This window comes from Podarcis filfolensis, assembly GCF_964270895.1.
Source record: "Podarcis filfolensis genome assembly, chromosome: 4".
NCBI lineage: Eukaryota > Metazoa > Chordata > Lepidosauria > Squamata > Lacertidae > Podarcis > Podarcis filfolensis.
In genome coordinates this window covers 30606159-30810066 of record NC_139607.1, presented here as the reverse complement: position 1 = coordinate 30810066, position 203908 = coordinate 30606159, and the positions used below count along the sequence as shown (strand labels likewise).

The window sequence follows — 203908 nt, the reverse complement described above, 5'->3', positions numbered from 1 at the left end:
AACCCGAGGTACCACTGTATATGTTTTCTCAGAGGCAAGTCCCCCCTCCATGCTCAGTAGAACTTACCGTATTTTTCGCACTATAGGACACACTTTTTCCCCTCCAAAAATGAAGGGCAAATGTGTGTGCGTCCTATGGGGCGAATGCAGGCTTTCGCTGAAGCCTGGAGAGCGAGAGGGGTCAGTGCACACCGACCCCTCTCACTCTCCAGGCTTCAGGAAGCTTTGCGCAACCCTCGGGAGACCGGCGCGACTTCGTGCCGGGCTCCCTAGGGCTGCGCAGAGCTGCCTGCAGTCCCGGGCTTCGTGCAGCTCTGCGCAGCCCTTGGGAGCCCTGCGCGAAGTCACACCGGTCTCCCAAGGGTTGCACAGAGCTGCCTGCATTCCGAAGCCTGGGGCACGCTGAAGAGCGCGCCCGGGCTTCGCGCAGCTCTCCGCAAGCCTGGGGACACCGGCGCGACTTCCCGCCGGGCTCCCTAGGCTTGCGGATAGCAGGCTGTTCTCGGGGCTGGGGTCGGGGGAAGCCCGAGCTTCCCCCGCGCCAGCCCCGCGCCTGGGGGGGAAATAATTTTTTTTTCTTTATTTCCTCCTCCCCCCCCCAAAAAAAACTAGGTGCGTCCTATGGGGCAAAAAATATGGTACTCCCAAGTAAACGTGTACAGTATATACTGCAGCTTTAGTGGCTGAGCATCTTTCTCCCGCCCCCTTGCCCCCCATGAAGAAGTGCTATTTAGTCTTGTATTGAAAGTAGGTAAATTATGACTGCTGTAAATATTTTTTGTTGCCCATAAAAGCTGTAAAAAAAAATAATGCAGTAGAATGCAGTCAATCTTCAGGCTTCTGGATATTTTATTGAGTAAATATAATTCCCAATCCAAACATGCAGAAAGACCATTAGGACTGTGCCATTTTAGACTGGAAGTGAGGAATCAGCATAGAATCATACAGTTTTAGAGATTGCAGAGGACTCTGGAGATCATCTGGTCCAACTTGATACATATTGTAAAATTGCTTCACATATAAAACAAGAAACTGCTCATAGAAAGATAAAACACCCTCTTTCCTGACATGCTAGCTTTCCATGTGAGGAAAGGTTTTCTCATGTGACGGAGTATTCACCTATAGCCTGACATACTATAATACTATACTATACTATACTATACTATACTATACTATACTACACTACACTACACTACACTACACTACACTACACTACACTACACTACACTACTCTATTCTACTCTAATAAAGAGCTCTGCAAAAAGTTACGTCAAATTATTTGAGCCTTCCTCAACTCTTTAAGAGTGACTTTTCATGTAACATTTTGAAACTGGATATATACACACTGCCATAGGTACATATTGAAATACGGTAGCTAGTTTTTATCTGCAAATATGTCTGGAAGGATTGAGCCCTCATGTCATAGAACCATTTGGTTGGAGGAAGTCTTGTAGACCATCTTGCCCAACTCCCTGCAGGAAACTTTGAGCATCCGTATCAGATGGTTCTATGCTTGAAGAGGCCCAGGAAGGGCAAACTCGCCCCCCCCCGGGCCCCAGGTAATCGGTTCCATTGTTCAGCTGTTCTCCCTATCAAGAAATTCTTATGCTCAACCAGATTTTTTCTTCCTGTAATTTAAGCCCATTGGATCCTGACCTCTGACCGTTGGAGGGGGTGTTGGGGGCGCATTACAGTGACCGTTTAAATTCATCTACACTTTTCAACAAGTGGTGGCATTTTAAAAAAACACTTTGGTACCATTTCTACTGTATTCTATGTGATTATGTATAATCTTAAATTTGGGCCTTTGCATAATTATTTTGCATGTGCAAGTATTTTACATCACTGGAGAAGGCATTTTAAAAATTGGTTTCCTGTCATTTTCTGTCTCAGATGAACTTAATATTTCTTAAAAGTACTGTATTAAACACTGCCCAATAACAATGTTCTCCGGGTGGTTTATAATAAAAACAAAAAAATATCATCATCAACATAAGGATATAACATGACTGTGGAGAACAAAGATGAAATATTTGGTTTAAGAAGCTTAGGAGAGGTTGCATTCTGAAAGGAGCCTATGTGAGAAGTCATAGAAATGGGCAGTTAGAGAAGACTGCAATATATCTCTTCTCCCTGCTTCTTCACTCCTACACCTATGCAAGAACAATTTCCTGTCTTGTGCTCCATTTCTCTCAAGCCAATCAAAGGCTTTTAGTAAAAATGAGATATCTGCAGGACACTGCTAATGAGAGATCATTTTAACGTCACAGCACAGTGGAAGCTTTAGAAGGGCACAGAGGAAAAACTTGCTTGTTGGGTTTGTGTGTGTGTTTTAATGAGTCCTTGCAAATCAATATGGTTTACATTTGTTACCAGGGGAAATGTCTTATAGCAAAAGTGGATAACCTTTTGCATTCCCTTCTGGGAAACCTCCTAGGGGCCACATGGTAGTGGCAGACTGGGCTAGAACTGAGCAGAACAACTAATGTAAATTTTACCTTTGTGCTGTAGAGTAGTTTCTATACCTAACACCAATCCAGACAAGCAGGAGGTATCATCAGAGTTTGAGGACACATTCCAGCCAGGCAAAAAGACTCAAGAAGATGGCTGCAAAATACAGCCTGTAATAGCTGTGTCCTGGGGAGGGTCTGGAGGGCCAGTAGAGAAGGCTAGAGGGCCGCATTTTGCCCCCAGGCTTGAGGCTCCCCATCACTGTCCTGTAATGTGAATCTACCACAAGTTTACCTTTACAGTGATGCAGTGCGATATGGGTGCCGGTGTGAGCCGTATTTTATGGGACGTTCTGAGGAAAATACTTCTCCACACAATGCCTAGTTAATTTTTGTAATTCACTGTCACAAAATTGCAGTGATGGCAAGGATTAAGGCAAATCCATGAAGAAGAGTCCCCTCAATGGCTTGGTTATGATTAGCAAAATGTTCAGAGCCTCAGTATAGCTCCTGAATACCAGATTGGGGGCACAGCAGGGTTACTGCTTTCATGTCCTTTTTTTGATGTTCTGGAAGCCGCTGACTAGCCTTTGCATGAAGCAGGGTGCTGACTAGATGGACCTTTATGTCTAATTAAGGATTTTTTAGAGTCCTGATATTAATGAAGACAGGTGAATAATAGGCTTATACCATCTTCCACGGAAAAGGATGGAACCAGTGTTATTTTTCTGAAAAAAGAGGTGCTGGAGCTCACCATGAACTTCTCCCTTGTTCTCTTAGAATGGCAATGGCACCTATCTGAGAGCTGTCAGAGCTGAGCTAAAAAAAAAGCCGTGGATGGAACTTAACTTTGATTTGCTGTCATCAATGACCTCTTCAAAGTTACATTGCCTGAGTCAATGGGCTCAAAATGAAAAGGGGGGATTTTGATTGAACACGTTTGTCAGCCTGAGCTGTTTAACAGTGGAACAGTCTCCCTCAGACTGGTGAACTCTCCTTCATTGGAGGCGTTTAACCAGAGGTTGGTTAGCTGTCTGTCAGGGCTGCCAATGTAGTTTATTTCCTGCAGTGGGTTGAACTGTGTGACCTTTATGGTCCTGACCAACTCCCATGTCCCCATCTGCAACTAAAGCAGCATTATACCACTTCAAACAGTCATGGCTCCCTGCAAAGCATTGTGGGAACTGTAGTTTGTTAAGAGTGCTGAGAGTTGTTAGGAGAGCTCCATTTCCCTCACAGAGCTACAATTCCCAGAGTTCCCTGGGAACTAAAACCACTCCTGGCAACTCTCAGCATCCTTAACAAACTACAGATTCCAGGATACTTTGTGGGATGAATCCTGATACTGCCTTAAATGTACAGTACATTTTTTGGGGGGGGGGCTATGATTCTACTTAAAAGGCTCACTGCTTTATGAACATCATGTGAACAAGGGGGTGAAGACATCATCCCTCGGCCAAAAATCAAGATGAAATACAAATCAGTAAATACTTCAGGACAAATGGTGAGTTAACTGTAATTGACGACACTGATAATCTCTTTTTTATATTCATTTAAAAACTCCTTGGAGATCTAGGCAGGTTAAAACAATGAAGCCATTTTGAAATCCCTCACAGTATGTTTAGGTGGAAATACCACTGGACAAAGGAAAGCGTCTTGCAATATGATATTGTGGCGGTAAAAAGCAGCATGTGCTATGAGCATATGCTACTTTTAACTGCTGATTAATGCAGGGAATTCAGTGCAACAAGATGACCACATAAAAAAAGAATACTTTATATTCATGGAAGAGGATTCTGTCCATTTCTATTTTCCTTCATTTGTTCAGGCAGGGCAATTTTGTAAAGATGGAACCACAAATTACCTCAGCAAATGGCATGTTTCAAAACCTGAGTTCACAGGCTTCCCAAATGCAAAGCCAGAGGAGGAAGAGGACATTTTAAAGCCTGAGGTGGAATAGAAAATGGCATTCCTTTCTTCACCTCAAGGCTTAATACCTCAGGCTGTAAAATGTATTAGGCCAGCCCTGGGGCAAGTGTTTGGGGCCCACATAAGGGAAGGCTAAATGGTGGGGTTTTTTGATATAAATTTTATTAGTATTTTCCACACAACAACAACACGAAGGCTAAAGTTTTAATTCCAGTACCCAAAATGAATTGTGAGAGCTTTCTAGAATTTCAGTTTGTTACCATGTGTCTTCAATCTATGTGAACATAGCTACTTAATTAGAGTTGCTTTGTAGATACCATTTTTGTAAACTGCTTTGAGATTTTATCCAGTCAAGAGGTATATAAATTTTATGAAATAATGAATATCTTTAAAACAAAACAAAACACTACCACAACAATGCCTCTTGCAGTGTAAGTATGCCATCTTCTGGCTGGTTTGTTTTTAAAATATATGTAGTCCTTATACACCTGTGTTTCCCCTTAGAGATTTTTTTTATATCAAGTGATATATACATTTTATAAATCAGTCAGTTGAAGAATGCTGGTTGTATTATTATTACTGTTATTATTTAAATCTGTATACTGCCCTTCATCCGAAGTTCACAGCATAAAAATACAAAAACACAAAATACATTATAAAAACAAGAACAAAACAAACCAATACCCCCCCTTCTACAAACACATTTAACAGGACATGTGCCTATATTTTTTATAAAAGCATAATTTAAATGCTAATTGTGTCAGGTTTTTTATTTCAAAAAATCACAAGGATAAAAAGCAGTCATTGACAGAGCAGGCTCAAGACATTTTGCTGTCTGAAGCAAAGCTCAAATGGTTGCTCATCACCGACAGCACCGTTCAGATTCTAGTTTCTGCCTTCATCTAGCCTCCCCTCATGGTGCTGCCTAAAAATTGTAGTTACACCTTCTTGTGTGGCTGGGGAAGGATATGGATTTTAAAACATAAACTGGGTTCCTCTTTCTTTGTTTAAGTTTTTTATTATTATTATTTTAAAAAATTAAATCTCAGCAGCCAGGTGCCCAAGAAATTAATCTAACTTTTGGGGGTGTATCTGGAGCTCCCAAGTTGCTAACCATTTATTTATTTTAAAACATTTATATACCACCTTATAACTTTGTATTGAAGAGAAGTATACAAAATAGAAACATACAGCCCTCCCCAATAAATCATTTTAAAACAATAAAACAGCAATATATAAATCATGTTATCTATGTCCTTATTAATGAGCAAGTGCGAAGTTACTTGCTGGTCTCATTTAAATGCTGTTTACATTTTAACAACTTAAAACCAGTTTCCGTTTCATAATGGGAAAATGCCCAGGCAGCTTTTCCTTAAAATTGTGTGTATTTGTGAAAAGACACATTAAAATTTTCTCCTATCTTGCATGAGCATTGCTATGAACATTGCTCGTATGTGGCTCAGTGTCTCATTCAACACACAAGCACAGCAGAGTTTAGTTATACCCAGAAGATGTCACTGTTGTCCACAGAGCCCACTGTTATTACTGGATGTTTACATCTGTGCAATATGAGTTATCTTAAGCTGTGTGTCTGGTTTTCCAGTTGTTGCTTCTTCAGTGAAGAAGATGGTGGAGTGGGAACAATTTTGTCTCCTTCATGGTATACAGTTGTACTTGTTGGGGCTTTAGAGAACACTGATAATTGTCATGACATTAACCCTTGCAGTGTCAGCAAACTAGATATGTTAGTGGATTTGCAAGGTAGACAGCTTGCGTCTCACTATTTGAATGGCAAATCAATGGGGGGATATTGCTGCAACATTTCAGACAGTTGCAGCAGCAAGGTACTTTGAAATGATCAGGGCTTCAGCATCATAGGCATAATATAGTAGCTAAGCAACAGCTAAGAGCCAAAAGGATCCCAGTTCAAGTGTTACCCTTTCCTAGGCCCTGAAGCTGTTACTAGCTTTGGTGGAGCGAGGAGATGCAGTCATAGAAGCTGTACTACCAGCACCCAGCTAATAGCAGCTTCAGGATTTACCGGTACATCTGGGAAGGGCAATGGAGGACAGGCTTAAGCACTTGTTCCAGAACACCCAGCTCAGCCCCAGTGGACTCCTAATTAGCAAAACAAAAGCCATAGGCGATCCTAATCACAAATCTCACACATCACATCTAGCTTGGCTTGGAATATAGGTCAGAAAGCAGGATCTGAGTGGCACTGGAAATCAAAGGTCATGCTATATAACAGGATAATGTTTAGGGTCCATGTATCCTTCAAACCTAAGCCCTTTAACTGTCAAAGTTTTTTGGTCCCTGAGAACTTACTGGAGGATTACAGATCATAAATAATTATGAGTTGATCTCAAATGTTTCAGTTTCAAGGGTTAGTTGAGGGAAGTCATGATAGTGGAACTGGCTTGAATAGCATAGATGGTTTTCAGATATGACATTTTATAAGTGCTCTTAAGCCGCCTTTCTTATGCAATTTGTGCTGTTTTTAGAATGCTTGAAAATGTTTCATTATTTTATTTATCATTTCATTTAATGAAATTTATATGTCACATGATTGTAGAAAAACATCAAAGTGGCTTACAAATAAGATAAAACTATCTTATTATCACTTTAAAATGGCAGCTGTAATTTAAAAGATACAGAATGATGTTTAGTATAGATATGTTTGCCACCATGGGCCCCTTTCGGAGGAAGGGTGGGACACCAAAATTTAATAAATAATAAACCATAATAATAATAATTTGTGCACTGTGTGCTTTTGTTGATGTGGGGCAGGGTCCAAATGATATATATTCTTATCAAGTGCATTGGCTGCATTTAAATTATAGATCCTGGGAATTAAATGGCCCATCTTTGGGGAAAAGGCACTCTGAGATACATATGCTGTTCACCAGGGGAATTGCTCATTCAGGTCTTGACAATGTGGACTTACTATATTGTGCTCCTTACAGTGTATTGCAGAGCTTCCCTTTATATTTTCTTAGTCAGCATTTACACTGATGGATAAACTTAAAAACAAAAACTTCTGGCAATTCTATTTTGATTCTACGGTAAATGTGGTTAAGTGTCTTAAGTGTTGGACTTAAAAGTGTGGAAATGTGGATACAGATTCTCATTTGGACAGTAAAAAGGTTGACTTTGATAAGTAATTCTCTGTCAGCCAACTTACTTTGCAAGGTTCGTAAAGTTGTTGTGAAGACAACGGGAGGGGCAGCCATTTATGCCACTTTCTATTCCTTGGTGGAAGGACAGATTTATTTTTTTAAAAAGTATAAATAAATATGCTTCAACCATCTTCATAAGAGTTGGACATGACTAAACAACTAAACAACATGTATGATACATGCATAGGCTGACCAGGCACAAGAGACAGGGTGTCTAAGCTGCTCCAAGCCTGTCTTTCTCAGCTATGCCTGCGAGGGCTGCTTCCAAGTCCTCTGAGAAGAATTAGAAACAATCTATAAAATGCTGGTGGGAGCTTAAGAACCCCTGGAGTATAGCAGTTTAAGGAACATAGGCTTGCAGGAATGTGGTGAAATGTAACCTACATGAGAGGTGGCCCTTGTCTCGTTCCCTGCTTAGATGCAAGGTGTACAGCACCATAACCTACTTGCATAAAAGACATCTTCAGTGTGATGTTTCGAGATAAGGATGCTGATAGCTTACTGGTATATGAGGTGTAGGTTGTGTGCAAGCACTAACCTCAATAGCAAACATTAAGTGCGAATGATAAAAAGGATGCCCAAGCTTTAATAGCTCCAGGATCAAAATTATATAGCAACCCTCACACTGTACGCTTCATTACTAAAATGCCATTGAAATCTTCAGTATGTGACACGGTAGCCTAGCCTTCAAATAATTCTGCACTTCCTTTTTCAATGAACTTACTCATGCTCTTTGAACTTCAAGGTAGAAAAATCAAAGGCAGTGACAATGTCTCCCTGGAGTTCCTGACCTACTTTGTAGAAATCTGTTCTTGTCTTCAGCAGAAATGTGGAAACTATGTCAGAAGGATTTACTCAATATGTTGTTAAGAATTTATTTCTCCTTTGAACATCGTGCATTCCAAGAGAAGTAATTTAACAGACATTCACACACACACTGAACAAAAAGTGAAGAAGAAGGAGAAGAAACTTTGCTTGAAGAATGGTACCTGTATGAAATGAAGAAGCTGTCAAATGGGTTAGCTAATGCTCTGTGAACTCTGGAATGCAGGCAGCTGAACAGAACAGTTCACAAAATGAATCATGTCAGTTATGCTAACAGATAAATGTTGCAGTTTGCTTACTTAACCTCTAAAGCAGTGGTTCCCAAACTTCTTGCCTCACAGACCGCTCTAAAATTGATGAGGGTCTGGGCGGACCACAAGGATGCTTCTGCCTGTAATGTGCGATGCAAGGTGCTGTATATGAGTTTGTATTTTTAAAGATGTGCCATGGAGCACTTGAATTAAGCTCATGGACCACTGATGGTCCACGATCCACAGTGTGAGGGACAGGCAGGAGACCGAAGAGGAGGCAGTGGGGCAGGCAGGGTGCCAAGCAACGTCTGAGGCAGGGGAAGAGGAAGAGTCTTAGCAGTCAGCGATGTGAGAGGAGGAGGTGAGGAAAGAGTTGCAGGAAGGTGCAGAGGTGGATGAGTCAATCCCAGAGAGAGCTGGGCCATTAGAATTGCCCCAGTCCCTTCTCCCAGTGCCTCCAAGAACAATGAGTGGTTTAAAGTGATAGGAGCAGCTGGAAATGCAACACAGGAGAAGCTCCGGTTGCTTGTGTGCATTACATCAGAAGAGGGGGCTTAAATGTGCTGATGGAGGCATGGATGCTCTGCTGCTCAAACTGTCCAGTTTGGAGCACAAGTCTGAAGAAAGAGATGACTAGCTACGCAGCTAGTTAGCAGGCGCGATGCATGTAATTCCAGTAAACCTGGAAGCTTTTGCATGGTGCTCTTCTGCAAACCATGAAGCATGGCCATATTGACTTGTGCTCACCTGACATTCTTACCTGCCTGAAAGCTATGTGAGTGTTGGGCACAGAAGTTGTCAAAAGATTGATGCTGCACTACCATTGAGGACGTACTTTGTTTATTGATTATTGAATTTATACCCAGCCTTTTTTGCATGGAACTCAAGACTGTGTACATGCCAGCTACCTATAGCAACTTCTTATATTAAATGGCAACTGCCCACATCACTCTGATATTTTATGCAATGGGGAAACCCAGTGGTTACTTCCTATACTCAGCTTGTCAACCCCAGGGAAAGGGCATTGCTTGCATAGGAAGCAGTTGCTTCATAAGCTCCTCTCACATGTAACAATTCCCAGTGTAGCAGTCATGTTTGACCACCACCGCAGCAAAAACATGCATCTGATGAAGTGGAACTTTGCCCACAAAGCCTTAGGCCCTAGTATATTTGTTAGCCTTTAAGATGCCACAATACTTTTTTTGTCCGTCCGTCCCCTCCATGGTATTCCAATTACATATGGTACCAGAGCAGACTAGAAAACAGCTGTGCCAAAACACTACCCACGTCATTGCTGAGGTAATGAAATAACCTGATCTCATGATCATATGAAAGAAGCAGAGAAGGAATGTCTTGATTCTACCTTCCATTTTCTGAGTTCTTTCAACACGGATGCTTCAGTCTGAATTCTCAGGTGCATGCAGTCATGCATAGCTCTGTAAATGTTCTTTTATGGCCACTTTGTTCTAATGTTGCACTAAACTATAATTGACTATGTTCTGACTTCCTTCTTTTTTAGTATCCAAGGAACAGTAAACTAATTTACACCTCATATTATCTGCACTGACATATTTCACTAGACAGGCAGATGGTGTCTCAGTTTTCATATGCCTCATAAACTTTTAGAAAGTTCCTTTATAATCTTCTTGTACCGACTTTACTATGTTTATATATCATAGCAGGGGCCACGAGGGCCATCTTGTCCAAAACCTTACAGTGCAGGATTTTTCCACCTCAAAGGGGCTTGAACCCATGACCGTGGGGTTAAGAGTCTCATGCTGTCCTGACTGAGCTATACTGCTATGCTGGAACTCTGAGGGCAGTGCACAGAAGCAGGTTGTATTCAATGAAGTCATTGCATGAGTGCAACAGGACGTCTGCTCTGTCTCCTTCCCTGTGCACCTCACCTAATCTGCTCTGGGGATTCTCCCAACCCTCCCTTTGTTGTGATTAGGTTCCAGACTTATAACAAAGCATCCAGAGAAGTGGCTGAAAAATAAAAAACCTTTGAAATTAATCTCCTGTAATTATAAAACCAGTTTGATTTTACCTTTGTTTTTTTCCTTCAGCAAAAACTCAATTATTTTTTAGAGTTACATGAGCAGGCCCAGGCCACTCCCAGCTTTTGAGGCAAGTTGGTGCCCACTAGGGCTACTAGATCATGGGGTGAGGTGGCAGCCAATTTTTAGTGTGGGTTTCATGCGACGATAACCATAAATTACTCAGAATTAAGCTCCACAGGGATTGTTCCCTGATAAGCTGGTACAGGACTGTAGCTGAATTGGTTAGCTTTGAAGGTGCCACAGAAGACTGCTAGCAAGGGACATCATAAACCTCCAGACCTACGAGTCAGATTGTAAGACATGGATAACATTGTAAGAAAAACAACTAATTGGGGAAAGGAGAGGAAACATGAGCACTGAAAATGCAATCTCACTCTTTGCCATCACTGTAGAAACAGGATTGCTTTAGATCTTTCTTTCAGTGGGCTCTGAGGGTAAGCAATTTGCGCACTAAGGAATGAACACATTATCTAGGTGCGTGTTTATTTCAGTGGGAGTTCTCTCTCCTTGACATGTAGCATAATTTATTTCAAATGTCGTTGAGAAGCCAGTCACAGATGTTTCCTTGTTAGAAGAAACAAAAGTACAAAACAGATTCTTTCTGTGCTGGGAAGCATCTTGTACACTACAGATATCTGAGAACTATAATGAGCCTTAAATTCAACTTTCCCCCTTGGTTTTATGCCCAGAATTGAGTGGTTTGCATTTACTTTGGTCTGATGATTGATTTGGAAGAGAGGGAATTGTTACATGCCACCACCCCAATCTCCACAGCAGTGCGAAATTCCAGGGGTTACAGGTGCTTACCCCAGGATTTGTGTTTCCTTTTGGAAATAAGGCACAGCGGAGACTGTGGTGTCTTTTTGATTTATGATCTATTTACACATATATACAACCTGAGTCTACAGTGGAGAGGGTCCCTGCATTATGCTCCAAGAGAGTCTCTTGCTTCTCCCATAGACCCAATGGCCTTAGATCCAAAATATAAACCAGCCTTGTTCTCTGCCTCCTTTTTCCAGCCTGTCACAGTTTTGCTAGCACATCACTGCCAACTGTCCCCCTAAAAAACTAACACTGACCTTTTGTCTTGCTAACTGAAAACCAGGGTCTGGGGTAGGGTTTCACCCATCATTTGGCTGTTTGGCACTGAATCTCCCAGTGTCCCATCCGCCTACCTTTTGTTAGATCAACAGCTCAGCCATTATCAAGTGATTATCTCATGAGGAAGCTGGCCTGTGTTATTTCTTGCTAGATCCAAGGATTTGGGGGTTTCCTTAAATTCTAATGCTTTACTGAATCCAGAGATTTTGGGGACTCTTGAGTCCCTCCCAATCTCATAACAGCACGTTTAAGATGCTACCGGCAAAGTGCTCATCAAGGCCACGACTACATACAAATTCATCTTCGTATTTAACAAGTGGCTACAGGGATGGTAGCAAGTGGAGAGAGGATATCGCTTTCCTCTCCTTTCCTGTGGTCCTAAGGAAGGTCCTGACTCTGAATTTGCTATTTGCTTTGGGAGGAAATATGCCACTGGGACCAGTTTGATCCTCATTTGGATGGGCCTGGGCAATATATTGCTCTATTTTTCTTCTTCATAAACACACACAGAGAGAAAGGCTAGCTGTGCTGGGGAAACACAAGGGGGGGGGTGGCAGAAGAGGCATTGACCTTCCTCCACCTTGGTTCAAGGAAGATGGAGGCCAGACTGTGCTATGCTTGAAGGAGAAGACAAACGCTTTCTCCTGGCATGGCCCTTGTACATATGGCTTTCTTCAGAGGAGGCATGAAGGAAACAGGTTCAATAGGAGTTAGAAACTTTCCAATTATACATCTCTGACCTTTGTTTGACCTAGACCCTCAACTTGACTTGCTGCTTTCCACCCCCAAGGGGCAAAAGTGTATATTCCTGTCATTCCTTAACCTTTGTTTCACCCAGACCCCAGCCTGCCTACCTTCCTGAGGGACAAGAGTGTGTCTTGCTATGATTGCTTGACCTTTGTTTTACCTCTGCCTTATCTGTCAACTCAGGTACAGATTGTCTTGGATTTGAGAGGCACCTCTGCGTAATATAAATGTCATGCAGTTTTAGGTGTTCATGCACAAGCTCCACACCCAGTGCCTCCATGCATGCTCTCCCCATACAGCCACTCTCTGATCTTTCTTTGTTGTGCAGGGAAGATCTGTAGTCTACTTGTGATATAGCATGGAGGATTCTTGCTATACCCTTTTAAGAGTTAGCAGCAGCTACACTGATTCCTTTGTAGTTTTGGTGTTTTTCATTGAATTGGCATGAGTTTTTCCAACATGGACTAGTTAAGTATTGAGGAAGATGAGATTGGGAGTCCCTGTTATATAAGCAACTTTAAAAGCTGTACAGACACAGCCCAACAGCTATCTAAATTAAATAAATATTTCCAGTCTGTCCATTTCGCTGCCGAGCCTCTCTTCCCCTTCCTTGTGACCTGCCTATACATTGTATTTCAGATTATATATCACATGCAGAATTGTGCCTCCATTGCAAAGCAACTGAAAAAGAATTAAAACTAATGGGAGAAATAAAACACATAGGATTTAATTCATTTTTGCTTTTCTGTATATTTTCAATATAAACAACAGATGACCTCAAAGTTTTGTTAAAAAACAAAAACAAATCACATTCCTATCTTGTGTTATCACTGCAACAGTTGTCAGGATTGGGACAACCATACACCCCAAGACACATGCTACATTTTAGTTATGGACAGCTACTTGCAACCAGAAAGTGTTTTCAGAAGGCGTTTAATCAATTGTCAGTCTTTATGTAGAAATTCAGAAAGGAAGAATGACTTTTGCAGATGTCGTCAGCTGTTCTTTTGTACATATTCTGGCTCTTTAAATACTTGGTTTTTCTTATGTAGGTGAACTCTGATTTCTAAAGATCTCCTGCAACGTAACTTTGAGGGAGAAGAATTAAGTCTTCAGTCAGCTCCCATTGCTATGGATGTATAAATATATTCTGCAGCTGTGACATTTACAGCACTTTGAAAACATTGTTTGTTCCGTAGGTCGTTCTCAAACTCCTGCCCACCCCCTTCTCTAGCCAACAGTTTCAACAGCTCTGGTGCATGGATGATTTAAGACAAGGGGAAGATTGCTCTCCCTCACTGATCCATTATGTCTGCTTTCCCCTTACTCCCAGCATGTCTCTGACAGTGAAGCAAGGCTTCCATCTCCATCATATTTCTCACTTCAGGCTGATGGAAAGCAATCTTACCCAGACTGCAGTAACATAAAAGCTGAGAGTTGCGATGGACAACACTTTGGCAATTAAATAGGAATATACTTACAGCACCAACCGCTACAGTTGATTCCCCCCTCCAACAAAATGCCATTCTCCTAATGCTTTCTGTCACTAAATCTAAATGTAACCAATCCATGGATGAAATGAAATCTCAATTTTTCAGGGAAACTGACTAGTAGCGGTCAGCTCCCGAAAAGTAGGTCAGTAGGTCACTAACATAAACCTGAAGTGAAAGAACATTCCTGACCTGCTGTATTGGGCAGGGGGTGGGAAGGAAGATGGATATTCAGAGTGCTCTTAAAATATACTATGCGCTTTGAAATTCCGTGGCATTTTTATCTCAAAGTGTAAGTAATAAAAGATAAAAAAAACCAATTCCTGAGTAGAATATTTTAGGGGCTGAAATATCTTTACTTAACAGTCATGAGGGAAAACTTACTTCCCAATTGATTTCATGCTACTGTGGTTACCGTAGCAGCAGAAAGCATTTAATTAAAAAAGGGGGGAGGATTTCACTGCCAAAATGTTACAGAAGTTCCTGGGCCCTCTTGCCTTTCAAGAGCATAATTACCTCCACTTTTTTCTTATTTAATGGATGCAGTTCCTATTTTCACAGCATGGACTCACACATATATGGGTACCTATCATGCCTTTCTCCAGGAGAATTTGGAGGATTTCGTTTTTGTTTTGTTTTGTTGTTTTACATTGGCAATGTACCTATTTTTATGTTCTTGGTGTACATTTGGTTTTAGTATACATGTGGCCTGTTGTTTATACTGAAATTGACTGCCCTGATTAATCTAGCCGATTCAAGTCTACCCAAAGCGTTTAATGTCTTAAATCACAAGTGGTCAGCAGATGCCATGGTAGTATCTTCCATAATTCCAGATTTGCTATAAGTTACGGTTACTTGTTCAATGCTAAGGGAAAAATAGTTTTCATCTGCTCAGAAAACAGTTCCTTTACCATTGCTTCATGTGATATTGGCTGCAGTCCTATGCATACTTACTTTCAAGTGTTTGATTGAGCACGTCTGTTAAACGAAACAAATGTCAGAGGCTAGTAGCTAGTTCCGGTTTTCCTTTTCCCAACGTTTTATTTAATTTTTGTGACATACAAAAGCAGGGAGACACCAAAAAAAGAGATAAGTAGCAAGTAAGTTTTTGTTGGTTCAGATTAAACCTTGACAATATTCTTACTCAAGAACTGGATTTTGCAACTTTGCTTGCATCCTAAAACTCTTAAAAGGGTGGATCTTGTGACTCGGTGCAATAATTAGGCCCAAATCAGTGTCATTGTGCTTTGCCCATTTTTCAAGGTTCTACAATGTCTCCTATCTTGATGCAAAACCATGCAAAAGCCAGGGCAAATTCAAGTCCATAGCTAGCAATGTGTTGTGGGCATACCTAGAACATTTATTGTAGTGTTGCTATGAAGAGACGGTAGAGAAATTAAGCCTCTACTTCTGGTGCTTCTCTTTAAAATAATACAATTATAAATATTTCCTTAGTTATTATTAACATAGTTCATTTTTCTTAATAAACATATCTAATTATTTCTAGCTTGGCATGGAGTATTCTAGCAAATACAAGCCAACAAGCCAACACAATCTATTTATACATTACAGTGGATGACAGAAATTTCTTGGTGATTCTTAATGAACACTAGAGAAGGGACTTTCAGCATTCATTAGTCTATGTCAACAATACTTAATTGTTTATAATTACACTAATATAATAGCTCTGGACAGATCGTTCATTCACCGATTTAGGGTAAGCAAGCCAACTTCTAACTTTGTTTTTTGATTCTAGGTTTCCCAACGTGTAAATTATAGCTTAGACTAACTACAGTTCTAGGTTCACACATTAATTCTCCCCCCATCCACCACCATTAGCATTGTGTCCAAGCCCAGCCACACAGAACTCAATGCAGAGGCTCACTTGCTAACACTCAGAACGTGATCCCAAACCACCGAACACCTTTAGCTTTGCTGGGTCTGGAATGAGCAGGTGTTATTGCAAATACAACAGGGGAAGCACTGCTTCACACTCAGAACCCCCCCATGGGATTCAGAGGAGTACAGACTCTGGGTGTACGTTAATGCCTAATTAGGGGCCTCTACCATTTGCTAGGATGCGAGTGGCACTGTGGGTTAAACCACAGAGCCTAGGGCTTGCCGATCAGAAGGTTGGCGGTTCGAATCCCCGCGACGGGGTGAGCTCCCATTGCTCGGTGCCTGCTCCTGCCAACCTAGCAGTTCGAAAGCATGTCAAAGTGCAAGTAAATAAATACGGTAGGTACCACTCCGGCGGGAAGGCAAACAGTGTCTCCATGTGCTGCTCTGGTTTGCCAGAAGCAGCTTAGTCATGCTGGCCACATGACCCGGAAGCTGTACGTGGCTCACTCAGCCAATAAAGCGAGATGAGCACCGCAACCCCAGAGTCGGCCACAACTGGACCTAATGGTCAGGGGTCCCTTTACCTTTACCTTACCATTTACTAGTGTTAATACAAGCATATGCCTCTATTTAGTCATTCATTAGACCTGGCATGTACAAAGTCGTCTTAATCAACTTGCCATTTGAATTTACTGGGAATAAACCACCTCGTTCAGCTGCCTCAGGAAATCCATCAGACTGCTCAACCAGACCTGCATTGTTCTACTTGTCATGACTCAGTACCTGTTCCTACTGTCATTCAATGTCTCTTCCTTCTGGCTTTATCCTCCATGCAATCCTCTTTTGTATGGGGTGCCTCTGAGAAACCATTTTGTTCAGCCTATTGAGTTGTTTTCCAGGAGGCTGCTTGATGCTTCTCTCAAGTCTGCTAAACCTCAATAGATGCCCAAGGCAGTGGACCTCTCCAAACTTAGCTAGCTTGCCTTCCTTGCTTCTTCTTGCCTATTATTTTGCATCTTAGCCATGTTTGTTGTTTCCCGCTGAATAACCATGAGGCGTGAGTTGTGTCTGTTCTCTTAAGGAGAAGGGTTTTCTTCTATTTTTGAACCATATTAGGAGAGTTCTAAGGAATCCAGGTTGTTGCTTGTTGCAACGCACATGATTGCAGGACTCGAGGGTAACCTACAAAGGTGTACAGTGGTACCTCGGGTTAAGTACTTAATTCGTTCTGGAGGTCTGTTCTTAACCTGAAACTGTTCTAAACCTGAAGCACCACTTTAGCTAATGGGGCCTCCTGCTGCTGCTGCTGCGCCGCCAGAGCACGATTTCTGTTCTCATCCTGAAGCAAAGTTCTTAAGCTGAGGTACTATTTCTGGGTTAGCGGAGTCTGTAACCTGAAGCGTATGTAACCTGAGGTACCACTGTACGAATCTTCAGCCACCTCATCATGGCCTTTCTGTTGGATGCTTATAGGCACATCACTATCAGACATTAAGGGAGACTGCCCTCCAAAGGATTCAAGCCCGTGGGCAGGCTTCCTGCATTGCAGGGGGTTGGACTAGATGACCCTCGGGGTCCCTTCCAACTTTATGGTTCTATGAGTTACCTGTGTATAAGCTTGCCTTAGCTGGCTCTCTTGTTATTGCATAACATTTCATTTCTGGCTTGAAGTGGCAAAGCCATTTTAGTTGCTGACAACCATTTTGGCACTGCGAACAAACAAGCAAACAATAAATATTATATATAATGCTAATTCAAGTAGCTGTGTATAGGCACAGTACAAGAGCTGTGGTGTGCAATTATTTCCTGATTAAAAATGCCCCGCAAATTCTGAGGGGTTATGAGCACATGTAAACAGGGATACAGGCAGACCTGTTAATATCCCTCACTTCTATTTAGGGACACTTGGTTTAGTGTACATAGAGCCTGATGGAATGCACGGCATGGAATCGTTTTTGTGGATTAGAATTATAAAACAATATGTTTAACATATGAAAGGCTAGAAATCTGAAATGAAGGTTTTGCCATGTGGGGCATTGATTTTTAAGTCGGCAGTGACAGCTTTCATCCTACAGAAACATTTTTTTAAAAAAAACATTTTAATCCCATGAAAAGTTGAAAATAGCTTCGTACAATACTTGTGTGCGTCTCGCTAAGATGGAGCTTTTCATCCTTGACCTACTTCTGCTTCCTGCACAATATACCTAATGAGTAATAATGACTTCAGAAAGGGCAGCTCTAGAGAAAAAGCTGAAGTAATGCCTTAAGATGGTGCCTATGAAAACATCAAACAGCATATTTTAAGTGAGCCAAATAAAAGAATCTGGTTGGCTTTTTTTTTAAGGTTTAATATTACGAAAGCACTGGAGTGCTAACAATGAAACTTCCTTTTGCAATAGTTAATGGAGGCTGCTGTTACCATTATTGTTAGATGCTAGGGAAATTTCCAGTTTCTTATTAATTTTGGATTGGATTGATTGTGTTGCTGTCCCACCTTTTCCTCCAAGGAACTCAAGGTGATGTACATTTGACTCCCACAACAACCCTGCGAGGTGGGTTAGGCTAAGGGACACCCAGTGAGCTTCATGGCCGGGTGGAGATTTGAACCCTAGTCCAACACCCCAACCATGACTACATCCCACTGGCTCTCAAATGAAGAACTGTTTTATTTATTTGATACATTTATATCCTTCCTTTCTTTAACAGACTTCAGGGTAGCATAGGGGTCCAGGAAGTCTCCCATCTGGGCACTGACCAGCTTAGCTCCCTCTCTCTCATTTTAACCCTTCCCTTCTCACCCTTTATTGCAGTTCATCCACCCTATTACATTTTGCTCTTGAGCTCCTCTTCCCATGAAGATCTTCTATGCGGTGATTATGGATAAGAATAGGGATACTCCTCACCCAGTTCTCCTTTCTTACATTTTGACCTCTTCCTTCCATTCCAGAGACAAGAAGAGGAACAAATGTATTGGGGAGAGAGAATGGTGATTTTCCTGATTCCTTTGAAACAATAAGTTTTAATCCCCCCCCCAACGTTTCTAAGGAGAAATAATCACCTCAGAAGACATTTGAAATATACACAACATGCTTCCATTATTTCATGCGCAAGGGTTGTTGTTTTAAAGCATGTGAAGGTCCTCACTAGATGCTTGCAAGAAAACATGTTTCCTCATTACATTTAAATGTGTTGCTATTTAAGGGGGAGGGAGAATTAATGAGCAACACAGGAATAACTGACAAAATCCTGCACAGAAATGGAACTTTCCTGAGTCTTCAGAATACATGCCTGCACCTTTCATAGATGCCTAATCTCCTAATTACAGAAAGCCAACCTAGTATTTCATGTGCATACAATAGTTCTGACTCACATATCCAAGAATAAAAGTAACACCCATGCCTGTTGTTCAAAAGACATAATGATTATTAATAAACCATCCTTTCTATGGCAACTGTAACTGTACCTCATCATTTGAAAAAGAGGGCTCATTAAAAGTCATATACAGCTAGAGCAGGAGGAGTAGCTACTGTGGTGCCCTCCTCCAGATATTGCTGGACTCCAGCTCCCATAAGCCCTAGATAGCATAGTCAATGATCAGGGATGATGGGAGCTGTAGGACCCAGCTACATTGGCAAAGAAAAAGAAGTTTATATGCATTGTATATGCATTAAAACACTGTGACACTAGGTGGCGCTGTGGAGTTCTGTTTTTGCCAACCTGATTTCTCATGCAACTTTTACAATGCGTTTAACTGAAACGCTTCTTTGATGTGTCTAGATCCAGCTCCATAGACTACCCTGCACCCCAGGGTCCCAGCATGCAAATACATAAAATTAGAACCAAAACTGAACAAGAATATTAAAGCAAGCCAATGTCCATTCCATGTAGACGTTTCTTAGATTAGAACCCATTTGCTTTATTTATTTATTTATCTGACTGACTTGGTGGGAAGTTGTGATCTTAAACCCATAGCCTCTGAATTGTGACTAAACTGAGGCATTCTCAGTGCTTTCTGAAAATGCATTTATTTTCTGAGGCCTCTGCTGGCTGTTTTTACCAGTTGGCTTGTTTTTAACTGTTGATCTAGCAGCTGCAGTTTTATTCTGAATTATAAGGTTGTTGTGCTTATGTTGTTGTGCACCGTCTTGTCGCTGTGCTTGAAAGGCAGCACAGAACTATTTTTAATTAGCCTGCAAATTTTGCAGCAAAGCCCAGGCTAGAATTTTCTCAGCTCGGTTCCCTTTCTATAGAACTAGCTTTCCTTGCAGCTGGCTTGGAAACGCTTTAATCTGTGCAGAGTTAAAATTGTCAAAGATGACTACGTGCATCACACAGTACAACAAGGTAAGGCAGCGCTGCAAGGGAACTTGCCTCTAGGCTGTGTCTCCAGAAGGCACGGAGACAATAGGGTGGAAATAAATTCCCTGAACCGAGTACAGTATTAAAAGAGATGCATTTACACTGGGGACACCTTTCAAACTGAGAGCCACAGACAAATTTCCAAGCACATAGATGAGACTCTGCAAAGCTAGTTCTAAGTATTTAGACATCTGGAAAAAGAGCAGGAATCAATGCCTCTGCTAATGTCTGGGCTTGCCATTTAGTGCTACCTGTACCATGTATTAAGGCACTCTTCTTCCAAAGCAAAGGAAGCAATCTGCAGTGTGCACATTCACGTCAGAGGATATAAGCATTAAAAACAAGATTAATCTTCTTTTCAGGATCAAGCAGAGGAGAATGCTAGTGATATTTCTTCTTTATGACAAATATATCTTCCGTAATAGCCCAGGGAATACTTCTAAGCTGCTGGCAAAATAAATTGCTTCTCATCTAAAGTTTCCTTTCATTTAATATATCTCAGTGTGAAAATCCCTTTGATTCCAATTGGCATCACTTGGGGTGAGCTGTAGAGAGAATGGAGCCCTTTCAGAATTAATAAGAGCAGGACTTTTGACTTCTGTTAGCAAACAGGAGTAGATTATTTTGTTCAGGATCTTGTGTTGGTGAGCTGCTGCCAATCAGAGCAGTAAAGGTAAAGGGTAAAGGGACCCCTGACCATTAGGTCCAGTCGCAGACGACTCTGGGGTTGAGGCGCCCATCTCGCTTTATTGGCCAAGGGAGCCGGCGTACAGCTTCCGGGTCATGTGGCCAGCATGACTAAGCTGCCTCTGGCAAACCAGAGCAGCACACAGAAATGCTGTTTACCTTCCCGCCGGAGCAGTACCTATTTATCTACTTGCACTTTGTGCTTTCGAACTGCTAGGTTGGCAGGAGCAGGGACCGAGCAACGGGAGCTCACCATGTTGCGGAGATTCGAACTGCCAACCTTGGCAAGCCCTGGACTCTGTGATTTAACCCACAGTGCCACCTGCGTCCCAGAGCGGTAGACAACATGTATGTATTTGTTTAGAAAGCTTTATGGGCTGCTGAATCAGAAAACTTGCTAATAGAACTATCAATATGACACAGATAAAATCAGCAGAACTGTAAAAAAAAACCCCAAGTATACATAAAATGATTATCAATAAACCTCAGTAAAACTTTTTGAAACAATCGCGGATAACAAAATTACATGTCTGGGTTGGGTTCGTGAAATAAAAATGGTATCTAAAACATTATAGGCTCCGTCCTCGTTTTCCTGGGTTCCCAATCCTCATGGCAGGTAGAACATGCAAGGCATCCCATTCTTACCCAACAGGTAACCCTCAGAAGGAAGGGTTCCACTCAGAAGGAAGGGTTCCACATTTCCACTTGTCCCACCACTTTCTCCTGGGGAAACCTGCTCTTTATTGCTGAAACGATCCATTGGGTTTTCTGCAGATTTGACATTTGCTCCGATTCAGTAGTGCAGCATTGGAGTCCATGGCATCCTGTATCCCAGCTCTGTGCCTTGCTAAGAGGGTTCTGCCTGGAGTTCTGGCTCTACTCTTCTGCTTCCCAAAGATCCTTACCGGAAAAACCCAAGCCTTGTAGGGCAGGAAAACAGCCTGCCCCCTCCACTGTTTTCCTGTGGATTTCCTGCTGAAATCCTAAACCTCCCCCGCCACCGTCAATGGTAACCATGGGAACTCCCTGCTTGGTCCACTGGAAGAGAATCTCTTGCCCTGATGATGTTTTTTATTGATATGTTAATGACTTGCTTCCAGCAACTTTTGCCATTATTTACAACTTCTGGCCTGGCAGAATACTTCAATACTCCAGATATTATCTGAATTCTACAGTTTATTCATTTCTAACATTCATTAACTCTAGCAGTTGTAGGTCCCCCTGCACCCCCAAACTCAATTATCCCAGATCTGTAACATTATATTCATAATATTCATGGACATCTCCTAATTCAGCATATCCTATTTACTGTAATTCACGAAGAGGGAGACAATTAGCTCAGTTCCATGCACTACTGGACCACGAGAAGCTAATTTATATAATCTGTGCATACTGTGGGCATGCTTTGCGTAAAATTTGCAAGGAAGCAGACTGCAGAAAACAGTAGTCTGTGGGTTCTTACTGTTTTAATGCGGAATTTGCTTTTATATGAAAAGAAGTCGGCATGTGTTACAATAAATAAAATAGAGTCAAATACAAGTATTTGTGGGTTAAAATAAGCAATGCTGTGGGACTGTGGCATCTGCTCAGTTACATTCTGTGAATTTGCAATCCCCTTAAACTAGGAAGATCCCTTCTGAAGCCACAGTGCACATGAACAAATTATATGAATTAAGACTGTGCTCCTAAACACTTCCTGTAGGGGGTAAGCTGAACTGGACGCAAAGCTGCACTGAACTCATTAATGTACGTGCACAGGAATGTGCTCCCAAATGCTTTTGTTCTCAAGTTAATTTAAACCAAGGCTGATTGCTACATGTGCGGAGCAAATAACAGTATGATTTTAGTCCACCCCACTAAAAGAGCATAAGAAATACTTTGGGGCAGTCTGCTGAGTATGTATAGCATTGCATCTGACAAGTGGGTTAATTGAAATGAAGGCAAATGTGACCCTCCTCTACAATTGGTCCTTCGGGCATCAAGTTTAATGTTACTATTACTGTGTTCAGAAACGTTCTGTGGGAAAGCATAGTGACGAGCTAAACTTAGTTCTTCACCGCAGAAACACAGAATGATGTGGATTAAACATGACTCAAACTCGCCGCGAGAAATCTCCGCTCGGAAATTCTTGCAGCTCTTGCAAATATTTCTGAAGGATTATAACAACATAAACTTTCCGGCATAGAGAAACGTGAAAGTACCACAACACAACACTTCAATGTGCACAATCAAATCACATGCATTAGGGTCAACCTGCCACTAGTGTTGCCGTAGGGCAGAATCTTGCAGACCATATTTTATGTTGCAGAGCGAATTCTGCATACGCTTTACGGTGCAGATTCTAGAGCTGATTGTCAGCGGTTGCAAAGCGCAGCTACGTCTCCACCAGTCAGTCCCACGCTTGATGCGCAACATCAGGTGTGGGGCAGGTGAGCGTGGCTTGGTTTGGCCGACGTTGCCTTACGGACTTAATGGAGAGATCTGGTACAGAACTAAGGTAGGGATTGCTATGTTCTACCTTCACTGCCAGAGGCAGCATGCCTCTCAGTACCAGTTGCAAGTGGACAGGTGCACTTATGTCCTGTTCGAAGGCTTCCTAGAAGCGTTCAGTTGGCTACTGTGAGAAGACGGTGCTGAATTAGATGGACCATTGTACTCATGCAGCAGGGCTCTTATTTCTTAGGAAAACTTGAAGCATCTGATCTTTTCAAATTCTGCGCTGATCCACGCCTCCCAGACTGTGTGGTGTAGTGGTTAAGAGCGATAGACTCGTAATCGGGGGAACTGGGTTTGCGTCTCTGCTCCTCCACATGTAGCTGCTGGGTGACCTTAGCCTAGTCACACTTCTCTGAAGTCTCTCAGCCCCACTCACCTCACAGAGTGTTTGTTGTGGGGGAGGAAGGGAAAGGAGAATGTTAGCCATTTTGAGACACCTTCGGGTAGTGATAAAGCGGGATATCAAATCCAGACTCTTCTTATATAGAGCAACCGTGTCACAGAAAGAAAGTAAAAAAGGAAATCTGGCGATCAGACCTGATCAGAGTCCTGTAGTTTAGTTGTTGTTGCTACTACTCTCCTTTGCCTCTGCAATATCCTCTAGATTACATGCTCAGCAGGCATGAGTCACTGCCTGTAACACTCAAGCTAAAAACTAGCTGCAATAATGATTTAATCCAGTCATAAAAGGCAGTAAATGCTCTGTGCCCTAGCAAAGAACTACTGAATGCCTTAAAAGAAATGCCTCCCCCCCCCTTATTCTTTGCAGTTCTACATCACAGCAGTTGTACCAAGTGAGCTAAGCTGATACAGTCTGTTGGAATTAAATCAGCAGGTCAGAATATGTTCTCTTCATTTTCATGGATGGAAACACATTTGAGTTCTGCTATGGATGGAAAAGCTGTAGTCTGGTACTTCCTTCCTTCTGGAATTCATAATAGGAAAGCTCACATGAGAAGTACTGTGTAAAATGCACTTAAAAAGGTAAAGGGACCCCTGACTGTTAGGTCCAGTCGCGGACGACTCTGCAGTTGCAGCGCTCATCTCGCTTTACTGGCCGAGGGAGCCGGCGTACAGTTTCCGGGTCATGTGGCCAGTATGACTAAGCCGCTTCTGGCGAACCAAAGCAGCGCACAGAGATGCCGTTTACCTTCCCGTTGGAGCGGCACCTATTTATCTACTATGCACTTTGACGTGCTTTCAAACTGCTAGGTGGGCAGGAGCAGGGACTGAACAACGGGAGCTCACCCTGTCGCGGGGATTCGGACCACCAGCCTTCCAATTGGAAGGCCTAGGCTCAGTGGCTTAGACCACAGCGCCACCCGCATAATGTAATGTAATGTAATGTACTTACATTAGTTTTAAAAACATACACTCCACATTTATTTATTTATTTAAAAAAAAAAGATCTCAAGGAATCTTGCAAGAGTAAAATACTCAAAAAACCTCTTTGAGGTTTCGGTGATTAAACCAGCAGTATATAAATCCTGTTAAATAAAATAAAATGTATCTCACAATGTTTTGAGGCATTTTACAACAATAAAACAGCCAAATTAGCTACTTAGGTGTTATTGTTGTTTTTGATTAAGCAGTTTACAAAACCTGTTAAATAAATACAACCAAATAAAAAAAACATAAATCAGTAACAAAAAGCATAACTTACTAAGATATAAAACATAAAACAGCATCATGAAAAACAGCAGTTAATGTGTGCAGAAATAAATAACAGGTTTTTCTTTTTTAATCAGTCATTCAGAAAGCGATTATCTAACTATTACTATGATTCTTACCTCCTGGATGCTGTTCTGCTGAGCTATAGCTCTTACCCTAATAAATAACTGCATGCTTTGATTATACTAGCTGCCTATTCTTGTCATACTAGAATTGCTGTTGATGATTCCTGGATCAGCCAGCTTGTTGATACCAAGAGAGTGGGCACATTTTCAATTTTTATTTTAAGGTTGATGCATATGTAATACAAACGTATACGCTGCACCTGCGTATGATGCAAGTTGTGGTTGTTTCCATAGAAACCATACAACTAAGTCGTACTGGGGAGAAAGTATTATAGACCCTATAATATAGACGTTGGAGGAAGCCATCTATACCCAAAGCACTATTCTTATTAAAGGCCTTTCCGTACAATTTTTCTCCTGCCCAATAAATATTTTGGTCAAATTACTGGGGAAGCAACTCTCAATAAACAGCCAGTGTGTCTGACAACGCTATATGCAACATGTTCTCCCAAAAGATTATTGGCTTTAAGAAAAATAAATTTGAACTGGGCTTTCTTGGTCTATTCAAGTGTACATGTCATCAAAACACTAGGCCTGTTTTGAACAATGTGACCCTTTCTTGGATAAATAAAATCTGAGTCTAGTAGCTTGGTATTCATGTAATCATGGTGTCTTTGCCAGCAAGTGTTTTTTTTATTTTTTTAGATGGAGTATGTTATAACAACTGAATGGGTTCTGCATTATGATAAAGTAGGTCAAGCAGCAGTGGAGTTGGTTTTTTACCATGCTAAGGTTAACAAGTCGCATGTAACATTTGCCTCGGGAGGACAATAGCATGGCCTTGGTGTACATGATACCACAGCGGGATATCAATAGCTTCGGGTTCCAGTTAAATGGCATCCTGGTGTGCTCTTTCAGGCAAAAAATTTATATCTACAATTGTTTGACGATGATCTCCCTAGCGTACGCGATGGAACCTGACAGTTTAAAGAGTCCCACTCATATATTGATAGAAGCCTTTGCAACCTTGTCCCACCCATCTATCATTTTTTTTTAGCATAAAGCAAAGAGCAAGTAGAGGTAACAGCAGCAACTGAAACTAATAGCTCTGATGGCTTCTGATCCTCTGAACACAACCATATCTACCTTTACACTTCAGCTCTTTAAAAAAGCAATTACCCCAATATATCCCAAAAGTCAATGATAGAGAATTCTGAAAATTTCAGACCCCATTTTAAGAGCAATGGGCACTATACCACAAGTACAATAAAAACAATACTTAATCAAAGGCAAATGGTCATTAGCATGTTCCGTTGAGTAGTGTCACTTTTTGCTATTATTTCAGTAAACTTTGCTATACAAATTAAAAAGCAAGAAGTATATTTTTTTCAGTAAAAACACCTGATTTCCAGGTATTGGATTTTCTATATTGAAAAGGGAGGGCAGGGGTCAAGACTGTACCTTTTCAACTCTGTGATTCTAATTCCCCTTGCTCCCATCCGTTACAAAATTTACCATCCTGCTTCCAGGAATATTAAGTCTATTTGCAGTCCTAGCTATATGTTATCCAAGTCTTTGACTATTTATTCCTCATCCCAGAGCAACAGCTCAATTAGAAAGAACCATATGTAGCACTTTAAGACTGCAATTGCTATCACAGAATCACAGAATTGTTGAGTTGGAAGGGACCCCAGGTTTAATCTAGTCCTGCAATGCAGAAATCTCAAGTAAAAGCATCCATGACAGATTACCATCCAACCTCTGCTTAAAACCACCAAGGAATGAGAGTCTACCACCTCCCTCGGCAGTCCTTTCCACTATCAAACAGCTATTACTGTCAGAAGTACTTCCTGATCTTAAGTCAGAATCTCCTTTCTTGTAACTTGAAGTCATTGGTTTGAGCCCTATCCTCCAGAGAAGGAGAAAAGAAAACTTGCTCTATCCTCCATGTGGCAGCCTTTTAGATATTTGAAGATGGCTATCATATCTCCTCTCAGTCTCCTCTTTTCCCTCAACTGTCCCAGGCTTTGTTTCCAGACCCTTGATCATCTTGGTTGCCTTGCTCTGCACACATTCCAGCTTGTCAGCATCCAACTTAAATTGTGGGTCCCAGAACTAGACACGCTACTCCAGGTGTGGTCTGACTGGCAGAATTGAGTGGTACTATTGCTTCCCTTGACCTGAACACTAGACTTCTGTTGATGCAGCCTAAAATAGCATTAGCTTTCTTTTTTGCTGCTGCATCACACTGTTAAGCTAGTGGTCCACTAAGACCTCTAGATCCTTTTCACATATACTGCTAGTAAGCCAGGTGGCCCCCATTTTGTATTTGTGCATCTGGTTCTTCCTGCCTAAGTGCAGAACATTTGTCTCTATTCAAATTCATATTGTTTGTTTGGGCCCAGTTCTCCAATCTGTTAATTTCATTTTGAATCCCAATTGTGTCTTCTGTGGCATTAGTTACCCTTCCCAGTTTGATGTCATCTGCAAAAATTCCTTCATCCAAGTCATTTATGAAGATATTGAACCACAACAGGTCCAGGACAGGACTTTGTGGCACCTCATGCCTTCACTTATTTTCAAGATGATGAGGAACCATTGATGAACACTCTTTGGGTTCCATCAGGCAATCAGCTACAAATTCACCTAATGGTTACCTTATCCAGCCCATATTTTACCAGCTTCCTCACAATAATATATTGGGGGACTTTATCAAAAGCTTTACTGAAATCAAGATAAACTATGTCTGCAGCATTCCCCTGATCCACCAAACTTGTAACTATTAAAAAATAAGAAATGAGATTCGTCTCACATGACTTGTTTTTGAGAAACCCATGTAATCACAGCATCCTTTTTTAAGTGCTCAGGGACCGACTATTTAATTACCTGTTCTAGGACCTTTCCTGGTATTGATGTCAAGCTCACCAGTTGGTAGTTACCTGGGTCTTCTCTCCCCTCCCTTTTTTTAAGATGGGGACAATTTCCTGCCTCCTGTCTGCAGTGACCTGACCTGTTGTCTACAAATTCTCAAAGGTTATAGATAGAGGCTCTACAATTACATCCGCAAGCTCCTCTAGTATACTTGGGTGCAGCTCATCAGGCCCTGGAGATCTGAATTCATTTAAGGTAGCTAAGTGTTCCCTTGTTTCCAGTACATACTGTCATTTACTAATTATATACTACTCTGGGCAGGGAACTGAGTCATTGATCTGATTATGAATGAGGCAGCCGATCTGGTCTGTATCACTGAGACCTGGGTGGGTGGGTGAGCAGGGTGGAATTGGTCTTACCCAGCTGTGCCCACTTGTGTACTCGGTGCAGCATCAGGGCAGACTTGAGGGTTGAGGAGGGGGAGTTGCAGTGGTCTGTGGAGATTCTCTCTCACCCTCTCTCTCTCTCTCTCTCTCTCTCTCCCCAGGCTCTCTGTCCAGTTGTGGGGGTATCTCGAGTGTATGTTTGGCATTGGGCATTTGGGACAGATTAGATTTTCTGCTGGTTTACCACCTTGCTGTCCAGCAGTCTCCCTGCCTGAGCTAATAGAGCTGGTCTCAGAGGTGGTGTTGAGGACTTCCAGGCTGCCGGTTTTGGGGGAGTTCAACATCCATGCCAAGGCAACTGGCTTTGTAGTGGCTCAGGAATTCATGGCTGCCATGACGGCTGTGGGACTCTCCCAACATGTCACTGCTCCAAAGCATGTGTCAGGCCACACCAGGCACCCCCAATCTGCAGCCCTCCAGATTTTTTGACCTACAACTCCCATGATCCCTAGCTAACAGGACCAGTGGTCAGGGATGATGGGAACTGTAGTCCAAAACATCTGGAGGGCCAAAGGTTGGGGATGCCTGGGCCACACTCTGGACCTTGTTGTCTCAAGGTGAAATATACTAACAACGGAGAAAGTATTCTTTGAATCAGTTCAGACTGAATGCTCATTTAGTAGCCAATATCCCTGCAAAGAAATTAGGATAAATGCTCAATGTACAGGATATGCTCCAAAATATTAAAGTGCAATCCTGATTCCACTGAGGCTATTATTTATTATTATTATTTAAATTTGTTAGTCACTTTATCTTCCCCAAAGCCACCCAAAGCAGCTTATAAACAAACAAAAACGTAGATAAATTAAAACCAATGGGGGTAGGGTTTGCATTTGAAACATTCCACCTACTAATAGCTAATGTTAGCTGTGGGTATAAGCTTTTTTTACGCATCTCATCAGATTGAATGCATTTGATTTCTTCACTGCTGCAACTTGGCTGCAATACTGGCATCATGTCATGTCAGCTGCATCCTTTATTTCAAGTACTTAAGAACTGCTTTCCTTGTGTCCAGCAGCTGGCATTAGTCAGAGTGACAAGGGGTTAAACCGTTTCCCAAATAATTTTGGGTGTAATCAAATCATTCCTGGATTTTACAAACTTAATTCTTTCTGTACTGGCCTTTTAAAGACTATACAGATTAAGACTATTTCAGCCTTTCCAGCTGTTCCCCTGAGCCCGGAGTTATTTATATAAATATATCAAGTAAAGCACTAAATAGATCCAGGGCAACACTTTGTTTTAAAAGAGCACAGGATGTAGGCATCATGTGCACACATTTATCTTATTTCCAAAATCAAAACTGGTCTGAACAAAAGACTGGTAGAAGGCAGAGTTGGCCTAGAGTCAGAATCTGAACAGTTTCATACATCCTGTCTTCATTTTCATCATAGATTAAATCCAAGCAGATTCCAAAAACAACAGTGAATTTGTACATCATACTAATTATATAGAAACACTATTGCAAGCATTTGCTACTAATTTCTGAAACATCTCAGAGCAGGTTGCCATCTTGGGAGAGCAAACAAGACACATTGTGACTCCTAAGACTGATCCCTTGGCTCCATTGCAAATGGCTATTTAACTCTGGATCCGGATGCAGTTACTATTGTGCATCTATATTATATCACTAATCATGTGGCTGGCTATGTTACGGTGTCCATTCTTGCTTGGGTATCTCTGGATTGAAACCCGGAAGTAATGCAAATATATATTATAACAGCCTTAGGTAATAACATTTGTGGCAGTGGCACTGAAATTTCTGTTAATGATTGGCTGACATAAGAAAGGAGTAGCAGAAGAATTTAGGACTGCTCTGGGCTTAAGGGCCTCTGGCTGCCATTGACCAAATTCCACTTATCCAAGAGAGCACAAGACTTGAAAAGTAGGAGAAGCAAAGGCCCAGTAAAATAGGGGCTTGGGAAAGTTACAGGTCAAAGAAGGGGAGGAATTTTTGGAAACTGGACTTGAGGTTTGGGAGAGGGAACCGACCAGAGGAATGAGGGGAAGGGGGGAAATGGCCAGAAGTCAAATCCAAGAAGAAAAAGAAAATGGATTAAGGAAAGAGCCCAGAGAGAATTACAGAGATAAGAAATCATGATTGTATTCAAAGAACTAGCTAAATATTTAGCTGTAGGGCTAAAGTATGAAGAAATACAATCCTGGTGTGAGTGAGGAAAAGAACACTGGGTTGTTGTTTTTGTGTGTGGGTGTGTGGGGATAATTAATTGAAGAGGATCTGGAGAGGAATGAATGTTGTGGGAGATCTGAGGAGGGAAGTAATTGGGAGGAATCTGGGGCAACCAGAACCCAATGAAAACTCAATGCAAGACATAAATAAAAAAAAACCTAAATCATAAACTAAAAAAAGTGTGCCTACATGCTGAAGAAACCCCATCAGTTTTTGTTTAGTTTTTTAACAAAGTCAGAAAAATAAATTGTACGGAATAGAAACAAAGACATTGCGATGAGGAGGAATAGAAAGTAAGTGGTATGGTTTTCCAGATTGTTGTTGAACTTAATAGGGCCTTTTCAGGTTGTCATTGTTGTTCTAAGGGCAGCTGCAAATAGGTAATAAACAAATGAAACCCTGCATGCCTGTATGACAATCAACACAGGCAAATTAGCAAAGGCTTTTCTGAGATCCTCTTGGAACAACCTCCTGTGATGTGCCCCTCATAATGTTAGAATGCGTGACTTTGCTTTTCACGGTCCTATGACTGCTAAGTCCAATACACTTTCACACGCTCCTTGTTGGCGGGCGACAATGGATATGTTCTGCTTAATTCAATTTCACACATTACACAATGATGATGATGGTGGTGATGGTGGTGATGATAAGGCAAATCTGTGTTGCCACTGAGAATATACTCAACAATATATACTCAATAAGGAGCTGACACACTTGATAGAGGAGCTCATACACAGCTCAGCTCCTTGTGCATTCACTGAGTGCGTGAGAGAAGAGTATAGTCATGCGCGCTGGCCATATCTCTGATTCTGATGTGCCAATGGCCATGCCCCCGGTACCACCCTACATTAGAAAGAAAGGTTCGCTGTGCAGCCCTTCATACTTCTGGAAACCAAACCATAATTTATTGCAAAAAAACAAACCCCGATTGCCCTGCACACATAGCATCCTTTTCTTCTTAATGCTCAATGTGTAGCTGCTGAGGGTGGGGCTGGGCAGCCTGGCCTGTGACTTCAATCCCATAGTGCTCCCATGGCTATGAAAAGGCAAATGGTGAGAGCCCATTGTATATATATCCCTCAGGCCTCTCTGATTACACCTGTATTATACATGTTTCCAGTTCCATGTTGGCTGCGTGTTACCTGAAACGTTTTCAGTGTAGACCTGTGACATTTACCATATAACTAAAAACGTGGTATGTGGCCGTCAGACTAAGATCTGTGTGTCTTGTCCAGCTATGTAGCAGAAACTTAGTGTTTGTTTTTACTGTGTGTGTGTGTGTGCACGTGTGTGTGTGCATTGCAGTCAGATTGATTGTAAATAAAATAAAATATTTGTTACATAAAATATTTGTTTTTTTCAAATGTGAAGGGTGGATCCACCAAAATGTCACATGGCCCTTAGTGACAGAACATCTGTTTTGCAAGGTTTGGTTCAATCCCCAGCAGGGTAGGGTTGGGAATGTCCCCAGCCAGAAAATCTGGAGAGCTGCTGCCAGTCAGTGTAATAATAATTAATAATAATAATAATAATAATAATAATATAATTTCATAAAATTTATACACGACTTGGTGGAGGGACTTCAAAAAACCCTACAGAGTTATATGGATCAATGGTGTGACTCAGTGTAAGACAGGTCCCTATGCTTCCATTTTGGGATGTGGGTGGTGCTATGGTCTGAACCAGAGCCTCTTGGGCTTGCTGATTGGAACGTTGGCAGTTCAAATCCTCGCAATGGGGTGAGCTCCTGTCACTCTATCCCAGCTCCTGCCAACCTAGCAGTTTGAAAGCATGCCAGTGAACGTAGATAAATAGGTACCGTTGTGGCAGGAAGGTAAACAGCATTTCTGTGCGCTCTGGCACTCGTCATGGTCCTCCATGCGCCAGTAGCAGTTTAGCGGGCCACATGGCCCAGAAAACTGTCTGTGGACAAACGCCAGCTCCCTCAACCTGAAGCGAGATGAGCGCCGCAACCCCATAGTCGCCTTTGACTGGACTTAACCGTCCAGGGGTCCTTTACCTTTTGCCTGTACTTCCATTTCCTTAGATTCCAGTACTGTGCTATTCCTGACATCACAAGGAGGAACAAACTTGTTCTAATATTGTTTACAGCCAATCACATCAGCAGATGTTAATGGCAACACCTTTCCTGAAAGCTTCCTGCATTTTTGGGGTGGCGGCAAGGAAATGAAAGGCCTCTGCGCTCCATCCTGTGCCTCGTAACTCACCCGTGGCAATACATTAGACCTTCGGTAAAGTGCAGCTTGTCACATCTTGTTGTCTCATTGCTTGTTATAAATAAACATGTTCCTAATAACAGTGATCTGTCTCCTTCACAACCTGACTCACTGGAGTTGTTTGGGATTAGGAACAAGCATTTCAAAGGAAGGAATTTCGGTGGCAGCAGAAATGAAACGTGAAAAGGGCACCGTGAGGGTAGGGTTAGGGCAAGCTACATCAATCTCTGTTAGCTGCAATGCCCACATTTTTTAATGGACTTCTTTCACTGCATATTCAGTTGTATTTGACAGAAAAGGAGGTGACTAATCGTTCTGCCTCTCTCTCTGCATTGTAGAGTGTGCAATTACAAATTAATTTGACACTGACTCACACTTTGGGATCAAAAAACATTTACTGATGTTTTCAGAGAGGAGAGGGCTGGGAAGGTGCCAAAATGCCAAGAAATCACCACGATCGAAGAACTTTTGTGAAGACGGAGTGCGGCACCCACGCCAGCCTTACATTTCCCCAGTCTGCTGCTCAAATGAGCAGGGGAATTGCCGAAAACACCATGAAACCACTGAATTGCAATAGACCAAGAAGTTCAGTGCTATCACTTGTGGAATGAACGGACACCATGAATTTACCACACTATACTTACTCAATGGCTTATCATGTTAGGATGTCTGCAATACCAGCACAAGTGTTTGTTGTGAACAACAGCCGTTAATTACATAAACACCATGGCTGTAGTTTTCTGCATCTCAGCACCCTTTGACCTCTTTGTCAGTTTACTTGAAGGATTGCCTCACATCATATGTGCCGTCTGGACTACTTAAATCTGTAGAACCGGCATTTTTAGAAGTGCCACGTTTGAATTTTGCAAGAAATTTATCCTTTGGTGTGGCAACACTTACACTGCCCATTGATATCAGGCAGGCTCCTGTCTATGTGGCCACAAACTCTCCTCAGCAACATCCCTCACTGGCCCTTCTTCACACCCTCCTTGATCATATTTGCCTTGGAGAAAAGTCTCCTAAAGCTCTGATAATACCTCTTGCTTGTCTGGATGGAGGTTGGAGAGCGGTGTTTGTGCAGAAACTAGCCTACTATATAAGGGTCAGATTTACATTTGTTGTCCTGTTCACATTTGCCTCTGGCTCTGTCCATGACTGGTTGCCCAGGAGGAAATGTGACATTAAGTTCCCCACCCCCTTACACACACACACACACACACACACACACACACACACACACCTGCCAATTGAGGATAGCACTTCACACATCTGACAAAGTAGGCTGACAAAGTAGCCGAAGCCTAAAGTTATTTACTGAGCTTTCAGAATACCCAACAAGCACTAGAATAGTTGCTCTATCACTTGTCTTGTCATCAAAGATAATCTTCATAGCCTTAGTACCACATTCTGGCAATGTGCTCTAGAAATATCAACAGCTGAAAGAAACAGGAAAGGAGCTATGGGGAGGTGGAGGGAGAACACCGTTTACCCCATCATTATTCTGAAACAGCTGATGTCATCCAATGCCCCTTCAAAATATATTTGGGGGCTCCCCTTCTATTTATTATGGTTTTGGAAATAATCGCAAATAAAATAAGGAAAACACCAAAAATAAGAGGTATAAGAATTGGAGAAAAAGAATATAAATTAAAGGCTTACGCCGATGATTTGGTATTGTCTTTAGAGGACCCAATAGAAAGTGCCAGTAATGCCCTGGAGTTATTAGAGGAATTCGGTAAATTGTCTGGGTTTAAGTTAAATAAAATAAAAACTAAGATCTTAACAAAAAATTTGGCCGAAGATGTAAAAAACCAGCTAGAACTAAAAACAGGTATTAAAGTGGTGAAAAAGGTAAAATACCTGGGAATATGGATCTCCCCGAAAAATATAAATTTAGTGGAGGATAACTACACTAAGGTCTGGAGAGAAATTAAGAAAGACTTAGATACTTGGAATAGGTTAAAATTGTCCTGGACAGGAAGGATGGCCGCGATTAAGATGAGCATTCTTCCGAGACTACTGTTTTTATTCCAGAATATCCCGGTAATTAGAGGTACGGCATGTTTTAAGAATTGGCAAAGAACTTTAGCTAAATTTATATGGCAAGGGAAAAGGGCAAGAATTAAATTCAAACTCCTCACGGATCTAAGAGAAAGAGGGGGTTTTGCAGTTCCGAACTTAAAACTTTATTATGAGGCCGCGTGTCTTTGTTGGATAAAAGAATGGGCCATTTAAAAAAACACGGATTTGTTGGATCTAGAGGGATTTGACATTAGATTCGGCTGGCATGCTTATTTGTGGCATGATAAAGGAAAGATCCATAGAGGCTTCTCTAATCATATCATTAGAGGCTCGTTATTAGAAGTTTGGAACAGGAACAAAAAGCTGATTGAAAGAGACACCCCTTGGTGGCTTTCACCAATTGATATCTTAACAATAAAAAAGTTAAATCTGGAATGTGAAAGATGGACATACGAAGATCTCCTAGTTAAATCAGAAAGAGGGTGGAAAATTAGACCGTACGAAGAGCTAAAGGATAAATTAACTGGATGGATACAATTTCACCAAATTAATGCGTTATGGTACGATCATAAAAAAATAGGAATGAGTGAAAAAAAGTCCAGGTACCAGGTGGAAATCTTAGAAAGTAATACTAAACTTTTATCCAAAATGTATAACCAACTGTTAGACTGGGATACTAAAGATGAAGAGGTGAAAGGAGTCATGGTCAAATGGGCCAGAGACCTTGGATATAATCTGGAGTTTGACAGATGGGTAAAACTTTGGAAGAAAGGTATGAAGTTCACAGCATGTGCTGCTCTCCGAGAAAACATGGAGAAAATGATGTATCGTTGGTACATCACCCCGGCAAAACTGGGGAAGATGTATAAGACCGGAGACAGCACATGCTGGAAATGTAAAACTAAAGAGGGTAATTTCTTTCACATGTGGTGGACCTGTGACGAAGTGAAAAGATTTTGGGGACAAATTTACGATGAATTAAAAAGAATACTGAAATACACCTTCCCCAAAAAACCTGAAGCGTTCCTTTTAGGTATGATCGGAGAGGAGATCAAAAATGAAGATCAAACATTCTTTCAATATGCAATGGTGGCCGCCAGGATTTTGTTAGCGCAAAACTGGAAAACTTCCAATATCCCCACCATTAGAGAATGGCAAATGAAATTATATGAGTATATAGAATTAGCTAGAATGTCACAAAAAATTAGGCATCAAAAAATCGTTAAGTTTACGAACGACTGGAATAAATTTCTAAGTTACATTGAAATCAATCTAGGTATTACCAAAATCACAGTGGGCGGAATCTAAAACCTGCGATGTAAAGAGCTGATATAATACAATCTGCAGATAAGCGATGAGTTTATTTTGCCTAAACCGAGATGGAAGGAAGTCAATTGAGTGATGTTATGTTGGTTTGTCTGTTTTATGTTTATAGGCGTTGTTTGTTGTTGTTGTTTGTTTGTTTGTTTGCTTTTTTTTTCTTTTCAGTCTTTTTTCTTTTTTGTATTGTTTGATGTCGTTTCCAAAATATCAATAAAAAGATTAGTAAAAAAAAAAAAAACAAAATATATTTGGGGGTGTGCGTTATTGGGTTGCTTTTGTTTTTATTTTGATTATGCATTTTGTGGTTTTATATTGTGATTTTATCCTGTGAACTGCCCTGAGACCTGCAGGTATAGGTTGGTATACAACTAATAATAATAATAATAATAATAATATTTTAATGCCAAATACCTAATAGAGATGTGCCATGCGTCCAAAACTATTACACTGAAATCTGCCTGCAGATTTATCTTTATATGCTGTGACACAATACAGAAGGCTTCAGCACAGTACAACTCTGACAAGAGGATTATACAAATTCATGTAGGATAGGGTTATCAATGGCTATGTTCTACCCCCAGTGCCAGAAACAGTGTGACTCTGTGTGCCAGTTGCTGGAAGTCACAAGTGAAGAAAATACTATTGCCTTCAGGTCCTGCTTGCAAATATCCCCTAGGCATCACTGTGAGAACAGGATGCTAGATCAGGTGGACCTTTGTCCTGATTGGGCAGGGCTTTTCTTATGGTCTTATGACAATCCAAGTTCAATGTCATCTGTACTCTATGGGAGGAAGGCAAGCAATGGGAAGCAACTACTTGCAAACTTGGAACTCCTATTCAGGGAAGATTCATTCACGTAGCTTGTGCCCCAGAGATCTCCAAAGACTTATGCTTTGTTTGTTAAGTGTGTGGAATTGGCAACCACATTTTGTAAACTCTATGATTTTAAGGATTCCCACACAATGGGATTTTTTCTAAGGCTAACACTTATCAACAGTAAGTCCTTTTTGTTATGTTTTTGCTGTTTTGGCAGACTTCTGTTGTGTTGCTGTTCTGTATATTGTGATCTACTCTTCTGTTTTCCATAGCTGTAAGAATCCCTTAGTATGCTTTTTTGGGTGTACACTTCCCTTTCAAGTGTATACTTGTTACTGTATAATGCAGGAAACAGACAAGAGTTTGCTAATGGAACAGGGAGCTGTAGAGGCTGAGCTGACCCTGAAAATCAGTTCAATTGCCATTATTAGTCTCAGCCTGAACCAAAACACAAGGACCCACAGATGTTCTGAGGTTGATGCTGCCGTTGTGCATACATGCTCTTTCAATTGTTCCTAGTTTACTAAATAGTTGCTAGTTTTTGAGAAGATACAGGTGGGCCAACTGTCTGTTTTACTGATTGACCTGTTGTGCCTGCTTGTTCCCGCTAGTGATTCAGACTGAAACAATATACATCAGATCAGGATGTCAAGTACTGATATAGTCCAGCTCTGAACATTGCATCTGAAATTGTGTCCAAATGGTATTTGTGGATCTTCATGAACAGATGGAGACACAGGCAGAAGTAGAGCATTGACAGAATTTTTATATCAAATAAATAAAGAGATAAATGGAACACTTTTACAGAATACGTGCTAAAATTAAGCTGCTGGTCAGACAGATATATGTGTTAGCATAGTGGAAATAACTCATCTTATGTACAGTCTCTGAATAGCAGTAACAGATGGAGATTATAGTGCTGCTCCAAAAGGTTTTCTTTTTCTTTTTCCTTACAAGCATTTCTAAGGGCAAGCTAGATGTGGTGTTAAATGTATCTTTGCATCCAGTGTGCTGGCGTGCTGCTGTTGTTTTAAATGCAAATAGCATCAATTGATAATAATCAGGGCCACAGCAGATGGAGAGTTCAACCCTTTCCACACCTGTTGTGGTCCTTACGAAAACCACCCCTTTGAAATTGCTATTTGCATTGGTAGGAAATCCAAATGTTAACAGAGGAGGCTCTCTCCAAAGCAAATTAAGAATTGACCTCAGAAGAGCAATAGTCCTTAGGGCTGCAGCATGCGAGGAAATGGTTAAATTGCCTCTCCATGCCTGCTGTGTCCTTCATAAATACAGTGGTACCTTGGGTTAAGAACTTAATTCATTCTGGAGGTCTGTTCTTAATCTAAAACTGTTCTTAACCTGAAGCACCACTTTAGCTAATGGGGCCTCCTGCAGCACGATTTCTGTTCTCATCCTGAAGCAAAGTTCTTAACCCAAGGTAATATTTCTGGGTTAGTGGAGTCTGTAACCTGAAGCGTATGTAACCTGAGGTACCACTGTATCCTTCTTGCTGATGTTATCTGCACATACATGATAACTTCAATGCCAAGACACATTTAATGACACATCTAGACACGATAATCATGGAATTGTAGAGTTGCAAGTGACCCCAAGGTTAATCTAGTCCAATCCCCAGCAAAAAGAGCTGTTTTTACAATGCAAACCCACATCCCATCAGCAGAATGTGCAATGTCCAGTGCAATGTTCTGCCCACTTTTGTCTCTGGCATGTGGCCCTCTGGCTGAAAAAAGTTCACTACCCCTAATCTAAGCATGCTTTCATTGGAATAAAACTTCAGCTCAGCATGCCTTTTCTTCACAGTCTTCTTTGCATCTTAAAGAAAAAAAGCTCATTCTGAGACCTTATCTAATCAGCAGGTAGACCTGCTACTGTGTGGTGCAGTGTCTGATCAAAACTGTATAAGATTTAGGGGATTTCACAATGGGTAGAGATCCTCACTACACCACCTGTTTGAAGTTCCATCTTTTGTTACCTGTTGAAGACACAGCATCTCTTCCAGGAACAAAGAGATGGCGAGCCTACATTATGCTCAGCACCTGACAAATGTAGATTTCAATGGAGCTTCCTTTGAAATGGTAATAGCAGCTTCAGAAAGTGGGGTCAGGAGCACTGGCAGGGAGAGAAAAAAACCAAAACGGTTATTTTTCAATCCCACCCCACGGTTCTGAGGCTTTTGCACAGTTGCTTTTTACGTACTCAGAAACATGCATGTTCCTTGCATCGTAGACAGTTTGGGCCCTCTCCTCCAGTGAAGCTTTCTCTCAACAAGCAAGCCCTGGACATTTGCCAGATTTCAAAATCTAGTGAATATTTTGTACACTTCTGTCACGTTTGTGGTTAAACATTTGCACGAACACGGCAGTGTGAGCTGTACCTGCCTTCCTCCTCCTGTAGTGTATCATTCAAGAATCAGAACACACAACAGTTCTGTGCTGAAAACACACTGTACCCTGCAGTTCAAGTGCTTGAGATGTCCTTTTGTTTAAAAAGCAATTGAACAAGAACACTTGCTATACATAGATCTGGATGATTGTTTGGGCCATTCAAGCCTTGAATGTCAAGTGGCAATATCGGGGAAGATGGATCCCTTGTCCTATGAAAAACTAAAAACCAAAATGTATACTGTGAATCTCTTGATGCCTGTAAGAGCAGGGCTGTTTCATATTAATTTACTTAACAAATGCTTTGTTCTACACGCCATAATTAAGAGTTACAAATTCACAAAGGAGCCAAGGCTGAATTCAAGGGGAAAGCACTTCCACTGATCTTTTCAGATCTAGAAAACAGGGTAGTCGTCGTTCCCCCCACAGCTGAATCTTCTTTCTATGTAAGGTTTTTTGAGTGCAGCACAGAAGGTTATGTTAATTGATTTGCCCACTAAAGGACTCAATGTACATATTGTAACATTTAGATTTAAATTGAAATCAGGTGGTATACAAGTGGTGTCAAATAAATATAAATAAATAAATATTAGTGTTACTTATGGGGAGGCTCTAGAAAAGTGGTGGATCATCTGTGCACCTCCAGACGTTGCTGACTGCAACTCCCATTATCTGTGACCATTGGGCTGGGACTTATGGTAGTTGAAATCCAACGTATGAAGGGCTACAAGTTATGATGGGTGGCGCTGTAATCTAAACCCATTGAGCTTCTTGGGCTTGCTGATTGTAAGGTCAGCAGTTCTAATCCGCATGGCGGGGCAAGCTTCCAGTTGCTGTGTCCCAGTTTCTGCCCACCTAGCAGTTTGAAAGCATACCAGTGTGAGTAGATAAATAGGTGTGGCAGGAAGGTAAATGGCGTTCCTGTGTGCTCTGGTTTCCGTCACGGTGTTCCGTTGCACCAGAAGCGGTTTAGTCACGCTGGCGACATGACCCGGAAAGCTGTCTGCGGACAAAGGCCGGCTCCCTCAGCCTAAAAAGCGAGATGAGTGCCACACCCCACAGTCACGTTTGACTGAACTTAACCGCCCAGGAGTTCTTTACCTTTATCTAGATAAGAGCCTCCCAATGGTAAGTGTTCCATGGCAACCTAAATGCATTACAGATGTTACAGCCATGCCATCCCACAGCAAGCACAATTGGCTACTGGGATGGAATGATTATCTTGTTTTAAGCAGGTTGGATTGTGCTGATTCAGCGATATGTGAGTTGCTACACAGAGTATTCCTTTTATCTATTGGGAGGATAAATCAGTCAAAACACATATTCTGCCACCTCCTCCCTACCATCCAACTGTTGAACAGGGAAGACAAAGTTCCGCTCTTTCAGATTTTATATCTCTGAATTGGGGAGAAAGGAAAATCATCTACCCTAGTATATGATATCTAAAATAGCATAATGGCTTAAAAGACTGAACTTTCAGCAAGAAAGTCCCTAGCATGCATCAATGCCCCCTAGTGCCCTCCATCACTTTCTGAACTCCAAGAAGCTTTTGCATTGCTGTTTCCTTAAAAAGTGGATTTTTATTTTATTTTTTATTTTGGCAACAAAGCTCTTTAATCCACATGAATTGCGTAAACCTATATTTCCAGTATGCGACTGAATCCCTCCCACAAAACACAAGCAGTCTGGGGGCAGCCCAAGTTAAACAAAGGTGTGGCATTTCACAAGTGCAGCTTTATATTGTCAAGTATGTGAAGCCTTATTCTAGAAGGCAGGGACAACAATGCAGAGACTCTTTCATTATGAGTATTTGATCTCCCCAAATGAGACTAGATTTACCAGTTAGGTAGGTTAACTTGTTCTTGATTTGAATGGCAGGGTGCCCTAGGCTGTGTTCAGTATGCAACCGGCCAACTTTGGAAAAGAAAAAAGATTGGTTCTAATATAGGTTCTTCCCACTGATAATGGAGTGCTTGATCTCTGATTTCAGAAAAGCTAATAATAACATGGCACCTTTTGTGTATTTATATCATGTTGCTAAACATAAGGTAAAAGATGTGTTATAATGCCATTATTATAACAGAATCACCTTTTTAGCTTGTAATTGATTTTTTGATTAATTAACTGGGAAACAATGAGCAAGATGATCGTGTTAAAAACACATTATCTCAAGCTTAAAGGGAGAAAATGCTTGCTCCTGTAACATTAAAAAACCCCAAAAAAGACACCTCTTTATTTTTTTAACTGGTAACTCCACTGGCCTTCATAAAGTAGGCTGCCTCAACATAACTCATCTCCCTGGAGGCAAATCTGTGCCTTGTTTTTGACAGCCTCACTAGTGCTTTTTGCGTTTGCAAAACAGACTTAGCAAAGCTGAAAAGGCATTTGAGCTTTTGTTTGTCTCTAGCCCAGCAAATTACCTAGACATCTCAGGTTCTGTCAGATTGGTCTCATTTGTCTACAGTGCTATCCTGGTAGAGAAAACCCTGGTTGTGTAGCTGTTTGCTGTTGTGATGAACTGTGCCAGCTCAGATCCCAAGTCACTATATCATCTGTGCATCTGTGTTCATACACAGGCCCAGGTTTAGGAATACAGCTTAACTTCCAATTGAGTCCCGGCAGAGCTGGGGTGAGGGGCTTATGCCCCAAGCATATCTCCAGTTCAGTTGGGGTGAACGATTTATGCCAGTGTAGCTTTGGCTAAGTCAGGAAAGCCAAAAATCAGACAAATCCAAACTCTTTTATCAAATCCTAGTGGGTTTGATTTACTCTGTTATCTGTTGATCTGCCCATTTTTGCCTCTGGATCTGGCTAGTTTTGCCTGTGAATAGTACTCCATGCACTTTTGCGGCCATACTTGCCACAATAGGAATAAATTACATTTTATTTGTTGTGCAACACATGGAAAATTTCATCAGGCACCACACAAAAAGTTTTATTCCACTCCTGTTTAACCTCATGCTTTATACCCTCAGGCATTTATTTTAGTGTGCCAAAGGATAATTTAATCATTGTTTGTAATTTCCAATAAAGAAAAAAAAAGTTGAGCCACAGCCAAATGAAGAAAGGAGATTTGTGTTTGTGTTTTGTGGGTTTAATCTGATTCTGATTACAGTCAGCATTCTAAAAGCAAGGGTTAAAAAAACCAAACACTTCACAGTGGTGAACAGCAACTTATGAACTGGTGAAAGAAATAATTAAACATCATTAACTAAACAATGTGTACAAAACAACCCGCCCACTTAGGTTGTAAGCCTAAAATGATACAGCTTCTACTAAATTTATTTGTATCATATATTAGTTTCCAAAAGGAGTGTTGGACACAATAATGCAGGTGAGAAATATATCAACTGCCCTATTTGCCCCACAAAATAGGTCTGAGAGTGTGGCATCATATAACCTTATGCTTTGAGTAGCACCAAGTCGTTTTCTGCCTTGTCATGGCTCCTACTGGAATAAACAGCAACACCCCATCCATTAACTTCAGTTGAGGCATGTTTCGAAAAGGAGGCTCCATTTCTGAACAAATGGCTTCTTGAATTGTGTCAGTAATCCTATACACACTTACTTGGGAGAAAGTCCCATTGGAATAAGTCCCTGCTGGACATGGACCTGGTCTAGTTTGCCACTATGCCCTTCCCCGTGGAGCCATGTATATGGTGGCAATAGTATTATAGCTGCAGATATGTTAACAACAGCCTGCTGTTCAGAGTAATTGCAAAATGAACATCACATCATTAGTGCCACCTGTTTGCATGTCCAGATTTCCTTTCATGTCAGGAGTGCATGCAGGAGCCAGGCCCTGTGACCAGTAAGGCTTTGCAGGACTGGGGCCTTCCTAAGTTTGTTCTGGAGAGGCAAGGCGCGGCTGCACAGGTGAGGCTGCTTGGTAACTCACTGCACCTGGTGGCAAGAGCCGGGAAGGGATATAAGGTCAGCATTTTCCTTCAGCTCTTTGCCACAGAAATACGGTTCCTGCCTGGCTGCGTTTGGCTTCTTGCTTCCTGATCCTGGGACCTTGGCTTCTGGACTCTCGTTCCTGCTCCCAACCCGCCATCCTGCCCCTGGTCCTGACATCCTCAGCTGGGACTACGATCGCCTGTAGACCAGACCATGACATTTCATTGACTGCCTGTATGTTTGTCAAGCATCTAATAAAAATAAGAACAATCAGAACTGAACTGGGTTTCTGGCTACAGGTGATATGGGTAAACATCAGTCTGCCTACTAATTATAGTTCACACTAATCCATGGGCTTGGGCTTGCAGATAACACCTCCAGCTGGATAGATGCTACGCCTGGTGGAACTCTTATCTCATATACTAGGACTTGTCCTATTATAGTTCTAATGTGGTGAAATATAGGGCAGAATTATATTAATATTTTATTTAGCCTTCAGATTTTCATCTCTTAACTTAATTTGAAGACACAGGGTGGAATTGTGTCGAGCTATGTTGATTGTTCCATCAAGGCAAGCTTCTCAGATGAAACTCTCCTCGCCTCCGTCTATGCGCTGTTCTGGGGCTTCTCCCAGCCGCTGCTCTGAACCAATTTGTGGGGTGCAAGCGGAGAGAAAGGGGAAAGCCCATTGCACAAATGGAACTCCCTGTGCAGGGTTTCCACTGACAAGACTTGTGAGTTGAATCTCCCTCATAGGGTTGTATTCAAATAACTTTTACTCAGTCTACCCCTATAGAAACTAATGGCTCTATGACTAGCTTAGGTCCATTGAAGACAACCCATATAACTATCTATGTGAGGGAGGTTACATCATGTCTCATTCAAGCTCCCTTAATAGCTAAATATCTTACTGTCCAATATTGGAAGGCCTGATGCCAGCAGCTATCAAAACTTGGTCAACGGACCTTCAGGACCTGGAAGTCAAAGATCAAATCCTGCAATACTGAATGGGTGTGATGCCAGCACTGAATCCAATGGGTCATGCTGAGAATAGACTCATTGGACTTAAGTCCATTGATGGTCTGAGCATGACTAAGACTTGATGCAATCTACAATGAACAAATCTTTTCCCATAAGGAAAAAGAAGCACACATATTGCTTGTGTGCTTTGGGGGGATATTTGCCATCTAAAATCAGATAAATATAGTGCAGCTTGAGGTTTTTGTCACGTTAGAGAATTGATGCACAGGGACTTAGTAACATATAAGTCAATCAAAACTTAAACACCACAAATTTGAAATATGAGTTTGGGAATCCTTTGATTTTTTTTTTTAATGCATGAACATTCAAAATCTAAAACAGAAGCATCCACAGAGGCATACTTGACATCCAAGTATGTTTCATTTAACCTGCATTAGCCGGTTCAGGTGTGTCCAGGATTGTACTAGCCATTCATAGGCTTTCCTGGAAAAAAGCTTATACAGTCTTTCAGCAAGTGTTCACTTCAGATATCTAAACACATTTAAGCAATCTCCTGAAACAGATGTTATGGCATTAGGTGGCACTGGCTGGTTGCCGAACACCCAAACAGCAGAAGTGAGAAAGCACCGTACTGTGCAGCACACGGCCAGGATTAAGAATGCCTGATGCAATGGCCACTATACTTATTTGATCCTCAATATGCGCGTCGTGCAGTCTGTCTATTTAACTATATAGAGAGACGGAGATATATGCTACACACATGCACACACCCAAGTTCTAGTTTGTTATAGAAACGACAACCTACCTTCCCTCCGATCTCACTCTAAGGGCCAAATTCTTTTTTTCCTTTTAGGTCCTCCCATGTCTCCTCCTCTTCCTCCCAGACTCGGGTGGGGGTGGGGGCAGGTCACGTATAATGTTTGCTAAAATATGTAGGTCAGTGGAACATTTCCTGCACTTGTGCAAAAACAAGAGGAGGGACCGCTTTTTCTCTCCCCCCGCCACAAGCTTTCTCTCTCTCTCTCTCTTTCCCTACCCCCCCTCCAAAAATCTAAGCCCACCCACTTTTTCCGAAAGTGGGGGAGGAAGGCTGGGTGCGAGGACGGGAGGCGGCGACCCGAGAGTCCCATTCCACCTCCCTGACCCATTTCGCAGCTTGGCTCGGAGCTGCTGCTGCTGCTCACCGGCGACTCCCGCTCTCCTTTTGCTAAAGAGCCTGGTTTATTTCTCTCTCTCTCCAACAGCAGCGGCAGCAGCAGGGACCTCCCCTGCTCCCCGCCCTACTAAATCGGGAAGCGCACGCTTCCTACTCTCACTGGAGACGCCGGCGAGGGAGCGCGAGCAGGGCTCCCCCGATGGTCTGAGGGGCGCCGGAAGCCGCCGAGCGGCGCCCCAGCGACTCCCCCCCCCCGCCCACTCTCGGCTGGGAGCGGGCGCGGATGAGGCGCTGCTGGGGAGGATGCCCCGCTCTTGCCCCCGGGGCAGCAACTTCCCGCCCAGGGAGCCCTCGCTGGAGCCGGCGCGCTCGCAACTTCATGCCCCAAGAGAAGCCCGCGCTAGCAGCTACCCAGGCGCCCTCCGCTTGCGTCTCCCTCCTCTGGAGGCTCCCGGCCGCTTTCGCGCCTTTGCCGAGCCGCTTTTCCCGCCAGTCTCGAGGCTGGGCCGGCGCTGAGGGGGAAGCGGGAGCCCGGCATGCGGAGTCTCCCCTCACACCATGAGATACAGCCGGCGGAGGTGCCACAACAGCAGAGACACCGCCGCTAGCAGCAGCAGCAGCAGCAGCAGCAGCAGGAGCCCCGGTCGAGAACCGGAGCCGCAGCCGCCTTCTCCCGCCGCTTTGGCGTGCGCCACGGAGACTTGGTCCGGAGACCTCTGGCACGAGTGGAAGAGCAGCAGCGGCGACGGCCACGGAGAAAGTGGCCGCCGTAGCAAGCTCTGCAGCGGCGGCAACCCGCGCGCACAGGTCGCCACCGCGGACAGCAGCAGCAGCAGCTGCAGCAGCAGCAGCATCTGGCGCGTGCTGGCGGCGCGCGCCCACCTCTCCCAGTACAGGCACTTCAGGTAAGCCCAAGCAGGTGGCGCCTGACACAGTGACACAGATAAACAGCAAGAGCAGCGGGTCACTCCGGCCGCCTCTTCGCGCGGCGAGCGTTGGGGGGCGCCCTCGCTTTCTTTCCAGGGGGGCGCGCGCGCGCACAGGTGGCGGCAGCTCAAGTCAGGTGCAAGGGCATGGGAGGAGCTGGCCTGGCAACTTGGCCCCCCTCTGTCGCGCGCCGAAATCGAGGGTCGTGCATGAGACAGACACATACACAGAGAATAGCACCTTAAAGCTGATAAAGTTGCTTCGCCAAGTCAATGGTACAGGCAAATTGATGCTGGTAATTCTTGAGGGGTGCTGAGTCAGGCTAATTTTCACCAGTGGCTGTGAATTCGGTTGTGTTTTTTTCCTGGCAGCTGCAATTCAGATGTAATTCCCACGTTGGCCAGAACACACTTTGAATTAAATACAACTCTTTTTTAAAAAAATAAATAAAAAGAAATCATATGAATAGTATTCAAATGGGTACACTGTGCTAGATGATCCTCATGGTCCCTCCCGACTCTACAGATCTATGTTCCACAAACAACGCAGTGAGGCTGAGAGGTGATTTTAAAATGCAGTTGTGAAAATGGCCTGAGGCTGTGAGGGTTAATTTTGTGCATCATGGTCTTTTAAAAATAACACCTCAGTGTAAGTTTTTAAGAAAGATCATCATAATACATACATACAGTGGTACCTCGGGTTACATACGCTTCAGGTTACATACACTTCAGGTTACAGACTCCGCTTACCCAAAAATAGTACCTTGGGTTAAGAACTTTGTTTCAGGATGAGAACAGAAATCATGTGCTGGCAGTGCAGCGGCAGCAAGAGGCCCCATTAGCGAAAGCACGCCTCTAGTTAAGAACAGTTTCAGGTTAAGAACGGACCTCCAGAACGAATTAAGTACGTAACCAGAGGTACCACTGTATGTATATATCTTTTTGTGTTTCCCATATATTATCTCGGCAGTCCTAACAACAGTACTGGAAGGTAGGCCAATATTGGTGTATCATGTTGTCAGTGGAAGCCTGAGACATGAGCACTCAGTGAGTCTGTGGCAGAGATTACAGTTGAGGGAAAGACTTCTTGGTTCCTAATTCTTAGCTCTCATCGTACATTGACTCCTTGGAAGCTAAATAGTGTTTGGATCGCGGGTGGCGCTGTGGTCTAAACCACTGAACTTCTTGGGCTTGCTGATCAGAAGGTTGGCGGTTCAAATCGGGGTGAGCTCCCATTTCTCTGTCCCAGCTCCTGGCAACCTAGCAGTTCGAAAGCACACCAGTGCGAGTAGATAAATAGATACTGCTGCGTTGGGAAGGTAAACGGCATTTCTGTGCACTCTGGTTTCCGTCATGGTGTCCTGTTGCACCAGCAGCGGTTTAGTCATGCTGGCCACATGACCCGGAAAGCTGTCTGCGGACAAATGCCGGCTCCCTTGGCCTGAAAGCGACATGAGTGCCCAAACCTATAGTCGCCTTTGACTGGACTTAACTGTCCAGGGGTCCTTTACCTTTGCCTTAGTGCTTGGATCTATGACTGGCTCTGGAAATGGTGTGTTCTAAATAAAGGCTGTCTGTTTCATTTTGGCCTAGGCCTGTGTAATTGTTCTGAAAGAATATATGTTAACATTGTTTCAGGGGGTTAATATTAAGGAATAAGGATTAATCCTTTCCAAAAGCAAATGGATCTCTGTTACTAAGAGACAATCCTGCATCGCAGCAGTGGATTTGGCCAAATTATGTTATTGTCCCATTGTGTTTCTTTGTATGATGACCAGCTCAGGCATTTACAGATATGTGTGGTAAAACCATCTCCAACCATACCTTATAGAGGACACCCAAAACATCCAGCTGTTGGGGGTGGGGCTTGAAATGTGAGTAGTATTGACTTTGCATTACATTTACCAATGACAGTTTATTTGATATTCTAGAAATGCATTTCGGGTGTTGTAGATTCTGAGAATTCTTTATTTCCAAAACAACATTTCTGAAAGGACAGTGCACATGCAATCTCTTGTTACTTGCCAATACTATGACAGTATGCAACTTTGCATTTTGTTGCATTTGCCTCTGACAGGGAAGGCTCTTTTTTTTTTAAGTACACCTGTCAATAAAATGATTCAGTTAAAAAAACAAAAACAAAACCATCTTCATGTATTTTCAGCTTATGGTTGCTATAGCTTCTGGGCTACTTTGGGTATGCTTGAATAGCCAACAGGTGAAGCACTTATGTTCTCCTCACTTCAGAAGCTTTTATATAAATTGCTGTCATCAAGCAGAAACTGAGGGTTAGAGACAGAGGCTGTAGTCACAGAGAGGTTAAATACTGAGGCAGGGCAAGGCTGGGTGGCTGTGAGGCAAGGATTGTAAAAATGTCTTACAATATACTTTACAGTACTGTAAAGTATGTTATAAGATATTTGTATAAGATAATGCTTAATAAGTTTTCCTTTAAAATTCATGATTTCATGTTGATATTTATTATATTGTTACATTGTAGGTAAGTCCACAGATATTACTAGTTTTTATTACAGTGTTAGATTGTCTTGTCTATACGTATCTACATCCTTATCGGCTCAAGAAAAACAAACAAATGTTTCTAAAGGTTCCCATATGGAGGTGGGAAATAGCTGCAGACCATGAATAATTGAAAATAAATCCTGTCTATGTTTGGGATCACCGTGCCAAAGTTAAAGAAGCATTACAGTATTTCAGTGGTCTGGAGTTTTCTGTATGTTTTGTTGAAAAGGGGGAAAATATAACAGTTTTTTGCAGTTCTCATATGTGTAATGTGCCTTTGAAAGGTGCACATATTTGGGTTTTAAAATAAGTTCAGTTTGACAGAGCAATTGGAAAAGTCCTCTGTAACAGCTAGGTCTGAAAATATGCAGGATGCTTATTATTTACACTGTGAACAGCCTTCAAATCCTTTTTTTGTGAGCTTTAAAGAAAATCATCTCCTCCTTCATATAATGTGTGCGGAAGACAAAACGTAGCATGAACAGTTCTGTCTGCAATGCTTAAATTAATTCAGGCTCTGAAATTATTATTTTTAAACATTTTGTAATGAGGAGTTAGACTCTAGATGTGTATTTTGCTGCATGAAGAGGGAAATAATTTAAATGACTTTTAAAAAGATATGTCTTCTATGCTCTAGCTCATTGTAAATAGAACAGGTAGGAAAAAATTCTGCCTTTAGCACATATTCTGTGTAATATAATAGTTGTTTGTACTCTCACATTTATTAAGGGCAGAGTTTACAGAGAGATCTTTGGTTCTTTGAAGTTCTGTGCCACGCTAGATAGAATAATTATGCTTTAAAATGTATTTTATACACTCTTAGGCTCTATACACATGTAGGCTTCAAAATGTTCAGGGGTCATTTTTAAATAGTGTGCTTTTGTAAATAGCAGTTTGCAGTTGTCTATACCTTCACGCAGTAAGAGGCAACTACTATCTATGCAAAGGGTATTCTCTATTCCTCTCTCGACAATTAGGGTTCCCACAGGTGTTCCCCACAAAAAAACAAAGCAAAACATTTTTCACCGTCTTTAGAAAAAGAGAGTATGGAAGCCTATGTGCTGAGTGATATACTGATGTACTTATGTATTGGTATATAGAAGTGACAATGTTACTACTGTACTGCTTCCCATTTTTAGCTATTTCATTCATAAACAAGTTAAGTATGGCGAAGGAGATTGCCATAGTGCTGCAACATCCGTTGTTGTTTAGTCATTTAGTCATGTCCGACTCTTCGTGACCCCATGGACCAGACCCCGCCAGGCACTCCTGTCTTTCACTGCCTCCCGCAGTTTGGTCAAACTCATGCTGGTAGCTTCGAGAACACTGTCCAACCATCTCGTCCTCTGTCGTCCCCTTCTCCTTGTGCCCTCCATCTTTCCCAACATCAGGGTCTTTTCCAGGGAGTCTTCTCTTCTCATGAGGTGGCCAAAGTATTGGAGCCTCAGCTTCAGGCTCTGTCCTTCCAGTGAGCACTCAGGGCTGATTTCCTTCAGAATGGATAGGTTTGATGTTCTTGCAGTCCATGGGACTCTCAAGAGTCTCCTCCAGCACCATAATTCAAACAACATCCATAGGCCTGCCCCCATAGGAGGTGGTTGGGCTTGGGGTCACCTGGCTCAGCTGAAACCAGTTCACCCAAGACCAGGGTGTTCTGGGGGTCTGGTGGGATGGGACAGTGAGACACTTGCCACTACTCTAGATTGTGTTCAGCTCAGTCACATCATCACTATTTTAAAGGATTGTCTCCCCCCCTGCCAGGCTCAGGCCAGCTCAGTTGGCAGTAGCCCTGTTGCTGAACAGAGTTTAGGGATAGGGCTAGATTATACTGGCATAATTTAACCGCAGTGTAACTTGTGCTGGCTTCCTGTAGTTTGGAATGCTCTACCAATCTGTTCCTTTTCTTACATCTAGTTGCACCTTGGTCAGGGTTGGGAAACCTGCGGTCCTGCAGAAGGTGTTGGACTATAGATCCCATCCAGTGATCAAGGATGATGGGATATGTAGTCCAACATTCCTGGTCTTGGTGCAGTTTTATTTTGATACATAGTTTTGCATTGTTTGCTATCTCATTTTCCTCCCATAGTTTTTATTTATTTAAAGTAAATCGATCTGAATAGCGTTGTTGTATTTTTTATTGCTTTTCTGTATAAGCTACCTAGAGATTTTTTAATTATTATATAAAGAAGTATAATCTTTTATTAAAATAAATAATAAATATTGTTTGCTTTTGCTCTTTGCTTGCAGTATACAATTTGACCATTAGGGTCTAAATTCAGCAGAAGTTATGGGCAGAAACAAACTTTGTGAGAGTGCCTTAGAAGAACACGATTGCTTGTCTAATGTTACGATTTTGGAAGAGCTAAGAGTTTCAAGTTGAGAATAACGAGCTAACCTTGAGATTCCTTGCTGCATCACAGAATGACCTGGTTTGCACGCCTGTGTTTGGATTACATGACACACCAGATTCCAGCTTAATTCCTGGAATGAGTGGGGCAGGAATGGAATAAGAGCTTTCCAAGTAGCATGCACCAGTATGATGCATGTTCACTTTAAACCACAGATTGCTTTTTAAGTATGGCTTAATGTGGCATGTGAACTAAGCCGGTGAGATTTCCTGGCATTTCCCTATTTGCTACAAACATTATTTTACTTAAAACTACGTTGAAGTTAGTTGAAATTTCCTGCTAAAGAGCTGGGAATATTTGGAATTATTTAATTACTCAGCCAAGAGAGTTTTGTTTAGTGAGCAGAAACCTGAACAAAAAGGCTAGTTAACATTTTGTGAAGTAAGTGCAGCAGCTGCATCATATGTCAGTTCATTGTTGTCATGGTAATACATTCAGTGGCATAGGAAGGAGGGTGCGGTGGTTGTGGACCACCCCTGGTGTCATTACTGGGGTGGTGGTGGTGATAAAATGGCAAAAATATGTGTTGGGGTTTTTTAATAAAAAATTGGGCTCACAACACTTTTTTTTTTAAAAAAAAACCTCCTCCCCCCCCTTCCTACACCACTGGTAGCTAGGTGAGGCGGGGGGCACTATGCACCACACCGCAGGGCCTGCAGCGTGCCTGAGCGACGCGTCTCTCCTGAGGGGGAGGCGGTGGGCGGACTGCCTGCAAGCTCTGTGATGCTTTTTCGAGCAGCACAGGCTTGCGTCGGCCCACTGCCTCAGCTGCCCTACAGTTGAGGGGGGGCTGCAGAGAGGCTCCACACAGCGCGCCCTGCCTTGGCTCACCCCGCCCCCGTGGGCAGCTTGCCCCGCCCCTGGCGGCAGGATGCGTGCGCCTCCCAGGCACCCGAGCAACTAGCTACGCCGCTGAATACAGTGGTACCTCGGGTTACATACGCTTCAGGTTACAGACTCCGCTAACCCAGAAATAGTATCTTGGGTTAAGAACTTTGCTTCAGGATGAGAACAGAAATCGTGCTCTGGCAGCGCGGCAGCAGCAGGAGGCCCCATTAGCTAAAGTGCTGCTTCAGGTTAAGAACAGTTTCAGGTTAAGAACAGATCTCCAGAACGAATTAAGTACTTAACCCGAGGTACCACTGTGCATTGGTCAAAAATCTGAAGGGGGCAAGAATCTCCCTGTATCCCTGTTCTTTGTAAAAGGAAAAGTTTTACCTTGGATCTAAAACAGAAGAACAGATATGTCCTTAGTTGGTTTTGTGTCTGCATAGAAACACACTTGAGCTGTTCATTTTTAAGCTGCTTTAAGTATTATATAAATAAATATGCAAATGAAGGGCCAGTCTCTGTGTAATGCTGAGTCATGTTTCTTTCATGATGTATTACAAAAAGCATCTGCACAGGCTGCTTGGAAGGATCTGTATTTCGTTGTGAGTAGGTCGGGATTTTTTAATAGGGCTGAGCTGAAAAGTGAACTTTTTTTGGCTCAGAAGAAGGGGGGTGGGCTTTTTTGGGAGACTGCAAGATTTTACAAAAGGCCATCCCTCTGCTCACCTTTTTGTTTATGATCTTAGCAATGGAATTGACCTTGCTGCACACTGCTGCTTGACTAGTCTTCCATATCCATTTCCATTTAGAAATAAATATATTATAGATCACATTCTCATTTATGTATATAGAATTATATGATGAGTAATTTAAATTAAGAAAAAATAGATATATTTTCATAATTGGACCTTTTATATCCTTAGAGAGGTTAATAGTAGTTGCTCCTCGAATAGGAGTGCGTTTCTATAGACGAGCGTTAACAATATTCCTTCCTTGAAAGTGTTGAAGTTACAGGGGTCTAATGCTTTCCGTTTTCATAATTACTTCTTTAACGAATTCACGTCGGTCTTGTGAAAATTCATAGTGTAGAGTTCATGGATAAGCTGCAATGATATATCTCAGTAATGTTCATCTGAAAACTATTAAGATAATAATTCCCACTTGCAGAATAAAGAGCTCATAACCCAGCTCCTCTCAGCAGCCAGAAGCATCATTGCCAGACACTGGAGAGACCTGTCAGGAGTAAACATGGACCACTGGTATCCAATTGTGTGTGAAACAACCTTACTGGAAAAGCTAACCAATAGACTGAAGCTGGCATGGGAACAAATAGAAGAGGACACCTTCAATACGATATGGCTCCCCTTTTATCACATACACAGCCCAACAAAATAACAAGAATCCACCCACAGCATACAAATCAGTATGGCTAACTTGACACCCCCCCAATCTCACTGCAGCCAACTAAAGACAACCAACCATGCCCTAGACCCCCAACCTCTCTCACTACCAAGGAACTATAACAAGCAAATAGAAAGAGACCTACCCTGCTGACACAAAACCCCAAACATACACTAAAAGAACATAAGTTTTACCACTCTACCCCCTACCGCCCTCTTTTCTTCCCCAACCTTATAGATAGTATGTCTCACAACAAATGTAATTGCTCTGTAGAAAACACAATCTGAAAAAAGAGGCAATGCACGTACTTTGGAAACTAATAAAAACTTTATTTTTAAAAAACAGAACAAAACCATGTGCTAGTTTAAAACTAAAAGACATCCCAGTTACAATCTTTTACCTACTTACTTGGGAATATGCCCCATTGAGCTCAGTGGGACTTAGTTATGAGTAGACATGTACTGTAAAAGTTAAAGTACAATGACAAATGTGTGTCCCTATACAGGATATTATTTAGCTTGCCCTTATAATATTATTAGAGTGCAGACTATGAAAAGAAACACCCTAGTCTTACTGTTCACCCTAGAGAGCATTTATTTGAACCGCTCGGTGATAGCTGTGGATTTTGCTGCATTATAATAAATAAATAGGTAGAAAACCTGGGCAATTTTTCTTTGCTGGATAAATTTTATTACTTTTTCAAGGCAATCGTAACCTGAGGTGGTGGTTCCGTGGTTGATCTGTTAGCAAATCCTAATCCCTGTTTTCTGCCGGAGCGTTTTCCCCTTCCATGGTTTCCCTTGGCTGGAAATCAACGACACCATCTCTAGGGCTGGTATAATTCATGGTCATTGGAGGATCATGTCCAGGCAACGAGGTGGCTTAGAATCCTGCAGATCCACAGCCTTCCTCTGACATGCCTCCAACATGCTGAATCCCAGTGGGTGGGTGACCAGTCTGCACATGCTTTTAACACAAGATATGATTGTTCAGAATCCCCCGTCACGTGTTTTGCAAGCCATTTTTAAAATTCGTTTGTAGCTGTCTTTCTGTCAAGAAAAATGCTGTCAACAAAAGTTTACTCTCTGATGCTTTGAGATTTGAGCTGCAATCCAAAACCCCAGCCGGGAAGCAGTGGGACCACCGTGGCCTCATCCAGAGCCCTACTGCTCATGCTGGCTAGAGCAGAAGGCGGAAGGCAGGGAAATTGCTGTGCCAGCCTGGAGTTAGTGTGCTAATTGGGCCCGATCTTGTCGCATGAGAGCAGTGGGGCTGGCCTGGCATCCAGTGGATTCTGGGCTGGCTCAGCCCCTCCTGACCCCAGAATGCCCTGTTTCAAAGCTTACTGTGGGCTGCCACCAACAGGGACCCTCGCCAGCAGCATTTATATGTAGGTAGTATGGGGGGTGGGAATATTAGGTCAGAATACATAGTCTTTCTGAAGGCTGCCAGATATGGATACCATATTCATTCTCGCCACCTGTTATGAGACACATGGTTCTTTTCTGTAAACTCAATTCCTCAAGTAGATTAAGTATTTGGATATAAACATTTCCCATGTATTTTTCTCTACCTGGGATAATAACTTCAGAGCAAACCAGTCTGTAATTCTGACAGTAATTCTGAGGATAATAGGGAAGCATCCCAAAGGAGAAGAACACACCACAGGAATTCCCGATGTGATTTTTAAGGAACCTTAATTACTGTCTGTTGTTATCTTGACAGATGATCTCTTCCTAGTAATAAAAATACTTCTGAGTTGTAGGGAAAACCACTTCTTCCATTGAACCTGACGTTTTTCTACAGAAATAGTAATTTTGGCAATGCCTCTGCACTATTTCATACTTTATTCGGGGCTCTCTGCTTTGGGACATAGACTTGAGATATTTCAAAGTAAAAAAAGGGTGGTTAACATATGCATTGAAGTATCAGAGGTGAGCAGTGGCTCAATTTGTGTGCGTAAGTGTGCTTGGAAGGCTGTGTGCAGTGTGCTCAGACACATGGCGAGGCATGTGACTAGAATCTAGCCCCTCCATAAGAGGATCACAATGGTACTCACCATGAAGTCATTACAGTAAATGCCACACTTTTTAACAACAACAACAAAAGAAGTGCCGGTACTGCGTACCCTTGAGTGCCCCCTTACAAGACACTGGCTAAGGGCACTGTTAAAGCTGTATGTTGAAGTATTTCCTTTTGGTTTTGAATATATTATTTATTTGATTGTAAAAAGTAAAGGTAAAGGGACCCCTGACCATTAGGTCCAAGTCGTGGCTGACTCTGGGGTTGCAGCGCTCATCTCGCTTTATTGGCCGAGGGAGCCGGCATACAGCTTCCGGGTCATGTCGCCAGCATGACTAAGCTGCTTCTGGCGAACCAGAGCAGTGCACGGAAATGCCGTTTACCTTCCCGCCGGAGCTGTACCTATTTATCTGCTTGCACTTTTGATGTGCTTTCGAACTGTTAGGTTGGCAGGAGCAGGGACCGAGCTCACCCCGTCGCGGGGATTCGAACCGCCAAACTTCTGATCAGCAAGTCCTAGCTCTGTGGTTTAACCCACAGCACCACCCGCGTCCCTATTAATTTGATTGTACCTGGATATAAATCCACAGAATGATTTCATGTTGGCTGTACATGACCAGTCATTGCACTTTGGACAATTCCAGACATATGCAAACTCGGCCCTCCATATGTTTTGGGACTACAACTCTCGTTATCCTTAGCTAACGGGACCAGTGGTCAGGGATGATGGCAGTTGTAGTCCCAAAACATATAGAGGGCCGAGTTTGCCTATGCATGGATTATACTGTGGGTTGATAGGGTATTTCTGGCATCTGCGTGGTGTCTAGAGTACAGTTGTACCTTGGATCCCGAACGCCTTGCAAGTTGAACGTTTTGGCTCCTGAACACTGCAGACCTGGAAGTGAGTGTTCTGGTTTGCGAATGTTCTTTGGAACCCGAACGTCCGAAGCGGGTTCCGTGGGTTCCCATTGGCTGCAGGAGCTTCCTGTAGCCAATTGGAAGCCACACCTTGGATTCCGTTTGACTTCCGAGGTACGACTGTAGTGATAATGGGTTATGTTACTGTTCTTTTCCTGTTGTTGCACAGCCATTGCATCAAAGATTTCAGAGACACCTTTAGCAGTCAACAAAGTTACCATCCTGTGCCATAAAGGATGGAATGAAATAATAATAATAATAATAATAATAATAATAATAATAATAATAATAATTTATTATGTATATCCTGCCTGTCTGGCTGGGTTTCCCCAGCCACTCTGAGCGGCTTACAGCATATATAAAAATAATAGCAGATTCCATAAATACCAGGCCAAATATATTAGTGTCAACAATCCCCCATCCCTTCTAGTAATTTAATCTGTTTTTGGATTTTGTAAGATGGTTTATAATAATAAAAGAACCTTCCAAACATCCAAAATCTTATTAATCTACAAAACAATAGTTGGGGCTCAATTTTTGTTCATCGGGAGTTTGGCCCAATTATGAAGTTGAAAATTAATTAGATATTGCACAAGTGAACACAGAGCAAAACCCAGAGATTTGTATAGCTATATAAAGCCAATTTTGTGGTAGACACAATAACCTTTTCCTGCACAGTGATGACACCAACCCATCTCTGAGAAAAGAAATGCTTCCTTCTGCTGCTGTATGCAACCCAGTGGGATGGGTATGGTACAAATAAATAATAATAATAATTAGTAGTAAGTGAGATAAGTTTGAGAGAAGAGGGAAACATTGCAGGTCTGATGGAACGGCTCTTACAAATTCATTTTCTGCTGCTGTTTACAGACGAACAAGGAATAAATATACTATACTTATGAGTCTCATCATCCCATTTGATCCCGGCAGATAATGTGGTTCCACTAAAGCAGGTCACTGCACATTCTCACTCGCAGTTACTTTGGGACAATGCAAACTTACTGTTGCATGAAAAAGTGCATTGCTGAATATGGGCATCTAGAAGATGATATATGTCGTTGTGGCAACTTTTATTATGCCTACTTTAGTACACAGCTTTATTTGTTTGTTTTAAAGGCACTTACGTGGAACTGTAAGGCGTTGCCTTGATGGCCTTAGTTCACACATTTCAGCAGTTTGTGAGAGAATATCTAGGGCAGGACTACTGAAAACTTTTGTGTTATTTTTCTAGATGTAGACAAGGTTGAACCTACCACCCCAAATGAGCCAGTACTGCTGTTATTCATGTGCCCCCCCTTACCTGCCTTTTGCAGAAGAGTTTTGCGAAGAATTAGGGTGATATCCAGTTCAATCGCACTCGGAGCAGACCAACTGAAATTAATGGACTTCCGCCAGTTATGCCCATTGCTTTCAATTGGTCTACTCCTGAGTATGATTTTTGTCTTGTGTCTTTTACACTTTAAGCCTGTGGACATGAACTGTCTTGCTTTTAATCTGAGTATAGCATTTAGTAAATGTTAGTGCTGGATAAAATCCTAATGACTAATAATTTAGATTAGAATTGGGGATAGAGGAATCTGCAAATTTTGGTTTCTCTCTCGAACTTCTCATTTGTCTAATCTTGAGTTTGGTTCCTACATCAGTTTGCACTTGAAAAAAAGTCCTCATGGAAATTAGTCAGCAGTTTCATATTCTTTTTCCCGTAATGTACAAGTTTTTGTTTGAAATTCTACTTAAGATACACATTTTGGCATTCATTTCCCCCCAACCTGAACTTTTGTATATTATTTTCATTAATACATGCATTGGTTTTCTTGTGCTATATGCATTCTGGTTGGAAAACCATATCGCAACATTTGTAGAAGTGTGACTTTTGAGACAGCTACATTTTGGTTTTTGTATTCTTACAAGCATTGAAACAATTTTCTTCCCATTCCTACTTGAAATCAGTACAGTGATTAAAAATATTTACAAGTTTAAGAAGGGTGTGATGTGAGACATAGTTGCCAAATATTTGTTTCATCATAAACTGAGGGTGTGTGTGTGTGTGTGTGTGTGTGTGTGTGTGTGTGTGTTTAAATGTGCAACCTCAGGATTACTCTTTTGTCTTCAACCTTTGTGGGACTACATGATAACATGACTCACCTTCTTTGGCCTTCCACACAGCCACAAAACTTACACGCCTCAGTTTTTATTTCATTTCTCATTTGGTCACATAAACACCATCAGCACTATGTTGCAATTCCAAACAAGCCATTGGTATGCTTGGTTGCAGAGGGATGATATTTCTGTAGACAGAGCTCAGTAGACAAATTACTTAATGAATGATGGGAGAACTGGAACAGCTACTAAACCACCTGTACACACTCTTGCTAGGAGAAGAGAAATCTTTCTCATTCCAGTAGCAAAAAACATGGAATGATATGCACATTCCATGACATTACTGGCAGTAGTCTACAAAGACAGGTCATTTCCTTTCTGCAGTGTTTGTTTATAGACTCATAATGACTATCCCAGTTATCTATCAAATGAAATGCATGTCACAACATATCTTGCGTTACCTTGAGATAATCAGTATCTCCAGCTGTGTCAGGAGTTTGATGGCATGCTTACAATATGCAACTGTGAAGTGCTTTGCTACCCAAAGTTACAGGTATGCGTTTTCAGAAATTACATGTTTTTAATACTTACTTTAATGCTTGTGTGTTATTGTATTGCAGTTTGCATTTCATAGAATTCAAATTGTAATGCGATGAAATTCCCCAGGTGCATTTTGCTACTGGCACAGGTCCAACTGCGACCACGTTGAGATTTCTTGGCTCCAAGGTTGGCAACCACGGTTTAAAAACCTCTGCCATAGATAATGGTTAATACCATTTCCATTTCCACTGTGTGTGTTTCTCCTTCTTGCATACTGGGACAAGTGAATTGTTGTAAGAGCAAGCTGCAGTCAAGCAATGTAGTTGAATCGTAGCATTGTAGTGTTGGAAGGGACCCAAGGGTCATCTAGTCCAACCCCTTGGTGAATAGATATTCTGTTGTGGTGATCATAACTGACAGTTAAGGTGCCATTTGTCTTACCTATCTAACACTACCACAAACCACTTGAGTCAAGTGTGTGGACCAAGCATTTTGGAACCCTGTGGTAGATAATTATAATTAGGAACCTCCTGCCCATGGGCCTACAGGACCCAGACCCAGTCTGGCCCACAAGACATTTTTTTGCAAACCATGCCCACCTGTCCTCACATGTGACTTAAGGAATTTATGAGGGTGGAACATGAATATAACAGGAAATGGGATCAATAGGCAGATGTTATACTCAACTGGCTTGTTTGACATTAGAAATATACAGAGAAGAGACAATGAGATTGCTTATATCAGCCTGAAAGGAGAGAAGAAGGAGCGATACAGCAGAAAGTTTGAAGTAACTCATAGGCACCTTCATCAAGTGAGAGAGATGCAGGCTAGGGTTTTGCCTTCTGGAATATAGCTATTTTGTATGCAGTCAAGACTTCCATTGTCCTCACTCATAGTTTGTGTTATCAGTTAAGTTCATTACAACTGCATCATCAATAAACTCTTTCTTAGTTTTCCACAATTGCTTCCCACCCTCTGTGTTTTGTAGCCATTGGATGGGATAAACTAGTCAATATTGGGAGTTCTCCTGGTTCCTTCTAGAAGTGATGATCAGATTGGTAGATGTCTGGGTGGAGCTTGCTTTTTGTCTCAGATCAAGAAGGGTCAGAGGTCAGATGCCTAAAGAGAGGGCGAGTGTTGGTTTGGGGAGGAGGAGGGCCAGTCTAAATCTGGGGTAGTAGATCAGGGGTCAACTGAATCAGGGTTAGCCCTCCAGGTGTTGTTTGACCACAGATCTCATAATCCCTGACCATTGACTACGCTGGATAGGGCTGATGGAGTTGAACAAAATCTGGAAGACACTGTGTTGGCTACCCTTGATCCAAATAACCATGCCATACTTCTCCAGGTATTATTACTACTCTCACCTGTTTTCACCTGATGGGGATATGGCAGTTGTTTACTAGTGAAAGGTTCTTTTTGGTAGTGGCATCCAGTTATCAATTTCCCTTTGAAGAAAACGGCCTGCTGACTGCTCAGATGTTCTTTCGGTGCCAGGCAAGCATGTTTTTATTTCCCCAGGCATTTCAACTCTTCCTGAACCCTTACGAAACCTGCTTTTGCTCGTATGCTTCCCCAGTCTTTGATCTGGAGCTTAATTTTAAGCATGTATCACATTGTATTATATTATTCATTTTACTGTTTTCATCCTCTAAGCCTTCCTGAGAACAACTATAACAGTTATAGGGTGGCACATAAATAAATCTCTCTTCTCATTTCTTCTCCTTTTCATAATCCAAACTTCATATTAGCTTTTCTTTTTGCAGTATAGTCAGACCTTACGTTGCATCAGTTATCTCCAATAAACTATACGAATTGCAGAACTAGCTCCCACAGTCTGTATTATATCTACAAATCATCACTACTGTACTGATGATTCAGAAAGTGTACAGAAATCTACAGGGCAGTTGTGGGAGTTATTCATGTCATGTCAACTGCTTTCAGCTTCAAGCAGTTATTTTAAGACGGGTGCCCTTTGTATGTACAAAGTGCCACATTATAATTTTATTAACCTAGCAACAGAAGTTAATATCAATCCACAACCCACTGGCAATGTCTCTTGCATTGTTATACACCAGAGTTAATTGAAACAAAAGCACCTAACTGTGCCTTTTCATATTTTCATACAGTTTTTAAGAGAACTCTAAAAATCACTTCCCGTTTTTATTCTGCTGCTCGCTACCAAATTGCCAGCCACCATTTTGCAAGAGACTTTTCACTACAGATCTGCATGAAATGCATTACTGTTGGGTGTAAACTTTCAGCCAAACCCCTTTTGGGCGATTTACAGTGTGGCATTTGTTCTAGAAACCAAGAACCCATCAGCACCCAATTATGAAAATCGAACAGGGATAAGATAGGGCAAAGACAGATGTAATATTAAGGAGAAAGAGGGAGAGCTCACAGCAGATTCTTCAGCGTAACCACCTTCTGCTCCATTTCACAATTAAAATGGGAGGCATACCTATCAGTGAACCTAGCGCTGTTATAGCTATCAGCCTTGCCCTTCTCCCATGCTTCAAGTGGGTTACTGCTTTTTTGTATTTTTTTTAAGCACCGCAAGTACTTTTATTTATTCATTTGTAGATTTCTTTTTTTAGGGAAATGGGAAACCTTTTTTTTTTAAATGCAAAACTATTCTGGGGATTTATGATGAGTTATTTTGGTGAAATCATGGCTGCTAGCCAATTAGCTCCATCCATAGCCAGCTCTTGCTGCAAACTTGCAGAACCATTTACAATTTACTTTGTTTGAGGAAAGGTTTATTTTTTAATTGAGCACAGTGAGTTCATTTCCAAATTGGCTCTACTGCTCTCAAAGTGTTGTGACTGTTTGCGCATGAATAGGTGGCAAAAGGAAGGTTTTGTCAATGTACAGTGGTACCTCAGGTTACATACACTTCAGGTTACACACTCCGCTAACCCAGAAATAGTGCTTCAGGTTAAGAACTTTGCTTCAGGATAAGAACAGAAATCGGGCTCCGGCTGTGCGGCGGCAGCAGGAGGCCCCATTAGCTAAAGTGGTGCTTCAGGTTTAGAACAGTTGCGGGTTAAGAACAGACCTCCGGAACAAATTAAGTACTTAACCCGAGGTACCACTGTGTTGGAAATTGTTTGAATCTATTATACTTGGGCTCAGTGGTGTAAATTACCTGACTAATCCAGATGGTCTTGCCTAGGGCTGCAGAATAGTTTAGTTCAGGTATCCGAGTCCCCGTTTTTATTTAACTAAATAATGGTGGCTTCCAGCATGGGGATGTTCCTCTTTGGCTCTGCATCCAGTGTGTTTCCACTACTGGTTTGGGAAGCAGTGTACACACAACATTAGTCACAATCCATACCTATCCTGTTTCTATGCTGTAGTTTGATAGGAGATACTGTGTTTTGATGCAAACACCCCCCAAAAAACCCAGTTTCAGACTGAATAGAGAAAAAGAAAAATCTAGCTGTGTTTTAAGCAGGCAATGTGTAGACAGCCTTGGAAAATAGCTATGTATGCACCTAATGCTAAGCAGGGTTGTTCTCTTGAATTTGGTCATGGTTATTCCGTCATGCCCAGAAAATGCTGTAATCCTAACACGTGGTTGATCCCATGCCCACGATTCAGTTTATTTGGGCTTGCTTCTTTCATAAGGTAGGGCAGAATGAAAGGATATGCACTGTTTTGCCAACAAGGGGAGCGTCAGAAGACAACTGGGAACCTGCAGGACCCACATTCTGGACATGGAAAGTCCTCCCATTCCTCATTTTACCAAACTTTGCCCGTAAAATTTTCTCAGCAATTATGTAGGCTTAACACATGCTTGTTTTTATTTGTTTATTTGTTTTAAATCAGAACACCAGGTGCCACTTGAATTACAAGCTCATGGATGTATGGAGTGCATGCAACCTTTATAAAACCTTCTATGACGTATCTTTGTATGGTCCTTCAGTTAACTGCAGTCAGCTGAGAAAGAGAGAGATGACTGTGAGCAGACCATTACAATCGCATCATCAATTTATCACATGGAACAGTGTTGCCGAAGTGACCTACTTTTTCCTGTTTTGCGTTCAGAAGGCTAATCCTGTTTACCATTGCTGGGAGGAGGGAACGGGCACACACCAAAGAGTTCTTTTGAGTTGTGCAGATGGCAGTCTTCACCGATGAATGTTCGTTTAAATTTGTTCTCTCTTTTTTCCCCCTATACCGTATGTAAAGTTTAGCGCAGAGGGTTATCTCGGATGGCTGAAGCAACCCATTTGTACAGGGCTTGTTTGCAACAGAAGTATCCATTCGTAGATTTAGCACTATAACTTTATTTGAGAAAGAGTTCCCAAAACTATTGGGCAGGAAGGTGTAAGTAAGCAGACAAGCAGACTTCTTCTTCTTCTTCCTGATACGGGATAGGCAGCAGCTTGATTTGCTACTGAAAAATATTCAGGGGAGAGTACAGTGGTCATTTAATAGCTCAAAACAATAGCAGTTATGGTAGATGTATTTATCGTGTTTTAAATATTCTATTGGGAGCCACCCAGAGTGGCTGGGGAAACCCAGCCAGATGGGTGGGGTATTTATTATTATTATTATTATTATTACTATTATTATTATTATTATTATTATTATTACAGGCTGGTATGAAACACTATTTCTGGCTTATCCATACCTCCACTGCTTCCCCCATTCTGCTTTTTAGTGCTCAATAGGAGCAAACGGCAATTCTGGTTTCCCCCCAGATTGCCATTTATTCTGATTTAACGCTAAAGAGCAGCTTTTTCTGGGGAAATGAGCGGACCAAAGGGGAAACTTCTTAGAGCATTGCCTAGATGGTGCAGGTAAATCAGAAAACCGCTCAGTCATGTTCGTGGTTTCTGGACACGGGGCAAGCGGAAGTGTTGACAAGTCATTAGTTGTACTTGGGAGAGATTGGAACAGTTTTTCTTTAATTAGATAAGCTTGTTTCAAGCACACCGGAGTCTTTCACTTCCAGTTTTGGGAAGTCAAGGCTCCCCAGCATCTCACCTTAAGATAACCAGGAGCTTGTTCTTCCCTGGTGCCCAGGTGGCCTCACTGCTGCTGTGTTGCAAGCAGCTTTTGTGTTGGGACCCTTGAGAAGAAGCCAGCTGTTGGGAATGCTTCAAGATGCCGATGTGGAGTCCCTCTGCACCCTGTTCGCTTGCAGAGGATTGCAGTCCAAATGTTGGCCAAAACAAGCAGAGAGAATGATGAATCATAGAGCCACTGGCTTAAAATACATTTAGGTGTCGTGATGAATTAAGTGAAGCAACAATGATTCTGTTTGAAACCTAACCTTTCTAGAAATCTAGTGGAAACATGTGCTAAAGCTACCCTGAATTCTTTCAACAGGAAAAGCTGCTTAGACAATCTAATGGATGAGGATGAAAAAGACAGGGCAAAGAGGTGAGTACCCTCTCCCCTCTTCATCTCCTTTTCCTTCAATACTGGGAATTGTCAGCTTCATGAGAGCCTAATTTTAATGCATAACAAAGCTATTTTACTCTCTCTGTCTCTCTTTCTCGTTTGACCAAGCTAAGGAGAAAATAAAACCTGGCGCAACATGAAAAACAGCTGAATCTCAAAACACGCGATTCTTCTTGCCGTTCTTTAAAAGCAAAGGGCCATGAGAAGCCCTTCCCATGTCAAATGCTGCACTTGGTTCCCTTAAGAGAGACTAGAATCTGAAGTGAAACAGAGACACCCGCGGGCAATGTTCGTGCTTCACATGAAACACATCTTTCTAGTACTTTAAAAGCACCTACAAGAACCAACAAAGGAAAATGTTAAAAGGCAGGTTATCTGCGTCTTAATTACCTGAAAAACAGTACAGGGTAAATGGGATGCAGGTGCTTATTTTAAAACAGATTCAACTATCTTCCCTGAAGTAGACTACGTCAGGCACTGCAGAACTGAGAAAGCAATCCTGGCCGTGAGCAGCAGACAGGAACAGAGCTGTGGACCCACCACTGTATCTTAAATCCCCACTGCTTGGGCCTGGCAGGATGGAAGCTGGCTGGGTGGCCCTTATTTTCCACTTTTTTTGCTGCCCCGACTCCTCAGGATTCTCTCCAGCAGATCCTTTGCTGGCCCTGCTCTGTGCCTGCCACTGTGATGCCCCATTTCAGGGCCTTGTGGTGACTACTGTGGCAGGAACACCACCAGCAGTAGCCTTTGTTCTGTGGCACTCTTGGCAGGTGCAAAGGGGGGAGACCACTCCCGGTGGCAGAGCCTGGTGAAGGAAGGGGCACCTCCGCCTCTTCCTAACCCCCTTCAACAGTACAGATATAAGGGGTTAGGAGTGTTCTGCAGTACCAATCCAAATAACTTTCAGTGGCCATGACTAATCTGAATCAAAAATAAACACACGTAAAGGGACGTCACGCCACAGATAATAGTCTCTATTTAGATCTCTGTGTCTCCCTTACAATTCAGTGCTATTTTGTCCAGGGTCCTCTTTCTGTTCTTTTTGGCTACCAGAGCAAAAAGGGTGGCTTTGTGAGTCGCTGAAGCATTTACATTTCTAAGAAGCCAGATGTCAGGGACTGGGCAGAGGAGGAGTGGTGTAGACCGTCTCCACATCTTGACTCTTCCAGGGAGGAGGAAGAGGGAGACAGTTTAGATTTGCAACAGGGGTTTGAGGGAGGTCCCAGCTCAGAGGCAGATGACGCGAAAAGCTGGGAAATAATGGGAGAGGGGGAGGAGGAGGAGGAGGAGGAGGAAGCACCAGGGCGGCGACAGCTGACAGACAGTGCCTTTAGAAAGCATTCCAGACCCCCACTGTCTCAGAACCCGGTGAGCCTTGAAAGTAGGAGAGCAAAGAGCTCAAAAACAGAGGGCACTTATCAGCACCTATAGGAGAGATGATGCGATTGACGAATGAGGAAGTGGGAGAGACAGGGCGGGGGGTGTAGAGATTTACTTATCCAAGGGGCTGGGTTCTATAGCCTCTCTCTGTAACTACTGAATAAAAAGCGGACGGTAAGAAACATTTCCATGTCTTTGTACGTTCCTGGGCAACTGGCCAGGAGTTGCTGGCAGCAGTCTGACACCATAGGGCCTTATCTGCTGCAGTGAGACATCTTTCCTGTATGGGTGGTACGGTGAGAAATCACCTCCTGGGTCCAGTGTATATAGTAAATAGTGCAAGATGTCTTAGGATTGTTCTGTGAAAAAAGGAGCGGTAAAAAAATCAAACATCATCATACAGCATCGTCATACTTAACATTTATATAGCACTTTCGGGGGGGGGGTCAATACACTGCACATGCATTATATAAGTGCAGTCCTTTCAACCCTCCTGTTATGTAAGTCCGTATTATTGCCTCCTATATTGCAGATGTGACTGAATCCCACCTGCAAAATAGTGAAATATTGGATGTGCCCTTAGTCTTTCCTCCACTCTTTCCAATAGGTAGAGACAAAACTTTGTAGGAGGGCATCTAATATTTTATTGAGGATTGAGTTCTAAGCCCTAGGTGGGAGACAGGAGAAGGCTGGGGCTGCTCTACCATAAAGGTTTTCAGAAAGTTGCTTACAGCAACAATATAGAACAGCCAAGACAAACATAATAAACAAGTATTGTTTAAGAGGTGATTCATCTCTTATGGGGAGAAAACTTAGGTGAGCTCTTCTGTATTGAAGGAAGATGCATTAGAATGCTATACTAGGTAAAATAACTATGTTCTGGTCAGGGACAGACCAGAGGGGGAAAATTAAAAGCTAGGGACACAGAAAATGCTCTCTGTATCAGGGGGACATTACATATTTTATATTGTGCCTGAAACTGGCACAAGTATCCGGTATTACATGCTGGTACAACAACAGTACTGATAAATCCACACAAAGGAGATTGCTATCATCTCATTTGGGGTGCCCGAGGAAGTGTAAAAGATTGTTGAAATGAAAGGCTGTAATAACTGTCAGATCTGACTGGCATCTGGAGTTTCACAGCAGCTGTTTGCTAGTAGTTTTCTCTCTCTTCCTGGATACTTTCTCATTTTTGTGAAAACAGGAGATTAATTGGCTTATACAGAGCCTTGGATTGCATCTGGTTTAGTTTTCACCATGATGCTTTTCTTTAATGAAAGAATTTCTAGTCTGGCCACTGTTTGATTTAGCATCATCTCTTTTTTAGTTTCTTTGTTCCCTGCAGCTTTCCTCTACTAATATAGGTCATGCTATTCTGCTGCTTAGATCAACTGTCTTTTTTTCTAATCTATGTGTTTTCAAGACACAGAAGCCCACTATTCCATATGAAAACAGGAGTGTGCTAGATAATGTGCCGAATATGGGGTGAATAAGTGCATTCCCTTAGAGTCGACAAGCAAGATTGTGCATAAATGATACAACTAGATACAGGAACTTGAATTCAGCTTTCTTTATTCATGCTTATTATTAACGCATGGACCTGAGCCTTTTCGTTTCTCTTGTAGTAATCAAATAAACAAGAAACACCCATTTGCCATTCTTTATTACTGGAAATACTTCTTGTGCAGGACAGCACACCCTATCTTGTTGAATCCTGACAAGATAGAAGTACTATTTTGGGGGGACAGTTGGCGGGCGGGTGAAGTACAGACCTCACCTAACACTCCCAAGTTTAAAAAGTGTTATGAGGTTTGGTTGTGTTAGCCCATGGGTAGGCAAACTAAGGCCCAGGGGCTGGATCTGGCTCAATCACCTTCTAAATCTGGCCTGCGGATGGTCCAGGTCTCAGCGTGTTTTTACATGAGTAGAATGTGTCCTTATATTTAAAATGCATCTCTGGGTTATTTGTGGGGCATAGGAATTCGTTCATTCCCCCCCCCCAAAAAAATATAGTCCGGCCCCTCACAAGGTCTGAGGGACAGTGGACTGGCCTCCTGCTGAAAACGTTTGCTGACCCCTATGTTAGCCACTGAATGTGGTAGTCGAACAACTTTGGCAATAATATTATTCAGTGTCAATCTAGTGTAGCGTCCAAATTTGTATAGCAATCCAAACTATAGGAAGCCAGTATAATTTATGCTGGGGTAAATTATACCAGTGTAATTTAATAATAATAATAATAATAATAATAATAATAATAATAATAATAATAATAATAAATTTATTATTTATTATTTATTCTTTCCGAGCTCTGTTCAGGAGTGGGGCTACCAACAGTGGAGCTCGCCTAAGGAACGTAGGCTCAGCCAGAGTTCCACTTATTCCAAACCTCCCTCATCCTTGTGGTTCTTGGGTTTGGGCTGCTCCCCAAGTTTATCTTATCCTTGTAGTACATTTCCTTTTGTGATCCCTGAAAAAAAGACAGCATAGCTTTAGAAAATCTTATTTGTTGTAAAAATGAATATAAAATTACATGAAGAAGAACTCTTTGTTTTATGTCAGCTTTCTTTGCTTTTCTTAGTGATGAACCATAATGAGAAATAATTTTGAATAACCACACGATGTGTGTATGTCTACTAACAGTTTTCTCCTGTTTGTAGGGCTTCACGTAACAAGTCCGAGAAGAAGAGGCGTGACCAGTTCAATATCCTTATCAAGGAGCTCAGCTCAATGCTTCCAGGAAACACCCGCAAAATGGACAAAACTACAGTACTTGAAAAAGTCATTGGCTTTCTTCAGAAACACAGTGGTAGGTAACAGAGCCATGCCCACTTATTCATCCAATTACTGTCCTGGGTAATGGTGAGGCTTCTTCAAACAGTCAAAATTTCATGGTCGGAAGTTTTCCAAGATAGATGACTGTCTGTTTCTGAAATTATATAGTTCCTCCAACAGGTCTTTCCACAGACTTACAACCATCTAGAACTATTAACAGAAGCCATGTTCTTTTTTTTTTTTTTTTTGCCTAAGAAAGTTCCAGTTTCCCCCCACCCACCGTTGGATAACGTATTGGTAGATATATAACAGAAATGTTTTCATTTGTTTAGAATTCTCGACACAAACAGAGATTTGTAACACTCAGCAGGAATGGAAGCCTTCCTTTCTCAGCAACGAAGAATTCACCCAGCTGATGTTAGAGGTGAAAAACTCAATTTTTGCAAAGTTGTGAATGCATGTGTTCTTCCAATGTAAACTGTGGCTACAGCCCTGCAAGCCAGATCATTTTCACTTGCATTTCTATAGGTCGATAGAGCTCAGCAAGAGAGGAGAGGGAATCAAAACCACAGCTTATTGCTTGTGATTACTTATGTGCCCATGCTCATTGCTTGATTGCCTTCCTGGCAAGCAAACACAAGCTGGCTGTTGCAAAATTATTGTTTTTTAATTGTTAAAATTTTGTTTTAATGTTGTGTGCATACAACTCTGAACCAACCTGGGATCTTCTGGTGAAGGATGGATAATGATAATAATAGGCAACCCCACTAACTGGAAAGCAAGTGTACCGTAGGGAAAAATTCAAAAGGAGCTCACCTGGTGAAGTGTTGCAGTGTCGCTGCTGCTTAAGAAGAAGGAGAGGTAGAGGTACAAAGGATGTAGTACAAAGGAAGCAGTAGACACTACTCTGACCTCCCTGTCTTTCCTACCCAGTAAGCAGCAGTGACCTCACTACCTCATGTGATGTAATTTAATGTTGAAAATAAAAATTCAAAGCTTGGAACGCTATACCACATGCTTACTGGCATTCAGTGCACTTTATATTTTCATACGAGGAAGAGGAGCTTTTTCAATGTAGCACGCACGGAACAATTTTGTGTTCCAAAATGCCTTACACATTAGACTAGTCTTATAATCGACATCCCGTTAATAAATTGAGGTGGTGGGTTCTGTTACAGATTCACATAGATCCCACATTTTCAACGGGTCCAGTCTAAGCTTGGCTATCTGGACACAACCCAGTAGCGTTTTAATATCAAAATGTCTGAAGGCCCATTGTTAGATACAGAGTAGATGTTCAGAGAATGTCTTTTCCAAGCCTGAGATGCCTCAGGGAAAATCCTGCAATACTGTTTATTTGCTTGCTTGTTTAATTTCTATACTCCCTTTATCCGAGAATCACAGGGCAGTTTACAATATAACAACACAAAAATAACAAATAAAAGCAGTATCTCCCCACCCGGTATAAAAGGCCATAGATGGATCAATTAGCCAAAGGCCTGGTTGAAGAGGAATGTTTTTGCCTGGTGCCTAAAGATATGTAACAAAGATATGAGCCTCCCTGGGCATTCCACAAGCGGGGAACTACCGCAGAAGAGGCCCGTTCTTGTGGTGCTGCCCTCCAGACCTCTTTCGGAGGAAGCACATGAAGAAGGGCCTCAGCTGACGATCATAGGGTCTAGGTCAGTTCATATGGGGAGAGGCGGTTCTTGAGATACTGCAGTCCTGAGCCAGTCTTTGTTGTGTGGTCTACATATGAAACACAAGTGAAATTATAAAACTGAATGTTCCATCCTGGGGTATGAGTGTATTGATAGCAGTGAACTGAATTGCCTTGAATTCTCTTACGATGATATTATTAGTTGCTAACGTTTTCTGGAATTGCTCTTCTGTGTTTAAGCAAATTTTCTCCATCACTATGTTTGTTTGGCAAAAAAAGGCTTCACCTGCTGAAGTTCTGCTTGGCTCACAGCTTGGCTCACAGCTGTAACCGGCTCGCTTTTGTACAAACGAGGCAGTTTCAGCAGAGTTTTTGCAGAAAAGTGGGCCATCCTTCTGTTGCACAAACTGTTTGCAAACAAAGAAGTAAAAATAGTGTCTTGTTTGGATACATTGATCAGATTCTTCCATAAAATCCTAATGAGAACCCATCTGCAAAATGTATAATGTATTAAAGATAAATAAACCATTTACTCAAACAAATCTCCACTGTAATGAGCTCAAGACAGCTATCTCTGGAGGATTCGTTCTTCTCAAGATTTAAGTATTTCAAGAGTAGAAAAATGTGTTCTAGCCAAATGTGGACCATGAGCTTAATTAATGTAGCTGTCAAAGGCATCTCACCTTCAGTTCTCGGAGAAGTGAGCATTTACAGCTGCAAAAAAAAAAAAACTTGGAAAAAAGTGATACAAAAGAAGAAAGGTGTTGACTGTCCTGCTGGGTGGTTGAGGAAGGAGCCCTAAGTTGTTACATAGATTTTTTTTGGTTATAGTCAATTAGGGAATGAGTAAATGATGTAATGAGACACTCTTTAGCTGTAATGAGGAGCTCTACAAATGCAGGCAGTAAGTGTCCAGAGGCTGCATCAAATTAATTTCTTGGGCCACTTTTGTGCATCCCACAGATTCTGACTGGAATTGTTTCTTTATATATTTTTTTAAAGTTAAGGGTTTAGTTGTGGTAGTGGCAGAAGCAGTTAAAAAATGCAAAAAAATATTGGGAACACAGAGGTAAGGAAAAAAAGAGGAGGGGAGAACGATAAAGCTACCAGTGATAAAATTTCAATTGGTTCTTAGTATGAATAGCACCCTTTCCCTTAACTTTTCTTCAACGTATTTCTTTTCTTTTCTTGAGAATCAAGTGTGTAGCTGTGTGACCAGACAGACCAGCTCCATTTGCAACAGCTTCAAGTGCTGAAGGGCAATTAAACCCAGGCTCTTAGGAGACAAAACAAATCCTGTCTGATCTCCGAGAGCTTCCGTGGAGCTACAAAGTTGAAATAAGGAAATATTCTGTGTAAAAGGATTCAGCTGAAAGGTGTGAACCCCCAGTTTTCACCTAACAATACTCCCACCCATTCTATTTCTTTCTTCTTCTTTCTACCAGGCATTAGATGGATTTGTAATAGCTGTTACAACAGATGGAAGCATTGTGTATGTGTCTGACAACATCACACCTCTTCTTGGACATTTACCCGTGAGTAGCTCTTGTGGTTCCATATTTGAGGATCTCTGAATGAGGGTTCCTCGCACGCAACAAAGGGGTCTGGCTGTGAGTACAGCTAATGTAAAATCCTGGAACTGCATGCCTAACATAACATTTGAGAATTAAGAATGCAGACTTATTATACATACCTACTCAGAAAGGAGCTCTCCTGAGTTCCATGGGATTGTCAGGCCAAAATGCACTGCATGGTTTTTGTAGATTTGCATTTATTTATTTTTTTAATTGTGAAGTGATGGCAAAGAATAGGAATACCATATTTTGGTCATTTCTGTAATGGACACTTTTGTTGCTTACAGTCTGACGTGATGGATCAGAACCTGTTGAATTTCCTCCCAGAGCAAGAACATTCAGACATTTATAAAATATTATCATCTCACATGCTACTGATGGATACTGTCTCATCAGAGTACTTAAAATGTGAGTATTACTTCTACTGCGTTCATGGGACAAAAATTAACAGGGCAGTAATAGTATCCAGGGACGCGGGTGGCGCTGTGGGTTAAACCACAGAGCCTAGGACTTGCTGATCAGAAGGTCGGTGGTTCGAATCCCTGCGACGGAGTGAGCTCCTGTCGCTCGGTTCCTGTTCCTGCCTACCTAGCAGTTCGAAAGCACGTCAAAGTACAAGTAGATAGATAGATACCGCTCCGGCGGGAAGGTAAACAGCGTTTCTGTGCGCTGCTCTGGTTTGTCAGAAGCGGCTTAGTCATGCTGGCCACATGACCCGGAAGCTCCCTCAGCCAATAAAGCGAGATGAGCGCTGCAACCCCAGAGCCGGCCACGACTGGACCTAATAGTCAGGGGTCCCTTTACCTTTAATAGTATCCATCTAACAGGTTTGGACAGTGCAAGGATTTATGCTAGTGCAACAGAACTTTCCCCACCTCCTCCCTCCCCAGTGTGTGCCCCTCACCCTGCTCAGATCTGCTGTGGATTGTTGCAGGAATCACTAGAACAGATTTAGGGGGTGCACAAGGAGAGGAGAGGAGGGGAAGTTCTGCTGCACCAGGATAAATCCTTGCCCTGACATATTAGTTGGATCCCACCCATCGGCTCTAAGATTTATTTATCTCTTAAGGGTCTGTACAGTACACTTGAAAGAATGCTTTGCTAGCAATGACATTACATATGTTTTTGGGAAAGGATAGTTCATGTATTATATTTTTCATTTTGAAGCTAAGGGAACTAGTCTATAGAGAATTATTCTTCTATGCAATTTAAAATCTATAATAATCGCGCTTATTGTAGTAAAAAAGTGGGACTGTTCGCAGCTATTTTAATAATACATTGTTGAATCTTAAGGGAAATTGTTATTTTAGTTGGATATACATATAAGGAGACTTTAATCAGATCCTGTTGTAGTCATTTTTTTTTAATTATTACACATGAGAACGTGGAATTTTTTACATATTGGTTTTAAAATCACAGTGCTTTGAACTATTAAAAGGGCAGGCATGGGAGAAGGATCAGGGATTACTAGTTAATAAGATAGATGCATTTTAATCAATTCTATCTATGGTTAACCTGTTTTAAAGACTAGCAAAATTATAATGGTATAAGCTTCCATAGTCTGCAACCTACATCATCAGATGCATGGTGCCACGAGATACTCTTCTTATTTTGCTGCAGTGTAAGAAACTGTTTTAATTAAAAAAGATATTTTTTTCCAGAATAAATAAATAAAGAATAATTTTGTTATGCAGGAAAAGGAAAAGACAATTAAAATTGCAATGTGAAGTTGATTTTTTGCATTGGATTGTTTGCAATCACATATACGTATATTAAGCTTGCGTGATTTATTTCATGGAATGGTACAGAAAAATGGGATTAAGAGTCAAACTCAATCCCTGGCTTTAAGTATGCATGAGAAATACCTATTTATAGTTCTGAGCAGCCTAGGTTTATGCAGAGATTCATCCAGCAGACTGTGGGCCTTTGTGACTATAGACAGCATTATTGAATTCATTGCGGTTCTTCCATTTGCCTCATTATGTGAATCTCATTGAGTTTAGTTTACAAATAATATTTATCTTGTCTTTTTTGACATGTGTTTTTTAAAAATTCCAGCTGACGAAGATTTGGAATTTTGCTGTCATCTTTTGAGGGGAAGTCTGAACCCAAAGGAATTTCCAACATACGAATATATAAAATTTGTAGGGAACTTTCTGTCTTACAGTCATGGTAAGTCTCAGCTATTCTGTAACTATAACCAGTGACTAAATAAATGTATATAGGGGGTTGAGCGTTCTCTGTGTGTGCGTGCATGCGTATTTCCAACATCAACAGAGCAATTTCAGACAGAATGACAACAACCAGTTGCTTAGACCACAATACCAAGCATTGAACTAGATGGGATTTACTTATGAGTAAATATTGTTATGACTAGACTCCAAAGCTGCAGTTCTAAGCAAACCCAGAGCACTTGATCCATTTTCTTGTGTAATGAATGTGACAGAGATCCACCTCTGTTGCAAGTACGTAACATTTCTGTGGAATATAGTCGTAACATTTTCATTCTAGTAAAACGAAGTAGTCCTTCCACATAGCACATTAATTGCTAGTGTGTTGTGTGTAGTAATATGGTTGCGCAGATGTCAGAGGCATTTCTTATTTCCTAAGGAAGTTAGATTGGCTTCAACCAGAGCCAGGGCCTTTTCAACTCTGGCTCCGGCCTGGTGGAACGCTCTGCCTCATGAGACCAGGGCCCTGCATGATCTGATTTCTTTCCGCAGAGCCTGTAAGACAGAGTTGTTCCACCTGGCCTTTGGCTTGGAGCCAATTTGATTCCCTCCCTCTCTTTCTTTTTTCTTTTCCTTCTCCTCCTCCGATGAGGCTACATTTTAATATTTTAATGTTTCAATATTTTAATGTTGTATTTTAATTTTGTTTTTAAGTTGTAATCATTCAACTTGTTTTTATTATTGCTTGTAAGCCACCCTGAGCCCGGCCTTGGCTAGGGAGGGCGGCGTATAAATAAAAAAAATATTATTATTATTTCCTGTGTTATAACTAGAGGTGAGCAAAACAATTCCCCCAACCTGTGCCTGGTGGTTGTTGTTTGATTTTAAAATTCTCTTGGTGCTGCATGTTCACATGTAGCCGCTGTGCAGGAGCACTTATCCAATGATTTCTTTTCTTGCACCAAACAGCAGCAAAGCTGATCATCCACTGCATACATAGCCAACACGGTGCCCTGCAGATGTTGAGGGACTCCAAGTCCTATCAGCCCCAGCCAGCATGGTCTGTGCTCAGGGATGATGACAGAGGAACTCAACATCTGGAGGACACTATATTGGTTACCGAAGAACCACAACAATGCTCAACAATGCTCTTTTTAATGGTCTGGAAATTATTCATTCCCCTTATCTTAAGCTGGAGCATGCAGCTAGCCACATTTTTAAAAGCCAGCAATAGCATATCTTTCTTCCCCACAGCCAGTCTTTCTTTTCCACACTTGAATGCGCACTCCATTGCACGAGATATTCCTCTAATGTCGCTGAAAATGAATGTTAGCACAAAGTCTAAGGTGAGGCTTAGCATTCTCTAGAAAGACCCATTGAGAGAATTTAAAATGTTGCTGCATTCAGCTAGGAATGGTTTCAGCTCCTCTGTCAATGGGCATCATAGAAACATAGAATTGCAGTGTTGGAAGTTCTATACTATGCAGGATTCGGTCCCTTGTCTTGGTCAGTTATAGTTTACATAGCAAGTAAAAAATTCCATCCTATCAAAGTATTCTTTACTGCAAGCTAGATTAACTTTGCAAAAATTCCTTATTAACCTGCGCTTTAGGATAGTTTATGGTGATTTCCCTCTCTTTAGTGTAATGTTTGCGTAGCCATAAGAAGCTGGTGCTATAAAGGTAGGGGATTGCAGCCTAGCAAGGCATGGTACTATTAGGATGAGCTGTCCCTGTTGCTCACTTTCATGCATTTTCTTCTTCTTCTTGCCTATTGTCTCTGTACAATTCTTTACAATCCAGCTGTAGCAACTGGTAGCACCTTGTGACCCAGAGGCACCCTTATTTCCATGCCAGTTCAGTATGTATTGGGTGAGCTTCACAATGGAGATGTGTGTTGGCACCAGCATCTCTCATTGGCAACACCTATGGAAAGCTCCTTATACACATACACACACAGAGAGGGAGGGAGAGGGAGAGGGAGAGGGAGAGGGAGAGGGAGAGGGAGAGGGAGACATCTCTCTGTCTGGGTCCAAATAATTCTGTCTTCTTTCTAGTGCTTAGCAGTTTGCATCCACCAATTACTGAGATAATATTTTTAAATTAAGGAAGGAAAGTTACAGGTATGCATATATGGTCTGGGACATCCCAGTTGCTTCAGAAAAATATAAAATATTGAGGTAGGTATGCAGACAGCATTAAAAAGAAAACACATGCCAAGCAATTTACAAATAACCAGAGGCAACTGTTTTGTAAACCATAACCAATTCACAGTGATCCTTGGCATACCGAGGAGCTGTGGTTTATTAAAATGGACTGTTATAGGGTTAGAGCGTAAGTGGCGTAAATATCATATTCCATATCCCTGCCCCACTTCCTCAACACTGTGTGTTCATACAGTAGAATATTCTTACTGAATGGAAAACAGCTTTGTATTTCTAGTATGCACTAAAAGGCTGCTTTGTGGCAATATAATAACGAAAGTAATAATTTGTTTAATTACTTCCAACTTCCAACTATTTCTTGGATTTCGCTTCAGTTGTTTGTCTGAATATATTCTAGGAGTAATGTTTAAAAAGTTGATATTAGCTCAAATGGTCATATCGTATTCACACTGTGCTTGTCAGAACTCACAATTCCACAGTCTGCAAGACTGTATAAACGCTGCATAACTGGTTGGTGCCAGACCATATAACTAGCAGCATTTTTTAAAAAAAATTGTGGTGAAGCATTCTTTTTTCTTAGTTTCATATGACTCTGAATTTACCAATATAAAAGGACCATCTTATCAGACGCACACCAATGCAGAAACCCCTTTTAGCCATTACATAAATGTTTAAAAGCATCTTTGTGATGCACAAGTGAAAATGGGCACAGTGGTGATGCAACAGCAAATACACAACTGCATTTTTTATGCAGATGCATTTCTGCATGAGAAGCAATATCTATTTGGCTGCGTGTCTCTGTGAATTGAGCCTTTTTTCTTCAGTCTTAGGAACATGGCAAAATGAATTAAGATGTGAAATAATAGACAGGTACTGTTATTTGATGAAATAGATGCTGAATTCAGCGTGGAAACAAATGGAATATAATTTCAACATGAAAACAAGTGTTTTAAAAACTATATCCTCTAGGGGTTTTTTTATATAACCTTTTGTTTCAGGCTAGCAGCCAGAATCTCATGCTGTGCTTTTTCCAGAAGTGTACAACTCAGAGCGTAGGTAGCAGATTGCATATTTCAATACTCATGGGCAGGGCAGAAAATGTATCTGCACACAACTAGCCTGTAATAAAGGAGGTAAATATCAGCCAGAATTGGATAGACCAGGAAAAACAGAATCATATTCCACAGCACTGAAAGTGACACATTTCGCTAATAGGGAAGTGGAAGCTTCTCCGAGAGTGGAATGAGACGTCATGGTCACACATTTCAAATCTGTGCTGTGCTGAAAACCTGTAAAGCTAGGAGAGCTTTTCCTGGGGGGGGGAAACTGAGTTTGAGGGGAATAGTGATCTCCATCTCTTCTTGCTACTTCTATCTATCCCAACCCCTCCCATCTATCTTGAGGGGGTTCAGCATCTCCTCCCACCTATTGCTTCTCACTTGACATCGTTCTCCAGCCCATCTGCTATACTGCTGTTCAGCAATGACCAATTTTTAAAGACACAATTTATTGGCAGGGAGGGGGTAGTCAACTAAGGTTCACTCAAGAGTAGACCCATTGAAATGAATGAATGAAGACTATACGTTCGGGCCATTAATTTCAGAAAGCCTACAGTGAGTAAAGCTTAGTGTTGACTACCCTCCAGCTTACTTTCTGGCTTGACTTTAAGTTGTGACTTCATTTTTTTTTTTTATTCAGCTAATTCCTAAAAAAATAATACATACATATACACATACATAACCTTAAAAGCACTGCCCAGACACATACCTCTCTGAGTGATATCGGCGCATTTCTATATGTATAAAATAGTGGGAGCTAAATACACTAAAAGGCACAACTCTTTGTCTCGCACTTTTCTTATCCAGTGCCTATATCTACTTGTAATGGCTTTGATGGTGCTGTTCCAAGAGGTTACAGAACACCACTAGGAAAACAAGTCTGCTTTGTCGCTACTGTTCGACTGGCAACACCTCAGTTTCTAAAGGCAAGTGTGTATGTCTTAGAGTCTGTTAAAAGTCTTTGTAGTTGTATCAGCCCTTTCAGTCCCTTATCTTCCCACTCATGAGTGTGTACAAGGCGTTAGGGATAGGCGGAGCCTCCTCTCTATGTATATGGTGGCTCCTCCCAAAGCCATGGCTTGCAGCGCAGGGGCATACATGGTACCTTGGCATAACGGAATGGCCATCGGTAAGGTGTTCAATATTTCTGAAGGTAAACCGGTACAAAAAGCAGCAGGGGAGCACCTTGAGGCTCCGTGAGGCAATGCATGCAACTTTTCAAGCCAACTGCCAGCAGGCATCTTGCAGATAATAATGCAGGCATCTTGCTGAAGCTAAATCAGGTATTGTTGGGCCGGAGCCCGGAAAGGGAGGATATAAATGTTCTAAGTAAATAAGTTGTTAGAAATACCTCTCTGAGATTGCCGCCGTCACCCCATCCCTCTGCTGCTGGTAAGTCAGCTGATAATCTGAGCCTGGTCAATTTGATACTTATCCAAAACATCTGCCCGTGTATGCGGAACTAGGGATGGAATGCAGTTGTTGTCTCATGTCTGCAAAAGCAATCGTGAGTAGAATGGGCCAATGCACATGTTACATTGCTTCAAGAGCAAACCTCCCTGTGGCGAGTGATCTCTGCCTCAGGAGTAATGTTTAGGAGTGCTTATCATAGGATTTGTCATCCTCGTGTTCAGTCTCCAAATACGTATGCCAAAAAGTGCTGGGTCTAGGGACTCTCAACAATGCCAGGCTCTATGTTAAGTAAGTTTTTTTAAAATTTTAGCTGGAGTGGACTCCACTCAACAGAATGAGGTCGTCTTCATCAGTAGCCATCTAGCTGTAAAATTTTCCAAAACAATTAATAGAATAATAGAAATGTAGAGTTGGAAGGGACCCTGAAGATCAACTAGTCCAACCCCCTGCAACACATGAATATACAGCTGTCCCATACAGGGATCAAACTTACAACCTTGGTGTTATCAGCACCATGTTCTTCCTAACTGAGCTATCCAGGCTGAACTATGTTAGGAATGAAAACATTTAATCTGTTTTGTCATTAGGTACAGAATAAGTAGCCCAGCACCAGTTAAAACTAATAAACTGGATGGATTTGCTATTTAGCTATTAGGCGGAGATATTTAATTTTTCTTTTCTATTCCTTTCACATGTTGTTCGCTAACATTTAGGGGAAAAAAGCAAATTAAATGGCGATAAAGGTACTACAGTCACTCAGAATTTTATTCTAATACAGGAAATGTGCATCGTTGAAGAACCTTTAGAGGAATTCACTTCAAGACACAGTTTGGAATGGAAATTTTTGTTTCTGGATCACAGGTTGGTTAAAAAAAAGAAGACGACTATACTTTATGTTTTCTTAGACAATTTACTACTGTTTATTTATCGTATTTATTTGAAGTTACTTAATTGTCCTTCATCAGAGGATTACGGGGCAGTGTTCAAAAGTGTGAGAATGATTCAGACACAATATATTTATGCAATAGGTGACCTATGACAACATCTGCCTGATTGCACTGTGTGGCTTCAGATTTCTCTTCTGCACCATCCAGCCTTCTGTGTGCCCCCAAAATGTGTTCCATATAGTTGTGTTGGATCTCTCCCAATAATATATTTAAACTAACAGACTTGACAAGCAACAAAATCCAGACCGGGCAAAAAACACCCACCACATAATACTGTACTAAAGGAAAAAAATCTTCTGTCTTCATGTTTCCATTTTTAATGTGCAGTAGCATGCATCTTGCTGTCCATACAACTGAGGTAAACGTGGTTAGTTTCACCTATTTTTTTGTGTACCCTTTCCCCCTGTTATTACTTACAATTATGAAGAGTTATCTTGCTTTAATGGATTTTAAGGTAGAAACAAGGGACGTGGGTGGTGCTGTGGTCTAAACCAGTGTTTCCCAACCTTTGGTCTCTAGCTGTTTTTGGACTACACTTCCCATCATCCCTAACCACTGGTCTTGCTCGCTAAGTATGATGGGAGTTGTAGTCCAAAAACAGCTGGAGACCCAAGGTTGGGAAACACTGGTCTAAACCACTGAGCCTCTTGGGCTTGCCGATCAAAAGGTCGGCGGTTCAAATCCCCGCGATGGGGTGAGCTCCTGTTGCTTGGTCCCTGCTCCTGCCAACCTAGCACGCCAAAAAGTGCAAGTAGATAAATAGGTACTGCTCCGACAGAAAGGAAAACGGTGTTTCCGTGCGCTGCTCTGGTTCGCCAGAAGCGGTTTAGTCATGCTGGCCACATGACCCAGAAAACCTGTCTGCGGACGAACGCCAGCTCCCTTGGCCTGTAAAGTGAGATGAGCGCCGCAACCCCAGAGTCTCCTTTGACTGGACTTAACCATCCAGGGGTCCTTTACCTTTTGCCTTTTTAAGGTAGAAACACTTTAAAAACTCATTGCAGCATTTTCCCAAAGCCACTGTAGCAGCGCTTGGAAGTTTTTATTGCTACATGGCATCTCAGTCTAAACCAGTGACTTACGAAACAACAACAACCTGGAGGATGTTTGTTCCTATCTCTGAGGAGACATATTTGGAGGCCTGTCAACATACTGTGCACAGTTGTGAATTAACCAGTCCTGTCGCTCTACAGAGTGAACTTGTGTAAACCTTCCTGCTTTATTTCTACCTTTCTGCTTTCCTTCATTTATTTTAAGCACTTTATTTTAAAAAAATGGTGAGTTGTGCACAAGAGGTTTTCCCTCCCTGCTGAGTTCCAGTAATACGAAGCAGTCCCAAATAGTCTGTTCCCCTGCTTATTGTTTTAGTGCCTAGGTGGAGTCACTTCCAGAGTTTTTGGGGTGGGCAGAGAGAATAAGGGTTGAGCACTGCTGATGATATTTTTAACGGTTTAATAAAATCATTTGCATTTTACCGTGATACAGAGCACCACCGATTATAGGATATTTGCCTTTTGAAGTGCTGGGAACTTCTGGATATGATTACTATCATATAGATGACCTTCAGCTCTTGGCACGGTGCCACGAACACTGTGAGTATGACATTACCTACAGTAAGGGGAATTCAGTTTGTTTCCGTGTGATAGCAAAGATAGAAATAAAAATCTGAAGACATTGGGTTGCATCCAACTCAATTAAACCATCGGTTTTAGCAATGCAGCTCCCCCTCCTCCACACACACAGAGAGAGAGCCTGCTGGTGATACTAGTAAACCTGTTGGTGAATTATATTTTGTTTGTTTGTTTGTTTCTCTCTCATTGTTACTGTACAAGAATGGAATTTCCACTGCAGAAGTACTAAAATGCCTTAATTCCTTTAAGTCTTTCTTAAGCGAATTATCAGTTATACAGGATTCCAAATTCTATTCTCTTTTTATTTCTTCAAATATCCTTCAATATTCTCAGTTAATATACCTATGAATAATTTAGGAATGAATCCATTTTATAGCATTTGTGGCAAAATTCTGTTCTCCGATCAGCATCTTGGAGGATTTAATCACATACCCTAAATGGTACATTTTTTGTTTAGCAACTAGTGTAATTCTAACCAATAGAAAACGTGCTCCCACATGCATTCTTGCTGCTGTGTCCTGTACCAAAGTGAAGTTTCCGAAGCCCCTCTTAAGAAAGCTGCATGTAGATCAGCTAAAATCATTTTTTTTGAAAGGATGTTTCTCAGATCCTGAAATCTTTGATGCAGTGTGCATTTTGTATGTGTCCACAAACAGTGATGCAGTTTGGCAAAGGGAAGTCTTGCTGCTACCGGTTTCTGACCAAAGGACAGCAGTGGATCTGGTTGCAAACACACTATTATATCACCTTTCACCAGTGGAACTCCAAACCAGAATTCATCGTATGCACCCACACGGTAGTAAGGTATGGAGAAATTGAGTGACGTTGCTGTTGTGCCGATCGGTAGAGTCTTCATTGCAGGACAAGAGCAAACAAAAGCTTGGTTAAGAGACGCACATAGGACAACCACTGCTCCTTATTTTCCTGTCACATTGAAAAGGAATGTCCAATATGTTATGAGCCAGGGGGAATTTCTTACTGAGCTTAGTGCAAGAATAAACTCATTCTTTTACCGTGCTAGCTTTAAATGCCACATACGAAGACATTTGTGAGGGGACTGCATATATAACACAACCTTGCTACAGCAAAGGCGGTGTGAAGCTGACCAGTGTGTTGATTGGCCAACTCTGTAGCATGCCACCCTCATCTTTTTCTTAGTCTGCAAAGATGAACATTGCCAGTGCCGCCTCGCGAGATAATGTCGCACAAATGTCTTGCTCCACGGAGAAATCTGCATATGGTTGCATTACAAGCAGCCACCACAACATTTCTTGCACGTGCTAATGTAGCCTTTGAGGAAATATATAATTCATCAAGGCCCTAGTTTGGTTCTGTGGTAGTTAATCTAACTTTTAAGGGCAGTCTTAGAGATTTTGAGCATCCTGGGTGCAATGGAATAAAACTACTCATGAGTCACAGGGAGTACAGTGGTACCTTGGTAGTTGAACGACTTGGCTCCCAAACAAATCGGCTCCCCAACACATGGGTGTTCGGTTTGCGAACGTTTTTTGGAAGCCGAACATCCGACACCGCTTCCGATTGAGTACAGGAAGCTCCTGCAGCCAATCAGAAGCCACGTCTTGGTTTTCGAACCATTTCGGGAGTTGAACGGACTTCCGGAACGTATTAAATTCAAGAACCAAGGTACCACTGTAGTTAGGCTAAGGCCATCTTGCTGAGGTGCTTGCTTCATTGATAGTCTCTTGTCTGGAAATAAGGCATATGCTTTATGATACAATCAATTGTTATCCAGCCAAATTGTCCCTTTCATGCAAGGGCTTCTGCTTGAAAATTGGATTTTCTCCCCCCTGTATACCCTCCAAATCTGTTTCAAGGATGGATGCGGGAAGTGGAGACAGAGGGGAAGTTCAGTTGTGCAAGCCGAAGACTTTGTATAGACAAGATGACTTTGTTGGAAAGAGCCCAATATTTTGTTACAAACATTAATTCTGTATTGGCATGCTAATTGGACTCTAGAGAAATACTCTGATTACAATCATATACCTGCTAATGTGGGAGGTAGAACAATTTCATGCATTGTACATAAGCCTTTCTGCAATTGCTAACCTGTACTTGGGATGTGGTAGGGGACAAGGCTAATCATGAGTACATGTACCAAAATTGTATACAAGTTTGCAAATACGTGTTTACACGTGAACTTTTCCCAAGTATGTATGAAGAGCATAATGTGTAAAGCCATGGAACCTAGCCTCAAGTAATTATATGATTACAGATGATGTTTTCTTTTTGTTTTGAAAACCGGGTGAAAATGGGCAGAAGCTAAACATAAAATGTAATCCGTTACATTATTATACACATTTGGATTATATGACCTGTGGATTTTAACTGCAAATAATTTCTGGAGTTAATCATGTAATAAACTGCCAGTTGCATTTAATAGTGCTGTCAGAATAGTGGAATGGAATGTAGATCTCCACAGAAAATAATAATGTTCAGTTATGCAGATGTTCGAGTGGAAAGGCGACAGAATATGATTTTGGAAAATGCACCTTCAGAGATAATCTCTTCAGTACTAAAGGTATGCTAAAATGGCTGTTTTCAGAGGTTTTTCTTTGTTTTCTATTTTATACAGCTCATATGTCGGTAATCACCAACCTTGCGTATCATTATTTAAGTGGTATAAGTCTCTATGTGAACTTAACTTAATGGAGTAAGACATGGCTGGGAATACATTCCTGTTCTATTTTCCAGAATACAATTGCAGAAATGAGGGAATGGTAGCTTGCAAAATAAGAGATATCCATTATGACCTTTGGGACAATCATGTGCCTCTGAAAGGGAATAACTTTTTAAATGTAAAGGGTAAGATACATAGGGTGACTTTAGCTACTGTGTTCAGATGGTATAATGTGTATTGATTTGATCACTAATATTGTCCCATATAGATGGACCTGGGGTTTTCTTTATGTCTTTCATTGCCTGTTCCTCACCATGGTCACTGCCTGCTAGGTTCATTGTCCCTTAGTTTATAAGGCGATGAGTAATCTCAGATAAGCCTACTTTCCACCTGATTTATGTTGAGGGTGTTCTTGATTGGTTGCGTGTGGTGTTCTTATGCAATTTTTTTTCAATCCCTGTGTCAATACAAAGGCTACTGCAGTTGTGCAGTTGTATACCTCTTTTGATTTTTGAAGGACCAATCACGGGAGGTGACAGACAAGCAAACCCCTCTGCCCACATAATCTCATGGTTGACTATAAAATTGAAAGAATATGTGAATTTGATACTAGAGCATATAGGAAGAAGCAGGCAATGAAAGGCAGATGCATTATAAGCCAAGAATTAAGAATCATTTCTTTTGAAGTTCTCAGGGGATTGGACTGGGCTCATTCCTGGGTACATAGCTTCCTGCCTGTTAAAACAGATTATACAGTAGCTGCATCTAAGGACTGAGTTCTTGTGATTTTCACTGCTTAATGAAGTTAATAACTGAGTCTTTTATGAGTATCTTACAGAAAACTACTTGAAGCTTCTGTTGCTCAGAAACGTGGATACAAAAGGCCAGGCTAGATGTGACGTTAAACGCTGTATTGCATACTGAAGACTGTAAAAAAATGGGTGCACTTTAACCATGTGACACATGGAGTTAAAACTGCAATTCTAGACACACATTATTGTTATTGTTATTATTGTTATTGTTGTTATTAATTCAATTTATGAATCACTTCATGTGAAACAATCTCAAATCAATTAACAATGAAGACATAAAATCCTAAAAGATACACTAAAAACAGTCTCAAATCCAGTACTTGGATAAGCAACTCCACACAAAAGGCTTGTGGGGAAAGGAAGGTCTTCAGTAGGCTCTGAAAAGACAATAGACAAGACACGTGAGTGATATGTAACAGCAGGGAGTTCCGAAGGCCAGGTGCTGCCACATTAAAGGCATGATTCAGACATTGTGCAGAACAGACCACCTGATGAAATTGCATCTATGCAATGCTGTCCTGCACAGGTTGAGGCAATCTTTTATGTATCCGCATTCCGAGCTGCATAGGGCATTGTACACCAGTAACAGCACCTTCAATTTAGCCTGCTAGCTAGTTGGCAGCCAGTGCTATTCTTTCAGAAGCAGAGAAACATGGTGGCAGTATTCTGTCCCAATGAACAGTTGAGCTCACTGGGAATTTCTTAATTACTTCTGAGTAAGTGTGTATATAGGGTTGTGCTGCGCATAGCTGATACCGAAATAAGACCTCTCCCTCAATAAACCCAAATGATTTATAACCAAACTCATTTGTAAGTTCGAAACTTTCAAAAACGTTTAGGATGTTTGCTTTGTTTTTTAAGGACAGTGGATCAGAACTGGATCCTCAACAGCACTTTAACGCTCTTGAATTAGGCACGTCAATCCTCGACGCCAGTCGGACTCTTTCTGTATCCTCTCAGGGCTCACACAAATCTTTGCCTACATCCTTGCCTGACACAGCATGTAAGTTGCTATTATTTATTAAATTTGTATACCGCCCTTCAGATGTGGTCTCTATGCAGATGCTACTTTGATACTGAGAATTTTATACTGTTATACTGCCAGTATAAGCCGGAATGGTACAGAAAGTGTAACGCAGGCCTGCACGCATGGATCATGACCAACAGAAAGGATAATTCTAACACAACAGGGCATAGTCTTATTTGGAACATTTATTACCTGCTAGTTAAAGGTAAAGGGACCCCTGACCATTAGGTCCAGTCGTGGCCAACTCTGGGGTTGCGGCGGTCATCTCGCTTTACTGGCCGAGGGAGCCGGCGTACAGCTTCCGGGTCATGTGGCCAGCATGGCTAAGCCGCTTCTGTCGAACCAGAGCAGTGCACAGAAAGCCGTTTACCTTCCTGCCGGAACGGTACCTATTTATCTACTTGCACTTTGACGTGCTTTCGAACTGCTAGGTTGGCAGAAGCAGGGACCGAGCAACGGGAGCTCACCCTGTCCCGGGGATTCAAACTGCCGAACGTCTGATCGGCAAGTCCTAGGCTCTGTGGTTTAACGCACAGCGCCACCCGCGTCCCACCTGCTGGTTATTGGAGTGCAATTTCAGAGCGAGTTACAACATCAACTCCCATCTGCTCCAGCCAGAGCTGTAGTCCAGAACTGGAGGGTGCAGGTTGACTAAAGCTGGTGCATTTGTTCTATAGTCAACTTCCTTTATTGCCATTCCAGCGATCCAGTCTTTTTGTATACATTAATAGAAACTTTTAACAACTCTGTTCTAAATGGTAATTTAGTAAATAAATGTTCTTTTATAGCCACAAGAACAAAGCTCATCCCAGAGTCTCCTTCCCTGCAAATAAGTCCCACTATGCAGGAGGACTTGCAGAGATCTAGCCAACCTGCTGCTGCTCAGGTAAGGTGGGGGGAAAAAAAGAGTTCCATAAACATTAAGAGAAGTTCCATGAAATAGATTGGGACACAGGTGTGTACCAAACTGACGGAGGACAGGAGCTTTAAATGGGTTTTAAGTTAGTTAGAGTAAAACGATTTTTTTGTTTTCACTTAATTGAATTGGGAGGCATAGCAATCTAAAACTTTTCCATTCATACTGGCATGACATGACCCTCTTGAGCATGCTCAGGAGTGTCTAGATGAATCAAGGGCTTTTCTATGTCTAAGAAGTCCTCTCTGCCACTGGTTCCCCTGAAGTTAGAGACAATAAAAAAATTGGCAAGACACTTGTATGGAGAGGAAGGTACACACACACACACATATTAATGCATTCACACACACACACACACACACACACACACACACACACACACATTGGGGGTATTATGATCAGAGATAGGTGCTCTAACTCTTCTGCCCAGGCTCTTTTTTCTAGCTATCAAGGAATATTTTCTGAAGCCTCCTCCTTTCACACTCTTGTATTATTTTGACCACAAGTGGTCTGCACTTGTGGTCAAAGAGATATTAGTGCTGTAACACCAGTAATCAGTATGTGCTTATCTTGCGAATGATGGGAATTGTTAAGAGAAGATATTAATTATAGTTAATCCTCTAGGTACCCCCATGTGTGGGTTAAAAGGAAAAGAAAAATGGCTAGTGCCTGTTTTTAAAAACATGGGGCTAGCACATAGAGAGCCCCAGTAGCAGAGTATTAAACCCAGTCATTATGCATATTAATGAAGCATAGGAATAGGTTATTAAACCTTCTTTAACTCCATTCAGCTGCATGAAGCAGCTGACCCCCATTTTGCCACTTTTTCAGTGAAACCCTACAGACTGCAAAGTAAGTTAAAAATTCTTTACTTACAACTTCTAGGTCTCGGACGTGCACCGTTCCTTATGCAAGAGCAGTAGTATAATGCAGGTACCAATATTCTTAGAAATACAGCAAAGCAGCCTCGTGGAACAAAAGTTACCGTACTTACTAGAAAAGTAACATTGCTCTTGGTTGTCTTGTTTCAGCTCTCATCCCAGTTTAACATGTTCCAAACTATCAAAGACCAGCTTGAGCAGAGGACTCGAATACTGCAAGCCAATATTCAGTGGCAGCAGGAAGAGCTGCAGAAAATCCAGGAACAGCTGTGCATCGTGCAGGATTCCAACATGCAGGTTAGTGGGAGAACGTATTTTTCAGACAAATTACTCTTGATTCAGCGAGTAGCAGAGTTCTTGAGCAGAACTATATTTCTATGCTCAAATCATCTTGATGCACCATAGGCCACCACACAGAGGAGGGTTTCCTGCATGCAGCAGTCCAGCTTACACACCTGCTTCTTCAAGGGGCATTTTGCTCACTTCCGATTTCGGAACCTGGCTCAGGAAAACAACACCTTCTGCCAGCTATTCATCCTGCAGTTCCCCACTTCCCTAGTTGACATAGGAATACATAGTATTGGAAGCCCTCTGTTCCCAATGACAGAATAAGAGGATTGGCGTTGAAAGACTTAAGAGAAAAGTGTAGGTGCGTGGTCTGAGGTTCAGTTTGTGGCATTTTCACTTAGGAAATAGCAAAGCTGTCAAAGACATGCCTGAGACCTGAGGGAACAGTTGCGAGTCGGAGCAGGAAATACTGGGATAGATGAACCTATGATCTGATTCCATAGAAGGCAGCTTCCCAGATTCATTTGGTCAGGAGCCCCTTTGGTTACACTCTTGTTTCTGATACATAGCAGAGAATGGACTGACCTAATGCTTCCAGTTAGTCTAACAACAATATTTCAGTATATTTAAGGCAGAGAGGACTAAATAAGTGTCAAATAAAATATGCCGATCCATACTGAAGGGGGACAGAAAATTCAGCAGAAACTTCAAGAGTGAAAGAAATGAAAGGATTGGATAGAGCAGGCATGTCCAACAGGTAGATCGTGAAGTTGGCCACCCCTGGGATAGACATGGTCATTATTCCTTAATAGTACCTTGTAGAGAGAGAAATATAGAATGAAACACAAGAGCTCAATTTTAACCCGTGCTACAGCACTGTAGCTGTAGCTACAGACGCGGGTGAATACCACAGAGCCTAGGGCTTGCCGATCGGAAGCTCGGTGGTTCGAATCCCCGCGACGGGGTGAGCTCCCATTGTTCAGTCCCAGCTCCTTCCAATCTAGCAGTTTGAAAGCACATCAAAGTGCAAGTAGATAAAAAGGTACTGCTCCAGCAGGAAGGTAAACGGCGTTTCCGTGTGCTGCTCTGGTTTCACCAGAAGTGGCTTAGTCATGCTGGCCAGATGACCCGGAAAAACTGTCTGCGAACAAACGTCGGCTCCCTCGGCCAATAAAGCGAGATGAGCACCGCAATCCCAGACCAGAGTCGTTCGCGACTGGACTTAACTGTCAGGGGTCCTTTACCTTTATCTTTTTACAGCACTGTTAGGGATATCTTCTTCTTCGACGATCGCTCATAGCTGGGTAAGATTGTCTTCCATAAACACGGTTTTAACAATGAGTCCGTTGGTCATGGGGCTACATGGAATGTATGCAATTTATTAATGCAATTTGAAGAGACTTGCTGGGACCACAAAAAGAGAATTAAGGAGCTATATTTGGCATGTAGCAGAAAAGCAGCCCGGCAATATTGTTGAAAGGAAATAATATGGGTAGAACCAAGCCTTACAGGGAAAATGTCACCTTCAGCAGTTTGTTAGAAACGGTATCTTTGAAATAAATGTCTCCTAGCTATAAATTTAGCGTGGCATCCTTGCTTCCGATACATTGTAAAAATAATTGCTGTTGATAAGAGCTTCCTGGTTCAATCAACGCAGATGGTTAAAATGTCTGGTTTCCATAGAACAGCTTTCTTCCGTTGTCTTCCTAATATGATGCTGTCTGTTTCTAGATGCAAGAGGTGTTGTGCTTTCATGTCTTTTGCTTCTTTCATGAGAATACTAATGAGACTGCCAATTAGAAGAGATTAGTAATACTCTTCTCATGTCTTGACACCCTGAAAAAGTAGTCGTGAGATTCTGCGGTGGCGTTATCTACTTAGAGTTGCTTACGACGTTGAAGGGGGTGGCGGGGGGGAGGAATCCTTTCTATTCAGTGGCATTTTAGTTGTTCTTTAGTGGTCCAGTCATGACAGGATGGTAAGAATCTTGGGCAAAGCCGCTGTGAATGAAATACTTTCTGTGTTGGCACTTTGGTGTTGTCCTTTTCTGAGGAGAAAGGTTTTGACACTAACACTCTTGAGGTGCCTGACTGTCAGTATTTTGCACAAGAGGTTCCAAGTGCATTTAGTCTTGCACAGTAGAAGTGGGTTAGTGCAACAAGTGCACTTAAAGAAAACAACGGACTGTTTGCTGTTAGGAGAGTGACAGGGAAATGCATTGAAAAGTGTGGAGTGAATGAATGAGAATAATGGGAAGGTTTATAAACACCCCACAAGCAAATCACGATGAAAGCTCATTATCATATGATTGGTTGGAGGCAATCTGTCACAGTACAGAAATTAAACAGCAGACTCCTATTACAGTGGAACCTTGGTTTTTGAACGTAATCTGTTCGGGAACACCGTTCAGCTTCTGAAACGTCCGAAAACTGAAAGTGGCAGCCTCAATACAACAGGGAAACTCAGAACGGAAGCTGCGTGGCACGTTCAGCTTCCGAAAATTGTTCGAAAACCAAAGCAGTTACTTCTGGGTTTTCGGCGTTCGAAAGCTGAAACGTTCGATTTCTGAGACACTCGAAAACCGAGGTTCCAATGTATTTGTTTGTACTATGTTCGTAGCTCATGGGATCATGTATATGTACTGAGGCAACAATCTCACACTTAGTTTTAGGATCTTTGCACACACATGTTCTCTCTCCCTTGTGCTCCGTTTCAATGGCTTCTCATCTTCTGTATTTCCGTTTGTTTTTCAACATTATTGTGTTGCTAGATAGCTAGAATTCCTTAAGTTGAAGCCTCATGCTTTATATTTTTCTTCTTCTATTATCTTGAAGTTTTTTCTGGACGGAGGCACAGTCCACCCTGTTTTCATAGCCGGCAAAAGGAAGTTGTCTTTTCAGGAAAAAAGTATAGGGATATGATTGTTGGAGGCTGTCTTCTTCTTCTTCGGTGATCACTTGTAGCCGAGTAAAATTGTCTTCCATAAACAACCAAGCTACTTATTGGACAGGAACACATTTGCTAAAATTCCGGTGGAAGCTTTTTCTATCTTGGGGTGAGATGGGGATAATGTCAGCAGAAAAGTGTGTGTGCTTAACCCCCTTTCCTGATAACGACTTTTCTCCCCTGTGGGGTTGCACACACATTTTCCCACCTGGTATCCCATGGAGAGGGAAGTAGAAGAAAACAATTTGAAGCAGAAAAACTGGGGACGGGGAAGAGTTTACCACCAGCAGCCATCACTTCTCTGCTCTTATTTGCTCCCTTCGAAAGCTCATTTCCCATAAACCAAGTGTTAGTTGCAATTTGGTAACATGTGTTCGCTTGTAACATCTAGTTTGACCTTCAAATATTTGCAAGAATTAGACATGTATGTCAGAGGTTTCTGAGTGAATAGGATGACGAATGTATTCTGTTCCTGAATAGTGGATTTGGTTTTCTAAACAGTGTCAGTCCTTCCACAGCTGGTTTAAGGTGCATTGCACACGTAATATTCGAGCAATTCTTATCCAATGCTTGATTTGGAAAGAGGTGACATGCGACATTCCCTGTAGAAACTTCTCTGACAGCCCCAGATGTGTGAAAGGTGGCTGTGCTTATGCAATTGTGTGGGAAATGGACTCTCTGTGTACTCACAAGCAACTTCACACAGTCTTCTAGCATTAAAAGCATTTTCAGCAACTGAGGCCTGGATCAAGTTGAGCTACCTAACGGTACACATTTATAAGCGTTAAGATATGACAACTTGAAATTGGAACTGTGAATGTATTTCTTCCATTGATTTGCCTAACAAGGAAATCGAAAAAGGAACCACCTTTCTCTTCCAGATGTTTTTACAGCAGCCAACAGCATCTCTGAATTTCAGTGGCATGCAGCAGCCAGAACCTCAGGGGAAGCCAGCGGTTGATTCTCAGCAGCAAGTTGTCCTGAGGCCTCCGAGGCCTTGTCTCCAAGAGCAGATTGCAGCTCCTCAAGCAACAGACCATCAGATGTTAGGAGAAGAAAATGTGTTATCAAACCAGGTAAGCAGACCTGCAATGGTCTTACAGCAATATTTTTGTGGAAAAAATGTTCTCTTCTTTAAACATTACTTTCAGTCTTAGGTTCATCTTCAATCCTACCTCTTTTGATTCTTCATTTAGTTCTTCCAGCAAATCTTGTACTGTAGTTCTTGTTTGTTTTTAGGTATTACGACAATATCGCCTGCCCTTTCACTCTTTCCAGTAAGCTTTGTGTGAATCTGTGTGTTTGTTCTAGCTATCCATAATCACCATTCTTGGGGGGGGGGGATCTTTAAAAAGGGTAAATTACCAGACCTACATTCAATGAATATGAATTTATTTCCCTACTTATTGGTCACGTTACATAATTACATCTTTATGAGAGGATGGAATGAACTAAATTTGGATCTGGTAATTTGGCAAAAAAATATTCGCAACTTAATTCTATGTGTTTTTACAATATACCCAAAGCTTTTGGTTATTGTTTCTGTGGGTGCTGTTATTTTTAACTGTTCTAGGATCAGAAATCAGCAAGAGCCTCACAAGGAATGCAGGATAGCTGTCAATCTTCCAGAAGCTTAACCTCACAGTTTAGCAATGCCTCTGTGCTCCCACAGTCTTTGAACAGAGCTCCACCTGATGCCATTCTACAGGATAACAGCCACCAGCAGAGCACTCCAGATTTCAGTAATGATCGACAACTGAGGTAAAATAATTGAATTAACCTACTTTTTTTAAAAAAAAAAAGGTTGAAGAATTAAATACTATTTTTTACAATGGCACTATTTAAATTTGCGTGTTTAGTTTATTACTATATAACAGGTAAATACTGTACTTTGAACATTAAGAAAATACTCCATTTTATCAAGTTACAGCACTAGATTATTAGTAAGCTTGAAAGAAAAAAAAGAGGAACATGGTGTTATTATTATTTATTCAATTTCATACTTACCCTATACCACAAAGTTCTAGGGTTGGGTTACAGAAATGAAAAATTGAATATTAAAAACAGTATCAGAATGGGGAGGAGCAAACAGACTCGTTGGTTACAGGTAGGTAGCCATGTTGGTCTGCCATAGTCGAAACAAAACAAAACAAAACAAAACAAAATAAAATATAAAATAAAATAAAATAAAATTCCTTCCAGTAGCACCTTAGAGACCAACTAAGTTAGTTATTGGTATGAGCTTTCGTCTGCATGCACACTTCTTCATCTACAGACTTGTGGGTTGTTGTTGTTTTCTCTAAATGATGTTAGCACTATGTATTTGCCTTAAAACGAGAAAGAAAAGATACTGTTTACTTCTTTGTTCTGTTTTGAAAAAAGTTTTAAAACTGGTGACTGGAAAGAAAATACAACGAACAATAAGTAGCTTGAAATTGAAAACATGTCCCTGTAGGAAACATAATGTGAATGGGGGGCGGGGGGAGGGAGAGAGGACCTTACATCTCCTCACAAAGTTAGCTGCCGTTTCAAACTACCTGGAGCAGAAGAAAGCGTGTAAAGCCTACTTTATGTTCTGGATTGGCAAACTGAATGGAAGCGCTAATAGCCAACAAAAATCTAATAGCCCAATGCTCACTAGATTTCATCAGAATGCAGGACTGTCATAGAAGATGGCTGTTACTTGAGGCAGGAACATCCACCGCATCACAGGTTGAGAGCATGAAAACATTACAGTCAAGCGCTGTGGCAGATAATCTGCCACAGAGAATTTCAGCGATCTTTGTTTGCCAACCACAGTATGTAGATCCACTCCAAAGAAGAATGAAACTCCTTGTACAGTCATACCTCGGGTTAAATGTGCTTCAGGTTGAGCGTTTTCAGGTTACACTCTGCGGCAACCCAGAAGTAACGGAGTGCATTACATCTGGGTTTTGCCGCTTGCGCATGCGCAGAGGGTCAAAATGCCGTCACGCACATGTGCGGAAGCGGCGAATCGCAACCCGCAGACGCAGGTTGTGTTTGTTTCAGGATGTGAATGGGGCTCCGAAACGGATCCCGTTCGCATCTAGAGGTACCACTGTATAAGAATGGCCACATTTGATCATAAATCCTGAGCTACCCTTTTTTTACTACGACTAATTACACTCTATCCCTGAGCCTACTGCAGATTTAACTGTATTGGCTTCTGAGCATGCAACTACCTCACACAGAAAAAAAAATCTTCCGACCCTTTCAGTATCTGCAGGTTAGTGTCATTCTTCACTGACATTATTTAATTTCCTGTTTCCTAGACTGTTACTCAGTCAGCCTATTCAGCCAATGATGCCTGGTTCCTGCCATGCGAGGCAGACAACAGATGTTGATGTGACCGGACACGAAGCTAAGTATGTAGCATGTTACTGGGGGCAGGGGTAGGAAGGAAAGGTTTGAAACTATACTGAGAAATGCCACTTAGATGGAGGTGGTAGAACGGCAACTCGTCCAGAGGTAGTCCTTGGGTTAAGCAGTCTATGTCAGAGATGGAATAAAGGTGGCTCCATATTTTGAAAATCCAGATGTTGTCCTGCCATATCTTATCTGCCCCACTGCCAAGCTCCTGCAATTGCACGGTTTTTCAGATCCCAGTTGCCCCAGTACATTGTTTCTCTCGTGCATCATGCAGTGCTATTTTTCTAGAAAAAGAGGGGCCAGAACTCACCATGAACAGCACCCTTGTTCTCTTAGAATGGCAATGGCACCTACCTGAGAGGTGCCGTAACTGAGTTCCAACGAGTTCTGGCTGAAAAAATGCCCTGCCATCATGTACTGGGGTTCTGTCATGCCAGCTGGAGAATGAAAGGGACCAGGTTTGGTGAAAGTGTTACAATCAAGGAAATCTGGAGCCTGCTACTTGGAACATAATCTTGCTGATATTGTATCAGAAATTTCTAATTTACCTCCTATGGCTGGTTCTTTGCTCTTAACCCATAAACTCACCATTTCTAAAGATGTCTCCACATATTCTCAACCATCTGGGCTACCCCAGTAAAAAGGTAAAGGGGCCCCTGACCATTAGGTCCAGTCTTGGACGACTCAGGGGTTGCGGCGCTCATCTCCCTTTATTGGCCGAGGGAGCCGGTGTACAGTTTCCAGGTCATGTGGCCAGCATGACTAAGCTGCTTCTGGCAAACCAGAGCAGCACATGTGTCAGGGGTTCAGGAGCAGAGGGAACGGATGGCGAGGAATCGGAAGGAGAGGTTAGCGATGATAGCCGTCCGAGATCTCTAAGTCTGTCCAGCGAATCGGAGGATTCACAGAAAGGGGCTCCCGTGGGCAGAGCTGGGGGGTTACCAAGAGGGGCACCCCAGGAAGAAGGGACAAGAGGGGATTCAGAGAGCAGCAGCTGGAAATCCGGACCAGCTACTCCACCAGAGAGCAGCAGGGGGGAGGAGTTCCAGGCACCAGCGACAGGCAGCTCTCCGGCAGCAGCCACGCCTGCGTCAGAGAGCGAGGAAACGGTAGAGAGGAGGGTCGGAGACAGCGCGCGCGCGCCAAGTTCAAATGTACCAGAGGGAGGCGCAATGAGCAGCCCGGAAAGGGAGCCAGGTCCTAAAGCCCGCCGAAGGGAGGGGGAGGAATCCGAAGGGTCCGCATCCGAGGCATCCAGGAAGGAAGGAACCCCGGGGGGTGGTAGGACCCAGAGGCGAAAGGAGAGACGCAAAAGGTGGAGCAAGGCTAGGGTCTTGAACTGGTGTACAGGAGGCGGAGATTCAGATGGGACTTCGCCGATCTAGGGAATAGACGTAGAGACGCACGCTAAGATGTGGAAATGGAAACTATACTTCAATAAAGACTTTATTCCGTTCTACCGGCTAGCGTTGGTCCTTTGTGAGCCGGGACCTAGAGGCAGTCTCTGACAGTAAGTCCCATCTGCCAGAAGTTTTCATCAGTTCTCTTTGACTCAAGCGGCGTGTGGGGAGCGAAGCAGGGAGGAAAGAGGACTGGTGCCTTTGGAGCTCACAAAAGTCAAGCGACATGTCTACTGAAGAGCAAATTGCTTCCCTGCGAGAAGCGGTAACGCAGCTCAGCGCAGAGATAATCGCCTCCAGGAAAAGAGAGGATGAAGCGGCTGCTGCATGCCGAGATCTCCAAGCCAGGTTGGAAGTGCTTACTAAGCAGGCACAAACGGGTTCCAGATCCGAGGGAATCGGGTTGGGAAGGACTGGAGGCAGCATTGTATCTCACTTTGATGGGAATTTGCAGCAGTACCCCAATTTCCGAGCAGACGTGCAGTTTGCGCTGAAACTGCTGGAGAAAGAGTTTAGAGATGAGCAAGAAAAAGTGGGGTTTATCTTGTCTCATTTGCATGGAGAGGCGAAAGCATGTCTGCGCAATCTGTGGAGAGATATGGACCCAGCGCTCCAGAGTTCAGCTGCATTCATTGAAGCGATGGATTCTTGCTTTCTATCGAAAATAGACATTGACATTGCCCGTAAGGACATATTTGAGCTGAGACAAGGGAGAGCCAGCGTGAGGCAGTATCACTCCCGCTTTTTTGCATTGGTCAATGCCTTGGGGTGGGACAAGGATTCCCCCCCCGTTAGAGATCTTTATTGGGAAGGATTGAACCCCCAAATCAAGGATGAGATAGCGCGGGGGGAGAGACCCAAAAGCACCCAGGAAGTGGTGGACAGATCGCTTGCAGTGGGGGTGAGGCTGGAGGACCGCCCTTGGGACAGAGGAGAAGGGCGTTGGGGACGCACACCAGCCAGAGTGCCCTCCCTCTTGCCCAGGGATGTCGCGCGTGCGCAATCAACGCCTCCGCAAGCAGGGGGGGAGGAGCCAATGGAGATCGGCGGTGCTAGAGCTCATTCAGCCACCAGAGCCTTAACACCGGGAGCAGTCAAAACAAAGCAGCCTAGAGGGAACAGGAAGTGTTACATCTGTGACAGTTCGAAGCACATGGCGAAAGAGTGTCCCCAGAGGCTCCACAAGCACACTGCAGCTTCAATGACAGTAATGGGAGCAACTCAGCAAAGTGAACCACGGCAGGGAAACGGAAGCACTGGGGGCCAGCCAGGCGAGTCAGTGAAGAAGTCCCCAGAGATTTTGAAGCCCACGGATCCCCTCCCGCCCAAACCAGTGGTGCAGCTCACCGCATCGCTCCAGCTGCCCAGTGGTCTCACTTTAGAAGTGCCGATTACGATTGACTCTGGCAGTAATGCGGACTTTATCGCACTGGAATTCCTTCAACAACACAACATAGCGCTACTGCCAGCCACACTGCCCCTGAACGTGGTCACAGTGGATGGCAGGGAACTGCTAGGGGGGCAGGTGGTGCAGCAGACACCACCTATGGTGATGCAAATTGGGAATCACCGAGAAGTCATCAGCTTCAACGTCACCCAATTGTCGGACACGCCCATAGTGTTGGGCATGAGTTGGCTGGATAGGCACAGCCCGGCATTAGCGTGGTACCAGCGGCAATTGACCTTCTGCTCTTCCTACTGCGCAGCGCACTGCATCCAGACCTGCCAGGAAGGAGAGGGGCGAGAGGATGCACCGCAGCTACACCTAGGCATGGTGCAAGCGGTGCCCAACAAGTACAAGGAGTTTTTGGAGGTCTTCTGCGAGAAGGAGGCGGACAAACTGCCCCCCCACAGACCCTATGACTGCAAGATTGATCTCCTGCCGGGGGCAACGCTGCCAACAGGGAAACTGTATTCCATGTCTGAGGACGAACTGCAGGAACTTAGGGAGTTCATAGACCACAATTTGAAGCGCGGGTTCATTCGGGAGTCGAAAGCTGTAGGGGGCAGTCCAGTATTCTTTGTGAAGAAGCGAGACACGCCCCAGAAGAGGCTTGTAGTTGACTTTCGAATTTTGAACTCGAAAACCAAGCCCTCGTCCTTCCCCATGCCCAAAATAGACGACCTGCTCGCGACGGTAAGGAAAGGACGCGTTTTCACCAAGTTGGATCTGCGAGGCGCGTACAACCTGATTCGTGTGCGGGAGGGCGACGAGTGGAAGACGGCCATGTTCACACCACTGGGCACCTACGAATACAGAGTTATGCCCTTCGGATTACAAAATGGCTCTCACTGTTTTCAAGCCTTTATGCATCACGTGTTGGCGGGACTCCTTTACAAGAAATGCGTATGCTTCCTGGACGACATCCTGATATTTTCTGAGTCGCGAGAAGCGCACGAGAGGGATGTCAGGGAAGTTCTGCGGAGACTAAAGGAGCACAGGCTGTACGCCAAGCTGGAGAAGTGCCAGTTCGACGTGACGGAGGTGGATTTCCTGGGCTATAAACTGTCGGACAAGGGGCTCGCCATGGACAGCGCCAAGGTTCGCTCAGTATTGGACTGGAAAAGCCCGCGCAATAGGAAGGAAGTCCAGCGGTTTGTCGGCTTTGCCAACTTTTATCGCAAGTTCATCAAGGGGTTCGCTATGCAAACGGCGGCCATCACTGACACGCTCAGCTCCAAGAAGAAGAAGTTTATCTGGACGGAGGAAGCGGAGCAGTCCTTTCAGAAACTCAAGCGTCTCTTCGCTTCCGAGGAGCAGCTGCTGCATGTGAATCCCAGCAGACCGATGAGGGTGGAGACGGACGCCTCAGACAGAGCCGTGGGAGCTGTACTGTTGCAACAAGACCAGCAGGGGGACTGGAGGCCGTGCGCCTTCTACTCAAGGAAGCTCAGCAAGTCGGAGCAGAATTACACCATCTGGGACAGGGAGTTGCTAGCCATCCATGCAGCGTTCAAAGCGTGGCGGCACTTCCTTATCGGAGCCAGACACACAGTGCAGGTCCGCACGGACCACAAGAATCTAGAGTACTGGCGCACGGCGAGGTTCCTGAATCAGAGGCACATTAGATGGGCAGAGTTCTTCGCGGACTTCGACTTCAAGATAGAGTACATCCCGGGTGACAACAACATCATGGCGGATGCCTTGTCCAGAAAGCCGCAATACCTCGAGGAGGAGGCACCGTCGGCAGCCAAGCACATTTTCGCACCGGAAGCGTGGGCTTGCGCCTCGGCGACCGTGGATCTGGACGCCGTACGTCGAGCGTTGCAGGAGGACCCCTTCGCGCTAGCCAAGATGGAGGAGGTGCACAAGGGCACGGTGAAGGACGACGAGTTCCAGATCAGAGACGGTTTGCTCATCCGCAAGGGAGCACTCTACGTGCCGGGGAATGACCTCCGCGCAAGGGTGCTGCAGCAGCTACACGACGCCCCCACTGCCGGGCACTTTGGCAGAGAAAAGACTGTAGAACTAGTGACCAGAGACTTTTGGTGGCCCAAGATGCGGGGGGAAGTAGCGGATTACGTCTCGAGATGCGACACCTGCCAAAGGGCCAAGTCAGTGCACAAACCGCCGGCGGGATTGCTGGAACCGTTGCAGACGCCGTCTGAGCCGTGGGAACGGGTGGCCCTGGACTTTGTCACGGATCTGCCCAGTTCGCGGGGAAAGACGGCAGTGCTTGTGGTGGTGGACATGTTTACCAAGATGGCACACTTCATTCCGTGTGCGAAGGTGGCCACGGCAGAACAGACCGCCAAACTGTTCATAGACCACGTGTTTAAGGTCCACGGTCTGCCACGATCTATTCTATCCGACCGGGGGCGGCAGTTCATCTCGAACTTCTGGCAAAAGTTGATGGGCATCCTGAACGTCAAGATCAATCTAGCGTCGGCGAGACACCCGCAGACCAACGGACAAGCGGAGAGGGTCAACGCCATCATGCAGCAGTACCTGAGATGCTACGCCAATCAGCAGCCTAACACGTGGGTGGACTACCTGCCCCTCGCAGAGTTCGCTTACAACAATACGAAGCACGTGTCGACGGGGGTGACGCCGTTCTTCGCCAACAACGGGAGGCATCCCAGAACCTTCCCAGGTTTAGAGAGAGTGGGGGAGGGGGAGCCGCAGGCAGCGGAAGAATTAGCGTCAGAGTTGCAGGAAGTCCACGAACAGCTTAGGAGGCAGTTGGAACTGGCAAAGCACGCATACAAACTGCAGGCTGACAGACACAGGAGAGTAGGGGAAGACATACAGGTGGGAGACTGGGTTTGGTTAGCAGCGCAAGCAGTGCCGACCAGATCGTTGGCCAAGAAGAAGCTAGGGCATAAGCAGCTAGGGCCTTACCAAGTCCAGGCACAGGTCAATCCAGTGGCCTTCCGGTTAGCGCTTCCGGAGGGTTCCAGAATGCATCCGGTCTTCCATAGATCGGTGCTCACGCCCTACAAAGCACCGCATAGATTTCACGAGCCAGGCACAGCACCAGATCCGCCCAGAGAAGGACCCAGGGAAAGGGGGTCGCCAAGAGGGGAGCGCATCAACGAAGCCACAGAGATTTTAGACTCGAGATGGGGGGAAGAGGGAGTAGAATACCTTCTTGCCAGAGAGGATACCCCGGCCAGCGCCAACAGTTGGGTGCCGGGCTATGCCTTGGACGAGCCTCTTCTCAAGGAAGAGTTCCATGCCATTTTCCCACACAGGCCCATGCCAGCCGAGTATTTCGATGACTGGCTCTTCACACCCACACTTTCAGGCAGCACGTTCCAGGGGTTCGACTCGGACGAGGAGACGGCACCACACATACGCTCTCCGGAAGGTTCACCCTCGGGTTCTGCCTCAGACCGCTCCTATTGGTGGGATAATCAACCAGAGGAGCAGTGGCGCAGGAAGTGGCTGGGGGGTCCCTGGCAGGCATCACCCTCAGAGGGGAACGGGGGAGAGATGGACATGGACGTGTTGGGGGAGGACGTGGGATTTGAACACGAAGGCAGGGAGATGGAAGCAGAGGAGATCGACGTCGACGAGCGCACGGAGGACGAGCCAGACCTGCCCGATGTAATGTACGACACGAGGGAAGAACTGTATCCGGCACTCACCCCTGCCACGACGGAGCACCCAGAACCCACACCGGAAGGAGGGGAGGGGGGAAGGGGGGGCTTCGAGGGGGGGATGGATGTCAGGGGTTCAGGAGCAGAGGGAACGGATGGCGAGGAATCGGAAGGAGAGGTTAGCGATGATAGCCGTCCGAGATCTCTAAGTCTGTCCAGCGAATCGGAGGATTCACAGAAAGGGGCTCCCGTGGGCAGAGCTGGGGGGTTACCAAGAGGGGCACCCCAGGAAGAAGGGACAAGAGGGGATTCAGAGAGCAGCAGCTGGAAATCCGGACCAGCTACTCCACCAGAGAGCAGCAGGGGGGAGGAGTTCCAGGCACCAGCGACAGGCAGCTCTCCGGCAGCAGCCACGCCTGCGTCAGAGAGCGAGGAAACGGTAGAGAGGAGGGTCGGAGACAGCGCGCGCGCGCCAAGTTCAAATGTACCAGAGGGAGGCGCAATGAGCAGCCCGGAAAGGGAGCCAGGTCCTAAAGCCCGCCGAAGGGAGGGGGAGGAATCCGAAGGGTCCGCATCCGAGGCATCCAGGAAGGAAGGAACCCCGGGGGGTGGTAGGACCCAGAGGCGAAAGGAGAGACGCAAAAGGTGGAGCAAGGCTAGGGTCTTGAACTGGTGTACAGGAGGCGGAGATTCAGATGGGACTTCGCCGATCTAGGGAATAGACGTAGAGACGCACGCTAAGATGTGGAAATGGAAACTATACTTCAATAAAGACTTTATTCCGTTCTACCGGCTAGCGTTGGTCCTTTGTGAGCCGGGACCTAGAGGCAGTCTCTGACAACATGGAAACGCCATTTACCTTCCCACTGGAGCGGTACCTATTTATCTACTTGCACTTTGATGTGCTTTCAAACTGCTAGGTTGGCAGGAGCAGGGACCAAGCAACGTGAGCTCACCCCGTTGCGGGAATTCGAACCGCCAACCTTCTGATCGGCGAGTCCTAGGCTCTGTGGTTTAACCCACAGTGCCACCCGCGTCCCATGGCTACCCCAGTAGCAGCAACTAAAACAAAAATGCTTAGTTGCATCAGCCTCTGATCAGCTTCTTCGTTCTCCCACGCTGCCCCACCCCTGGTTAGCCTTCTCCACTTCCAAGATGCCACTAGGTCTGCACAATATATATGCCCAGGAGTTATGTGTAGCAATGAATGTGCCTGGCTTTTTCAATGCATCTTCCAGCAATCGGCATATCTGCATAGTCCCCGAGTCAGCAGCAGCACCTGCTACTTCTCCCAACCGTTGTCCATAATACATTGCCGTATGACATCAGTGTTTTAGTTGCAAATTCTTGGCTGCAAAACTTAAGACTGTTTCTTTGAATAGATACTTTCAAAGCCTACAAGCTTTCCAAAGTTTGGAAGAGCAAACCTCTGGAAGCAGTACAGCTATAGTGCTGATGGGACAAGCAGTGTCGCCTCCTGGGTTCTCTACAGCACAGCCATCTCAGCCTTCAACTTTGCAACCTATGCATCAGCACCAAGGCTACCTTCAGGTGGGCTGCAACAGAACTGACAGTACCTAAATGGGTAAGCCGCCCTGAAAGTATTTTTTTCAGCTGAAGGGGCGGCATACAGGGTTTTTTGTTTTTTAAAAAAATATTTTTAATTAAATTGTGTAGTTATTCATAAAGTGATAAAGACCCTCACATTATTTTAAGAATGGCAGAAGAAATATGACATGGTTGTTTATAAACCTTTCTTTATTAGGGCTGCTAAAAAAATAATAATACAAGAACTTACAATGAAAATGCAGGAAGTACATAAACAACAAAAATATTTCTTCAGTTGTTATCTATATCAGATGTCCAACTGATTTATTAATGTTCTCAAACCACAGCTAGCACTTCTAGATGTACATTTTTGGGGGTGTAGTGCAGTTCTAATATCATATGATCGGAGTCCACGGTGTCAACCATTTTGTTTTCTTTATTTCTTTAAATACACTCTGTAAATTAGTCCATAGTTGTCTATATTGCAGTGTAATGTTAGGTCTCATGTTCCCAAATAAAGTAACCATAGGCAGGAATAGGAATACAGGAATCTAGCTGCCTTTGGTTGGACTATTGGTCCATCTAGCTCAGTATATTCTGTGACTCTCCAAGATTTCAGATGGCAGGGATCATCTGCACACAAAGCAGATGCTAGAACACTGAACTTTGACAAATGGAGTCTCATAACCAATAATCACTATACAAAACTCTTAGTGACTCCCAACTCAGGCCCAGAATACACTGGAGTGTCTTGGCATATTACCAAGGATGTCTTAAAATCCTACTTGAATATTCTATCTATTCTGTTTTCTTACCAACGTAAGTCCAAAGCTCATCTGACTCTACATAATTCTATGTGCCTTTTATAATTCTATATAATTATATATAAAAGTCTATATAATTCTATGTGCCTTTTAAATATGATGGAGGAACTCAGACTCCCAGTCAATAATAGCCTCTGCTATACAATTCCGAGTTGACTGTGCTCCTGATTTGGAATATCACTGAGGAAGTTAGGTTTCAGGAGATTGTGGCTTCTGTGTATTGGAAACATCTGCTCACATTTTATGCACGTCAATATGTGATCTGGAGCAGACACATTTGATTCTGCTGGAAACTTTGCATTGGGACACCAGGTTCTAAATCTAACTTCAGCACAATGTGAGTGTCTGGTGTATTTCCTTTTGTTTTATGGATCTTGCTAATTTCCTTGTTCCTTTTGTTTTTTCCTTTTGCAACACAAAAGCTCCCTGAATAATTATTGTATTGTCATTGACTGCTTTTGGCTTTATAGCAAGTAACTTCCCTTTTAAAAAACAAACAGCCATCATTCCTCCCACTAAAATGGTAAGCACGAAGTGTGGCAATAAGATAAAATGGAGTCCCATAGGGGGAAAAGGCAGGGTATAAACGAATAAATAAATAATTTATTCATTTATACTATAGGAATACAAAACATGCCCACAACAGAAGGTTGTTGACAGTAAGAGGCCATTAGCCAAAGGCAGTTTATATAACAAATTTGAATAATACAGTCCTAAAATTTTTTACTATGAATTAAGTTAAGCCCCATTGAACTTAGTGGGACATATTTCTGAATAAACATACCTAGGATTGTGCTGCAAGTATTTTCATATGTGCCCATGGCAAACATGATTGTGATGAAACCATTGAAAGAGAAAGTGGCATTAATGAGCATTGCCAATGGAGGACAGAAAAGGAAGCCCAATTATTGGACGAAATGAGTAGGGAAAATCCACTTGCATTTTGTGATTGACTAAATTTCTGACAACTAGAGCTTATCAAAAAGTTCTCGTTCACATAAATCAAGGGCCACCAACCTTTTCATACCAGTGGTTGTTGTTGTTTAGTCGTTTAGTCGTGTCCGACTCTTCGTGACCCCATGGACCAGAGCATGCCAGGCACTCCTGTCTTCCACTGCCTCCCTGGCACACAATAACTGCTATGGGAGTGCAGTATAACACAACATGGCAGCCATGAGGCATGGCATGGCGCAAAACTAGAGAGAGTACAGTCATTGCTGTTTCCCATCCTCCCTCCACAGACTACCTCTTATTTGCTACAGGAAGTCACCTATGTTCTCCTGGTCCTGATTGCGGAGATCACACAATACTGATGTTCCGCAAACATAAGAGTGCTGTTGCTCATGACAACAGGGAGCATTCTGCAGTACCAGGAAAAAATATATACAAAGGGGCCATCACATTCACTCTTTCTCACACAGACACACAGACACAGACACACACCCTACTTGACCATTGCCATTTCCCAAGAATTGTTTTTTTCTAACAATATAAAATCCAAAAAATATAAAAGGTCCGCCAACCTTGCAGTCCTTGGCATAAATGGTGCCAAGCTTCATTCATTGACTTAGCTAAGCACATTTTAAGTGTTCTGCAAACTATTGATCCTAGTCCACCAGCAATAGTTCCATAGCAAAGTTTTTCCATATAAGCAGAGGACACTTCTCAGTAGTGGCGCCCACCCTGTGGAATGCCCTCCCATCGGATGTTAAGGGGACAAGTAATTATGAAACATTTAGGAAACATCTGAAGGCAGCCCTATATAGGGAAGATTTTTAAGGCATAATGTTTTACTGTGTTTTTATATATCCTGGAAGCTGCCCAGAGTGGCAGATGGATGGGGTACAAATAAATTATTATTATTAATTAACAGAACTACTGTTTTTGATCTGCTAAACCATTATTTGACGGCATCCAATTTTGTTTCACATATAGGTAGAGACTGCTGGCCCTTTGCACAGTGAGCAGGCAGATTCTTTGCTCTTGCCTTCCTACCCTCGACAGGAAGAAAGCGTAGAGTACCATCATATGCGGTCCCAGCAACAGCAGCAAGAACCTGCTGCCGGGAGGACTGCCGGTTTGGCTGAATCCTCAAACATGCGACAACATCTGCAGTAGAATCTGCTGTAACAATCAGTACACATTTAGCTTTATTGAATGGTGGGTGGCTGGGCAGGAGGGAAGCCAGCATTTGCATATGTGTTCATTTCAGAGTTTTGTGATGTAAAGAGATTACCAAGCACAGACCTTGGTGGATAGTGCAATAGGAAAGGAACGGGAATTATTTTGCAGATGTTTGCACTATTTTGTGACTACATTATGTATATTAATACTAATACATACCATCATGTGCGAACTGGTATGTGTTGGTAGACGATTCTTCTGACTATTTTGACCAGAAAGTATTCTGGCTATTCCAAAAAAAAAAAAAGTGGATACGAGTTACTTGGCCTTCACTATTTTGATCTTTTGAATATGAAAAGCACTGGTTCAGAGAAAATCTATTGAGAGAATGAGAGATTATTTTTATTAATATTATTATTATTTTGCACAACTGCACAAAAGGCATAACCTAGCACTTTCGGTGAATAAAAGTTTGTTCTGGTGGCCAGATAAGCACTTCCAGTGAGAGAGAGAACATGTTGTCCTTTATTTAAATAAGAAGCACCCTGCAGTTTATAGACCTTGGACTCATAACCTGAAAGTATTAAACTTGTTACCTCTCCCTCTTGCTATTTCTAATCTTTCAAAGAAATCACACTGGACATTTTCCTATTTACTTAGTGAACTACAATTGTAAACAGTGAACTGAAGCACAATCATGCAGCTATTATTCCAATGTACTAGTCGTGCTCTTTAAACACTTTGAAGAGAATCTTTTCTACTAACTGAACAGCCCCCTCACAACTGTTCATAGAACAAACACCTGAAGAATATGCACTGTGTTACAGCCCATTAAGTGGGAAAATGCTGCAACTATATTACATATCTTTCATTACTACGTTTAGGTTTGACTTTTCCTCCAAAGCGTTGCACTTTTGTATGCTTTATGTTGATGTTTCTAAAAAAAAAGATTTTATGTAATTATTCAATAAGTAGCGTATAAAGAAGTTGTTGTAAACAAAACAAAACCCCAACCTTGACCTATTTCTATATAAAATAAAATTATATGGGATTATGTGAACATTATTTTGTTTATGAAAGACCAGCTCATTTCACAAGTGAAAAGCGTTTTTTCTCTCCATGCTTTTTAAAGAATTAATAGTTTGTAAAAATCAAACTGAAATATAGAACTATAGCTTCAGGCCTTTAGCTTGGACATACGGGTGCCTGCAGAGAGCTGTTAATACAGCACCCTTTGCACCAGGCTTATATGAAACAAATGACTAGCCTGATGTGGGCTTTTTGCTAACCCTTTTCATTTTTCATTGTTTTACAGTCTGTTGACATGTTGATAATTGATGGGTAGGGTCTGTTGCAGTGCTTATTAATGCAACAATTTATGAAGTATTGAGCATGTAGTATGGTGTTTGGTGGATAGAAGTATCTTGTTACTACGGGGAACATACTGCAGCATACATACCGCTATGGGATGTGGCTGGCGCTGTGGTCTAAACCACTGCCAGTCGGAAGGTCCCCTGTTCAAATCCACTTGATGGGTGTGAGCTCCTGTTGCTCTGTCTCAGCTTCTGTCAACCTAGCAGTACGAAAGCACACCAGTGCAAGTAGGTAAATAGGTATTGCTGTGGCGGGAAGGTAAACGGCATTTCCGTGCACTCTGGCTTCAGTCACGGTGTTCTGTTGTGCCAGAAGCGGTTTAGTCATGCTGGCCACATGACCCGGAAAGTTGTCTGTGGACAAACGCCAGCTCCCTAGGCCTGAAGTGAGATGAGTGCTGCACTCCATAGTTGCCTTTGACTGGACTTTTAACCATCCAGGGGTCCTTTACCTGTTTACTTTTACTTACATACCACTTTTGTCCATAGCCTCTTCCCATGCAGTGAGAATTTTGCTACACCTCTGGCTACTGCAAATGGTACATGAGGCTGTATGCAATGCATTCTGCAGTAAAACACTATTTTGTAAAAATTTTGTTACCATATATTTAGTTACTTTCACTAGTGTATGCTTTGTTGGGGCTGGTGGAGCAATCAGTTTTGTCGCTTAGTATAGGTAAGTATAGGTATTGTATAGGTATACTATAGAATAGGGACACAGGTGGCGCTGTGGGTTAAACCACAGAGCCTAGGCCTTGCCGATCAGAAGGTTGGTGGTTTGAATCCCTGCGATGGGGTGAGCTCCCGTTGCTTGGTCCCTGCTCCTGCCAACCTAGAAGTTTGAAAGCACGTCAAAGTGCAAGTAGATAAATAGGTACCGCTCTGGCGGGAAGGTAAACGGCGTTTCTGTGTGCTCCTCTGGTTTGCCAGAAGCGGCTTAGTCATGCTGGCCACATGACCTGGAAGCTGTACACCCTGGAAGCTCCCTCGGCCAATAAAGCGAGATGAGTGCTGCAACCCCAGAGTCGGCCACGACTGGACCTAATGGTCAGGGGTCCCTTTACCTTTACCTTTATAGGTAATTTTGAATTGCATTGCCTGATCACAGCCTTTCCAGCTAGGTTGTAACAAACTCACCGGCCCCAACGCAACACACAACAAAGGTTTTGTGCAACAGTTGATCCCAGTGTAGAGATTGTGCATGCCATTTCAAACCACCGAGGTTGATAGGATCTAGAGGAGCATCACAATTTGGATGCGCATTTCTGTTTCTATCAGTCCCTTGAGAAAAATATGACTGCAAGCACACACCTGGGAGGGAAGAATTGTACTCCTGCTTTAAACAATCCTCTAGGAATAACTAGCAAAGGGTGAAGAGTTGATGTCTACACCTTTAATCTAGAATTTGGCTCCCTCTCAAATAAGCTTTTTATAGGGCTGAAAAGCAGTTATCACACACTGGAACCTTGATAACAAAGTCTCAAAACATCTAAAAGTCAAACAAATGTATTGAGGTCAGAGCCAATTTCTGATGTAAGATTGTTGTTCTTGCTTCCAGAGATCCTGGCTTATTAAACATGCTTAATAAGAGTAAAGATCCCCAAGTTGTGTGCTATGTTAGAGAGGGGGCATAAGTGTACCTTCAAAAAGTAAGCCTCTTGGGTTCTACTACAGTCTACTGGGGTGACTAATTACCTGTGGTCTTCCAAATCTTGCTGGACTACAACTCCCACAATTCCTGGCTATTGACAATGTTGACTGGAGCAGATGCAAATTGTGAGTCCATCAACATTTGGAGGACTACCCTTTAGCCACCCCTGGTTTACTTAGAAGCATAGACGCAGACATAATTCGAAGGGAACAAATTCAGCCCAGGCAACAGCTGACAAGCATGTGGGGGAGTCCCAGATGCATAACTGTTCTGAAATCAGGGTCCCATTTTTCAGTCCTGACTTCAGTAAATAGGAGATTGGCAATATACTGGGCTGCCAATCCAGTTGCAAGGAAGCTGCTTGACCACTGTTACAGGAGTCGGAAAAGAAAGTGGACTGGGAGATGGGATACTGGTGTGGAGACAGGGGATAAGCAGGTGTTTCCATCCTCTGTCATGATACCAGAATCAGTGTGTCTATGATTTTAAGAAAGACGGGAGATTCAGGACAGACCAAACTTGGTTCTTCACACGGCACAACCACTAGGGCAGCTGCCTCTGAATATCAGTGATTGGGCTTTATAAAAAGAGGAGTGGGGGCCTGTTCCGCTCATATCTTGTCATGGGATTCCCATAGGTACCCGACTGCACCACCAAAATGCACACGCACCAAAATATTGGACCGCAGTGTGAGAATAACGGCAGCCGACTGCAATTGCATACAGTACAAAGTTGGCGTGATCCCTAGTTTGCAATTTGGGGGTGTTCATAATCACGGTAATCACGCAAAACAAAAAAAAGCGCCGTAGTTTTTAAAATCACATTTATCACAGGCAGTAGAGACCCTTTATGCCTTTATGATGTTGCATCACCGCCGCCACCAAACCATTAAGTCTCCATTAAGCAGCTGCCACCTCTAAGGAAAAGGTGCGCGGGCGGGGAGCGGGGAACCACTTTTTAAAGCGTCACTAGCTCCTCCTCCAACGTGCCCGCCATAGAGACGGCCCAACCTCCCGCCGCTATCCCCTCTGGGAGCGCCGCTTAGCAACTGGTGATTCCTGACCCGGAAGCGCTCCTCGTATTTCCATTCTCCGTCTCTATGGCTGTTCCGGGTTCCTTGGTTTCCTCCCATAAGCCCCGGCGCCTTCCTTTCTGGTCTGGTCCTGAGCAGGGTAAGTAGCTCCGCTGGGAGCGGCTCTCGTTATCCGAAGCCATCCGCTTCTGTGGGCCTCGCAATGGCGAGAGCCCGGGTTGGGTGGCTGGCTGGGGCGAGGAGGATTATCGGGGGACGGGTATTTCTGGGCCTGGCCTTGCCGTCTCGCCTGGCGGGATTGAGATTCCTTCCCTCCCCCCGCCGATGCCGCCGTGGCTCCAGCCTGGCCTAGGCCTGATATTACCTGAAAAGGCAGTGAGGACTAAAGCCATAGGACTTGGAGGGAAGGAAAGCGGTCCAGAAGGACTGTTCTTTGAGCACACGTGTCGTAAAGGACATGGGGACGTGTGTTTGCAGCCTCAAAAGCCAACTGAAACAAAATCCGGCAATTCCATTCATATTAGTGAAAATTGGCGGCAGGAGTTTTCGTCTTTAGTGTTAATTAACATTTTGTGTGAGGAAGCAATAGTTTGGTACCGTTTGCACGTTGTGCGTATGGCGCTGAATCATGTTTCAGTACTATATTCTTACAAAGGTGGGGTCTTCAACAGAATATTAGTTTGTATCTTCTGGCAGAGTTTGAGCCGGGCCTCCCTTCACGAAACAAGGTGTAAGGAGCTCAAACTGGGCTTTCTACTCCAAGACTACTGTGTGACAGAAGATAACTTAAAGTTGCTGCTGTGCTATAAACTGTGTGTGTGTGTGTGTGTGTGTGTGTGTGTGTGTGTGTGGAAACACCATTTTTATGCCCCCCCCCCCGAAAAGTGCTACAGCTGCAACAGTTATTCCACTCTGGTTCTGTTTGTGGTCTTCACATAAACCACCTGCTTGGCCACTATGAGAGCAGCATGTTGATCTATATGGGCCTTTGGCCTGATCCACCAGAGCTCATCTTGGCATTCTAGCTGACGCTCAGCGTTCTTGGATTACTGGTTGTGCTTTTCCCTCACTGGCTATATGTTTTTTGGGGGGTAGGAGGGTCCCCCCCCCCTTGTCCCTAAGTCACACCATTGCAACTCTAATCTTGTTGGCGCTTTCTTGCTATTAGTGGAACTAGAGCGTATAGAGGAGAGCAAAGGCAGGGAGTAGATGGCACAAAGGAAGAATCTTTCCATTCACAATGTTGGAGTTGCAAGCGTACTTTCAGATTGTGGCACAAGTTTGAAAGTACTGTATATCTGCCTTTTCTTTTTCTGTCTTTTTAAAAAAATGTCCACATTAGATGCTTAGATCCTGATTGCAGATTTTCCACAGGCATCTGGTCAGAACAGGATATTGTACTAGATGGGCTATTGGCATGATCTGACAGAGCTGTTCTCCTGTTAAAAAAAACATTTTTTGAGATTCAGCAGAGTCAGCTGCTTGTTATGTAGTAATTTTATAGCAACTGTGGACTCTCAACATGACAGGAGGCTGGTAGAAAGTAAGACACTGGCATTAATAAACTGGAAGCTTTAGGGGAATTTGTGCAGTGGTGGTGAAGAGTGTGAGCCAGGCTGAATTTTATGAACTCAAGTTGGTGGCCTAAAGTAAGCCACTATTTCTGAATCCTCCCACAGTTGAAGTATGATAATATTCACCTGGCTCACAAAGTTTATGTTAGCATTAATGGGGTAGTCGATATGTGAAGTGCTTTGACATGCTACAAGCATTGCATATAAATATTAGGTATTAGCAGAGCTAGTTTCACTTCTGTGGAGGTATTTGTTACCTGTGCAGGTACTGTGTTCTTGTACATGAATGGTCAGAGACAAGAGTCATGGATGAGAGTGACTCCTTTATATGATTAGGATCACAGGGCGGTTAACAATATAGAAACACAAAAATACGTAACAGTAACAATCGAAAACAATAATCCCCCAACAGTTTTAAAGGCCATGGATTGTTCAGTTACACAGAGGCCTGGAAGAATAATAATGTATTTGCCTGGCGTCTAAATATTAATAGCATGTCAGAGAACACAAGGAGAGACTGGGACCAGGCTTTTCAGTCTTTTTTGAATTTTAGTCAACAACTAAAATTGTGGCTTTACATTCTGGATGGCCTAAAAATCTAGGCCATCTATTCCAGAAGGATGAAATGCTGAACTCAGAGCCTCTGCATTTGGCACATGTCTGTTTCTGTCATTTTTGCTCTTATCATTGCTTTGTGGAGCTACTATTTAAGAAACAATGCTGATGATAGTATGTCATATTGTGCTGTGTAAAACAAGGTTTTTTGTGTTTTGACATGTGCAGATGGCTCCTGCAAAGAAAGGTGGTGAAAAGAAGAAAGGACGATCAGCCATCAATGAGGTGGTTACTCGGGAATATACTATAAACATTCACAAACGGATCCATGGCGTGTAAGTGGCAGTTCTTATTTTTTGTTCTTTCATTTTTTGAAAATGTGTTACACTGTCATTCAGTGCAGAAATTGGTCCAAGCGACTGTATCATCAAACATTACTTTGGAGTTAAAAGCTTTATCTTGTTAGAAGTACCATACTGATTGTTGCCTTGTAAAGAATCAGTTGTACTACAGAATATAGTTTACAGGAATTGTATTCACAGGTTTTAAAGAAAGCATTTGATTGTGAAAATAAATATGAATACTTATTTGCTGAAAAACAGCAAAACCTACACACACACACACACACACACACACACACACACACTGGTACCTCAGGTTACAAGCGCCTCAGGTTACAAACTCTGCTAACCTTGAAAAGTTACCTCGAGTTGAGAACTTTGCCCCAGGATGAGAACGGAAATCGTGTGCTAACTGCGCAGCAGCAGCAAGAGGCCCCATTAGCGAAAGCATGCCTCTAGTTAAGAACAGTTTCAGGTGAAGAACGGACCTCCGGAATGAATTAAGTTTGTAACTGGAGGTACCACTGTGTGTGTGTGTGTGTGCGCGTGCGTGCGTGTGTGGTTTGGGCTCCCTTCAGTGTTCCAAGATGTGTGATTGGGGATGGGCAGACAAGTAAAAAGCCTGATAGAAAACAGCTTGAACCAATAAGTAAATGCTTATAATGAATGTGATAAGGTGACGCCGGAGTCGCTCCAGCACATTATGTTCACTTGCCCCTTGTTCAATGTGCCACGGGCAAATTTGTTGGGATCAATCATACAGAAACTAGAGGGTACCCCACCAAAATTCCACCTTGCCCAAATCTTGCAGGACAAGGATACCCACACGACCCTAAAGGTGGCTAGGTTCCTAGTTGCTGTCCTTTCCCAAAAGCGACGCCAAGGAGCACTACAAGCAAATTAAGGCGTAGTATGCCTTTCCATTTTATAGTATTTTATTGTTATAGTGGTGTTTTAGCGATTGTTTTTTTTATTTCCCTACGGCACAAGCTGTTATTTAGGTGTTGTTTTTACCTGTATGGGCCTATGGCCGTAATAAAAATTTCTCATTGAGAATGAGGCGTTGCAAATGCTTGGCTAAATAACATAAATATGTTGACACTGCTATTGTAATTAAACTCACTGGTATCCTGGCTTTGGGTTTAGGATGCAAGGTCACTGTTAAATTCAAGAGACATTGGGTAACTTGTGTAATGTTGGCACTACGATTGAGGGGGGAAATAGTCTCTTGGGTGTACTGTTGATGTACAATGGAACAGGTTTAGCGTTCTTCCTGTTTATAATGGGAGGTATTTGGAGTTCATGCTCTAGTCACAAATCTGAACAGGAAAAAACAGTAGCTTAATTTCTGTACATCCATGAGTTGTGGTGAAGCTGATTGAATCTTTCTGTGCTTTCATCTCATCTCTGGCCAAGCTGGCTTTGTGTTTGAAGTATAGTTAATGGAGTGTGGAAAAGCAAAATTTTTGCATTCTAAAATTTATGATTCATCAGAAACTCAAATTTTGCCTTTGTAAGCCCAATTATCATAGCTGAACCTCCTCAAATTACTTCTAGGCCTTTTCAGAAAAAGTAATAAATAGCATAAAAAAGAAAAAAGCCTAGCTTTCTCCACCAGCCCATCTTGGTAACTAGTGGCTTTATGCAGGTTTTATACACTGTAGGTGCGGATGAGGAACTTTCTTCACAAGGGACCCCGTTCCCTTCTAGGAGCTGCATGCTGATAGTGATGAGACCAAAGTCAGAAGTGGGCAGAGCAAGAGATGCAACTTGCCTTTGAAGGGCAGGGAACATTCCAGCCACGCAAAACCCAGGCTGTTGCATCTCTTGCTCTGCCCACTTCTGACTTTGGTCTCACCACTATCAGCATGCAGCTAACCCTACTCCTCTCACAGGGTTAGGACTCATTCTAGTCAGGCGAAAGCACTTGAGGAGCAAGAAAGATAGGGGAGTATGGCTTGAGGAGAGTCCTGAGTCCATAGAGAGGCTTGGATGGTCACATTTGGCCCCTGTTCCTGAGGCTTCTCATCCCTAGGATATGCTATTCAGATGCTGAAGTCTAGGCACAAACAGGGCTTCCTGAGGTTTAGGAGCAGTGTTTGTTTGTTTGTTTTTTCATTTCGCCTACTGGATATTTTCTGTATTCTCAGGGGCTTCAAGAAGCGGGCTCCTCGTGCTCTCAAGGAGATCCGTAAATTTGCAATGAAGGAGATGGGGACTCCTGATGTACGCATTGACACCCGCTTGAACAAGGCTGTCTGGGCAAAAGGAGTAAGGTATCGTGACAAACTTTTTTTTTGTGCAGAGGGACACTCTAGTGTTACTGCACTAGTACACATGTGCTTAGGATATGGTGTTAAGACAGTACACTGTATATTGGTGCAGTATTTAAAAAACGTACCATTTGCCAGTCATCTTAGTGGTGGTTCAGATACATCTAGGCACTGCTGCTATTTCTATTTTTATTTAATATCCACTTTGGCATTGCGACGTGTGACAGAAGTTACTGGGGGGATTGGTAGCTGCACTTCTATGCTGAGTACAGAAGAGAGAATTATTACCCTTCTCTGTCATGCCAGCCCTCACTCAACTGCATGGGGTTTCTATCCATCTATTGGTACCAGGCCAAAGCTTAAATAAAAGGCTGGTATCATAGTACTATAATTAATTGGAATAATGTTGCTTTGTTACCTAGGATTATGATTCTCAAATCCCTTGAAGAAGCAGCTAGTATTTGAACTGTGGTTCTAAGTATGTTCTTTGGGCTGAGCATTCTGTATTTTCCTACCGAATTGCTTCACACTAGAGCAATCTTCATTCTTAAATGGATTATGGAACTAATGCTGCTTTTAGAATACACTGCTTCTGGGCTAACAGGATATGTGACAAGAGTAGGTCTGATGCAGGGGTAGCCACAGTGGTGCCTTCCAGATGCTGCTGCACTCCAGCTTGCATCTTCAGCCATCATGGCCAATAGTCAAGTTCTTTTTTTAGAACTAGCAGATTCATGCTGCTTATAAATCATCGTGTTAACTTATAAAAATAAAAAATGGCTAAAATGGCTTTTCTTGCCCCTTGGACATGAAGAACAGCCTTGAAGGGGAAATTATTAAATGTTAGGATTGCAGAACTGGAAATAGGTGGAGTGGAACTTCAGTAAATGTTGGTGTTGAAATACGCAAAAAACCACACCCATGCTTTTATTGTATTGCAATCATACTTTCACCCTTTTTATAGGAATGTTCCTTACCGTATCCGTGTGCGTTTATCCAGAAAACGCAATGAAGATGAGGATTCGCCTAATAAACTGTATACACTGGTCACATATGTGCCAGTTACCACTTTCAAAAGTAAGTCTCCCCCCCCCCCCATCTGATTATAGAATAACAAGGTGGGTTGCTGCCCTGGAGTGTATTTCTCACAATGTCAGCAATATTTTGTAAAGTCTGTGGCTGGTCGCCATTTGTTGTCCCTACCCTGATGAATTGTATCTATCTGCAGAACAGGGAGGGGAGGCAATTTGTAGCATTTCCTTTCTCAATCTCCAGAGAGTTAGGGACCTCTAGACTTTTGGGAACCTGCAGGAAAGGAAATTGTCTTCCTTCCCCATTCCACACTATAATCTAAAATTAATGCATGCTGAATATGGATTGTGTATTCAACTTTAACTAACACAACTTCCTCCTTCTTTACAGGCCTACAGACTGTTAATGTGGATGAAAACTAATCTTTCATTACAATAAAAATGTTATGACATTTACTTTACTCAAGTCTTTCTTAAAGTCTAGTTATGAGGCGATTCAGGTTGCTTTGGCTCCCAAACTGGCTGGCTAAATATTTCTTCACAAAGCTCCCTAGGATGTGAAATTAAATCTTTGGTCTTCTGTTGACTGCAACTCCTGTCAGCCTCAGCCAGCAGTGATATTCCTTTGATGGTCCAGGAGCAACAGATCACTTTTAAGACAGCAATATGGAAGAGTGAGTGACTGCAGATTCATTTTGAAGGTGAAGGTGCTATTTGAAAAGCAAAAGTTACAAAGGCATTTTTATTGAAATGTGCACACACAGACATGAAAAGCACAGTCCATGTACACTGAACATTCAGCAAGACATACAAATCTTGATGTCTTGATTTGTATATATTAATATATTAATGGTTTCAATTACCAGCATTGAAACAAGTATTCGGTATTAGTGCAAAAAAGGCAACTATACATAAAACCTGTAGTCGGTAGCCAGACGGCACTTTCAAACCAGGAGTTCAGCTTTTTGTCTTTGAAATATTAACACATCTGCAGCAGTATTCAAAGGGAAGATGGCCTTTTCTTCCTAAATTACATTCAAGAAAACAAATGTCAAAACCACATTAAATGTGTTTTGGTTTTAAAGCTCTTCAAGTCTTCAAAATAGTCTAAAAAACTTAATGTTGCAAGATGCGTTTTGGTGTAACATGAACTGCCTGGGAGATTTGCTATGGTACACTTAAAGGTTCGGTCTCACCTCGTGATGATTGGTTGGTGCCATTTGTTTTGAAGGTATATTGAGCTACCCTTGCATTCTCCAGTTTTAATTTCAGGTCTAAGGATTTTTCAAAGAAGTTGACGAGTGACTGTTCAGTTAATAGTGAAGCCAAGATGTGTTCAAATGAAACAATCCAATCCCCATCAGTTATTGGTAAAGATTCTGCATTCTTTGGGGTCTTCACAGTGTCAGTAAAAACCACATCTTGATCAGAGGTAGATGCCTCAGTCTGGAAGTCCTCAGTAAAGTCATCTGAGCCTGAACTGCTGCTTCTCTGACCCACTTCTCCAATCTGGAGTAACAAAGTAGTCACTGTGGCAATGGCTTGATACAACTCGTTCTCCTCTGGGTCTTCATGAAACATGCTGTACAAGGTCTTGCAGAATTGGATGAACTCTCGCTGAAAAACATGACATGCATTTTGTTGTTGTTGTTGCCTGCAGCCTTAAAAATGGAAAGACTAATAGATAATTCCTTTCCCTTGCAGGCAGGCAGGTATGAGTTAACATGCACATTTATAATCCTCAAAGCAATTACACAAACTTTTGCTTATATGGTTCACAAACAGGCAGTTTAACTGTTAATCAGTCGCCTAGCAGTTTGTTGGGAACCAAGGTGGACCAAGTACTAGAATGTCACTTCCTCAGAAATCCCTGTTTAATGTTTCTGGGAGTAACTGTTGAAACAGGCACACAGTGGTAACTCCCAGAGTAAACTCAATTGCTGATGCTATGCAGAGTGTTCGAAGATACATGGCAAACACAATGACTGGCACTTTTCAGGAATTCTCACAAGTCTACCTAAGACAGGTGGCAACCATTTTGTGTGGGGTTCCGTTCCTGGCGTGCCCTGCTCCCATTCTGCCCTATTCTAGGTCCAAAAGGACCTGCGTATCAATTGGACATACCTAAAATAGTAAGGCAACAGAAGTTATTTAATTTATCCACCGCCCCAAAAAGATACTTCATTAGCCCACGTCATATGTTAAAGTGAAGGAGGGCTATACATCTGGGGGGGCCCTGACATTGAGTACCTCCCCAAATTGAACATGGGACAGTGGAAGAAGGGAAGCCTAGATGCGTAAGGTTTCTGTGTAATCAAATTGGACTGCACTAGGACCAGAGTGTGCAAGCCTCCAAGGAAAGGCTTCTCTTCAGGCATCCATTCTCTCTTTATGTTGGGTCAGGTAGTGGCCTGCATTACTGCAAGTGGTTCCAGTTTTGATATGGTGACATCTACTGTATTTCTCGCTCTATAGAACAAGAAAAAAAATTCTCCCTCTCTCTGCCCAGAGCCCCTACAGCGAAGCTGCAGGAGGCACTGTGCAGAGAGGGGGAGGATTCCCCCCCTTGTTTTCCCCCTCTAAAACAAGATGCCGTTCAAGGTGCCTTCAGCTGCCTTCAGGCGGCTACCTTGGAAGCCTGGAGAGCGAGAGGGGTCGGTGCGCACCAACCCCTCTCACTCTCCAGGCTTCAGGTTCCTTTCGACCTGCTCTTTGGGTCAGGTCGGGGAGCAGCAGAAAGGCACGCAGCCTTCCCATTGCTCCGTGAGCCTCTCGGGGCTGCCGGGGAAGCCCAGGGCTATGGCTTCTTTTGCCCTGCGACCCTCTCCCGGCTGGTGAGGTGGTGCGCGGCTATGGCAATGCCCCCACCTCCTGCAAAAGCCCACAGAAGCCGCGCACCCTTTAAGGAGTGCACGGCTGCTGTGGGCTTTTCTATGAGGAGGGAGAAGGGACTGACTGGCCGCGTCAGTCCCTTGTCCCTCCTGGGGAAAAGCCTGCAAGCTTGTGTGCGGCTTTTGAGGGCTTTTCCTGCCTGCCTCCCCCCAGCATTTGTTCCATAGGACGCACACACATTTCCCCTTCATTTTTGGAGGGGAAAAAGTGCGTCCTATAGCGCGAAAAATACGGTAGTTTTAACTGTCTCCACACACCCCACCACTGCCAGATGTTTGTCAACAGGTTTCCCATCCCTGAACATACATTTTGTCCAAATAAGCCAACTTCCCTTGAGCGTTGAGCATTTTCATGAGTATAATGATAGGCGACCAAATGCAGAAGTAGCTTAGGCAGACCAATAGATGCTTACATTGTCAAAACTCTGAGAATGCATCTTAACATCTCATCATGTGTTACCTGGCACATTTTTGGTAGCTCTTTTTCAGCCTTGGCATCTTTTTCTTTGGCTAAGTCCTTCAGCATCTGCTTCAATTGTTTCTGATAATCTATGGTGTCACCTGGAGAGCAGGATATAAATGACATTACAATTCATTTCAACAAAGGAGGAAGGAAAATGTAAATAAAATGAATTTAGGGAGCTCTGGTGAATCGGACCAAAGTCTAGTCTAACATCCTGTTTCCTACAGTGGCCAGCCAGATGCCTCTTGTGAAGCTCAAATACAGGACGTGAGGGAAATAGGTTCTCCAGGAACAAGCTCAGTGGCTTACTGCCTCTGAACCTGCAGATATCATGTGTAGGATATAGCCATCCGTCACTGACAGTTTGCTTTTGTTTTAAGCCCTTTTATAAACCATCCAAGGTGGTGGTCATTAACACAGGCAATGAATTTCATATGCTAAGTTGGGGCAGGGTAGGGGGAAGCAGATACCCATTTGCAAACCAGATCACTTACCCTTTGATTTTCCAATTACTAGCGGCCTTGAAGTTGACAACAAAGGATTCTTCAGTGGTGATTGGCTGTCCCTGTCTTTTTCTGTGAGGGCTACAAAAAAGACCATTGTTTATTTTGGGCGTAACAGTTCCTTGTGGGTTCCTACATTTTCCCTTGTTTTCACTTGTGGCCCCTAGGGCTGAGGGAGAGGCTCAAAAGCCTCACTTCATACATTTTGGACCCACCATGAACAGCCTGTTACAGGAGGAATGTTACTGGTTCATATAAAGGGAGGGCAAGTGGTGCTGCAGGAAGAAACTGCAGGATATCAAAGCTGAGTCACTACGTATACAACTGCACTTTAAACACACTGGCTTTCCATAATTTAACAAAAATAGGATGATGCAAGCAGTACGAAAAGCGAGGGGGGTCCTGTAAGATTCTTACCAGGAGGAATGTGCAGCTTGTACAACAGTTTTATCTTTTCATTCATTTCTCCATTGTACATAGTATCTGTGTGAGGAAGAAAGTGTATCAGAGGCTTGACCTTCACACTTGAAGTATGAAGGAATAAAACTATGTGAGAAACCATCATAGTATCTGCAGACAGTTTGGTTTAGAACCTAATCTACACGCTTGACCCTTGTGTAAATATCAAAAGTCATATAACTGAACTGTGGGCTGGAAGGCACTTGATTAAGAATGCCTCTTGTCCCCAGTTTGCATCTCAAAAGCCTCCCAAGACTTTCAGATAGAAATAAGGCCTCATGCTGAAAAACAAAACACTTGCAGATTTTAAAGACCAATCTAAGCCACCTGTAAGGGAAGCTACTTCCTATTCTTTGCCCAGGCTAAGATTTTAATGGTTCCACAAGCACTAAGGGATTCAAAAAGGGGACTGTTAAATTAATGTAAGTCTTGTGGAAAAGCATATTTGAAGCTTCCACTGTTTCTTTGTACACAACAGCACAAAATCTCGGGACCCATTGCAAGGGTGTCACAAAAAGTTTTGTGACCTGGAATAATCCTAAAAAGAGACAAATTACCAGGAACATGCACACCACATGTTATTCTGTCATCCTGACTGCTGTACTTCTGCACACCGTCTTCTGATAAGTTCCCAATGGCAGTTGCATCTTTAGAGATGTATTTACCTAAGCAGCCGACAAAAGCTTTGAATTCAATGAGATGGTCCATGTTTTCATCCAAAAGCCGGAATGTCCTTTCTGCTAGAACTTCAGTATGTTCACCACATGTCCAGGGTGAAACAAGTTTATACAGGTTAGTGAACTGCCGAAAGTCAATTCTGTATTGCTCTGCATAAGGTCTGCTTGGATTGTGGCGCTGAATTACAACTGCACTATTCCATTCCCAGTAGCAGCTTATTAGATGTTCTTTCTAAGGAAATTTTTTAAAAAATAATGAAACATTAGAGGGGGAAAGACACAGATGCAATTATAAAATCTAGACGTAAAACAATGAACCTGCAGGCACTCCTGAATATGGCTCTTGCCTTTGCACAGTAACTACATTCCGGTATGTTTTCTACACGCATCCCTCTCAATCCAGCCAAGTAGGAGGCATTTTCACCACCATAGGACACATTTCATCCACACAAAAGCAGCCAAGAAGGGGGCAGAGCAGGCTATGGCCTGCTGAAAGTCGCTAAGGCTAGGCAGAGGAGGGCTGCAAATGGCACTCTGGGCCTGTGTTCTCCATCCAACTTACCCTATACCTTTTTTTAAAAAAAGACATTGACAGGGAAAAGGAGCAGTTTCAAAGGCTCCTTTAGAACAGGAGAAGGGAATCTGACCCACCAGCTGTTGTTGAACTATCATCCCTGACAATTGACCATGGGAGTTTGGGGTCCAACAACATCTGAAGACATGCAGGTTCTACACACACACACACACACACACACACACACACACACACACTTTTTACATCCTTGAAAAAGCTACCAAGGATGAAAAGGAAATAGCAAAACTAATAGTATGCAAGACAGAATTGTCTGGTTGATTTCTAAGATATCTATCCATAAGCTTAGATATAGACCTATAGATAGACCTGAGTATGGCTAATACAAGATATTACCATACAATATTCTTTTCTGGGATTACATGCATTTTTTTTCAGTGTTCTGCATACCTTAAACAAGCCATACAGTTCTTCCAAGTCTTCTGGAGCGATGGAGACATCCGGGATGACAACTCTAAGCTTAAGAGAAAACAGGAGTGAGCCTAGTGGCAACCTGGCATAGCTGCTGGCAATATCACTTCTCACAGCAACTAAAGGTAAAGGTAAAGGTACCCCTGCCCGTACAGGCCAGTCATGTCCGACTCTAGGGTTGTGCGCCCATCTCACTTAAGAGGCCGGGGGCCAGCGCTGTCCGGAGACACTTCCGGGTCACGTGGCCAGCGTGACGAAGCTGCTCTGTCGAGCCAGCACCAGCGCAGCACACGGAAACGCCGTTTACCTTCCCGCTATAAAGCGGTACCTATTTATCTACTTGCACTTAGGGGTGCTTTCGAACTGCTAGGTGGGCAGGAGCTGGGACTGAAAGACGGGAGCTCACCCCGCCGCGGGGATTCGAACTGCCGACCATGCGATCGGCAAGCCCTAAGCACTGAGGTTTTACCCACAGCGCCACCCGCGTCCCACAGCAACTTAGTATAGTTAAAATCTGGAATGATTAGGTATTCCACCTTTCTTGTGTGTTACCTTCTTGTCTTGTTTTAGAATCGTAATCTGACACCTGTTTTATCAAGTCATCTCCTGTCTATCTCTTGCCCACCCAACACTAAGTATCAACAACTTTCTCCTACACGGCAGAAAAACAGGGAATGAGAGATAATCTATTGCTGTCCTCCAGTGCCAAGATCCCTAGCCCTTTCAGTTTACAGCAAGGTGTCTGCCGCTTGCTGGACTAATTTGCCCACAACCAGAGCTACCATGTTCACCTGCCAAGATTTTGTCCCCTTGCCCTATTTGTGAGACAGAGAAGCACTTTCCCATTTGGACAAGAAACAGAAATAACAAATCACAAGTGGCTTAACTCCTCTCCTTCCGCAGCTTTAAAGCAGAGACATTTCATATGGATTGTGCCATTCACAATACTGAACAGCTCTGTGTCACATTTTGCTCCTTTTAAAAATCAAAATTAATCGTTAGGTAGAATTTCATATGTTTCAATCTATGAGCACTGTAGAAAACCCTGCTTATGGCATGTGCCTAGCACAATTTTAAAATAAATGAAACATTCTAACTTTTGAGCATTCTCACCACGTTTTGTTTAGTGGTTTCTTCGTGGCTTTGCAGAACACGGATCCTGTGTTTGTAGCGCATGTGCTCAATCTGCTCCACAGAATGGTCTCCAAATTTCTAAAATACAAGAATCAATTTTTGCTTCAGCCTGCATCTCAGTGTACATTTTAAAATATATAATATGTTTAAACCAGAACATGTACCATATTCACCATAGTTGTGCTATGTGTATTTTGACTCAAGTTAACATAAAACTGATATTTAAACACTCAGTGAGTTTCCAACCAGAACTTCCAACTACCATTTCACTGTTACCTCATAAGAATCCCGAATTAGGTCTGCTATTTCTGTTGTAGGACAGGGCTCTATATCATCACTGAAAAAGGCATGCTGGTTGCCAATCAGAGGCAAAGGGCTTTCCTCATTCTTAACATGATCTAAGAACCTGAAATAAATAAAGAAATAACATTTAAATCCACTTTTTGTTAATGCACTTTATTACACTCAGTGTAAAGCAGTCCTAGATTTCACTTCTCATTTTTTAAATAAGCACCTTATTGAACCAGATCAGGCTTGTTCTCTGCCTAGAAGCTGTTCCCAGGTGATCATATTCCTTTATGAAGCCAGGAACTGCAATTATTTTGCTTTAGGGAAGAAATTAAAAGTAGCAACGACTTATCAAGTTTCTGGAATATGTGGTTCTTTTCTTTGAAAACAGCTACTAAAAAGCATAGTAGGGAGGCAAGCGTTGTCATTAAATGTTCAGAACAAGTTTCTCTGTATCGTTTTATTACTGTTAAATAAACAAATTTTTTTTTTAATCAGCAGTGTTAGCGTTGCAGCACTGAAACATAGTAGTCAGAACAATACCTGCTCAGAATCATCAAGGCATGTCCATCATCTTTGCTGTTGCACAGTTCTACAGCATTGGCTTCAAGGATAGCCAAGCCAAACTGGAAAATGGCTTTGATCCCATCAAAGAAGAAACAGTCGACAACATTAACAGCACTTTCTAGGGGCATGATACTGAGAAAGAGAGTGAGGAACCACGACAGGGAAACGGAAGCCAGTGTGGAAAGGTCTTTCATATGTTCAGCCAGTTCTGGCAGCCGCTCCTTGATTAGCTCTTCGAATATAGACTGATCCACCTGAGCACCTGGAAATCACAGCAGATAACGTTAGCTAAGGTTGAAATAAATAATTCCTCTAGCTTTATAATTTAATACAATTATTTTATGGATTCAAGCCTCATTCCTCCTCTTAACAGATTACAATACTGAGTTATAGAATGGTTTCAAAGCTTTTTAAAAGGGGGGTGGGGAAAGCATCTGCAACACCCTTTGGGGAGCATCTATGAAATAATAATAGGGTAGAACTTAACACTTCAATATAAAAAGTGCAATAAAACGTAAGTACTATCTGAAATGACTGTCAAAAGAAAGTGGCAACAGGGGATTGATGCAATAAAAACAGAGCACAGTATTTCCCTCCTCTACACATACAATACGCAACCTAATCTCAACTATGAAAAATAAGCCATGGAGCCGTTTTTATACTGCCCAATATAAGGAATCCAATGCCCATATAAAAACTTCAAGAGAAGAAAGGGTTTAATATAGAACAGAGTTTATGTCACCAAATTCAGTTAATAGAAAATCTACAGGAGGGGTTGGGAACCTGTCCAGTTTTTGTTGTTGGACAAAAACTCCAATTATCCCTGAGCACTGGCTATGGGGACTGGAGTCCAACAACATCTAGAGAACCAACGTTTCCCAAGCCCTGATATACAGCGTGTTGACTGTTTTATTTCCCTGGGAATCAGTAAAGAGAGTAAGAAGCGAACAGGAGACTCTCACCTATCACCCTGTGATTAAAGTAATCTGGAAGCATCCTCTCGCACACAGCAACGAGCAACCAAAATGCTTCTTCCTCTTTGGCATACAGCAACAAAACAGAGGCTAAGATATTCATGGACTGTTAGAAAGTCAAAGAAGACAATTTTAGTTGCCGCGACACCTTTATAAAACATGTAATGAGAGCTTTAAAAAAAATAATTAGAACTGAGGTTAAATAACCCATGTAAAGGTTATGTACAGACATTTCCCCATCAAATTTGAAACCATACTGGACCCTGGTTAGCTTTGAAAAGGTGCTAGCAGTTTTATTGCTGCACCACTAGGAGGACAAAACTTATGGATATAGCTTTCAACCTACATAGCGAGGGACTTCTGTTAATTTAGTGTTTGGATAACAATGTAGGCGTAATGAAATAGACAACAAAAGCTTGCTCCAGAATTGAGTTCTCACTCTTTCACTGTAAGCTTCTGAAAGTGACAAAAATATGGTGTGGGTCTCCGCAACTGTAACCCAAGACAAAATATCTCCTCAAGGCGAGGGGTCTTAGAGTTCAGCAACAGCACACCTGCTTTCTAGCATCTCTATTTAACCGATCTCAGGACACAGAGCTGAGAAAAACCTTTGCTCAAAGCCACCTACAAACAGAAAGAGCTCACAGAAGCTGAGAGGCATTTCACAGGTAGTCTCCCTAATGGCTACGTTGCTAATGAAGAGAAGAAATAAATGAAGCACAGCACAGTGGAACCATCTTAACTTGCACAGAGAGTAAGCTGGCCAATTGCACTTCACATAGAAAGTGAGACTGGGGAAAGGGTGAGACAGAAGCTGTCGCCTTTTCTACTGACCACCCCCCTGCCTTAGTGCATCTCCCTTAACATGCTGAAGCCTGTGGTTTTCGAAGGAGTTCATCTGCAAATTGGTGGCGTAATGGATCTTTCTTTACCTGGCAGTACCCAATTTTGGGGTTTCTGTGTGCGTAAGCTGTCAAAACTCTCCTCAATGCAGCTATGCCCGTTTCACTCTGGAAGGCAGGGTGCTCAGGTAACGAGCGATGCAAGTCACGTTCTATTTCCTCTGTTGCTATGCAACACATGCCCATGGACACCTCCACTAAGTTTTCATAGTAACCAGGGTGGGTATACAAATCTGTTGCAGCATCTGAAGAAGAGGAAAAGCAAGAACTGAAAATTAGTTATGAATCCAAATATAATCTTAAAACTATGTTATTTGTCAAAGGAACAACTATGTGAAACTAGATACTGAATATCAAACATATTCCTAAATCAAAATTACTCAGGAACACACAACTACATTTTTGTAATATGAAACACTGTGCAGAAGAAGGAATGTGAGTTTGAAAATACTTCAATAACCTAACTTGCTATATATGGTAAAACTTGCTAATTTACATAAATATGGGGCCAGCAGTATAAGATTCTATGTCTTAAATCCCATTTCAAATAGAAGGGTTTAATCGTGCAAGTATTGCATATCTGAATCACAAACACTGTATCAGAGATTGTTATCTTATTCCAACAGTCCTGCTTTTAGCTTGTAGCAAAGGAAATGGCAGAGGAAGTCTTAAGCTTCTCATTTCAGTTTTTTGTGCCAAGTATAACATCTCAGCAATGTCTGCTGATATAAAGGCTATTATTTTGGTATAAAGACCTTTATTACTTACCATTTGTATGAAACAAATGGGTATAATTTAATTACCTATAGTCCTAAGTAGCTAGCAGCGAAACATTTCTCTCTCTATGGGCTGTACCCAAATCACCTGGTTCTTTTCCATTACTAGAAAATTAAATGGGGCCATAAATCTAGCCCATTTCCCTTTCTCACTTGCTTCTTTCCATGGTGAAATACAGTGGTACCTCGGGTTAAGTATTTAATTTGTTCCGGAGGTCCGTACTTAATCTGAAACTGTTCTTAACCTGAAGCACCACTTTAGCTAATGGGGCCTCCTGCTGCTGCCGCGCCGCCAGAGCACAATTTCTGTTCTCATCCTGAAGCAAAGTTCTTAACCTGAAGCACTATTTCTGGGTTAGCGGAGTCTGTAACCTGAAGCGTATGTAACCTGAGGTACCACTGTACCTGGTCAGGTTTCTTGGAAAAGTCACACCGCAGAATTCTTACCTGAGAAAAAGAGCCACAGTTTGCCTCGTAAAGATTCTGGAATTCCCATAGCAACCAGTTTCCTGATTTTTTCTGTTCGGAACATACAGACAGTTCTGCCATACTCATCAAAGTGATCATTCCACAGGCTCTCTTTGATTTGCTCCCTAGACTGAAAGCCAAGAGAGGAATGTTAAATCCATCATATTTATACAAGCCATGATGCAATGGAATAGCCTCTCGTTCAGAGAAAGCTATTTGTTTGTAGTGATGGACAATGCAACAAAAAATACACTACAGAATGCTATTACAGTCCTGTATATTGGTCAATATTTATGCCGCTCCAAAGCAGCAGGAAGACAGCTGCAAATATGAATATTATCTGGAAAGCCTGCATGCGAGCCATTATCCAGTTATGCAACAGGGAAAGCAGAAAATTAGGAAATGTCTAATTTCCTTTAATACTTATATCCTCCTTTTTCCTTCTAGCAAGAAGTCTAGAACAGCTGGCAAAAAGTGCTAAATCATCAATTTTAAATATCAAAATTACAATCAATGTAGGAGAATCCTAGAATTGTAGAGTTGGAAGGGATCACAAGGGTCATCTAGTCCGACCCCCTGCAATGTGGGAATCTTTTGCCCACAATGGGGCTTGAACTTATGTCCGTGAGATTAAGAGTCTCATGCTCTACTGACTGAGCTATCATTCTAAACAATAAAAAACAGTTCAGTACAATAGCACAGGGAAAGTGAATATGCAGATGCTCATGAAGTCCAACCACAACTGGAGGACCACAAGTTCTCCATCCCAGATTCACAATGACAAACTAACATATTATTATTATTATTATTATTATTATTATTATTATTATTATTATTATTATCATCATCATCATCATCAATAGCCAGGCAGGGGGCCTTCTCTGTAGTGGTGCCTGCCCTGTGGAACACCCTCCCATCAGATGCCAAGGAAATAAGCAACTATCTTTCTTTTAAAAGACATCTGAAGGCAGCCCTGTTTAGGGAAGTTTTTAATGTTTCATGCTATATTGTGTTTTTGATATTCAGTTGGGAGCCACCCAGAGTGGCTGGGGAAATCCAGCCAGATGGGTGGGGTATTATTATTATTATTATTATTATTATTATTATTATTATCATACCGCCCTTTATCACAAGATTTCAGGGCAGTTCACAGGATACAAATACAAGGTAAAGCTGCTTTACTAAAGCACAACAAAAAACAATAACCACCCCTCCCACAAACACATTTAAAAGGCTGCAGAATATTACAAATACAAAATACAAGTTAACATATAACACTTAAGAACAATTTATATAAAACACAGCAGTAACATATCAATATTTAACTAACTAAACATCTCATGTAATCCAATAATAATTGTACAATTGTAGATATTGTTTTATTGCTTTTTAAGCTCACTGAGTCATTTGCATTATATCTTATTTTTATCTTATTATAACCACTTTAGCAGCTTTCGACTGTGAAACAGTTTCTATGCAATCACAAACCATCTTATACAATTACGATGAAATGCACCAAAAGAAAAGTCAGAGCATCACACAGTCTCTTGGGACTATTTCCTACACTACATTTTTAAGACGCTATAATGAGAAGCTTTTGTAACAACTCATTATCATATTCTCAACATAACCTGCATCTGTTTTGAGGAGGTATTAAATCATTCCTATGGAACAACTTGCAAAACCGTTTCTACAACTTCGATTTCAAAATGAAGAAATGGTCCTTGCTCAGATACAGACGGTATCTGCTCGAACCTATAACATTTCCTATGTACTGTAGGAAGTATATACTATATATGCTACAAAGGAATGGGCTAAGGAGAATAGATTGCAGAAGGAAAGAAGTCATTAATGTAAGCAAAGGAAGGAAGGCCTCAGTCCTATAGTTCAGACAGATGTTTCTCTCTCTATCTTTGAAGAATTTCAGAATGCCACCTCCCAAATAATTATTAAAATGAAAGGTTCATCATCATTAACAACAACAATTAGATTTCTATATCGCCCTTCATCCGAGGATCACAATATGAACCCACAAAAATATAACATAGTAGCAAACAGAAGCAATAACCCACCTACCCCATTTAAAAGGCCATAGATTGTTTAATTAGCCAAAGGCTTGGGGGGGGGGGAGAGGAACGTTTTTGCCTGGTACCTAAATATATGTAATATTAATAGCATGTCAGATAATGCAAGGAGAGACTGTGAACAAGCTTTTCAAATGTCCCCAATAACTAAAATGGTTGTTTTACATACCATCCTAAAATCCAGACCATCTATTCCAGAAGGATGAAATGCTGAACTCAGGGCCTCTGCATTCAGCAGGTGTCTACTGCTGCTGTCATTTTCATTCCCGTTATTGCTTTGTGAAGCTACTATCCCCAAGTTCCCAAGTTCATAATCGGCATGTGTTGAATGAGAATTTTGCTGCACAAGTAAAGGGGGGACGACAAACAGAATCAGTTAGAAAGCTTTATTGTGTAGATCAATAACAACAACTAAACATCTACTAAACTTGTTTATCAACTGACTTTCTCTGCTTTGGAATAAGAAGCACCTGAAGCCAGCTGAAAGCACATTAATAAAAGATCCCATGAACTGCCTCTAATCCATACACAAAATCCATAGCAAGTAAAATGAATTTAATCCTCTAGTAAACGCAAGCCTGTCATGCTATATATATTTCAACTATGCTCACTACACTTTTTTGCTCTTCTACACTATTTGGCAAATTAGAAACTAATTATGAAGATGATGAAAATATAAACTAAGGAGTGTTACAGCTTTAAATTTACACAGCACTATAGTGAGTAAGTGCACACACAGAACTAAGCAGATGTCATGAGCTCAACCACCAACTCTTCTTCCCTATATCTTCAAAATATATCATCCTCTTTCCTCTAGCTAGAAGTGGGTTACAAATCGGGGTGATCCTCCAGCTTTTTCCCTACGAGACCTGCATTTCTTATCTCTGAAGCCACATCGGGAAAGGGAGCATGTTTAAACTTTTTTTTGTTACACCTTATCTTTTAAAAAATTAACCCATTTATAATACCAGTAAGCCTTTCTTCTAGTTTAAAAGGTACTAGGCAAAATATACTGAGCATACAGCTGGAACAGGTTAGACATTTAATACCGTCTCTTTGCTTTTCAAATTTCTACGGAGCGATGCGTTGCTAGCCTTCACTTTCTTTAATCTTAGAAGCAGATTCTCCACCAGGGTATCTCTGTCCTTCAGCTCAATGAACTGGAAGGCCGTCTTGCTTTTTATGCTAATAATGATGGGATTGGGAAGAAGGCTAGTGTCCTCCATCTTCTCAATACTAGCCACCTGTTAAAAAAAATGAACACAATATATATATTCACATCAGAGATCTGCCCCAATGTCAATAAAATTGAAAACCTAGTATAAGGTACAGAAAAAAACAGCAAATAAGTCTTTGTTAATGGGTCAGGGAATGTAGGGGTGGAAACAAGAAAAACCTGTCTAAGGTAACTATTTTTTTATTTTGAAAATTCTGTGCTGTACATTCTTCCCATGTCAACTCAACTTCCCATGTCTAACTCAATATGCTTTTTATTTTTGAAGTAAACCAGAGAGGATCTGGTTGCCTTTGACATCACCAGTGTGAGAGTCAGTGTGGCATAGTGGCTAGAGTTACCAGACCTAGGCCACAGGAGACCAGAGTTTGAATCCTCACTCAGTCATGAGGTTCACTGGGTCAACCTTGGGCCAGTCACAGTTGCTCAACCTCACAGGGTTGTTGTGAGGATAAAATGGAGAGTGGGGGGAAGTTGTATACACCACCTTGGGCTCTTTGGATAAAAGGTGGGATATAAATAGAATAAACAAATAATGTACAAACTTGAATGTCTATGCTTTTCTTCAGGTAGTTTGTGATAAACTTTATGATGGGGAACACCAAGGTCTGCATCCAAAGGACCATTATACTGGTTCCATTGCCCAAGAGATCTTTAGACATAACAGCAAACCCTTTTTTTAAAACCCAGAAAAGTATGACAAATAATTTGATTCTGCATGAAGGTCTGCCTCTCAAAGGACGAAAGAACCCACTTGCCTAAGTACTCAGGAGTGCCTGAAGTAGCTCTTTATGTGTGTCTGGATCTAAGCAAGATCGCTTACCAGACTCCAAAGGTGCAAACCAGAAGAACTCCCTACCTTCATCCCCGCAAGCAGATTTTAGAAATCCTACTTCAACACATAAGCATGCATGGAAAGGGTAGGGAAAATTCATTGTGAGCATAGCAGACTGGCTAAAGATTGTTAGCGTGTAACTGGTTTGAATTAAGAATTTCTACAGTGTTTTCACATTAGCTGGTGGCAAAGTTTGTTGTGAACACATTTTATAGAGCTGCACATCCATGATTAATATTGCTCAGTGGAGAGAAGCCAATTACTTTTTAATTGGCAACCCTGGACTGATTGTTCAGTACCACATAACTGTTCAACATTACCTGAGGCATATGTGCAATGAGTTGTTAAACAGCTTAGGATAAACAAATAGATAGAACTGTTCTCACATTTAAGTATCTTTTTAAGCAGAAAGGTGGTTCCTTATAAGAATTATGGATTTTAAAAGTGACAAAAGACTAACCTCTACAAGTGGAATTAGAACATTACAGCAGCCATCTTCTTTGCTAGCAAAACAGATATAGCTATCTGAGGCAAACATCCTTCCAACTGTGTGACAGCGGCTAAAGGGAGTCCACAGGGAACAATCTGCAACTTCGTGCAGCTTTTCCTTCTTTGGTAACCGGAAGAAAGCTCTGAAGTACTCATTCCGTGCTCTGAACTCAAGATCTCTTTTGAAAGAAGCAACAGAACAAAACATTTTCCAAAGGCAGAAACTTAAAGCAATTTGCTTTGCTTTCTTATTTAACAAAACTGCAGCAGGCCAATTCACATGTCATGGTAAGCCATAGGCTCAAAAACAGATTTCTTACCATGAGCAAGAAAGCATGCCGATAACCAGGGCTCGAATCTCACTCCCCCCACCCTTCTCCCCGTGATGTACCCAGAAGAAGCAAACCAGAGGCTTAATATTACATAGGAACCAGCACTCATTGTTTGTTCCTACCAAAGAATGAATCTTTGCTTCCTTTTGTGGTTGGTTTGGCGAGAGATAAACCACGAGCGCTGGTTGGCACTTAACACCACGCTAGTGTTCTGGGAGGAGGGGCGCGGCACAATTTGAGCAGCATGTATTAGCACACTTGCTCATTCACGGCAAGCTGTTGTTTGTTGAGTCTTATGTCCTGAGTAGAAGCAGTTTTTAAAAAAATCGTTTCCATTAAGCTTCAGCTTCAACAGGCTAATGGCATTTTGTCCGCCTTTGGAAGATTCTCACTGGCATATTTACTGCAGTGGCAAATGAGATCCATTTCTATTAGCCAGGATTTGAATAACCTCAGGTTGTATTCAACGATGCAAGTGGGGCGTTCCACTCACGAAACTAGAGTTCCCCTTCACCTCCTCTCCCCATGCACCTGCAAAATCTGCCTCAAGGATTCCCATGTGATTAAGCAGGCACATATGTGTATGCACACAAACCCCTTACCCTATATAAGCAACACAAGTATGGTATGGGTGCCTATGAATATACCAGGTTATCACTTAAGTTCTACAGTTCTCTTCAGAGCACATTATTTTTCCCCTCAAAACAGTTTGCTATAAGGAAGAAATAGTTTCCCTCTCTGTTTCAGTAAAAGAATGCAAAGTGTGGGCTAAAGAATCTAAGGAGTGCCTTCTGGCATCTGTGCTTCATTTGACAACAGAAATCCATCAACTCCCCCTGCTCAAGTAGTTTTAAGAATTTAGAATGCCTTTTTCATTTGTGACAGCAGCTTAATAAAACAGCTTGGTGGGCCATTTTGCTTAGTACAGAGAACAGTTTTGCAACCATTTCAAAGTCCAGAACAGATAGGATTGCCATATTTTAAACAGTGAAAATCCACAGATTGATTGATTGATTTGCCAAAGTTGTTTAGTTTTGGGGGCAAAAGCAAAAAAAATGCTGTTTTTGAGCTACCTTTATGGAAAAACGGCAAAAACGGCACTGCTGACATGGGCTGTCGTATGTCCAGATTTCCTCGGACATTTCTCCAATTTCTGCCTGGACACTGCTGCCAACTGTGGTATTCCAGATATGTCTGGGAAAATTTGGATGTATGGCAACCCTAGAACAAACTAGCTGGGCTTCTGAAGCAAGTCAGAAAGTTTTTATTTTGTTTAAAGACAAACAACAGAAAACTGTACTCAAAGGAAGAAAAGATTGTGTTTACAGTCAAAGTTTCCTCACAAGAAAAAAAAAATCACCTGACAAAGTCAACTAACAATCTGCTAGTATGACTAAGTGTTGCATTGGCTCAGCACAAAAATATTTTTCCATTCTGACCAAAACAGAGTTGAATCAGTGACAACATCTCCAGTTCATTTTGTAGAAGCCTCTTTGCCAGTATCTATATGAAGGGTGGGTGAACTACTCTCCCACGAAAATAGTTTCTAAAATGCTTGTTCTTGGAAAGACAACAGATATCACAGTATACTTTGTACAATCACTGTATATATTAAGCTTTAAATATGTGTATAAAATACACCTATATGGTACTTTTTAAATTTAGGGCTTTTTAGCAGAGTTGAGCTGTTAGATGCCACTCGTGCTCAGTGTAAATGAAGAGATTTTGTTACACTTCATAGGAGAGTTGAGATGACTTCCCATTTTTAAAATTCTATTTCGTGCATTCAAATACAGCATTAGCAGTATGCATTGAACAAGGGGGAAATACAGAGAATAGTTGACTAAAACATTTAATATCACTGACCGCTGAGTTTCTAAAGTGTAGCACAAACTAAAGTGCAGTACAACACAAACTAGAGCCTTGCACTGGGGTGGCATTTCCAAAGGGCTCTCAGTATTTCAGAAACACATGGGCCCTACATCTGTTGGGAGGGCCATCCCTCCATTTGCGCTGAGCTGCATAGGTGTGCATAGCACTTCTGAAGTGCAGCATGGCTGCAGCAATTATCTCTCTCCTTGCTCTTCAAGTCAAACTTGATGGTGATGGAACTTGCAGTGCGCCATGGAATGAAGTGTAAGGGGCTTTGGTGGGAAGGGGAAATCAGCAAAAATCAGAGACCTCTTATTGCATAAGTGGAAGTGCCTTCCACTCACACAAGGAGTGAACATCTCTGTATTTAAGGCATTGCTTTTAAAAAGACTTCATGTGGTTCAGTATGAGAGAGACCTGCTCTATTATAAGGAATGTGCTTATTTTTGTACTCTTTGAAAAAGCTGCAGCAGCTGGGAATGTGTTGGGCCGACAGAATGAAGTAATCCTTTATAGCAACTTTACTTAATTCCATAATTCTTCGTCCACTCTGTAAACCTTTGCTTGAAATTTCCTTCTAAGCAAGAAATCAATTTGAAAGCTTTAAGTGTGGTCCCACACAATAGCTATAAAGAAAGAAAATGTGTTGGACTGCAAAGAGCAAACAAAACAGAATAATAATCCTCAGTACTGAAATGTTTAAGAACCACAGGTATGTGACATAAATAGCGTAACATATAAAGAATTCTGAAGTTTAATATGGCATTTTGTTTAATACTATATAAACAAAGAAATTCATGCTGCAGATTTGCAAAACAATTCTAACTTATTCTGAACACAGAATTTTAAGGGGGAAAGGTAGACTTTGGAGAAAGTCCAGCTGTGCCCCCAAACTGCTGCTTTTAATACAGGACCCCTTAGAGTGTGGTTGCCTACTGCACTAATTATACACACTAAGAAAATCCAGGCAAGATTATAAGAAAGCAGCTGCTCAATCATGCAATTCAAACCAGAAAATGTTCATTATAAGTTGCAATATCACATAATGTAGCAAAATAAAATGCACAAGCAATATCACATATGTAGCAAATATAATACACAACGTTTTTGTGCTTTCCACATTCTGGGCAAACAGTCACACAGAGTCCATTAATAAGAGGACGTTTTAAAAGACTCATATTAAGAAGATCTTATGTCTGGGTAACGTTAAAAGCATTTCGGGGCATTTAAAATAAAGAGCTTTTGTGGTTATGTAATACTTCAATCTCTCTTTGCTTTTGGGAGCAAATGCTGGTTAATTCTTCTGTAATTCACTGCCTGAGCATTATCCTTTATTAACCTAGGGGTGGGGAACCTGTGGCCCTCCAGATTTTGATCGACCACAATTCCCATCATCCTTGTCCATTGGTCATGCTGATGGGCGTTTGGAGTTCAGCAATCTCTGGAGGGTCGCAGGTTCTCCATCTCTGCTTTAGCGAAAGTTGGCTGGAATTCTCATCTCTTCCCAAATGATGAACTCCAGGGAAACACACAACTGGAATAGATCCAGACATATCCCACTGCAAATGGAACCGCTGTTTCCATTCGTGGATGGGACCCTGATTCAGTGGAGGTTGCTGCAGATGGAAGTGGGAGGAGGCATTTACTAGCACCCTCCAAATCCATGTGCCATTTATCCACTTTGTTCTGAAGGGTCTTCAAACCATCCAAAGCAGATCTGGGGAGGCATCTGGGGTTGGGGGAAGGAAGAGCTGCTGAAAATTGTCTCCCCACTCTTCTGTCCCAGGGTGCATGGAATCAGCAGAGTTCTGCCAAATCAAGCCTGGATTCAACTCAATATATTTCTTTCTTTTTCTTTCTTTCTTTTTAAAGGAAAATGTACTGGCAAGGCAAGATATTATACTACATAATGGGGAAAATGTGTTTGCTTTGACGGGGCTACCTTCGAAGGTGACTCGGAAACTACAACTGGGAGTGGCTGCCGGGACCATATTACACCGGTCCTAGAGGATCTACACTGGCTCCCAGTACATTTACAAGCACAATTCAAAGTGTTGGTGACCTTTAAAGCCCTTAACGGCTTTGGACCTGCATACCTAAAGGAGCGTCTCCACTCCCATCATTCAGCCCAGACACTGACGTCCAGCTCCGAGGGTCTTCTGCTGGTTCCCTCACTGCGAGAAGTGAGGTTACAGGGAACCAGGCAGAGGGCCTTCTCGGTAGTGGCGTCCGCCCTGTGGAATGCCCTCCCATCAGATATCAAGGAAATAAACAACTATCTGACTTTTAGAAGACATCTAAAGACAGCCCTGTACAGAGAAGTTTTTTAGTGGTTGATGTTTTACTGTGTTTTAATGTGTTGGAAACTGCCCAGAGTAGCTGGGGCAACCCAGTGAGATGGGCAGCATATAAATAAATTATTACTATTATTATTACTGCTATTATTGTTTTAAAAAAATGCAGTGTGAAGTTGTACAACAAGGCATTACTCAGCGCAGATCTTGCACAAATTAAGACTCCCTTTTAATCCAATAATGCTGGCATGTGGCCTCCAGGAGATTGCCCACAACAAAATGTGACCATTGGGCTGAAAAAGCTTGTGTGTCTTCCTGCATTACAGAGAAATGCTAAAGATGTGACTGGTTCTGAATAATACCACAAGGGTCACAGGACTTACTTGATTGAAGTTATTTTTGTATTTTGTTCCCCGCCCTTTCCCAGATAGATTTGCTCTTTATTTAGACTTCATGACACAAAGGTAGTAGTGGGGGGGCGGGCGGGGGTGGAATACTACTTAAAATATGAGACCCCTTCAACAAAAAGCAACAAAAACGATGTCACTTATTTACCTCTTGGTGATCAGAGTAGGATCTTGCAAACCTGGATCCAGTTCAAAGACCTCATTATCCAGTAGCCTGCGGAGAGTTACATCTGCCAACTGTTCCATTATCCTGAATGCTTCATCAATATTAAGGAACATAGAGAAATCGCGTTCTTTACTTTGAGTGGTGATGCGGATAATGTCAGTCATCAAGATATTGGAGGTTCTTTCCAACTTCTGGACATCAACCCAGGGAATGATAAGTTTTACTGCCACCATGGAAACACAAAAAGATCTATTGAAGTAAACATCAGAATCCAGCAATTTATGTCTCCCACACATACAGTTTCTCCACATATCTTCTTCGAAGTAAATTCATGCTGGATTCAGTGATACTTTGTTCCAAGTAAGTATATATAAGATTGCCGCAATAATAACAACAAGAATTTTATTATTCATACTCTGGCCATCTGGCTGGGTTTCCCCAGCCACTCTGGGTGGCTTACAACATATCTAAAAACATAATAAAAACATCAATCCTTTAAAACGTCCCTAAACAGGGCTTCCCTAAAGGAAGTAAAAATTCATGTTGGGTATTTTCTCCTCACTTTCGTTTATTCTAAACAGTCAGTAAAACAGTATTAATCCAAGCAGGCCATATGCAGATTACTCCATGGGAGGACTGGCACACTTACGACGTGGCAGTCACCTCAGGCACCAGATCAAGGCCTGACTAGTATGCCGCTCTGCAGCCGTGCCACCTCCTCTGCCACAAGCTCCTCCAAACCACTGTGTGCCACTCCATCATGCCAGGGCTTCCCTGGGCTGCCTCCAAGCAGCAACAATGGAAAAGGAGGAGGCAGCGGGTGTGGGGAGCTGATGAAGCGACTGACAAGGCACGAGGGGCTTTTGCTTCAAGCGGCAAAATGTCCTGCGCTAGCCCGGCTCCATGGCGATTAAATCTGCAGCCCCTGTAGGCAGAATTTTAGGTAACTTTATACAATGTAGTTAAAAAGCTAAAACGGGCCATGGATGCGGACAGAAGGATGTTGCAATGCACAAAAATCTATTCTGTTTCTGGTGAACTCATGTTAAGAGTAGGCTTCGAATGTGAAAGGCTGCTTTGGTCAATGAGGAGAAATGATAAAAGAACAAAAACATCTGCAAGGACTAACTGTACTTCTGTCAAAAACCATGGATGCATTCATTTATCTTTCAGGAGATTTAATGAGGAGTAATGCAAATTGCATGATTCCTTATAGTCATAAGGCTTCAGTATGATACAAAGTTATATTCTTCAGCCTAATAAGGATAATGAATCCTTTGTGGCAAGTCTGTGAAAAGCTGCCGTAAGATAAAACAAGGGACGTCTATCATACAAATTTGGCTACAATCACCATCAGCTTTTTTTAATGTATGCAGTAATGTTTCTTACCTTAAAAACTTAGGAGATACAGTTAAATGAGTTTTACAAACAGTTTAGAACTAGAAAAGAATGAACAAGCCCCAGGTCACTTCATATAAACCCAGAAATTCTATGTCTCAGGCTTAGAAGATGATCCCATTCCCTTACCACCAGTCCTACTCCTTGTCCTAAAATCAACATACTGATTTTAGACACCAAATTTAGAGTGAGTTTCCCCCCTTATCTATACATACTTGAGAAGGAGAAATTACAGCTGATCATATATAATATTGACTTCTGGGGTAATTCTTTTAATTTATTTTGATAGTAACAGACACTGCTTTTTTCTGGGGGGGGGACACAAGGGTACACAAACCCCAAAACATTTAAGTTTGGCCTCACTGAGGGGCAGTATTTCAATATGAGTAGGAAAAGGAGAGCACCCTTAAACATTTTTTTAGAAAAAAGCACTGGTAAGAGATACAAAATGTATTCACATATATTTTTAGTTTACCCCCCCCCCCGAAGTCTTTAAATGTAGGACATTTTAAACTACAAAACAACAACTGGAAATTAAGAATATAATGTTTCTAACCATGAACTGTAACCAAGGTTTCTTCTTGGTTTACACAGCTCGTGGTTTGTCTGGATTCAAACAAACCACAAACCCATATTCAGACAACACACTAAGCCGTAGCTCATAGCAGTGCAGCAGCAGAAGAGCAAAACAGTCACAATTTCCTTCCCAGGAACCCACAGCTTGTGTCTTCATGAGAAGCCATAGTTTGGTCTAGTGATACATGCGACCTGAGCCTTAATTTACAAGGATGAGCAGAAAGTTCCCTGGTGGTTTGCTGTGTGTGTATACATGTGTGCATGTAGACAGAAACACGTGCACAAGTGTGTGTACATACACACACATCCCAGTACAAAGAAATGCTCCTCTTTGATTCACAAGCATTCTTTTTTGCTTTAATCACGTTATAATGACTTTACAAATATATTTGTAAACAGGATCAGAAAAATGCATGGAGGCTACTAGCCATGACAGATATTTTCTATCTTCACTGCCAGAGGCAGTATGCTTTTGAATACCAGTTGCTAGGAATTGCAAGTGGGTTTTGTGGGTTCCCATAAGCATCTGGTTAGCCAGTGTGAGAACACAATGCTGGACTGGATGGGCCTTTGGTCTGATCCAGCACAGCTACTGTTATATTCTTGTCCTGAACTCCCAAAGTTAGAGCAGGTTACAAATCCAAATAAATGGTCTCTTATGAAAATGTGCCTACTTAAAATAAAGCTGGTCATCTTTGATTTAGCCAAAGGATGAAATAACTACACTTTTAACTTCTTCCTTAGGAAACCAATTCAGCAGTTTGAAAAGCAAGCGTACAAATCAGTGAGATGCGTTATTGCAGGCTCATACTTACATTCCTTGCCGAGAAAGAAGGAATAGAAACAGAGGTGATTGATGCTGAGATAAAGCCATCCCTGCCGAGGAACTTTGCCCTTCCAGCAGCAGCATGAGTAAAAGGTTATCAGTTTCTCTGCCTCGGGGAAGTTAAATCTGGTCTCAAATTTCACTAGTGCTTCTCTGAACTTCTCAGGCTCCTCTTCCTGCTCAGCTAGCTTACTGCTGGTTTCTTCTGCTATTAATGCCTAAGTCAATGGCAAATTAATGCATTAGGGGAGAAACTGAAGTGACCACATGCAACTTAATAGTTACAAGCAGCCAAATGATTTACAAGATTTGCTGTTCAACTTAATAGCTTACATTACATATTTAATAGCAACTAATAAATTAAAACTTGATATTTGTATAGTGCTTTAAAGCAGGGGTGGTTAATTTTTGGCCACCCCACTGTTGGTGGACTTCAACTCCCATCATCCCTGAGTACTGGCTGGGCATGATGGGAGAAGGAGTACAACAACATGCGAGAACAACAAGTTCCCCATCCTTTAGAACAGGGTTTCCCAAATTTGGGTCTCTAGCTGTTTTGGGACTACAACTCTCATCACTCCCAGCTACTAGGACCAATGTTCAGGGATGATGGGAATTGTAGTTCAAAAACAGCTGGAGACCCAAGTTTGGGAAATCCTGTTTGGGAAACATTCAAGGTGCAATTTCAACCATCCTGAAATTAAGTTGGTATTATTATCATAATAATCAAGAATGCAAAGCCACAATTCCTTAAGCGTAGTGTCTGATCATATACCAAATGTCTAATATGTTTCTGCTCCAAGAAATACCCTAGGGCAGGGGTAGGCAACCTAAGCCCCATGGGCCACAAGCGGCCCATGGGGGTCATTTAACCGGACCACGAGCTGCCCTTGAACCACACCGCCCGCCCGACGAGTCCCTGCCCGCTGCACTAAACCGGTGCAGCGCGGCACGGGGACTTGTTTCCACAGTGTCGGAAATAACGTCTGTGCATGCTCAGATGCTGAAAATCGCAGATGCAGACGCCATAAATTGTGTCTACGCAGACGTCGGAAATCGGAGGGATCTCTGATGAAGTGAACCGGCCCAGGCAAGGTAAACCTTGCCGACCCCTGCCCTAGGAGAATAGATGTCTCTGCTCCTCAATACTGTTTTGCCCCTTATAAAACAAGTGGAAAGAATGAAGGCCTACCTTTATTTTACCTCTGACAAAGCTAACAATATCTTCTTTATTATCAAATACAGACAAGGTGTGGAGTAGGTTTTGTTCCAGCCACTCCCAGTGATGATTTATTTCCTCGGTTGTGGCACCTGACATAAGAAAGGAAGAGAGGGGAGAACTGAGCAAGATACCAAATGTGGTGAGGAAAGTTTTCAAATTAAAAAGGAAAAATAACACAAAAGTATATTAAAAGTGAGTGTTGTACAAACAAATTCAGACCAATCCAAGAATCTGCAGTAACATACAAACTTCAGTAACAAACTGGCCATGACTTTTTCTGTTTTAGTATCTCTAGTTTAATGCCTGCTTCAATAGCCCTTTGTAGATGTATACCACTATTTAATGCAACTGGGGCAGCAGAACCTGTTATTTCACTTTTGAAGGTAGTCTCTGTTATGGTGAATTACTGTGGTATTTCTTGGGTTATTGTGACCTTTCATTACTGTGGTATTTTTTAAGCAGCAACATTAAAGCACTGAAATATTTACCTGACTACCCAATCCATCAGGTAGACATAATTAAGGGATGGCTTCCTCATAAGGACATTTTGAAGATGAAGCAACTTCAGTTATCTGACACCTGCCAAATCAGACCAAAAGCCTATCCTACTCCAGCATCCTGTACCCCACTGTGTCCAGCCAGATGCCTCTAGGAATCTCACAAGCAAGACATGAGGGCAACAGCCCTTTCCTGGTGCTGCTCCCCAGCAACCGTCAGAGCAAAACACTTGAGGTATTGCTGGGGCACTATCTGCTGAGTTGACTCCAGACTCTTATTTACTGAAGTCTGGTCTATGGCTATGGCACACTAAAAGGCAGAACAGACATATAATATAATGCTGCAAAAAGGAACGGGCACTGAATAACATTTTGAGTGCTTGCCACATGATAACTGGAACGCCATGCGAAGCCTCCCCACAAGTAAACGCAGAACAAAACTAACACATTAGGAACTAATGTTATAGCCTGGGTCACTTTGTGTTGTGCTCATTTTCTACTTGCAAGGATATTTTCACGTAGGGGAGCATTCTGCAATGATACAGTCCACTCTGCCACCACATTCTGCTATATGGGTAGGAAAGCCTTCCTACCCATACGGCAAGTAGAAAATGAGCACAACACGAAGTGACCCAGACAGAGACAGAGGGCAATAGAAAATGAATGCAAGAGCCAGATTATTACAAAGCAAACAACCATCCACCTACTTGCAGAGAATAAGTAAGGCTACAATCCTGTAGACATGGCAATAGATCCCACTAAATACAGTGGGATACAAACACCTAAAGTACCTAAAGTACTGTGTTGTGAATTAGCTGGATTACAGGAAGAGGAGGAAGTAACAGTCACCCTTTCCAGACCATTACCCCAAGTGACAGAGGAAAAAGAGAACATCTGAGGATGGTAGGGGGACAGGTGAACATAATCAGACCCAAGTTCTGCAACCATTAAAGATACTGCACATTGCCGCACACAGCAGAGATGATAAATATAGTTAAATATTTTTCCACTTTCCTCTGGTAGGTTTCCCACAGAGAATGCCAATTGCAAGGGAAACTTTCCAAGAGTTAACTTCCTCAACAGGAAGACCTCGTGATGGCTCTTGATAAACACTATTAATCAAGATAACTCCTGCTCAAACACATGCACACACAAAAAAACATTAGTATTAAAAATGGCATTTGATAGCTTGCTTTTTTTTGTTTTTACAAAAGCTTGCATAGCATTGTTAGAAGCTGTGGAGCTGTATCTGACCAATGTTGAACTCAGTAACAAAACAAACAGAACTGCTGCCTCTTACAACACCTTTATATGAAAAAGAAGAGATGGAAGCAGAAAGCTTTCCCACGGAAATATTTATACATGTATTGATTATGCTTTTATTCCTTAGTATGGGGAAGAATAAGGGGTAGGTAGGAAGGCCCTTATACAAAATCGGGAACAGGCAAAAAGGGTTTGTTTCTTGATCATCCTTAAACTCAATATGCAACAGGGCAAATGTTTAATGCTAATGGAAGGGTTGATATTTTAGCAACTAATATGTTTTGTATTATGGGACGCGGGTGGCACTGTGGGTTAAACCACAGAGCCTAGGACTTGCCGATCAGAAGGTCGGCAGTTCGAATCCCCGTGATGGGGTGAGCTCCCGTTGCTCGGTCCCTGCTCCTGCCAATCTAGCAGTTCGAAAGCACGTCAAAGTGCAAGTAGATAAATAGATACCGCTCCGGCGGGAAGGTAAACGGCATTTCCATGCGCTGCTCTGGTTCGCCAGAAGCAGCTTAGCAGCTCCCTCGGCCAATAAAGTGAGATGAGCGCCGCAACCCAGAGTGGGTCACAACTGGACCTAAAGGTCAGGGGTCCCTTTACCTTTTGTTTTGTATTATTAGCAGCTTTAAATTCTGTTGATCTTTTGCTTTATCACTGCAATCTGCTTTAAGTGACTTTCGAGCAAACAACAGTGACATATGGGCTAAGGTGTGTAAATTGACTGATAGATTATAGTTATATGCTTAATTTTACATCCAATTGGTTTGGAATTGTTTCATTTATTGGTTTCATGTTTCTGTATGTTGTAGCTTGCCCCAAGATTGCTTTATGATGAAAGGATGGACATTAATTTTATAAATAAACAACATCTGCATGCTACCACTGCCAGTCAAGTCTCTTTTCGCTTTCATTATGAGCTAAATTTCAACCACTTCTCTTTGTCCAGATTTTCACTCTGTTCCTCTTTCAATTCCATATGTAGTTATTAAATCAAACAGCTGAATTAATCATTTTGGATTTCCCCCCACTCACCCTCCTATCTCACTGTACAAGATAAGGAGAAAAAAAGATTAATTTCTACCTGCAACATAGCATTCAAGATTCCAAGCTGGAAATTGCAATTATTTTGGCATTACAATCATTGTGGCATTCCACAGAGTAGGTTTGCAGAATCAGAGGTTGAGAATCATTAAACAGTTCCAGGATGTACAAAATTCAAACTTTTCTATTTCGGCTGTATCTAAAGTTGTGTGGCAAATCTCATTACACTAACAATAGCAGCGTTGTTAAAAACAAGAACTATGAGAGGGCAAAAAAGGAAGATACATAACTGTATCTAGCATCATTACATTGGTCCAAGGAGGAGGAAAGGATGAAGGAGCAGTACAAGTAAGCGGGGGGGGGGGGGGACTGACATCTACATAATTATAATTATTTACAGGGCTGACCTCATCTTGCCTCTTACAGTACATTCTGAAGTAAAGCAAAGATACCAGAATGCAAGATACACATGTATTATGTCAGTTATAAAAACGTCACGTGTAACTAACTCATCATGTAACCCTTAAAAATACTTGAAATAAGAGGCATGGATTATTTCTGGCTTACCACTTCTATTTTAAAGGAAAAGTGCTTTCTGCACATGTGTACCCTTCATCACCAACATAGAGGCATATCTAAACCAAGCACAAAAAAATCTAGTCACTTGCAGTGAACGCAAGAGACAATCTCGGTGCTTTTGCCCTTTACTTTCTGCAAGAAGGTCAAAGAAGCAGTATGCAAAAATTGATCCTCCTGGCTGAGAGAGAGAGAGTCCACCTGTTGTTTTCCTGACTGCTATTGTCAAGCCTAGAAACGCTGTTTCGATGCTGCTGGTGGCAGCATGCAATGGCAAGCAAATTTAAATAATTTATGATCCAACTCCCCACTATCTCACGAACCTCTATGTAGCCGTAAAATTGCTTCGGCTGCACACTTATGATCGATACAACATTGATCCTATAACTATAAATTAGTATCCCGCTAGCTATATAAATTAACTTATCATAATCTTCTGCAGTGAAAAGGCCTTGATTTTCAAGCTCTAGTGAGGAGAAAGAAAGGACAGGAGACTGATTCAAAGAGGGTGCTGTAATGCAGCATAGGAAGCTACACACTTTAGGGAGAGGGGACACAAGTATACAAACTGTGGCTGTTTACACGGCACTGTAAACCAGCCAGGGTTGCTGGTTTAATGTGCAGGAGCAGTGTTCTGGTGCATGCTGCCTAATTGCTCCCACTTTACTCCTACTCTGTTGCAGGCTGTGAGAACTGGAAAGTGGTAACTTAGCCTGGATTTCAATTGCATCTGTGCCTGGGATTCTAGTTCTAAACCATGATAAGCCAGAAGTCCTTGTCTACAGTGATGTGAACAACAGACAAGGGAACCAAATATTATTAACGTTGCTTTCAAATAAGAAACTGAATCATGCTAGTAGCAAATGTGGCAAGGCAAGGAATCCTTTTAAACCCAAAGAAAGCAGTAAAATTCCCTACAGCCTTAAAATGCATTCTGCTAATCAAAGGGCTTGAGTAGCTTTAAGAGAAGAAAAAATCAGAGTATACTAAACTCACTTTCTCCGTTTTAACATACAGTCATACCTCAGGTTGAAGTAGCTTCAGGTTGAGCGTTTCCAGGTTATGCCCCCCAGCGACCCGGAAGTAACGGAACACGTTACTTCCGGGTTTCGCCGCTCGCGCATGCATTTAAAATGACGTCACGCGCATGCGCGGAAGCAGCAAATTGTGACCTGCACACGCACAGACACGGGTTGTGTTCGCTTCAGGATGCGAACGGGGCTCCGGAACTGATCCCGTTCGCATCCAGAGGTACTACTGTAATGACAAATAACAAGAATGGGTTGTATCCCATGCTGTTGATTCACTTGCACAACAGATTTTCATTTGTACAATGAACTTTCCCCTGCAGCCCCCTACACACCCTCAAAATCTGCTCCAGAGTGTTGGGGGACCCTACAGAGTAGCTTCTGTGGGTGCACAGGGACAGAGTAGGGAGAGGAAGTCCTGTGGTGCAAATGGAACTAACTCCATGTGCGCAGTGTAAGATGCAACCCAATGCCTTCTGAGCATATGTTACTTGTGTCAAACTTAAAACTGCTACTCTGAAAACCAAGAACATTTGCACCACTTCCAAAAGAATCCTAAGAATAGGCTCTGTGTGAAAGGTGATGTGGGTTCTACCAAAATCCAATATGTAGCCCAGGCTTGGCAAACTTTGCCCTCCAGATGTTTTGGGACTACAATTCCCATCATCCCTGACCACTGGTCCTGTTAGCTAAGGATCATGGGAGTTGTAGTCCCAAAACACCTGGAGGGCTGAGTTTGCCTATGCCTGATGTAGCCCTTTCTGCTTGGATCTGATTAGCCTTCAAGAAGTACCAATGACTTATGGACATAAAGGGATTTCCAGAATACTTTCAAGGCCAAAGATAATCTATTTTACAATAATAACACTCATTCAGGAAATAGATAAAGAGACAAAGAACGATACACTAAAGCAGCCAATTTACTATAGAAGCCCCATGTAATGCATCTGTTGCTAGGCTGTACCATTTCAGGTTGTAGGGAGGGTCTGAATGTTTAAATACTATCAACATAAACTATTCCCTGCCCATGTATAGAAACTTACCATATCAGGGAGAAGATTATAAAGCTTCCCCCCACCCCTTTAACTGTTTCAGCAGTTCCCAGGATACAGAAATGTGCGTGCTCCAGTATGAAAAGCTACACCGCTTCCCACAACTGAAAGCTTTGGGCATTTCTAATGTTGTGTCAACAAGCATTTATATTACCCGTACATGGAAGTTACAAATTATATGTTGGTTGTTAAATAAGCACTTATGCACACTGCTGTGTTATTAATTTGAGTTACCTTCAGCTTCTTGACATGCAAACCACAGCATGCTCAGACTTTATTTTTTGTCTGGTATGCAACTCACCAATGGCTATGGCCCAGTAAACTTCTGATCCATTCAATAACTCACCACATGCTATGGCAGAGTAAATAGGTGATCCTGGAACTTGAAGCAAAATTCGAAATGGAGCGACACGGGCATTAGAATCGAGCACAGCATCCAAAGCACCTACCAGACGACCTAAATAAATATACAAAGGAGAGGAAAACATGTTTTAGAAACAGAATATTCATTATCAATCTAACCTTTTAAAATGAAAATTACATACTGCTCCTTCAAAATTGACTGACCTAAGAGAAATATGGGCAGAAAGATTAATAAAAGAAAGCAAAACAAAAAAACCCAGGTGTACTAAGTTTACAAGGTAACGTCCGATTTAAAAATTTGATCAAAGTTTGATAAATTCTGAAATTCACAGTACTCTTTAGTCAGAACACTTAAACCTTGATATTTTTTTTAAATAAAAAAAATAGTTCTCATTGAAGATAACAATTGGCTCTTGAGATGCATTTGTTCCAAGACATCACTACTGGCCTATTAAACTACTGTCAAGTCCGAAACTCCAATTCTCTCTATATGTCCAGGACTGAGTCTCATTGCCATATGCGCACACTAGGTATTTTTGTTGGGATTCAGACGTGCTAGTCAAGACATTTGATGCTTACAAGCCATTGTATTGATCCCCATTGGCTCACACAGCAAACCAAAGTACCTCATCATGAGCAGAACAGAGGAATGTTTCAAATTCCCATGTGACATGTTGCCTCTGCCCAAGTCCACCCACTGATACTATGCCTTATACTTCTGGTTTGATAGTAAACCAACAGAAGGGTCTTTAATTTCAGTGGGAATTACTTTCAAGCAAATGTCTGGAAGACTACAACCAGAGATGTGACAAAAATGACAAATCATATCAAAACAAAAAAATTTTTTCCCTTCCAGTAGCACCTTAAAGACCAACTAAGTTAGTTCTTGGTATGAGCTTTCGTGTGCATGCACACTTCTTCAGATCTTTAAGTTGGTCTTTAAGGTGCTACTGGAAGGGAAAATTTTTTTTTGTTTTGACTATGGCAGACCAACACGGCTACCTATTTGTAACTGAAATATATCAAAACACCCATACTAGCATGGGATGGGGAACTAAAACCTACCTCACTGCAGAATACACATATACTTAAACTCAGCTAAAAGGATGAACTGTGGTTTTATTTTATTTTATTATTACAATAATTAGAAACCAGTTAATTGTCAAAAGTAGTATTCTTTGCACCCCTCAAAGCATTATAGCATCCTGTTGTTGGAAATCAAATGCCAGGCAGGCAGCCACTGTCAATAAACATACAGCACAGGCATAAGTTGTATCAGTACCTCATCCTATATGATCTTAAAACTCAGACACAAGGATGCAGGCTTGACAAGTATCAAAACTGAATTCATCATGGAAAGTCACACATCTACCTACACTTCTCTTTTTTTATTGCATTTAATTCCTCTTCCTCCTACTGAATGACTAGACTCAGCAGCCAGTTCCTTGTTTTATTTTACTTCAAACTAACCTTTCCATCTTTGGTTAAAACACATGAAACCTTCTGTGTAAAAGGAATTCTCCAGTCAACAGAATCTGTGTTTCTGCATACTTGTTTTATTTTTTCCATTTCCCATTGTACAAATTTTACAAATTGAGAATGATTTTGATATGGTGGCACTTCCCTAAAACATTCCACCACATTAAATTTAAGGTGTAAAGAATCGTGTGGACAGGACAGTAATAATATATTTTGCTGGAAGCTGCCCAGAGATGGGCAGGGTATAATAATAATAATAATAATAATAATAATAATAATGTCAGAAAAAATAATTTCTGAATTGGCCCTTTACCCAAAAAATTGTGCTTGTTTTTGTAGGACATGCAGCACAATCATATACATGTATACTCAGAGGTATGTCAGAGTCCAGTGAGGCATACTCCCAAATATGTATGCGTACGATTGCAGTCTCATGGTTGCAACTAATGAAGCATTCAAAGAAGGACAACTTCCTCCCTACTGTAGCCCTCAGAAGGGGTCTGTAAAGTGAGACAGAAAGAAGGGCTGGATAATTTCCTTTGCCTGATCATCACTGCAGAAGTACTACAATGGATAATGCACTTCATACATTTACAGCCCAATCCTACACAATACACATTTACTTAGAAACCCTATGGGAGTGTTTCTCAAACACTGGGCTTGGGATCAGGAGTGGGCCACTTTCAGGTGGGCACCAGTGCCACAAACCATCCACTGCCTGCTCATTTCTTCACCCCATTTGCTGGCTGTGCCATAGTCTTCTGGTTGGATTGACTGCCCACATGCTGAATAAAAGTGGCCGAAAGACAAGAGAAGCTCGGTTGGAGGGAAAAGAGCCAAATCAGGTGCTGAAGGAAATTAGATAGAGGCTAACAACAACAATGTGGGAATAGAATGGAAGGATAGAAGAAAGAAAGCTGTTATGGTGGAGTAAAGGTAAAGGGACCCCTGACCATTAGGTCCAGCTGTAGGGTTGCCCGAGGGAACCAGTGTACAACTTCCAGGTCATGTGGCCAGCATGACTAAACCGCTTCTGGCAAACCAGAGCAGCGCACGGAAACGCCGTTTACCTTCCCACCAGAGTGGTACCTATTTAGCTACTTGCACTTTGACGTGCTTTCGAACTGCTAGGTTGGCAGGAGCAGGGACTGAGCAACGGGAGCTCACCCCGTCGTGGGGATTCGAACTGCTGACCTTCTGATCGGCAAGTCCTAGGCTCTGTGGTTTAACCCACAGCACCACCCACGTCCCTATGGTGGAGTAAGAGACTGTAAAAAGAATGATTTTGTTTTGAGGTACATATATGAAACAAATTAAGTATGAAAGGTTAAGGGGAGAAGAAGTGACAGGAGATGAGTAAAAATAATTTAAGTGGCATGTGGGCAGAGGGAAAATATAAAATTAAACGCCTTTTTCACTTAAAGTCTCTGGATTTTCAAATTCTGCCTAAAATGGAGAGGCTGAATCATGATACCTACACAACCAATGTCTGTGCTTTGCCTGAAGAAAACTGAACTATGAAATTCTATCTCCTTGCCCCAAGGAAATCGCAATTGTTAAGGAGAGATTAGATATCAGTGATGCCAGCAATTACCAGCTGATCAGGAAAAACTCAGCTTCCATCCACCACCATTTTGTTATTGGCACCACCCCAGCCTTCTACATCATGAATTTGTCTAATCCTTTTTTTAAAGCCATCTAAGCTGGTGGCCATCACTACTTCTTGTGTAAGAGAATTATATACTTAAACTGTGTGCTGTGTTAAAGTCTTGTTCCTGGTCAGTCACCACCAGTTCAGACCCCATGAGGATATATGTGAAATTTAGATATATATTTTTGCCCCCCAGCTGCAATATTTTATACTTGTTTACACTGAGTTGCATTTGCCATTTTAATGCCCACTCACAATCCCTTTTTAAAAATCATCCATAACATTTTGATCACATCAGCAAACTTGGCTACCTCACTGCTCACCCCTTTACAGTCTAAACCATTTAGGAACAAGTTAAAAAGCAATGGTCCCAATACCTATCCTTGGGGACTTCGCCTTCAACATTCCTCCATTTGGAGAACTGGCCATTTATTCTGGCTCTCTGCTTCCTTTTTTCTTAAAAGCAAAGGAACCCCTGACCATTAGGTCCAATCGTGGACGACTCTGGGGTTGCGGCACTCATCTCGCTTTATTGGCTGAGGGAGCCAGCGTTTCCGGGTCATGTGACCAGCATGACTAAGCTGCTTCTGGCAAACCAGAGCAGTGCACGGAAACACCGTTTACCTTTCCGCCGGAGTGGTACCTATTTATCTACTTGCACTTTGACGTGCTTTCAAACTGCTAGGTTGGCAGGAGCTGGGACCGAGCAACGGGAGCTCATCCCTTCTGATCGGCAAGCCCTAAGCTCTCTGGTTTAACCCAGAGCCACCCACGTTTTCTTTTTTCTTAACCAGTTACTAATCCACAAGAGGACCTGTCCCCTTTTCCCACGCCTGCTAAAGTTTACTCAGGAGACCTCAAGTACAATGAGACATATTCACAACTAACTGCACATAGGATTTGTCTTGTTTCATTAAACTGAACTTTAAAGTTTAGTTTTAACTGGCTTGGAGTCTAAAAGGCAACAGAAAATCTAGAAACCTCTGTCTCACACCATTTTACACAAGACACCTGGTCGATGTATTGTGATGTTTAAAGTATTGCCAAACCACCAAGGATTTGCACACCTTAGTAACAATGTTGGGAAATATCTATTTGGTTACTCCATCTGCACAATTCCAGTAATGTCTTTCCAGTTACTCAGCAGCAGCAGCAGCTCTGGGACTTCACATGCACCTGTTGAAAATACTTGATCTACTTCATTGTCCTCATTTACATCTGGCATATTAATGGAAATTGAAAATACAAGAAATCTTCTAAAGCAAGACTGACACAAGTTTTTCTCCTTAGATATCCTGTATTTCCAAACCTTTAAAAAAACTAATATTTGAAGCAGCAACATCTGTACACATTTTGCACTATCAAAGTCCTGCAAACCATACTGTGTGTGCCCATTAAATATCTATACATAAATCTGCAGGCAAGAGAAGGCTATTTGCAGACCTTGCAACCGCACAGACAGTCCCTGCTTTACAAGGAGCTGCATGTAATCTGATATGCTACATAACTGCCTGATTAGGTCTGCTTACATTTTTTTAGCTTCTGTGCTAGAAAGCTGTGGCTGCAAGCAGAGGGTGCGGCGCATACATGCACCCAAAGGGACTACAGAAAAGACTTTACAACCTGGAAAAAGGAGACAATGCGTGTACTTTTGTAAACCAAGAAAATCTTTAATTTTTGTTTTAAGAGACTAAAGAACAGTTGAAGAAATCTTTGAAGTTTGAGCTGATGCAATAAAGAGACTGAGCTACCAATAAGGAAGTCCCAAGTTCCATTTGTGCTTCTGTTTCCTTAGGTGGCCTTGGGCAGCTTACTGTCTCACACCCTCCGCCCCCTATTTGCCATATGGGGGATAATAATACTTATTAGACTTCCAGGGTTATTGCAAGGCAAGGATTGCAGATAGATAATGTAGTTTTCAAATATTCAAATTGCCAAGCTTTATTATTTCTACTTCAGCCACACACTCTGCTGAACAGGCAAAGGTCTTATGTGTGTCTGTTTTAGTAACATGATTCTTCAGCTATGTGAAGCAGCAGGGACTTCAAAGACATTGAAACACCATGTGCATTTATTCCCATAAACACGATCTTCTAAGAATTAAGCCATTAAAGTTCTGGTGGAAAATATGGCTTTAACGTATCTCTTCCGAGCAAAAAAAGTGACGAGAACACGACATTTTATTTGAAAAAATTCTAGAAGGGTAATGATATTAGTCTATTTCAAATAACAAAAAACTGCCCAGCCTGCTACATTAACTATTTTACATTCAATTTAATCTCAGTTACATAAACACGCACTCCAATGGAAGAAGGGATACAGGTTGTGATAATCATATTAGTTGGATAAGATGTCATTAATTTTTTATTCAGCTTTCAAAATACTAGATTCTGCAGTTTGAAAAGTATCTTTACTCATATTTCTTATCCTATGTAGTTAGAAAGTATCATAAGACCATTATATTCATAAATATGACAATCACACATTTTTGTATAATTGCATACATGAACATCAGTATAAAATATACTTGAGATTTTAAAGTTCTCAAACCAAAACGAAGCTTCCATCCTCCAGTAATTAAATTGTCCTCTTCAAACAGCTACCCCACCTCATATTAGCTAACCACATTTAATCCACAAAACCTTACTTTTGTCAAATTCTCCATAGGCAGTATCAAGTATGCTTTACTATTTTAATGCCAGAATTATTTTAAAGGAAAAGCAGCTCAAATTGTGTGGTTTCTCTATATACAGGAGATCATTAACAAACCTTCTTTCTTCCACTGCAGACAACAACTACCTACCTTTGAACCACGGTCAAGGTAGCTGCAGCACTCACATATTCTTAAATTTTGACGTGGTGCTCACTTTAGCCAGGGTTTCAACATACTCATGATAAAGCAGTCATGGGGACATTTTATCTTGAGTAGCAGAGAGGTAATTCAACATTGCCATTCAACTCACTTTAGCAAGGTACTTGTTGTTTTGAGAAAGAACAATTAGTGCTTGGATTATAGGGGGCAAAGTAGGGGAATTGTTAATAAATCTCAGAAACCTCCCTCTGACTTGAGGTGGTTAAAACCTAAAACATCCACCCAATAGCCTTTTGAAAATAGCAGCTAAAGACAGCAAATTAAACACCCACCTGTTAGCCAAAGGGGATCAAGAATCCAATGCAGGTAAATGAGTGAGCTGGTGAAAGAAAAACAGATCACTTCATTTCATCTGCCAATTCAGTTGGCTTCTTTGGCAATGGCAGAGGAAGAAAAGCCCCTTCCCTTTGTAACCAACACAGAAATGCAGTGAGCTGGTGGAGGATAATGGATCTCTCATCCCTGTCCTCTTGGGAAAAGGCAATGAAAAAAAATCAGCCCACCAACCAGCTGCAGCTAAGAGGGCTTTTCCTCCTCTGCAGCCAGTATGGAAATGGGCTGAGAGCCTCCTGGCATGCTAACAAATTTATTTTGGAGGATAGTAACTTTTGTGGCAGGGGACGCGGGTGGCGCTGTGGGTTAAACCACTGTGTCGCTTGGGCTTGCCAATCGAAAGGTTGGGGGTTCGAATCCCCCCGACGGGGTGAGCTCCCGTTGTTCGGTCCCAGCTCCTGCCAACCCAGCAGTTCGAAAGCACACAGTGCAAGTACATAAATAGGTACCGCTCTGGTGGGAAGGTAAATGGCATTTCCGTGAACTGCTCTGGTTTCGCCAGAAGTGGCTTAGTCATGCTGACCACATGACCTGGAAAAACTGTCTGCAGAAGCGGACAAACGCCGGCTCCCTTGGCCTGTAAAGCGAGATGAGTGCCGCAACCCCAGAGTCATTCATGACTGGACTTAATTGTCAGGGGTCCCTTTACTCCACCATAACAGCTTTCTTTCTTCTATCCTTCCCTTCTATTCCCACATTGTTGTTGTTAGCCTCTATCTAATCTCCTTCAGCATCTGAATTGGTCCTTTCCCCTGATTATATTATTGCTCACCATAAGCAAATTGCATGTTCAATCCAATAGCAAGCAGTCTCACCCCAAGCAGTGGTGAAAACCAGTGGTGGTACAGTAGTTAACAGTGTCAGATTAGGACTTGGGAGACCAGCGTTCAATTCCCCACTCAGCCATGAAGCTCACTGGGTGAACTTGGGCCAGTCATTGCCTCTCAGCCTAACCTACCTCACAGGACTGTTGTGAAGATTAAATGAGGAGTGAGGGAACAGTGAAAACACCTTGAGCTCCATGGAGAAAAGGGGAGGATATAAATGCAAAAAATAATTAAAATAAGTAACCTCAAAGGCAGTCCAACTCTGATCTCCGTTTCAACTAGAAGACATCTGAATAGTTTACACAAAAGATATCACAAAATCATAGAACTGTAGAGTTGGAAGGGACCTCAAGGGTCATCTAGTCACCCCCTGCAATGCAGGAATTTTGGCTAAAGCATCCATGACAGATGGCCATCCAACCTCTACTTAAAACCCTCCACAACTCTCCCGAGGGAGACCATTCCACTATCAAACAGCTCTTACTGTCAGAAAACGCTTCCTGATGTTTAGTCAGAATCTCCTTTTCTTGTAACTTGAAGTCATTGGTCCGAATCCTACCCTCCAGACCAAGAGAAAACAAGCTTGTTCCCTCTCCCATGTGACGGCCCTTGAGATATTAGAAGATGGCTAGCATATCTCCTATCAGTCTCCTCTTTTCCAGGCTAAACCAATATCCTGCTATTGGTTTCGTAATAACTGTATTTGTGCCTTACTCCCCCTACCTTGACATAGCCATGCATTTTGAAAGCAAGTTCATTTTTTAAATGATATTAAAGATAAGCAACTATATGAAAGTCATAACTGAGAGAGAAAAATGAGAGCAAGTAACTAAAGAGGTTTCAGGGTTACAAAATCTTGTAGTCTTCGGGCCCCCGTCTTTCCAATGCCACACAGTGAGTTCAGAAAACCTGTTTAACCAGCTGCCTTAGTCTTTACCTTACAAAAGACAATACCCTGAAGAGCCTGGACCAAGGGGTGTGTGTTGGGGGGTGGAGAGCAACTATGACAAAAGTTTTAATAGGATCTAGGACTTACAGATGTTTTTAAAGTCCTCACAACACTTTTTCTAAGGACCAATAATAGCACTGTTTTCAATTTAAGTTTATGCTGTCATACTTGGATCTCCTAAGGTAAAAAGCTGAAGACAGAAGTTATAGCCCCAATATTTCCAGGCTAAATGTGAAAAAGGTCTCATATGTAGAGAATCACAGCTAATAATAATAATAATAATAATAATAATAATAATAATAATTTATTCATATCCCACCCATCTGGCTGGGTTTCCCCAGCCACTCTGGGCGGCTCCCAACAGAGGACTAAAAACAGAAAAAAAATCAAACATTAAAAACTTCCCTAAACAGGGCTGCCTTTAGATGTCTTCTAAAAGTCAGATGTTTATTTCCTTGACATCTGATGGGAGGGTGGGTGGGCTCCACTACCGAGAAGGCCTTTCTGTGGATAAAAGGAGGGAGGGAGTGAAAAGAACCCAAATGCCAGGATTTTTTTTAAAGCATACCTCACTTTTTAGACGTGTCAGCTTTTTACAAGTGTATAGGATATGAAGCATTAGGGTAAGACTTCCACATTTAAAAAACATCTTAGGTCCAAATTAGGTGAGCCACAAATTGCTTGTTCAATGTATTCCATGGAAGAAGCTATGCAAGGCAACTTGAGAGCCCAGCACAACTGTAGGGAAGGTCCCCATTCCAAGGCAGAGGAAGACTGGCTTTGTCACTATGGTGTAACTAAGCATCTCTGAGCACCTACGTGACAACAACAGGGCACTCCCAAGGGAGATGCACCTCTTTCATAAAAAAGAAATAATAGTCACTACCTCCCTGATCTCCCTGGCTTTGAAACCAAAGTCATAGCTACAGAATTTCTTTAGAGTAGCAAAGTATCACTCCAAATCTGCTGGTCTCTCCCAGCAACTCATCCTGGTTATTATTCCTATTCCCAAATTGGATAAGCCTGCAATGGAAACTATCCTGAGTTTTCAAAACACTTAGTAACTTCCAAAGTTCTAATTTAAGTATATTGTTAGCGTCAAGATAAAGTGCGAGAGAAATGATAAGGCGGAAATAAAATTAAAAACAGGCCTATATCGCTTCTGAAGTGAATGGCAGACCAAGGTGATAGACTACATGGGACTGGCTGAGATGACTGGCAGAATCCGTGACCAAGGGAAAGAGACGGTGGAAGAAGATTGGAAGAAATTTAAAGTTTATCTTAAGAACTGTTGTAAAATTAATGAGTGTTAAAATGTCTTGGGTAACGCAAAATAGAATTGCAGTGACAAACAATTGAAAAAAGATTTAAAGAAAGTGCTATAAGTAATTGAAATTAGGGGTTGCTGGAAAGATTTAAAACAGGGATGCAGAAAGGGGAGGTATGGGGAAGTCGCTGAAAGAAGGATTAAGGAAAAAAAGGTTAAGAAATTATACGTGTTTATATGTTTGTTTGTCTATGTATTGTGTTGTATTGTCTTTTAATATGTGTTGAAAAACCAATAAAAAATTTATTAAAAAAAATAAAATATCGCTTCTGAAGTTACCGTATTTTGCGCCCCATAGGACGCAGCGGCCCATAGGATGCACCTAGTTTTTTGGGGGGGAAATAAATAAAAAAATATTTATTTCCCCCCCAGGTCCTGGAAGAACCAGGTCGGGGAACAGCGGGAAGGCGCGTTCCGCCTCCCCGCTGCTCCCCAAGCTTGTGGGGCTGGCGATGGGGAGAAGTGCGCTGAGCCCGGGACTGCAGGCAGCTCTGCGCAACCCTCGGAGCCGGTCTCCCGAGGGTTGCGCAGAGCTTCCTGAAGCCTGGAGAGCGAGAGGGGTCGGTGCGCGCTCTCCAGGCTTCAGCGAAAGCCTGCATTCGCCCCATAGGACGCACACACATTTCCCCTTCATTTTTGGAGGGGAAAAAGTGCGTCCTATAGGGCGAAAAATACGGTAGTTTCAGTAATTCACCATGTACAATAGATATAGTATAGACATTTCGCCAATACTTCCTTCAGTGAAAGACCTGTGGTAGAGAAGTGACTGGGTTGAGAAAGGGAAAAAAGGATCCCATAAAGAAGGTGGTGGTTCATGGGAAGCATTGCTGAGAAAATATTTATAGTAGAGTATGCAAAACTTGTGGCTTTTTCTACTAGTCTCACTTCATGTAAACTAAAACCAATAAAAATTACATGAGAAATTTTGGTATCCTTCCGAATAGTTATCTGTGTTTCTTACTGCTGCCTTGGCTGATGACAAAGTATTATAATTTGCACCCCAGTTATACTTCGTAAGTTATCAACTTCAGGTGGAGGTCTGAAGGAAAACAGGCGATCCTATTACCGTAAGTATTAACTCTTAAGATGTTACAATTAAAGATACAAATCAAAGAGTGATTAAGGAAATTTTTCTCATCTCTGAATTCCAGTAACAGACAGGTTTAGAATTAACATTTTGAAAAGCCATGAATACTCCAACGTTATTTGTAAGCATAGTTTTCTGTGATGAAAGGAAAATATTATAAAGCTTTTGAAAAGGGTCATTAATAAGAAAATTAGGACCATATTGAAATATTTTAATCAATTTCTACCAATAGTATCACATTGTCCTCCCTTGTATAATAACTTCATAAAACAGTAATAAGATGTACGGTAACTAAGTTTTTGATATTTTGAAACACAAAGAAAACAGAACAATAGTCTGTAATAATGCTACTTTATTTTTGATAGCTACATATCACTGTAGCACCAACTTGGAAAAGACATAATTACATAATATAATTTGGGAAAGGGTAAGGAGAGAAAAAAATAAAGCACAAGCACTAAGAAAAGGAAACCACCATGGAAGGCAACTCTCAAGGAAGAACAAAATGACTCTATCAAAATCAAGATAATAAAAAAGCCCAACACTTTTCAATATAATGTTACCTGGGAGCAACAAGATCTGACATTCCAAAATAAGGATAAAATCCTTTCTAAAAGCAATACCTCCCAAATAACCTTCTCTGAAGGAAAGATATAAGATACCTCTACTCCCAAGGAAGATTTTATTGAAATGTATTGGATTTTTAAAATAATGTTGATTCTGGTAGAATAACATTTCCTATCTAGCTGCAGCTTATTTGAGGCTTGTCTCTTTTTTGTGATAACTAGGTGCACAAACCTTAAAGTCAAGAACTGGGATTTAAGTCAGTTTATACACACTAACTTCACATGGACTAACTAACATGTTGATCAGCATCAGAGAATCAAGGCTGGTTCTAGACTGGTGGCTCCTAGCTCTACTCACTATCAAATTATTGCTCTTCCACTATAAGCTGCAAGTGGAACTGCAGTTTACTTTCCAAGCTGGCATCACACCTAACCCCTGTGACGGGTACCTCATCACCCTAATTTTTAAATCAGTATTTTAATTAGACCTAAAATACTTTTATGCCTATTTCATTTTATGAAAGAAAGGTATATAATGGTGATGAACTTCTCATCTTTCCTCCCATGTGTTCCCCTGAAAGCAGTATCTCTGTCTGGAATTCTCCAATTTTGCTTATTCTCATCTCACAACACCTTTTAATGTGTTTGGTATCAAAATACCTTTCCTTTGCTGGCAGCAAGATTGCTTCCAACAGCACAATCCTACACATATCTACTTGGAAATGTGCACTATTGGGTTCAATGGAGTTTATATCATATTATAAAATTGCAGCCTAATTGTTCTGGATGCAGAGAAATGTCCCTAAGGATCTTATTTCTGCGGGGGGCAGGGCGGAATGACTTCTTATGCTTCTTATCTAGACTTGAGATTTAATTAGACAGAACAATTGTTTGAGAGTGGACTAGACCATTTGTCAAATTCTTCTCTTTAAAACGAAATTAAAAAATTCCTTCCAGTAGCACCTTGGAGACCAACTAAGTTTGTTATTGGTATGAGCTTTCGTGTGCATGCACACTTCAGATACTTCTTCAGACAGAGAGAGAGAGAGAGACAGACAGACAGACAGACAGAGAGATGCAAAGGACAAAGTTCTTTGACCTTTAATAGCTTTGTAGAAGGTATTTTGGTAGGTGTGGCTTTTTACAACTGCATAACAGGCTCAACCAGCAAAAAACCCTCCTTTTGTGCTATTAAAAACATAGAAGCCCCATCTTCTTTTACATATAGTCACCCTAAAAAGAGGTGAAAAACCAGGCATATGGTAAAAAAGTGAAGTGGAATTAAATGTGGGTCTTGGATCTGAGAAGTTGAAGACTATAAGGCTAAATTACTATTTATAATCAACAGTTTGGGTGTGGAGAATCTTGACATTTTGTAATGATCAGTATTAGATTTTATCTGTCGAACTGTTTCCATTGCTAAGGACATGCCTATGATAATAAAAAAGGAAATAAACTCCCTAAAGGATCAGTTGAAATAAAAGGCACATGCTATAAATAGAGATTTTTACACAAGAAAAGTTTATAAACCTAAATAAAACTAGAAACATTAGCCATTAAGGAAGTTTAGGAAGACTATCAAAGGATTCGGGCTGAATTACTAAATCACCATGTTATTCTGAACTTAAACTTATGGAGAGATCAGGTGACAAGATTTCCCCCCCCCCCCGAGACTGCAAAACTAATGAGTACATAAACAAAATTTAAAACGGGGGGGGGAGGCTTTCATTATTTATTTATGGCTGGGATTCATGTTAACCTTTTATTGATTTCTAGTACTGATGATTAAAAATAATGTTTTTGTTCTATTTATTTATATCCTTACAGTCAAATTTAGATTTAAGCAGCACAAGTGGAACGTACTTCTGAGTAAATACACTAAATTGTGCTGCTAATCACTCAAACTTCTGTATAAAAAAAGAATGCCATTAAATTAATATTATGTACTCTTTTCCACAGTGAACGCCAAAGATGGAAAATATTTTTGTTCTAGAACACTACCATTGTTTTGTTCATTTGACTCTTATTTTGAGAGTGTTTTCTTTCTGGGACAGAAAACAAACGGAGAATAAAAGGGCAATTTGATAAGACAAAGCTAAAACCCTCTTGGACTGCCTAAGACAAACCATATAGTAGCTTCTATAAAAACCCCAAAAAGTATGATCTACCAAAGCAACTTTATTTTTCAACTTCACACCCTTAGGCTCAGTGGCACAGTCATAACGTTTGTCAGTTATTAAGATACTTCAGTCATTGGTCGGGGCCTAACTCTAGCAGCTGAGAGACTATTTTTAGATCTGAAAATTAATCTCTCTTAACACAGCAATTAAAAGGGGCAAATGGAAAAGAGAGAACAAACAGCCAATTCTATGTATATTCTGTGGGAGAGCAAAAGAACGTGGTGAAATACGGAGACCAGTAAAAACCTCCCAGACAGGTTAAGCAAAGGCATAGCTTTGAAAGTGAGATACTGGGAGCACTGGTAGTTAAAAGTTCAATAGTAAAGTTCAACAAGTCAAAAAGGTCCACATCAAGTCTGACTCATGCATGCCTTATGAGGCTTCTAATGTCAAACACCATTTCATCAAAAATGTGTCTCAAAATTCTACAAATGTGTTATGCTTTACCCATTTCAATGAATGCAGACTGTTGTTTCTTGTTTCTACATTACGTTTCCCTTGTTTCTACTTTTCATTTCATCACTAACACAGCAAGTAAACCCAATATAATGGTATCAAAACCACAGGGTGCCGTATACTTTTTATTATGAAACACATATACATCATGTTGAGTGCCTCTGGAAAACCAGGTTTGATGCTTAAATTCTAACAACTCAAAATTAAGGGCTCGAGTCAATCAAAGATAAAAACTGTTAAGCACAACACATTTCAGACCAAACCTAAGCAACGGATTGGAGACTCTCATCATCCCTGAACATTAGCCAAGCCAGCTGATGAAAGCTGGGCCCAAAAACACCTGAAAGGGCCAAAGCTTCCCCAACCCCAATTTAAGTACACCCAACCATCCTAATATGCACACTATTCTTGTTGGTTTTTTATGGTATATAAAAGCAAGGGAAAGGAGTCGGAGATCTGGAGCTCCTAGGCTGCCTCCTTATAACACCAGTGGGAGAAAATAGTGGTGGTAGGGATGGTATTTTGGCCTTTTCTTTAGGGGAGGGGGAAGAGTAATGAGAGGATTTGTTGGAAAAGGAAATACAGCATTTAGCTCTGGGAAGGAAATAGATTTAGAGTGGAATCTGGCCAACCAGATGTCTCTGGAAGCTCACAAGTAAGAGCAGGCAAAGGAACTTCCCTTTTGATCGTCTCTAGTATTCAGATGTATACTGCCTTTGGAGAGAGATTCCATTTAGCTATCACAGGTAATAAGCATTATTTTCCAAGAATCTCTCATTCATTTTGTAAAGCCTTCTTAGTTTGTGGACATTGCCATACCCTGAGGCAGTGAATTCCATCAGTTCAATTATGTGGAGTGCAGCTTAATTTCATGTATCTGATGAAGCAGATTGTGGTCCAGGAGCAATTCAGAGCATGGCACTGCAGTAAATGTTGGGTAGGGAGTGGGTACAGAACATTATGTTTAGGGGTTTGGTAATCAGACCCCAACTATGGGCGGTATTTAACTAAGTTTCATTCAGAATATATATATTGAAATCCATGGACTTAATTGAGTCAGGTTCATTAATTTCAATGGATCCACTCCGAGTAAAAATTAGTTTAATTCCCCCCATCTTCTGTAGTCAGTTTATGCTTAAGAGGCTTGTCTCTCAGGCTTGACTGCTTGCCTTCTGCAAGTGTGTTGTTTTGTTAGTCTGAACAGCAAATGTGAGGTCAAAGGTACAGCCAATGGCATTTAGGGCCCAGACAGTATCTTCTATTCTATTTTGTGGCCTTAGGTAAGACACTTGCTTTCATCTTGTTCAACATTCTAGCCTGACTCAGACCACTGGCGCATCTATTTTGGCATTATCTACCTCCCAGACTGTGATTCGTGGACCACCAGTGGTCTGCAGCATATCCATATTGATTTCTACATTTTTATTGTTTCTTTTTAAATATTGTGTTTTATCGCATTACAATTTGAGTTCTATGGAAAGTCAATGTCAATGCAATAAATTACAATATGTAAGATATAAAAGCAGCAATAAAAATACTATTTAAAATCATCTAGTGCAGCACATTACAACTGCTGCAACAGACAGAAAAATCATCAAGTGGTCCACTGAGACCATCAGCAATTTTCAAGAGGTCTCTGGGAGGAAAATAATAGAATCCTAGAATAGTAGAGTTGGAAAAGTGTGGAAACCACTAGTCTATGCCAGTAGTCTTCAGTATTTTCAGACCTGGCACTCACCTTTAACCCAAACATGCATTTGGAGCCCATTTCTCAATTTTTTTACCATGTATCTGTATGCTGGAAGTGCTGTATTGCAGCCCATCTGAGATCAGACTGCAACCCAGTAGTGCACCCTAACCCACCAAGTGGACACCAATAGTCTGACTGGCAGTGGCTCTCTGGGGTTCAGATAGGGCTCATTCCCCAATTCTACCCTGGAGATGCTGGGGACTGAAGCTGCAACTTTCTGCATGCAAAGCAGATACTCTACCACTGAGCTATAGGCCCAGACGTTGTAGGACAGATTGGACTTCTAGCATCCCCACATTTTGAAAGCACTAACTTACCCTGCGGCATGTTCAGTGTGATTTGATTGCATTACAGGCTGGACCTGCACTGGGCCATAAAAGTTATTATTAACAACTGTTGCTTAAAAAAAATAACAAAACGATCTGCACTGCTTATTATTACAAGTACAGTGGTACCTCGGTTTAAGAACAACCCTGTTTACGAACTATTCGGTTTACAAACTCCGCAAAACTGGAGGTAGTGTCCCGGTTTGTGAACTTTACCTCGGTCTAAGAATTGAATCCGAACGGTGGAAGGGCACTGGCGGTGGGAGGTCTCGTTAAAGAAAGTGCGCCTTGGTTTAAGAACGGTTTCGGTTTAAGAATGGACTTCTGGAACAGATTAAGTTCGTAAACTGAGGTACTACTGTACTCAAATGTGAAGAAAGACCCAGAAGCATAATTGCTTGGTCTCCTGAAAAAGTTGTACTGGCACTTCAAGGTTAGAAATACTTATCTAGCCTGATTGCTACACAGGCATTCTGTACTGGAATTGTGCCTGTAGTTACCCAATAGTGGAAAATCTAAGGGACTTTCAGAAGGAAAGCCAGTAGGCCATTATCTTCCAAAGCACCAATATATTAACAGAAATGTCAGCATAATTAAACATGCCAGCAGAGTTTATAATATTAGCCTACATAATTGTACAGCAGAAATGTACTGCTGAATGAATTCACCAGAAGTTTTATGAGTGTCTTACAGTGCAATCCAATGTTTGTCTGCTCAGAAGTAAGTTCCGTTGGGATAAAGGGAACTTACTATTCACTTGAAAATGGACAGGACTGCAGCCCTACTGTTTATCAACACCTGTGGCCCCCCAAATTCTGTTGGACTTGCAACTCTCATCAAGCCCTAGGCAACTCTGCCTAGGTCAGGGATGACAGGAGATGTAGACCCACAATGTCTAGTTGAGTCTAGAGGGTCACGGCTTCCCCATCCCTGATTTACACACTCAAGGTGCTTATTCTAAGCAATAATTAAGACTTTTGGGGCACTCATTTCACTCTCCAACTTACGATTCCCCTCCCTTTCCCAAATAATCTGTCCCATATGGAAAAATGTCCTTCATATTTTGTTTTTACTACAGTATTCGTCTTTTCTATTATGCCACCATTAAATTAGCTCAAATAAAACAATGCTTATTAGCTTATTTATGGGCATCATTGTGTTCTAGATAACAAATGAAGCACTGCTTTAAAACCTTATACACAATATATACAGCCCTGCCCATGCTGTTCCATATGGAGAGTCCTAAATGCAGAGCTCTTTTCAAAATGTCACGTATTTTTGTTTCAAGCCACAGTCTGTCTTAAATATAGCCTTCCATTGACTTTTTATTCTACATATCTGATCTTGGCAAACTGGTAAAATCCAGCATCTCATGGGTTCAGGCTAAGCTCTTCCACGTTTTCCCTCTCTATCGGATTTCCTCCTTTCTCCCCCATTAACAACAGCTGCTGCAGGCACCTGAACAAAAATCTCGAGTTGAATCCCACTCTGAAAACAATGGAGTTGTTCAGAGGACAGAAACCTTTTATCATACGCCAAGAGACTTAGCAAAAAAACAAAACAAAATATGGGCAAGGGGAGCTTCTATCTGAACGCAGGTTACAGCTCCTTCCTCTACTCCACAGTGACTTTTTCCAACTATAAGGTGTGGGGAAAAGTGACTATTTGCAATGCACAACCGGGGAGGGGGGGCAGAGGTAAGAATTCAGGTTGTCCCTGAACAAAGAGCCTGGTCCCCCCCCCCACGTCCATCTCCTTTCCCCCACCTCAGGGTGCAGGGCAGCAGCAAAAGCTCCTCCACCCAGTCCATCAAGGCAGGGGGTGCCCCCTCACACTATGGGAGTTACTTCCTCCTCTTCCTCAGTCCTGACCAAGGAGTCAAAAGACGACAGAAGTATAAAAGAAAAGCAACAAAGAGAGAGAGAGAGAGTCCCCACTTTCGGGGACGTCTGGAGAGGGATCCTCCTGGAGGCTAATAATAATATCGCGGCCACGACAGACCCACTCCTTTCCCCCCGGAGGGGTTGGGAAGGCAAAGGGCGGCTCGCACTTCCACGCCTGCCGACCTGTAGACGAGCTTTCCCGGCGGGGGTGGCGGCCCGCTTCCAGCTCTGAATATGGGGTCGCCCCGGCCAAGCCCCTCTCCCGCCGTTTACCGGTGAAGCGCCCTCCGCCGCCTCCGTGGCCCCGCCGCCGCTGCAGCACGAAGTAGCCGCTGCTCTTCTGCGTGACCCACAGCTTCAGGGCGTTTTTCAGCAGCACCTCCTCGGGCTTCAGCCACATCTTGACGCCGGCCAAGCCCCTCCGCCGCCAGGGGTCACATCGCCTGCTCCGCCGCGGGACCCCGCCGCCCGTCCACTCGCCGTCGCCGGCGGCAAGGCGAAGGGGGCGCCCTCCGCCAACGCCCGCCCCGCGGGGAGGAGCTCGCCGCTGGGCCCGAGAGCCTGCTCCTCCTCCCGGGGGAGCGGCTGCTGCTGCTGCGGTTGCCTGAAGCGAAGGGCGCCCTCGTCCTCCTCCTGCCGCCTCAGAGGAGCTTCTCCTCAGAAACGAGAGAGGGAGAAGAAACCTGGCCTGGCCTTTCCAGGACGGGTGGGGGAAATGGGAGCGGGAGGAGCCGAAAGAGGAAATACCCTGCCTCGTTTCCACACACCGCCCGGCCTTGGCTTCTTCGTCCCGGCCGACCTAGAGCAGGCCCGCCCTGCAGTAGCTGAGGGAAAGAGGAGGCAACGCCGCCGCCGATGGCGGGGACGTTTTCCTGGCGTATAGGACTAATTGCCTCCTTAAATCCCAGGGGCGTGGAGGAGAAACGCCCACGGGGCAAGAGCACGTGCAGAATGCGCGGTTACTGGGTGGATTATGTTGTGCGTGCGTGTATCTAGGACACTGCTTCCAAGGCAGAGATAGAAGAGGGAAGGTGGTTTTCAAACCTTGGCACACCTCTCTCTCTCTCTCTCTCTCTCTCTCTCTCTCTCTCTTTCTTTCTGAAAGAGCCCATGGGAATGGGACTTGTGCGAGAATGCTGAAACGACAAATCCGTCGAGGGAATTTTGAGAAGTTACTTTAAACGCACTTTTTGTGAATATAAACTGTTATGAATGTAAAGCTTCTTTCTGCCAGCCAGAATGTTTATTTGACGGTTTAAATGGCTCTCTTCCATCTTCTAACATTCCCAAATAGCTAGAGGGAGGATCTGGTATGGTTTTGCTTTAATGTGCAAAGATGCACATTATATCACCCTTCCACCACACTCATGAAAAGAGAAACCTGATGATCCATCACAACCATGGGAAAGGGAAGAAGTGCATGGTGCAAAACATGTCCAATGCCCATGGGGTTCAGCAGTGGTCCCTCAGGACCTCTTTCTGAGATTTGTTCATTAGGAAGAACCAGAATCGCCACAGAGCAATATGCCCCCATCCTATCTCATCTGGGTGGCTCAGAAGGACTTCATAGTTGATCATTTTGAAAGCTGTTGAGAAGTCAAGCAAAACTGTCCAGGACAAGGGTTGCCAGTGCAGGGTGTGTGGCACTACTTTGCCCACAGAATTGTTCCCTGGCACTCACAGGGTCCCCTTCCCCTGCTGAAATCTAGTTTGAAAGATGCATTCTATTGCAACCATTAAAATTGGATGTGGTGTCTGCTTGGTTGTAGTGTGTCTGTGGTTTGACTTATTGTATTTCTCAGGTTTGCACAGAGAGTTCTGGAGTTGGAAGAGACCCCAAGGATCATTTAGTCCAACTCCCTGCAATGTGCCCACAAGCCAGAAGCAGCCGACATTTGCCCCCTACCCTAGAGCGACCAAGGTTGCCTCTGTCCTAAAACTGAGTTACAAATGGGTCCAGATAATCAGTATAATCCAAAAATACCTGGCACTGGACCACCACACACTTAAGCATCTTGCCCCGAAACCACATGAAATGACCAGTGGCGTAGCGTGGGGGGTGCAGGGGGGGCCAGGCGCACCGGGTGCAACATCTGGGTGGGGCGCTTGCACTCGCAGCTCTCTGCCCCCTGCTAAAATCCACGGGTTAGGGGGCGCAAATTACTTGCCTTGCCCCGGGTGCTGACAACCCACGCTACGCCACTGGAAATGACATGGTAATAATCCAGAACTCCAGGATCTAAAGAAGGCTTATTTGACAAAGCTCTTGCCATACATACCTTCCTTTAAGGTAGCAAGTCTCATAGTCATCATCTAAACTTTTCTATTCTGTCTTTCATTAAACATTCCATTGCGGTTTACAACAATATTGAACAAACTCAATTAAACACATTAAGCAATAAATACAACAAACAACTGCAATAAGCCAGAATCACACAAGAAGCTAGCTTAATAATCCCAAGAAGCTAGCTTAGTAACGATCAGCAAATGCTTGGGCAAACAGCTGTATTTAAGAAAGCATCAAAAATGCATCACAACTGGCTTTTATTGTAGAGGGGAGATTATTCCACAAACTGAGTGCCACAACAAAATAGGCCTTTACCATGGAGGGCTACTGCGAGATGGACTGTGCCACAGACAGAAGGGCATCATCTGAACAGATTGATTACGGAACCTTCTTTCAAGGAAGCATTCTCTGCAACCCAACCAGTCACTCTGATTCTGGCAGCTAATTAGCAAAAGGAGCAAGGAGCAAGCCTTAGGCTGCTCATCTAAAAGGTATCCATAGTAACAGAACAAGCAGAAGCCAAAGTCCTGTTAATCCTTCCCTTTAGTGTTATTTTCCTGAGTAAACATGAAAGAGGGGTAATGGATTTCAGCACACTACAGTAGTTTCATCACCACTTGTCACCCTCCATGACTTGGAGAGTGAACTTTTGAAGTGGGTAGCCTCTCCTCATGGAAGCAATGTGCAAGGAATCTCCATGAGCAAAAGCCTCTCCAGTTCAGAAGTTCGCCCTCCAACCTGTGGAGGGTGTCCAGGGGTGGCGCTAGAACATGCATCCCCATGCCTCCTCTCACTTGTTTATTTAACTTGTGTGAATGCTTGAAGAGGATTTATGTGTGGCTGTTGCTGTATTTGTGTTATGCTGCTAAGCTGGTGCCACATATAATAGTGATGAGTCTCAGTCAGAGTGGGGGCCATTGTAGGATCAGGCTGAAAAATTATTGCTCTCTGAATCTTAACGCAAGCGGGAAGCAAACTGAACTGTTTCATAACATCAGTGGTTTTAGTTGACTTATTTTTCTCCTAAGGCCATGTATTATTTCTGTGAGACCATTATCCTGCCAAAATGTTGCTTATTTGGCTAAGATCACTCAACAGGATTTTAAAATTAAAAAGGAACTTGTTGCCTCAGAGATTGAATAGGTACAATGTTACCCTGCTCAAGATATTATATATCTTCTCATGCAGCTCTGTGAGAATGTTCTAATATACAATATCCTTGCTTCATAATTCTTGCACTGAAATATAGCCGATTTCCCTTCCCTCTTTTTTAGCATGATGGAAAAAAATAGGCATATACAATTCTTTGGTGCTCATGAATCCTCACAATAACACATTTTCTTTACATTATATCCCATTATGACTATTTGGCAGCTGTGCAACAAACAGTCTCTAAACAGCACTTACACAATAAGAGCACACATCAAGTTTCATGGCCGTGCTCAAAATCTGAACAATGTCAGAATTCATCTGGTTTGTATCAATGTTATTACTGTCCACAGCAATATGGAAAATGTATGCCTTGCCCTGCAATCCTGCTACACCAAGACATTTCCTATTACATTTCTAACATGCCACCTGGGGATTTCAAAATTGCAGCAGTAGAAAGCAGCTGCAGAGGGCAGAAACATGGAATAAACATATTCTGTTATCTTGCCAGATGCATTGTGTGTCTCAGTAACTTTATCCATTGGTTTTCTTTAATATTATTGGCCAATGACAATATCACCAAAAGGAAAATGCCCATAACCAAGAGATGCAGAGAAACTCCACATTCCTTCCCTAAATTTCCATCATTCATTAAGATACATACACACTTTTAGTTCCTTTCTTTACAAACATAAGAAAAATATGCAGATAATGTTGCACCCATGGGTGGATTATAATGGTGCAATTGGAGTAATTGCACCAGGGTCCTTTACTGCAAGGGCACCCGGACTCTGACCTTTCATTTAAAAACAAGGTAAGTATGTAGTCATCCTGGAAGAAAAGTTAAAAAGCAAAATGTGCAGGCAACCAGTTCTGTGAGATGAGCCAGCTCCTGCATGTCAGTATTTTTAGCCAGACTTCAGTGAAGTCAGAGTTTTGACAAGTAAGTTGCTTGAACACCAAGCTATAGGAATCACTCACTGGGCACCTGCTCCCTTTTAGTGCACTTTATTTCTTCCTTCAGTCTCATTTTCTAGTCCTTGGAATCTCGTTTGCATTTCCTTCCTTTCTTGCAACCAGTATATCTTTCCTGTAGAGGATTCAACCAAAACCAAGTACTCCCTATACATTAGTTTCTGCACATCTACTACACAGCAAGTGTAGTTACCCTTTTAATAACCACAGTATACGTAGTTACCCATTAGTAACTATATTAAAACACTTTATTCAAACACTTTTTCCAGACTCCCACTGGTCCACTTCAGTGAAGCCTCACCAGCTGACTATAATTGAGGGCTTTTGTTGAATTCCCATGATTCAGCCCCTAGTAAAGTGTAGGTCTGTTTCTGCTGCCTGTCCTGGAATCTTCCTCTGGTTCTCCTACCAGACAGACACTATAGCCTAGCACTCCATAGTGTCCCTCCCTTCTCTCTCAGTGGCGTAGACAGGTGCTCTTCTCATCTCTTCAGTCTGATCCAAGTGATTCAGCTACCCCAGGCAAGTCATCAGCCATCAGTCACCAATACACTCTGTCTTCCTTTCAGATGTTCTTTTTTCTTCTGCAATCTTCTTTCTCTGCTGGCTTCATCTTCTGGTTGAACACCATGAACATCAAGCACCAATCAGCATGGACTAACCAACTAACCCTCCTGCTGACCACCACATGGCCATATATATATTACTACCAGTCAACTGCACCGATTAGCTAAGAATTCTAAATCTGCAATAACCAATCTGAATATGCAAGTCTTCTATTCTTCTTTTGCATACTGAGAGTTCTATTTCCTCCTTGCTGTCAGTTGAGATCTCCCAGTGACAGTTAAACCAACTTCCACATAACTGGAGGATTCCCCCATCAAACACATTACAATACAAATGGCAGAATATATTACACAATATCCATTAAAACACAATTAAAATAGATAGGATTTCTTCACAAGTGCCAATGAAAAGATGTCCTTGCCTCAGTATGTTGTGTTTCCTTAGATTTGCAGTTTAATAATAAAAAAAAGCATTTCCAAGTGGATAACCCTCTCTGACTGTTGATCCTGGTGTTGTCACACTGCACCAAAGGCATTATTATTGTTCCATGGTGACTTCCTTCCGGACTGAGATCATTATACATATTAATCTAGTTTTAGAATCTTCTTTGAAATTCACTGATATATATTCAGTTTTGAATTACATCCCAGCACTGTGGGAACTTTCAGATGGACAACATAAATAGGTCCCAAGGGCTTTCGTGGCAACAAAAAGATGCATTCTCCAGCACTGGAAAGATAAATCGCCACCTGCAATTGTACAATGGACAGAGGACATTAATGTACTTTCCGCATTTGGACATGCAGTTTTTAACAGACAACAGATTCCAGACTCCAAGGGGGGCATTTGGATGGCAGATAATGATATTAATGCTTAGACAGTCTGTTAGTAGACTTTTGTAAAGCACTCTTCTTTTTTTATATAGTTGTTACCAACAATTATTTATCTGCATTTTTTTCTAATACCAACCCGTTCCCTTCTCCTTTCCTTCTTTCCTCTTATTCTGAGCTATATGTTAGGAAAAAAACTGTACTGCAAGTATAAATATAAAAAAATAAGCCACTTAGGTTGGCTTGTTTTAAACTAACCATAGTTAATGTTAGGCAGTTTATTGATTCAGACAGAATGACTAACAGCAGTTAGCAAAAGCTTTTTACTACCTCCTTGTCCTGGCTAGATGGGAGGAGGAAGAGGCCAGGAGGGGGCTTCATCCAAATGCAGTAACCACTGTATACATGCCTTCCAACATTATCTTTCCTCAAGTCATCAGCCTGCAATTGGTCCCATATCTACCATTAGCTATCTACATAGCTCTTAGCTTTGCTTGCTTATCACACTTCTACATTTTGACTTTTTAAATGTAAAAAAGTAAAGATAAAGGTACCCCTGACCGTTAGGTCTAGTTGCAGATGACTATGGGGTTGCGGCGCTCATCTCACTCTATAGGCCGAGGGAGCTGGCATTTGTCTGCAGACAGCTTCTGGGTCATGTGGCCACCATGACTAAGCCGCTTCTGGCGAAACCAAAGCAGCGCATGGAAAGGCCGTTTATCTTCCTGCCAGAGCAGTACTTATTTATCTACTTGCACTGGCATGCTTTTGAACTGCTAGGTGGGCAGAAGCTGGGACCAAATAACGGGAGCTCACCCCGTCACGGGGATTCGAACCGCCAACCTTCTGACTGGCAAGCCCTAGGCTCTGTGGTTTAGACCACAGCGCCACCCACGTCCCTTATGTAAGGACTACTAAATGTGACTTCTGTTTATTAGGAGGACTCATTCAGTACCTGAGAATGGTCACTTGATACAGAGGAAAGAGCTAGGTATAATTTGGGCCAACATGTCCTCCTAAACCCATATTTGGCGACATAATGGGGACACAGAGGGGCACTTATTGGGAGAAGTAACAGTAGGCAGGAAGGCTACTCAGCCCCTCCCACACTTGCCATTGCCACACTCTTCATGCCACTGTTTCTTCATTGGCTTTTTATAAGGGGCTGCTCACTGCTCAGAAATAACAGTCAATGTCGCTATAATGAAGATACCAAAACACATCCTCTTTAATGGCTCACTTAAATTAGTCCCCTTCCCACAAGTAAAAATACTTTGTTCTACTAACTTTCCGCTCTGTTTTAAATATGAACACTCACTGCAGTGTTCAAATAGCCGGGCCGCTGAAGAAAATCAATAGTTTTCTATTACATGCATTATACCACTGCAATATATCGTACAAATATGTGTAATGGCTTTCAGCATTAAGGTAAGATGGAAAAAGCATAGATACACTAAAACTACATCACACTTCAAAAACACCAAAGAACTGACTGTGGAAATATGGCATGTTTCCAATGTTAGTCTTACTCAAAGTAGATCCATTGAACTTAATGGTTTATGATTAACTTAGGCCAGTGATTTTCAAACAGGGTGCCGTGGCACCCTGGGGTGTCTTGAATGATAGTCAGGGGTGCTGCGGGCAACACTGGCCTCTGCCCCTCTTTCCTTCCCTCCCTCCTCTGATGCCCTCTTGCATCTCTGCCTCCCAAAGGCTTGCACAGCTGTTTGTTGTGGCAGCCCTGGCTACAAAGTCCCCAGGCAAATGGTGCCTCTGGGGCTGGCCAGGGGGTGCTTCTCAGGCCTCTGTGAGGCAGTGTGAGGAGGCATCTCTCTTTGGGGTAGGGGGTGGCAGCTCAGAGACCAGGGGTGGCAGCTGTGGCTGCCCAGAGGACTCCCAAGGAGAGAGGATAGGAGGCTGAGGGAACACTCCACAAGGGAGGGTGTTTGAAAAAAGGGTGAGGGACTGCCAGCTCTGCAGGCAAGGGGTGACATAACTGGGCTCCTGAGCCCCACAGGGGTGCCACAGAAAGAATGTAGTTGATCAAGGGAGCCATGGACTCAAAAAGGTTGAAAACCTCTGACTTAGGCCCATCTGAACTGTTATTGAACTATTTGTATGTGGTTTAATGCAGAATAAAAAACAAACAAATTGGTTTAAACTGAGGACAGATGTAGGTGACATATTCCGATTTGACATGCATGGAAGCTACCACCACAGCCTGATCCTAAACCATGTTTACTCAAAAATAATCATGCTGCAAAACTGATGCTGCAATCCTATAGCTATTTACCCCGGAGTAAGCCACTGGAACTTGAAGAGACTCACTTTGAAGTATGCATTACAGTAGAACCTGTTTTCAAATGTAATCCGTTCTAGAAGTCTGGTTGACTTCCAAAACGTTCAAAAACCGAGGATCAAAGGGTTGTCAGCAATGTCAAGGGGGAGGGGATAGAAAAACATGCTTCGGAAGCTGTTCGACTTCCAAAGTGCATTCGAAAACAGAAGCATTCACTTCCAGGTTTTCAGCATTCAGCTTCTGAAACCTTCGGCAGCCAAGACATTCGAAAACCAAAATTTGACTATAAGATTAACTGAGAGGCTCAAATTCTAGCAAACTCATCTGGGGGGTAAGACCTGTTGAACTTAGGTTGTACACACAGGGGCTGCATATCCCATGAGATTAGTGGATGTCTGTTTCACCTCGCCTCAAGGGTGGGCCGGCTTGTGTACACACTCCTGTCTTCTATATCCTGTGCACTCCCTCAGCTGCTTTGTGAAGCCCTCTATATAGGATGCTAGTCACAATCCACATCTAAACCCTGTGTTTTGATGCATTTCCTCCCAAAGCAGCTTTGAAATATAAGCCATATGAAGCCAGAATCTCCACCCTCTCGCCACCCACCAGCGTGGACAGACAGCGGGCAACTTGGAAACACATCCAACTGCAGGGGCAAATGTGATTTGAAACACAGAAGGATCAGAGTTGGAAGGGACCCCCAGGGTCATCTAGTGGGACTCAAACCCACAACCCTGAGATTAAGGGTCTCATACTCTACCAGCTGAGCTATCCCTCAAGACCTCGCTGCATCTTAAGCCGGCAGTGCACCTTACTTCGGAGTAAAGGTGCACAAGATGGTACTGCGAGTCAAGAATCACTGCATAACCCACTGAAATCGGAATGGGCTGCACTTCTCACGCGCGAAGACACTCTCAAGGCCTCAGCTCTGTACATTAAAGTTGCGTTGCTTCAGTTACCTTTCTTAAAAAAAAAAAAACCTGCTTGGAAATCAGACTACAAACATCGAAGCAACACATTACTCATCAGACCCGGCAAAGCGCTCCACCTCAAAGGAGGAAACAGCCAATCCCGTTCCTCTCCCTTGAAGTTTTAGGTTTCCGAGCGGCCAATCCCGCTTCTCATTCCAGTATCTGGGTTCGGAAGAGCCCAATCCCTTTCGGCCGAGGGGGAGCCACGGAGCTCAGTTCCCAACCACTGGAAGATCGCCGCTCGCTTCCGCTGCTCCCCCGCCGCCTCCCTTTGGTTGCCCGGGTTTCACCGCTCCTTCCCTCTATATAAGCTTTGCGACAATGTTGGAAAGCGGGGCCCGCTATCCGGCGGCGAGCGACTTTACGGTAGAGCCCGCTCGCGCGGAGCGATAGCCGCGCTGTCTAGATAGAGCGTGGGCGGCAGAACGTTGCGGGAAACATGCGCGCGCACGGGGCGGGGGGGTAAATGAATAATGAGAGGAGTAACTGGTAGGTAGGTAGGCGGGCGAGGTAGCGCGCGCAGGCGAGGCGAGACAGAAGGAAGGGGGCGGAGCTGGATGCCGGCGGGTGGGGCCAGCGTTAGTCCCCCAGCCCGGCTGCGCTACGGAGGCCGCGGGTTCGATACCCGGTGGGGGTTGTAGTAGTAGTAACAATAGTAGTAGTAATAATAGCAATAGCAATAACAGCAGCACCGAGGCGGAGTTCTCTCCTCCGCCGCCGCCTCGTGGAGAGATGAGCCTTTCCCCGAAGGAGCTGTCGAGCCTGCTGAGCATCGTGTCGGAGGAGGCCGGCGGCGGCACCTTCGAAGGCCTCTCCACCGCCTTCCACCACTACTTCGGCAAGGCCGAGCACTTCCGCGTGGGCTCCGTGCTGGTGCTGCTCCTGCAGCAGCCCGACTTGCTGCCCACGCCGCCGCAGCGCCTCACCGCCCTCTACCTGCTGTGGGAGATGTACCGCACCGAGCCGCTCGCCGCCAACCCTTTCGCCGCCATCTTCGCGCACCTCCTCAACCCCGCGCCGCCCGAGAGAACCACCGCCAGCAGCGCCGCCGCCGCCGCCAGCGCCGCCACAGGCCCGGCCGGTGGTGGTGGCGGCGGCGACGACGGCGAGAGGCCTCCGCTCTCAGGTACCGCCGGCCGAACGATTCTCCCCGTGGGGGGAGAAGAGCGGTTTCTCCTCAGCAGCAGCGCCTCCTTTCCCACACCTTAGTTGTACGTTTGAATCGGGGTTGGGGGAAACCCGTGGCCGTCCGGATGGTGCTGGGCTCCAGTCCCGGTGATCATCATCATAATCTAATACTAATTACTACTACTAGCTCCCACATCTGGAGGGCCGCAGGTTCCTCACCCCTGGCTTAAAGCGGAATAAATGCATTTTTCCGTCTCCCCCATCCACCACAAGTATGTCAGGATTTACGGTGTTGTTTTTGAACTCCTTTCTTTCATTTAAGTTACTACTTGTCCTGTGCATGTTGATTCAAAAGCATGTCCCGTTGAGTTCAATCAGGCTTGCTCCCCCCAGCCCGTGAATGTACCTGTACAGTATAGGATTGCAGCTTTAGCCCCAGTGATTAATAATAATAAAAATAATAATAATAATAATAATAGTAATACTTAGAGCTCCCACATCTGGAGAGCCACAGGTTCCTCACCAAAGACTTAAAAGGAATAGATGCATTTTTCCTCCCCACCACCACAAGTATGTCAGGATTTTAAGGTGGTTTTTTTGAACTCCTTTCTTACCTGTGATCCCTCCACCCACATCATTTTCATTTCAGTTTCTGCTTGTCCTGTGCATGTTGATTCAGAAGCATGTCTCATTGAGTTCAATCAGACTTGCTCCCATGAATGTACCTGTATAGGATTGCAGCTTTACTCTCTTGTTGTCGTAACTTTGGGATTGGCTTTGGATGTGTGTGGCATGCTTTTTTTGGGTGGCCCTGATTTAATGGCTGTCATACTGCCTTCCTAATCATCATTGTTTATTCTCAAGTAAACAGCACCCATCACTTCCCTGTTCAGACAAGTCACATATCATCACATATAAGTGGCCAGAGCCCCTGGGGGAAAACACCCTTGTGGAATATTACAAAACGTTCATGTTTCTAGCATGCTGGCTGTGAGTAGGGAAGGGTTTTAGAGGGGTTTAACACTTTTGTGTTAGGTGATCTTGAACCCACTGGGTAATAGGTACCCATCTTGCAAAGTGACCCCTCCCTGGTTACAGTGCATAGGCTCATCTAAATTTAGGTGAAAACTTGTGATGCTTACACAGATTGGAAACGAGGAACACTTAAAAAAAAAGTAATTAATGTAAGCTACCTTGAAAAAAATATTTGAAAGGCAGGGTAAAAATGGATTAAATAAATATATTTATCTAGTTTAATATTATGGCTTTGTAAGGAAAAGTGTGTATGCATTCAAGCATGATGACATTGATAGCCAGTCATGCCGTCTCACTAAATTCACATGCAACAAAATACAGTAGTACCTTGGTTCTCAAACTTAATCCGTTCCAGAAGTCAGTTCCACAACCAAAGTGTTCCAAAACCAAGGCACGCTTTCCCATAGAAAGTAATGCAAAGTGGATTAATCCGTTCCAGACTTTAAAAAACTCCTAAAACAGCAGTTTAACATGAATTTTACTATCTAACGAGGCCATTGAGCCATAAAATGAAAGTAATAATCAATGTACTGCAGTCACACAATCAGTAGCCGAACTGGGTTCCACACAGTCACATAAGCAAAAACAAAAGAGCTGCAAATACAAAAATGCAAAATAAATAGCAAAAGCAGACAGACCTCAGCGTAACACTCAAAACGGAAGTGTGGCACTCAAAATGGAACATGTACGGCTTCCGAAAAATGTTCGCAAGCCAGAACACTTACTTCCGGGTTTGCAGTGTTTGGGTTCCAAGTTGTTAGAGTACCATGGCGTTTGAGAACCAAGGTACCACTGTAGATATTTGTGTGATCATAATAGATCCTTTTTTGTAAACAAGAATTATATATGTATGAAAATCAACCAGTTTCAGTGGTTTATTAAAGCCAGAACTTTGAATTGTGTTTAAGAAGCCAGGGCCTGACTTTGGCAATAGTGCCTTCTGTCATAATTAAGTCTCTTATTAAAAATATAAGAGCCCTGCTGGATTAGACAAATGACTCATCTAGTCCAGCATTCTGTTCCCACAGTTGCTAGTCAGATGTTTGTGGGAAGTTCACATGCAAGATTTGCACACAGTAATCCACTTCTGCTCGTGCTCTCCAGTAGGTTAGAGACTTACTGCTTCTGAAAGTGGAAGTGGTACATGGCTGTCATAACTAGTAGCCATTGATAACCTAATTCTCCTTCCCCCAAGTGAGGTGCGCCTGGCTCATTGACTTTCAGGACAAATTTAAAAACATTCATGTTTACTTTAGGTATTTGATGGCTAAAAGACACTGTTCCTGGTAACCTTGAGATCCTTAGTTGAGAATGTTGTTTTAAAAACAAATTTTAAAAACTTTTATCACTGCTGCTCTGGGCTCCTTTGAAAGAAAGGTTGGGATATAAATAAATATGCCAAGGAAATGTGTAAAATATGAGGACAATGTAGCAAAAGTACCAGTCTAAAAGGTTATTTTAAAAGTCTTTCAGAATATGTAAGTTGAGGTGAGGAAAATTCATTTTAAAAATACTGTTCTAATTCTGAGTATTCAGTTACTGTACAAACAGATGCTGTTTTAGCTAGTTTAATTTACAGCCAAACAAAACTTTCTGTTTTTGGTTGTATGTTTATACGTAAATCACTTGCATTTCACGTAAACCCAGTTGTTAGAGAAGAGTGCAAAATATTTCTACCCATTTGTTACATCAAGTTAATATTTGTATTTCAGTATGTATAAAGTACTATTTTTAGCACATGAAATCCTGAAATGATGTTGCCTTTCCAGGTTTTCTGCCTCCTATAACCCCGCCAGAGAAATTCTTTCTTTCCCAGCTGATGTTGGCCCCACCTAGAGAGCTCTTCAAAAAGACCCCAAGACAGATTGCATCAATGGATGTAGGAAATATGGGCCAATCTGTGGATATCAGCGGTCTTCAGCTGGCTTTGGCAGGTAAAAATTTATTGTTCTTGCTGAGATCTGATCCTGCTCTAAAATGAATGACATTTGCACTACCTTTGTTCTTGTGCTAAGTGTGCGTAGAAGAGTCGTAAGAGAGTCGCTGTGTTCTTGTGCTTGCAAGCTAATGTTTGTATTTTTATAGTACGTGTTTACAGTACTTTGCTGAATTTGAACATGAATTCGTCACCCTGAATTTGTCAGTGTGTGGCTTTTAAGAAGCAATTATTGGCATGCTGAAAGGTGGAATAATGATTCTTTCTGGTCAGCGGTTGTGTATTCTGGCAGTTCTGCCTCTAAGATGTGGGCAAGAAAAGCTATTGCCAGAAAGAACAAGGAGAGAAAACAGTTGATTTAATTGTTCCCCCTAGAACACTACTAAGGTGAATAGGCAAGGCACTCTGCAGGAATCAGAATGGAACTTCCATGTTGTTAAACAAAGAGGAACAGAAAAAATGATTCGAACTTGATTTACACTTGGACAGTTGATGTTAAAACAGACTTCCTAACTTTTACAGAGAGAAGTTGAGCTAACAGTATATTTTGATTGCATTTTGCTCTTCACACTGCTGGGATAATTTTTCAAATAAATTCTCATTTTGTGCTTTTTGTAGCTAGTTTTGTCACTAAGCTTCTTGCCAATTATGTGTCATATGTTGCTCTGGAAAAGGAAAAGTATTCTGGCAATGTACTGTGTTAAGTACAAACTGTTTATTTGATGGAAGACTTAGTTGATTAAGGATCAGTGACCTCTATTGAAATCAGATTTTTTCCAGCACCCTCCCTTTCAAATCAAAGGAGACTTCCTGGAATTGACAAACAAGGGGAAAATACTGCACTAAAATATCTCAATTTATTTTCAGTTTGAATAGTGAGTAATGCTTTCCCCTCTTAACTTGAAGATGTTTCTGAGGTCATATTTTGCTATTTCTAGAAATATTTTCAGGCATTATTTTACATATCTGTTTAGAATATGATATAAAAAGTTGATGTATGTGTACATGAGTAAGAACAGGCTTCCTCAACCTCGGCCCTCCAGATGTTTTGAGACTACAATTCCCAGAATCCCTGACCACTGGTCCTGCTAGCTAGGGATCATGGGAGTTGTAGGCCAAAAACATCTGGAGGGCCAAGGTTGAGGAAGCCTGAGTAAGAACTATAAAATACACCCAGAGCTCTTTTTTACAAAAAGCCTTTGCTGTGTCAGTTTCCAATTCTGAAAAGTATATTAAAATACGGTTTGTGGTTCACAGCTGTGCACACAAATTGCTACCTAAAATTACAGTCAAGGGACCACAGATTCATACTTAGCACCAACCCTGCCTCCGCCCTCATATTGTGTTTGTGTGTGGTCCTCTCCTTGATACTGTGCTGAGCTCTGGAAGCAATTGGAAAGCACTGCAGAATTAGAGAGAGCCTCTTCCATGCCTAGAGAAGAATGACAATTCTCTCAGAACTTGTGCTTAGCTCATCTCAACCAGTGTTGGATCTCACAAGTGCTTTTGTGAGTTCTCGATCTTAGACTTGAGACTTAGACTCTTAAGTTCTCAGACTCTTCCAAACAGTGCCCTTGAATTACAGTAAGCCATATTACCTTATTGTGAGATGGGTGCATAAAAAAGTAAAAACAGCCTCTGATCAGATTTATAGTTCATGATGTCTGTTCAAACTTCTGAATCCTGATTCTTGAGGTTACTCATGTTGAATATGGGTTTCATCCAGTGGTGTTGCTCAGTTGACAATTCTGTTTTACTCAAGATCATATGCACTGAACATTGTGTTAACCATTTTCCCTTCTAGAACGTCAGTCTGAACTGCCGACACAGAGTAAAGCGAGTTTCCCCAGCATTCTCAGTGACCCTGACCCGGATTCTTCAAATTCTGGTTTTGACAGCTCCGTTGCCTCCCAGATCACTGAAGCTCTAGTGAGTGGACCAAAACCACCTATTGAAAGTATGCATTACTTTCTGTAATCTTTCACCCACTTACAGCATAAGATAGCTATAACATTAGTTACAATCCCACCACTTCATTTCTGTATGTGATTGTACTGATTGTAGCAAGCTTTAAAACTTGTAAAAAAAACCCCTGCTTGATTGCAAATGAAAGAATGAATGCTTTTCTCCAAAGCAATGACCAATGGGATGTGCCACAAAATAATTTAGGTTGATTTCTCCTGCACTTCGTTTATTAGAATAGCTGAGTTGGTCTGATGCTTTTAACTTCTGCAGGTTGAGGGTCATAGAGTCCTGTTATATTGCAAACATATCCTAAATGAAAATAGTTTCTGTACATTGGCCTGGTTTGCAGGTCATGCTAAGCAAAACCATGTTTTAGCTCCCAGGAAGGAGATTGTGGCTGCTTGGCTCCTCCCTGGTCATTTTGCAGCTGCACTGCACTGAGCTAAACCATGGTTTGGCTCAGTATGTTGTCCAAATCCAGGTTTGTTTATGGTTAGTCTCTCCACACTAACTATAAACTAACCTAGGTTTGTAACCTTAGTTCTAATAAGTAGTACAGTGGTACCTCGGGTTAAGTACTTAATTCGTTCTGGAGATCCGTTCTTAACCTGAAACTGTTCTTAACCTGAAGCACCACTTTAGCTAATGGGGCCTCCCGCTTCCGCCGCACTGCCGGAGCACTATTTCCGTTCTCATCCTGAAGCAAAGTTCTTAACCCGAGGTACTATTTCTGGGTTAGTGGAGTATGTAACCTGAAGCGTATATAACCCGAGGTACCACCGTACTATGGTTCAGTCCTGTGCTATATTCTACCATTATTCTAGCTATGAATGAAGACTTAGGACTCATCTGCACTGCGCATAAAGCCGTATCATCTCTGTAAAAAAGTCACAACTTCCCTCAAAGAATCATGGGAACTGTAGTTTGTTGAGGGTGCTGAGAGTTGTTAGGCGACCCTTATTCCCTTCACAGAGGCAGAGTTCCCTGGGAAGAGGAATTGATTGACAAAACGCTATTGAGAACTGTTGCTCTTTCAGGGGAATAGGGTTCTCCTAACGACTCTTAGTACCCCTTTAGTGTCTCCAGAATTCTTTGGGGAAAGCCATGACTGTTTAGAGTGGTAGGAGACTGCTTTGAATGAATAGTGAAGATGGGGCCTTATACTCTAGTTTATACTATCAGATTTCTGAATGGATTTGTAATTTCCCATCATGCACTAAGTGTCGCCGTAGAATTCGTCCGGATCACCATGCGACAGATTGCCCACAGGTTTTTATGGTGGTTTATCTATTACCCTGTTTTGGAATTGGAGGTTTTAGGAAAGTTCTCAGCTGCAAACATTGCACCACTATCATATCTGAACTATCACGATTGTTTCACGGAGCCTGACAATATGGCATAATGTATTTCATTATGTGTTCAGAATGTAATGCTTAGGGAGAAGTGAGCATAATATTTAGTAGGCTTTCTGTACCAGGTGCTTTCAGATTGATGATATGAATGCAAATTATTTTCCCAGGCCATTTTCGTCCAGAATTTATACGACCCCCGCCTCCACTTCACATTTGTGAGGATGAGCTCGCTTGGTTGAACCCGATAGAGCCAGATCATGCCATTCAGTGGGACAAGTCAATGTGTGTGAAAAACAGTGCCGGAGTGGAAATCAAACGAATCATGGCCAAAGCTTTCAAAAGTCCTTTGTCATCAGCACAGCAAACGCAGGTGTGTGTATAGTCAGGTGGTACATAGTCCAATTCCATTACTGTGCATTTTCTAATGTGAGCTTAAAGTATCCTTAAACTTGAAAGTAGTATATAGTATTGTCACCTATATTTTGTTGTGCCTTGTTAAGTCTTAAGGTGTCCATTTATTTATTTTCCCTCTGCAGCTCCTTGGAGAATTGGAGAAAGACCCCAAGCTTGTTTACCACATTGGCCTCACTCCTGCCAAATTGCCTGATTTAGTGGAAAATAATCCTTTGGTTGCTATAGAAATGCTGCTTAAACTTATGCAGTCAAGTCAGATAACGGAGTATTTTTCAGTCTTGGTCAACATGGACATGTCTCTGCATTCAATGGAAGTTGTCAATCGGTAACTATTTGTCTACTTTAGATTGCTTTGTTGGCATTTTTGAATGAGCTTGATTTCTAGTATCCATGCAGCCAGTTTGGTCCCATCAAGGAACAGTATCCTGGGTGCCTGTATATGAATGTTGGTGTAGTTCAGTGTTTTGCACTCAGTTCTACGGACAAAGTACATGAGATACAATCAGAAACAGAATTGCCGGATTGGTCCAAAGGATTTGGACCTAATCCTTTACAATGCTGTCATTAAGGGTAGGTTTAATTCCAGCCCACCCTTTGCTTTTCCAGTATAAGAAAATGGCTGCAGTGGGGTGAATTGGCAGTGTTAACTTTCCTTTATCTCTCAGATTTAGTGTTTTGGCCTCCAGATTCAGGGACTACATAGGGGCAGGGAGGTATATTGTGTCCTATATACAGAGCATGTGGATGAATTGCATTTGTGCACATAAACAGGAATCCCTACAGCATTTGGGCTCTCCATATACATGAGCCCCCTTCCCATTCCTGTCCTAATTTTGCTAGTTTTTAATTAAGCTCATGAAATTGGAGAGAATGTCATGACAGTGGACCTGTGGATAGTTCAGTGGGGAGCAGCTTTAGGAGTATTCCATATCCTTGGATTCTTCTTCCTTTTTGTATTCTTTGACAGCCACAGTCATTGGAAAGAGCCAGTGCAAGCTCAGAGGAAGATACCCATCTATGCACTTTCAGGATGGTAGAAACCAAACAGCTGGCTGTTTGTAAATGTTATTGAGCCTCTGTGTCCATTCCTATGAAGGGACAGGTGGCGTTTTAAATTGGGGTGGTGTAGTGGGAAAGTAAACATGTACAGCCACTTCATGTTCAGCAAATGTATAACCATCCACAGTGAAAGAGGGTCGTTATCCCATTAGTTGTGATTGACTAGTTCTTAGTAATAATCTCTTAAACAATAATTCCTTCCCAACTTCAGTACAACGTACTATTTTAATGTGCTTTAGTGATGCATTGTTAGTTACCATGGGCATTTCTTAAAACAAACAAGGATAAAAGGTTTTATAAATGTGTAGCACGGCAATTGACAAATCCATTAATTTAAAATCGGCTCATTCTTTCCCTCCCACTGACTTCATTCTAAAGACTCAGGCAGAGAGATCAGCTCAGAATATATGCAACTGTAGAAGAGGGATATGAATGAAATGAATAATCATACTGTACCATTAAAAAATAAACCATAAGATTGGGGGTGGGTTGAAATTTTAAGCTGACTTGTGCACAAAGTAGCCCAAAGGAAGTATCAGCCCTACATTTTGAAAGAATAAATTCTCTTTCTGATCTTTTCACACCTGCAGTTGTATATTTCCTTTTCGCACTTCTCATGTTAATATCACACCATAAATGTAGGAGGCTGTGTGAACATTTGCAAAAATTCATTGTAACTAAATTGTAGTTGCTAAGGAGGTATGGGATCAACTCCCACCCCCCAGCATAGAATTGATGGGTGATCTTCTCATAGTTAATCAACTATTTTCCGTTTCCAACAGTCTTACCACAGCAGTTGATCTTCCTCCAGAATTTATTCACCTTTATATCTCCAACTGTATTTCTACTTGTGAGCAAATTAAGGACAAGTATATGCAGGTAGGTTTTTGGAAGCATTTCAAAATGAGAAACTATTGAAATTCTGGGACTGGTTCACCCAGGCTTGGAGCGGGGGATGAATATCCTTATGAAACCCGGTACATAATTTGTACCTGGGAATTTGAAATATTTGCCTTGCTCATGGAGCACAGTATTTTGGTGTCTTACTGTTCTTACTATTCCATACTTTTAAAGTAGGGGTGGCTAATCTATGGCCTTCCAGATATTGCTGGACTCGTTTGCATCGCCTCCAGCCATCTTGGCCAGGGTCCAAGGATGAGCAACACCTGGAAGGCCAAAAGGTCCCCCACACTTATTAAAGGTATATAAAAGGAACAAAAAAAAGAAGAGGAAAGCACAATCTATTTTTTAGGGTTATTTTCCAAGCAATTAAAATGAAATACTCTAATTCAATCTGTGTTTCTGAATTGTGGCTTTTAGTAATAAGAAAACCATTGGATGATTGAAATTGACACCTGGGCTGGGGGATTTTTAAACAGGCTACTTATTGCAGAATTTAAAAAGTGAGGCCTGTAAATTTTAACTAGCTTATAAAATGAACAGTTTTGATCTTCTTAAAAGAGATTTTATTTCCCTGAAGCTACTTTGTGAGCTGCTGCTTTGTTGGGTCAACAGTCAACATATAGTGTTAGCACAAGTTTGTCGTCTCCATTACAGTCATACCTCATGTTACGTTTGCTTCATGATACATTTTCAGGTTGCGTCCCACGGCAACCTGGAAGTACCAGAACGGGTTTCTTCTGGGTTTCGCCGCTCGCACATGCGTGCAAAATTACGTCATGTGCAGAAGCAGCGAATCGCAGCCCGCTTGTGCGCAGACACGCTGCTGTGGGTTGCGTTCTATTCATGTTGCGAACGGGCCTCCAGAACGGATCCCATTCGCAACCAGAGGTACCACTGTAATTTCAGTGAGCCTACTTTGAGTAGAACTAACATTAGATATAACCCATGTGTCGTCTATGTTTCAGAACCGGCTAGTACGACTTGTGTGCGTCTTTCTACAATCCTTGATTCGGAACAAAATAATTAATGTACAGGACTTATTTATAGAAGTGCAAGCCTTTTGTATTGAATTCAGCCGGATAAGAGAAGCAGCTGGCCTTTTTCGATTGCTGAAGACACTTGACACTGGTGAAAATCCTTCAGAGATGAAGACTTCAAAATAATACTTCATTTGGAAGAATGCTTTATATCGGATTAGGATTCTGTATGATTTTTGTATAGTTCACTATTTGCTTGCAATTAAGATGCTATTTGTGCTGTATTAAATATTGCTTTTTCTTGCTGGAGAAGTTTGAATGATGTTGATGATATTGAACCTAACCTACTATTAGTGTGGCCTGAAGTGTTCATTGGAGAGCTCCCTAATGCAGGTACCCATGAAAGGCTTCAGTGATCTGTCACAAACTCACAATGCAGGAGACTGTTTGCTCTCCTTAGTTAGTTCCTGTTTCCACTGACTTGGCCTCAGCATTGAGCACTCCTCAGAGATGCCTCTTTGATTGGATGCCAGGATTCTGAAAGAGGTACAAAGAGATGTCACTAGCCTCCATGGACCTTCTTAAAAATTCCACTGCTCCATAGCAGGCCAGCCATGTGAGATAATAAGTACTGTATTGCTCTGATTGCTAAGATACTCGATTCCAGTAAGCAAGTGTTGTGTTAGCATTTTAATGTACTTGCTTATCGGAGTTAAAGAAAAATAATCAAACCTATCGCAACACACGTGAAGGGTATTGTTTGCCTTACAAGGCCGAACCAAGTTGAAAAAGCTGCAGATTTTTACCTGAGAAGCAACGGTGAGAAATATTTTTGGGATGCTGCTAACTTCATCTTCCCAAGAACAATATCTGAGGTAGGCCACTCCCTAACTGGCTGCTATCAAGGACCCGCTTTCCCCATGGCTTACTGCTCCAACAGTTTCCATAGGCTGCAGCATCCTGAAAAACCTGAAGGTTAAAAGTTCCTCAACTGCATTACACAGAAACCCTTCCAAATTATTTCTGTTCAGCTCATTTTAAGAGTTAAAAAGGGCTCAACTCTGAGGATTCTGCAGAGGGGGAGAAATGAGCTCTGTAAGTGCTTTGAATTCAAAAGGTCCTATATTCCATCTACATTCCATCCAGAATGACCTCGCTCAGCAGATTCAGAGCTACTTCTAGACAGCAAACAGTGGGCTGGGTGAACTAATGGTCTGTTTGGTTCAAAGCCTAAGTTCTTTTTTTAATGGTTTCAGCCCAGCCCTTGAGTCCAAAGGTACCCTTTGCAGAGAGAGTGTAAAATTTAACTTTGCAATTGGGTACAGGATCTGGTAAACTCAAAATAGGGCATGAGAGCTACTTTCGTTGTAGCCCCAGCAAGGCAACAGAGTGCCCCACTGAGCCAGGTACCTTGTTCTCCTTAAATCTATAGAAGTAAACATTTCCAAAGCACAATGAAGTGAAAAGTCCCATTACCTTCACCTTAATAAATAACAGACAAGTCACATTATAAGCATTCAGAAGTTGACATTACAGTTGCATCCAGTGTCTGAACTGATGGCTTGTAGCAGACCCTCAGCTCCCACAAGCATCCATGGACTGCATGGAGAGATGGGCAGGGGGCCCCACCTGTCACCTGCCTGATGTCAAATTTGAGTTTGAACTCAAGATGCCCAAGGAAAGGAGTTTGCCAACTTCAAAGCCCACATTTGCATTGGCAGGTGCCACCTCTAATTCCAGCAAGGCTTACATTGGGTGTCAAATTTAAAGGTATAATAGCATGCAAGCCCCTTGGCCCAGGACAAAATAAGAGCACATTTAAAGAATTCAATGTGTTCCTTTGCAGCAGCACCATTACGTATCTTAACACCTGGTGTCAGGTAGGCACAGCTTGGGGAAAAGCCTTTTAGGAAAAATAAGGTCTATTTTGATTCATGAGCCAGAGGATTCCTATGTCTGCTTTACCATTCTAGTTCATTTTTCCTGACCATAGGGAAAACTTGAGCAGTCTCATCTAGAAAAATCCAGTTGCAACACTTAATAGCTGAAATTATGCTGACAGCAGCTAAGGGAAGGATTTAGAAGTGAGGATGCTGAACATCTATGTTTGGGATAATTCTTATAATTTCACTTACCAGGCAAATGTTGATCTACAAGTGGCTTTTAGATGCAGGCTTAAAAATCAGGAAGGGGAACAGGCTAATGATAGAAATACAGAATGAGCTAAGTACTTTCCACATTTTTATTTATTTATAGAATGTTTTATCCTGCTCTTTAGCCCAAAACGGCTCCCCACAAAGCTTAAAGATTGATGAAGACAGTCCCTGCCCTCAGGCTTACAATCTTAAAAGACATGACCAAACAAAAAACAAAAAAGTCGACTAAGGTGGTAGAGGTAATAAACAATGATAACCAGTTATTCATTGGAAACTTCAAGGAGAACTGATGGAGTGAATGCTTACCAGGTAGCAGCTGACAAGAAAGGAGGCTGTCTCCTTCACTGAGTTGTCCTGCTCCTGTCCTCCCTTTGTCATCAGCTGAAGGAACTACCATTTTTATTTCAGCTCAAGCAAAAGCTTCAATGTGCCCCTCACCCCACCACTAGAATGTTCAGCTCGAAAAAGGATTAAGCACATTGTACCCTGGCAAGATTTTTGGTAACGAAGGGTGCCATGTTCAATTTTAGTCTGTAACAGCAACCCTCCACAATAGAAGTATTCTAAACAGTTACACCGTTTCTGCAGAGACTATGTAGGCAACTTGCTTTTTAAAAAAGAAAACTTGAATTTTGCTTTTAAGAGTGTGTAGAGATTGTTTTATACATTAAACTTGAGCCACGGAAACTGCCTTGTAAAATTAAAACCAGGCTCAAGCACAAAACCCTCAATAACCTCAGTTTTGTACAGCAACAAGTCAAACTGTTATCAGTAGCTTTCTGTTCAGGAATAATATTAAACTACTTCCAGTAAATGGACACACAGGCCTTTTCAGCTGACAGGACACCACTATAGCAGAAGGCCCCACTTGAAACAGGGCCGGTCAGAAACACTTTTAGTTTGTTTTGCTGCCAACTGTCTTAAAAAACTGGACACTCAAAAGGAGAAAAGTCAGCTTTCGTTATTTCCAATTGGCTTATTTTGGTTTAAGGCAGTTTACCTACTACTGTACTTCAAGCCTTTTTTAAGGTGCATTTTCACACACACATTTTAAATTAAACCCAGTGCCCTATATACAAAATGTCCATGTCTGTCATATGAGACAACACCTGCAGGCAAGTCAATCTTTTTCAGACCACACATGGAATCTTTCTGCCTTAAAATAGTTGAAAGAAGGGATGTCTCACAGATAAAAATTAAGAATGTAGCAGCAGTAAGTCAGCGCCGAGTCCGTGTGGGCAAGTTCCAGAAGAGTTTGTCGGGGGACGGGACGGGACACCTAGATGAGAAAAGAAATGAGTTGTCGAAACAATTTCCGTACCACAAGTTAGCAGGAACAATTGTTCAAGCACATAGATTGTCCAAAGTCAGGGCTGAACGATGATCCAGGGAGCTGTGCTCAACACACAGAAAGGAGAATAAGTGATTTTCACCGTCCCCCACACAACTCCCTGAAAATTTTGCAAGAAAGAGGGGGAAATCACTTCCTCAACTTCTGCAGGTAGGAACCTCTGCTAGATCGCAGACCTCTTCCATTCACAGAACAAGCTACAAGGTTTTTCAGCTCGGTGCCTGAAGAAGGGGACAGGGAAACCTGTTGCCCATCAAAATGTTCCAGGACTACAACTCCCAACAATGCTATCAATGGCTACAGGCCACAAGGGCTATGCTATGCTTCCACCAATGGAGATAGGATGCCTCTGAACACCCTTTTTGCTGGGAATTGATGGCATTCAGGCCCTGCTTGCTTTGACAGGCACCTGTGGGAGACTCTCTCACACAAGATGGCAGCTGCAACTTGCAAGCCTGCACGCCTGGTTTGCATAGCCTGGCCTATAGGAGCAAGTTGGAAGCCCATCCTATTCGAGGATGTCCCCCCGCCCCCGCCCCCCACCACCAATACACTGCAAGAAAGGAATTTAACACAGCTAAGTCCACTGTTCTAACCTCTGGCCATCTGCCATGCAAGCAGGGACTGATGGGAGTAGGAATCCAGCACCTTTTGGAAAGCCGCAGGTTCCCCCCACCCTTGTCTTAAAGTAGTATATTGCCAGCGACAATTAAGGAATTGCTCTAGGCAGACATGTCTACAAAGAGTGCCTAGGCAGGGGTATTTTAGAACGTTAGTCAAGGCAGGCTAATCCTTGGGCCTAAAGATGCTGCTCAAACATAATGGCACCATCCCACATGCAAGGAGGGAAGATTTGTAAGTTTCCATTATTGGGTTTCCCCAAACTAAAACCCCCAAACCAGGTTTCATTGTTGGCTTGCTGACTTCAGACTTCTCCCATTTAGCAAAAGGGAAGGAGGGAATGAGAAGCACAAGGTCAGTTGCGGATACATCTGAATGCAGCATCTATCCGTACTTAGGCGATTTTGACCATTTGCAGGCTAGAGATAGTCTAATTTTAAAGTTCACATAGGCCTGTCATTTTACTTTGTGTGACGTTACTGAGGTCAGACGAAAAGGTCGCTTCAGGAAGTTTTGTCATCGTGTCTTTTAGAGAGAAAACTGTTAGCAAGCACTGCAATTCGGCCTTTTTTGTCATCACTCCTCAGCAGCACACAAAGCCATACAGAAATCGAACGATTAGCAGCCCATCTCAGAAAAAAACAAACAATTCTAATTGTCCAAGGTCAGATGCTGTGTTCAGATTATATAATTTGCTTACTTATAATTTACTTTAGATAATTTACCTATATAATTTGCATAACTGAGTCTGCTTCCAAGATGCCTATTTCATTCCCTCCAATATTAGACTTTGGGGTGGGGATGGATAAAGACATGGAGAGCAAAAAAAGCTAACAGAACAGCTCTAGGATAGGAAATAAATTGCACATAACGCAGAAATCATACCCTGTTGCCATGGGAAACTCTTCCCTTCCCAGCAGACACCACCTGCATGTTTCTACACATCTACCTACAGCCAAGTTTCCAAGATGCTATATTCAGAGAGGGACAGGTAAAGCACATTTAGTGCCTAACAGCTAGATGTGGACTCCATATTCCAAAACTCTGGTTCACATGCGCCGTTAAGTTTTAATATGACTGTTATTGGCTGCTTTCGCAGACCTTTAAGAAAAAAATCCAGGAAGAAATGCAATCATAAACCCAACTCTTTTTACAGGGGGGAAATGTAGTTGGTACTCACCATACTGCTTTCTCCGAGGCAGGTGCTACATTGCAAATGTTAGGAAGGATCTGGAGACTTTCAAGGCACACAAAAAACGACGTTCTACTTTTTCCGCGATGCTAAGCTGGAGTTGTGATGTGCTGAAAACAAGTAACCAAGTAACACTTCCGCTTTGTGCTAAGGATGTAGGGAAAGATGAGTGACTGAACAGTTCAAAGGCAGTTCCTTTTTGAAAGCAGCATCCATATTGTTTGAAGACGCAGGGAGTAGTCATGGCATGGTCCACTCCATTAAGTGCTGGCTGTAAGATGCAGGCAGGTCTTGCAGAGGCCAATTTTAATGCATGACATGTTGGCTGGGTTACTCTCGTCACAGAAGGTGGCGAGGTCCCCAGAATATTTTGGTAGGATTTCTATCAGAATCTTCACCCTGTTTCTTCCTGCATCTGCCCCCACCCATGTTTGAATTCCTCTTCCCCAAACTTGAAAATACTGAAATTAAATACTGATCCAATTTAAGTACTAGGTTGCGTATTTTCTCTGACATTAAAAAAAGCACCTTACCAAATATCTAAGTTTAAACACGGTGCAAAACGTTTCTTACAGACTTGGCGGTATGATTCCGTACATTCATTTATAACTATTAGAATTCTAAAATGTTCATCCAACGCTTAAGAGAACTATAAATACACAATTCACCATTTTCCTCTAGAGCTTATTGTATATAGATTTACCTGAAGCAGAGGTAAAAATTAAACAGTGCAGTGGTATCTATTTTGTACACTTCAGGCTTAGTGCTTTTCAACTACTCTAAGGCACAATACTGCTAATCTAGCACAGTAAAAAACCCAGTAACTATATTGTGCAAACCTCTACTTGGAAGCATCTAACAATCCTTTGCATAACAGAAACAATAACTTTACGAACATCTCAGGAATGAATTAAGGTAGAGAAAAATCCAAAAACCGCATACAAAAAAACAACAGTGAAGGGAAAGAGTGGAGAAGAGTTTAAGTTAAATTACTCTCCATGTGCAACATGAACAACTGCTGCACCACTGTGTTTCACAGTCAAAGGTAGCTCGTTTGCGTTGCCCGAGGCACTAATAGATTGCCTGCCAGCTACAATAACTGTGTGGCACACCTTAAAGTTATTGACCTAACAGGCAAATGAAAAAGTCATCAGGTTTTTCGGCAAGCACGTGGCAGAAATTCTCAAAACTACTGGAATACTTTGCAGGTCCATATTATGCACTCAAAACACAATTTTTAAAAAGTAAACCTCAGTGTTGCATATGTGCTATATGTACATTTATCATAAATCACCCACATTTATCTGTTAACCTGTGCAATTTGTAGTCCTAGTATTGATCCTGTAATAGCTGTTCTAGCACAGAGATTACTTCTGAACTTTTTACTCTTTTTCCAGGGGGAGTTTTCACTTGGGAGCTCCCTTCCTTAACTCGATTTGTGTCCCTACAAACCAAGGGACAAGGAAACCAAGCGAAGAAAGAGAACCTGTTTCTTACAAAAGAAGTTGCAAAGGGAAATCTCCATGGAAAAAGAGCAGCAATCTCAACAAGTGCCAAATGAGCTTTTTAAAAATAGGCCAGTTTTCTAAGTAGCAACAGATATTTTCCCTTCTGGTTCTCACCAAGCCTCCCAAGCTCATAAATTTGTCTCATTTCTCAACTCTCATTTTTGGTCAAAAGAAGGAACTCATACTAGAGTTATTGCATTTTGTATCAGGTATTACTCTTCTTACCAAGCAAAGCCTCTAGTTATTAGCCCTTTTGAAACATGAATTAGAAAAGTAACACATTTAAGCTAGACACAAGTCCACAGCATTTAAACAAAACAAAATAGACATTTCGCTCCCAGTTCAAACTGTCAAGCTTTCATACAGTGTTTCCATTAGACAGGTGTTCTTCAAGTCGATTATCTCTGCCATCCGTTTCTAGAAAATACATAACATGTTTAATACTCTTTGAGTTCCACTGTCTATAGTATAGAAATTATAACACATGCCTAAAGTGCATCATTTAATTGGGAACCAAGTCATCTAAGCTAAAAACAATTTGCATTAACAAAAGCATCATGGTTTAGCCTTGAAGGCAAATGAATTTTGAATTCCCAAAACATTTATCATAACAATAAACAAACACTATTCAGGGTTATGGACAGTTTCCTAGAAGAAAATATTGTTCTTTCAAGTCAGCCTCTCCTCAGAAACTCAGGAGAGTTTCTCAGCTTGAGTTTCTATCCTCAAAGAGTGAAACATATATCCCCCCTTTAGTATCATTTCTGTTGATCCATGTTTACAATTGTGTTATGCTCTTCCTGCAGAATGACCACAGCAAAGACCTTCATAAAGTATGCAAAAGAGTTTGGGATTAGTGCTCTGATCTACAAAAAACAGCATGGGAACCTCCTTTGATCTGCCCAGCTGAGTGAGATAATCAAGGTTTTTAAGTATATCCACAGTTCAACTCAGATGCTGAATCTGACATCTGGTTTCTAGGATATCAGTTTCTACAAAAAAGAAACATGACATAAGGTTACATACCAAGTAAGGCTGTTCTTTCACCTGCATCCTCTTTTAAACCGTTACTACTTGATGGAGATCCGTTAGCAGAAGACGCTGATAAGTCACTTGTTTCATTTCTGTTCTCTTCTGGCACAGCAATACTCCAGCTCTCGGCCAATATGCTGCCACTTGTTGATTCAGGCATTGCAACTTCTTGTTCATCTGCAGGCCCTCCCTTTGAAGTTGAAGGGGGGGGGGGAGAAGTGTTAACCAACAAGACCATGGGTAGGAAAACTAAGGCCTGGGGGCCGGATCTGGCCCAATCGCCTTCTAAATCCGGCCCGCGGACGGTCTGGGAATCATGGTGTTTTTACATGAGTAGAATGTGTGCTTTTATTTAAAATGCATCTCTGGGTTATTTGTGGGGCATAGGAATTCGTTCATTCCCCCCCCAATATAGTCTGGCCCCCCACAAGGTCTGAGGGACAGTGGACCGGCCCCCTGCTGAAAAGGCTTGCTGACCCCTGAGCAAGACTGTTATTGAAAAGGGGTGGGGGAGAAGGGAAAAGAGATCAAGCTAATGTACCAGGATATCTCTCTCTCTCTCTCTCTCTCTCTCTCTTTTTAAACCAAAACTTATAAGCCAATTTCCTAACTCCTTTCACACTGTAACATAGCCAGAAGGCAGGATGGGGCAGAACACATGTATTTCGGTTGGTATTTGCCTGTTCCGGGAGAAAATCGGGGCATGTGCCTTTGGGGGTGAGGTCAAACTGCTTTCCCAAGCCCACATGTTGGCACACCGCAGCTATGACCTCCCCCACACTTAATTCTGAAATCAACAAAACTGCTTTGCCAAATAAATGCACCACCAGGGGCAGCTTTATACACATCTCAACAGTGGCAGCCACTCATTTATAGAAGCACATCCGTTTTCAGGGGACATAGATGAAATTAGCAACTGAGCCGAGCCAAGCTGCTTTTAGACAACTGCCTGTGGTAGCTCAGCAATCACAACACACACATTCCATCTCAGATATCCAGACTGGTGAAACTTCCCAGGGTTGTCAATCAGGGAGAAAAAAACTTCCCCAGCCATGCTAAATGAGATGCTATGGACTGAGCATGAAGACCCTTTCAGACCAAACATGGATTCTGCAATAATAATAATAATAATAATAATAATAATAATAATAATAATAATATATTTATACCCCACCCATCTGGCTGGACTTCCCCAGCCACTCTGGGCGGCTTCCAAAGAAATATTAAAATACCACAATACATCAAACATTAAAAGCTTCCCTAAACAGGGCTGCCTTCAGATGTCTTCTAAAAGTCTGGTAGTTGTTCTCTTTGACATCTGGCGGGAGGGTATTCCACAAGGCGGACGCCACTACCGAGAAGGCCCTCGGCGCTGGACCTCAGTGTCCAGGTAGAACGATGGGGGTGGAGACGCTCCTTCAGATATACTGGACCGAGACCGCTTAGGGCTTTAAAGGTCAGCACCAACACTTTGAATTGTGCTCGGAAACGTATTGGTTCAGGCTCACATCCTGGATGGCTGGAAGAGATTGTAGCGCAGCGGACCTAACTCAATGAGTCTTCTCACTGAGGAGCTGAATGTCTGCCCAACTACAGTGATTTAGGAAATGAGCCACTGGGACAAGGAGGAGCCTGAGCCTTTCTAAAAAGATTTGGTCCTACACAAGGAGAACATATGATGGGGGTGGGGGGGTGGGAGGGGCAAGCTGGTACTTTGCAGTCAGCAGTATTGAGTTTTGATCTTGGTTTGGTTGCTCTTGCCAGATTGTTTCGTCAACATGTACCTAGTTTTCACTGGTGAAGTTCAACGAGACAGATTTCCGGCTTCTGATTATGCAGAATTGAATTGACCATAACAACAGGCACCTTCTCTAGATAAAACCAGCTTGGGCTCCTCCCTGCAAAAAGTAATATGCCGTGGCTGGCTGGATGCTTGGCTGGCGCAGGTATTACCTGGCCCCAAACAGGATGCCTAGAGCCTTATCACAGATTTAGTTACACATTTCCAACCTACCCAATATCCGAGCGCTTTGATGACATCTAGTTTGCACATTGGACACGTTCTGTGTTCCAGCAGCCAGGGATCGAGGCAATGCCTGTGAAAGACGTGCCTGAAGAGACATCGTAGTTTTTGAAATCAAATATAAGGGCTGTTCTTTTATGCAATGAAATTTGGCAAAATTAAAGGAACAAAAAGCTTATCTAAAGCAAAACTTTGATAAGGCAGCATTGCAGCATTTGCTGAGCAGGCCGAAAACAATCCCCACCTTGGCAAGATCCAGGGTAACTATGCAATTCAATCTCCCGCACAAATTAAATCTGTAGTTAATAGTGGCGCACGGACCACTGAATGACTGTATGGGGTCGCGCCTGAGGGGTGGTCTGGAAATTTCAGCTAGCACAGAATGCTGTGGCTTGGCAGCTGAATGAGGCCCCGTATTATCAGCATATAATGCCTCCCTTTGAAGGATCTGATCTGGCTGCTAATTTGCTAGCAAGTCAAGATAGATATTGGTAGAGAGCTATATATCCCTAAAAAACTTAGGACCTGGTAATTTGAGAAGCTGCCATCTCCCATAGTGCCCTATTCAATCCCCGAACTGGGAAAGACCCTTCTGCTGGCAGCACATGCCCCTGAGGTTGGTTTTGACAATCTACTCCTAACAGGGCCTTTCAATGTGGTGGCACCCACTTCATGGAACCCACCCTGGACAACTTGTCAGGAAATGCTGTCGAGCAGCCACAAGTTCCTCATCCCTGTTTTTAGGGCACAGAAGTTGGAAGAACTGAACGAATGCCTCCCTATCACCAGCACTGTACAAAACAAGAATGCATTACCTGCAAGTTTATAGGTTTGAATGAAAAATAAATCAAAAAGCTACTGTGAATTTATTTTTCTCCAATCTTAAAAACACTGGGGACTCGATTTTTTTTTAACGAGTTTTGTTAAATAGTTCCCAAGTAATGATACCCCACTGAAGCAAATTTTAATAAGCTTACTTGCAAGGCAGGATTCGAACGATATCCTTTGGTTTGTAGTTTTCAATGCATACAGCGCAATTTTCAGCATCGACATTCAAGCCCTTTAGAAGAACAAAAGTATAGTTAATGTTGAAGTTAAGCCTTGCACAACTTTGTAAAATAAAGGTACTATAAGTATCCAAGTCTTCTGCAGCCATTTCTTTGAAAATAAGCAGGGAAGAAATTCAGATACCAGGACAAGAAATTCTAAAGAAATGCAATGTTACAGAGCACACAAATGATACAAAAAGACTAACTTAATCTGAAATACCATGTTAAGAATATACAGCAAATATCTTTGCATCTGCAAAGCGGCCAACTCAAATTCTAAATGTTGAAATACCATAACAGATTACAAAAATTGGCTGGAAAATAGTGAGCTGATCAATTTCAAGCCAAGTGAAAATACAGCAAGCTACATGTATGGAATACAGGTATTCCATACAGGTCTTACCTGAAATTCCCACTGATACTCAAATAGGGTGAGACTTATGTTAGAATATTTGTAGTTTCTAAGTCAGGAGCAGAAATCAAGTAAACCAAATTATTCAGGACGCTGGACTATAAAGTTCAGCCACAACCAATATATGTTGCTTGGCATCAGCAGATTTGGCCAACCTAGATATATATATATATATATATGCATTTATTTTATGCAATCTCTTAAGCCACTCATATACGGTTCACGTGATGATCAGGACACTTGTTGCTAAAATACATAGCTATAAAATGGTTTAACTCGGCCAAGTAGCAACAGCAAGACTTTTGCTGCTATTGGCTCTGCCCAGAGAAACCTATTAACTCTGTTTGGGCAATTATGAACACTCTGCTGTAAGTATCCGGGCGTGGCTCAGTCATATTAGCATTTGGTATCAGTTAGATCATCTTCACAAATTATTGCAAAGTCCAACTGATATTATTATATTACTGTGCCAGAAATTCAGAGCAGTTCCCATAACTAAGAACAATTATGTACAATTTTGTATTTGTGTGCCTTCTTGTACAATTATGTGGTGCACTGAACAAATTATAGACTCATGACCTAGGGTTTTAGAGCAAACAAGAACATGAGACTCCCTTTCTCAGAAACAGCGTGGTTGTTTTGGTTTTTTTTAAAAAATGATACTTTTGGCATGCCTAAGACCTTGGGTTTGCATTCTGGAATGCTTGTTCTATTATTATTGTTCTGTTTTTGCCATATCAGACTTTTTTAAAAAAAGCTCATTGGTTTCAGAAGCAGCTTACAATGTGTCATCACAAGCTGTTATTGATGAAGTTCCCTTGGGTGTATGGAGCAACCAATGAGATTCTACATACACCTACCCGTGTATGTTACCAGGCAAAGGAAGTTCACAGAATCACAGAACTGAGGAGTTGGAAGGGACATGAGGGTCATTTAATATAATAATAATAATAATAATAATAATAATAATAATAATAATAATAATAATAATTTATACCCACCATTCCCGGTTCAGAAAACCAGGCTCAGGGCAGCTAATAACAAATTTAAAACACTTAATTGATGCAACAAAAAACAGCATAAAATACAGTATAAAACGTGAATAACAATAAATTCAGAATTCAAAAATCAATTTAGGGGGAAAATCCATCCAATAAACATTAGATGATCACCAGGGCTAGCTGGCTAAATTAGTCCTATTTGGGCCAGCGAGGAGACCAGGGGAGAATTAGCTGTGGGATCCCAGAGCGGGTAATCTTCATAAAAAGGGGAGGGGGAGGGAAGGCTAAGTTCAAATTGAAAGCCAGGCAGAGCAGCTCTGTCTTACAGGCCCTGCGGAAGGAAGTTAAATCCTGCAGGGCCCTGGTCTCATGGGACAGAGCATTCCACCAGGTCAGAGCCATCACTGAGAAGGCCCTGGCCCTGGTGGATAATCTGATTTCCTTAGGGCCCAGGACCTCTAAACTGTGATTATTCATGGACCTTAAGGTCCTCTGCGGGGCATACCAGGAGAGGCGGTCCTGTAAATACGAGGGCCCTAAGCCCAATTTAGTTCAATCCCCTGTAAAGCAGGAATATTCTGCCCATTTTGGGGCTCAAACCCATGACCCTAAGAATAAGAGTCTCATGCTCTTCTGACCAAGCCATCTTATTTCATTTCATTTTAAAGAAACTCTGCTAATGGAAGATGTTTCCATCTACATTAGTCTGATTGACATTACCTTATCTTCATGCTTTACAATATGCAGTGGAAGCTGGCCAATTGCTTTTATGGTTTCTTCTCTATGGCCCTAAAAAACAACACCATACACACAACCAATTCAATCAGTAGTGCATATTTAAATGAGATTATATGAGAAACTGAAGGAATGGGTTTCCCAAACCCAAAACTGACTGTGCAGGCAGTTTGAAACGGGCACCAAAATCCCTATTTTTCCTTAGCTAAAATCCATTAACTTGAGCTCTGAGTCAATGTATAAACAAAAACCCGGCTGTATAAACAAGTGCTCAGAGCCCTCTCCTTTATCAGCTCGTGACAGCAAGGATGACCTTGGCTGTTCCAGTGGAGTAGGGATGACATGTCTAGGTCTTATCTTACGTCCTGACGCACAGACCTAGTCCGGGAATAGCGCCAGAGTGTGTTCTTGGAGTTGGTTACCTCTTGCTCCAAGATAAGAGTAGGAACAGGAATACCCTTTTATGGTCAGAAGTACAGGAAAGAATACCCTTTTATGGTTAAGAGCAGGAACATATGTGATGTCAGCCTGTGTGTATAGGCTGACGTGGTTGGATTCCTGGGGAAGGAGGGAGAGGGTGCCTGGAGGATATATATACTGCATGAAATTTCTCATTTCTTTGGACTTGTTGTGGACACACCACACAGGTGCCTTTCTGCTGTTCCGGAAAGCAGAAATAAAGAACTCTTTCTCTGAACCAACCCTCGGTGTCATTTGACTTCCTTCCTCCTGTCTGGGAGCAACGCAGACCCAATCGGTGAACTCCAATAAGGCTACAAAACCACCTGAGATGCTGAGTAATCTAACAACTCACTTATCCAATATCTAAGGGTTCCTTTAACTGAAAGGCACAAAAGCAATCCTGCACCTATGTTGGCCCAGTGTTAACACATGAAATGGGAATGTGCACAGGATATTGGCAAATGTGCAATATGCACATGAAGGTAAGACTCAGATCAAAACCATTGCAACAGTGCTTCTCTCTATGCCAAGCACAGGAATCGCAGCCCTAATTACAAGCAAACATTTTTCACTACAGAAATTGAAGAAGAAAAATCACCCATGTAATTACCTGGTTTCTAAAATGTGATCCACTATAGAGGAAGCGCTGTATATAAAAAAATATAAGCCATGCCAACGATATGATCATCATGGTGATAAATGCAATCGATACAAATACAACAGACTGTCCACTGATATATTCTTGCATGTGTTGCTTGCCAACACCAATAGACATCCTCACTGGTATCCCTCTTCGCACCAGTTCCAAGATCTCCATGCCTTTGGGATATCCAACCATAATTACAACTGCATTGCCAGTACCTGTCAAGGGAAAGAAAAACAGGAGTCATGTGGGCTCTTGCACAGCTTTTTTATTCTCTGTATGAAATCCAGGCAACCTTACATAAAGTACACAAGAAGTAATTTTGCTGTAGTTTTTCCTTCAAGATCCTACCCAGCATGTTGTTGGATATAATGCAAGAATAAGTCCTACAACTGCCATGCTCTCCCCCTTATAATAGAGAAAACAAAGTCTTAAATTATAATAAAATCTTAGAATCCAGGAATCTTTTCACTCTAGACATTCTGTGGCGTTCATCTCCTGACATGTCCTCCTTCTATTTGAGGCTTATCAAGATTCCCACATGCCAATTTGTGGTTGTTGGTTTTTTTGGCGGGGGGAGGGTACTGTCTTCTGTTTGTAATATTTTGTATTTCATCTTATTTCATTCTATGCCACTTTGGTAAATTCTTGTTGTGAAATGGTTTATAAATCTGCAATCAAGAGACATGTGGACCATAAGAGTGTCTTGATATTTGAGTTTTCCTCTCTACTAAACCCTTGTTGTTTTTGGATTATTGGCTCCTTGAGATTGCCATACCTGACAGCCCAAGCAAGATTACACATAAGGATGAGAGGCCATATCATGCATAAATTTAGCTTGAGATTAAGATTCGTTTTGAAAATATAAATACAATGAATGATGGTGAATAGACCTGCGATGTAACTATGTTTACTTGCCACCCACCTGTTCCCAAACTTTAAATAGCATGCACTTGGGCTCAACTTTTACTGTGCTTCCTGTATGTATGCTTAAAACCCAGAAGAGGCGGAATAAGATCAACAGCATTGTTTTGCTATAAGTAAGCCAATAAGAAAAACATCCCTCCTCCACATTAAGTTTGTAACTGACAATATTCTGATTTTGCAAATGCTTCAACACTGACTAAAGTGATTGCAGACACTGCGACTGCAATAACTAATTTCACAACACAGAGAAGGGCTGCGTTCGAGAAAAGAAAAATATATAGTGCATATAAACAGTTCCAGTGACCTACTTTTAAGAAGCAGTTTCGTATCTTGGCCTCTTAAGCTATCAGGATGTCAATCAGGATGCTCAAATGTTGCAATCCAGAGATGCTACATGTTTGTTTTTAATCAAAGAAGAAACAGGCCATTCATGATTCAACCACGCTTCCCTTAACCAGTTCCTCCATTTATCAGCCTTCCTCATCTCCAATTTCCATATATGTAGCATTTGGGGCTTGGGGAAGAGAACTTCATACTTCTCTACTCATGAAACTCTGGCCTCAGGGCTACAAGCTAGGCATCAACCAACCACGTGCAATTCCCCCACCCCAGAAAAGTCAGGACAGAAGAAGAGGTCCCCCACAAAAAGGCCATGGGAAACAATCCGTGTGTAGACATAGACTCCAGTTTTGCTTCTGGGTCCAATTCAAAGTGCTGGCGACTAGTACACAAACTGCTTAGAGCCACATTGGTAAAGGTAAAGGACCCCTGGACGGTTAAGTCCAGCCAAAGGCGCCTATGGGGTTGCGGCGCTCATCTCGCTCTATAGGACGAGGGAGCTGGCATTTGTCCACAGACAGTTTTCCGAGTCATGTGGGCAGCATGACTAAACCGCTACTGGCGCATGGAGGACCATGATGAGTGCCAGAGCGCACTGAAACTCTGTTTACTTTCCTGCCACAGAGGTACCTATTTATCTACTTGCACCAGTGTGCTTTCGAACTGCTAGGTTGGCAGGAGCTGGGACCGAGCAACGGGAGCTCACCCCGTCACAGGGATTCGAACCGCCGACCTTCCGATTGGCAAGCCCAAGAGGCTCAGTGGTTTAGACTACAGCGTCACCCGTGTCCCTTAGAGCCACATTACCAGAATCTGAAGGACCACCTCCTCCCATGCAGATCTGCCCGTGGCAGATAATCTTTGAAAGCCCTGTTATATGTCAGCCTACCATCGAAATCCCCACTAGGAATGCTATGCTGCCCTGTAACTTTTAGACTGGAAGCAAAAACATTTTCTTATTTCTCTTGGTGTTTGATCTTATATTTAATGTTTTAACTCTGCTGTCCTTGGCTTTGGGTGTTGTGCTTTTATTCTATTATTGCTGTGTAGTTTTCTTTCTTTTCTGAATGGCACCCGAGCTGGTTTTCCTGTGTCCTCCTTCAACCCAATATGCATCAAAAGTGCACCTGTATGTTACCAGGCTTCTATTGTACATGATGCCCCCATCTGCTCATGCAATCTGGCTCCATTATGTCTTGCTTTCAACAAGCCACAGAGTTTTTTAAATACTTAGGAAACCTGAAATATTGCTGCGATGAATCATACATATGCAGTCTCCTTGAGGCTGTTTTCCCCAAACGATTCTTGCAATCACTTCATATGCTGCTTTCCACTCCATTACACCAAAATGCACCCAAGAAGAGGTTTTATACTTGTCCTCACAAAAAAAATATGTTAGTTATAAAATCATGCTCAGCATCTTTATGCGGGTCATTTTGAGTACAGCACATTTATTTCTGAATGCTGATGGAATGCTGTGTCCTATAAAAGCGCACATAGTATCTGCCTGTTAAGGCTTCTTTCCTGCACCTCTTGTATAATTAAACAAGCAACAAAGCCAAAAAAATATTTAGAGGAACTTGCAAACAGGTAGCAGGCATACAGGATGTGGATCCAGGAAGCTACTGTGTTTTGAAATAACTAGATCCAAACAACTTGCTTTTCAGTTTATTCGGTGTTTTATACAGAAGCACTGACCATTTTCTTTTCCAGCTACAGTGGTACCTCGGTTTAAGAACAGTCCGCTTTAAGAACAATTTGGTTTGTGAACTCTGCAAAACCAGAAGTAATGTCCTGGTTTGCAAACTTTACCTCTGTCTAAGAACGGAAGCCGAACGGTGTAACGGCACTGGCGGGAGGAGGCCTCATTAGGGAAAGGGCGCCTCGGTTTAAGAACGGACTTCCGGAACGGATTAAGTTTGTAAACCGAGGTACCACTGTATCTGAAAAGTCCTATATCACATTTTCATAATAGGGAACAATACAACTTTGTAGGCATCTTTGTTCAGCATCTTCATTTCCTTGCTCCTCCCCACAGCTGCTCTTGTTTCTGTGTCAAACCTGCTAAACCAAATCACATCTCCAAACAAACCTGCTGTACAAGCTCAGCCCCGTTCCTATTTCCAGAGACTTGGCAAATGATCCCTGAGTAAGGAGTTTACCTTCCCTTAAACCTGGCGTAACTTTTGCACAGCTTCCATTGCTCCTCTTGGTTCACTGCTAAGAAGTATTATTATTATTATTTGAATATCGTCCTATACCCGGAGGTCTTAGGGCGGTTTACAGTATGCACTCCTGATTATGTAGCTCAGTAGTAAAGTACTTTCTAGTTTGAGGCTTTTTAGGTTTCCATTTCCATGCTAAGAAGTTAATGGGGGGCGGGGGGGCAGGAAATAAAAATTATGCACAGTATACAGAAATACATTTTTATTCTTGCACAATAACTAGGATCTGGATTCTGGACAGACAAAAGGAAGTATTTCTTCACACAGAGCATAATTACTTTATGGGATTCATCGTCACAAGATGCAGCAACAGCCTACACTCATGTTTAAAGGTAAAGGGTAAAGGGACCCCTGACCATTAGGTCCGGTCGTGGACGACTCTGGGGTTGCGGCGCTCATCTCGCTTTATCAGCCGAGGGAGCCGGCGTACAGCTTCCGGGTCATGCAGCCAGCACGACTAAGCCGCTTCTGGCGAACCAGAGCAGCGCATGGAAACGCTGTTTACCTCCCCACCGGAGCAGTACCTATTTATCTACTTGCACTTTGAAGTGCTTTTGAACTGCTAGGTTGGCAGGAACACTCACGTTTAGGTGGTTTTAAAAGAACGCTAAGCAAATTATTGGTGGATAAGTCGAATAATGGCTGTAAGAAACGATGGCTACACAGAACTTCCATATTCAAAGGCAATAATGTGTACACACTGCCTTTAAAGCACATTTGAAGCACTGTAGTTGGTTAAGGTTTGCTGGGAATTGTAACTTTATGAAGGAAAAACTATAGTGCCCAGAATTCTTTTGGAGATGTGCCTCAAAAGTGCTTTAAAGATATAGTACGTCCACAGCAGTGTGCCACTGAAAACCAGTTGCTAAGATCAGCAACTGGCAAAGGCTTCATCCCTATTTGTGAACTGCTTGGGAGTCATTCAATTGACAACCGTGTGGCACTGTGAGAAGCATGAGAGGACCAGGTCCACATCCCCATCCTTTAAACCTCACTGGTAGATCACTGTATCACCAAAACCTACTTCACAGGGAAATGATAAAGACAAAATAAAGGGGGGGGCAATCATTGCACCTTGAGCTTCTTGGAGGAAAGAAAAGGATAGAAAAGAAACAAACAAACAAACACAAACCAAGGCTGCCTTTGGTTTGATGCAACAGGGCTAATTTGTTCTTACTCAAGTCAACTTCTGCTGCTCCACATGTGCAGCCATAGATGTGAGGGATGCTTGGTCCAAACTAAGGCCTTGCCTACACAAACGAGGTAGTAAAACAGACCATCCCTACAGGTGGCGGAGAGAACTTTTTGAAGATGTTCTCTGAAAACAAGCACAATACAGACTGGGCAGACTGGGCCAGAGGAGTGTGTGCTTTCACATGGGACTCAAAAGTAGCATTCACCACCTGTGTACAGCCTGTGGCACTGCCTGCCACACGGCACACCACACCAGCCCTAAATTTATACGGCACTTGCTTCCAGGGAAGTTTTCTGCAGCCTTGTTCCACTTTAGATGTGAATACACGATGCGCCAAACCCCAGAGGTCCCCCCCCCACTCCAAGCTTACCCGAGTTGCCACTTCCCAAACTCTTCTTCCCTTTCAGCATCACTCACCGTAATTATAGGACATGGTCAGGGTGGAGTTGCCGAACCTGGGCTCGTTGTAGATCACCACGGCAGCCGCCCGCTTCCTCACGGCGTTGGCGATTTTGTCCTTCAAGCTGCAGCCCCCGTGCGCCACCAGAGCGATCCACGGCGGAGGCGTCCCCGCGAATTGCGCTCCGGGCGGCCTGGGGATCTCGTAGTCGATCCCCGGCGCGCAGCCTTCCATGTGGCGGCCGCTCCCCGCTCCGCCGCGGGGGATGCCCACCAGGCCTTGCGCGTTGTCCTTGGGCGAGCTGTCGCCGTAGCGGCCGCTCTCGGTGCTCTCCTGCACCGTGCGGTTGGTGCCGGGCTCGGTGTACATGGTGGTCACCCAGGCCGTGTACCACACCAGGGACCAGGCCACCCGCGGGCACCCCACCGCCGCCAGCGCCAGCAGCAGAGGCAGCGCCACGCGGCGCAACAGCACCATGGCAAACCCGACACGCGCGCGCGCTTGGCGAATGGAGCGCCCAGCCCGCCTGCACCGAAAGGCGGCAGCGCCGGCGCAAGCGGCAACCTCCGCGTTCCCGCCCCTTCCTTCCTTCCCTGGGAGGCGGCCCGGCTCGCCCGCCCGCCCCGGCCAGGAGAAAGGCAAAGAGGCGGGGACTCGGCGGCCAGGCCTCCTTCCTGCGTCCAAGCAAAGCCGTCCTCTTTCCTTCCCTCATAAATGCAGCCTGGCGCGCGCTCTCGTTTGGGAACCGCCCCCTTCCCCAGGGGAGAAAGCCAAGGGCTGCGCGCGCGCCCAGGCAACCCCAGCCCTGTCTACTCAGGAGTCGTCCATGAATTCAGTCCAGCTCGCACCCAAGTGTGTAGGATCGCAGCCTAAAACTGCAGTCCCGACACACCTGGGAGTAAGCCTCGTTGAATTCAATAGGACTCTCTTCTGGGTAGGTATGATCAGGATAATTAGAAGAATTATTATTATTCCTGATTAATACCCCACCCATCTGGCTGGGTTTTCCCAGCCACGCTGGGTGGCTCCCAACAAAATATTAAAAACAAAAGATCGAACATTAAATACTTATCATGTTGTCCCTTGGGCTGTATACATGATATATGTTTAAATAATAAATCAATTTCCCCTTTCCCAAGTATGTTGGGTACTGTAGTTTATCCATCAGAGCTACAACTCCCAACGTTTCCAAACTACAGTTCTCAGGATTCTTCGTTGTGGGTGGGGTGGGAGAGATGTTCTTTTGTTATGTGGCACTTGGTTCCTGGCGACTGTCCTTTAAGGGTGCTGGCAATTGTAACTGTGAGGCGATAACTCTTTTCCAGGACTCTTGGCGACATCATGTACTTTAAATGTATGGTGTGGATGTATCTGTAACATTTAATTGGGGGTGGGGTGGGGAATATGCTA

The 203908-nt window shown here is 42.5% G+C and overlaps 5 protein-coding genes and 1 long non-coding RNA gene across 16 annotated transcripts; 3 read left to right on the top strand and 3 right to left on the bottom strand.

Moving 5' to 3' along the window:
* Nucleotides 1-3100: 3100 nt before the first annotated feature.
* On the top strand, nucleotides 3101-106265 carry NPAS2 (neuronal PAS domain protein 2). Of its 5 annotated transcripts, none has more exons than XM_083610597.1 (20): nucleotides 3101-3954; nucleotides 64513-64566; nucleotides 68631-68779; nucleotides 69078-69169; nucleotides 71851-71940; nucleotides 72267-72387; nucleotides 74038-74151; nucleotides 78180-78298; nucleotides 79564-79646; nucleotides 81218-81324; nucleotides 82020-82167; nucleotides 83821-83902; nucleotides 85675-85816; nucleotides 86629-86726; nucleotides 87788-87934; nucleotides 91753-91947; nucleotides 92445-92632; nucleotides 94165-94257; nucleotides 102087-102255; nucleotides 105012-106265. In XM_083610597.1, exons 2-20 carry the CDS (start codon nucleotides 64535-64537, stop codon nucleotides 105192-105194), a joined length of 2352 nt encoding a protein of 783 aa, XP_083466723.1. In that variant the 5' UTR covers nucleotides 3101-3954; nucleotides 64513-64534; the 3' UTR covers nucleotides 105195-106265. The 5 variants fall into 5 exon arrangements, with proteins under 5 accessions (XP_083466723.1, XP_083466725.1, XP_083466721.1 ...); XM_083610599.1 differs by having other exon boundaries at nucleotides 3102-3954; nucleotides 102087-102289; XM_083610595.1 differs by lacking the exon at nucleotides 3101-3954 and adding an exon at nucleotides 39913-46408.
* A 2999-nt stretch (nucleotides 106266-109264) lies between these two features.
* RPL31 (ribosomal protein L31) lies at nucleotides 109265-115485 on the top strand. The gene is made up of 5 exons (XM_083611171.1): nucleotides 109265-109396; nucleotides 111615-111721; nucleotides 113878-114003; nucleotides 114965-115077; nucleotides 115423-115485. The coding sequence occupies exons 2-5, from the start codon at nucleotides 111615-111617 to the stop codon at nucleotides 115452-115454; spliced, it is 378 nt and encodes a 125-aa protein (XP_083467297.1). The 5' UTR covers nucleotides 109265-109396; the 3' UTR covers nucleotides 115455-115485.
* Nucleotides 115486-115759: 274 nt separating this feature from the next.
* TBC1D8 (TBC1 domain family member 8) lies at nucleotides 115760-164307 on the bottom strand. 6 transcript variants are annotated; one of them, XM_083610503.1, is made up of 22 exons: nucleotides 152988-154304; nucleotides 151969-152015; nucleotides 149892-150000; nucleotides 145678-145788; nucleotides 139842-139960; nucleotides 138639-138867; nucleotides 135832-136072; nucleotides 130750-130957; nucleotides 129270-129464; nucleotides 128390-128560; nucleotides 126116-126266; nucleotides 124923-125137; nucleotides 123979-124096; nucleotides 122993-123278; nucleotides 122438-122567; nucleotides 122141-122239; nucleotides 121007-121075; nucleotides 120013-120256; nucleotides 119306-119371; nucleotides 118880-118969; nucleotides 118383-118483; nucleotides 115760-116648 (listed from the first exon to the last, which is right to left on the bottom strand). In XM_083610503.1, the coding sequence occupies exons 7-22, from the start codon at nucleotides 136011-136013 to the stop codon at nucleotides 116199-116201; spliced, it is 2775 nt and encodes a 924-aa protein (XP_083466629.1). In that variant the 5' UTR covers nucleotides 136014-136072; nucleotides 138639-138867; nucleotides 139842-139960; nucleotides 145678-145788; nucleotides 149892-150000; nucleotides 151969-152015; nucleotides 152988-154304; the 3' UTR covers nucleotides 115760-116198. The 6 variants fall into 6 exon arrangements, with proteins under 6 accessions (XP_083466629.1, XP_083466627.1, XP_083466625.1 ...); XM_083610501.1 differs by lacking the exon at nucleotides 149892-150000; XM_083610499.1 differs by lacking the exons at nucleotides 149892-150000; nucleotides 151969-152015; nucleotides 152988-154304 and adding an exon at nucleotides 163654-164307 and having other exon boundaries at nucleotides 145633-145788.
* A 3703-nt stretch (nucleotides 164308-168010) lies between these two features.
* LOC310761281 lies at nucleotides 168011-172681 on the bottom strand. The gene is made up of 2 exons (XR_014547307.1): nucleotides 172447-172681; nucleotides 168011-169107 (listed from the first exon to the last, which is right to left on the bottom strand). It is a non-coding gene; the product is annotated as an uncharacterized lncRNA (long non-coding RNA).
* Nucleotides 172682-172874: 193 nt separating this feature from the next.
* CNOT11 (CCR4-NOT transcription complex subunit 11) lies at nucleotides 172875-190105 on the top strand. Its single transcript, XM_083610765.1, is given in 8 exon segments — nucleotides 172875-173036; nucleotides 173038-173584; nucleotides 176391-176555; nucleotides 178362-178514; nucleotides 180042-180244; nucleotides 180411-180613; nucleotides 182130-182226; nucleotides 183216-190105. Coding segments are annotated over 8 exon segments (1587 nt in total). The 5' UTR covers nucleotides 172875-173015; the 3' UTR covers nucleotides 183414-190105.
* RNF149 (ring finger protein 149) lies at nucleotides 185456-203253 on the bottom strand. Of its 2 annotated transcripts, XR_014547238.1 has the most exons (8): nucleotides 202516-203253; nucleotides 197380-197630; nucleotides 196293-196361; nucleotides 194088-194170; nucleotides 193102-193198; nucleotides 191082-191277; nucleotides 188536-190472; nucleotides 185456-186662 (listed from the first exon to the last, which is right to left on the bottom strand). XR_014547238.1 is itself a non-coding variant. In XM_083610874.1 (7 exons), exons 1-7 carry the CDS (start codon nucleotides 202973-202975, stop codon nucleotides 190414-190416), a joined length of 1215 nt encoding a protein of 404 aa, XP_083467000.1. In that variant the 5' UTR covers nucleotides 202976-203225; the 3' UTR covers nucleotides 185456-190413. The 2 variants fall into 2 exon arrangements, 1 of the variants encoding a protein (XP_083467000.1); XM_083610874.1 differs by having other exon boundaries at nucleotides 185456-190472; nucleotides 202516-203225.
* Between the last annotated feature and the right edge of the window lie 655 nt (nucleotides 203254-203908).

Bases quoted from the DNA above. Each gene is read 5' to 3' on its own strand.
- NPAS2 (XM_083610595.1), top strand. From the start codon at position 46,062: ATGAGATACAGCCGGCGGAGGTGCCACAACAGCAGAGACACCGCCGCT. The intron at 68,780-69,077 runs GTAGGTAACAGA...TCATTTGTTTAG, and splicing joins CTTTCTTCAGAAACACAGTG to AATTCTCGACACAAACAGAG. The intron at 79,647-81,217 runs GTTGGTTAAAAA...ACCGTGATACAG, and splicing joins TTTTTGTTTCTGGATCACAG to AGCACCACCGATTATAGGAT.
- RPL31 (XM_083611171.1), top strand. From the start codon at position 111,615: ATGGCTCCTGCAAAGAAAGGTGGTGAAAAGAAGAAAGGACGATCAGCC. The intron at 111,722-113,877 runs GTAAGTGGCAGT...CTGTATTCTCAG, and splicing joins CACAAACGGATCCATGGCGT to GGGCTTCAAGAAGCGGGCTC. The intron at 114,004-114,964 runs GTATCGTGACAA...CCCTTTTTATAG, and splicing joins GTCTGGGCAAAAGGAGTAAG to GAATGTTCCTTACCGTATCC.
- TBC1D8 (XM_083610499.1), bottom strand. From the start codon at position 163,780: ATGTGGCTGAAGCCCGAGGAGGTGCTGCTGAAAAACGCCCTGAAGCTG. The intron at 130,958-135,831 runs GTAAATAAGTGA...TTCTTTCAAAAG, and splicing joins CCTACTCTGATCACCAAGAG to AGATCTTGAGTTCAGAGCAC. The intron at 116,649-118,382 runs GTAACACATGAT...CATGTTTTTCAG, and splicing joins AGCTACCAAAAATGTGCCAG to CGAGAGTTCATCCAATTCTG.
- RNF149 (XM_083610874.1), bottom strand. From the start codon at position 202,975: ATGGTGCTGTTGCGCCGCGTGGCGCTGCCTCTGCTGCTGGCGCTGGCG. The intron at 194,171-196,292 runs GTAATGTCAATC...GTTCTTCTAAAG, and splicing joins TTGTAAAGCATGAAGATAAG to GGCTTGAATGTCGATGCTGA. The intron at 193,199-194,087 runs GTAAGCTTATTA...ATGTCTCTTCAG, and splicing joins GTTCGAATCCTGCCTTGCAA to GCACGTCTTTCACAGGCATT.